The 203497-nt window shown below is 35.3% G+C and overlaps 6 protein-coding genes and 1 pseudogene across 34 annotated transcripts; 3 read left to right on the top strand and 4 right to left on the bottom strand.

Moving 5' to 3' along the window:
- Nucleotides 1-10147: 10147 nt before the first annotated feature.
- Nucleotides 10148-19756, bottom strand: LOC137488529 (ankyrin repeat and MYND domain-containing protein 2-like; annotated as a pseudogene).
- A 351-nt stretch (nt 19757-20107) lies between these two features.
- bzw2 (basic leucine zipper and W2 domains 2) lies at nt 20108-53818 on the top strand. 11 transcript variants are annotated; one of them, XM_068215050.2, is made up of 14 exons: nt 20108-20162; nt 21605-21705; nt 26499-26591; nt 27652-27722; nt 34534-34710; nt 42651-42754; nt 43707-43772; nt 43939-44074; nt 44693-44802; nt 46994-47164; nt 48079-48225; nt 50567-50705; nt 53240-53362; nt 53444-53818. In XM_068215050.2, the coding sequence occupies exons 4-14, from the start codon at nt 27659-27661 to the stop codon at nt 53470-53472; spliced, it is 1266 nt and encodes a 421-aa protein (XP_068071151.1). In that variant the 5' UTR covers nt 20108-20162; nt 21605-21705; nt 26499-26591; nt 27652-27658; the 3' UTR covers nt 53473-53818.
- Nucleotides 53819-56259: 2441 nt separating this feature from the next.
- Nucleotides 56260-62391, top strand: rbbp4 (retinoblastoma binding protein 4). Its single transcript, NM_212595.1, is given in 12 exon segments — nt 56260-56428; nt 57030-57177; nt 58420-58565; nt 58659-58832; nt 59050-59165; nt 60518-60678; nt 60797-60923; nt 61028-61105; nt 61187-61263; nt 61369-61426; nt 61523-61633; nt 61749-62391. Coding segments are annotated over 12 exon segments (1275 nt in total). The 5' UTR covers nt 56260-56412; the 3' UTR covers nt 61812-62391.
- Nucleotides 62392-62463: 72 nt separating this feature from the next.
- On the top strand, nt 62464-165829 carry nhsl3 (NHS like 3). 13 transcript variants are annotated; one of them, XM_073930420.1, is made up of 9 exons: nt 62464-62660; nt 63606-63762; nt 98394-98680; nt 160158-160310; nt 160424-160464; nt 160658-160784; nt 161180-161287; nt 161436-164936; nt 165027-165829. In XM_073930420.1, the coding sequence occupies exons 3-9, from the start codon at nt 98443-98445 to the stop codon at nt 165047-165049; spliced, it is 4191 nt and encodes a 1396-aa protein (XP_073786521.1). In that variant the 5' UTR covers nt 62464-62660; nt 63606-63762; nt 98394-98442; the 3' UTR covers nt 165050-165829.
- Nucleotides 63842-71645, bottom strand: sync (syncoilin, intermediate filament protein). Of its 4 annotated transcripts, none has more exons than XM_068215293.2 (6): nt 71315-71603; nt 68003-68775; nt 66783-67202; nt 66585-66709; nt 66273-66353; nt 64451-65208 (listed from the first exon to the last, which is right to left on the bottom strand). In XM_068215293.2, exons 2-5 carry the CDS (start codon nt 68753-68755, stop codon nt 66281-66283), a joined length of 1371 nt encoding a protein of 456 aa, XP_068071394.2. In that variant the 5' UTR covers nt 68756-68775; nt 71315-71603; the 3' UTR covers nt 64451-65208; nt 66273-66280. The 4 variants fall into 4 exon arrangements, with proteins under 4 accessions (XP_003200663.2, XP_073787892.1, XP_068071394.2 ...); XM_073931790.1 differs by having other exon boundaries at nt 68003-68793; nt 71315-71548; XM_003200615.7 differs by lacking the exon at nt 66273-66353 and having other exon boundaries at nt 63842-65208; nt 71315-71645.
- A 1126-nt stretch (nt 165830-166955) lies between the features above and the next one.
- On the bottom strand, nt 166956-176789 carry yars1 (tyrosyl-tRNA synthetase 1). Of its 3 annotated transcripts, none has more exons than XM_005159598.6 (14): nt 176726-176789; nt 176385-176455; nt 175500-175646; nt 174707-174882; nt 174421-174550; nt 172536-172616; nt 171091-171183; nt 170872-171007; nt 170705-170790; nt 169805-169940; nt 169620-169720; nt 168383-168576; nt 168147-168288; nt 166956-167597 (listed from the first exon to the last, which is right to left on the bottom strand). In XM_005159598.6, the coding sequence occupies exons 2-14, from the start codon at nt 176439-176441 to the stop codon at nt 167487-167489; spliced, it is 1590 nt and encodes a 529-aa protein (XP_005159655.2). In that variant the 5' UTR covers nt 176442-176455; nt 176726-176789; the 3' UTR covers nt 166956-167486.
- A 986-nt stretch (nt 176790-177775) lies between these two features.
- Nucleotides 177776-193966, bottom strand: mfsd2ab (MFSD2 lysolipid transporter A, lysophospholipid b). 2 transcript variants are annotated; one of them, NM_001003570.2, is given in 14 exon segments: nt 177776-179424; nt 180954-181130; nt 181503-181646; nt 181730-181842; nt 181956-182039; nt 183110-183193; nt 183374-183492; nt 184679-184769; nt 184857-185026; nt 185113-185191; nt 185278-185401; nt 189008-189132; nt 190810-190935; nt 193671-193966. In NM_001003570.2, coding segments are annotated over 14 exon segments (1572 nt in total). In that variant the 5' UTR covers nt 193755-193966; the 3' UTR covers nt 177776-179372.
- Between the last annotated feature and the right edge of the window lie 9531 nt (nt 193967-203497).

Raw genomic sequence — 203497 nt, 5'->3', positions numbered from 1 at the left:
TGTTTTAAATTATACAAGCGAATTAATTTATTTTATTGTGTATTAAGTGACATTTGTATAAAAAAAAATAGGTAAACCAAAGATGACAATATTAAAAAACAACTTTTTCCCTGTTTTGGGTTGCAGCTGGAAGCTGCATCCGCTACATAAAACATATGCTGGATAAGTAACCACTGATTAATAAAGGGACTAAACCGAAAAGAAAATGAATTAATGAATGGATAAAGAACAACATTTGTTGCCACACTAAGTGATAAACACTGGAAAGCACATTAGATACAGCAAAAATTCACTTTTAATATTTTTTTGCCAATTACTTTTCAACCTGACTTAATTATTATTATAAACATATATTATTGATTAAATAATATAATTGGGATATTATAAATAAAAACTTATTGATATAAATTAGTAGTATTATAACTAAAACTAATAACTTTCTCGGTCTTTTCTTAACAAAATTGGCCTTTTTATTATTATTATTATTACTTTTATTATTTTTGTAATTTATAAATTTTTTTTGGTATGTGTATATTTATTTTGTGACTATGTTGGGATGAGGTGGGTGTTCTTTGATTGGTATTTGGTTACTAATACAGTTTATATGTATCACATTTTTCTGAAACAATAAAAGTATTTTAAAAAAGTAACTTGATGATAAATATAAAAAAACAACTTACACATTTTAGGTCATCAAAGAGAGCATTAAAAAGCATTTGGAAGAACATTCAGACATTTAAACAATTCACTCAACAAAATAAAATATATTCACGATATAAAGATATTCTATGCACAGATCATTTTTGATATAATATAATTTTGAAACAAATATTCAAATTTGCCTTCCAGCCAGAGGACAATAAATTATGAATATTTATTTAAATTAACCATTTTTCTAATATGTGCAGCACGGTGGCTCAATGGGTTGCACAATTGCCTCACAGCAAGAAGGTCACGGGTTCGAGCCTCGGCTGGGTCAGTTGGCGTTTCTGTGTGGAGTTTACATGTTCTCCCTGCATTCGCGTGGGTTTTCTCCGGATGCTCCGGTTTCCCCCACAGTCCAAAGAGATGCGGTACAGGTGAATTGGGTATGCTAGAAATTGTCCGTAGTGTATAAGTGTGAATGAGTGTGTGTGTCTGATGTTTCCCAGAGATGGATTGCAGCTGGAAGGGCATCTGCTGCGTAAAAACGTGCTGGATAAGTTGGCGGTTCATTTTGCTGTGGTGATCCCAGATTAATAAAGGGACTAAGCTGAAAAGAAATGAATGAATGAAAGTTAAGGAGAACATTACTACATTTAAGTTGTTCGTTTAAATTCAACCCATATAAATTGTTTGCAACAATTTTGCAGACATTTTTTTTTTTTGGTGTATCTTTATGAATCCCTTATCCAAATAGCATATCCATCAATTACCCCTAAAGCACTTTTTGTTTGATTCTAGCAGCATACTATATAAATTATCATAGTTTTTAATTATAGGGCAACGCGGTAGCACAGTGGGTAGCGCTCTTGCCTCACAGCAAGAAGGTGGCTGGTTCGAGCCTCACCTGGGTCAGTTGGCATTTCTGTGTGGAGTTTGCATGTTCTCCGCGTGTTTGCATGAGTTTCCTCCGGGTGCTCTGGTTACTTCCACAAGTCCAAAGACATGCGGTACAGGTGAATTGGGTAAGCTAATTGTCCACTTGTGTGTGACTGAGAATGTATAGGTGTGTCCTAGTGATAGGTTGCAGCTGGAAGGGCATCAGCTGCGTAAAACATGTGCTGGATAAGTTGGCGGTTCATTCCGTTGTAGCAAACCCTGATTAATTAAGGGACTAAGCCGAAAAGAAAATGATGGAATTAGTATTTAATTTTCATAGTGCTAGTCGTAAAAAAACTAGTCCTCAAACAATACACATACACACTGAATGCAAAAAGCAACCTCTAATCTGCAACACTCTCACACAGAGATCCTGCTCTGAGGATGTTTCTCTCTTTAAAGGAAAAAAGTGTGAATGAGTTTTCAAGCATATTTAGATCCTCCTTCACTGAACCTGATGCATTCATCTCCACTGAGTGCTGTAAAGCACAGGCATGCATGACAAAACCCATGAAACAAGATAGCCCTGGATTATTTTACCCCAAAATTATCCAAACAGGTGCCTCCGATGAGCTCACCAAATGAATGTGCATAACACAAATGACAGAGGAAAACACAAAAGCCCAATGCTCACTTTCTTCCACCAAAAATGTGTTTAAAAAAGTGTCTAGTTTCACTCTCTCCTCGGGCATCTGCGATTAATTCTTTACGCTTGCCCACAGGTACACTTCTTTGATTCGGACGAAAAAACACTTTAATATCGTGCAGGAAAAGAAAAGAAAAAAATGTATTTCAAAAGCCACTGCTGTCAAAATGATCTCTTATTACCTAAAAAGCATATTGGCGAAGGGGGGTTTATTGGGGATCACTGAATAGGCAACCTCGGGGCTTGAAAGAGGAATATCAAAGTCATGCGATACGATGCACCGTTCACTAATTTCTGCATCTGAAAACCGGATATTTGAGATAGTCTTTTCATGCACCTGTAATGACCGTGACATGTTCTTAGATGGAGAGGGGAGAGGGATGGATCTCAAGGGAAACGGAGAGGTTACGGCACTGAGTTATGGGTATATTGACATGCGACGTGACAAAATAGACCCTCGTTTGGCCCACAGGGTGAGACAGTCAGTCCCCTGGGATGAGGGGATGTGGAGATTGGGAACAAAGCACTCTGGAACAGACAGAGCCGTCTATAGAATTGAGAGCGAGTGCCTTAGGATGTGTGCAACAGGACCAAGTGTGAGAAAGTCCACGAAGAAGGAGATTCCTGCTGGAGAAAAACTCACTGTACTACTGTTACAATACTACTGATTCAGCTGGATGGCTTCCAGTTTTAGATTATGTTGGTATATTTTGATTGCTTGTTTGATTGAATGACTGATTTATGATGATGTTTTGTTGAAATGTGTCATTTTTAAAACTTTAAGGAGAGATTCTGCAAGAAAAAAAAAACATTTATTTATTTTTTTCATTTACTTATCAATTTTTAGATTTTGGCCTTTTTATAAAGTGTTTTTTCAATTAAATATATTGTCTTTTTTATTTTTTAGTACTTTGTTTATTTGTCTCTACAGATGTCAATTACATTACATATTTCAAAATCTACAGTTAAAGTCAGAATTATTAGCCCCCATTTGATTATTTTTTAATCTTTTTTGAATATTTCCCAAATGATGTTTAACAGAGCAAGGAAATTTTTACAGTATGTCTGATAATATTTTTTTCCTTTAGAGAAAGTCTTATTTGTTTTATTTTGCTAGGAATAAAAGCAGTTTTTAATTTTACAAAAGTCAAAATTATACAATAACTTGCCTAATTACCCTAAACTGCCTAGCTAAATTAATTAGCCTAGTTAAACCATTAGATGTCATTTTAAGCTGTATTGAAGTGTCTTGAAAAATATCTAGTCAAATATTATTTACTGTCATCATGGCAAATGTAAAATAAATCAGTTATTAGAAATTAGTTATTAAAACTATTATGTTTGATATGTGTTGAAAAAAATCTTCTCTCCGTTAAACAGAAATTGGGGGGAAAAACAAACAGGGGGGGGGGGGGGTGGCTAATAATTCAGGGGGGCTTATAATTCTGACTTCAACTGTACATATCTCAATTTTATTTTATTTTATTTTTGCTTTCTCTTTGCCATAAATCTTTTCTTTAGAAGGACATACCTAACCCAAAGTTCAGCATTATCTTAATCATATAGAAATAAAACAATATTCCCAAAATCTCCTCTATAAAAACCTGTCAAAAAAAAATAAAAATTTGAACTTTAATGTTCAATTTTTTTGTGCTAGAAATGTATGCACATTTGCATTAATAATTAGCATTAATGATGCCTTAGTTGCATATTAAATAATAATCAATTAATGGGCGTCACGGTAGCGCAGTGGGTAGCACATCGCCTTACAGCAAGAAGCTCGCTGGTTCGAGCCTCTGCTGGGTCAGTTGGCATTTCTGTGTGTAGTTTGCATGTTCTCTCTGTGATCATGTGGGTTTCCCCCACAGTCCAAAGACATGCACTATAGGTGAATTGGGTAGGCTAAATTGTCTGTAGTTTAAGTGTGTGAATGAGTATGGTTGTTTCTTAGTGAATGGTTGCAGCTGGAAGAGCATCCACTGTGTAAAACAAATGCTGGGAAAGTTGGCAGTTCATTCCGCTGTGGCGACCTCAAATTAATAAAGGGACTAAGCCGAAAAGAAAATGAATGAAAGAATGAATGATTCAATCAATCAATTAACTGGGGTTCTATTGTGTTTAATATAATTTTTTTACTCTATCAACCTGCAAGTCTTGCCTTAAAAAGTGTTTAATTAGGCCTAACAACAATTTCACCTAAAATATGTTTATGCTTGTGATAATCACTTTATTAAATAAAGTGTTTGTTAAGTAATAGACACATTGTACCTATATGCAAAATTTGAGACCATACATGATATTTATAAGATGGACACTGCCCTCTAGTGGCAAAACTACTGAGTTAAAGTCAGGGTAAAGTATTCACATCACCAGAGATCACGGGTTCTCAATTCTTAGATGAAAGAAAAACTAATAAAACAGTGTGAAATACTTAAGGGTTCTGCTTCAAAAAGTTCTGCTTTCAAATAAATTTATGTACATTCACATTTTATCTTTTGCAAACACTTTTATCCAAAGCAACTAGCAAATGTGGTCAATACACTGAAAAAAATATGTCTGCAAAATTGTTGCTAACCATTATGTGTTGAATTTAAACAAACAAATTAAATGTTCAACTTAAATATTCAACTTAATTTGTTTGTTTAAATGCAACCCAAATAAATGATTTACAACTACTTAAAAAATGTAAATCCAAGGAATCAACTTTGAATCCCTTTTTTCAGTGTGAGCAATTACAGTAACAAAAGAAAAATATGTAAATACTACGACAAGTTCCACATATATAATGCAGATATTATCTTGTAAGAGTTTGGTAAATTACATATTCCCACTAAGAATTTAGGAGTCAAAATCAAATAATCTGACACAATGACTAGCATGACAGAAAAAAAATATTGTGTTCTGTGAAAGCTGGGTGAGATTTTGCCAAGTACGATGCGATCCTGGATTAACATCTACTGTATGATGATCCTGAAATGTCATCTTTGTTCAAACCCCTACCCCTAAACCCAAACATAACTGTAAATTACTCCCAAAATCAAAGAGGAATAATAATTGGATAATAATCATGTACAAGTACATAACCGTAACTGTAAGACTAAACTAAAACTGTAAACTTATCCCTTAATTCTGATTGGCTGATTGAAATGTTGTTCCAGGATCAACACAGATGTTGCTCCAGGAACATGTCCTAAATGGACATGGTGAAATCAGACTAACCTCATCGGAAAGTAGAATTAATCACAAGCACTTAAAGAGCCCATATTATACATAAAATAGGGTCATATTTTGGTTGTAAGGGTCTCCAACAACAGTCTAATATGCATGCAAGGTCAAAAAACACTTTCATATTTTGTAATCTGCATTTATTTTTACCTAATTATCCCAGCGAGTCCCATTTGAATCGTTCAGTGATTCATTTGTTCCCAAACCCCTCCTTAGCGCGAAGCTAATCTGCGCTGATTGGACCAATGACAGTCTGTTGCGATTGGTTGACACTGACTGCCTTCAGCACGAGACAGAGTGAAATGCCCAGCAGCTAATTAACATTAGAAAATTAGTCACAGTGCATACACACTTCATAGTGTAAGGCGTGGATTTTAGCTGCCAGTTGGTGAATGTAAATACAGACGATGGACTTGAAAATACCGACGACTAACTACACTAAATACAACATACATGAAAGCAAAAAAAATCCCTTTCTGTTTTATATATTTAAAGGGCATAATTATGTACAATTCCTGAATTTTAGCATGTGATCGCAACTGTTATATTGATTTTACACAACAGTTCAACAAACAAGAAGAGGTACATTTTTGAGCATGTGCAAGTCTGTAGTACGTCACTGCAAAAAAGGGGCGGGATTAAACAAGATGATTAGACATTAAAAAAATCGAGCGACTGGTCCGTATTTTAAATTTCTGTCCAGAGAGGTCATGTTTTCTATTGGTCTCACGCAGGCACGTGATGTAATTTTGCAGATCAGAGTTCACCAAGCTTGAACTTTGCAATGCAGAACTTGTCACACTTGTTGCATTATCTTACAAATGAATGGAAGTCTATGGGGCAAAAAGTGCAGTGTGACCGTGGCTTAATACTATAGAGTTTTATTCTTTAGTGAATCTGCCATTCCTAAACAAAAAATCTAGCTTGTTCCAAATGAATCAGCTGCTGTGAATAAATCATTTGAATGAGTGTTTCAATGAATCAGTCAACAAAATAGCAACATTATGCCACATACTGGTGATTTTATGAGTCTCATAAATGCAAATAAGTGTGTTCAAGTACTTAACCTCTTCAATGTCATAACCAAATTCACTTTTAAGATCTACAGTATTTCCAACACAGTCTCACAGCAATTCGTAACTTTTTAATTTAGTGGCTAATTTGCATGAATTCGTACAATCTAATTCTTACAATTTAGTACGATTTCCTCATCACCCAATGACGGTTGGGGTTAGGGGTGGGGTTAGGTGCCATGCCTCCTTTTTAAAATCATATGGTTTCGTACGACTCATACAAATTCATTCAAATTAGCCACTAAACTGAAAAAACGTAAAATACTTACGTTTCCTTGTGAGATCAGGCTGGTATTTCAAGCAAGTCAAGCATTTCTTACACTGTAGTGTTAATATGCTAACATTGCTAACGTACCATTGTTAGTGAACTCTCAGTTTGGGTCTGCTGTTGTTTTGGGCCTCTCTCTGTTGTGCAGGTGTTTTGCACTGCCTCTTATTATGAGTGAACCAGTGAAGCCTCTGACACCACTGACCACAGTAGACCACCTGCAAGCAGAAGAGTGCATGATGGGAAAACATGAATCCTTATAATGTAACTTGCTAAATAATGATGTAGCATCTTAAATTCACTTTGATCATTTTGTTGCAGGATCAAAAGAGGAATGGGATTGGTTTCTGGGCTGCTTAATTAAAAGCAATCCGAAGTATAATACATGTTAAATATCCATTTACCATTAACAAGACATTTTTTTTCACAGCTGATTTAACACTGCATTATGTCTGATCAAAAGTCTGTGTAAATACTTTGCAAATGTCTGAGTAAATTGCCTTTCTGGCACAACAAAGTATAGAGTTATATGTGTAAATGCATTTACCACCTCTGAGCTGTATCAAACAGACAGAGAACAGCCCTTCAGAAGGACTCTTGTGTCACCTTTGTGGTGTAATTGTGCCATTTACGAGTTCACACAATCAGATTGTGCAAAAAGCTTGCATATTTGTCATGCTGTCAAAGAGTTGCATTCTGAGCTCAGAAGAACCCAGAGAACTGTCACCAAATCCCCGCTAAATTGGTTGATGTTTTAAATGTGAACATCATTTTGTTATTTTGCTGGTAGTCATTTTGTAAAATAAAAGGAACAGTTCATCCCAAAATTTAAATTCTGTCAACATTTACTCATCTTGTACTTGTTCCAAACTTAAAAAAGATATTTTAAAGAATGTTGGAAATCGGTAGCTATTGACATTTGTTTCAACAATGGATGTCAATGGCTACCAGTTTTAGCATTTTTTTAAATATCCTCTTTTCTTTTCAAAGGAAACATTTGGAACCTTTTAGGATAAGAAAGTGAGGAGTGCATTTTCATTTTTGGGTGAACTACAAATCCTTGAACAACAAGTCTGCTAGTTAGCTACAAAATGTCAACAATAATTGACTAAATGCTGATATTTTGTGATTAATCAAGGAAAGAGGAAACATATTACCATTTTACAGAAGGAGCACCTCATGTCAGCACCCTTCTCTCCACATGTAACACAGTACTCTGTGTCCACCAGCACCATCTGGCCTGTCAATGCTTGGGTCAGAACCGAGAAGGCTGTGGGGATTATTTATCATAATAATTTTATACTCATATGCTTAATTTTTTATTTAATTAAATAAATAAAAAATAAATAATAATAACAATAATAATGATATTAATAACAATAATAATGATAATGATAATAAAATATGAATAAATAAACAAATAAATAAATAAATAAATTATACTAATAAATACTAATTTAATAGTAAAAAATACAAATTTAACTTTTTTTTATTTCACATGACTTATTAGGGGGTGAAGCAGCGGCGCAGTAGGTAGTGCTGTTGCCTCACAGCAAGAAGGTGGCTGGGTTGCTGGTTCATTCAGTTGGCGTTTCTGTGTGGAGTTTGTATGTTCTCCCTGCGTTCGCGTGGGTTTCCTCCGGTTGCTCCGGTTTTCCCCACAGTCCAAAGACACGCAGTACAGGTGAATTGGGTAAGCTAAATTGTCCGTAGTGTATGAGTGTGTGTGAATGAGTGTATTTGGATGTTTCCTAGAGGTTGTGGCTGGAAGGACATCAGCTGTGTAAAAATGTGCTGGATAAGTTGGCGGTTCATTCCGCTGTGGCGACCCCAGATTAATAAAGGGACTAAGCAAGAAAATGAATGAAATCCTTTTTAGGGCTCAAGACTAAGGATTTACCTATTTTTTCTCTGGCCACACCAAACTATTTATTTCCTTTCCACAAATTTTAAATAATGTGTTAAAACAAGCTAAATATAGTTGTACATACACTTTTGATTCAACAAAAATGTTCTTAAAAAACAATTGACATTTAAAAAATTATTCTCATTTAATTTATCTAAAAAGATACAGTTATATATGTTCTTAAAATACTATACACAGTAGTTTGTCCAGACTAAAGGTCCTAGATCATCAGGCAACTATAGATAAATGCACAGTTAATCTCCTATCAAAGCAATGTTATTGTAAAGGATGATTATTAAATCGTATTAACAAAAATAACTGCAAGTAATAACTGCTTTCTAACTGCAAGCAAGAGAAAGCAGGTGAAAAACATTGGTTGCGACAGTGAAAGGATGATCTCACACACACTGTTAACAGTAGTCCCTGTAATAATCTGTTCAAAGAATGGTAAAAGCGAAAGATGCATATAAATAATCTGGAGATCTCTTGAAAGCAGGGAGACTCGGTGGCACACAGCAACAGAGTCACTGGTTCGAGCCTCGGCTGAGTCAGTTGGCATTTCTGAGTGGAGTTTGCATGTTCTCCCCGCGTTTGCGTGGGTTTCGCACTCGAGGGCATCACATCAGCTGTGATCATCTGTGGATTGTCTGTGTCTCACCATGCGCCGGTGTTCTGTCGATTTGTCCTACAATGTCAGATTGTCCTACCTTTCATTCAAAACTTAGGTAGCACATTTTGATAACGGAATATGCTACCCATCAGATTTTGCTACCAGTGTAAATTGTATTGTGGAGTAGTGTGATATGAAGCTGTAATATTGCCGTAAACTACCTTATCCCTACCCCCAAGCTCAGAAACATTCAAATACAGTGTTGGTAGCATAATCTGATGGGTAGAATAAAATGACAGGAAACCGGATCATTCTCTCAGTCGGTATTCACCTGCTTTCTTTTGCATGCGCAAACAGTTATCAATAATGCTGCTTACATATTAACAAACGAACTTAAACTAAAATTCTAATCTTTAGGGATGAGGCAGCTCTGGCAACTAAAAAAACTATTTTGATCCAGCCAAAGTGGCTAGTAGGGATGTCTGTCTAACCTGCCACAATTTACTCGCATTTGGCAGGTTGGCAGGTGTTAATGTCAAGCCCTGCATATAATAATAACAGCCTACATAATGTCTAATCTTACAAACTGTTGGGCATTTTTGACAACGTATTCCATCACCAAAAAATCTTATCCCTGACAGAAAAATAAGCTAACTTCATATTACAATCCATTTTTACAACCCATCAGAATTTTTTTTTTACTGTAGGAAAATTTTTAGGCCTAAAATTTTTGTCACTTCACTTTTTAAGGATCTGCAGTAAATGCCTGTTTATTATTTGACACTATATATATAGTTTATTATTTGATGTTTAATATTTATAGATTATATATGTCACATTTAATGACCCTTTAAACTTAAAATATTAATTTTGATGTATTAGTAAAGTCAATTGTACTGACAATTTCCACAGGTGCTATGCTTTGGACCAGCTGTTTCCAGCAGTAGGGTTTCCTCACAGGATGGAAACGTCCAGAAACAATCCAATGAATACAATGATTTTCTCCTGGTACTGAGAAAAGCCATCAGCATCACTTCCTTTGATAAGGCTTAGTCAGAAGAAAAATCTAAATCAATCTGGCTCTGTTTGCAAGACTACCTAAAATGAAATAACCATAATGATGTCACCACCTCTTCAACAGATCATCCAGCTTATCATCATGTTCCTGCAGGAAGGCCAGACACTTCTGCAGCACACGGCTTGAATAGTGCATCTTCATGGCCAGAACCTCATTCATGTCCTGCTGTTTTACACACTGTTCATAGAGCAGGTTCATCATATGGTAACACTTCTCCAGAGCAACAATGTCCACCAGAAAAGGGTTCTCCTTGACCAGCATCACCATCTGAAAAAAAAAACATGTTCCAAATATGAGAAGTGAATACAGCAGAGAGACACTAGCATTACTTACAATGCAAGTTTCACGGAGGAAACATGTTCTCATGCGCTACATGATCCCTGCTGAGAGACACCTTACTCATCAGAAATCTCTGGATATGAGACAGCTGAGATAAGTGTATGCCATCTGAGTCTTGAGTCTTGCTATATGACCTTCCTCTATAAGGGTCATATAGGACAGCAGCTGCCAGTACCCATTTCTCAAAACTTGGCGGTTCAACTGAGTGTTATCCTAACCAACTTTTAGTTTGGTGCAGCAATTCATTTCACATAAAAATACATGCATACTTACTCCCAGGGACATTTATACTGAAGCTGACCATATTGGTGTTTCGTAACATCTATTTTTTCCTTGAGGTGAGTTGTTAGCCCAACGCTCAACTCCCAATCTGGAGGATCAAGACATATATGGAAAAATTATATGGTGAATTACATAATTTGCCTACAACACATGTCTTTGGACTGTGAGGGAAAACAGAGCACCTGGAGGAAACCCATGCGAACATGGAGAGAACATGCAAACTCCACACAGAAATGTCAACTGACCCAGAAACCTTCTTGCTGTGAGGCGACAGGGCTACCCACTGTGCCACTTCATATTTGACATGTCTAACAGTCAAACCTCTTTCAGAGGTTGTCAATCAACAGACTGTCACTCATACGCTCTCAAAAATAAAGGTACAAAAACTGTCACTGGGGCGATACCTTTTCAAAAGGTGCACTTTTATACTTTTGAAGTACACTTTTGTCCTTTTAAGGTACTATGTGGTACACAGTTGTACTTTTTAGGTATTAATATTTTCCTTAAATATTGGACAAATGTGGACAGGTACAAAATTGTATGTTTTGAAAAGGCACTGCCCCAGTGACAGGTTTTTTACCTTCATTTTTGAGAGTATAAAACAATGGACTAAAATAAAAACACAATATTTTCTTTTGTAAAGGAAGAACACATTTCTACTGTTTCAAATTCACAGCAATATATGCTCCAGTATTAAAGCAATCATATATATATTTTTTTTTTTAATATTATACAGTGCCTACAGAAAATCATGATACACTGTGAAAAGTTATACCTTTATACCTAATACTCACATTACTCCCTGCTTTCAAAAGATCTTCGGGATAAAGTCGTAGAAAGGCACAGGTTAGTAGAAGGCTACCAAAACCTTTCAAAGGCTGAATTTGTTACTTAGAATTTGATTAGATTTCAGGCTGTAAAACAAATAATTATTTCAAATGTTATAATGATTTTGGATACATGAATACATTTGACACTAACATGAAGACAAAAAAGAAAATGTTATATACATATATATATATACATGTATATATATATAATATAAAAAAAAAAAAATATATATATATATATATAGCATTTTTATTTTTTGTCTTCATGTTAGTGTCAAATGTATTCATGTCATTTAATCAGATGTACTCTGAATATTTTTTGATGCTAATGCAATGATAAATGATCCCCAGTTTTGCTTACTTAGACTGCTGCTATGTTCACTTTGTGGAAAGAGTGACATAAGTCTTGAAATAACGTGTCATTGTTATTGTACAAACTGTAAATTACTTTCTGAAAACTATTAGATCAGTTTGTCACTCTTAAAAAATCCTAAATCCTATCACTGCATTTATCCCCAGGTCAGGGGTGGATTTAACCAATAAGCGAGGTATCCTGTCGCTTAGGGCCCCCAATAAATATCTAGAAGTATAAATTATACCAATAAACTATATATAACATTGTTTTCTATCATATTTCTGTGAGATTTTTTTTAGTCAAACAAATAAAAATTGTATGTAAATACACATTTTTATATAAAAATAAATATTGTATTATTATAATAATGTAATGTGATGTAATAATAAGATTATAAATTAAAATATTATCATTTAAATCTGCACAAATTTGTCCACCACCCCAATCATGGAGCAGTCCAGCAGTCAAATTTATAAAAAATAAAAATATTTATTAATTTTATTTGTAAACTAATAATTTAAAATGTAGAGACTGCATTAAGACAAGATATAGAAAAGAAGTTTGAGTGATTTAAAAAGTCAGATAAATAAATAAAAATTTAATAAAAGTAGAAAGGGTGCATTTTAGGGCCCCCAAATCACTAAATCTGCACCTGCCCCGGATTATTGCTAGTCAAAATGCTATATATTTATCCCAGGTAAAGAACAATTTTACACTTGGAATTTAAAACCTAACATTAAAAAACAAACACAAATGTAATTTGCTATATTTCAACTTCATTTTTCATTTTCCATATTGCAAATCTAAAACAATTAATATTGTAAAATTATTAGAGTATTTGTCTCTTTTTTATTTCAGTCCTATCTATCTGACTATTTATGAATAATTGTATGTAATTTAAACAGGGACAATGTAACATTAAATTACATTATTCATGTAATCTGAAAAAAGTAGAGGCTGAATGTTTTTTTTTTATATGCAGGCAATGAAAAGTTATCCAGTTTGACCTACAGTACATATGCAACACAGGTTGTGAAGGGTTTTGTTTATTAGGAAATATTTACTTATAAGTGCAAAAAAAGCTCATCTGTAAATATTTTTTGTATTTCAACGACTCAATAGTTTTTTCTTTATATAACCAAGACTGTTTACTGGAGCTTTATGCAAAACATATATCCAACATTCCAAGCCTGCATTGAAATAGAGGGTGTGTGTTGTTGTTGCTCTGTAATATCACAAGGATATATTTAGATGGAATAAAAGCAGGAGGGGTGTTGGTTAGTGCAAACTGATGCTTCCTCCAGTCATGTGACCTTGTATGGTATTCTTATGGGTCAGGGTTATAAAAACATATAAATTGCTGTTCCACTTGCATTGTTTAGTTTGTGTAATCGTGGCAGTTTACTGGCACTTGAAATCAGAGTTATATAAACACACTTGGCAACTCCTACCTTGACAGGATTGAGGTTAGTAGTCATGATGATTTTGAGAAGGGGCTCTGCTAGTTTGGCGGGTAGTTTAGGTTCACTCTCTGAGCCCTGGGGTCTGGTGTAATATTACAACCTCGCGCGAGAAAAGAAATTGTTGATCACTGTCACACAGTCATGCTGACCTGCACACGGATGGTGAAAAGAAAGGGTTTATATTTCAAGTGATTTATTTATTAGTAAAGAGTAAGTATGTAATTATAAATTTGAAGTCCTAATTATTATCCCTCTTGAATAATTAGCTCCCCTGTATATTTTTTTCCACAATTTCTGTTCAACAGAGAGATTTTTTCTACACATTTATAAAAATAATATTATGAATAACTAACAATCACTTCTAATAACTGATTTATTTTAATTTGCCATGTTGACAGTACATGTTTTAAGATACAAGTATTCAGCTTAAAGTGTAATTTAAAGGCTTAATAGGTTAACCAGGTTAATAAGGCAAGTTGGGATAAATTAGGCAAGTCATTGTATAATGATGGCTTTTTCTGACAAAAAAAAAAATTAAGGGGTTAATAATATTGACATTAAAAAGGTTTTATAAAAATGAAAAGTGCTTTTATTCTAGCCAAAAATAAAACAAATAAGACTTTCTTTAGAAGAAAAAATATTACAGGAAATACTATAAAGAACTCCTTGCTCTGCTAAACATAATTTAGGAAATATATAAAAAAAAAAAAGTTCACAGGAGACCTAAACATTTTTTGATTTTCTCACCCACAAACGCAACCATGTGAGCTGCAGTCCATCCCACAAAGCTGACCAGATCTGTCTCTGCCCCAGCATCTAATATCATTTCTGTAATTTCAGTATTACCAGTGGAATTATTTAAATAGTCCAAGTCCTGGACTTTCTTACTCAAAACAATCTCATGGACAACAAGCAATCCGGCTTTAAGAAAGGCCACTCAACTGAGACTGCCCTGCTCTCGGTCGTGGAGGATCTCAGACTGGCTAAAGCAGACTCTAAATCATCAGTCCTCATTTTGCTGGACTTGTCAGCTGCTTTTGACACTGTCAACCACCAGATCCTGCTATCTACGCTTGAGTCACTGGGCGTTGCGGGCACTGTTATACAATGGTTCAGATCTTACCTCTCTGACAGGTCATTCAGGGTGTCTTGGAGGGGAGAGGTGTCCAACCTACAGCATCTAAACACTGGGGTACCTCAAGGCTCTGTTCTTGGGCCACTTCTCTTCTCCATCTACGCATCATCTCTAGGACCAGTCATCCAGAGACATGGATTCTCCTACCACTGCTATGCTGATGATACCCAGCTATACCTCTCTTTTCATCCTGATGATCCCTCGGTTCCAGCTCGTATCTCAGCCTGCCTGTTGGATATTTCACACTGGATGAAAGATCATCATCTTTAGCTGAACCTCGCAAAAACGGAAATGCTTGTAGTTTCTGCCAACCCGACTCTACACCATAACTTTTCAATCCAGATGGATGGGGCAACCATTACTGCATCCAAAATGGTGAAAAGCCTTGGAGTAACGATTGATGACCAACTAAACTTCTCTGACCACATTTCTAGAACTGCTCGATCGTGCAGATTTGCACTCTATAACATCAGAAAGATCCGACCCTTCTTATCTGAACATGCAGCTCAACTCCTTGTTCAAGCTCTTGTTCTCTCCAAACTGGATTACTGCAACTCTCTACTAGCTGGGCTTCCAGCTAACTCTATCAAGCCTCTTCAACTGCTCCAGAATGCAGCAGCACGAGTTGTCTTCAATGAACCTAAACGAGCACATGTCACTCCGCTGCTAGTCCGTTTGCACTGGCTGCCAGTTGCTGCTCGCATCAAATTCAAAACTCTGATGTTTGCCTACAAAGTGACTTCTGGCCTAGCACCTTCTTATCTGCTCTCACTTCTGCAGATCTATGTGCCCTCCAGAAACTTGCGTTCTGTGAATGAACGTCGCCTCGTGGTTCCATCCCAAAGAGGGAAAAAATCACTTTCGCGAACGCTCACGCTCAATCTGCCCAGTTGGTGGAATGAACTCCCTAACTGCATCAGAACAGCAGAGTCACTCGCTATTTTCAAGAAACGACTAAAAACTCAACTATTTAGTGTCCACTTTACTTCCTAATCTGCAATTGCCTCTTTGAATATCACACTAACTGTACAAAAAAAAAAAAAAAAAAAAAAAAAAAAAAAAACTACTAACACTTCCCTTCTTAGACTTTACAGACCTGAAACTTGCCTTTAGTACTTATTCATTGTTGCTCTTAGTTGTGTAAATTGCTTCCTTGTCCTCATTTGTAAGTCGCTTTGGATAAAAGCGTCTGCTAAATGACTAAATGTAAATGTAAATGTAAATAAACACTGTTGCTATTAAAAGACCTGGGGTCAGCAGGCAAGCAAGCAAGACCCGCAAAAACCCTGATACATATTTATATAAACTACATTTTGTTGTCTATTTTGTGAATTAAATTAATTGATTTTAAATCATATATGCATTGTAATGCATTTAAATTAATTAATATTTTTAAAATCTCGTCAGTGCAATATTCTTTATTTTTTGATGGAGAAATAGGTTTGTAGGTGTTTTCAACTAACACTAAGCTATTCAAAATAATGTAATAAAATTATTTTAATTACTCCAGTGGGGTTAATGAATGTCATTTTCAAATTTGTATGAAAATATTGAAATATTAAATACTTTATTTTTTATATAAAATATTGTTTCGAGTAGTGTAGTGTAGGCTTGTGTGTGTGGTGTTGCTCTCTCTCTCTCTCTTTCTCTCTCTCTCTCTCTCTCTCTTTCACTTTTATAAACTGTTTTTTTCTAGCTGAAATAAAACAAATAAGACTTTCTCTAAAAGAAAAAAAATATTATCATACACACTGTGAAAATTTCCTATTTCTGTTAAACATCATTTGGAAAATATTTAAAAAAGAAGAAAAAAATTGAAAGGGGGCTAATAATACTGACTTCAACTATATATATATATAACTACATATCATATATGAATTTAAATATCTATGTTACAAAATTATTTTGTAAAATTTTGTAAAGTGTTATTTATGTACAGTTGAAATACAGTTTTTTAATATTTCCCAAATTAAGTTTAACAGAGCAAGGAAATTTTCACAGTATGCCCGATAATATTTTTTCTTCTGTAGAAAGTCTTATTTGTTTTATTTTGACTAGACTAAAAGCAGTTTTTTCATTTTTTGAACACCATTTTAAGGTCAAAATTATTGGCCCCTTTAAGCTACATATTTTTGATAGTCTCCAGAACAAACCATCAATATACAATGACTTGCCTAATTACCTTAACAGTTAACCTGATTAACCTAGTTGAGCCTGTGAATGTCACTTTAAGCTGTATCTGTGCTGTGTCTTGAAAAATATCTGTCATCATGCTAAAGATAAAATAAATCTTATTAGAATTGTGTAATTATAACTATTAAGTTTAAAAACGTGTTTTTTTCGCCATTAAACAGAAATTGGGGGAAAAATAAACAGGAGGGCTAATACTTCAGGGGGTTTAATAATTCTGACTTCAACTGTATGTGTGTGTTTTGTACATAATAAATAAATATAATACACATGCATACATTATGCTAAAACATTATTTGCGATTAAGATAAAGAGAGAGAAAGAAAGAGTGAAAGATTTAATCCCCATAATGCAGATTATGGGGGTTAAATTTGATAAAATTTATATTTGTAGCGTTAATATATCTATGTGTGGGTTGTTTACCTGAGAGGTCAGCGTACATGAGTGCAGTATAACCATATTCATGCTCATTACGGTTGACATCAGCTCCATGCTTCAGCAGAAGTCTGCACATGTCTGATCTACCCTTTAGGCTGCGTGCATAACAGGGGTCATGCCATACTGAAACAACATAAAGGAAAAAATAGTCAAAAAGGCTTGCAATCTTTTCCACTGCATAACTCAAAGCCAACTGGCATTTCACCTTGTACAATCCAGGAAATGTGTCTGCAGTGTGGCGATTGTGACAAAACACTGGCTCTTATTGAGAGTGACATGAGCAGCGTGAGTCATAATCTTTGTTGCTCCTTGGATGAAGTTGAAAGACTGCGTTGGTGGCAAAGCGAACAAGCAACATCTGATTTTGACAGGTGGGATACACTTATTAACTTCTGCTTTCAATCATTCTGGCCCTGAAAAGACCTCAAGGAGTCTGTAGTTTACATCTAGTGGCATGTCTCCATTATCACATCTCTTTAAGTACCACATCCACCACTCAAGAGTCTCTGCCATATGCTTGAATAACAAAGTTAAACATATGGCGTCACTTCACCAGCCCACCAGCCACTGCACTTGTTTACATAAGAACTGATCATCAGAAAACAGTTACATAATGCTACTGTTTACAGGAGTGAGGCTAGAGTTAAATACTATTAGTAACATTATAGGTTCTGTTTGGCTAGCAGCTGTCTGTCTGATTTTATGTTTTTGTACTCGAGCTTGGTGAATCCCAGTGAGCCATAAATGGTGCTTAATGGCCTGTAAATTACTGCTTATGTTTGTCATGTTTATGATCCCACCTCATCCAGACAGCTGACGTGCACATTTGGATTGTCGAGCAGCCGTGTGGCTTCTTGCATGTCAACTTTTAAGAAAAGGTTTGAAGATTAAAAGCATCTCAATATGATCCACCGTTTTATTCTCTTAGACAATGTGTGAAATATGTTGCCTGTCTTTTAAGGGTTTTCATTGTTATCTACTCATTTCTAACTTTGCAAGGATATTGTTCTAAGACCAGCTTAAGATTTGAATTTGTTAAACTTAATTTTGTTAATGCATTGACTAACATACATTTTCACTGCAAGTATTAACCTTTGTTAAAATCAGTTAATTAAAATGTTTATGGCTGTTTATGTTCAAAGTTAACAATGATTACGAAAATTAAATTAATAAATAAATAAATAATTTATTTATGACAATTAATGCAGTTAACTAATGGTAACAAACTAAAATTATTGTTACTAACATTATTGTTACTAACCCGAGTCATTTAATGTAGGTTTAGTGAATATATTTATGTATTTGATTAAAGCCTTTATATTAAATTAAAGATATTTGTGTCATATATTCCATCAGAAATCATTTTAATATGCAGATTCGCTAACTATTGTGATATTTTTTGACTTCATATTTGTGCAGAAACTTTGAGAGATTTTCGTTTTCATAATTCTTACAGATTTTACTTTAAATAAAATCAAATATCTAAAAATAATACAAATATCTGTCACTGATCATTTTTGTGCCCTTATATTGGTGCTTTTGAAATATAACATCAAGATTTCCATAAAAATATATATTACATTATATATTACATTTTGAACAGGTCCATTTTTTAGGATTCATTTATGTTCAAAAACATTTACAGTAACACTTTATTTTAATGGTCCCTATTGCACATTTTGATGACTAAAAGTTGCACTGCAAATACATGCAGATTACTTCTCTGACTGGCTTAATATCTGCTAATACTGCTCCTTCATCAGACATTTAACTGACTATAAGAAACATTGCAAGTACATGTCAACTTACACTAACAATAACCCTAACCCCAACCTAACAGTCTACTTATAATTTTGCCATGTAACAATGTAACTTAAATTTAAGAAAAAGTGTTAAAGGAACCATTAAAATAAAGTGACACCGCATTTATTATATAAAATGTTTGTCACATCATATATATATATATATATATATATATATATTTGTGCCAAGTGTAATTATTAATTTCTAAATAAATTATACATTTCTCAAAAACTTTTAAAGATCCCAAACAATTGAAAATCAGTGGAACTAAACAAACCAGGGTAGATAAATACAAATAAATACATAAAGAAAGTTTTATAGAAAGTTTGCCCCTAGATTTATGACCATAAATACAACAAAAAAGGAGGGAACTATAGCCTACTGTGATTTCCAGTACGTTACCTGTCCTGCAGCAGCCACCTGTAACATCACTCTCTCCTCAGGAGTCAGATCACCTTTCCCTGCATGCTTCGTGGTCGTCATACTGGCACAACTCATTTATTGTAACTGTTAAGGACAATATAAGGAGTATATTAATGTGGCATAGTAATTAGTATATCGACGTGAAAACACAGACCTCATAACACACATAGTACGCAATACCTAAAAAAAAAGAGAAAACGGCCTTGGTTCATACCATCTCGAAAACAGAAAATAGGGGAGGCTGGAAATCCGTGTGGCGTGATGCAAAAAACTGTAACGCCTATTTTAACATTTAAATAGCTATTTATTTGATTAAAGCAATTTGATATGAATAGCTGTTACAAATATTTATTTCAGAAATATTTTTATGATTTACTGCACTAGTGCTATATTGCGCAAACTACCCCTCTCGATAGTAGATCGGTCCAGCTGTACTTAACTTGCCTGCTCAAATTGTCGCGTGAGATATACTGCGAGAAGCTGTGCTCAACATCCTCACAGGCAGAATCACAGACAGGTAAATACATACAACCACAAGATAAAATCTTAATAAATATTTCAGTTAGCCTAATTAGAGTAAGAAGTCTTCTACCTCTCATGCTTCGTCTGAGCTGTAGCTATGCTTATGAGCTTTTATGGGTTGAAACCTAACCTGAAAAGTGAAGGATTAAGTACATGTACAAAAATGCTACATTGTAACCCGGCGGTGGCATTTCACTACAGATAAAAGCGGAATACCTGGTTTTCTGTGAAGTCTGATTGTAATTATTTTTGAGCATTTTTTTGCCTGTGTTATCCAAAGATGTGTGTGGGCAAAGATGTAGTGCGTAATACTTCATTTAAGTGCCAGCAGCACTGAGACAAGTGGAGTAAATCACAGGTCAACAGTTTGACATATTAATAATATATAGTAATAACAACGCAAGGTTATTTTTACTAACTTACTGTAATAACATAGGCTACATACAGCTTAACATTTGAAAGGTTTGTGTGTATCTTTTAGAATGAATGTTGTTTTTTCTTTCAGTGAAAGTAAGGACTATTTTAGCATGATTTACAAATGATACCAACTAAAATGTCTTTCAGTGTAACAACAGTTAATTTACCTAATAGAATATATTTCAAGACTATTATTAGGATCATAGAGCTAATTAGTTGTAATTGTAAAATACATATTAGTTGTAATTTTACATTTCTTTATATCAGCAGCACTGTCATTCAAACTGCAACTGTTTACTTGTACGTATCTCTCCCTCTCTTTATTTTTTATGTTTTAATAAATACAGGTCTGAATGAGCTTGTAATACAGGTCAGGATAAGTTTTTTGTTTTACTTTTATGTCAATATGACACTGAATGAAGACATTTTCTCCACCCATATTTTGATATTTCATTCTCGAATAAGTTTTTTTTTAAAAAAAAACATTTAAGGTTTAATATGCTTTCTATACTGTGATGTGGACTTCGAATTGGAACATCTCATTATTGACATTATTTTAGCTTTTTAGCTTGAATGTCAGGTTAAAATTTACAATGCAAAATGTAACAAGTAATTGTCTTCATATAATATAAAATAGCTTTTCATCTTTAAATAAATTAATAAATCTGTCTAGTGATTTGTGTAAACTAATACATATTTTAGGATATATCGTGTAAATTCAACACTTCGTAATCTTTCCTGGTATACATACATATTTCTAAAGGAGCTCTTAACATGAAATTCATACAAATTTTGGTAAAAACCGAAACAATCCACGAAAAAAAAAATCTAACTAATTAGTTATGTGCAAATTATGTAGTGAAGGACAAAAGGAGAAAGCACTGAACTACTAAAATGTATTTAAAACTTTTATATTAAGGCTTTTTGGTAATGACAATTTCAAGACGCCCTTTGTTTGGAGTATTAAGTTGCATTCATTGCTGAGGTGTGATTATTATTATTTTGTTCCCTTTTCCCCAGACTTCAAAAGAGCCATTTAAACCTTGACGGTTCTGTGGGTCTTCAAATCTTGACGGCTCTGTGTGATCTTTAGTTCTTATTTTCTGTTGGATTCAGATCAGGTGATTGGCTGGGCCATTCTAGCTGCTTTATTTTCTTTTTTGAAGCCAGAAAGGTTCTTTGTTTTTGGGAACATATTCTTCCTGTAATGTCCAACCTGATTTCATCTTCATCATTTGGTCATTTTAGTGTTGGAACTTGAGCAACTAATATTAATTTACAGTGACTTGTGGATAGGGTTGATTTCTAACTGCTGAGAGATTTCAGCTGCTGTCTGGGTTTTCCATGCCTTTTTACCTTTTCCCTTTCTTTATGTGATCAAACAATTTCCCTGTGTGATTAATTTCTATTACACAAAACTTAATTTCTACATTTATAAATCTTTTATGTATAGATTACTTTGGTTGTTTTCAACATCTGGTGAAAATTTCAAGTCAACATACTGTATGTTTTTAGAGAAAATGATGATAGATTCAATAGTTTTTTTTTTTACCCACGGTATATATTTAAACACTATCAAAGCCACTGTTCTTTGCTGTGTCTCAAAACCTCATTCCGACTTTGAATCCAGGTTGCATTCTCTTCCAGGAATGCCACAGCCTGTGTGTTATTCTTGGCACTGAAGTACTTATAAATTGGCACCGGCGACACTAGCTAAAGAGTGTGTCATGGAACGTTAAAACATACATTTACATTGTAAAAAAATATCTTGCCTTACATTTTTTATTTGAATCAAATTAACTTTTCTAGTCATCTCAACTTACATCAATCACACTGACTAAAAATATTACAATTAACTTCATAACTTATTAAAACAATTTCATTCATTTTCCTTCGGCTTAGTCTTTAATTTATCAGGGTTTGCGACAGTGGAATGAACTGCCAACTATTCCAGCATATGTTTTACGTAGCGGATGCCCAGAGCCGCAACCCAGTACAGGGAAACACCCTTACACTCTCACATTCTTACACAAACTCATACATTATTGCCAATTTACTTCAATTCACTTATAGCGCATGACTTTGGACTGTGGGGGAAACTGAAGCACCCGGAGGAAACCCAAGCGAACACGGGGAGAACATGCAAACTCCAACTGGGTCAGCCAGGACTCGAACCAGTAACCTTCTTGTGTTGAGGCGATAGTGCTAACCACTGAGCCACCATGCTGCACTAAAATTATTTAAAACAACATAAAAATATTTGCTGTTTTTACTTTTAGTCACTACATTTTTACAGTGTATAAAGTGGTTGCGAGGTCCAATGCAATATTTGTTTTGTTCCTAGTTTAATTGATTTTATAATTAAAAATGCCAATTGTGCTCTACGAGAAAGGCACTTAAATGGAAGAGCTTGGTTCAATTAGCAGTGTGATGCATTAAATGGAAAGTTATTTTCAGTGATTCTGATTGTTTCGTAAGACTCACACACTCCCCTGTGAGAGTGTTGTAATCTAATTATGACCCTGCTCTGACTCTCCCAAGTTTTTACACATTTTCCTGCAGCCTTTGAGATGTTGTGCTCTGGAAGGTCTTCTTTAGAACTGTTGTAAGGCAATCGGTGTTGAAATGTAATAAGATTGGTTGGGTGACAATCAGCTAAATCATCTCCTTTGTGAGCTCGTCCCTGGTGAGCGTGGTTGTTGATATCATTTATAAAGCACACGGGACTCACACATGAGTACGTATTGTTCAGTGCTGCATGAAAGGACTTGGTGTTAGAAACTCATGAGCCGTGGTGCACAAAACAGTTGTTCTGATTTTAATACATAAATAACATTGTAATTACATTGAAATAACAATGTATCAGCTGCAGGTTTGAGGACGTAGCACAGAAAGAGAGGCTCTGTTTGAGTGCAAATGTTTTTAGATCTGTGAATTTATTATCTGAATGTATTGTTTATTTGTGCTTCTTACAATACAAAATATTCCACAGCACCAAAACATTCAACCCGGGCTCATTGTGGAAACGTAGCCCCGCGGACGTTTCTGCGGACCGCGATTTACGTCCCGGGAGGTACGTATTCGAGCGTTTTTTTGTTTTCGGGGATCCGAAAACGGGGTCGAAATCGAAGACGAGGGCTTTTGCTTTTTTTTTTTTTTTTTCCCGATCCGGCGGCTTTTCGCGTGAGAACGGCGCGGGCGCGAACGCTGCCGGATCGGGAAAAAAAAAAAAAAAAGCAAAAGCCCTCGTCTTCGACCGCGTTTTCGGATCCCGCCGCGTTCTTGCCCTTATTTTCCGGATTCCATTTTTCGTCTTACCTGATTTCTGGAACCCGCTGTTCCCCGGACTCGATCCCGGTTGTCGTCCACCGCGGCCGGCTCCGGCTCCTCCTCCTCCTCCTCCTCCCGGGCCTCCGCTCCGCCGACGCAACGCTGTGAGCTAGGCGGACAAACTGATTGCGCCGGGAAAGCCCTCCACTCGGAGGCGAGCCGTCGGCCGGCGAGCGCGAAGAGGAGGGGCGGAGCGGCGCCACACCGCCCCGCAGCGTTCGCTCGAAAAAAACCAAACGCGGCCTTTACGTTCCTCCGGCCACGTAAATCGCGATCTCCAGAAACGTCCGCGGGGCTACGTTTCCAGAATGAGCTTGGGTTAAAAACATTTCAAATGCTTAGGAATGCTAGTTTTTATATCTCTGAATTGTAATTAATGAATTTAATTTATTAATTTATTTATGTATTAAGTTAGTTAGATTATTTTGTTGTTTTTATTGTATTTAATCACAACAGACCAGTAGTTAGCACTGTCGCCTCACAGCAAGTAGGTCGCTGGTTTGAGTCCAGGCAGGGTCAGTTGGCATTTTTGTGTGGGGTTTGCATGTACTCTGTATGTCCGCGGGATTTTCCTCCGGGTTCTCCGGTTTCCCCAACAGTTCAAAGACATGCTATTTAGGTGAATTTAATAAACTAAATTGGCCGTAGTGTATGAGTGTGTATGGATGTTTCTTAATGCTGGGTTGCAGCTTGAAGGGCATCCGCTGTGTAAAACGTATGCTGGATAAGTTGGCGGTTCATTTCGCTATGGCGACCCCTGATAAATAAAGGGACTAAGACGAAGGAAAATGAATAATCACAACAGTCACATTTATTTTAAATGTTTCTTTTTTTTATAACATTTGATATTTTAATTTGATGCTCTGGAAATATTTTTTTCGGAGTTAGATTTGCTTTGACAATTGTTTGTTGAATAGAAAGTTGAAACAAAAAATTCTTGGAAACTTTTTTATATTTAGATTAGCAAAATAAAAAAAATAAATGTTCAATGTTTTGTAATAACATTGTAGATCCTACTATTGGAAAGTTATTGCCTTTTCTTATTTGAATTAAATACATTTTAAATTATTTTAATTTTTTCTTTTCATTTTATTTATGTTGACCTTGTAATTTGTTTATTTCAGTCTTTTTATTGCTGTTTTGTATGACAAAAACAGTAAACAGTAATATTGTCCATTGTTAATCCCATCCCCTAACCCCTCATTCAAGAACTCAATAAACAAAACAAGAAAAATAAATAGAATTATTCTTTAAATGTTATATATTTAAATTAGTTATACATAAATACCAAATTAAGTACATTATAAGCACATAACATCAGTGAATAATAGCGATATACAAAATTAAATTAATTAATAATAATAATAATTATAGATAATTAATAATATAATAGTTTTAAAAAATCTTTAACAAGAGTGACACGGTGGCTCAGTAATTAACGATGTCGCCTCACAGCAAGAAGGTCGTGGTTTGAGCCTCGGCTGGGTCAGATGGCATTTATGGGTCTACTCACACTATGCCATCCGTCCCGTGCCCAGGCCCGTTTCCCGGATAAGAAGTGTGAGTGCGATGAATCGGGTTCAAGCACGGTTCACTTGGCCGGCCCTGGCCCGGTTGGAAGAGGTGGGCCTGAGCCCGGTTCACTTGGGCTTTGTGTGTGAGTGCAAAACGCGCCAAAGCCTGAAACTGAAAGTGAGACGTGACTTTTAAGGGACTGTTTCATATGGATTTATTAATCATTATTACTGTTCAGTGAACGCAAACTGCCGTGGTTTATTAAAGACGCAAACCCCTCACAGCACTACAGCTGCGCGGCTTCAGCAGACCTCCTCATTCCTGCAGCACGAGAGCTTTATGATTGTTTATGAGCGCCAAAAGTGGCGGATCTGTTCTGCGAAATATCTGACTGCGTGTCCCCGCATCCCTAAGGACTGTTTGGCGAAATATTTGACGGCATATCAAACGACTGAAACGATATAACTAGAGAAATCTCCACTGTGCTGCTGAGTGAGAGAGCGTTTCTCACTGAACAGCGCAGCGACGATGACGTAAGCGTGCCGAAGCCCGTTTGTGGTGTGAGCGCGGGCCGTCGGTAGAGACGGGAGGGGGGACAAGCGTGCTTTGCCCCGGTTCGAGGCAACTGTACCTAGTGTGAGTACGGCCTATGTGTGGAGTTTGCATGTTCTCCCTGTGTTCACGTAGGGTGCTCCGGTTTCTCTTACGGTCCAAAGACATGTGATATAGGTGACTTGAATAAACTAATTATTCGTAGTGTAGAAATGTGTGTGTATGGGTGTTTCCCAGTACTGGGTTGTGGCTGGAAAGAGCATCCGATTTATAAAACATGTGCAGGAATATTTGGCGCTTCATTCTGCTGTGGTTACCCTCGAAATAGAAACTAAGCCGAAGGAAAATAAATGAATGGAAAGGCTCCACGGCACCAAAATTTCAAATGTTTATGGATGCTAGCTTAATTTTTTATGTTTAAATTTTTATTTTATTTATTTATTTATTTATTTATTTATTGTATTATTGGTTAGGATAAATTGTATTTTATTTATTTATTATTTTACTTTTTTTTTAGGGATTTTCACCTTTCATATATAGGAGAGTAGAGATTATTGACACGAAAGCAAAGGGAGCAGAGAGAGGGAAGAGATTGGCTTAGGACCACGAGGTGGGATTCTAACTCGGGTCGCCGTGAGTGCATGTGTCGACACACTAACCACTACACCACTGGCGCCGACTAAGTTTTTTCTTTTAATGGAAACAGCTGCATTTATTTGAAAGTTGTATTTTTTTAAATAACATTTGATATTAATTTGGTGCTCTGGAAATATTTCTTAATGTTGCATTTGATTCAGAATTCTTTGATTAATAGAAAGTAAAATAAAATAAAAAACTTGGAGACTTGGTGAAATATTTTTATTAGCAAAATAAAAAAAAAATTAATAACACTATAGATACTACTTGTAAAGTATTCACCCTGTCTTACTTGAATTGTTATATATTTTGGATTTATTTATTACATTTACAATTTGCATATTTGCTTTTATTTATCCTATTGTTTTGCAAATCCTTGTCATAAGTTTATAAAATCTTAACTTGCACACTCAAAGTCATTTAAAGTGTTAATAAAATGTTGAGACCGCTGAATAAAAGGAAGATTTTGTTTGTGTACGCATGTGTATCATTGAATGTTTTTTACTTGCGCACACACATATGCGCGCACACATATGCGCGCACACACACACACACACACACACACACACACACACACACACACACACACACACACACACACACACACACAAAGAAACAGAGGGCTGTAAGCTGTGATCAGACATGTCCTTGCTGTAATACGACACGTGTCCCAGGCCTGGGTGACTGAAGTTTACACTGTCGGGGATGAGCCCCTCTATATTTAGCACGGGGCAGCGAAAGGCTTGCCGGTGCACTGGCTTTCTGCTGGAACACACACTGCGCTGGTGAAACCTCTCAGCTGATGAGCTTTTAGATCGCTAGATTTTTTTTCCTCCGAGCACAGTGTGCTATTATAAACAAGGTGTGTGAGTGAAGGATGTAGTGTTGGAAGATGTGTTGGGTGAAGCACACATTAATGTGGAAGGAGTTGTTTTTGTTGTGTTGTATTTAAATGTTTTGTTCATAAATGGATCTGAGATGTAAATGTCTTTGTTGCTAATTTGAATGTATTTTTATGTCTTTTGCATGTGAAGGACTTTTATGAATACCGGTAAGCAACAGAAGCCAGTGCTTACAGGCCAGCGGTTTAAGACCAGGAAAAGGGGTGAGTCACATTTAACACTCTAATTTTTTTGACATTTAAAAGGGATCGTTCACTCAAAAACTATTCTGTTTTTACACTTGTTCACACACAAGTGTTACATTTAGACCTGTTCCAGTTTTAGTTTCTTCCTTTTGTTAAACACAAAATGAAGATATTTGGAAGAATGTGAATGGAAACCAGCTGCCATTCCTAGTATTTGTTTTTCATTTTACCATGGATGTCAGTGGCTTCCATGATTCTTCAGAATATCTTTTGTTTTCGAAAGATAAACAAAGCTCATAAACTACTCATGAAACTACCTGATGGTGAGTATTTGGTGAATAATTGTTGTAATATGGCATAACTGTCCATTCATGTAATTCAAATACAAGTTGATTACCACAGAAAATACCAGTTTTGAACAAAAAACAACAGTTTTGAAAATCGTACACGTACAGAAGCACAAACACACTTTAGATGTGCACCCTGCTAAGGTACACACATGTTGCAAACACTCACTCAGCAAACCAGTGGCAAGAGTCTCAATTCATGTTCCATTAATAGCTTGTTTGTGTGCTACTGTGTACTTCATGTCCTACACAATACTGGGACTTGTGCATACTCTCTGGCGTTGCGCTCTTTTATCTTAGCATTTCAATCTCAGAGTTACAGGTCAGGGTTTTTGCGGGTCTTAAAATGTCTTGATAAGATTTTCCACAATTCAGTGCTGTTAAATGGTCTTAAATCAGAGACTTGAGGACATATTTCATTCCCAAAAAAGACAATTCACTGTTAATTTAGCAAAAACTACATTCGTGGATGATTTATAGAATGCATGTCTTTTTTTTAACATCACTTTGCACAAAAAAATGACGTTTGATGTTTGTTAAAACTACTTTACTAAATACAGGGAGTCCGCAGGGTCTTAAACAGTCTTAAAATGTTTTAAATTTTAAAAGCTAAGTTTTAGGCCTTAAAAAGTCTTAAATCTACTGAAATGTTGTAATATTTTTAAACAGGTCTTAATTTTCCTTTGTTCCTGTGTGTGCTTGTTAAGTGTGACGTCACACGAATCGGCTTCCGGGTCTAAGCGCTCTATTAAACTGTATTGGGAGACTCATCAAATAGTAATAATAAGTACTTACAAAACGCTGTAATACTTTCGAAAATCACGATCACTATATATATATATATATATATATATATATATATATATATATATATATATATATATATATATATATATATATATATATATATATATATATATATATATATGTATATATATATATATATATATATATATATATATATATATATATATATATATATATATATATATATATATATGTATATATATGTATATATATGTATATATATATATATATATATATATATATATATATATATATATATATATATATATATATATATATGTATGTATGTATGTATGTATATATATATGTATATATATATATATATATATATTTATATATATATATATATATATATATATATATATATATATATATATATATATATATATATATATATATATATATATATATATATATCCATGCCTATCCGATGGCCAGAAAGTGATAAATTTTTTATAATTTTTTTTAAATATTTGTGTTTGTGATGCAGCTAGTCCAGAGACTGTTGTGTACACTATAAAATTCACTTTAATGTAGTACAGGACTAAAAAGTCATAAATGAAGTCCATAAATGAATATTTTCTCAATTCAAATGAGTGGCGGCTTGGACCTGGAACAGTATTCCAGACATCACCGAAACGTCACGATTTAAGAAGCGGATAGCTACCCAATCTGACCATTAACACCCATACAATCCACCAAAAATCCCAATCTCAATGAAACTTTTACCTTTTTATTTAAAATTAGCCTTTTATTACTTTCTTTACAGTAACATTTGTTTGACCTTTATTTTTTATTATTGAATTATTATTATTGTTGACTGAAGCACTTGACAGCTATGTGTTGTTCTATTCTTGTAAATTGAAATATTTGAAAATTAATAAAAATATTCAAACAAAATTTTTATTATTATTGTATTATTAAATGTATTGAATTTTAGTCATTTTTGGTAGGGCAAGTCCTTAGCATTTAGCCTTGTATAAATCTAAAATTTTATTCATAATAGTCTTAAAAAATGTCTTAAAGTCTTAATTTTAACTTGGCGAAACCTGCAGAAATCCTGAAAAAACTAAATTAAGCTAAACCAACAGTTATTGTTTTTTTTGTTTGTTTGTTTGTTTGTTTGTTTTTGGAGGGACTTAATTGTTTTTTGTTCAATCCATTTATATCGATTAAAAAGTAATACCACGTTAACTTAATTCCTTCATGATGTTCTAACACAAATCGATTGTGAAGCCAGCATTTTTCACAGTGTGAGTCACACAAAGGCAATTAATTAATTGATCACAATAAATCTTTGAAAGAAACAGAACATTTTCAACATTTTTACTTTTAAAATGTCTGATTTGCAAATAAAACATTCTTTTGAAAAATTCTTTTTGGTTCCTTTTAGAAAATTAAATGAAATTAAAAGTCTGTACGTTTTCACTAGGTTTAGATAAAAGATTAGTTAATTCACTTTGTATGTTTTAGAATTTCTGACTAGGTCATTTTTGAGATTTTGGGCTTTTTGTCTTTTCATAAAGTGTTATTGTTTTTCAATCAAATCAAAAGAAAGAATCCAAAATCGCATTTAAAGGGATATTTGACCCAAAAATGAAAATGTACTCACTGTCTACTCACCCTTAAATTGATCCAAACCCTTAAATTATGGCCTATGTCAAAAACAAAACAACAAATTTTGAAGAAAGCTGACATTTTTATTCCATTAATCTCTACTCTAGCAGCACTTGCATACACCAAACTTTTGGTTTAATCATATTTGTATTCTGAATTTTTTTACCTGAAGAGAATTTGTTCATGCATAATTTGCCCGAAAGTATACAATATTTAGTATGCAAATAAATTAATTAAAAATGAATTGTTTTTTTCTGGATTTTCATAACATTGATAGATAGTGTGGGTGTGAATGAGTGTGTATGGGTGTTTCCCAATTGGTAGCTGGTTGCTGGTAGCTTTAATAACAAAATTGCATGTATGTTTTCATTGCATGACTGTGCATTTTTTTAAATCAAGTACCACAATGTTCTACTGAAGAAATATGTCACATTAAAGACAAAATAACAGTACATTTTAGATTTTTTGGGTGAACTATCTATTTGTATTTACAGAATCATGGCAAAAAATGTTGCATGCACTACAAACAAATATCTGCACTTTTCAAATCAAGAAAAATTTACTAATTTTGCTAAATTTATCTTTGAGAATTTGTTTATTAATTAAAATGAGCTCAACAAAAAAAAGTCATGAGATTTTTGGAGAAACTAAATTGTTTTGAGTTTAATCCCTAAAAAATCTCAAGAATTAAATTATTAATTAAAATTCTACTTAAATTAAGTAGTTTGAACAAGCAACAACATCATTTTGTCTGAGTTTATGTAAATGGGTAAAAATGACTTTTTTTCGTTTGATTTAAGTTTATTCCATTGAGTGAATTCATTGGTAGATATTTGTTGTTGTTTTTAACATATAGATGCTTTTATTTCATTCATTTTACAGAAAATTTGTGTTCTTGTTTTGCTTTCAAAGTAAAAGTATATTAATGTAAGGATTTGTAGACATTTGGAAAACACAAGAATAGAACATGTTACTGTAATACTGTTTTAATTTTAAATCTGATGTAAATCATCACTGAAGTCTTAAGTGTTAGATGATGCTTCATAAATTATGTTTATATGATTATTTCTGTCCTTTTGTTTATTTTATTTTATTTTATTTTATGAATGAAAGTTTAAAAGAACATCATTTACTTGAAATCTTTGTAACGTAATTTCTTAACTGAGACTTCATCTATCCGTGCTGAAAAACAAAATAAAAAAAAAATCTTTCAGACCTCATACTTTTTAATACAAAAGTTAATACAAAAATACAAAGAGTATTTTACAGTACGTTGATTTACTGTAATTGATAAAGGTAGGGTTTTAAATTGAATCTCTTATGTAGGTGTATGATATGGGTGAAAGGGCATAACGTTAGACATGGCGGACAGCTTAGGAACGTTACTTAATAGGTTTTGACTGTGACAAATGTGAGGGCGTTTTCAACAGGGCATTAGCGTTATGCTTGGCTGGCTTGCGTGGTAGGTGTGACTGGCTCTTCAAATGTGAGATCTCACAGGAAGACACTCAACATGCTCTTTTACTGTGTGCTATAATCAGATTATGTAGCCAGCAGCGAGGCAAGGGAACTCATTTACATAATAGTAGGTATAAGTGTACATATTTCTGTATGTGACCACCTGCTTCGTTATCAGAGGGATAAAAACCAGGGATTGACTCAAAAACATTTAACATTAGACACTACAGTCATGCATTTTTATGTAACTGTGTCAATTTTGAGATTTTGGGCATTCCGGCGTTTCATTTTTATTTATTTTTTCAGTCTAATGGAAAGAAAGAATCCAAAATACCATTTTAAAAGGATTATAGTGCCCAAACTTTAAATGTACTCACTATTTACTCACCTTTAATTGGTTCCAAACCATTGAGTTTTATCTTCTGTTGTGCACGAAATAACATATTTTGAAGAAAGCTGAGGTACGGTGGCTGTGTGGTTAGCACTCCTGCCTCACAACAAGAAGGTCACTGGTTCGACGCCCGGCTGGGTCAGTTGGCATTTCTGTGTGGAGTTTGCATGTTCTCTCCATGTTCACGTGGGTTTCCTCCGAGAGCTCCGGTTTCCCCCATAGTACAAAGATATTCATTCATTAATTTATTAATTTCTTTTGTTAATCTCGGGTCGCTACAGTGGAATGAACCGCCAACTTATCCAGCATATGTTTTACGCAGTGGATACCCTTCCAGCTGAAACCCATCACTGGGAAACACACACACTCATTCACACACTTGTACACTTCGGTCAATTTTAGCTTACCCAATTCACCTGTACCACATGTCTCTGGACTGTGGGGGGAAAACAGAGCACCCGGAGGAAACCCACGCTAACACAGGGAGAACATGCAAACTCCACACAGAAACGCCAACCGACCCAGCCGAGGCTCAAACCAGCAACCTTCTTGCTGAGGCGAACATGCTACCCACTGCGCCACCGTGTCACCTCCAAAGACATGCAGTATAGGTTAATTGAATGAACTAAATTGCCCGTAGTGTTTGAGTGTGTGTGTGAATGAGTGTGCATGGGTGTTTCCCAATACTGGGTTGCAGTTGGAAGGTCATCCGCTGTGTAAAACATATGCTGGAATAGTTGGTGGTTTATTCTGCTGTGGTGACTTCTGAAATAGAGACTAACCTGAAGGAAAATACATGTAGAAAGCTGAAAAAAAAATTCTTCAGCTCTGAGCAATAAATCTCCACTCTAGCAGCACGTACATACACTGAATTTTAGTTTTCATATTTGTATTCTGATGGTCTTTGCAGGGAGATTTGTTCATGCATAATTAATTTATTCTGGATTTTCACAGTATCACAGTATTTCACAGTGAAGTGATAAAAAAGAGATATTTCCCATATTCCTCCTGCAATAGCCCTTTACTGCAAAAAAAAGGCTTTTCTTACTTTTTCAGAAAAAAATAAGTCAAAATGAAGTAAGTTTCTCCTTACAATGAGCAAAATAATTAGCCAGTGGGGTAAGCAAAAAAATATGAAAAACGCAACATAGACTCATTCTGAAAATGTAGCCCTATACACGTTAATGTAGCCATAAGTTTGTATGGCTGCATTTTGTTTTTGAAACAAACCCTATGGGGCTTTATGACACCATTCCTTTTTGCACTACGCACTTACCTCCGTATTGATGGTTTTCCGGCTGTTACCAGTTTGTCCGGTTAGCTCGCCATGTACGTAGGTGGATTTGAGACACAATTCCAGAAAGTGGGTCAAACAAAAACAAGACAAAAAATTAAATAAGCAAGTAAATAACAGGGTGAGGATGTGGTAAATACCTGGCGAGAAAAATTATTTCTGGATTGCTTTTTAAAAACTGTCGGTTGGGTTTAGGGATGTGGGTGGGTGGGTCAATCGGTGCTTTTGAAAAAACTAGTGATTGAGTTTAGAGAAGGAGGAAGGTGGAATATCGGTCAGTTGGTCAGAGCAGGCACAAATGGCAGTTGCGAGAGAAATTTGAGGTCTCAAAAAGCGTACTCAGCGGCCTCTGGTGGATTCGTGAAAGCAAAAACTGCACAAATTATAGCTCCTGGTATGAATTTTGCGAACTCTAGAAATGCATATAGGGTTAAAGGGTATATAGAATGAGCCTAGTTTGAAAAAAAGACAGGTTTGTTTTGCTTGCCTCACTGACCAATTATTTTACTTGATTTAATGAAAATCTTGCTTAAATTTATCATTATTTTTTTGTTTGTTTTTTGAAAACAAGAAAAATTTATTTTTACTTATCTAGAAAATGCTAATTGATTTAAGATTTTTAGATATTTGGACTAGAAACAAGACCCAACATCTAAGCATTTTTTGTAGTGTTGACATGAAACAAGAACTTTGAACCTAACCATGTTTTTGTGCTGGAAACGTATGCAAATGCCTGCATTCATTTGCATTTAATTCATCATTTGCATATTGAAACTAACCATGCAAACATTGTTAACAGTCAACATGGGAAAGTATAGTGATTCTTGAATTTAAAGCATTGTATTCTTATTCTATCAGTAGTATACACTGAATTCTCTGTGATCATAATCCTGACTTGTTTTTTCTGTCTTCCAGATGAAAAGGAGAAGTTTGAGCCTACTGTTTTCCGAGACACAATTGTTCAGGGCCTCAACGAAGCAGGTGGTGATCTTGATGCTCTAGCCAAATTTCTGGATGTCACTGGGTCGAGACTAGACTACCGTCGCTATGCCGACACCCTGTTTGACATCCTCATTGCTGGGAGCATGCTGGGTGAGACCATTTAAATGACACTTAATACAACTGATTTCAATTATACTGCTATATTTTATTATTACAGAGACTAGCACTGCACAAAATAAATAAAAACTTACATTGTGATTATTAGTTTTTCTGCTAGTTATGCTGCTATTTAAAGGGGATTTTATATGCTGTGTTTTTTTAACAATCATTCTAAAGTGAGCTTTTTCCCTCTGAAGTGCATCTGCATACACAAAAAACAATCACTTTTCATGCTTGTTCAAAATACTTATTTAAAATAAATTGCAACAACACAATTCTTAAGTTTTTCTGGGGCAAATTAATTGTTTTTGTTTAATCCACATAAATTTGTAAAAAATGACTTGGGTAAATTAATTGATTTGTGTTGGGACAACATGAAGCAATTGTGTGGAACCTGGCAGTTTTTACAGTTAAAAAAAGCTGAAATATGATTAGTGTCTGGCTAAATCTTTGAGAAATAAAAAAAATGTTGGGGTAGCAAGTATACTTAAACTTACTATAAACAAGCGTATAAGTGAACTAGAGTTTGTTTTGTTGTTTTAAGTTTGCTATTATTGGCCACATTCGTAGTGTGTTAAAACTATTTTGTTTGACTATAAAATATTTATTAATATTTATTATGATTGTTATTAAATGGTTAAAAGTATAAACATTTATAAGTTGGCTGTAAAAATTATACCATTCTGTTAAATAAAGTAAATCGGGTGATAAAATAATAACTTGTTTAATTTAATATTGCAATACTAATATTTGTGTCTTAATGAGTAAAATAAATGACTATTTTTACATTTATTTGCTGAAACGGTGGTCTTTGGAAATTCATTTGTTGCATCTTATTGTCAACCCTGCACTTAAGTAGTCAAAAACTATATACAGACAAAATTAAATTATTACGCAAGGCTCCAGAAAATCAAGGTCTTACAAAGCGACAGCTTTTTTTTTTTTTTTTTTTTTACAACAAACAGAAACCCCATCCATCTTTTCTTTAGTAAACCAACAGCTTTAGCTCAAGTGTCAGTTTTCACATGCAAATAATTTACAAACTGCACTACCTCATCATTTATATTGAGCAATAATTTTATTTATTTATTTATTTGGACTATAAGGGCAGGAATAAATTGTAAGCTATCATGTATTTACAGTGCGCAGTAAAAAGCTGTATAATACAGCATATAATATAATATAGTATAAATGGTACTGGTAGTATAAACATATTACTTTAAGAAGTGTTCAATTAAACCACTGGTGAACCCAGAAGTTGCTGAGACTTTTTAGTATGTTGATGTACTTCCAACTGAAAGAGAATATTGATTAGAGGGTGGGGCTAACTTTTTCCACACCATTCCCTTGTAATTGATGGTAAGAGAGGTGTGGTCATCAATATTGCGGCTGAAGCCATTAAACTAACATCAAAAGAGAAGAATTGCCACTCCAAATGCAGAAGCAAATGGTCAGACTTTGAAGATTACCAAAACAAAGCATTTTCTTACTTTACCCTAAGGCCAACAATTAGGGCTGTGCTATATATAATTCCAGCATCGATACCACAATGTGCTAATATGCAATAGTATAATATGCCACATTGCAGAGTCTGCATTTTTGAGTTGTGACTATAATTAATCAGGAAATTGTTCAGAACACAAGAAAAGTTTTACTCTACTACAGTGAACAAATGTATTTTTAAGACGTGTGACTGTAAAATTCCTAGCTAATTTAAACCATTTGGCCACAATAAATTAAATTAAATTATTTAAATGTGTAGCTTTAACACAGATTAATTGTATTTTTTATTACAATAAAGACTACACAGTGTTATTTTACATTTGATTACATTGTTTGTTTACATTACACTGTTATTTTACATGTGTATTCATTTATGCTTGCGATTTGTTTATTATACTTTATAGTAAACACACTAACTACAAAATTATGAATGTACAATTATAAATTGTTTCCTAATATATACTTAAATCATCTTATAAAATGACATTACTATCACAATATATATTGCAAAAAAAACAACTAAATGTTGCAATATCAGACATTTACAATATCGCAGCTCATCTAACGATGTATGGTAGCAAAATAAACAACATAAATTTTGATTTTACATGGACCTTAATGTTAAACATAAAGGACCATTGATGTCTTATTCTCAATATAACAAGCATCATTTATAATGTACAAATTGATTAGTTAACAATTTTTAAACTCTAGTTCCGACTGTGGCATCCTTTGTGCTGTCAGTTCATGCAGAAACACTACCGTCTTTTAGTGGATTAGCAGAATAAGAGGTCATTAACTCACTCCCCCGTGACAGCAAGCAGTTTTACAACACTTGCAGCACATCTCCGGATCAAAGTGTTTAGTGCTGTTCCTCCAGGCCATCAACTTACAAATCCCACTGATGGTTAAAGATGAGGAATCTGCAACGTGATTTCTTTTTTTTCCTCCTGTTTCCGATGAGCTGTCAGAGCCAGTTGGAAATCTTCAGATCTTTTGCACATGAGCAGGCTGAGAGAGAGCGAGTGGGTGGTTTTCACTGTGGGACAGAAGCATTGCTGAATTTGGATGGAGCAGAAATGGGAAGGCAGAGTAGATGTGGAACCAAAGGCATATTATAGAGATTTTGGAGGCTGAGTGTGCATTCGTGTGTGTTGAATCATATGTATGTGAGAGGTCGTGAAGTATTTTTTTGGTGGAAGTTTAGAGAGTGTAGCTAGATTACAAGAAATTTCATTTAATTGCATACTAAGTTCTTGTTTTATTATATTGTATGTATTTATATATTTATGTTCAAGCTAATGCTGTGTATTAGCTGAAATCTGATGAAGATTTGATGCGTATGATACATTTGATCCAGGGGTTTTGATGAATTGTGACACTGGTCATTCATTCATTCATTTTCATACACTCTTACATTCACACACACTCGTACACTACGGCCAATTTAGTTTTTTCAATTTACCTATAGTGCATGTCTTTGGACTCTGAGGGAAACCGGAGCACCCAGAGGAAACACACACACGCACGCACGCACGCACACACACACACACACACACACACACACACACACACACACACAAACTCGTGAAAATCATCAAAGTCCTATGGTGTAGAATGATTTATGTTTCAATACAACTACTGAACGTGCAATACAACAATATTGTAATGCTTTGAGCCAAAAAAATGTAGAGGTCTTGCTAATTTTTTTATTTAATATGCTGGGCTTGAGTAGACTGGAGCTTGATTTTATCTTCAACGTACAGGGCAATATTACAACACAATAAAACACAATAATTCTATTAAAATACCGAATAATATGAAAATATTTATGATTTTGTTCAAATAATACATAAATTAGGGCGAAGCAGTAGCGCAGTAGGTAGTGCTGTCGCCTCACAGCAAGAAGGTCGCTGGGTCGCTGGTTCGAGCATTGGCTGGTTCAGTTGGCATTTCTGTTTGGAGTTTGCATGTTCTCCCTGCGTTCGTGTGGGTTTTCTCCGGGTGCTCCAGTTTCCCCACAGTCCAAAGGCATGCAGTACAGGTGAATTGGGTGGGCTAAATTGTCCGTAGTGTATGAGTGTGTGTGTTAATGTGTGTGTGGATGTTTCCCAGAGATGGTTTGCGGCTGGAAGGGCATCCGCTGTGTAAAAAACGTGCTGGATAAGTTGGCGGTTCATTTCGCTGTGGCGACCCCGGATTAATAGAGGGACTAAGCAGACAAGAAAATGAGTGAATGAATGAATAAATTAGAATAAATAAATTGAATAAATTAGGCACATGCCTTCAAATCAAATCACACTTTACTATGTTCAGCTTTAATATCACAGGAAAAATTGAATTTTAAAAATATAGAAAACTGTACTTTTATGATATAAATATTTCACAATTTGACTATTTTTGAGCAAATAAATGCTGTGTGAGTATGTGTTTGTGCATTTGTATGTGTACATACAGGATATGCATATGTATATACACAACGTGTGTGTGTGTGTGTGTGTGTGTGTGTGTGTGTGTGTGTGTGTACATTATATGATACTCGTAAATCTGTCGGCAGCAAAAGTTAATATTTAATTTCAATTGAAATATGGTAAGGGCGACACGGTGGCTCAGTGGTTAGCACTGTCGCCTCACAGCAAGAAGGTCTCTGGCTTGAGTCCCAGCTAGGCCAGTTGGCATTTCTGTGTGGAGTTTGTATGTTCTCCCCATGTTCGTTTGGGTTTCCTCCAGATGCTGCAGTTTCTCCCACAATCAAAAGACATGCGCTATAGGTGAATTGAATAAACTAAAATGGACATAGTGTGTGAATGAGTGTGTATGGGTGTTTCCCAGTACTGGGTTGTAGTTGGAAGGGTTTCCGCTGCATAAAACATATGCTGAATAAGTTAGCGGTTCATTCCACTGTGGCGACCCTCGATGAATAAAGGGACTAAGCTGAAGGTAAGTGAATGAATGAATAAACAGTGGTATTAAATAGTTTATTAGGTAAAAGTGTTTGATTGAATTATTTAAAAACTTATTTCACATAAATCTTTGTAAAAACATCATTGATATTACTTTTTTAAATTTCACTATAGACCCTCAATCACTCTGTGCACACTACGGGAATGTAAAACAATATAGTACACTACACTTGACTGTGTTATACTATATCACTGTGCACTGTGACAATTGGTGGTACATGTGATGGTGAGGACAGACTCCCCTCATTTTTGTAAAGTGCTCTGTGTGTATGGCCATACACAATTAATGCACATTACTTACTTATTACTACTAACTATATTAAAAAGTAAAAACAAATTAAAAAGGTTTATTCTGTGAGTTTGGTTAGGATAAGATGTATGCAATTGATAAAAATATATTCATTCCATTTTATTAGTAAATAATGTGATTCTATCATTACTATAGGTACTTAGCTTGTTGGCTGTCTGTAGACTTGGTTCAGTTTCACTGGTCGACATGTTTCCAGGATGGCACGGTCTCTGTCAACCCAATTACAGCTAAAAGGTTTACTCTGGCTTTATATAAAGCCCTCAGGACAGCGAGAGCGGAAGGACAGCAGCTTGGTCAAGCGTCCAGTCAACAATCAGATTACTCCATCTACAGTGTAAGCATAGCTGATGAGCAGAAGACTGCTGTTAAAATAGAGATTAAGCTCAAATCCACATCACTGGATTTCCCCAAGGTGACCTTTGCCCTTATAAATCCTTAACAAATACTGAACTCCGTGAAATTAGAGTGGATATATTAATGAATTATTGTGTTGTATTGTGTTGTAATATTGCCCTGTACATTGAAGATAAGATCTAGCTCCAATCTACTCAAGCCCAGCATATTAAATTTAAAAATTAGCAAGACCTCTACATTTTTTTTGGCTCAAAGCATTACAATATTGTTGTATTGCACGTTCAGTAGTTGTATTGAAACATAAATCTTTCTACACCATAGGATTTTGATCATTTTCACGTGTGTGTGTGTGTGTGTGTGTGTGTGTGTGTGTGTGTATTGTTGTGTTCTTCTGCAATATGTTTTGGTTCATATTGATCTTTATATGCCACTGAAGTTGATGTGGACTCTATTTAAGAATTACAGTGCAGCACCAAAATGATAATTAAATGTGCTTGTTTTTTTGCCACCGTCCTATAATATATAACAAATAATATATGTTGGGAGAAAGATTATATGTCAGTTGGTCATATTTGCAAGAGAAAACACAATGATTAAATAATCTTGTCATAGTAAGTCTTGGGTTAACAACTCACTGACTCAAAATTGAGTGAAGTGAAGTATATATTGACAAGTACCCTTACTCGAAATTGGTTCACTGCTTTTAACCAATCCAAGTGCACACACGCAAGTGAGACGTGAGCGTACACACACACAGTGTATAGGAGTAGTGGGCAGCTATTGGTTCCAGCGCTCGGGGAGAAATAAGTGGCTAGATGCCTTTCACAAAATGTTTCAAGTATTTATTGTTATGAATGATTTAACAAACATATGGGGAGCACAATCATTTTGTGAGCAAATGCGCACTTTTTGTCATATTCTCTTTTGCGCTTCATAGAAAAGCCGGTTTAATGATCTTATTATCTTATACTATCTGATTGTAGGATTGGAAATATTACATTGACCAATCAATGGATCAGTGGATCGACACTGTAATCTGCAGCAAATCTCTGAATGGGATCTAAAGTTGTTAACTCACCTGTGGATTAGCCCATAAGGCACTGCATTGTAATGTGCGTGGAGTACATTGAGAAACCATGTCATATTTTGGAGTGAAGGCAATACGCTGATTGAATTCAGTCTGAGTACAGAGGCTTATACTTCTTGAGCTCTTTCTTCACTGGATCACTTTATTTAGAAATAAACAACACAGACTCATTGGAAATGTTTGCTGTACTTTAGCATATGTTTGACTGCAGATTCTAGGGAAAATGAATGCTATAACGGGGCAGTGTCACTTTTTTCCCTTTTAACAGTAGTGATATTTACAGGGTCATGTTGTCAATGAGTAAAGGACTTATTTTGTTATTTGCACAACACCAAATAAATATCACCAAACTCAATATGTTGTGATTCAATATGTTTGCCTCACCTAGCTATCTCTATATGGACATTTCTTGCATGATTTTTTGGAAAAACTATATTAATCCTGCCGCTTAGTTTTGTGGAAACTGAATGGTAAATGGTACTATATCACATTTCACAAAGTAACGTTAGGCCCAATAATAATCTGCTCAAAGAATTTTTAAGACGAAAGCTTATTTTCAAATCTCGAGCTCTTGAAAGTGGTGTATAAGCATCGCTTTTTGTCCAGTCTATCTCAAAGAAAACTGATTTCAGCTTTGCGTTTCCAGGAACGGTTGCTTCACGCATGGAAACAGGAGCGTGCACACTTTTAAACACTTGCACACATCGCGCGACACTAAAGGATAGACTGTGTCTCACCGTGCACGTGATCCTACTTTCATTCTGTATTCACCTGCTTTGTTTTACTCACGTGAACAGTTGTTTTTTTTAGTCGTGTTTTTATTGTCGAACCCTACATTTAAAAAAAAACTGCAGTTTAAAAATTATTTTCAACCAGCCAAAGTGTCTAGTGGGAGTGTCTGTCTAACCCGCCACAGCTGAAATCTACCCACATTTGACAGGTTGGCGGATGTTAATGTCAAGCCCTGTTTACAAGCACCAAATCGTTCTCAATAAAATAAAAAAAGAGAGTTTTTAACTGTGTTTTCAATCAAATAAATGTAGTTTAGAAAGTATGGCTATTAATAATTCAGCATTAACTCATGCATAAATGACATTTTAAACCACATTTACTAGAAAAGAGTTATTTTAACAAGTAGTAATATTTCACAATTTTTTTTTTTAAACTCCTTATTTTTTATTTAAAAAATGCAGCATTAAATCGCTGGAATAAACTCTATTTTAAACTACATCCATAAAAAAACATGTATTTTAACCAGTAATGATCAAATAAATGCAATTTATAGATTAATAGTACTAAAAGTTCTGCAGTAAATTGCAGGAATAAATTGCATTTTTAACTACATTCCCATACAAAACACTTATTTTAACTAGTAATAATATTTCCAATTTTTGCTGTATTTTCAATCAAATGAATGCAGTAATGATACAACAAATTCAGCATTGCATCTCCAGAATAAATTACATTAAACTACATGCACTCAGAAAACAATTATTTTAATTTTATTTTATTTTAATTATTTTAAATAACTTTTAAAAAAATCTTACGAATATTTTACGAATATTTTACGACCAGTAATGTAGTTACTGTAATGTGCGCTCATGTCAGTTATGAGTGTACAGCAGGTACTTCCTCAGTAGGGGTTAACAATGACAGCTCTGTGCTCTCAGAGGATTTACAGCATTAACCTCTAACCTCACTTTCCCGCTTTCAGCTCCCGGAGGAACACGCATTGACGACGCGGACAAGACCAAGGTGACGCAGCACTGTGTGTTCAACGCGGAGGAAAACCACACCACTATTCGCAGCTATGCTCAGGTGAACGTCCCATTTGGCTTTTTCCCCATCGTTGTATATGAAAAATAAGCAGCTGGTATCAAAGTGGCAGAGAAGTGGAGGAATCCAGTTACAAAATTGCATTAAATGTACTTAGTCCCCAAATCCTCACTATAGAAGCAGTATGACTCTCATACTGTGTCATTTCAAGATAATCGCATGGATTACAATGACTCCTCATCAACAGCCACTAAATGTCTGCATCTCCAGAATTCAGTTTTTTTGTAATTTTGTCATGTTGAATTAACTAGCAATTAATGTAGTAGCTATTGTTTGATTTAAATGTTAATTATGCTGTTATAATTTTTTTAACCTGTGGCATATGCTTGGGGCACATTTGAGTTATTTATAATAATAATTATAATAATTAATATAATTATAATAATAACAATGTTCTTACCAAACATTTTACTATTTTTATATTGCTTATTGTTATTATTATTATTATTATTATTATTATTATTATTATTATTATTATTATTATTTCTATTAGTATTGCATTATGTCATTCATTTATTTTCATTTATATAGTCCCTTTATTAATCTGGGGTCGCCACAGCAGAATGAACCGCCAACTTATCCAGCCAAAATATTTACATATATACAATATATATGTGTGTGTGTGTGTGTGTGTATGTGTGTGTTTGTATGTATGTATATATATATATATATATATATATGAAATAAATAATTTATTAATAAAACAAATGTACACAATTCACACATTTATTATGAAATACAAAGTATTTTGGGATGCAATTAATAGTAATTAATCGTTGCCTGATACTAAATAATAGTAGTAGTGTTGTTGATGTTGTTTTGTTTTATTAATGTATGCATTTTATATTATTCATGTATTTTTACACAAATATGTTATGAACCTTTATAAAACACCTAAAAACAGTGATAGATGTATGATTGTGTCTTTACGCAGGTGTTTAATAAACTTATCAGAAGGTACAAATATCTGGAGAAAGCCTTTGAAGAAGAAATCAAGAAGGTAATTATGTGCACATATTATCTAAAATATATTATCCAGAATACTGTGTCTACTGTAAATGGTGCCACTGCAGGACAAGCACGTGACAACAGTGGCTTCCATTTATATGCATTAGGCGGATATACTGTGAAATATGCTCTCATTCATATTTATTATCTTTGCCTAGCTTCTTCTGTTCCTGAAGGGCTTCACTGAGTCCGAGCAGACCAAACTAGCCATGCTAACAGGTGTCCTGTTGGCCAACGGCACACTGCCACCACCAATCCTCACCAGCCTCTTTAGCGATAATCTTGTCAAAGAAGGTTTGTGTGATCTTTATGAGGACTTTTTTTGCATGTTACTATTTAGGGCAAGTGACTGCAGGTGAACAGAGTAAAGAAATATCTAATATTATCTTCATAATTCACCAATTGATTTGTTATATTAAGAATTTCAAGCATTTTTTTATGTATGAATAAAGCATATAAATCATTTTTGTGTGCATTAAATTATGCATTATTTAAGTCAATATAAACTAAATTGCATACATTTCTAGCAAAATAATAGGAACACTAAATGAAGTCAGGTTCCAAAATATATATAAAATGTTAGTAAAGGCTAATAAAATAAAATCATGTATCAACATATCCCTCTGTAAAAACCTTTAGAATACAACTGAAAAAAAATAAAGTGAAGTTTGCTGCTGAAGTGAATATATATATTTCAATGCAGGAGATAAAAAGTATTGTATGTATTGTAATTATTGTAATTGAAATCCACCAACACAAATTTATCAAATCTGACAAAAGAAACACTTTAACGTCTTTGATTACTTTACATTAGATTAAAAAAAACTCACTGTAAAATTTATGATTTATGAAAAAGTAATGTTTAAAATATGATTACAGAGTCTGTACTTTCCGCCACTCTCTTCTTTGTAGGAATATCAGCCTCTTTTGCGGTGAAGATGTTTAAAGCTTGGATAGCAGAGAAGGACGCCAATGCTGTGACATCTGCTCTTAGAAAAGCCAACCTGGATAAGAAACTCCTGGTATGATGCTTACAGCTATTTATAATAATAAAGCAATTATAATACTCAGTTCATTAAACTCTTAAAAATTATGAATAGACGACAAACCATTATGTCGATAAATTATGTTTCCATGGAAAGGCTCATAACCTGCTTTTACACCTCTAAATTCACTCATAACCTTATAGGGATAGTTCACCAAAAAATGTTAATTTACTCATTATTTACTCACCCTCAAGTGGTCATAAACCTTATGAGTTTCTTTCATCTGTTAAACACAAAAGAAGATATTTTAAAGAATGCTGAAAACCTGTAGGCATTGGCGTCCATAGAGTGAAAAACAAATACTATGGAAGTCAATGGTTACAGGTTTCCAAAATTTTTCAAAGTATCTTGTTTAATTGGTTGAACCTTATAATTTATCTGCAGCGTCTTTCTAATGTATGCTAAATATAGTTTATAATTCACTTTTCCCCATACTACTAACTGTTTCAACTAACACGGTACACTGTAAAAAAATGTTCAGTTCCACATAATCGATTTGTTTTGGGACAACATGAAGAAATTAAGCTATCTTATGCCTAGTTCACACTAAAGGATTTTAAGCCTGATTTGAGCCCGATTTGGAAGTTAACGAGCTCGCCGACAGATCGGGCTGTGATCGGGAAGAAATCTGCGGGTGCTCGGCGCTCGCCGCTCTTTTTGTGTGAACGACTGAACAACGCATCAACGAGGCTCGCTGACGCGTCGCCGACACCTCGCAGACGGAAATCCAACATTCAGCATGCTAAATATTCCAGAGCAGTCGGCCGACTCAACCCCACGTGTGGTCAGATGTAGTGACGAGTTGCAGCCAATGAGAGAGCATATCAGCATGAGCCGCGTGCCTGTGTGTTCAGGAGCTCAGCAGAAACATCTGTGATTGGTCAGAATGGGCATCGGTGCACTCGCTTCATTCTGCGTTAGCACAGACATGAGAGTAGGCTATATTAACAGTGGAACTAGAATTCTGTAACTATTAGAATTACCATACTGCTCATTCTGACGGTTCTCATATAAAACGCCATATTGTCACAACATATTTACATTCAAAGCTATTATTGAGATATTAAAATTAAGCTTTGAATGTCTGGCATCATATTTAATGACACCATTACCCTAAAAATATAATCTTTTTTTTGGTAATGCAGCCTATAAATATGTAGTTAAGATACTAAAACACTTAAAGGTCTTGGCTTTCATTTCCACTTTCAAACAGGAGCTATTTAACAGCACAGAATATGCTGTTTTAAAGATATCTAAAGTAAATTGATGTTTTTGCCATCAGAAAGTTTTGTTTATGTTAGCAGGAAGTTGCCAGGCAAGAAAATGCACACATATTTAAAGTCACAGTGAAAAGTATTAGACATGCATGCAGTCATTTTGACCAATATGGTAATTTAAGGCAGAAATGCTCAGTTCTTTACTGTTTTGTAATAAAAAAAATAACAATGTCAGAAAGAAATACACTAATAGTTAGAAAACGGCAGGGTGTTATAAATATGTTAGTTTTATTTCAAAGAGTTATAAAATTACAAAAATTAAAAACTCTCTGTGTATCTATCCACTGGAACCTGCAGATGAGTGATTAATCCGCTGATAAATCAGCTGATTTGACGATGTTTTTAAATGCTTTCTCCAAAGCTTGAAACGCTGTCAGTGATGTCATCCGCAAACAAGCAGCCAATAGTGTTCAGCTTTTTTCTGACGACTCCTCCCTCAAAATTTCATTGGCTGTGGTTTGGTAGCTTGAATGAGCTGATGGGGGATGAGTTGTTGTCAGATCATGTAGTGTGTGACCCCCCTCTTGTGGATCGTTCACGGAGTGTTGCGTAGTGTGAACACCACAGAGATTAAAAGACACAAAGTCAGGTCATGTAGTGTGAACGGCACAGCGATCTGCTGATGTTTAAAATCCTGTAGTGTGAACTAGGCTTTAGTGGTTTTTACAAATTTAAGTGGACTTTAACATAAAACAATTACATTATCCCAAAAAACCTTCAAGAATTGTTGTTGTTTCCACTTGTTTTAAATAAGTAGTTTGAACAAACAACAAATGTCATTTTTTGCGAGTATGCTGGTCAGTCAATTGGTAGATCTCTACTGTACGTCTTAAGTAAATTATAGCTTCCTCTGATTTCTAATCTAGTAGTTGAATTTACTCTCACTGCAGGAACTCTTCCCTGCCAATAAGCAGAATGTGGAGCACTTCACAAAGTTCTTCACAGAGGCAGGACTAAAAGAGCTGTCAGACTTCCTGCGCACGCAGCAGACCCTGGGCACACGAAAAGAGCTACAGAAAGAGCTGCAGGAGCGCCTGTCGCAGCAGTGTCCCATCAGAGAGGTCAATCCTTCTCTTCACATTCATACTCTTGAAATATTACACACTAACCAGCCACTTTAATTGGTACAATTAGGGCGGCACAGTATATCAAGACTAAATAATATACAATAATACAGTTATATACAGCAATATACAGTTCAAGTCAGAATTATTAGCCCTCCTGAATTATTAACCCAACTGTTTATATTCTTTTAATGGAAAGAAGACTTTTTTTCAGCACATTTCTAAACATAATAGTTTTAATAACTCATTTCTAATAATCAATTTCTTTTATTTTTGCCATGATGACAGGAGATAATATTTTACAATTAATGACAATTAATGCTAATTGCGATTAGTAGTGATAATCGAGGAAAATGGCAAGAGCGAATGAGAATCAGATAATCTGAGTTTAAACATTCATAGTGTCTTAAAATCTAATGTTTACATCGTAATATTAGGTCAGAAAAATATTCATTGCCTGTTTATTTTAGTATGATCATTACATAAATAAATGATTAAAAATACAAATAAAAATAGCATTTTTCTTTGGAAATGTTTTATCCCAGGAAAAAATTGCATATTTAACAACAGTTAACAACAGCTTGTTAATGCAGATATATAATAAACCAATGTCATGTCAGCATAAACCACAGTTTCAGAGGAGTAATTATAATATACATTTTTTTCTTCTGGAGAAAGTCTCTTATTTTGGCTGAAATCAAAGCAGTTTTAAACTTTAGCATCTTGTTAAAATTATGCTGCAAACAACTGAGGCAGTTCTGAAGACAGAAGATGGTGCCAACCAGTAATGAATAGGTATACCTAATAAAGTGTCTAAAACACGTGAGGATCGGCTCTTCTTATTTTTGTTTTCTCCGGAAACCATCAGACATAAGTCTTATTTCATATGTTCGAATGTGAATTGTGTTCAGATCGTGGTGTACGTAAAGGAGGAGATGAAGAAGAATGATCTTCAGGAGCAGGCTGTGATTGGCTTACTGTGGACCTGCCTCATGAATGCCGTGGAGTGGAATAAGAAAGAGGAGCTGGTGACCGAACAAGCCCTCAAACACCTGAAGGTACACTGCAAACACACTGGCTTTATGTATTTCCATAAAAAGTGACTATTTACTTTGCTCAAGAAAGTGAGTAAACTCGTTGCCTTTAAAGCATCAAGTTGACTTTACTTAAAGTAATTCCGTTGTAACTTGGAACTGTTAAGTTGATTTCATTTTTTTTTTGTTCATAATCATGCACATTATTCAACATAGGCTCATTCTGAAAACGTAGCCCTATATACACTTCTGGAGATTGCAAATTATATAGCCAGAAGTATGGCTGCCTTTCGTCTTTAAAACGAACTGGGCGGTACTGACGGCATTCCTTTTTGTGCTTACCAGCTGACCGCCTACCTCCATATGGACGGCTTTCCTGTTGCTAGTTTGTCATGTAGCTTGCCAAGTACGTTGGCGAAGACGCAGAGAGAAGTTGACCACGACGATAGGGTTCGAGTTCGGCGACGAGCGATTCCAGAAAGCAGAAGTCAAAAACAGAAGCCAAAAAATAAAATAAACAAGTAAATAACAGAAGGAGAATGTGGTAAAATCTGAAAACGTGGTAAAAATCAGGTTAGGGCAACAGTGCTTTTGAAAACCTTATTAATTGGGGTTATGGAAGGAGGAGGGTGGGTCAGTCGATTGGTCAGTCAGTCATTCAGTCTGTCGTCAGCGGCCTCTGGTGGATTTAAGTGAGAACAGCAGGCGCCAATGGCACTCGCGAGAGAAATTTGAGATCTGAAAAAGCATACACAGCGTAAAGTAGCTCCTGGGGTGTATTTGGTGCTCTCCAGAAATGTATATAGCGGTACGTTTTCAGAATGAGCCTGGGTTGACATTATTTAAACAATTTACTTAACAACAAACACAATTACTTAACATAAGTCAGTGGGTTTACTTACTTTTTTAAAGTCTAGTCAACTAATCCTTCTAAAAGCAACAGGTCAACTCACATATTCTAATTAAACTAATCATTTTACACTGTATACACTCAATACTTTTTATTTATTTGCACTGTTTAATACTCTCTGTTTGTAGTATTTTAAATTGAAATCACTTCAGCAAGAATCAAAGCACATATTAAGATGACATTTAATTTCTATTTCCTTTAAATTTATGGCATTTGCGTTTTTGTATGAAATATACAGTAGGTCTTATTTTGCACATATTAATTCTATTTAAATGTTTAAATGAACTTCTGAAAGCTTTTGTTTATTTTATGTACATAAATAGGATTTTAACTTTGTTTGAATGACCCACATGTTAATTATTTGCATAAAGCATGCACAAACATTTGGCCCAACCTTTTCTTTTTAACCTTTGTGTGTATGTGTAATTTAATTTGATCCTATTTTTGTTGTTAATTGAGAATACATTTTAGTACAAAATTTAAATAATAAAATAAAAAAAATTTTAAATAAAAATTTCAAACACAAGTTAACTGAGGCACAATGTTTTATTTCTCATTTATTTATCTTGTGTGTTTGGTATTTGCAGGAATTTGTATTTGCTCTTTTTAATTTGAACTACTTCTTCACAGTCAGGTTATAATTATTTTCATTATGTTTTTTATTAGCTTAATACTAATATTGGTCACACTTTATTTTATGTACACATACCATTAGCAAACCATTTACTAAGCCCAATTAACCACTAAGTTGCTGCTTATTATTAGTTAGCAAGTTAGTTCTTGGGTTTATCTATTTTGTTGGATTAGCGACATAAAATAAGTTCATATTTTAAAGGTGCTAAAAAACAGTTAATAAGTCTTAATAATAGGCAGGTAATAAGCCAATAGTAAATGGTGTAAGGTGTTACTTAAACTAATATGTTACCCTAAGATGTCATGCAAATGTTTATAAAATCATTGACTAATAACATGACAGCAAATAACTGACACATTATGAACCACATATTAATCTACTTTTCAGAATGTCTGTGGCATTAATTTTTTTCTCAGTCTTCATGATATGTAGATCTACAAATAAAGAATTAACGTGCCGTCTGATATTTTCTTCTAAAATTAGCGTTTTTCTCAACCTCCTATGTTTATGTTCAGTTATTTCATTTTAAAGGCAATGGAAATATCTTTTTTTTTTGCTATAAAAGTGGATTTACTCAACATGCACACAAGCTTTGAAGCTCAGAAATTGCATCAGAACTCTTCTTGTAGTTGTAATTTAGTGTCATAACACAGTTCATGAGTTCCAAAGACTTCACCCAGTGTAAACGCTCCTTTAGTGTAATATAGTGACTTATACGACATTCATTTATTCATTGTGTGATTTTTGACGGTTTTTAACTGACTGTATGTTACTGTTAAAAATTTTCAACTGATCAATGGTGATTATTTGTCCTCTTTTAGCACTATGCACCTCTCCTGGCTGTGTTCAGTACTCAGGGTCAATCAGAGCTGGTGTTACTGCTCAAGATTCAGGAGTACTGCTATGATAACATCCACTTCATGAAGTCCTTCTCCAAAATAGTGGTGCTCTTCTACAAAGGTATACCATCTCCCACCTGATCAGTGCTTTTAATGATATCTTAGAGGTAAGGTTGTGTGATGTTACCAAAATAGATCATGTTAAATATTTCAAATCAGTCAAAATTGACACATATCACAATACATGTCAAATCTCTGTTTTCAAGTATGAAGGCAGATGTTTAGCTTCTGAGAGTTGTATAAACCAGATAGTTAATTTTTCATTTAAACTACTTTTATTGTCAAATGTGGATAACATTTCAACCAATATTTATATGATAATACAATCAGTGCAATATTTGTAAAGATAAATATTTTTTCTTAACAAAATATCTTAACTGAGATTAATTGATACTTTTTAATTTCTTAGTTTTTGCATATTCTGTTGGTTGATATCAATCATAAAACAGATTTTTTTTCTCTTCTTGAAAACACAATGTAGAAGTAAATTTATGTTCAATAACATTTGTAAAAATTTATTTAGATTCTAAAATTAGACATTGTCATGTTATCATATAGCAACTCATTACATTTCAGAAATGCAAAACAATATCAAGTTTACATTACAAAAATAAGAAAAACACTAGCTGGAAATACATTTAAGTATAAATATAAATGTACAGATGTTAAATTAGATTGATTTACTCGGTTTATAACTTCAATACATGTCTACATTCATAATATCATAATATGTATCTCCCAGTTCTGCAATAAAACATGTTATCCATAAGTATTATATTCATCAACATTCATCAAACAAGTTATTGTTTCATTGAGGGAAGGTTATATTGTGAATAATTATCATTATTACATGGCCCTCATGAATACTTTATCCTGATTGGTTAATCATGACATTCCATGGTATGTTATTCCCAGATAATAACTGAATTAACTAATAACGCAGGCTTTTTTATTATTATTAACAAGAACCAACATGTACACTTTTCTTATACAACAAGATCACTTTACATTCCCTAAAAAGAATGGAATAAATGAGAAAAAACAAAATTAAATTTAAAAAATATAAAAAACACAGAGATTTAAGTAATTTTATTTTTAGAGGATAGTGGGAAAATAAGAACAATAAGACAATCTGTAATTTTCCTATGTTGTACTGAATACTGTAATGTATTGTCATGTTAAACAATTTTTTTTAAAGAAATAAATAAATGAACACAGAGGAAAGGGTACATAATTATCAAATTACATACAAATATATTACAGACAATTTTACAATTTTAGTTATTATTAAGAGTTGTTAAATGCACTTTTACTACAGGAAATACATATATACAAAAAATTTCATGCAATTTTTTTTACTTCTTTTCTAGCATCATTAAGAGAGGTTTGCTTTTTCAAATATGTATGCAAAATTTACATAATAGTAAAAAAAAGTTTATAATAAAAAAGGCATCTTTTAAAGAGTGATCCTTAACACAATAACCCAAAATCACATGTTTATAAGAAAATGAAAAAGATTTAAAAATATTATGAGCAATAAAAGCTTCAACATTAATCCACAAAAGTTGAATATATTAGCAAGACCAAAATAAATGTGTAATAGTTTCATTAAAGCTTTCACAAAAACAGCATTCTGATTTGATATCAATTTAAAAATTTTGTAGAAATATTTTTGTGGGATAAACTCTATAAAGTAATTTAAATAATATTTCTTTTGCCTTATTTATTAAAAAAATGAGGTAATGACCATACTTGAATCCAGTTTACTTAATTAAAAATATTGTTCCAGTAAAAAACAACATATGGTATAGACAGATTTTCTTTTAAGATTAAAGATATAATTTTGTGATTATTAGACTTAAATCCAGAGAAACCGATAAAACTGACTGAGGTCTGTTCAGGTATTGCCCCCACTAGTATTGTAAATTCCTCTAATGTAATAGGAATTTTGTATCTTGTGATAAATTGTGTAAATAACACAGGCTTATACAGGTACTTTGAATCATCTTGCCTATTAGTTAATATAATATAATGTAATATAATATAATATAATATAATATAATATAATATAATATAATATAATATAATATAATATAATATAATATAATATAATATAATATAATATAATTAGGATTTTTTGTCACACCACTGTTTTTGACTGTTTGGCGCCATCTGGTGACTGAATAATGAAACAAGTAGGTTAGTGAAGACTTCAGTACAGTCGTTGTTTTTTCTGCAGGCTTTGCATTTATTAAAGACTTTTTAAAGACCATTTTCTGTGGCAAGTCGTGTCTACACTTTTCAAAAGGTACACATTTGTTCCTAAAGGCTTCATATTGGTAGCTGAAAAGTACAATAGTGTACCTCCTGAGTTAACATATACCCTTGAGGTACCAAAGTGGAGTGCACATTTTGAAATGATACTGCCTCAGTAACAGCTTTCATACCTTTATTTCTGAGAGTGCAGCTGGTTGCTTTTACAGAATAAAGCCCCTTAGCCTTATACAACAGTTGATAAGCCTGGTGGGGTTTAAACGGCAAGAACAACCAGTTATATGAACATTATTCCTAGCTCATGTCTGTTTCTCCTTCCAGCTGATGTGGTCAGTGAGGAGGCCATTATGAAATGGTACAAAGATGCGCATGCTGCCAAAGGAAAAAGTGTATTTCTGGAGCAAATGAAGAAATTTGTGGAGTGGCTTCAGAATGCGGAGGAAGGTGAGGAGCTTGATATAAATACCCTCTGGTATAACGAAAAATGTTAATCTCAAACATATATTCCTTTATTCTCTCCCACAGAGTCTGAGTCTGAGGGGGAAGAAGACTGAGGATCCTGAGGATGTTGTGGGTTTTACACTGTCAGCTCTCTGTGACCAGCTTTTTAGTGCACATTTAGGCTTTTTGTCATTACATTTGTGTCCAGAGGGACAAAGTCACATACACTGAAGCTCAATCCAGGGAAAAAAAGCTTCCGAGCTCTATGAAAAAATAGCGCAGGAGGCTACATGTAGACAGCCTTTAATAACAAACACTTTAACTTGGATTTTGTATTAATGCCATTCAGGTACACATCCGTTTCCTGCAGTTGATTTTCAAATGAACAAACACGTGTATATGTCGTATGGGACTGCTTTGAAACTTTTTATGAATAAAAGGTGTTTTATATGTACTCTACGTCAGGGATTTGCCTCTTTTATTTTGTCTTTTTATTTAGAAATCATTTTGGATAAAAGTGTGAATAAAAAGTTTGGATAAAAATAAATGTGAAGGTCTTTTTCAGACTTCTGAGTCCTGTATAGGATTTTTTTTATCTTTAGAGACTAGATATACGATAGGATTTGGATTAGTGTGTTTTATTTGATTGTAGAGTTGGTTCATTTGGGAGAGAAATCATTTACCTTTGCATTTTGTTGGCACTGGACAGAAACAAAAATCTCAACATGACCAATTATATTTTGCTTGCAAAAAGACAAACAAAACAAAATGTAATGCTTTTGGAAACGGCTTTGAGAGATTAATAGTAATAATTCCTTACATTTATATAGTGCTTTTCTCAACACTCAAAGCATTTTACACATTAGGGGGAATCTCCTCATCCACTACCAGAGTGCAGCATCCTCCTGGAACTCTTGTGCCAGACCGCACACCAACTGGTTGGTGGAGATGAGACAGTGTGATGAAGCCAATTGTGAAATGAGTATGGTTAGGAGGCCATGATAGACAGAGGCCAGTAGGCAAATTTGGCCAGGATGCCAGGGTTACACCCCTACTCTTTTTCTAAGGACATCCTGGGATTTTTAATAACCACAGGACCTCTGTCTTATTCGAAAGACTGCGCCAGCTACATTTCTATCCACCTATTTTTATGCACCTTTTGGATATGCGCATAAAAAAGTTGATGGAAATAACAAAATGCGCATACATTTTAAAAATGTGCATAAAAACATATGTGCATAACTGAGTAGGATAAACTTTTTATTTGATAAGAAAAGATGCTCATAAACTACAATGGAAACCCTTACCGAACAAATTCCAGTATGTGCATTTTAAAAAAGTCATATGATCAGTTATAAGAGATCAAGTGATTTTGAAATGCATGTGAATGGACAAGCCAGCAAACTGAGCACACTGTAAAACATCTGAACTGTTGTTTTTTTCATTCTTAAATGTCTTAACCATTTCAGTATTCGTGTTATTATATTATTAATGACCTATAGAATTGTGAAGAGCATCTGAGCTCCGCGTCTCATGCCTTCAAATGCCACCACTTGTTTATTGTGTGTCTGCGTCTTATGAGGTGCAAGTCATTTATTAAATAAGGAAAAGATTCATGCAACTTCTCTTACTGCATCAATTTCTGTTTTTACTGTTGACATTTAGAACCAATTAATCAGGAAGTGACCTTTTTTTCTCTTTGATTCATTGGATGGAAACATTGCTTTCTTCACACATATTTTATGCGCTATTCCAGTTTTGCGCATAAAGTTTTTTCACATTTTTAGATGGAAACTGAGCTACTGAGCAGTATTGAGTCCCCTTCACTAAACTAGGGAATTAGTACCCACACAGACCACAAGTTGAGTGCCCCCTGCAGGCCTCACTTACACAACTTCTGGCAGCAACCTAACTTTCCCATGTAATCTCCCATCCAGGTACTGACCGGGCATAGCCCTGCTTAGCTTCTGTGAGAGTTGCAGAGAGCTAGCTGCTGGCTGATAAGAGATAAAGGACATTACTATGAATTACACCATTACAAATGTACTAAATAGTTGTATGTTAAATCAGTGATTATAATTAAGAGTATAATTAATGGTGAAATTAGGACAAGAGAATACATCTTGCAACCATTATGAACTAAATAAATAAAATAAAATGAGAGAAATTATCTTAGTTATACTATCAAAGTATAAACTGATACCAGGGGTAAAAAAAGAAATATATAGTTAAGATAATTATTAAAAAAAAACATTTATTTAATCAAATGAAATTGGCATAATGCTATATATATATATATATATATATATATATATATATATATATATATATATATATATATATATATATATATATATATATATATATATAGCTGTTCTCTTTCTATTGTTACACAGTGTAGTACCATATTTTTTAATCTCCTTTATAAAATGTTCACAATTTGGCTTAGCTTTGCCCCATTTCTTGACATGAATATTGTATTTTACAAGTAATTTTATTAGTTGTATAAGATAATAGGTTGTACTTTTTGAATCAATTCCATCTTTTACTAAATCAAACATGACATCCTATAATCCAATTTGTATTAGTGTACCAAATGTCCTTGAAATATGAAACATCAATCCAAAATAATCTTGAGTATTGAGAAAGAGTAACAGATTCTTTAACAATGCCACAAAAATCGCAAGAGTTTTCTCTGTCCACTTCAAACCGCTGAAATAACATAAAAATCTGTGTTAAATTTGAAAAGATACCTGTCTTAGTTTATCCTATCGCTTTTAAACATGACGAAGACGTTGACAGGTTTCCTAATGTCTCGTGGCGCCAACAGAGGGCGGTATAGCGGTTTTGGCGCGTGATTCTTCTCCCCGGCAGAAAAAGCCGCTCTTCTTCTGCTCTCCGCTCATTGGTGGCGCGTTCTCGGCTCTGTCTGTCAGAGTTGGCGCGAACGTGCACGCCGGCGCGAGACAAAGAGCATCCCGCACTGCCGTGGAAACTACACCGGCAACTGCTATCGGTTCCGTTAACGAGCGAAACCCGTCTGTGGAGTCGTTATGGCTGATAAAGAAGGTTAGTATGGTTTCAGGGTGCTTATTTTAGCGAAAGCCGGTTAAACGAAGCCGGTAGCGGCGGCTGAGGGGTTTGTTGGTGTGAATTGAGCGCAGGCCGAATCCCGCCATAACGACACAGTCTTGCTACATCAATACAATTCACACTCTACAGTTTATTATGGACACAATCTACCATTAAACGTCATATTTTATGATGTGGACATGTTGGAAGTATCTAGGAAGTTAAGCCGTTTAGTTAAGTTAGTGGCGAATTAGCTTCGGCTAGTTTGTTTGGCTTGTGACCAACGTTAGTGACAATTCATGGGATGCGCCGCTGTTTCTTGTAGCCTTATTTTATTTAGTCATTGTGTCTGATAATAAGTGCTAAATATTAGACTGAATTTCATTAAAGTCGTTTAAAAGAGGTTAATAACAATGTTGATAAAACTGTACAGTAGTCAGTGTATTACCGCCTTGCTGTGAGTATGGAGTTAAGAACATTAACGTTAGGCAGAATTAAGAAAAAAAAAGTTTCTGAAACCTTAAGTTCTAGCTCTAATAAGTCTTTGAAAGCGTGATGACAGATCTCATATTGTTTTCCCGCCCCTTTTTTGTTACAGCTGCATTTGATGACGCGGTGGAGGAGAGGGTGATAAATGAAGAATATAAAATATGGAAGAAAAACACTCCGTTTCTTTACGATCTGGTGATGACCCACGCGCTTGAGTGGCCCAGTCTGACTGCTCAGTGGTTGCCAGATGTCACCAGGTAATACATGCACACCTTGGACATCTTTTTTAAGTTAGCAATTAGTTTCATATTTGATTAATCTGTCGGTTTATTTCTGTGAGCAAAAAAGAGACAACTTAATGCTATATTTACCATTAATAATGATAAACAAAAGTTTAAAGTGACAGTTATTTGCAAAAACAGCATAAAATATCATAAAACATTATTAATAATTGTCGTGCTCAATAGTTCAGTTTCACTTTGTAAAGAAATGTAAGTCTGTACACAAGTCCTGTAGCCTACTCTTATTGTTTTGGTTGCCAAATCATTTCACACACTGCGTGACTGAACACACAATACATGCGCCTGAAATCTGTATTATTTTTGTGTTATCTGTATTATACAATTTTACTTAAATTCAAAATCTTGATTATTTGAACATTTTAACTCGATTACGATTAATGAACTTTTAAAAAAAAAATTTAATGAATTTATTTCTTGCTCTTTCTATGCCACCCACGCTTGTCAACTCTACCAAGCCAACCAATCACAGAGCTTCTACTATGCGTTGTTACGCTGTGTAGTTAATTTTTTTTTTGAGAAGTCAGCATCGGCGAGGGGTATGTGACCATGTGAAGGGTGCGCCATACCATACGCTGTGCTCGGCTCAGAAATGTAAACAGAGCGGGGTCACTTGACTCCACATGCATTAAGGAAAAAAATTTGATTGTTTGTAGGTTCTGAATGTCGATTTTGATTAATTGCCCAGGCCTAGTCTGTATTTTCACAATTATGTTTTTGTAATTTACACTTTAAACAGACAATAAAGGTATTTCTAATTTTCAAAAATAAGCTATTTGAAACATGCTGTCAAATGTTAGCATTTTCAGGCCCCAAAAATGCTGTAGTGTAAATGAACTCGGAATTTGATAGTTTAGCATTTTTAGTTGAATATTGTCTTGTTAATGATTCCCTTCTATTATCATTTGTTGTTTTACTGTTTCTATTATACAAATATGCTTTTGTTTGTTACAGCTCCTCCAAGGTGCTTGCTTTTTGTCAGGATACAAAAGGATTTAAAATTTTTTTAAATTCATTTTTTTTTATTTTTGATTTTGTTTAGCTGTTGCTTAGACCTACTATGAAATGTTTTATTTAGTAGAGTAGATTGGGGATTTTTCTTTTAACCTTTATTTCACTTTTAAACTTTACAATGTCATATTGGTGATTATTGTCTGGTTTAATAATAAAGTACAAGCACACATCTCATCATTTTCACAGGCCTGAAGGGAAGGATTTTAGTGTGCATCGTCTGGTTCTTGGCACACACACCTCTGATGAGCAGAATCACCTGGTTATTGCCAGTGTTCAGCTGCCCAATGATGATGCCCAGTTTGATGCTTCACATTATGATAGTGAAAAAGGAGGTGAGTGGCTTGTGTGTGAATCATAAAAAGCTAAATGCATCTCTACTGATGTTTGAATGACAAATCACATATTTATTTTCCCTCTGTTCACAGAATTTGGTGGTTTTGGCTCAGTAAGTGGCAAGATAGAGATTGAGATCAAGATTAATCATGAAGGAGAGGTTAACAGGGCTCGCTACATGCCACAGAACCCCTGCATCATTGCCACAAAGACGCCAACTAGTGACGTGCTGGTCTTTGACTACACCAAACACCCCTCCAAACCAGGTATGAAATTTTTTTTTGGGATATTTTTTTTATACTATCTAAAGCATTGCTACAAAAAATCTGCTAGCTGTATATTGTTCTTATTTGATAAAGAAGATCCTTAACTCTTAATCCTTCAACTTCGTTGCAAAGAAGTCAGTTGTGTAAAGGTGTCAAATTTTTTTTATTTCCTCAACTTGGGTATATGCTATTTGTCCTTTCTCTTATGCACCTACAGACCCCTCTGGAGAGTGCACTCCTGATCTGCGTCTTAGGGGGCATCAGAAAGAAGGTTATGGTCTGTCCTGGAACCCCAACCTTAGTGGCTGCCTGCTGAGTGCATCAGATGATCATGTAAGACACTTGCGGAACCACTAACATTGACCTAATTACAGCTTCAAGGTCGATTTATGCTTCTGCGTCTATTGATCGGCGTGACCCTTGGCGCCTGCCTTGCGCTTAGGCGTTCATTTATAGTTCTGCGAGTTGTTTGTGTTGCTCTGCGATAACACTTCCGAGAAGTGGAGCTCGCTGGAGCTCAGCTCTGGTCAAATGGCTCTGCAGCGAGCAGTGTCTTAGGGCCTACTCACACTATGCCATCCGTACTGTGCCCAGGCCCGTTTCTCGGATCGTTTGAGAAGTGTGAGTGCGCTGAATCGGGCTCAAGCACGGCTCCTCACTTCACGACAGCTGCGCGCCTTCAGCAGACCTCCTCATTCCTGCAGCACGAGAGCTTTATGATTGTTTATGAGCGCCAAAAGTGGCGAAATATCTGACTGGGTGTCATCCGCATCCCTAAGGACTGTTTGGCGAAATATTTGACGGCATATCAAACGACTGAAACGATATAACTAGAGAAATCTCCACTGTGCTGCTGAGTGAGAGAGCGCTTCTCACTGAACAGCCCAGCAGCGATGACGTAAGTGTGCCGAAGCCCTTTTGTGGTGTGAGCGCGGGCCGTCGGGGGAGACGGGAGCGGGGACAAGCGTGCTTTGGCCCGGTTCGAGTACGGCCTTAGTTCCTTTGCGGGTGTTTTGTTTTTTCTGAGCACCACCTTAATGTACAAGTAGCTAAAACTTGCTCATTCTGAGGCTGTAATCGGCGAATGTGCAACTTTATTCATAAGATAAACAAAAGTTTCCATCTGCAGCTACTTCATGGGACTCGATACTTGTAAACACTCGCTTTATCGGGCTCGTGGCTATCACCACCGCCCACACTCATCGCAGCTACCAAGCTGTTCAATTGCAGAGCTTGAACTATGCGTCGTTGCGACTTGTAGTTACAGATGTGTGCATCGACATTAGCCACGGTGGGGGCTATGTGACCACATAAAGGCTGCGCCAAATCATACACATGTGCTTTAGGCAGAAGTATAATAAAATAAAATAAGCCTCAAGTCATCATATAATTGTGCAAATAGGTGTTACTTAGCGATAAATTTATGTATAATTAAAACTTAATTGAACATTTACTTTAAATCTTTCATGCTTTTCATTGCATTTGCGTAGTCATTGTTTTTGTAGATAATAACTGTGCTCAGGTTTGATTTCTAGCCCCAGAAACACATTGTGGAGATTTACTTCCAAAATTCAAAAGTTTTTGTTTTAGGTTGAAAACTGGTGGCTTTTACTGATATTTAAAGCTTTTTAACGATCTTACTTTGCTTGTTCATGTGTTTCTCCTTTTTTTTCCTCTCTATGCAGACCATCTGTCTGTGGGACATCAGCACAGTGCCCAAGGAGGGAAAAATAGTGGATGCAAAAACTATTTTCACTGGTCACACTGCTGTAGTGGAGGATGTGTCCTGGCACCTGCTGCATGAGTCTCTCTTCGGGTCTGTTGCAGATGACCAAAAGCTTATGATGTAAGTGCTTTTTCCTCATGTTTGATCATATTACCTGTCTTTTTACACAAACAGAAAACAAGTTGGTGTTTTTTTTTTTTTTAAAGAGTATTTTATCTGTCATTTCCTCCCTCTTTAGCTGGGACACTCGTTCCAATAACACATCCAAACCTAGTCATGCAGTGGATGCCCACACTGCAGAGGTCAACTGTTTGTCCTTCAACCCTTACAGCGAGTTCATTCTGGCCACAGGTTCTGCTGACAAAGTGAGATCTGCATTCAGTATTTGCTGGTTTTGCACATGTGAGCACTCAATAAGTCTGCTACTTTATATAGACTTCTAAGATGTGCTTTTATTGCTCTGCCACAGACTGTTGCATTGTGGGATTTGCGAAACCTCAAGCTGAAACTTCACTCATTTGAGTCGCACAAAGATGAAATCTTCCAGGTATCAGCTCCCTTCCATCTGTGATTGCAGACGAAATGAAAGTTGACTGTGTGTGAAATCAATCTTTAAATGTGTCTACAGGTTCAGTGGTCACCCCATAATGAGACCATTCTGGCCTCCAGTGGAACAGACAGGAGACTTAATGTTTGGGATCTCAGGTGGGTTGTTGTTTTTATTTTGCTTACCTTTTGTAGCACTGGAGTTATGAACTTCTTTATAGTACTCTTACCTTATTGTTAAGAAGATTCTTTTATGTTCTTCAGTAAAATTGGTGAGGAACAGTCACCAGAAGATGCAGAAGATGGACCTCCAGAGCTGCTGGTGAGTTGTGGTGTTTGTTAAATTAATTGTGCACATCTATATTTAGATAAAGTCGTCATTAAAACTTTCTCTGTCTCGTGGCATTTTTGTTTGCAGTTTATCCATGGAGGCCATACAGCCAAGATTTCTGACTTTTCTTGGAATCCAAATGAACCATGGGTGATTTGCTCTGTATCTGAGGACAACATCATGCAAGTCTGGCAGATGGTGAGGACTTTTAAGCCATTCCCTATACATTTATTTGACACATTTGAAGAAAACATCTTGTATATTATAAAAAAAATTGAAAGCAAATTTTTATTTTATTTTATTTTTTTTTTAGGCGGAGAACATCTATAATGATGAGGACCCAGAGGGGGCAGCAGACACTGAGGTTCAGGGATAAAACCTTTCTTTACACCACTCAACTCTGGATAAGAAAAAAAATCTTCTAAAAACTGTCTGCACACAACTGAAGAACTTGCGTTCTCTCCCCTAAGTAATGGAGAAAGGAATTATTGACTATTACCCCACCAGGCATTTTTTACTATGTTAATAGAGTATTTTTCTAAGAAAAATGTCAGTTGTTCATTGGTCAATATCAGAATGTGAGACAAACGACTTTTCCCATCCTTTCCCACCAGTGTCTCTGAAGATTTCCTTGTGGTTTAAGTATACTTAAAGTATTACTTAATATCAGAAAAGTGTGTAGTATACAATGAGTGCAGTGGTACAATGGTGATGTTCAGTAGATTATTATTATTTTTTGTCCTAAAAGTGCATTTTCCATTTAAGGACCCATTTAATTACATGGCTAGATGTATTGATAACTTAAGCTCTTGTGTACTCTTTTTACTTTGAGCTTCATGTACCTGTCGGGTGATGTTCAACGTCTTTTTAATATTGTGACTTTTCAATGTCTTTCTCCTGTATGTCCATACTGTTGTACAGAGCATTATGAATAAACTGTTTTGTTGATAAATATTTTATAACTCCTGTTATGCAGCTTTGTAAGATTTCCTGAGATATATATATTTATTATTATTATTTTTCTCCCCACATAAATCATGAATTCTAGAATTAAGATGCGCAAGACTTAAATTAGGAACAAGCGTTGTTAGCAAACCGGGTAGGTTGAGGGCAACTTTTTGCCAATTACATGTTTGGGGCGGGTTTACCTGTGTGATTGGTGTTACGTGCTTTACTGCAACAGTGTCACGTGCACAGGCCGGTGAGAATGGCGCGCGTTTTTCAGGTAAGATATTTTAATTCGTTAAAAGGTCTTTACCATTTTTTATTCAGTATAAAGTGTAAGGTAAAGGTTTGGTTTTTGAATATTAAAATGAACATTCATCGCTAACTTAAAATGTTCCCAGCAGGTAAATTGAACTATTAGACATTAAGGTAATCGTGCTTAAGTGTATAAACAGCAGCGACCACTGGTCGGACTACAAAATTTAACGGACTTAAAACGACACGACTCCCTTCTCATTGGAAAACGAAGCCAAAATGTCCAAGCTGTGTCTTAGCGCAGCAGGAATGATTGCTTTCTACGAAGTCATATAATTGACCAAGAACAGAAGTTTGTACAATTTAAAGAACCAACATTACACTAGTCAAAAGGTACATGCACCTGTAAAACCATTGTACCTAAACGGTAACAGCAACTAATTAACTATAAATCAGCATGATGAAAACAGCATATAATAATGGACGCCATCTTGTCTCAGGTATAATTTATATATATATTTTTTTGCTAACCTTCCATGTGTTTAAGTAGGGAGGGTGGAGTTTATGGCCTATTCTGCAGGCAAATATAGACGGGGTGAGATAAAACTGTCCATTTTTGGGACGTGTGACTCATTGGAACCAAACCTTCAGAATGAGTTCAACCTTCATTTCACAGGGACTGCCCAAAAAGTCATTCAACTGACATGTAAAGCAACCAGACACAGTTTTGTTTAGCGTCATGTTGAGGGCTGTGAAAATGCAAAGAAGATGTCCCTAATATAGCCCATTAAATGATTTATTCAATGTCATCTTTACTTGTCAATGTAGTGAACTTCACATACTATAGACAATCAGCGTTTAGCTAGTTCTCATTGTTGTATACACAGCTTTCTTCGTCCATGAGAGTATTTGCCATGACAATGTTTTTATTTCCAGGCAGACCAGTAAAATAATGTTGCTCACCTTTCAGAAATACAACTCATCCAACCAGATGATGATTTTGAAGCTTCTGGAGTGTTTCCCTTGTGGCTCTGACATCTAAAGAGGAGACTAGACCCATCACAACACTCTTCCTCCCTCCATTCCCCTCCATTCACCTGTCCTGGACTGGCTATTCCCAATCTTTGGTAAGTGCCCAGAAGAAATTTTGACCATTTGACATGGATGTTTCTATTAAATATAAACTACTGTAAAATGCAGATCTTGACACTACCACTGTCATTTTTACTTTTAAAAGAACGCTCCATTTCTTAAAAATAGGCTCATATTGAACAGTTGAGCATTACTATTTTTGAATCTGACAAGAGCACCTTTAGCTTAAGTTTAGCATAAATAATTGAATTGGAATCCTGTACAAAACAATGTAAAAAGTGTTTTAATATTTTTTTCAATTTAAAGCCGGACTCTTCTGTATTTACATTGTGTTATAGGACTGATGGAAAATGAAAAGTTGCTATTTTCTTGGCTGACATGGCTAAGAACTATACTTTATTTCTGGCATATCAATCAAGGAATGTTGCTTCTGTACTATGACTGCAGCAGGAGCAATGATATTATGCATTTATGTGTGAGTTGCTAATGGTCTAATTTAATTAAATGATCTATGCTAAGGTAAACCAAGTTAAAGGGCTCCCGCCAGACCTGGAGATTGGTTCAATCATTCAACAGTAATAAAACTCAACTGTTGTTCAACTCAAGGTTGTAAAATGAGCCTATTTTAAAAAAAAGTTAGAGTTCCTTAAATAAAATCCCATAAAATATTTTAATTAATATGTTTCACACATGAGAGTAAACAAAAGAACTCAAGACATTATTCCTCAACAAAATTCCCTTTATTTTTTTGTAATAATTCAGATTAAATGATTCAAAAGTACTGCAAAATTTCTTAAAATAACCTCTTATGCAATCTTACAAAAACATGCCCCTTGTCATTTTGACAGAGTTTGTGTAATTGAACTCTATCTGCAAGTAAGAACAATTCACATAAACATAAATTCTAATTCTTACATGTTTATCTCAAATCATATTAACAGGACACATTAAATAAACAAAACACTTCATTAATCTTCTCTTTGCACTTAGTAGTAAATGTCCTCACCATTATGCTGTCGGTATGTTTAGAAAGCTCTCTTACAGTGCCCATTTAAGTCTTTGTTTTGCCCTCTTCACTTACTCATAAAAGAAACATTTTAATTCACTGGCACCTCTGGATATAAGAGCTTTATTCTCGCTTAAACACAACTGACAAAAACTGTTTTAAGAACAATCTTAGTTGTGTAACTTGTCAGATAAAGATCTGGATCTCTAACATACTTGGTCCTGGTGTTTAGAGTGCTTGATAGAATCTGATTTCATCTTTGCAGATTGCATTGATGTGTGTTTGCAGTATATTGTAGTTATTGTTTTGGTGACTTCAATGATAGAGAAGACAGGCAGTTTAGCTTTAACTACGAAAACTAAATCAAAAGCATTTTACATAAAAAAAAAAGATTTCAATGAAACAAACATTGGTTCATTAGGTTTTCTCCACCACGACACTGTTGTCTTGCTTGCAGGGCTCCTCTACACTCTCTCTGGAAAATAAGAGAGGTGCAAATTTGTAAATTAGTGGTATACCTAATTGTGAAGTGAACTTGTGTGGAGTAGACTTTACACATGAAGTCCTTGTATTCTTTCTCGGTGTGATTGAATGTTATGATCTTGACATACTCGAGCGTGAATGATTCTCTTTTAATATGGGGAAATGAACATGCAAGCTTTATCTCTAGAGTCTCTTTAAAGATTAATTATCAGCATAACATGTTAAACTCACTGTGTCCTACGTTAACTACTTTAAGTAAGCTTGGAGTAATTTCCTATAAACAGTGGACTACACAAAAATTGTCACTCAGAATTAGGATCTGTAAATCTTCTGGTAATGGCTTATAAAAACCAATATGACTAAGTCAATGCTCTTAATTTTTCTGTAAATCAGCCATTTCAACATCTAGTTCTATTTGGGTTATTGCTGCGTGGAAATTGCCAAACATAATTAAAATACTAGATTATTCTTTTAAGCATTTTTATCTTAAGTACTTTTAAAATGCAATTATAGGCAAAATGTGCTCGGGCTTTTCTATCGGTATAAGTCAACTATACTTAAGTGTAATTTTAAATACATTCCTATAATATACTGTATCACACTTTAATTAAATTCGAATGCACAAAATGTGAGCTAACAACCATCTTGTTGCAGCTTATTATTCCATAATTGCATTATAGGGATTTTGTCACTAACTTTGCGCATGGTGTTATATTCATTGCTTCAAGAGTTCACACTTAGCTGATGATTTATTGTAGGCTTGTTTGGCAGGCTGTCCCGGGAGAGACCCCTGAGCTTAAGGGATCCTGGAGTCCAGGGCTTCCTCCCGTTCGTAGAGCGAGAGGGAAGCTTGTGCTCAGGTACATCTCAAATGCTCCCTGGCTGTAGTGGCTAAGGTAAACTACTTTGGGAAGGAAGGGAGCTAGACAAAGTGCCTGTTTTGCTTAGTCTGTTTTGTATTATGCCTATCTTTGGATGGTGGGAGGAAACCGGAGAACCCGGGGAAACCCATGCGGACACGAGGAGAACATAGAAACTCCGCACAGAAACACCCACCATCTCTGCTAGGAGCAGGGCCGGCAGTGTTCTTGTTGTCGGGCTAAAAGTGCTAACCACTGGTCCGCCGTGCTACCCAATCTATGAGGAAAAAAGGGGGAGAAAGGAGGCTTTCTTGACGAAGATAAATGTGGAATGAAGACTATGGTTATTTATTGTAACTTAGGAATCATATGATTGAGGCATCATGACTAGCTAATAAGAGATCAGCTGTGGTAAGTCATAAGCAGGGGATCCTCTAGAAATTAGTTTATATTTAAACTTCACATACATTACTTTGCAGTATGAACTAAGAAACAAAAAAATTCTTGCCTGTAGAGTAACAGCTCCTTGGCCTTGCTGTTCTTCAGTATTTCCAATTCTTCTCTCTTCTTAATCTGGATCTTGAGCTCAGTTTTCATTTCTCTGAGTGTCTCCTCCAATATGTCAATTGTCTCCTAAATAAAAACACATTAGATCATCTAAAACATACAAACATGCAGTCATTAAAACTTAATGAAATTTATGTACCCGATATTGTTCCACATTTTCAATCCTCTGTCTCTCCATTAGTCCGATTCTCTCCTCCAGACAAATTTTTTGTAGTTTTAGCCTCTGCTCCTCTTCTCTCAGTGGTCCTAACTGAGCTTTTAGCTCCTGGCACTGCTCTTTAGCCTTACAGAGGGCCTCCACAGCGACCTCCCGTCTCTTCAGCAGGGACATTAAACGGGGCTCATAAAACAATTCCAGAGCTTTGATCCCGCCCTCCAGGTACTGCTGTAGGTCACAAGAGGCTCGCCGCCCTTGACTCACATAAGAGCGGGTCTTCCTCTTGCTGGACTCCTGAGTAATGCTCTGCTGCTTTTGCAGTTCTTGCAGGTGGCTTTGGTGATCTGAATGAATCGTGCAGATTTCCTCAGACAACTTATCAGCAAAGGTCTTCAACTCCTCCTGAGTCACAGGTTTGGAGTATACAAGGTTAGAGTACCTTAACTTATGCCATATTAAAGCAATCATGTGTAATCAACTCTTATTAACACATTTGGCAAGAAACATTGGTTGGGATGGAAAAAATGGGATGAAACAGGGTGTCCAAACCTGCTCCTAGGGGGCAACTTTCCTGCAAGGTTTAGCTTCTGCCCTAATCTGAACAATTTGATAAAAGTATTCAGACTCACCAAAAGAAGGATGTGCTGTTTGTTTTTTGGGTTTGTTTAAGCTTAATACAATCTTTCCAACATGCCTGTATTTTCCAGATAATTTCTAAGATAAGTAAAATATTTTTAGGATGGTGCTGAACTCTTCAGGGCAGTGTCCCTCCAGAACTGAAGTTGCCCATCCTTATACATGAAACTTCTGAATCAGAGGTGCGCATACTTGTTTCGAGAGAGCCACTGTCCTGTAAAGTTGGCCTCTAGTAAAATACACCAATATCACCTATCAACGTTTTGATTAGCTTGACTTACCAGAAACTACCAGGCAGGTACAGTATATCGGAACTAGGTGGAGCTAAATTCTGCATGTTGTTTGTCCTTGAGGAGCTGAATTGAACACCCTGGGCTGAAAGATACAAATAAATTCCTGGCTATAGTGTCTGGTGTTTTTCTGCTGCAAAGTTACAAACTATACTAGTAAATCCACCTTATAGTTGAAATAAGAGTCATGATTCACTTGAATTTAGCTAATTTTGTGTAGGACCCTACAAGTTTTCTGTAACAGTTTAAATAAGAGTCAGGTTTATTCAGTAATACCTGAGCCTGGTTGAGCTCCTCCACTGCTTTCTGTTGTAATTCAAGCTCTAGGTGTCTCTGTGCACAGTCTCGGGCTGCTCTAAACAGGCATCTTTTAGTCTTTTGAGTCTCCTCCTGCAGGCTCTGTCTCTCCAGTCTGACCTTGGACAGAAGGGCTTGTTCCTCCCCCAGATTTTCTCTTACAGTTTTTAGCTCTTGGGCCATTGGCTCCTCAAGCTCCAAAAGCTCCTGAACCAACTCATCCCTTCTGTTCTCCAGCTGGCTCACCTCCTGAATGCAGCTCTCAAATGCTTCTCTAAGCTGTTGTATCTCCATGGTGGCTGACAACTCTGGCCTTACATCAACACAAGTGTATACAGGATCATCTTCAACCACCAACACAGATGGCTCTTTCTCTGGAATGCTCATCTCGACAAACTGAAATGCATTTGCAAATCCATTCTTGTCCATTTTGTTGTCTGTTTCTGAAAGTAATTTCAGTGGTGTAGATATGGTTGGATGGGCTGCCTCAAAATCATCCAACTGCATCAACATCTGTTGCATAAGTCCATTAAACTTAGCTTGCAAAGCTTCTCTGCATTTTTGTGAAAAAGGCAGGGACTCTCCAGGAAGAGTTAAAGCAGCCTCGATCTCTTCCATGCAGTCTTCAAAATAGTCCTCATCTTCTTCTTCAATAAACAATGGTTCAAACTTTCTCTCCGTCTCTGATAGAGCCCCATTTCCTTTCTCACAGTTCATTTCTTGATCCTCCATATTACGTGTTGCCCTACAAGCTGAACAATACGTGAAACCTGTTTAATGTAACAAAGTGCAAAGCATTGATCTGCGTTAACAACATTCTTGTTGTTAGTGATTAGGTCTATTTATAACGCATTCTTGGGGTTGGTGATTGAGTTCATTTTAGACTAAGAGCATGTACAGTGTGCCTTGTGTTATTTCTGAGTAATGCAAAAGATGGTGATAGGAAATCTGAAGCTAATGCGTCATTGAGGGACAGCTGCATAAACTTGTCAAACAGCTGACTGATCATGAACACACTTAACAGTATGAATAGCATTTGAACAAAAAAGCTGTGATTAACATCATGAAGTGGGCGAGAGATGTAAATTTTCAGGATTCTCATGGGTGCAGGAAATCCTTGAAAATGCTTGAATTATAGTTTTAAGTTTTCCAACTTAAATATATAAGTTTTTCAAGTTTTGAAAAGTGGATAGATTTTTGATAAAGTGCATGAAACTGCTTGGAAATGCAATTGTGTTTCTTTCGTTGTAATTTATCTTACTTTATAGGTAACAATAATTAACTATTTAAATAAAATAAATATCTTTGCTTTAGCATAAAATGAAAACTCTTGAGTATGTGCAAGTGCTTGCAGAGTGAATTGTTTGTCTTTTTTTATCTGTGCCTTCTGAAATTTTAATAAATATCTATATGTATGTATGTAATCTGCCATGCTTGAAAATTCTGAAAAATGGAAAGTGCTTAAATTTAACTTTGGAAAAGCCATAAGAACCTTACAGAAGTAACACAAAAAGGACTATTCGAGTATGTTAGGACAGTTTTTTTTGATGGTCAGTTTGTTGAATTTAAGTTACATAGCTTCTACATGCCAACTAATTCTCTTTAGATTATAAGTAGACTGTTTGGTTGGGGTTAGGGTTAGACTTAGTGTAAGTTGACATGTACTTGCAAAGTTTCTTATAGTCAGTTAAATGTCTGTTGAAGGAGCAGCATCAACTAATATTAAGCAGACAGTCTACTAATATTCAAATGGACCATCAAAATAAAGTGTTACCAAATGTTATTTTAGTGCATAATTTTATTTTATGTTGTTTCTTTGTACAACCCAAAATCAGAAAAGGTTGGGACAGTGTGGAAAACGCAAATTAAAAAAAAATTTGTGATTTCCAAATTTACTTTGACTTGTATTTCATTGCAGACAATATAAACACAAAATATTTCATGTTTTATCTGCTTAATTTCATTTGTAAATATAGATCCTTTCCTGTCATTCAGACATGCAACACATTCCACAAAATATTGCGACAGGAGCAATGTAGGGCTAGTAGTCACCATTACACAATGTAAACGTGTACTGGGGTCAGATAAATCAGTATTTCAGTTTTTTTAGAGAAATAGATGCCATGTGCTCTAAATCAAAGAAGAAAATGATAATTCAGATTGTTACCAGCCATCAAAAGCCAGGGTTTTTCTTGGTATTGGGTTGTGTCAGTGACCTTTGCGATGAAATTTCTGTGATGCCACCATTAATGCGGAAAAGTACATATAGATTTTGGAGCACTGTATGCAGCCTTGTTTTCCAGAGACGCCCATGCATATTTTAACAAGACCATGTAACACCACATTCTGCACACATTATAAAGTTCTGGCAGCGGAGGAAGAGGTTACAGGTACTTGACTAGCCTGCCTGCAGTCCCGACCTGTTTCTGATAGAGAATGTGTGACACATTTTGAAGCACAGGTCCCCATACTGTTGCACACCTTAAGACTTGTTTGCAGAAAAAATGGGACAAAATTACACCTTCAGTCCCTAAACGTCTTTTAAGTGTTGTGAAAAGGAATGGCAACATTACAAAGTGGTAAATGCTTTACTGTTCCAACTTTTTTTTAAAAATGTGTTGCAAGAACCAAAATTAAAATAAATGTTTATTCACAAAAAAATTTAAATAAAAAATCAATAAAAATCATGAGGAACACAGTAAATTTTGTTTGTTGTATTGTCTGCAATGAAATAGAAATCATAGTAAATTTAGAAATCACTTTTCCTTTATTTGCATTTCCATACTGTCCCAACTTTTTCTGATTTTAGGTTGTAATTAGTTTTGTGTAATTAGTTTTGTATACGTTTCTGAAAAACAAACTATTTATACAAATTTTTTATCTTCTGATCTGAGCTGGTATTTCTTGCACTAGTCTTGATAGGGCACAGAGAGCAGCTGCTGCTGAAACTGGCAGCAGGAACAGACAGAGCACATTCCAGCCGTGCTAATGAACTCAAAACCTCCATCATACATGGACAACTGCTCATTCCTTCAACATGTTTACTCATGCAGACATATTAGTATCATATATGTTGTTTTAAAGTGATTATTAACTTCAATTAAAATGTTTCCTCCAGCTTTTCCAACTTTGAAACCATCAGCAAGAATAGAAACAAAGTGTGAAAGAAAACCTACAGAGACACTGCAATGAGTAGGAAGTGATAGCTAGAGCTGCGATAATCTGCCAATGTAAACATTCAGAAATCAAAAACCTTTGAGAAATAGCTGTTATAAAAATTTATCAACTCACCTCAACCCAGAAAACAAGGTTCCAGGACAATAACCATGGAATGAACCCAAACTGAAGAGCTGGTAACCAAACTGAAGCTCAAAATAGGACGGAGGTAGTCTGGCCCCTCTCTGACCGAGTTTAAACATATGCCACAGATCGCCCAGGCAACGTTTAATCTGTTTATATTTATTAATAAACACAAGGAGGAAGAAATATGAGCTTGTACAGCGCGGGCACCAACTCCAGCTAATCAGCAATCATGAGGTCCTCTGGGAGGCAACCTAAACACTGGAGCCAATAGGACAGCAGATAACAAACATATTATAACAAATTATCAAGGTCAGTGTCCAATGGGTGGCGAGTGTAGGGTTTGCATGAGACAGCATAATAAAAAATAAAAAAATAATAATAAAAAAAATAAAAAAATAAATATAAAAAAAAATAAAAAAAAATAAAATAAAAAAATAAAATAAAATAAAAAAAAATAAAAAAAAATAAAAAAAATAAAAAAAATAAAAAAAACTACTACTAACACTTCCCTTCTTAGACTTTACAGACCTGAAACTTGCCTTTAGTACTTATTCATTGTTGCTCTTAGTTGTGTAAATTGCTTCCTTGTCCTCATTTGTAAGTCGCTTTGGATAAAAGCGTCTGCTAAATGACTAAATGTAAATGTAATGTAAATGTAATAATTCAAGCAGGTCAGTCGCACAAGACTGGCATGCTACGATAACCAATGGGGAAAAGTTGCTTTTTGTGGTTTCCTAAACGGCACTGACCTACATTCAGAAATGACCTGAAAGCCTGGATCTCAAGCAGAATTAAAATTAAGTGGAAATTTAAAGCTCCAAGAAAGTCATTTTAGACAGTGAGATATAAGTAGCTTGTGTTTGTTTAGTAGAGTCCACCGCACCGAATTTCCCTGCCAATGCCTGCTCATTATCTCAGCTGCTTTAAATAGATGTCTGATCTAAATTTATGTATTACAGATTAGTTAAGTTAGGGAGGCAGCTAGTTTCAACAAACATGTTAACTGGTGATGTGATAACTTTAAATATTTAATCGAAGATATATTATGACAAATGTGAAATGTAAAGTAAAAAAACAACGTACGTTGATCAAAAGTTTTTGCATCTAAATCAAATAAAATTTTCAAATTTGTTTCAAAAAAGCTTTGTGAAAATAAAATTGATCACATCATTCCATCGTATAAGTCTGTAATAGATATGTTTGTGTATGAATTAAAAAACATACATGTACTTGCATATGAAAGATATACATATAAAAAAGTGATTGTTCTAAAACAATACATATTTTAGATAATTAAAAACATCTTGCTAACATATAGGCAAAACATGTATAATAATGTATAAAACGTATAAATGTTTGAAGATTTAAAATTAGAGTATTTGGGGGCTGCGCTGTGCTTTTTAAATAAAAGATTATTGTTTTAAATATTCCTTCCAAAGTTTATTTAGTATATAAATTATTGTACAATAATATATATTTTATAATAATTTAAACAACAGTTCTGTCTGGTTCTTGAATCTGATTGGCTGATAGCTGTGCGATATTCTGTCAGTAACAGCACTCGTACCACCTCTTCACCCTTCACCCGTGTGTATTACTCCACCCACATACAGCAGAAGCAGAGGACACTTAACAAATATTGCTGCTGTTGGATAACATACACTAATGTACTTTTGAGGCTTTTTTTAGTCGAGAATGTAATTGTTTAGATTGCAAATGCAGTTTATTTATAAAGATAGTGCCTATTTTTAAATATTTTTTTATGAGAGACAGCGCATCGGTGGCCCTTAGCTTGTCCTACTGAGGAAAGACGGTTGACAATGTTCTTCCCCAAGATGACGACAGAGACCGCATAATAAGCCCTAAGAGAAAAACTGCATAATTTCAAACTACAGCCAATCAAATCCTTATTAAACAGGTAAATGACTTTCTAAGTCGATCTTTCTTTTTTGTATGTTGTAGTGCTGTATTTATACTCTAGTAATATTGTGATCTCCAGAAACACTGGGAGACATCTCTGTAGACTGATGGCATGTCATGCTGTTCAGCCTTATAATCTTAAGATGTGAGCAAAATCACCGGTTTTGTCATCATTTTAGACATTACTAGAGAATCATTCAAATACTAGCTCTAAAGTGACATTTGTGAACGAGCAATTGTGAGATCAGCTGCAGATGTGAAGGAATGGCAAAAGAAAGTAGTTCCTCTTACAAAAGGGTTTTGAGACTCTTTGTGTTTTTTTTTTATACACATGATTAAGCCATCAAACTGTTTTATAAACACAATATCACACGAGTAGCTGGGCAATGTGGCTGTATATCGTCACTGGTGGGACACTTAAGGCAACCAACGCCTCCCACTATTGCCGATATACAGCCACATCGCACTGCTACGGGTCTGATATTGATCTTATATAATCAATATTTCAATATTTTATAATTGTTTTGCTGGTGACATTAGTATATACAGAGATATTGATGTATTACATGTTTTTTTTTATTGATGCATGAAAGCCTCATTTTGAGCCATTCATTTCTTTCCGAACTCAGCCGCGTACGGGTCAAACTTTTGGTGAATTCCAGTTTCCAAAGATTTAATCGCTGCCATTATTGAGGCGCCATTAATCATGCTTGTTTAGTCTTTGGCCAACTTGGTGGACCCATTAGAGTTTATCAAATCAGTCTTTTTCTGACGCGGAGCTTTCTACATAGAGACGTTGAGTTCAGAAATAGTCCACAAAACAAATTAGCAGCTGCAGCAATAAGCTTGGTCTAGGCTGTAACTAGTATTTAGTAAATTTAAGAATTAGTTTGCAGAGCTCCCGACCTCACATGGCAGACGCTAAACAGGAAGTCCCGAGCCATGCATTTATAAAAACATGAAAAATCAGTGTAATTTCTACTCTCTCTCTATATATTTTTTAGCATAAATTGCCTTTTAAATCAGCCAGTTTGCGCAAACAATAAAAAGGAATGCTATGAAGTCAAATGTGTTTCATTAAGGTTCAATTAAAAATATTTACATTGTGTTCATAATGTCTTATATCACTTATTCTTTTAATGTCACCATATGTAAATGACAATGTTAAGTCTTCTAAAACATATGACAAACAAGTATAGGAAAATATAGACCCGTAATGGGATCCAACTACTGTGAAGTCAACATGTCTGGGGGCTACTTCAAGTCCTACATTTAATCCCCATGTTTCTTGTAGAACCACAAGGGGGCGCTATATAACCTCCTTTTTCTAATGGTGACGTACGTGTGTATTTGCATTCTCTTTATGTATGTGATATTAATAGAAATAGTTAGATGATGGGTAACTTTTCCAAACATTGCTTCCACACTAAAATCTCTGATCTTCTCTAAATAATTAATGCATTTATGTTTAAAGCTCTGTCTTATAGAAAGACAAGGTAATAATAAGGAGCCCCCTCTGAGGAATGCAGAGGTGCTTAAGCTGGTAATAAAGCACCGTTGAGAGATGGCTGAGCTGACTGAGCAAGGTAATGACCATTCAAAGTAGTGTCCAACAGCTTCATTCTCTCTGATTAGATCAACTTTTATTTGTTAAAGTTCTCTGACAGTACTATTAATAATCCCCGACTTCAGACCTTATTTGGAACACAATATTTTATCCCCTGACTTAAAGTAAAAGGAGGAGATCACAGCACAAATCAAACTTTGGCAATGTTTTGCTGTTGTAGTAAGGCCTGGATCTAAACAAAATCAACAATTTATAGTTTTTTTAATTGGGTGCAAGCTCGTGAAGATCCTATGAAATTAAGTCTTTTTAGATGTTAGTATCGGTATTGTTAGTTTTTGAATATCTAAAAGCTATTGTGCTCCAAAACAGTGGCTAAATTTGTGTTTAGAAGATATAAAACTGATACAAACATGTAAAGCTTGTAGTTTGTCACTTCTGCCTAAATGGATCAAAGGTTTTATTCCCGTCACTTCAGTTTCTTATCAAATTATAGCCAATTAAATGCTCTAGTATCTGACATGCCAATCCTCCCTTGACATGCTTTATTTTTTATAAATATTTGTTACAACCCTGCTCTAGGGACAAGGGCGCAACATAAAAGATCACCAGACAAAAAAAAAATCCTTTATTGTTGGGTCTCTTTATTTGTCTTTTTTTGTTATCACCCAAAAAACTTAAAGCCAACTACCTCGGAGTGGACCCACAGAAAAATAAGTACACTTTAACTAAACACCCAAATGAAACTAACTGAACTTAACAAAATAACAGAAATAAAAACACAAAAGTTACCCTTACCTCCCTAACTAGTTATTAAAACAGGAGACAATATTTACAGAAAGAAAATTGTGGTGTCCAACCCTTACTGCCTTTTACTGTGTACAATATTTAATATTCACAATATCAAGGCGAGGCAGTGGCGCAGTAGGTAGTGCTGTCGCCTCACAGCAAAAAGGTTGTTGGGTCGCTGGTTCGAACCTCCGCTCAGTTGGCGTTTCTGTGTGGAGTTTGCATGTTCTCTCTGTCTTCGCGTGGGTTTTCTCCGGGTGCTCTGGTTTCCCCCACAGTCCAAAGACATGCAGTTTAGGTGAATTGGGTAGGCTAAATTGTCCGTAGTGTGTGAGTGTGTGTGTGAATGTGTGTGTGGCTGGAAGGGCATCCGCTGCGTAAAAACTTGCTGGATAAGTTGGCGGGCCATTCCGCTGTGGTGACCCCGGATTAATGAAGGCACTAAGCCGACAAGAAAATGAATGAATGACAAACAGACAAACAAATAAACCATAAACAAAATAATAGGAGGAGGAAACACGGATGGATAAACAACAAAGAGTCAAAACTTATACACCAACACAGGACACAAAATCAACAATAACACTTAGCAACAAGAATAGTTTTATAGCACATCATTTTTAGCTTTTGTTCGAATAATGTTGGCATCCAGCGTAATGTTTTTATCCTGGAGTCACTGTGATCCACAAAACAAAAGCATACTTTATTCTTAAGGAGCTCGCACACCTCATGCGCAGTGCACATGACAGTTGGAAGTAACACACACCAGACATGCACATTCGCTTGTTTTTTTAAATGAAATTATTTTAAATAAATAAATGGCACGGCAGAAATATGAACAGTGTTCTGAGTAGTACCTGGGTGCTGTGGACAGCTGCTGACTTGTGGCACCTGTGTGTGTACCCTGATATAAACCTTGATATGTTTACCATTTTGAAATGCATTGTACTGCTTGGCGCGGTACCCCCTTTACGATGGTCTTGCTGCAGACAGTTACAACTCTTTTTGCATCCTTATTGGAACTCACACTGCTAGCAATCGAAGATTTATGTTATTAATGCCAGTTTGGCAAGCTGAACGCTTTCTGAACTGTACAGGAGACAAGGAGAGGTTGATTGACAATGGTCTACAGCCAATCAGGACACAGAACACAATGTGCTGTAAAAAAAAAATAAAGTAAGCATGTGAAATTGCACAAAAAAAAAAAAAAAACACAAAACTGAGAGGCTGTAAAAGGTGAACCACGTTATGGTGAGGGACCACTGTATTAAGTAAACCAACTTTGTGCATAATTATAAAAGTTAAGTCAATGGGTTTACTGACTTTAAAGTAACTAATTACTTTTTACAGTGCACCAGTACGCCAACAATATACTAAAAGAATGAGAATAAGATAGTAAAATAAATATTTCATGGCTGTACTGTAGTTCGCATACTTGCCCAGTGAGAGGAGTAATTACAAAAACTCAACCCACTGTTTCCCTAAACCATTTGTTCCATCCTTTGGTCCAGTGAACCATAGGTCTTGTTTTGATAGTATTGTATAGTAAGCTATTTCACCTCACCTGTTTTCCATCCATAACTTCCTTCCAAATCTTTCTATGTAACCAGTGAGGATGGTCTAGGGGTTCTGTGGAAAGTTAAATATTTTGATATGCTGCTCCACATTCAGTGTTGGACTAAAAGGTCACTAGTGCTCTACAGGGCTTTACTGCGTCAATATGTGTAAGCAAGTACAAACAGTGAGGTTCAAAAATTTGAGACCAAATAGGGAGGACATGTACAAAGAAGTTCACATTGTCATTATCACTAGTGAGAATTATTGATTAGTGACCAAGAAATAATGCAGAATCTTTTACATTTTATATTAAGAATCTCTCTGTCTTATTGTGGACTCTTAAAGCTCCAGCACTATAAAGTTCTTTATTTGTACTTCATCAATGAAGAATACTTTATTTTTTTCTTCTTGAAATTATATCATGCATTATTTATTTGTTTGTATTTGAATTGCTTTCTTATAAAGTAGGCCTACTTCTGCTTAAAGTCTGTTTGAAATCTGAATATAAAGTGTTTTTTTTTTTTTGTTATTCTGTAGGTGAACAATTAATTTACTGATTTTTTGTTTTGTTTTAGTATTTGTCAACGTCTACTCAATATTCCATGTCAGTAGGAAGTGCATCAACATACTGAAATAAAATTCTCAGCAACTTCCGTTCACGCTGACTTTAGATGCTATTTGGAAATGTTTGAGCGTGAAGTGATGTGTTGATAAGATGAGTGAATGCAGAAACAACGGAGGGAGAAATTAATTAAAATCATTGACATTAAACAAGATCTGCCAAACAACAAAATATGAATATTTTTGATTTTATGTTTTTTCTATTATTGATTTAGTATTGAAACATTCAAGAACATATTATGGCTGTAAAGGGCTTGGAAACTGTAGTGTTTTGACAGAAATAAACCTGTAGTGTTGTCATAAAATAAAGGACAAAAAGAGCTTCAACTTCAACCTGGCAATACTGGGATTCTCCTCACAGCTGGTTGTTTTAAAAAATATACTTTTATGGCCTCAGCCATATCAACTTGCGTAAGACTGAAGCTAAGCAGGGCTGCTCATGGTTAGTATGTGGATAGGAAATCACATGGGAAAACTAGGTTGCTGTTGGAAGTGGTGTTAGTGAGGTTAGCAGGGGTGCTCAACAGCGGTGGTCTGTGTGAGTCCTAATGACCCAGTATAGGGATTGGGACACTATGCTGTTAGTAGGTGCCGTGTTTTAGATGAGATGTTCTGACTCTCTGTGGTCATTAAAAATCCCATGGCACATCTCATAAAGAATAGGGGTGACCTGTTCAATGCAATCCCACCATAATTTGTAACTTTTTGCGTTAGTGGCTAATTTGCATGTATTTGTACAATCTTATTAATACATTTAGTATGATATGTTCATCCCCAATGATGGCTGAGTTTGGAGGTAGGCCTCCTTTTAAAAATTGTATGCATTTGTACAAATGAAATCATAAACATTTTTTTTTTAATTAGCCACTTTTTCTGACAATACATTAAATAGTTTTCTCGTGCGTTCAGGCTTTAGGTTGCAACCTAAACTTTCTGTGTTTGCCATGTTTCATGAAAGTCTCTGGAGATTTACAGCCCTTGAGAATCTGCCTGTGGCAACAAAAGGGCATTACGTTTTTTATAGGCTATCCCTTATTTACAGTCTGTCACGTTTTTCTTAGAACATACTTGAAAAGCTAGAAAAGACTTATCTCTAACAGAGTTTTAAGACTGAGTGACACTGCATGGTGAAATATGCTTTTCACAAGCACATGTATCACCCTGGGACTAAAGGTTGAGGCATGGCATGAGAATCACATGAAAAGATAGATGGCCATGATAAACTACCTTCCCTGTTTTAAAATAACAGCACAAACTGCCATGACGACATTCTCAAACATCAGATAACTCTCATCATGTTGTTTGTGAGGGATTTCACCTGAAGCAAATCATCCTGCCAAGTAAATGACAGGTTTTTAAAAAATTATTTTAGAGAAAAAAAGACCCAACATTTCACATATTAACAAACACCTACAAGAGCATTTGGTGGTATGATAACTAAAAGTAATAAATAATGTAGTGCATTACATGTTGACAACAAATTTAAGTTTTAATACTTTGGCTGGTAAAAAAGGAACATGGCACAGGCTATAAAGCTCATTCGGTTGTTAAGTTAACCATAAATGGACACAGAGTTCTTGAAGAATGTTGGAGATGAGCAGATCAATGCGATCTGGAGAGAATTATGTTCTCCATCTCTCCTCAATTTACTTCAGTGGAAGCTGAATGAGGTCAACACTCCCGACAGTCAGCTAGCATGATCAAAAAATATCTGCTGGGATTTTAGTGCAGCCGTTTTCACTGCAGTAATAAAATGACTCATGACAGCTGATATTTTTTTTCTTCCATAATGGTGATTGTGTAAGAGGGAATTCTGGAAGATGGGTCAGGCGGATCAGCCCCCTGACACCTGAATCAGAACGAGGAGTATAAAATGAGATTGAAAAATGGAACTAAAATGAGCAGAGAGTTTAGAGATGAAGGGATTTTCTGCTTCATGACAGCAGACACTTAACATTCCACTTATGAAAGATGTTGCGCTTGTGATGGTATACTTTTGACTTTAACACATTGTCTGATATACAAAATATATGGTGAAGTTAAATAATTCACATTTTTCTCTTCATCAGATAAGTGCACATGGAGAGTGGGATGCTTAAGTAAAAAATGCAATATTAGCACAATAAATTGTTCTGATGTGTACTTGATAAACTAAATTGCCTTCCAAACGTGTATATGTAAGTTTCGTCAGTTGAAAATAGTGGGTAGGGGCAGTATTTTATCAAATTCCAGACAACAAGTTTTGTGGTCACGGATAGAAAAATAATGCGTGTAAATCAAAACATTTACGTCGTGTCTAAAAATATAATGTGCAAAAGCGAAAACTAAACTCAGAATAGGAAACAACATATTCAAGAGTTCAAACTTCGCTGATGATTGATTATAAAGCATGTTTGGCATATTGTCCCGGAAGAGAGCCCTGAGCTTATAAGATCCCTGAGCCCTGGGCTCCCTCTAGTTTGCATGGCGAGAAAAGAGTTTAAGCTCAGGTAGATCTCTAGAACACCCCTATTGTAGTAGCTAATGAACAGATAGTGATTGCTCTTAAAAGATAACTACTTACTAGGTGCATGTCTATTTAGACACCTGACCATGATTCCATGGAAATCATATCAATATGAACATTTATACTGTAACGTCAGACACCTGTCCGTGATCGCAGGGGTTTCATATAATACAGTGTTTCATAAACTGTGGTACGCGAGCTTACTTCTAGTGGTACATGAAATAATACTAAATAATAAACGAAAAAAAATTATATTAAACCCTTTGACTCGAACAATTACACTGATGTGATCGGCATCAGCTGTTCATCGCGTCATCAGATGCTAAAAATCAACCCGCTTTGTCACAGAATCAGAGAAAGTGGCACGCGGCCGCGGCGGTTGCAGAGCAAATATGCGCTAGGAGACACGCTTTTGCAGACCAGTGCTGTTGTGTTGGCATTTCGGTGACTGCATGCTGCATCATTGGTAAAATAATTATCACAAATGTGTTTAAAAAATGTGTGTTCGTAGTTGTGTTAAATAATACTTGTTTTCGATATATAAAGTTATTTATTTTGTAAAGCAGCATGGCTTTCGATTAATTTGTTACCTCAGATTTAGGCTACTTTATCTGGATGCAATTCAAATGTTGCAGTACACAGAACATAGACTCAAGTAACTTTGCCTTGCTTGAAGCTTGGAGCTAGAAGATAATTAAAGCAAAATTAAAGTTAGTCATGTGTGTGGTTGACACAAACTCCACTTAAGAGGAGATCTCAAATCACGGAAAATTCGCACATATGAATGGATAAATCACCTATGAATTGGTCAAGCAGTGTATTTATGCATATAATTACTCACCTTTCGGACACACGTACTGTAAAGGACACTTAGTTAGCAGATCTAATTTCTAATTTAAAAACAGTTGAAGTCAGAATTTTTAGCCCCCCTTTGAATGTTTTATTTTTTAATATTTCCCGAATTTTGTTTAACAGAGCAAGGAAATTTTCACAGTATGTCTGATAATATTTTTTCATCTTCTTGTTTTTTCAAATGTTCAAGCATTAACCGTGTGACTTTTTCCCTATTCTCTGACAAGTATATATACAAACTGAAGGATGTCCCATGGCTAACAAGAGGGTTTAGACTACAATAGAGATCTTTCATTTGGGTGTCGTGACCTGCTATTAAGGTAATAACATAAACATAAGATTAGCTGATGTGGTGGTAGACTGCACAGCAAACCGTCCTTTTAGACTCTTGACCTCTGAATGGACATGACGTTGAAAACCCAAACATTAGATAACTTTAATGCAAATTAGGGGTTCACAATATATTGTTTCAGCATCGATATCACAATGTGCGCACCCGCAATAGTCACTTTGCAAGGTATGCAATGTCGAGTCTGAATTATAGTTGAACATAAACCACAGTATTGTATTTATGTACTGTATTTATATGGAATAGATACAATCTATGCACAAAAAAATCTTTCTCAAAATGTTTGTCTTGTTTCTAGTCTAAATATCTTCATTTTAAAGTGCAAACAAGATTATTTTGCTTACCCCAAAACTCTTAGTTTTGACTTATTTCTTCTCAAGTTGAAAACAATACAATAATTTTACTTGCTCTAAAATATTTGAGATATTTGGACTAGAAACATAACAAAAAAAAGTAAGAAAAGCATTTATTTCATTGTGATTATTTAGTTCTTGTTCTTGATTTAAATAGTCCTATTCAGTTCTTGAACCATCAAATAATCCTATCTTGTGAAACTGTATTCATATTGCAATATTTAGCACAGAAAAATAAAATATCCCAATATTAAATTTTTTATATCGTGCAGCCCTAATGCAATTTTTTTCTCAAGACCAAATCTCACCTTTGTTGTTCTTTTTTCGTACCATATGCTGATGATTTGATTTGTGTAAATGGTTTTAAAATGCTTTACATTGATGTGTCAAGATGTTGGTTTGACAAAGCAATCTTTATAAAATTAAAATAATTCTGCCATGCTAAAAATTACCACTCAGATTGTTATAACTTGCACTATAAATACCATTAAATACATTACAAACCATCACATCAGATCATTTTAATGGTTTTGAGTTTTGAGACTTTTTGTTTTAACATGCCACCACTAGATTACCAGTAGAGAAACAAAGTTTCATTTAAAACAAATATACTTTTTTATTATAAAACCATTACAAACTCTCTGAAGGTTTCTGTCGTTTCTTTTTTCACTATAAGGTGAAAAGCTTGGACTCTGGTTTTACTCAGAACTCCAATAAAAATGGTTAAGGCAAGTTGCTATCATGTCTAGTATTTTTAAACTTGCTAACATATCATGAATTAGCATTTTTCAAACATCTTACATGTTTTAAGTTGTGATTAGCATGTTTCCTAGCACAGCTGTAGCACAAATTTTTACATTTCAATCATGTTCATCATGTTGCTAGCATGTATTAGCAATTTGTTAACATGTTTCCACTGTTTCCATTGCTAGCATGTTTTTAAGTCTAGCATGCATTAAGAACTTGCTACTATAAATTAGCATGTTACCAATATGTTCATAATACAACACATTGTTGTACTATAAAATATGGAAATTTAAAAAATGAAATTGTCATACAGCAGAGATCATCTTGTTACCCGATAATTGTTTTTGTACTGTAAACATTTATATTTTTAAGTTAAAGGCTGTAACAAATCTAATTTAATTTGATTAATCAATATAATTAAATGTAATTTAAAATAAGTTATTTTAATTTATGGAAATGTAAATAAATATTTCATATTTATGCATTTACTTTGTTGAGTGGAGATCTTGTGTAGTCAAAAAGAAAAGAACAACACAGACAGCATTTAAATATGGATCCAGTAAAGCATAAATGAATAACAGAATGGAAAGTGTGGCAAACAAAAGCATCCATGTGTTTACTGAGATTCTCAACCACATAATACCCAGAGGAGCAGGGAAAAGCCAAAGCTTGGGAATATTCGGTCCACTTGCTCACCAGGTTTTACACATCTGTACACTGACAAATTCAAGTTTTCATAGACCTCCAGTGGCTAAAAGAGCCTATTGTATGCCAGGATTCTTTAGTAAAGCCCGTAATTAAACCATCCAAAATGTATGTACAATTTTCCAGGCTTTTATTTTTAGGCTTAATAAGAAAAAAACTGATTAAAAAAACTGTGATTTTTATCTTTTCCTGTTCTTTTTTGTTGCACAAATGGTGCAGCGTCCTGGAATTTTGGGACATTTGGCCTCTCAGTGTGTTTCCTAAATAGAGCAGGAAAAAAGAGAGAGACCAAACATCATGCCTGGACCTGTGCCTGTGTCTGAAGAGAGCAAACAGAGCAAACGGATAAAAAGGATTGACTATCTGTCTGTCTGACCCCTCTCAGACACCATAAACTCAGCGAAGTGCTACAGACAAGAAAGAAAAAGACAGACAAAGAATAAACATCTATTGACAAAAATCTCTCATAATATCTGAGAATCTGTGCTTTTTTTTGGTCTTAGTAAACAGTGATTTCAGCTCCATCTGTTTGATTCTGTGGCAGATGTTATGAATAGGGTGGAGTTTTGAAGCTCTTTTGTGTCTTGCCGTCAAACAGTGGTTTCTTGTCAAAGCCATATTTCTGTGAGTCATTGGTTTGGCTCTGCAAGCTTATACTGCCTCAGACTGAGAGCTTCCAGACAGATGTTCTTCTCCAACCTGGAAGTGGTTGAACGGCTTGAAATCGTTCTCACACATGCTTGTGAACATGGCTTTTGTTCCCAGTTTGCTTTACAGATTATACTAGATTTTGAGAATTTGGTATGCTAAAATGAAATCCTTTAGTATAAAAGCAGCATCGGTGTTTGTTTTTTGGTCTCACTTTATTTTAATGTATAAGTCCAGCTTTTACAAAATCATCATAATGAATTTGCTGCTTAATATTTAGTAAGTTGGTCAACATAGACTCATTCTGAAAATGAGCCCTATATACATTTCTGGAGATTGTAAATTACCAGCTGACTACTTACCTCCGTATGTATGGTTTTCCAGCTGTTTACCAGTTTGTCCAGTTAGCTCACCATGTACGTCGGTGGACTTGTGACACAGAGAGGAGATGACCACAGCAATGGGGTTTGGGTACAGTGAAGAACGGTTCCAGAAAGCAGGCAAGACAAAAACAGAATCCAAAAAATAAAATAAACAAGTAAATAACAGGATGAGAATGTGGTAAAACGTGGTAAATATCAGATAAAGTTTTTTTTTTTTAAACTGTTTTTTAAATTTGTTTTGGGGTTAAGGGATGTGAGTGGGCGGGTCAATCTGTGCTTTTTAAAATACTATTAGTTGGGTTTAGGGAAGGGGGAGGATGGGTCAGTCGATTGGTCAGTCAGTCAGTCAGTCAACAGCGGCCTCTGGTGGATTTACGAGAGGATTACAGACGCGAATGGCGGAAATTTGAGATCTCATAAAGCGTGCATAGCCGTCTCTTGTGGATTTGGGAAAACAAAAACTGCAAAAAAAGTTGCTTAAAAAGTACCGCTTTAAAGATTGATGCACTAAACAAAGCCACACCCCCTACTCAATATTCCATTTCACTTGGAAGTACATCAACATACTGAAATAAAAGTCTCAGCTACTTCTGATTCACAATGACTTTAATATTATAATTGATGCTCTGATATGGACAATTTAGCCAATACTGGTAACTATTTTCCCCTACAATGGTAAATCTTGATTTGATTCATAGTTAAATCGTTAAAGTCAGGTGGAAGTGGAAGTCACAAGGCTTTTCTTTTGTTTTGTGACAGATTGTTTCACTTTATAAGGCTACAATATATCATCGGGAGCTACGGGGTTTGATTTTTTTGCCTGTATATGTTTTTGCTGTTTTTTATCTCAAAACTTGATGAATCCCGAAGGATCACTGTACATACTGAACAAAAATGTCACCTACATCTTGGATGACTCAAGGGTGACCCTAAACATGGTGAAAGCTGCTAAATGTGTTTGTAAATGTGATTCTAGTGTACGCCTATAAAATCTCTGAACCACAAAAAATATTTTTTCTGTCAGTTCAAAAACTTAATTATTGTGATATCTTCAGAACAATCAATTATTGTCTCTTTATAAGTTAACTGCTAAATTAAAATTTTAAAGGTGCTATGCCTAAGTTTATGAATCTTCTAAAGCATAAACATAACTTAATATGTTTGCAGATATGCAAGAAACATGCCACGTGAACATTCTTGTTTATCTGAAAACCAATGCTGAAGTCAGTTTTTCTGCTTTGAAAATGTGTTTTCTGTGCCGGAACATCTGTCTTTGTGTTGGTTCTTTTAACCCACCCACTGACAGTTTAGCCAATTATATTTCAGTTCATTTGGCTGTTTGCGCCTGACGAAACACGACAGAAATTGAAATACAACCATTCAGAAGGACAGAATATATGTGCACTTTCTGCACTCACACAAAATAGTAACGTTTATAACCCAATTAATATATATTATACCTCTTCACATTATTAAATATAGATGATGAATCACTGATATCTGTTGATTTTGAGTCACAGATCTAAAGTTCAATTTCAAACTAAATAAAATTTAAAACTTTATTTTGCTCTCAAGATCTGCTGCTGCTTTCAATAGTATGGCAATAAATGTCATATAAAATGGCATTGAAACTCACATTATTAGCATTTACCACTGAATAAAGCACATAAGGTGTACCTGAGGTAATCTTTGTCAATTTTCTGTTGTTCACCTGTGAGAAAGAGAAGCCGTTTCTAATATATCAATTTGAGGTGTTGGTTAGAATGAAAACTCATTTTAATAGAGAAAATATTCCTTCTATCATGTGCTGATGCTTTCTTTAGAACACAACTTAAATCAGGCTTTAAGCTTAATAGTCAGGCACGCTGTTGAAGTTGTCAATCTGGTAACCTGCGCTTTCATTTGTTTTGAACCTGGGGTGCAATACCTAGGTTAACCACTGGGTGCCGACCGCACATACTGCACCTTTAATTTGACAATTTACAGCTTAACTTTTATAATATAATACTATTCAAAACCGACTAAATATTAGGCAGTTTTTACAATCGTGAAGTCTGCTCTTGAGTCTGCTTTTAGTTTTCTCTGCGCAACATATTTCAGCATCAAAAAGGGCTCTTCAGTTTTAACATGGATGGATCGTGTTGGCTTCACTGTGTAGGAAACAGTTCATTCACCAGATCTGACCAGCCACTGGAAGACTTGTGAATTAATTGTGTACTAGTATTAAAGTGTTAAATCTGCGATGCTCTTAGAGCTTGGCACATCAGAGCCTTATTAAAGACAGAGGCATGAAGGCACGGAAGCCTCTTAATCAAAGTGTCTCATCACAGGCCAGAATCTCTAATTGAAACTCTTCATGCGATTTATACTGAAGCTCTAACTTGAAGGAGATCAAAAAAAAAAAAAAAAAAGAAGACATTGCCAAGATGTACTTTCTCAGTGATTCTTGTGACAGAGTAATGAGTGTTCACTGAAACTATGTGAGTCTCATTAGGGCTAAAGCTGTGGTACAAGAGCACCCGTCTGGTCCCTGCTGAGGTTTGGCAGGACTGCGTTAAAGTAGCAAAACATCAAAATCTATTAGTATTGTGTGTTTTTTTTGTCTGTCTCTTTAGTATAGTTTATGTCTTAACGGCACAGTTCAGCTGAAAATCTTTTTTTTTTTTTTGCATTTTAGTATGTATATATTTTGTACAGACACATAAATTGCTGGCCTGACATGCATATTACAACGTTTTTAGTTTTTGCACAGAGAAATGCAAATGGGGATTGTTTTAACAAACTGTACGCAAAACTTTACAAAGACACAGATGAATTTTTTTTGTACATTATTGTCATTACAGCTTTCCATTTTTAGTGGAACAACAAAAAGTGTGACATTATATTCAGAATAAGAAATAAGAAAAAACGTTTTTAATTTCTAGTAAGTTATAATGGTTTGGAAACGTACTATTGCAAAATACTTGAATATATCTGTTGTGATAATTCTATAATTTCTGTAGTAACCAGTGGTGTAAGATAACTAATTACTAATACTCAAATTACTGTAATTGAGTAGTTTTTCTCAAAAATTGGAACTAATTAAGCAATTTTAAAAATGTGTTCTTGTACTTTCCCTTTAGTACATTTTTAGTGCAGTATCAGTACTTTTAATCCACTACTTTCCTTCAATCTGCAGTCTCAATTTTTTTTTCTTGGGGATAAGAAAATTCAATCCTGCGATTCCTGTCTAATCAAATCGCACATAGAAGTAAAGAGGTAAATCGCATCATAATGAAAACCCTTAAGACATGGGCGATTTATAAATGCAGCAAACTGTTTGCAAGCATTAAAAGTGTCCAAGATGTCAAATTTTTTACACGCATTGACTATTTTGATGCATGTCACTGATGAAAAAATGATACAAGTTTACTGTATGACAACGAAATGGCCTTAAACACCCAGCAGGCACAAGACGTCAACATGACGTCAGATTGAAGTTGTACCCCAAAGTTATGGGAACATTGCATATTTTTTGGAAATAAAAATCATGTTAATGTCAGAACTCAACACCAGGCCGACGTCAATGGCCAACGTCCAACCTAATCAACCAAATATTAATGTCTAATGATGTTACAGCTTGACATTGCGTGGATGTTACTTCTATGACGTCTATAAGACGTTAGAGCTTATTTGCCATACCGGCGAATAAATGTCAGTATTTAAGGTCAATATGACGTTGGTTTAAGATGTTGGCTTGATGTGGGATTTTGGTCATTTTCTAACACAACCTAAAATCAACAAAATATCAACGTCATTTGACGTTGTTATTGGGCATCAAAATAACATTGTCCTTAAATGCTGGCTAGACATTGAAATTTGGTCAACTGACATCAAACTAAATCGAACGTAATAATAACGTCTTATGACGTTGTGTGCCTGCTGAGCAATAATTAATTCTCTACAGAATGTTACGTTTACACAGATCCACTAATTAAATTTAAATGTATCAGCTTTTCACAGCGTAAAACTCACTACTCCTGAGTACTTTTGAAAGGTCTACCTTTTATTCATACTTTAAGTAATATTTATAACAGATACTTTTACTCTACCTGCACTACATTTTTAGGCAAGTAATGGTACTTTTACTTAAGTATGATTTTTCAGTACTTTTTCCACCACTGGTAGTAACCCAACCCAAGACTGTGAGTTTTTTTCAACTGTAAAAATTGTAAAAAAAATAATAAATTAATAATAATAATTTCTCATCCACACCTGCCTTATGGTTGTGTATTTGTTGTGGAGATGTTGTATTTCAAAACAGTGGTATATGACAAAGAAATTCCAAAAAACTATAAAATGTAAAAAATTCCTGTGACAGAAGTTTCAGGGAAAGATTTTGTACCGTTATTTCTGACACTATAGTATTTACTATAAATTAGAATAGTATTTTTTCATGTTTGCATATATTTGCATATCTCATTTTTCGCAGAATGTCAAATAAGTTTTGAAGAGTAAAAGGTGAGTAGCTCACACAATAAATATACTGTAGTTGTGTGTGTGAATTATCTTATTGTGAATTTTGTGTTTGCATGTTGTAAGTAGGCATCCTTTGCTAACAGGTTGTTGGTTTGTATGACTGCGTCTAGTTGTGATTGTGTCATTGGCTGTGCAGCCCATTGGTACAGAAGGAAATCCAGTCTGCCTAGGACAAAGAGAGGGAGAGAGGGATAATACAATGCTGGGAGAGGAGGGCTTAACCCAGTCGACAGGCGGGATTTCCTGGCTGTTGCCTCAGCTCCCATCCATGAGAGTGCTGGGAGATTTACAGAAAACACCTGTATAAATGGAGCTTGTTTTGGAGTTGTTGCTTAAATGCTACAGGGATTTAAAAATAAAAATTTCAATAGAAACAAATGGCAAATTGAATTTCTATGGTTTTAGGAAATAATTTTGTTTTTAAGTCATTGGCAGTTTTCTAATTAAATGTTTTAATAGCATTTGCATGATATCTTCAGCTTAAAATATTGAATAATTCAGCTGTAACTCTGCTTGTAAATCTTTTGTCAAGGTCATTTTTTGGTGGGATTTTTTTTTCAGGTCTGAACTTTTGGGTTTGAACTAGCAACAAATTTGGCGGAGTATGCTCTATTTGTGAAGCTTTACTTGTTAATTATTTTCTTTCTTTTTTTATCATATATTTGTTAAGTTTAGGTCTCCTGCACTGAATATCCAAAATAGGTTTTGTTAGACAACCCCTACAACTTTGTAATTTTTTAGTGTTAAATATTACAGGGCAGTTTATCATTTAATGAAAACTAATTTCAGTACAGTTTTAGTACTGTTATCACGTCTAAACACTTTTACAATTTAAACTCTTTTAGCAAATGTGCTAAAACAAACACATTTTTGTCAGAGATGAGTTTTTGTCAATTGAGTTTTTACACTTTTCATTTGCTGATATACTTATTCCAGATGTACACAATTAGTCACCACTAGATAAAACTCGAATTCGCCAAAACCTACGATCACTTGCATAGGGGTGTCTGCTTCACAGTAGACAGACGGGATGACAACAAAATGAACTCATGCCATTATATTAAACAACGTTTTTATTTTTTACTTTTTATTGGCTCCTGTATAGTCTCAGGCCTAGACATCACCCATGGTCTGCTGGCTGAATGTCTGATGCTTATTGCACATAAAATTGAAGTCATCATCTGATTGAATTCTACATGATTTTCAGAAGACGTGTGTTATTGTTACCTAATGGTCCACCTGGAAACAAAGCCATTGTGACCCTTAACAAATATGTGATTTTTTTAAGATCAACTAAAGGCATAATCAAAAGTATCATTCATTTTTAATACGCCTCCAAGATTTAGCTTGAAGCACTTAATGTTTAAATGTGATTGGTTGCTGTACATCGAATTTGAGTTGTTTTTAGCCAACAAAAGCTATGATGTCCAGTCCGTCCTGTTCAAATATGCATCTGTTTCCTCATTTCTAAATATAAACCTTTTTCATAAGTTAAATCTTAGTGACCTTCAGAAAGACTTGATTTATCTTGTTGGGAATGAGGAAATGTTCAACTTCCCCAATGCAATCCAGTGTTCAAAGTATCTGGCAAGGCTGAGTTTCTTCCAGTGGTAAATGATTGTGTATATTCGTACTCAAAATATACCCACTGCTTGAGGTCCATACTTTCATTACAAAACACTGAGGCTTTTGTGAAGGCAGGAGAATGACTGTTTTCTCTATAGTTGCTATAGCAACATTTAAACATTTCAATGTGTTCAGAAGGACTGGGTTTAAGTCTGACTCACAGTAACCCCACCCAATCCCCCACAAGTCTTCTCTCTCTCCCTCCTGTTTTATACAATACAGAGGTGGCTGATAGAACATCCATGTCATCTTTTATCCTTGTTTTAAATTAACTGTTGAACTGCAAATATAATGTCTGATTGCAATCTGTGGATGTTTGGAGGAATAGCGAAAATGTATCTTCGTTCCATGACACTAAAACAAGAGATCCAGATCATGATCCCTAGATAGGGCTGATTTACTGGACCATATCTGGTCCAACCCAGTACAAGGAAAGAGGCCAGGGGCCGAGGTTGTCCATCTGTGCTTTTCAAAGCAGAAAGAAAGTCAAACAAGCGCTGAGAATAAGCATTCTTGTGTTTACAGAGCATATTGAGTAAGCCTTGGTACATATCCTGACACACACGTCTCCCTTATCTCTGTTTACATTCAAAGTCACTGAATTTTCCTGTAAATGGCAATGGCATGGTGGAAAAAACATTGACAACACATTTAACAAGTTCATAAATGCTTCCAGATTTTATTTTTATGCAGAGGTTGAAATAATAGTGTTATTTCAGAGCTCTCAAGAGTTTGTTTCTATTTAGGTTTCAAATAAAAGAACTTAAAAATCTGATCGTTTTTGAGACTCGAGAGTAAACATTGACCGAACGATTTGACACATATCTGAAGAATCCCACAGAACAAACCATGAGCTGTGTTGTTTCACAGTGGCACGCTATAGGAATGAATTAGGTGGCAGAACAAATTCATTCAAGACTGATAGGACTGAAGAAGTGGAATGGAGTTTAGAATTCAATGTTGTGTTACGTGTTTAAGTTGTTATATTAGATGAGACATAACATTAAGTGAGTTTCTACTGCTGCTGGGTGAAAGTAAGAGAAAACACAACAAATGGATTCATTCATTCATTTATTTTCTTTTCGGCTTAGTCCCTTTATTCATCAGGGGTCGCCACAGCGGAATGAACCACCAACTTATCCGGCATGTGTTTTACGCAGTGGATGCCCTTCCAGCTGCAACCCAACACTGGGAGACCCCCATACACTCTAACATTTATACACATACATTAATTTATTTTCTTTTTGGCTTAGTCCCTTTATTAATATGAGGTCGCCACAGCGGATAGAACCACCAACTTATCCGGCCAACTTATATGGTTTCATGCAGAATATGTCCTTTCAGCCACAACCCCATCTAGACGACCTTCTAGACCAATGGTCACACACCTGGGAAGGACAGAATAGACAACGGGAAAAATAAAAGAAAGTGAAACAGAAAACAAACACAAAACTCCCAAAAAATAAATTGGAACACAACAATTGCCAAAAAGCCCTAGTATCACCACATACAAAATTTTAAAGAACACCCCTTGTACTATGTTTTACGTACAAGTCAATACTTTATTAGACTCGTGTAACATCCCAATATCTACAAAAATATGGACCTAAATGGTAAACATAGAAAGGCAGCCATTTTAAATTTTCAGTGGAAATTGTTTACAGTTTTTACTTATTTCAGGCATTTTGGTTTTACTTTACTTAATTAACCCTTGTGTACTGTTCAAATTTACTGCCTTTTTATTATGTTGGTGATTGTTTCTGCCCCATTGACTTCCATTGTAATAACATTTTTGATTGCAAAACCATGACAGATGAATGAGGCAAAAACAGCCAGCAACATAACAAAATAGTAGTAAATTTGACCAGAGTGTATTGTTGAGTATTTAAAAATGTTCAAAGAATTATCAGCAAAGTATGTCAAAATAACATTTGTCACCAAAATCATTCCATTTGCTGAAAAACAAAGAAGTTGTGGCCAATTTAAGACTTAAAATCACCCTAGAATGGATGAAAACATCCCCAACAGCACACAAGGGTTACCACCTTAAAATCAGAAGTTGTTGAAACTCAGAATGTCAGAACTTCAAAACTTCACATTTGTGATAACATCCTTGGCTTGCACACATCTAAAAAACAATATGCCGTCATAATCATAGAAAGATGAAACATTAGCAACAGACATGAAACAACACCTCAGAGGAAGTTGTCGGAGCGGCAGCGTTCACATCTCTGAGTGAGCTCACCGTCAGCCAGGATTCAAAAGGAAACCAGATGAGCCAGTAACAGATCCCTTGCCACTGATTCCCACGAGATATGACATCACTATTAGCTCTGTTATTCTTAGCCTTCTTTCTGTGGCTTCTCTGTGCTGTGAACGAACCAAAATAGAGAATTCACAGCAACCAAGCCCTCAAAGTTCAAACGAAGACTCCCAAGAGGGATAAACTCCATTAGAGGTTAAAGAGCAAAGAGCTTCTCTGTACATTAAGGAGAAAAGTCCCATTAAAGTCCCTGCACACACCCTCATCTAACCGTTGCCATTGGTTACCAGACAGGTAGACATGCTCCCCAAAAGAATTTGAATACTTAAGCCACTCTTTAAATGTATGATATAAATATATATAAATCTAAGTTAGGCAACATAGTGGCTCAGAGGTTAGCACTGTCACCTCACAGCAAGAAGGTTGCTGGTTCAAGTCCTTTGCTGGGTCAGTTGGCATTTCTGTGTGGAGTTTGCATGTTCTCGTCGTGTTGGTGTGGGTTTCCTCTGGGTGCTCCGATTTCCCCCACAGTCCAAAGACATGCGCTATAGGTGAGTTAAATAAACTGAATTGTCCATAGTGTATGAGTGTGTCTATGTAAGAGTGCATAGGTGTTTCTCAGTATTGGGTTGCAGCTGGAAGTGCATCCCCTGTGTAAAACATATCCTAGATAAGTTGGTGGTAGGAATTAATGAAATCGAAGTTGTTAAAGTGCAAAATTCTCACCACCAAACAATGGTTATATAACTGTTGCTAATAGTTACCAGACCGATAGGCAGTGCGCCCCTAAAGAATTTGGACACTTAAAGCATGTTAAAATTATAATAAAAAGTGTGATAAAAGGGCAACATGAGTACAAGTGTACAAAAATGTCATCAGCAAACAATGGTAATATATTTTCTCACAACAGATCATGCTTTTGTTTGGATAGTGACAAAGTCAGTTCCCCTCAAGTTCACACAGGGGTCTTAGCATGCAGAGTAAGAGTTACATTACTTCATTCGTTAATTCAAACTTTAATTAATTCATTTTCTTTTTGGCTTAGTTCCTTTATTAATCTAGGGTCATCACAGCGGAATGAACCGGCTACTTATCCAGCACACGTTTAACGCAGTGGATGCCCTTCTAGCTGCAACCCATCACTGGGAAACATCTATACACACTCACTCACACGTACACTACGGTCAATTTTAGCATACCCAATTAAATAAATGATTTATATATACTATAAGACAAGATCTAAAACAGAAATAAACGATAGGGATTAAGCCATAGGAAGGTTGTGTGACCCTTATTCCACACTCTTACATTTGCTCTCTCAGATTTCACTCCCCGTAGCATCTGACATCATGAACTTCACTCAGAACATGTGTTAAGGCTTCCCCTACAGTAATACAACTAAAACACGTATTGCCGTAAAACTCAGTCAATGGCAGGGAAGCATTTTCTCTCGTCAATGCTAGGGAAAGAGTTACAGTATTGCCGAGTTCAGACTGCATGATTTTAACCCCGATTTTGACTCGCCGACAAGTTTTGAGAAATCGCAGACAAATGCCTGAAATCACAAGCAAATTGGTGCGTCCTGTGAGTAACAACCACATACTGTGAACTATCAGAGACGCGATCTGAGAAAATTGCTGATGAGTCGCGGATGCCCATGAGATATTTGGCATGCTAAATATTTGGAAATGTCGGTGATTCAAATCATGCTGTGTAAAATGAGTTTTGACTGAAAATAACATCAGCGATCACCTACAGCCAATGAGAGAGTAGCATCCACTAGTATGGGTATCTACAGGCCAGCGGGAGGTTGTGGGATAAGTTAAAAGCGCTCATTTTCAGTTTATTTGGACCCAAGAAATAGAGGAAAAACTAGTAAAAATTTGGCAGGAGCACCCGTGTCTGTTTGACGTATCATGTGAGCAATACAACAACCAGGTCAAATAAGAAAAAAGTTGAGGAGAAATGGCTAATTCCCTTCAAACCCAGGTGAGTAAATTTGTACATTTTCTACCCCATTAAAGGCTTCTTTCTCATTATGTAGTTAACAACAAAAGATATACAACGTGTTTTTGGTTGTGGGACGTAGTTTGGACAAAGTTGTTGGCGATTCTCCTATTGTAAAGTCATGAAGTGTGAAAGCCCCTGTCGCTGATCCATATTGCAGTGTAAACACAGCAGCGACAAAACGCTGCCCCAGATAGTCATGCAGTGTGAAAACATCCGTGACACAACTACTTTGAAAATCATGCAGTCTGAATGGCATAAGCGAAATCATTTATCGATTTGATTTTGATGCACATCAAAACACCAGCCATACATGTAAAGCAAAAATAATATCCTTCAATTCCTTCACATCCAGCAGCCATCATTCTTGAACCAATCTCCATCATTGTAAACTGCTTGCTTTTCGGTCTGTTCCATTGATCCGTTTGTTAGATGTTTGCTTCCACTTTCTTTTGCCGTGTGAAGCATGTCAAACACACAAAACGCCCAATTTGCGTCGTGTTATTCACTCAATTTGCACCACAGGATGTCTAATCGCATCTTAGCATTGACTTCACATGTAAACCTCTCACACTATATCCACGTCTGCTTCCTGCACAGGCTACAAAACAATTTCCCCCATTTCTATGTAATGTTAGGATTGTGAGCGCACAGGTGAGATGTCATTTTTCGAGAGACACTCAAATACATCTCGCGGGCTGTGCATGCAACGTCTATATGTAAAACAGTTAATTGCAAACTGAAATAAGTCTAATTTGATTATATGGTTTGCAAGTGGAAGTTTTATGAGATTATTTACATTTATTTGTAATTATTTTGCATTTGAATTAAGATTTTTACAGGATTAAAAAAAATTGCTACTTTTTGTTGATTTTTTTTGTTGGATTCAGCGAAAATCGCAAAAAACTACGGGGTCTGGATACTACGACAGATATATTCACTATACGCATTTTTAGTTTAGGGTTTTTGTATTTGAATTGTTTCTTTTGATAGTTTTATGTTTGGATAATGATAAATAAATGACAAAAACCACAGAATTAGTTCATCAAAATAATTTTGAAGGTACATTTCTAATAATTCTATTTTTAACAGCATATCTAATTTTACACTGTTTAAAAAGTAGCTTAGCCTGTTTTGCTTGTGCTTTTTGTATAAAAATATATATTTTATGCTTTGTGGATTTCAATAAAATATTCATAATTATGACTTAAATCTTGAAAATGCATTTAAAATGTTTTTATAGAACACTGGGATATTTTTTCTGATTTTTCTCTATTGATTTACTTTTAGACTCACATTACTGAGCTGTCTATGCCCCATGTCCAAAACATGCTACATCTCAGGTTTCAGAGGTCATTAATCACCTGTAGCTGATAATGAACCTGGCTTATGCAGCCCTTTGCTCTTTTTACACAATGATCAACTTTTGGCTTCATATTAATGCCTCCAAAACAAACGCAGCCTCCTCATCAAGAGACAGAATAGTGTCCCTTCACCACCTCCGATAAGGACAAGATAGTAAGTTAACAAAACCAACAAGTGGACAGGGAAAAGAAAGGAGGAGTGGACAGACGATGTCTGAGTGCGATAAGTGAAGGAGGAGAGAAGTGAAATGGTGTGTACATTGTGGTGAGAGAGAGAGAGAGAGAAAGAGAGACATAAGAGGAGGAGAGAGTCATGGAGGGAGGGAGCCAGCTTGTCATTGTGAAATAGTTGGGTGGAATACACGTGTGAACTGCAGTTCCTCTCCGCACTGCGCTGAATGGTGACCAGCGACTCAAACAGACAGGAGGGGGAGGACTGACCAGCATGGAGCTCCACTCACCCAAAAAGAGCTGAATAAACAGTACAACACAGCACTGCAGTAAAGACAAGACACACACTGAGAAACACGGACAAAAGGACGCAAGATAGGAAGGCAAGGTACCCTATGGTGTTTTTGTCTGCTTGTGTCTAGCTACATATAGAGTGTGTTGATAAATGTGATGGCTGTTTTGAGTTGGAAGTTGTTGTTTTGTACAGTAGGTTAGTGTGATGAGAGTTTGGGTTTCTGAGTTTCTTCTTACACGGGGGTGTGTGTGTGTTACTGCATCCAGAGATTTTGTTGCAAGTCAAATTACAGCATTGAAGTGTTTGAAAGATGGATCTTTCTTCTCTGCGATATGAAGAAAAAGAAGAACATTAAGACTAAATTACAGAATACATAGCCATCTCTAGCAAGCCAAAGCTGTTGAGGGTGAGCTGGATGTTGTGGAATTTACTTCTGCTTGTTTTCCCTGATGAACAGGAACTTTTCACTGCCTGCTTTTGGATGAGGTAGCGTGTTTCTCCCCCTTGTGCTCTCTGCTACTTTTGTTTGTCTCTCATACCTCTAGATCTCACACCATGACAGATTAGAAGGCTTAGCGAGAATAAACGTTTTCATGGAATGAGGGTGTTGATGCTACATTTGCACGAGAATGCTGAAGCAGGACTTGCAAATACCTGATACAACACAAACATCAGACATCTTTTCAGAAGGAGTAATTGCAACTTTTCTCAAATTATTCTTTTTATCTTTTTACTGTATATAGCTGTATATCGAGAGACCTGAAAGATTAGCTAAAGTGGCTACTCATTCCTTTACTACACAAAATATAGTTGAGGATAATCAACATAAAGTGATTTGAGAGGTATTGGACTTGTAAGCAAGTTGTCCGTGTTTACATTTGGTGTTAAGTTGTGGTTTTGTCAAGCCAATAACATATTGACAACACTCAATACAGGAGTAAATGGGCTATGAAATGTTGGAAGGTTGTCTACTTTTGACCACTTTCCAAGGTAGCCAAAAATGCATTTGACCTGATTGCTTTGTTAGTGTAGACCCTCATGTTGAGGAATGTGTTCAAAGAGCTACCAACTCTCTGCCTACTGACCTAATTCTTTAACATCACAGGACATCTTGTTGAATGTGCTAGCTGGATGGGCTTTAAACTAAGATCATAAATTTGGTTTGAAGATGAATAAAGTAGTGATTTGTCAGTTTGGTGTAGTTTTGCAGCAATTAGAAAAAATGTCTTTTCTTATTTCTCAATATTATATTATAAGCAGAAACGTTGATAATTTTATTTCTTGCTAAAAAAGATGCCCAGCAAACAATTTTGTGTTTAATAGATGTCTAATAGACATCAAAACTTAGACAGCTTGGCTAAAACAAGTTTAAATTTGGGCTGTCAGTGAAAATCTAATAGATGTCTCAGAATAGGCCAAAACTAGACTAGTCGTCAACTAGACAGATTAGACAGACTTCATATGTGTAGTTGTTTCGGTTTATTTGATGACTAGTCTAGTTTTGGCCTATTCTGAGACGTCTATTAGATTTTCACTGACAGCAAAAATTTAGCCTTGTTTTAGCCAAGGTGACTATGTTTAGATGTCTATTAGACATCTATTAGACATCTTTTAAAAAATGCTTGCTGGGTAATGGCTGTCATTTTGCCAAGTAGGACATGTTTCTGGATCAAAACCCTACTTGGTCCCAATACAACATTCCAAACAAACAGATTTTTTGGAGGTTAGGGTTAGGATATGGCATGTGGTGAAACCATTTCATCTGTAAACATGCCGTAATGTTATATATTATTTATGTTTCTCTATTCTCTTTGTTGTTGTTGAGGCAGGTTTTGTTGGGATACAAGAGCAGTTGGGTCAAGCATTGGTGCACTCAGGATGTCGAGGAGGAGCTCTGCTGGGGATTTGGTGCCCAAAGACATCACTGAGGTCCTGGCCCTTCAGGCTAGTAAGAAGAAACGTGGTTCATCTTTAAGTCGGGCTTTTAGTTGGTTCAAGGGCAGCAAGCGCAAGAGGAGTCTCAGCAATGGACAGAGCAGGTCAGGAGCCCCATGTGGACGTTCTGAGGAGAACACTAGAACCAAACAGATTCATGCCAGTAATGATGCCTCTAAAGGTAAGCAAAAGCTCCTTTGCTTGCTTCAGTACCTGTAAATGCAGAGTATTTATAATCTGCCGGAATGTATTACCAGCTTTTTTTAAAGCCTCGGATTTGTTGATGAAAATCAAAGATGATTTTGATACCATAGATGAAAAGGTTCAAAATACCATATAATTAACCACATTGGTGCCTGTTTGTCCAATCCGTGAACATGGTATTTCTTTCTTGTATTGTTTGTATAGTTATCGCTGGGACATCACTTATCCGAGGTGGATTAGGCTACTATCACAAGGGCATGCCTTCTCTGGAATAACTTATCGTTCTATTGATGTGTCTTTTTGTCTTGTTTTGCATTTTTTGGAGCTCAAAATCTCTACTGGACAGAGAATTTAGCTTTGGGCATGGGTCCCATCAGAGGCATTGTGTGCTGTTGTCATGGGTAAACATTTTAGGGTTTATATTTTAATGCTACATAATAAGATTTGTCATATTGGGTAGGTTAATCTGCTCAGTTAGTACTGTTGCCTATTAGTAATTCATTGGTTGGAGTCCAGGCTTGGCCTTTCTGTGCGGAGTTTGCATGTTCTCCCAGTAACTAAATTGGATGTAGGAAATGAGTGTGTGAATGACAAGTTTTTGGGTGTTTCCCAGTGTTGGGTTGTCGATAGAAGGGTATCTGCCACATAAAACAAATGCCAGGGCAATTGGCGGTTCATTCCGCTATGGTAACCCTTGATAAATCAGGGACTAAGCCAAAGGATGGTGAGTGAGAGTACAAGAGTAGATATATTTGTTGTCCATATTCATATCTGTTTGATCGAAAAATGTCTAAATTAGCAATCACCTAGCAACCATTCAGAACTTCCACAAAAATCTTTTAATTACCATTCATCCAGTCATAACCATATTATCCTAACACCCTATAATTAGGTAAAAATTCAACTTCCCAGAACCTCCTAAGAACACTGTAGGGAGCTTGTTGAAGCAACACAATTTACTATATTTAAGCAAAAATATAGAAACTACTTGCAATCACCTGAAATGTCCTAAAAATGTATTAGCAATTACGCTGCAACACCTTAGCAACTACTCATAACTTCTTAGCAATAACTTTCCTAGCAACACCCAAGCAACCAGCCACACCAAAATAACCACAACCGTACACTTGCACAAAAATCTTTAAACCGTTTAAAAACACTACAGCGACAACCTAGAACATCATGAGAGTTTTCAGAGAATACCCCATAAATCAGATAACAATCCCCCTGCAACCTCTGCTAACTAAAAAGCAGTGCCACTCTCAAAACCCAGGTAATCAATCCAGGCAACACTGGACAAATTATCCACAAAATATCTAGCAACTGACCACCCACAAATGCCAAAATTTCAAAAATCAAAAATTTGGAAACACTTTGGAAACTACCCACAAAACTTTAGCAACTACTTAAATATCTCCCCAGTAACCATCATAACATGCTATCAGCTTCCTTAGAAATAACCTGGGAAGTGGAAAAGAGATGCTCTGAAACTATAGACTCTGCATGAAGAGCTTCAGGAGGACTATTGAGGATCTCTGCCATGTGGCATCTGTTTATACAACCCCGTGTACAATCTAAGACAGTATGAACTATACTGGACACTTTATTAAGAAAATGTGTGCTTAATATTTTTGTTAAGTTGTCTTGGGAAAGTTCTCCAAAGCTAATCCCAGAGGTCCTTTTGGACACTGACTCTTTTAAACCTGCTGGACCACTTTATTATTGAGGTCAAACCAGAAAAGGAGCCTATTTAAAAAGACTCAGATTCTAGATTTTTCTCTTCCTACCATCACAAGTCTCACACTCCCTCTGATACACTGAAAAAGCACAAGAGTTGCCAGAGTGTGTGAGTTAGCAGACACTTGGGACTTTAGCTGGACATACACTGTGCATAACATGTCATTCAGAGTCTTCTTGTCTCATATTCTCTCGTTAGATTCCACGATTTATAGGATTTTCTGATCTTCATGGGAAGAGACAAAGCTAGTGTGGAAAGGTTGGAGAGATTAGACTCATAGCGTATTATTGAAAGATGACTGAGGAATTTATCTGAAATGCCTTTTTATTATTATCACTTTACAGTCTGTTTTCATAGTCTCTGATTGAATGTACAATCGTAGTTAAAAACTTAAAAGTATAATTTTGCTGTGTGTGGTTCCAAGGGTGTTTACTGAATACTAATAAGGCCATTGCAGAGGGTTCCTCAACAGCCAAGGATCCCTAAATTTAAAATCAACTTTCTCCATACTAGTCATGGCCTATACGAGATTGCATAGCTGTGGCATTGATTTCACTTTGATTGAAATTGCTGGTGGTCATTAGAATCAGTACCACCTTTCCTCCTACTAGCATGACCAAAAAAAACTCCTCTGCAAGACTCTGAAATTTTGGTCCATTTACTTTCCTGCATGGGCCTCCTTCACTACAGATTGCATTCTGATTCACCCCCAAAGCCAGGGGTCCCCAAACAGACAGGAGCTTCATAATTGTCATTATATGTCTCCCTACTAGTAACAGCTCTATGTATAAGCCATGATTTATTTTTTGGTCTATATATGAAAGTGAAAGTGAAGTGAGCCTTGTCAAGTATGATTTTACCAATACTCGAAATTGGTCCTCTGCTTTACAACCCATCCAAGTGCGCAGACACATTTTTAGTGAGGAGTGAACACACACACACTGAGCACACACTCCGAGCAGTGGACAGCTATTCCAGCACCCTCAGGAGCAATTAGGGGTTAGGTGCCTTGCTCAGGGGTACCTCAGCTAGGTATGGAAGGTAGAGAGTGTGGTTCATTTATTCCCCCACCCTACTTGCAGCAAATGTGAAAAGAGCTTCCCAACAAGACTGTTGCCACTTTTGTCAAACTGTCCTAAGAAAAGCTGGGTTCAGTTCCAGCTGAATGACCCAGAATTCTGAGCATCTGTCTCCCATAGCTGGCTAAACGGAAGCACACTGTCTATTTTATCTGTAATTTAATGAAGTGAATATATAAAAGAATATGTAAAAGGAGCCCAAAAAACAGAAACATCTGATTATTGTCCATATTGCTGTTTACATTATACTTGTGTTATCAAGGCAATTATCTACACATTTGGAGAGCATTCCAAAAAGCTCCGTTATCAGCACCACAGTGGAAATCAAAAAAGTGCTAGCTGGACCAGATTGACATGGAATGGAACAGTTAGGCCCAATCCCAATTCTAATTATGTACCCCTACCCTTCCCCCTTGGCTCTTGAAACAGAGTGTGTGGGGGAAGGGCTTCAAAATGTATTTTTATACACTGTTAAAAGGTAATTTCCATCCACTAGACTTTTCTGACAGGGTATCCGAGTGTCATTGAGTGCCAGAAGTGAAAGTATGTTGTGGAACATCCATACATGAGTTATTATTATGGATTATAGCTAGTGAAATGTAGCAGTTTTTATTTTATTTTGTTTAAGCATGGCAGTAAAACACGAACACAGTTATGAATGTATTAAAACATGCTATTTGTGAATCTCCTTATTTCCGTGTGCAGCCATGCTGCCATTGTAGATGGTGTATTCTGGGAAATTTTCTTTCCCCTTGGTTTCGAATGTGGTCCTGAAAAATCTCTGTTTCAAAGGGTATTTAGCCCTTGCCCTTGGCCCAGAGGTGTCCAAACTCTGTTCTGGAGGGCCGGTGTCCTGCATAGTTTAGCTCCAACACACCTGCTAGGAAGTTTAGAGCTTGATTAGCTGGTTCAGGTGTGTTTGATTAGGGTTGGAGCTAAACTCTCCAGAACACCGACCCTCCAGGACCGAGTTGGACACCCTTGCCTTAGCCCTATGCCTTCATGCTAAAGAGAATTGGGACACCACTACCCCTTCAGGTGAATTCACAAAACCAGGGGTAGGGGAAGGGCTAAGTGGTAGAATTAAGATTAGGCCTTAAGCATACAGAACCGTTTTTCCTAAAAAAAGTGGAATAGTAGAAACAATATTCTGTTCTATACAGCTCAGGTTCCATCTTCACGTTAAGTCTTTGGGATTTGGAACAAGCTGCTTCTTGTGGGCTCCTCCCCAAACAAATCAGTTGGACTGTCCTGATTCAGGACATTTCTGAGCTTAGGGGCTCATCAGTGCAGCACTAACTTCTTGCGTCACCCCTGTTTCACTGAGCTCAGCCCCTGTCCACCCCCTCCCTCCAGCCAGAGTGCTCCATCAGGTCCGGAAGCTTTTTGAGGGGTGAGATCACTGTGCATGGGATTCCCTCTAACTCAAAACATAGATACATTAAACATTGATCCTTTATCTCACATGAGTGGGAAAGAGGAACAACAGAACTGTGTCTCAATTTGACCAGTCAGAGAAAGCTTTTGGGACTTTTTCCATGTGTGGACATGAAAATCCTCTTAAAGCCTAAATGTTTTATAGTTTACATTTAGATAAATACAATTAGGTGAACTCTTAAATAGGTCTTAAGATCCTATCTACATCTAATTTCATGATTTTGTGTTCGAAATCTAGTTAAATTATGCTAAAAATGTGCTGACAATAATCTATGGTGAAACATGTATGTATGAATGTTAATTTATAGGGACTAACTCTCAGCATTAACCTTAAAAACTATTAATAAGCAGCAGATTAGGAGTTTATTCCAAAAGTCATAGGTTTATTAAAAGCGATAATTGTACCTTAAAGTGGGACCGCATGCATTTAAACTGATTCCTGACTACATATTTGTTATGATGAAGTAGCGATTTCAAAATCGAATAACTTTGGCCATATTTTGCTAAAAGCATGATCTGCGATAAGTGTAAAGTTTTCATCAACTGGTCAGTTCCAGACATCTGTTAGCGATGATCTTGAATGCCAAGGCAGAATGATGACTTGTGGTCAAACAGAGGAGGGCTGAATGAAACGTGAGCTTCTTGCAATAGCTCTGAAATAAAGACCATGTGAATGTTTAATGCCGTTCGGAGACACTGATATACACCCCTATACACGTCACATAAACACGAAAGAACACAGTGACAAAGGACAGTCATTTAATGTTCCAAACACATCCCTGCCCAGGCAACAGTTTAAAACCACACAAGGCAAAGTGAAAAACAGTTAAACTGTTGACTTTGAGTAGAGGAATGTCATTACATAGTTTCCCAAGAAGTATATTTTGTACTTCAGAGAAGATTGTGATGATAAATACTGCCAGTAAGAACTTTACAGATTTACACAGAATTGTACTACATGTCATCAACAAAGTTGCCATATACTCATTTACTAAACAGTTTTGCTTGTTTCACAGTATATATATATGTATAGTTTTTATTAAGTTATTAAATACATACATTCTGATGTAAAATTAAATGTAAATTCCAACCATTTTTAAGTGTCTATAAGTATGCAGTTTGATTTGTTGACTTCATTACAGTTGGAAATCATCACTTAAATTTTTTATTTTATTCCTAACTGGTAATCCTAGTTTGTAAACAAGATCATCAGTAAGAAGTGTTTTGACGTTTAATCATTTTAGGGTAGAAAAATGCCTTGAAAGGAACACATGAGTGCTGAATATACCAGTAGTATCTAAATGCAACCTTGATGATGCAAGCCGACACTGCATATCTCAGTGATTCAATGTCAGACACAATGCACTCAATGGAGCTAATAACGTCACTGTGAGGGGTAGGGTTAGGGTTAGGGTTAGGTGAGCACATTAAAAAGCATTGAATGCAGCTCAGATTGCACTGCACCAGGCCTGACTCCAGACCCTCCTCCACTTTGTTGAATATCAATCCACCCTGAAGTGTAACAGCTTTTTTGTTTCAAGTAAATTTGATATTGCTTTGTGAGTGCAGATGAGAATAGCAAATAAGTTGGATAAAATGCTTCCGTTAAATTACGAGACAGATACAGGTTCAATAAGCTATAATAACTCTAACTAACACTCTTTCTGTCTCATTTCACATATATTCTTCAGAATTTTGAGGTTGGAATATATTTAAAAGAGTTTTGAAAAAGTCGCTCACCATGGCTGAATTTATTTGGTCAACAAAAATAGTCATTTTGTTTAGTTTTTTTTTTTTTTTTTCATTTTAATACATGTTAAAATGTGTAAGTGTTCCATTAGTTAATGTTATTTTCAAGTACTATGCTGAAACGGCATCGAATGTATAAAACATATGCCAGAGCAGATGCAGTTTCATTCCGCTGTGAAAATCATAGACAATCACGAAAGAAAATGCCGATACCAAGTACTGATATTTTGTCTTGGTGATCGCCCGATACCGATGTATTAAGCACATTTTCTCTTGAAGTATGATACTTACAGTAAGTGGAGTTTTCTTCTTACCTAAGAGAATAAATTAAGGTTGTTGCAAAAAAATCCTTTAAACCCGTCTCTTATAAACATTTAGGTGTGGATCTGTCATGATCAGAAGCAGTTTTACAGAAAATAATAGATACAACTAATTTTTTAAATTGGTAAGAACAATTACAAACAATGCAATTTGGAAACATTGCAATGAAGAATACTTCATCATGTCTTAATGAAAAAAAGTTTGGAGTGCATATTTGATGCATAGGAGGTTAAAATGCATAACTTCTTTTCATTCATTTTTCTTGTCGGCTTAGTCCCTTTATTAATCCGAGGTCACCACAGCGGAATGAATCACCAACTTATCCAGCAAGTTTTTACGCAGCAGATGCCCTTCCAGCCTCAACCCATCTCTGGAACACATCCACACACACATTCACACACACACACTCATACACTATGGACAATTTAGCCCACCCAATTCACCTGTACCGCATGTCTTTGGACTGTGGGGGAAACCGGAGCACCCGGAGGAAACCCACGCTAAGGCAGGGAGAACATGCAAACTCCACACAGAAATGCCAACTGAGCCAAGGTTCGAACCAGCGACCTTTTTGCTGTGAGGCGACAGCACTACCTGCTGCGCCACTGCTTACCATTACTTCTTTTCTAAAAAGGAAATATGCATATCAACTATTGTTTATTGCAATATGTATGTTACAACAAGATATATTTTTAAATAATCAAGTAGGAAATGGCCGATCAATCGGGGCATCTCTAGTATTTACTATATATTGTATTTGTACAATATATATTGTTTATACACTGTATAAAATATTAATAAATGCATTTATTACAATATTTATTCATCTTTGTTAAAGTTAATGAAAATAAAGTTATTCATTGTTAGTTCTTGTTAACTCATGGTGCATTAATGTACAATTTCAAAACCTTGGGTTTTAATAATGCATTAGAAAATGTTGAACTATGATTAATAAATGCTGTACAAGTATTATTATTTATTCTTACCTCAGGTTAGTAAGTACATTAACATTAATGGGAAGTAATTGTTAAGCATGACCAAAGTTTTGAATTTTCCTGTGAAGACAAAACAGACTTCTCAGCATCATTACTCTAGTATTCATTGTCACATGTTTCTTCAGAATTGTTTTTTAATAATTAGTGTTTAAAAAAAGGTTTTGCAGGGCATTACAGTGGCGCAGTGGGTAGCATAATCGCCTCACAGGATGAAGGTCATCGCTGGTTCGAGCCTCAGTTGACATTTCTGTGTGGAGTTTGCATGTTCTACTCATGTTCACGTGGGTTTCCTCCGGGTGCTCCGGTTTCTCCCACAAGTCCAAAGACAAGCGCTACAGGTGAATTGAATAAGCTAAATTGTCTGTAGTGTATGTGTGTGACTGAGTGTGTATGGATGTTTTCCAGAGATGGGTTGCAGTTTGAAGGGCATCCGCTGCGTAAAACATCTGCTGGATAAGTTGGCGATTTATTCCGCTATGGTGACCCCACATTTATAAAACAACTAAGTCGAGAAGAAAATAAATGACTGAACAAGTGCTGCTTAATATTGTTTTTCTTCTTCCAGACTTTTGCTAAAATAAATAAAAAATATGATAAAAATTACATCAAGTATTATTTAATTCAATTATCTACAGAAAAAAAGTACTTTTGCAATTTTATTCAATGCTACTGGCTCCAAACTTTTGACTTTTCTTTATATTAACTCTGCTACCTCTGTGCATTGTTGCTTGCCAGTCCCAATCAGCCAAGTTGTCTCATGTGTTTTGGTGTTTGTGGGTTTCATTATGTAACTCACGGTAATGGATACACCTGTTGACATGTTCGTCACCATTTACTCCAACAAAAACTTGGCCTCTGTCACCCTCTCCGAGCCTTTGCATGAAAACATCACTGAGAGCTTATAAACAGCCACTCACTCCATTTTTCATTTCCATAAGAAAGCATTTATTTGCACAAACCTGACAGACAGACTAAGGTACACTTCTCACACACTTCATTTATAGTCAAGATAAGTGGGGAAAAACATCCCTTTTACACATTTTGCTGAGTGCTACACCTCTTTACTTGTATTTAATAGTGACTGTGGCCATAATGTTGGTGTAGTGAAACAAGACACTAACACAGTGATAATAATTGATGAAATGGGAGTTAGAGACTCAGAGTGAAAGTACAGGAATGAGGATAGTCTAAAAGAAGCTGCCAAGGTCATGAACAATTTTTCTGACCTCAGTCTGGGTCATGATGGTTACACCCTGCTGTCCAACAAACACACACACACACACCCATACTTCACTGCTGGGACACCCGATAACAGTATAGGGACATTTCCTGTTGTCATGGCAGCAGCCCATAACCTCTTGACCTCCATATCGCTTTGTTTAGTTCTAATAATACCACTGTAGATGGAATAATCTGCACAGCAGTATACTAAACTAACATCAGCATCAAAGAGCTGTTTTTTATGGTTGCCAAGAGAGCTTAACATGCTGCAATTAAAGAAAACGCATGCAATTACAAGAAGTCCAGCACCCATCCATCACGTTTTAGGGTTCCCTTGAAACATTTTTGTTTTGTTCTGTGCTATTCTGCATTGTGAGAAAATAGGAATGTTTTCTTAATTAGTTTTTTTTAAAGAGCACCTATTACCCCTTTTCAACATTTAAATCTTTTGTATCTCCAGAATGTGTCTGTAAAGTTTCAGCTCAAAACTCCCATTCGGTTATTTATTATACCTTTCAGAATGTTGACATTTTCTGATTTGAACAATGTTTTTGTAGCTGTTTTTGTTGCCTGTGCCTTTAATGCTAGTTCTCCCCGCCCACCGTTCCCACGTGTCTGTCAGAGGGTGCCTCAATCTCCACCTCGGTTGCTTCAGATAAACAGCACAGTGACAGACATGAAGGAAGCAGATCTCACATAACGTTTTTGAGAAATACTACAGTAAGAACTTCCCAATGATTATTTGATGTGTTTGTTGTGGAGTTAATTCAAGCCTTTCTGCAACGATGAGTCACACTATGTTTTTACGAAGTTCATGCACACACACACACAGCGGACACACATACAGCACCTGCATTTAACTTTGCACTGTTTTTGCACACAAATGTGACAGGATAAACATTAACATGCACTGCTGTATGGACATCTGTTATGCAATGTACAAATTAAACCGGATTTAACATCCACAAGCTGTGATTGAAGCGTCTTCTTTTATAATTGTTGTGATAAAGTAAAAACGTTTTAAACTCGTAAAACTCATTCTTGATCACATTTGATGATGATTGATGATCACAGAGAGCTGAACAGATCTTTTAATCCCACTTGCTTTGTGCATGTCCTGTCTTGTTATGATTATATGTGTTACTACAAAGACATATTAATACGCAGCTGTCAGTCACTTCGGTGGGCGGGGAAACTACCCTCCCGTCACGTTGTGGTCGGCCTCAAAATGGGAGGGATTTGGATCCTATTTTACGTCAGGAAAATTTTTAAAAAGAGACTTATTGTCTTTCTATCACTTCAGTATGACTGTGGACGCACAGTTCTGTCCAAACAGCTTACAAAAGATGATTTTCATCATAGGTGCCCTTTATTGTGTTTGCGTTGTTAGGATTTGCAACACGTATGCTGTCAAACCAAATAGGATATTTTCTTAATTTATTTAATTGCCTGTGTAAATTGCAGCACGTCAAGCTCTCTTGACCACTGTACGTTTGTAATGTATACAGAATTTTACCACCATTTCTCAGCTTCCTAATTGTGCTAAATTATTTGTATAACTTTTATAACTGTCCTAGGTATGTAACTTTTGTTTTAGAAGATTAAAGAAGTTTTTTGGCTGAAACTTTGGTTCTGGTAATTCATAAGATTTAAGTGAAGGGCTTATGACACTTTGTCTAAAAATATATATGCAGGCAAACCTAAATTATTAACTGTGGCTCCTGATGATACAACAGCTGTGTTTCCATTCATAGAAGAACTTGGAATATCGCATAAAACATTTGCAAATAAAGCAACATTTCCATCCAATACATAATTGTCACTTTCTGATACGTTGTCATCAAATATCAAAATGATAAAAAGAATTTGCTTAGGTAGGTGTAGCCACTGTGACCTTTTTTCTTAATAAATTACTTGTACCTAGTACAAAATGCAATGGACATATGGTTTTGCGGGTGCAGACACTCAAGTCAGATTATAATAATGAACCACTTTAATGACGGACTTTGGCTAATGGATTTACAAACCACTAACAAAAAAATAGCTTTCAAAAGTTTCAAATGTGGTCTATCCTCTGGTTTGTCTGTTAATGTCACCCCATTACACCTATTTTTGTTATCACGTGACCTGTTAAAACAAAATCACATGACTTATGTTCTAGCTGAAATTTATCTGGTAAATGTGTTTCCGCATAGTGTTTATACACATTTTTCTGCTCAGATGAAAAGTTTATCCTACTCAAATGTGTGCATGCATGTTTAATGTGCACTTTCAAAATGTATATGCATCTTGGCATTTCCATTTTTTGTGCAATATTCTAAAATGTGCATAAAAATAGGTGAATGGAAACATAGCTATTGAGGTCTTATGAAACAACCAGTCTGAATACAATTAATTGCAGGCTCTCTTGTTTGTCTGTTCTGTTATTTTTTTTTCCAAGCAGGATTAAAATAGAGCTGAGATAACAACTATTTACTAGTAACAACAACAAATCATTCAGTCAGTTTTCTTTTCTTTTTTTTCCCGTTGGTGTGTTATGAAATATTATCAAGACTTTTTTAAAATCAAAATACACTGAAAAACTGTCCAAGCGAAAACAAAAAGAATATATTAATAGGGTAAATTTGAGCAATATTGAATTCATGTTTACTGATAACTAAAACTCTCAAATGCTAAACACTAATGGCATTTGTTTAAACCTTTACCACAGTGTCAATTAATAGATTTTGGAGGCATTCAGGAAGTGCAGTCTATTTTTCCATGTCTCAGAAAGCTATGCGCTGTCACTCTTAAGACAAACGTCTCACTAGGACATGAATGAGGAAAGAAATCGGTACGGTTTTGTTGTTAAGCACAACACTTTCACTCCCACGATTAGCTCTTCATTGACACTTGCACACCTCATGTTATGCTTTGTCTCCTTCCACCTGGTTGACACAAAGATACAATTCTGCTGAATGTCTTTTCAGCTTTTATAATGGCTCTTGACTCATCATCTTGGCTTGACCTTGAGTCTCTAGTACCTCCTTTAGCCTCTTCATAACTCTGGCACTGTGAGCAGGCATGCTAGGAATGAAGGCAGGGAACAATGAACACAGATATGCTATAAAGATTGAAGAAGTTCAGCTTTAGGTCTGCTTTTTCTCCTTTAACTTGTAAAGAGTCTCAGATGATTAAAAATGGTGAAACAGTGCTAAAACGATCACCTGAAAAGGATGAGCGGTTCCTTCTGTGAGCAGGTGAATTGCATTTGCAGGTTGGCACTAAATAGGCTGCCCGTGTGTCTGCCAACTGTTGGATCTGGTTGGAATGCAGGTGGATGGAATTTGACTTGATGCCTTTTGGATTACATCCCTCATTCCAGGTTGGCAATATCCCAGTAAACCCAGAACAATCGCAGATTTGTGCTAGAGAAACTTCAGCTAACTCTTCTCACTATGGAGTTTGTTTTTGTTTGGCTGTTTTGTGCTCTTGAGAACAGTGAGGACAGCATGTTTGAGTTACTGGTCAGTGGTGTAATAATGCATTACGAAGAGGCAGTGTTTGCCAACTATGCACACATTCAAGCACTAGAGGGCAGTGTGGAACAAAACTCTCAGTTCTCCTCTCAACATTCATTTGAGTACATTGAAGACATACAGTAATCTGTAAATTAAAATAAAAGGTTTTTGTACAATACTTCAAGTGAAAAAAATCTGACTAAATATATACAGTAGTCAACATTTGAAGAGGATCAAAAATTCATTGTGAAGTTTTTGTATAATTGTTCAAAGACCAGAATGGGTGTTGTTTAATAGTTTTAGGACAACTTTAATGAAAGGATTCAATTTAAATGTTGACTACTGTATATATTGAATAATGATGAGGAATTTTATTTGAATATCATATTATGACAGTAATTTAGCTTCATAAAACTAAAGCTTCTTCATATATAATACCAGGCCCAAAATTACTTGAATAAAAGTGTTTAATAATAAATGAATAAATTAAGTAAATGTGTTGGACAGAAGCTTCTTTTTTAACTGAACCAAATAAACTTTCCTAGTCATATTCCACTTACATCAGTCAAACTGACTAAAGATATGTTAATCATGTATAAATAAATCAATAAATAAATAAATATAGCTAAACGTGATTAGCATAACTATATGTATATTAACATAACTAAACTAATAAAAAAATTGTCATGACTTTGTGAAGTTTATTTATAAACTAATTTTGAGAGGATGACGTGCTTATGATTGACCTAATACTGGGAAACACCCACACATTATCATTCACATACACACTCATATACTATGGGCAATTTAGTTCATCCAATTAACCAATACAGTATGTCTTTGGACTGTTGTGAGAACCGGAACACCTGGAAAAACCCACGTGAAAACGGGGAGAACATGCAAACTCAACACAGGAAGGCCTCCTGGTCCAACCTGGACTCGAACCAGTGCCCTTCTTGCTGTGAGGCCAGCAAGCCACCGTGCCACCCTAACAAACAAAGCAACCCTATTTTTCTATTTTATTTGAAATTTAGAAGAACTAAGTAATTTGTATTAAATCAGGCCTAGCAATATTTAATACAAAGTATATAATAAAAATGCACTTTGTGGAGTCTTGAGTTGAAGTTCTGTCTAATGTGAAACATGAGCTCTCTCACATATAAACAAATGCTTACTCATGCACAGATGAAGGTCTGTTACATTTCTAGAGGTGCAAGAAAAATGAAGTTCACCTTGACAACAGGAGTCATAAACACTGCTAATGAAACTGTATGACTAACACTAAACAGCAGTGAGCAGCAGCCTGTTATTTTGCCATGTTTGCTATTAGTGAATTTATAAGATATTTATAGCCATATGAGATTGCAAAAAACCTGATTTGAGAATGTTGTGGAATTTAAGAAAAATACTTTTTGTCCAGAATCTGAAAGTGTGATAAATATAGAAGATATAATTTATTACTTAACAGTAACAAAATGGGCAAAGTTGTGGAGCAGTATTTCAATGAATTATTATGTCGCGGAGGTCAAAACTGCATTCCAAAATATATAAAAGAAAAAATGTCAAAGTTATATTAGCTATTAAGGTATTAATTAAGCTTATAAAATTGCAGATTGTCTTATTTTTAAACCACATTAGTTGAAATTTATTTATACATTTTTTATGTCTGATGTGGACTAACAAAGAACAGCTGTATTTTTAACAAACAATGTTAACAAAGATTAATAAGTTAGATTGACTATTAGATATTAATTAAGCTTATATAATTTGATAAGCTTATAATGAGTTTGATATTCATTAATATTTATTTCTGTCTTTTAATATTTTTAATGGACTTCAGCTAACAAATAATTTGAACAATGATTAATGAATAGTTTTAATTAAATTAATTTCTCATTGAGTACGCTTACATGGACAACAATAATCCGAATTTAATACAATTAAGACAATACTCTGATTAAGAGTCTACCATTTAAACATCCATTTTTGATTAATTTAATCTGATTAAGGTCATAATCGAACTAAGCAGAAATCGGATTAAGACATGAGCAGTATGTCGTTTTTAGTCATGTCGATTTTAGACATGTAAACACCTTAATCAAACTATTACTGTCTTGTAGGATTATCGCCTCATTTTGCAACAGAATAGTCTATACACACACAGTTGTTGGAAACTATGCTCTGCACCAACCGAGTCAGTAGGACAACAGACTAACACATCACGAAAGGCGGAGGGTTTTTTTTCCCATACGGTGTGTGGTATCAAATTCCATTAAAGCAACGCTCTTCCTGCAGTTCATATTCGCTTCCAGTATCGTTTGTCATGGGGGGCATGCATGAAATGTTTCTGAATGAAAGTGAAAGTGCTAAACTGCAATTAAAGGCGACAAATTAAAAATGAAGCAACCGAAATTACATAAAACTCTGGAGGAAACGTGGATAGGGCAGTGACGCAGTGACATTAATCATAAAGATTTATGTGCTATAACACGTAAAACGGGATCATGAAAGGAACATTTAAAAAGCAACTCATGTAAACACCTTCATCATATTACTGTCTTGATCAGATTAAGGCAAATAATTCAAGTACTGATGTCCATGTAAACATAGTCAATGTTAGTTGATATTTGTTTGTATTAGCTCATTAATGTTAACTAATGTTATCAAATTAAATGTGAATTTAAGTAGCAAAAATTATTGTGCTAAAAATGAAAACTGGAAAATATAAATATATAAAAACAATAGCACAAACAAAATGTATCCTAAACTAAAATAAGATCTGCAAACTGTACCCATTACAGATAATAATAAATAATAAACAATAGTATCTCAGTTAAAGCAACACTACAAGTATATATTCCTATACACCCACATGTGTTAATAAATATGTCACGTATGATTTTGACAAATGCCTATAAATAAAGCAGGTATTTCAGTATTCTTGTATATTCCCAGTGTAAGAAACAGGAAGCAGAAAAGCAAGTTTCTAGCTGAGAGAAAGTTTTTTTTTTCTGGAGAAGCTGATGCTTGAGATGAAAACAACTGACAGACTTTTGGGCCGACGCATGAAGCAACAGCAGGTAGGAAGCAGTAATATCACTACACCTTCAGGGCCTTATATTTCTGTCAGCTGAAATTCCTCTCTTCAGATCACAAGCCTCTAAAATAGCAGAGCGCTGTCCTCGAGCGCATTCACAGAGCAGGAGAAATCTACAGAATTCAGATGAGCTGGAGTGAGTCTCCACATCGATTTATAAGGCATTATTAGCCATTAGTCTATTGATGTCCTCTGAAAGCTTCTTGTGGTGTTCAGACTACTGCTACAGAGTGTCTGTAAACTGATGATGCGCCTGTCTCAGTCAAACCTGGCATTTCATGTGTGTTTAAAGAGATAGTTCAGCAAAAAATAAAGAAAAAAAAAACATTCCACATGCAGTATTTCTCACTGTGAATATCATGGTGAAACCTGCAGAAACCCTCATTTACTATAAACAGTTTTTATTTTGTTTATTTTTATATTTTATGAACACACAGTAAAAACTAAACTGTACAGATATGATTTTAATGATGTGTTGGGATACTGGTAATTAGGATGATTAAATGTATTTATCTTAAATTTATTTGCTTAAAGTTGTTGAATATACATTAAACTAAAATGTAAAGATATTTATAAAATATCTAAATAATTTTTCTTTATAATATATATATATATATATATATGTATATATATATATATATATATATATATATATATATATATATATATATATATATGTATATATATATATATATATATATATATATATATATATATATATATATATATATATATATATATTAGCGCTGTCAAAATTAGTGCGTTAACGCATGCGATTAATTTGAAATAATTAACGCGTTACAAAAAATTAGCGCAATTAACGCAGTTGCAGGTTTTTTTTACTTCCTGTTGTGGTGGACGTGTGTTTAACATGCAAGAAATGTGGATAAGACCAAGGAAGCATATTTTGAAGGCAAGTTTCAGTATAAAACAATTAGTTGCATCACAGGTTATCCAGAGTTTCATGCAATTTCGGGTGTTTCATTTGTAACTTTCGCCTCTGGTGTAAGTTGATACCGCATGGCGAACAGAAAGAAAATCCTCTGTATTTCGTGACTCGGTGTTCCTTTAAGGTAATAAAATCGCTGCTTAGGCTACACGGTAGACTTTTAATAAGAGTATAATCTTAATCATATTAAAATCGGAGTATTGGTGTCTTATGTAAATGTACTCAGAAAGTCTCTGGTGAAGATGCGAGCTGTCAAAGACAGGGCAATACTCTGCCTTTCAGCATGAGCCCTCCAAGTTTAGCGTGTTTTCTCAATGAAAGCGTATGCTTTGCGTTGTTGTGTCAGAATCCTTGTGAAATACAGCCATACTTTAGATTGCTTAGTTTAAGCAAATTTGATGAACGCGATCATACGTGTTGAATCTGAAGGGAGTCGCTCCAGCGCGTTGTGTGTGTGTGTGTATGTGTGTCTGTGTCAGGCTCATTGAGGGGTGTCAGGGGTGGAGTGAGCGAAGTATCTAAGTAGGGGCGTGTGCACGCGAGACGTACCTGAAGGAGGATGGGGGTGAAGGACATACCTAGGAGGGAAAGGGATGCAGTGGAGAGGGGTGTGCAATTTATTTAAGGACCGGATTGCGAGAGATTATCATTCATTTGCGGGCATCCGGGAGTCTCTGTGCATTTGTGGGATACTCCTAGTCTTAACAACTGGATGAATGTAAAGGAAGATTAGGCAAAATTGTTTCTACTTTATAATTAATGTTCTTAACTTATAAGAAAACTTTACAATGAGTGCAACAGTTTGTATTTGTATGTTTGTATTCAATAGTTTATTATTATAATTTCCCATTTTCCATATCTGTAATGCCTGTATTTTGGCATTTTTTTTGCAGTCCGCATAGAATCCAACATGGAAATCAATGTCTTCTTTATTGGCATTGATTGTTTTGAAATTTAAATGTCATTAACATGCCTGTTTTAATTTCTGTAATAAATATTACTGTCAATCCAGGATCTTGACGGTTTATTGTGGGTTAGTTGTTTACATGAAGAAATCTGTTACAAGTTAAACAAAAATTCTATTAAACAATTATATTCTGTCTTGCGTTTACATTAATTTTACATTGAAATAGCCAAAATTACAAGTTTCAGAGTTTTAAATGCGATTAATCGCGATTGATCACGATTATTTTTTTGAAAAGTGCGATTAATTAGTTAATTTTTTTAATTGATTAACAATACTATATATATATACAATGCTACTATATATATATGCAGTGGCGCAGTAAGTAGTGCGTCGCCTCACAGCAAGAAGGTTGCTGGTTCAAGCCTCGGCTGGGTCAGTTGGCGTTTCTTTGTGGAGTTTGTATGTTCTCCCTGTGTTCGCGTGGGTTTCCTCAGGGTGCTCCGGTTTCCCTCACACTCTAATTCCCTCACACGCCCTCTCTATATTGCCGCCCTAGGTCGCCTCTATGGACGCGCCGGCCCTGTCCACTGCATAGAAACTTGCTGGATAAGTTGGTGGTTCATACCGCTGTGGCGACCCCAGATTAATAAAGGAACTAAGCCGAAAAGAAAATGAATTAATTATTTAATTTTAATTTAGATGTTAAGTCATGAAAAAAATGTTTTAAAAGGTTTTATTAAATATTTATTAATTTATTTTATATATATATTAAGCAACGTTGCTTGAAGGTGATGAACATCCAGTATGACTTAAAGTGTGAAAATATAGTTATTTGTTTTGGGAATGTTTAGCATGTTAATTCCCTGTTAGTTGACTCCTCTAAGTAGTCTTCAAGCCTTATTTAGTCTTTATTTTAGGATATGAGGCAGCCTTTTATATTGCTGGATATTTCACATTTGTGTGCGACATAGCTGTAACTGAATCTCAGCTCACTACGCCTTTTGAGATGTTAATTTCTTCATTGCGTAATGATCTAGAAGAAAAGCACTGCCCTTTGGAGATTTTAGGAGGGAAACTCAGTGCCTCAGGAATGTTGTTGACCTTTTCCAGGTACCAGTCGGGCCTCCTGTTCTCTTGATTCTCTTCCTTCATCCTCCTCTCACTGTAATCAACTGCCCAGCCTTTATAAATACTGAAAGCTTTGCGAATCATTGTTAATCTGAAACAGACAGAAAACGCAGGAGGCCTCAGCTAAAGCACATGCAAACAAAAAGGAATCCTGGGAATTATGTTATCCTCTTGTAACTTGGCCGGGGAAACACTTTTAGTTGAATCGTGATACAGAAAACGACCATGACGACCGTTTCAATACTGCGAAACAGATCCACAACTTATGCTCTGGATTTCCAACAGATGTTCTCTGCATAAAGTCAATTTCTCTCTACAACAGACCTTTTCGTAACATCATCCATATTATGTCTTCTGTTATTCGCAAATTTAATTAAGCAAGGCTGATTCTGAATCACAACTATTTCTGTCAAACCATGCAAATAACAACACAAACCATTAAATATTATGTTAGATTATGTGCTCTGTTTTAATGATCCAAGTTCATTGAAACCGCTTTTGCCGTTTTAAAGTTGCCATGAAACAGAAGTTGAGATGATCTTTTTTTCCTCTATTGTGGATTGCGTAGTGTGTATCCTGTGCACCATTAATGCACTTCTTGCTATAGATGAGAATCATCAAATATTAGGTTTCCTGATAGAGAGAAAGAGTGAAAGACAGTAAGCTGGAGGGAGAAAAAGTGGGAAACATAAGAAGACAACTGCACCAGAAATAGGACAAAGAAAGAAATGCTGGTGGAAAACAACAGTGGATCAAATATGCAGGTTTTTGGCATATTCGAGGTTGAGGTGGGATGGGGTTTGAGATGTGCACTGTGAAGCAGTTGAATAATAAGTTGTTTTTGTTTAGTCGACTTGGATTTCACGCCTAGAGCAGTAAAGTATTAATAAATGTCAGTCTGGAACATTATGAAACATACAATGATTTTGTCAATAATTTTTTTAAATTTTTAATCCGTCCAGTTTGTGTAAATGTGTGTGGGGTGATATACAGGTTTTACATTAAGTTTTCCACAAATCGACCACAGTAATTAAATGAAATTGAATAAGCTAAATTAAGAAGTAAATTAAACAAAATGCAGATTTTTTTTTTTTAAATTTAGTGCATTTAATTTCATACGTTAATAATATTTTTATGATTAAATTATTTCAACAAAAATATTGTATTTACAATTTATTTACAAATTTAACAACTAAACTATTGTAATTACAAAAAAGTAAAAATGCATTTACAATAAAAGTAGACTTAAATAATTGTAATTATGCAATTAATCAAAAAATCAATCATAGTAACTGAATGAAACTGAATAAATTAAAATTAAAGTTTTATAAAAAATAATTTTAATTTAATTACATTTAATATTTAAATTAAAATGTAATGAAATTAAAGTAAAATTACTACATTTGTGAATAAATTGAATTAAATTAAGTAAATTAAATGTAAAATAAAAAGTGTATTAATTTTGTTCATAGTTAAAAATAAAATAAAACATTATTAAAAAAAACATAATTATAAGTGTGAATAATAAGCTAAAAATGTAAATGGTACAGAAAACAAAAAACATTTAAATACAATAAAGTGTCTTGTTCCTTAATTTTCTTTTAGCTGCTAGCATAAATGTTCATTAAAAAAATTAAAGAATCAAAGCAATCTTAAAGGGCCTAAAAATAAACTTTCTGCAAAATAATTCCCCCTCCCCGACAATTCTTAATAGCTTTCATAAGATTCACCCACCCAAGGCTTAAGAAAACATGTCTTGGATGGAGTCATTGGGATTTAGTGGATGAGGGTAGAGGAAATAAAAGCAGGCAACCATGCAAACAGAGGTATGAACTGCCCAAGGCCAGGTCTAGAAAAGACAAAGCAAGAGACAATATCAAACATACTCAAACATGTGCATCCTGAGAGTTAAACTGCATCACTTACATGTCTATGAGCACTTTAATGTGTGTTTGTGCATGTGCGCAAGCACAAGTGGCTGAGGCAAGTGTATAATATGGATTTTTATAACATGTTTTTAGCAAATATTACATTTGAATATTTCAAATCCTTCCTTGATATATAATTGTTGCAAATCAAATATTTAACTCTTCATGCATACTCATAGTTTATGCACAACATGATTATCATTATCATCAATGTAATTCCAGACTTCACACTGCACTATTTTTCGTTCTAATAGCTATGTTTCCATCCAAAAACGCCAATTAAATGGCATCTTTTCTAATTGAATAAAAAGTTTATTCTACTCCGCTATGCACATAAATTTTTTATGCGCATTCTCAAAATGTATACGCATCTTGACATTTCCATCAACCATTTTTTATGCGCATATCCAAAAGGCGCATAACAATAGGTGGATGGAAATGTAGCTATTGACTTCCATTCATACGCATGCTAATTTGCGAATGTGGCAGATCGGAAACGAAACCTACAAGTTTTGCATTTTATTGCAAAGTTCAAGCTTTGTGAAAATTAAATCAAATCATGTGATTGCATCATACAGGTCGAAGATAAAAACGTGACCTTTCTGTACATAAATTGAAAAAATATGGCTTTATCCATAGCTGCGTTTCCATCCACCTATTTTTATGTGCAGTTTGCATATGTGCATAAAAATTTAGTTGATGGAGACGTCAAGATTCAAATAAATTTTTAAAATGCGCATAACTGAGTAGGATACGCTTTTTATTCGATAAGAATAAATGCGCATAAACTACAATGGAAACACTTTTACCGAACAAATTTCAGTATTGCACATTAAGAAAGTCTTGTGATTTTGTTATAAGAGATCATGTGATGAAAAAAAATGCATGTGAATGGAAAAACTAGCTGGCTGAGCACATTTTAAAACATCTGAAATGCTGTTTTAGTCATTTCTAAAACGCCGTTACGTCATTCAGTATTAGTAATACTATATTATTAATTATCAGGATTGTCAAGAGCATCTGTGCTCCGCATCTCACACCTTGAATTGCCACCACACGTTCATTGCATGTCGGCATTGTCTTCTGAGGTGCAATTAATTTATTGAATAAAGAAAAGCTTCACACAGCTTCTCCCACCGCCATAAATTCCGTTACTTTTGTCCTGTTACTTTATTTGGCGCCATTTAATCGGGAAGGCTTTATTTGCACGTGTTTTATGTGATATTCCAGTTTTGCGAATGAATTTAAAAACTAGCGTGACCATGCCTTTATTGTAAGCCTATTTTCACTGCATGCTCCACAGCGCCACCTAATGCAAATTTATATGGGGATTGACTCCATTTATGGCCAACAAACTCCATCTGTGGACTACATTTAGCAAAATTTAAAGAGTGGTACTTATTTTTTAAGTATTCAGATCAAATATTCTAATATTTGACTATCCATCATTGATTCACTCTAGTTACGACCAGCAAATTAACATTTAGCTGAATTCAAATAGTGTTTTTATTATTCAAATAAGTATTGCAGATTGATTATTAAGCTAATCATGTAACGCCTTGATTAGACGCGACATTTATAAATCTCATGAAGGTAATCCCAGACTTGCACCTCAAATACAGTAAACCAGTTTCCAACTCATGCTCCACAGTGACACCTAATGTATATAGTTATAATTGCGAGTTTTAGTTTGCTTATTTAGTATTTATCATGGATACACTACAATTAAAGATGAAAAATGATAATTAGCAATATTTGAATAGCATTTCAATTAACGCTGGAAACTTAATTGCACATTTAAAATGGCTGGAGTGAGCAGAGACTGATCATTGCTGAGAGCTATACTGTGGTCTGAATAACAGAGGAGAGGAGGGAGGATCCCATAAACACACACACACACACATGCACGCACACACACATACAGCAGAGAGCGGGACATCTCTGTCCCTGCTGCGGCAGCTGGAGCACTGAACGGGAATATACAGACTTCTGGAGCAGAGATTGGGGGAAACAAGGGTCCTTATGTGGCTCTCCGGTGGCTTTGTGGAGTCTATAGCTGGTGGGACTTGAGATCTTAAGCATGGGGAACTCAAACAGCAAGAAGAAAAGCCAGGCCAACCTCAGCAGCAGTCTCCGCACAGGCAGAGTAAAGTCCATCTGGCACTTTAGACATGTGGAGAAATTTAAAACAGGTAGGAAGAGATGGCAAATGATGCATTTTGTTATTCATGCTTGTTTAGTGTTGGCCAGCTAAGATAGTTGTTAAGTGAATCAGTTGTCCGGGTGGTACTGTGCCTTTTTTAATTTTGTATGAAAAGTGTGCTTATTTCAGTATTCATGTGCATTTGTCAGCGCCTAAAACTGCGTTTTTTGTTCTGAAAAAAAAAGACTATCATACATTCTTTATAATTATTTTTGATAAAAAATATCTTATATACTAAAAATGTTGACAGGCATGACTATACTAGTGCAAATACTAAATGATGCATACTATCATTTAAACTACTAATAAACAATTAAATGATTAATTATATCTTTAAAGTAATGGTTGAATTAAAATTATGAAATAAAGACATTATTAAAATTTAATAATTAGTTAATTACTTAACTAATTAATTAAATGAAAGGTAAGTGAATAAAATATAATATAATAAAATTCATTATTAGTTGTATTATTGATAATTAAAAATAGAAAACAAATACAAAATAACAATTATAAAATATAGAAATAAAATATATTAATATTAGAATTATAGAACTATTAAAATAAAAGATAAACAATATAACAATTAAATACTAATAAACAAATACAGAATAACAATTATAAAATATAAAAATAAAATTAATATAACAATTAAAATGAAAATATATAACATAACAATTAAATACTAATAAAAACAACAATTAGAAAATATAAACAAAAAAATTATTATAACAATTAAAATTTAAATTTAAAGTAATAAAAAATATCAATTATAAAATATTTTTTTAAATTTAATAATAAATGTAATTAAATGGATTATTAAAGGCAATGCAACACATTCTATTATGAATATATGCAAATAACTAAAATGTCTAAAACGATTCCTATACCCAAAGTACATCAAAATATTTATTTATTCTATACTATATAATTACTATTATTTTTCGATATTGGTTTAAGGGTTATTGTTTTCAACAAAAAATGAAATCAATAAAATAATTTCTTAAAATATACTTAATGGAATAAATATTTTTTTCATGACAAATAAGTTCTAATAATAATAATAATAAAAACTATACCTGCATCACATTAAAAAAAAAATGAAACCATCTCATGTCAAACTGCAGCACCGGGGCTAAATCTATGAAAGGTAATGAGAAATAAACAATTCACTTTTTAATTCCTAACCCGTCCATCAACGGTTGCATCATCATACTTTTTTAGGAGATTTGTTGGTGTGGGAATCCTGGGAGAGGTTGTGCTTTTATCAGTCTGGGAGGGAAAGAGAACCAGGTGTCTCTTCCTGTGCTTCAGTGTGTCGTTTCAATGGCTGGGAGGTTTGGGAGTTTTACTGAAATGGAAAATGTTGTAAACCTGTCAGAAGTCCATCATTTATAGCTTGTTTTCCTCAAATTCACTGCAATCACAGCTCTGTTATTAAGACTTTCTGTAGTGTGCAACCTTTCATTTTCAGGCTTTGACCAAAGGTTTCATAGTAAAGTGCATCAGCATTAGCACGGGTCTGTGACTTTGAGTGTTTGTGGGCAGACAGTCAGTTTTCTGTCACTGAAAATCACAGGGGAATGACATGGAAATGAGACACCGGACAAAAAAGGAAATCAAAGTACATGTCAAGAAGGATTGCCATTTACAGAGATGAGAAAATCTACGGTCAAAAGCATCTAACTTGCTTGGTAAGGCTCCTCACATTTGCAGTGCAAAGACTGCTACATCAAAATATCTCTGTAGAGAAAATGGAATGAGGAAATTAGCCTATTAGCACTAATGTCATTTGTGGTTGCAGGAAGCATTATGTTCAAATGCTAAGATGACTCTTTCTCAGCATGCTATGAAAAAAAGACTTTAGAATGCTTCATTATTATGGCGTTTGCTATAAATAATAATAATAAAAGATTTGATAGCAAATGCTTTACTTCTTGCTGTTGTAAAGGAATAACAAGGACAACATGCTCATGCAGATCCTGGCTTTAAAGTAAATGAACAATGAGACAAATTTGAAACCATGCTCTTAAACAAAAACAAAATAACTCAAATTATTCAGTTTTAAATATCCAAAAAATCCTGCTTGAAGTTAAACAAAAAAAAATCAACAAACAAATGCTTTGCTTTTTAATGATTTAATTAAAGTTGCATTTAATTTATGAGCTTCTAATTTGCTGCTGAATAATAATTATTAAGGTAGAAATTAGGTATTGGGTAGAATTAGGGATGTAGAATAAGATCATGCAGAATATGTACATTTATAAGTACTAGTAAACAGCCAATATCTTAATAATAGGCAGGTAATAAGCCACTATAGATAATAGTAAGAACAGGTATTAGTATTAGTATAAATTATTTAAAAAAAAAAAAAATATATATATATATATATATATATATATATATATATATATATATATATATATATATATATATATATATATATATATATATATAATTTTTATTTTATTTTTTTTAACAGAAATCCTGACCTGTCCTTGTGTGTTCACTAAACTGAACCCATGCTACAGTTCACTCCAACTCACCCAGAAAAATAAAACATGCACACACAAGTGCATCTTTTTTTCACAATGGCTAAAATCCCTTTAAAAAACATTGTTTTTTTCCTTCACTGAATTTGATATCACAGTTAAAAGATGAATGCAATAACTTGCTGTTGCAAAAAGAATAACTGTAACTGTAATCAAGAACCAACTGAATTTATGTTTTTGATGAATTTCAATTTATCTTTACTTCCAAGATTTTGTGCGTGTTAGTTGGCATGCATTAACTACTGCAATAATGTCTCATATCCACTAAGTGGTAAGGTACAGTACGGTATGGGTCGGTACTGGTCAGCCTGATCAGTACCCTTACTTTATAAGTGTTGTGAATGCCAGAAAGTTGCAATTGACATTATTTTCACTAAAAGGAATATGATTTGCATAGGAATGATTTGCTGTTTTAGAACTTTTGTCAGTGGAAACCTAAATAAATGCATACAATACAGTACTGTTACAGTCAGAATAGAGTTTAAAGTATTATTACTGGTCTATAAATCACTAAATGGCCTAGGACTTCAATACATTACAGATATGCTGACTGAATACAAACCTAACAGATCATTTAGATCTTTAGGATCATATAATCTAGAAGTTCCAAGAGTTCAGTCAAAGTCAAAGAATCAGCTTTCAGCCACTATGCCCCTCGCTACTAGAATCAACATCCAAAAATAATCAGATGTGCTCCAACATTAGGCATGTTCAAATCAAGACTGAAAACACATCTGTTAAGCTGTGCCTTTACTGAATGAGCACTGTGCTGCATCCGACTATTATGTTTTTCTTTTCTTTTTCATTATCTTATAACCTATTTTAACACATTTTTATCTGTTTTATCTATTTTTTTTCTTATTTTTATAATTCTTATTATTTGTTTTTATTTTCTTACACTTTTCTCTTTTATTCCTGTTTATGTAAAGCACCTTGAATTGCCACTGTGTGTGAAATGTGCTATATAAATAAACTTGCCTTGCCTTGCCTTACTGAAGCATACTATACCACTGGAAATGAGCCATAATAGAGTGAAGTTTTTCACCAAATCTTATGGTTAAAGTATATTGTATTGCATAGCATATATTATATAATCAATGTTAGGTAATTACTGTAACGGCATTACGTTTGACTGTGACTAATACTGTAACGCATTACTTTTTTAATATATTAACTCTATTATACTGTTACAACATGATGCGTTTGTTCATTACTTGGTAAATTAATTAATTTTGGCTGCAGTCTAGTATACATCTTCCTGTTTACAGTGACAACGTATTGTGAGATTAGTGGATGCCAACCAACCACTGTAAAGAAGACGTGTCGTATACAAGCCAACAGACTGGACAAAAGTAAAGCAAAAGCAGAGAGACCAGGTGCGCGTGAGAAAGACCGAATGCCCGCGAGGTAGCCCGATTGTGCTCTCGCGAGAGACTATTAACATTACTATTATTAATTACTATTACTAATAGTAATAGTAATGTTGTTTCAAACAAATAAGCACACATTTGTTATCTGTATAAAAAAATGGTTGGTAGACACAGTGACACATTTCTGTTATATTTTAGCACTGAAGTGATATTATAAGGGATTATATTAATGGGAGCATTAAAAAATGTTCTTTGGAAAAGTAACTCAAAAATGACCTTTATCAGTAATGCACTACTTTTTGGTGTAAGTAATCGACAAAGTAATTTGGTTACTTTTTAAATGAAGTAACTAGTAACTGTAACTAGTTACCATTTTTTTGTAACTAGCACAACACTGTCTATAATCTATAAAATACTTTTGTGACTTTTTAAAGGCTCAATGCTGGTCTCTTGAACAAGTGCAGTCAGGACAGTTTTTTTCTATTCTGGTATGATAAACAAAGTGAAACTATTTTCATTCTTAATAATAAAGATTCCCAAGGCATGTTTTTGCAATGATACCAAAGTATTTTTGATTTCCCCCAGGACCCTTCCAGTCAACAGTTTTTTTTTAAGGAGCCATTTCTGCTGATCTTAAACTAACCATTGATGCTAATAAAGAACATTTAATCTTTGATTGAACTACCCTTTAGTTGATCAAATGTTTGAATGCTCTGCTATATAAAATGACATTATTAAATTACAGTATACACTTCACTTTGAATTACCTTCATGCATGCACTCTTGTGTATAAGTGTATCATTTTTGTGGTGATGCCATAGAAGATCTATTTAAAAAATAATTAACCATCTAATTAGCTTAAAAACTTTTGTGGAATGAAAAGTTTCCATAGATTATAAAGGTTCTTCATGGAATGATCAATGCCAGTACAAGGCTTTATTTTAAAGTGTCCCTATTCATTGATCGAGCTGTATGTTCAGAAGTGTTGAATCTGAATGCATTCCAGCATACCAGTCTCTCTCCTCACGCGTGACTGAGCTGAATGACAACAGAGGGCTCGGCGGTTCTGTGTCCATGTGTCCACCGCTTGAAATATTTAGAGGAAAATAAGTGTTCTTGTAGCTGACCTCGTGTGCAGCAAACTGTTCAAGCGATGAGTACAAGATGACGCTCAAGGCCCTCCAGACATTAGTGATAGTTGAGATTGATAGATGGACATTGGATTATGGAGAATGAGTTCTCATCCAGTCAGTGCAGGAATCACTGTGGAAGCAGGTCTCATGGTGAGAAATCCAATCTGTTAGATCTCTCTCTCTCTCCACGGTCACGTGTGTGAAGATTAACACTGGACATAACTCTGACAGATCGCTCATCCCGACGGTGAACCAGGCTACAGTTCAAGTGGGAATGGGGGAGGGTCAGCAGGAATCCAATATAGACCTAAAGGCTATAGACCTTTCTTGTGAAATACACTTGTCAGTGCTGCTGTACAGAAGGGGATGTGTTTTTCAGGTAATTCTGCAAAAATTCAGATTAATATGATGAAAAAAATTGTGTATCTATTCAGTTTGTTCTACTGATAGTCGATTTGTGAATACATCATTAGCTGTTTCCATTTGAAGATGTGAATTACTGTTGATTCATGAGCAAAACTGGAATATCGATTAAAGATTAACAAATAAGGCAAGGCAAGTTTATTTATATAGCACATTTCATACACAGTGGCAATCCAAAGTGCTTTACATAAACATGAATAAAAGAGACAAGTGTAAGAAAATAAAAACAAATAATTAAAGTGATTATGAAAATGTGTTCAAACAGATTATAAAAGAATAAAAAAGAAAAGAAAGACATAATAGTGCGATCTCTCAGACATAGCACAGTGCTCATTCAGTAAAAGCACAGCTTAACAGATGTGTTTTCAGTCTTGATTTGAATGTGCCTAATGTTGAAGCACATCTGATCATTTCTGGAAGGTGATTCCAGCAGTGGGGGGCATAGTAGCTGAAGGCATATTCACCCTGCTTTGACTTAACCCTTGGAATTCCTAGTTTATATGGTCTTAAAGATCTGAGTGATCTGTAATATATTGAGGTCCTGTATTTATGATTTATAGACAAATAATACTTTGAAATTTATTCTGAATGTAACTGGGAGCCAGTGTAAAGACCTGAGGACAGGTGTGATGTGCTCTGATTTTCTGCTTCGGGAAAGAATGCTGGCTGCAGCGTTCTGGATAAGCTGAAACTGTCTGGCTGTCTTTTTGGGAAGGCCGTTGAGGAGTCTATATGTAACGAGGAGACTGAAACGGAGGGATCCATTATGCAGTACTTATTAATCACAACTTCACTCAAACACACAATATGCACCTGGGTGCACACACACATCCACAGTAGTAGTAATGGTTTCAAGAATGACGGTGAACAGACACAGAGTGAGTTACCAGGCATGAGTAGAGAGCAGTGGGCATGAATCAGAGTCCGTGTATCAGGCTTGGGTCAAAGGCAGGCAGCGAGAATCAGAGTCCGTATATCAGGCGTGGGTCGTGGGCAGGCAGAAGGCAAAGCAAAGTAAGAGACAGGCTGGAGTCGTACACAAGAGATCAGGCTGGATATAACACTCAGGCCGGGGCTGAACAAGACTTCGCACTGACTGAGTGTTTGAGTGCGGCTTATAAGAGGTACGTGGGTCGTTAACTAGATTCGGATCAGGTGAATGCGCAATCAGTGTAGATGGATGATGTAATGCTAAAAGTCCGGAGATGGTGACCTCTGCTGGCCAGCGAGGGAAATGACCGGGACCGAGTCGGTGCCACTATAACAGTAATCCACTCTGCTGGTGATAGTCCAGTGAAGTCTTCACTGGAAACAAAGCATCTAATTCTTGCAATTTTTTTGAGATGATAGTTTGCTGATTTAATTACTGCTTTGACATGACTATTGAAACTCATATCTAACTCCAGAGTCACACCAAGATTCTTGACCTTATTTTTTGTTGTTTGACCTTTAGTGCCAAGGTACGCATTCACCTTGAGGACCTTTTCTTTGTTCCCAAATGCAATGACCGTTTTCTCTTTGTTTAACTGAAGAAAGTTTTGACACTTGTTAATTTTATCATTGCTCTGGCAGAGGGTGTCAATAGGGCTAAAGTTATTAGGCAGTAAAGCTAAAGAAATAAAGCTCGGTTTCCATCCAATGAGTCAGACAACAAAATTGTCACCTCCTGATAAATTTGCACCAAATAGTCAAAAAAGAAAAATGGAATTTGCTGCATGAGGAGAAGCCACTGTGGACCTTTTTTCTTACATAAGAAATTACTTGTGCCTCAGAAAAATTAAGACAAAATGCAATGGATGCACATTGGCTTTGCGAGGCATGAGATGCTCTTTGGTAGCACAATTGCTCAAAACTGTTGTGGAGGTAGTGATAACGAAGCACATTGATGACGGATTTTGGCTCAGGCATTTTAGAATGGCCAAATGCACATGCTGGAATTTATTGGCTAAATATGTTTTCATCATAGTTTATGTGCATTTTCTCTTATCGAACAAAAACTTTATCCTACTCGTACATTTTTTTTATGTGCATATCCAACCTGCGCACTAAAATAGGTAGATGGAAACATAGCTATTGTATCATAATAAAACCAATCTAAAAAGATACATTTTCAGAACATTCTTTAGAGCAGAGATGCCCAATCTTTTTCAAAAACAAATATGATTGATAGCTGTGGGCCGAAGATAAATATACCAAACTATTTTACATCAAAGTTGCCATGGGTGATTTCCTAATTCCCATGATAATAGTATAAATAATAGAAAACATTACTTTGAATCGTACTATCTAATCCAGTATAACTGTTTTTATTATTACTTATTGTGATAAAAACATAAACAGTGACATTTATGGAGTTATACATGTATGGAGTTCAATGCTGAATACACTCGTCAAGCAGAAGCTTTGCCTTGATTTGCTCACCCAAGGCTCTGCATTGTCCTCTATGCATCATATGTACATTTTAAACTAAATCTGATTCATTTACGCCATTTAAATTAAAACATTTAATGTCAAATAGATTTTTTTGTAGCTTAACAATGATACAAACAAATAAAAGGTTGTTAGAAATGCCTAGTTTGGGCATTTCTGCTTGTAGAGCATGTTTATGCTTGACAGCACAAAATAGATTCTGCTTTTATAGCTCTGTTAGTTCATTTGATTATGTGTAAATGCTGCCGTCCAAACCTTGCAATCAATACTACACAGGCTCATTGTGAATACGTAGCCCCGTTTACATTTTTGTAGAGCGCAAATTGTGTAGCCAGAGGTGCATATGGCAGCATTTTAATCTTTAAAGTGAATGCCAGGGATGGTATGAGACCGCCGACAGCTTCTGTTTCCTTTTCCGCCACCAGCTGACCACTTACAGTACCTCCATGTGGACAGATTTTCCACTGTTACCAGTCTGGCCAGTGGCTCCCCATGTATGTTGGCAGACTTGAGACACAGACAGAGAAGTTGACCGCGACAATGGGGTTCGAGGCTGGCGAAGAACAGTTCTAGAAAAAAAAGGTAAATCAAAAGGCCAAAAATTAATTAGACAAGTATATAACAGGGAAAGACTGTGGCATGATCTAAAAATGTAGTAAAAATCTCTGCTTTTAAAAACACTGTTGGTTGGGTTTAAGGAGGTGGTGGGTGTATCACTTGGTGCTTTTAAAAACACCATCAGTCAAGTTTAGAGATGTTATAAGTGGGGATATTGGTTGGTTGGTCGGTCAGTCAGCCAGTCAACAGCGGCTAGTGTGGATTTATGCGAGAACATTTGAGATTTGAAAAAGCATACACAGTGGCCTCTGTCGGATTCGCATAAACAAAAACGGCAAAAAATGTACCTCCTGGGACATATTTGTAAGTAGACAAAAATGTATACAGGGGTACATATCCATAATAAGCCTGGGTTGAATCAAAATGGAGGTGTGGTTTGCCTGAATTATGAAAATGGGTCATGGGTGTCCAAACAATCTAAAAACTGAATTTGAAATCACAAGAACAGAAATAAAATGTTTTTCTCATCATAATCATGATTTTGCTATTCTAGTGCGTGTGAGGAAGACATTTTTAGTTTAATCTTCTTTAAGCTCTTTACAACTGATAAAAATATACACCAAGCACATTTAGTCTAGTATATTCAACCCAGGCCACGAAATATGTCCCGGGAGGTACGTATTTGTGCAGTTTTTGTTTACGTGAATCCGCGAGAGGCCGATGTGTGCGATTTTTCGCGTCTCGAACGCTTCTTGCGAGTATGCGCCGTTCGCGCCCACGCTGGTCTCGCGTAAAAAGCTGCCGGAGGCCGCTGTCGAGTGACTGACTGTCCGACTGACTGAATGACTGAACGATTGGCTGGGCGGCCGGCCAATCAGCCGACCCAGCAACCCTCCTCCTTCCCTAAACCCAAGCGACGATTTACAAAAGCCAATCAGAAAAACAACAGCCCTCATTTGATTTTGACCGCGTTTTCGGATTTCAACGCATTCTCGCCCCGTTATGAACTTGTTCGCTTTATTTTTTGGATTCTGTTTTTTGTCTTACCTGATTTCTGAAACCGCGTTTCCCTGGAGTCGCTGTGGCCGGCTTCCCTCTGGGCCTCCGCTCTGCCGACATAACACGTCAAGCTAACTGGTCAAACTGGTTGCAGCGGGAAAGCCCTCCACACGGAGAAGGTGAGTCGTCAGCCGGCGAGCGCGAAGAGAAACAACGTCACACCGCCCCTTGGCGTTCACTTGAAAAAACAAAATGCAGCCATACGTACCTCCAGCCACGTAAATCGTGGTCTCCAGTATCGTCCGTGGGGCTGCGTTTTCAGAATGAGCTTGGGTTGAGTATAATACATTGTTTTGGATCTCCATTGTGTTGTGTGACTAAATATGTCACAACTTTCTTTTTTGTGCCTTTAGGTTCGGTCTTTGTGGCATAGTAGTGTGGTAGTAAGGAAATACGGTTTAATCATTTAACATTTTCTTTTTGGATCTGAATTAAACAAAGTTACAAGCAGAACCAGAATACATCACTTCTGATCTAGCCGAAATATAAAAATGCCCTTTCAGAGTAACAGTAGTAAATATAAGAAGCGATGTGTTTTTGAAACATTGTATTCATGTTTACTGATCACACTGTCCCACACATCATAAAACTGAACATTCTGAACAAGTACAACCACATGCTGATCTTAAGTAACCTCTAGAGAGGGAAGAAAGCATCTCTGGTTTGAACAGAATTACAGCTGAAAAAGAGAAGAGAGCGAGTGTGCTTTTGTTTTGAGGGAAATCCTCTTACTCCAGCAGTGTTGTCGGCCTGTAGAAACTCTGTGTGCGTGTGTGTGTGTGTGTGGTCCAAACTAAATGTTCATCAGCACCCAGTCTGGGAGTTTCCACACACAACCTGAGCTTTAATCTCATTTTAGCAGTCAAAACAAGTTTGTCAAACTCCTCTTATAACCTGCTATGCTTACACAATATGCAGAGCGGGTCATAAGATGTAGTGTGACCATCCATGTGTGTGTCTTTCTTGCTGCAAACTAATTTGCAAGCATGCTGTCTTGAATTTCGAGCAGTAAATACACACGCAGCAGTTTGAATCGAAGCTAAAAGTGCATACACAAAGGTGTGAGCCGTATCTGAATGGCATATCTGTTTCACTGCAACACGGTATTGTTCAAAAAATACTGCAATCTTTGGTCAATTTGTCCAGAATAATGCAGAGATGTTCATTTGATATTTGTTGCCTAAAATGACTGAGTTTGTGATGGGATTTCTCAAAACGTGTGGCATTATTTGCTACAATTTTTGTATATTTGGTTAGAAAATACACAGAAATTAAGTTAAACCATCGGTAGCACTTTAGTTTAAATACCAATTCTTACTACTAACTATAGTGGCTTATTACCTGCCTATTGGTAAGATATTAATAAGAAGAAAATTAGGTGCTTATGGCCAGTTTCCACTAAGTGGTACAGTACGGTACAAGTCGGTACGGGTCAACTTTATCAGTCTTGCATTTCCACTGCCAAAAGGGTACCAATTTGGTAGAAGTGGTGTACGACAGAAAGTTTCAGTCGACGTCTTTCTTGCTCAAGGAAATGTTAAAGTAAAACTGCACGGGTCATTCACATATACTCCCTAAAACTTATTTAGGGCAGACCAGCCTCTAGCATTGTTCTTCTCATTCTCTTAAACCCACCCTCCCTCCCTCTATTTCCTTGCTTCCCATTAGCAATCCTTACAACCCTCTCTTCCCACCTAGGTTGAATCAGGAGTCCAATCACTCTACCAAAATATTACAGAGACTGTACACCCACTCTGAACCTCTGGGCATCATCGTAGGATGCCTGATGAACCTACCTGTTAACCATATATCCTCTTACTTTCTTTCCCTTTCATCCAACCATTTCTATACCATCCCTTTTATTCCTACATCCCTACAATAAAGGCTAGCTCAAAGTGCATAAAGGCATGGTTTATGCCGGTGAATCACAGTTTAAATAAATTTTTCTACCACTACTTAAAATGAGTTGTAACGAGTTCTTCTCTGCTGGCTTCCATGTTGTTTGTATAATTCTATAGTAATGTGTGAGAAACTATAGGAGCCCAGAGGAGTGGATGTTAAAACGAAAACTGATTTATGTTCAAACAAATCAATCTAAAATCTCTACATTTGAGTTATTAAATAATATCAAGTGATACAGCCCTATTTCACTGAATAATAACAAATTTTCTTTCTGCTTTTGTTTTTGTTTTACACATACTCACACTCTCATACACACACTTTTGCCAATTCACAGTATTCTATAATAAATGTCTTTGGACTGAAGTGGAAACTGGGATTGTTTAACCTTAAATAGCATTTTTTTTACTTACAAGCAACTCACTGTAGATGTGGTTGAAGTTCTCAGAGTCTCGGATTTGGTCCCAGACAGGCTGGTTGGAGTATTTCAGAAACATCTAATTTGCACATTGTTTATGTAAACACTGTTACTGTATAGCCATGAGAAATACTCACTAACCATCATCAGAGTGTCAAATGCATGGTGGGATGGCATTAATGCATGCTGGGTAATGGGGTCTAAAATTGATTATCACTCTGAGTGAATTATTAAGATCTGCAGCTGATGGTTCCCATGCAGATATATCAGTGCACATTGTGATTGTTTTTCCTTAAAGAAGACTTGCTTGACCTTGTTTCCCACATACGCAGCATCACTTTGTTACATTTGGATAAGATAACACAAAATATAACACAACAATAAAGATTTCCAGAATAGCAGCCATTTTTTGATGTCACATTAAATACAGTGAGATGCATTACTTTTTTAACAGCTTTATAGTTTTGAAATGTTAGGTTTTCTCCATTTCTAAAAAGTTATATCATGATTGCTTATGTTTTTCTCCCTTCTTGGGAGTAGTGTGCATTCAAAAGATTTTTGATTCAGTAGTTTTTTCTAGGAATGTAAAGATTCACCTGACTCACAATACGACACTATTCATGATACTAATCTCACGATTCATGATTTTGTTACGAGTTTTTGACCAAATTATTTAAGACATATTAAAGGTGAAGAGCCCTTTCATTTTTTCTGAAATACTGCACAATTTTTTTTTTACAAAATAAAATCTTCTTATGCAATAACTACATTGGAATTTTAAAACAAAATCCAAATGAAAAGTGAATAAAACAAACTAAAGAAGACTCTTTAATATAAACAAACTAAGGTTTTTAAAAGAAATATTAGCATATCTTTTCTGGCATAAGCTGAGGTCTTTTCACATTTACTATGTCCCCTGCTGATTAAAAAAACCTCTTTTACTGGGGACTGAGATAGGTGGTGTGGAAAGGAAAGCCTTGCCTAAACCAAAGAGCAGTGTGTACAAAGGTGGTCAATAGGCTCTCTGCTCCAGGTGGCTGGATACTGGCATAAAATACTGATTATAATACGTGAAGTTTATGTATAAAAAATTTTCGAGAGGATCACGTGCTTATGATTGCTAGCGGCTGGATCCACATTATCCAATTCACTACTCTCCAATCAGATGACTCCTAAACTACTATAAATACCCTGGGTTTCATTCCACTGCTATCTTCGTTTTGAAGAGTCCCCCCTTCCACCCCTACTCCTCCTTCTTAGACGGGTGACACGGTGGCCCAGTGCGTAGCACTGTCGCCTCACAGCAAGAATGTCTCTGGTTCCTGGCTTTACCAAACTAGCAGACATTTCTTTGTGAAGTTTGCACTTCTCCCCGTGCTCACATGGGTTTCCCCCGGGTTCCCCGGTTTCCTCCCACCGCCTAAAAACATGCAATTAAGTCAATTGAACAATCCAAATTGGCACCATAGACACGCTTATAGTACGTAGTTATTTTCAAGAGTAATCACTTACTACAGCAGGGGAGTTCTCGAGATCTACCTGAGCTCAAACTCCCTTCCCGCCTTGCAACGGGAGGGAGCCCTGGGCTCGAGGATCTCATGAGCTCAGGGCTCTCTCCCGGGACAGCATGCCAAACAAGCTTTTATAATTAATCATCAGCTAAGTGTAAATTCTTTAAATAATATATGATATAATAAACAAATTATTAAAAGATGCATAAACGGAAATGAAATAGAGAGGGTAAAAAAGGAACAATCAAATACCTGGTTCTGTAACAGCACAGCTTTCTCTTTCAGTCTGAAAAACATCTTCACTCTTTTGCTATGAAAACACTGATGCGCCGGGTGATCTCCGCACCACTCGTCAGAGCAAGCGAAGCTGCCAATTCTCCAGGTCGAATGGTTTGGCCCAATGATAGCTTTTTGCGTAATAGTAATGTAAAAACAGTAGTTGCCCTGAGTATTATTTATGTTATTTATTAAATTACCCAATAAATTGTATTTTTTAACACCTACTCCCACCCCAACCCTTAACCCAACCATCACAGTAATTTAAAAATATTAATTATTGTTATACAGTGTCATAAAAAATGCTGCTATATTGATGTGCATATTGCAGGCTGCATATCTGATCTAGACTTTACCTATTACTCTGCCACCCCACCTCTTGCTCGCCAATGATGTGCAGGTAAAGCCAATTTGCACCTGTAAACGCAGTGTTTCTACCCATTTGAATTGACACATATTTTAATCGTTACATCCCTAGTATTTTCCTAGTACTGTAAAAAAGATGTATTTATGTATTCACTGTAAAAAAGATGTATTTATGTTTTATTATTGTTGTTGTTATTTATTTATTTGCAATATTGCAATATAATGAGGTAGTTTTATTGAGGTCCATAATGAGGTTTTAACGGACACATTGTTTTTATGTTTAAATATATTCTCTCTTTTATTAACAAAAAAAAAACATTTATTTTTGCTGTTTTTTGTGATAGTAAATGCAAAGTAGGTGAGAGAAAGCTAAGGAGATCAGCTCATTTTTTTATAACAGTAATATTTTAAAGCACAAGTGGCTGTTTGGAAAATGTTGCTATAATTCACTGTGCTGCATTTCTGTGTAAAAATATACAAGATAGACGTCTTTGACTTCAAGCATTGTTCTAACATCTTCTGCATGAGACAGCATCCTGAAACTGTGATGCTCAAGTAATTCTTAACTTTTAAAAGGCCTCAAGACAGTTTTTTCCACCTCTTTAACCTGTGTCTCACATTTTTACATTTGTATGAATGGCCCCTATAGTCATCCTGCTGTGCAACTTCAGGCCTTTTTTGCTTATTATGTTCAGCAAGACTGACCTAGACATGAACTTAGTACAACTGTGTCTATATATCGACAAAAAAGAGATACGTTTAATAAATTCACATGCAAACTTTTCACCAGTTTTCAAACAAAAGTCGACGACAAGCTGAAATCTTCAGAGGTTGGATACAGTATTTAATAAATCCATAGCAACAGGCTGTGGTGGGCAAGATATTTCATTTTTCATTATCCCACGAGCAACACACAGGCTAATCCCTTTGAATCGCGTGACTAGCAACACATCCTTCCTGCTTTGAAGTTTCTGTTAAAAGTGCTTCAATCAAGCCCAGTGCCACAGAGAGTCACAGAACAGCAGGATAATCTGTGTCAGCGGAGGGACATTCTTTCCTACCCAGAATAGAAACCGGTACCATTTTTAATGTTTATTTTAATAGGATTCTTGAGCATACTCCAATTAATCCCTCCAACGGCAGTGACCCCAGGACTGGATTTGTTCTCAGACTGAACTGGAGAGGGTTTTCCTTTTTTGGGGGGGAGGTGCAAAGGGAAAAAAATCTCGCCAAACATTTCAAGAAGCCCTGCCGGTGTCAACCTGTTTCTTGAAGTGTTTTGACTGCAGTTTTGTTTTTATTTCTCACATCTAGCAGGTAGCAGTTTATAATAGAGCCATTGTGTCTGAATGTAATGGGGCCTGGTGCAGCCATTTCCTCCATTACAGACAATTTGATTTAGCATATTAGAAGCAGGGAGACAACACCAAAGCCTTGTTGTTCACTTTTCTTACAACAAATAATATAAAAACAGGGGAGCTGGAGTACAATTATTATTTCAGCCCTAATAAAATGGACAGTCGATTCTGTCATAATTTCTCACATTCATGGTTTCAAACATGTGATGTTCTTTGTTTTTGCCCATTTTATGAAATGCAGCGGTGTCCAAAAAAACACTGCACCTTATTAACCCCAAGGGATAATTCACCCTAATATTAAAATGTAATCACTATTTACACACACTCAAGTGGATTCTAAACTTTATAGGTTTCTTTTATTCAGTTGAAAACAAAATTCATTTTGAAGAAAGCTGAAAAGCTATAACCATTGATTTCTGTAGTAGAAAAAAATTAATGTGATGGATGTCTAGGATTAGGACTGTTACGACATCCATCTTTTGTAACATTTTATATTGATGGTCCATTTGAGTATTAGTAAACTTTCTGCTTAATATCTGTTGATACAACTCCTAAACAGAGTTTTAACTGACTATAAGAAACTTTGCAAGTACATGTCAACTTTACCCTAACCCTAGCGCCAACCCTAACCCAAAACAGTCTACTTATAATCTAATGAGAATTAGTTAGCATGTATGCAGTTATGCATTGTAGCTTAAATTTAACAAACGGACCACCAAAATAAAGTTTGATCAAATATCTTTGTGTGTCAGATGATGATAATGATTAGGCTACGTAATATAACAAGCTAAATTATGGTAACACTTTATTTTGATTGTCTGTTTGTTGAATTTAAGTTACATTGCATCATGCCAACTAATTCTCATTAGATTATAAGCAGACTCTTATAACCCATCGTAGGTTGGGGTTAGGGTTAGTGTAAGTTGACATGAACTTGTAAAGTTTCTTATAATGTCTGTTGAAGCAGCAGTATCAGCAGATATTAAGCAGTCTACTAATACTCAAATGGACCATCAAAATAAAGTGTTACCAAATTTAGCTTGTTATATTATGTAGCCTAATAATCATCATCATCATCTTAAATTTCTTTATATAAAATAGACAATATATCATGCCTCCAAAATTAACCACTATCATTTTCATATATTGTGCAATAATTCAATATATTGACTATCGCAACAGGCCTAATGGTTAAGGCTTTCCAGCTTTCTTCAAAATATATCCTTTTGTGTTCAACAGAAGTAAGAAAGTCAAAATGGTTTTGAACAGTGAAGGATGAGTAAATGATCACTGAATTTTCACTTACTAACCCTTTAAATGGAGTTTAAGATTTTTCTTACCACTGTTTATCCAGGTAAATAAAGTATCAAACATAAAAGTGTTCAAAGTTTATTGCTCCAAATAATGTGTAAAATACTGTCTGTGAAAAACGTTTAATATCAAGGCGATCACTTCTTTCAGAAAACCAGTAAATACCCATTTGGGATTTAGTAACTTCCTTACACTGTATTCATATCATCTTTTACAGCATGTTATGCTCTGTGATTTGGTGAATTTCTCTCAGACTGATCCGGAGAGTGTTTTTCTTTTATTTTTTGGGACAACATTAGCATACGGTCTCTAAATAATGTTAAATACTTATATGGCTTTTATTACACAGTAAGATTATTGATAAATGCTCTTACCTTCACGCTGCGTTAATTCAATAACATTTTGGTGATATACTGCATGTATATCAAATTTCAATAGATTTTTTATTTTTTATTTCATGATGATTTAAAAGATAGATTTTATGTTCCACAGACTTAAGACATTAATACATGTTTGGAACAATATGAGGGTAAATAAATAATTGATAACTAAAAATAACTTTTTGGATGTCCTTATAATGAAGTGTCATTTACTGAATGAATCAAAATTAAAATGATGACAGCATTTCAATTGTTTTTAAGATACTGTCATCAGCATTGCTAGTGCTACAATGCTAGTTCTGCTAATGAAGTAGGCCAATGTGCTGAAGTTTTCAGTTTACTCCAGCTTTGCCAGCGCTTAGTTTGCTTACCTGTGAACGTCAATGTTAAAAGTTTAGAATTAGCATTCACTCAGTGTGAGAAAGCAGACTCATGATTGCTATAATGCTTGTTTCATCCTAATATACACAAACATGCTGAGGCCAGACCTACACAGTGTTTAAATGCACACACACATTACTGCTAAAATCACTAATTGTGTAAATGTACCAAATTAAGACAATCCCAAGCGACACATTTCTGTATTCTCCAAACTTTCTCTGTGAAATCTGCTTTTTTTCGTTCTTTGGCTCAACATTCAGATTTTAATTGGATTTTATTAAATAATCACCTTCTTCTGCAAGCAAACTATAATTTAGCTAGCTCATGACTAGTGTTGAATGTCGTATGATGTAAAGGTCTGCAATGAATTCTCAAGGCCATGGAACGCAGTTTGTATTGACTGGGTAATGTTTCAGTGGTAGCGGCACAGTGGCTCTGTTAGAGGAAAGCTTACAGCCAGACTGCAGGTAAGTACTTGTGAAGCATTTCTACTAATGCACAAGGTTACCTTAGTCAAGTTATGAAAAGCAGATATCAGATGCATATAAAATCAGGAGACTGTCTAGTCCACGCAGCATCATTTATAACAGCAGTAAATGAATGTGTAGCATTTTACTGTAAATTTCAAGGTTTCGTGTTGGGCTGCTGATAAGCTTGTTGGGCTTTGTTCTGTGAGAACCAGCTGGATATTCATTATCCCTTACATAATAACTTTTCTTAATGGATATCTCCTCCACTGTAATTAAAAAAGAGAGCTATGGTTATTCTCTTAGTTCACCCCCCAAAGAAGGACAATTATCTCACCATTACTCAACCACAATGACAACTTGTATTTAATTGTTCTAACATGAAAGCTGATATGCTGAATAATGATTATGACTAAGAGTGATTTAAACAAATGTGACGCAGGACCATACAACCAGTTATAAGGGTGATTTCTTTGAAATTGAGATTTATACATGTTAAAAACGCTGAATGAATAAGCTTTTCATTGATTTGTTTGGACAATTTTCGGCTAAGATACTACTATTTGAAAATCTGGAATCCTATAGCTCCAAAAATCTACTTTAAAGTTGCCCAAATTAAGTCCTTAGTAATGGATATTACTAATAAAAATGATGTTTTGCAATATTTACGGTAGGAAACTAACAAAATGTCATCATGAAATATGATCTTTACATAATATTATAAAGATTTTCTCGATAATTTTGACCCGTGAAGTTTAATTTTAAACTAATTTCGGAAGGAGCAGGTGCTCATGATTAGCACAGTTGCCTTACAGCCAGAACACCAATGGTGTTGGGTCCTCGCTGGGCCATCTGGTATTTCTGTGCGGAGTTTGTATGTTCTCCCCGTGTGGGTTTCCCCTGGGTTCCCCGGGTTCCTCCCACCATCCAAATGTGCTATATATTATAGACAAATAAGTCTAAGGTTTCGTCCGAAACCGCATACTTCATAGTACGCCAAAATCAGTATGCGAGCCGAGTAGTATGTCCGAAATCATAGAATTCGAAAATCAGTATGCGAGAAGTACCAGGATAACTTACTACTTCCGGCGAGATTCCGGAGTGCGCATCCCATGCATGCTGCGCTATCCCATGATGCCCCGCGAGCGAATTCATGAATGGAAGTAAAGCGACGCAACTGACGCAGGTAGGTCACGTGACCATGACAAAATGGCGGATGCAGTACATCCGAATTCCATTCTTACTTTTCACATTCATACTGTATAGAACGTACTTTTCTAACGGGCGAGTAGTACGTTTAAATTCAAATGCAGTACCTACTTAGTAGTAGGCGGTTTCGGACGCAGCCTAAATCTTTTTTCTAATGTCTTACTCTCAGGAAGTTCCCCTTGGCCTCAGCAGCGAGGGAGTATGAGATCAAACTGAGCTCAATCTCCCCTTGCCCAGAGAAGGAGGGGAGCTCTGGGCTCGAGAATCCCTTGAGCTCAGGGCTCTCTCCTGGGACAGCACGCCAAACAAGCTATGTACAAATTGTGAGCTAAGTGTGAACTCTTCAAATAAAATGTGTTGTTGGATTTTCCTGCAAATAAAAAGACTTAAAATAAACATAGACTTAACAACTTAAGTCTTCTTATAAACCCTGCAAAACACTTTTTTTGTGTTTTACTAAGGCTTGGTAAACAACATTGTGAGAAAATGACGACAGTGAGATGACAACATTTTCATTTTTGTGTGAACTATTCCAAATTTGTTTCATGGTTTATTTTGTAATTAGGAATATATCAGCAACAAAGATTTGGCATTTGACTCCTAGAGCTTATGTAACACCAGGTAGTGTCTGTTTTCAGAAAAAGTCTGCGTCTGTTCTGCATCAGAATCACACCATGACCATTAGTGTAGACAGAACTGTTCTGTTGTGTTATGAGCTTGTGAAAGTAACACACACACACTTGAACTAATGCAACCATGTTTTGAATCTGACAGTTCTACACAAGACTCAATATTTTTATGTAAAGTCGGAGTCACAGGACTGACAATTCACAGAAAAAAATAAACCTTTGTGTTTACTTCAGAGAACATAAACTGTATGCCATACAACAAATACTCTATACGTATTTTCTCATTTTAATACATCCGAAAGACTACTATGGTCCTTTTAATAAAATCCGGGGTTGTTTGCACAACTAAAAGTGCTAAGAATGGAAATGTTTACCTAAGAATTTAGATTTATGTGCACATACTGTACAACCATGTAGTCTGAGATAGTTGTTTTGGTTGGTAAGCTGATGCCTATAGACTGTACACACAATACAAATCACATGACTTGGTGGTAATGTTGCTTGTAGTTTAGGTATTGTTAGAAAACCCTCAGCAAGCTGTTGTTCTTTGCAGAATCATCCATCCACTAAAACGCTGATGTTCATCCTCTGTTGTCAAAGTCATATGCGTTCAAGTCACATTAATAATCCAGGTGGCATTTCTGCCCGTCATCCTGTCTGACAAAATAGACTGCTCAAGACATCAGCAATTCACATTTACAGCTTCTGCATCTTATCTTGCTGACAAAATCAGGTCAGTAGTACAGTGGCTTTATGCAAGTGAATGTGTAAAAAGGGCATTGACTGTATTAGTTGATTATAAACTACCACTGTTTTTTCAATACATACAGGGTACATACAGGATTTGTACGGATCACAACCCTACAGTTCGGAACACAAGTGACCTACAGATTAATACGTTTTGTAAACACACAACTTGTATTTGAATCCTAAATTTGTAATGATCGCAGAGAGATCGTCTCTCACGTCATTTAAATCACATGTATGAAAGCATTTAGGCTTTTCTGTAAAATATAATGATGATGGAAAAAGTTGTGGTAGATTATTTGGGATGTGGTGGTGGGTTTCCTAAGTTATTAAAGGTGTTTTCTGTCACTATTTGTTAAGCTTGCATTAATGCATTCATTGTAAGCTGCATGATTAATCATTAAAAGATCGGGATCTCAACACCCACGCAACATAAGTTATAAATGATGGTGATTTGCATGTTTATTAATCTTAAGAGAATCAGTGTTTGGTCTTTTGAGATATGAAGTTACAAACAAATACAGATAAGTACTGGAATAACAATTTTAGTTTTGATTAAACCACTGATGTTTATGGTAAAGATTAAAATCATGTGCATTTAACTTGACGCTCAAAAAGGAAAGTTGTAGGCAGCAATTACAGTATTTAACATTTTTACTTAATTTAACATTATTTTACATTATTTTACTGAATAATTCCTCAAAAATGATACATCTAGCAGTGAAACAAAGTTTTATGAGTGAGTAACTGAATTTTTTTTTGAAATGGAGACTAAATACACATTTATTATACATTTTATTTTGTTTACAGTACTAAATAATTTACTATTTATTTTTATTCAGCTGATTATATCTTCATTTTATTTTTAATAAAATTACAGCTTCTAAGTTCTGTTTGTTAAAACCAATAATTCTTGCAGTGCTGTTTTTGTAATAAATGGGAAGCAAATAACATTTGTCTCCCCTTATTGACTGATCTGAAAAATGGTCCAATCCATGACTAAAAAACTATAATGTGATCCGAACCTTGAGATTTGTGATTCATTACACCACTAATACAATGTGAGTAAATTTTGACAGACTATTAGTTTTGGGGTAAAATTTCCTGTTAAAACTAACAGAGATTGTGTCTTTGTGTGGTATTATTAAACACAACCTACCTTAATTTAAAGATGATAATACTAACCAGTGGAATGCTAACTTATTTTTCACAGTTTATTTAGTGAGCTAATGTAGCAAACATCCTTTATATCAACTTCACACAAGAACGATACTAAAACGTTCCATTTCTGTTGGAAGCAGGTGTGGTGTTTTCCTTTGGTGCCAGATTTTCACTTTAATTTAACTGTTGAAAAGAACATTGCTCTAATTCCTGACCATTGTTAAATGTCTTAAATGAGCTTCATTTAAATACAAGTGAACTCTAATGCAATGTAATGTTGATAATGCTATTCTCTCAACTAATAGCCACACCGCTTTTTCAATCATAATATTAAGCTAGCATTTTTATTGGAAGACAAATTAAGTTTCAAATTAATGGGAACAAAGATAAACAGACACATGATGGAAGACACAGGGCTATTGGCTTGTTGTTGCACATCTGGTTGAAGCACATGTTTATCTGTGTACTCACAGACCCTTTAATGTACTGAGAGCAGTAAAGACACTCCCATCAGTGTCACTAAAGCTGCTTTAAAGTTTGGTCTGCTCCAGTTCACTGTGAGGTCAATGTTACCCCTCTGATTGTACTAACAGCATACTGCTCAGAGCGGGATACAAACCAGTGTCTGTATGGGAGGTGGGTGTTAAAACAAGGATGATATAGACCAGTGAAGAGACTTAAAGATCTTACTTAAAGATCCCTGAAAGCGGTGCTCTTCTCACTGAACCTTACACCATCCGGGTCACAGCACCAATTCACTAAACCCACTTTGAGCAGGATTTAAACTGGTGTTTTTGTGGGGAAGCTGGGCACACTAACAAGGACTGATGAGCTTATTTCATCAGTCACCAGTGCTTGATCCAAAAAAATATTTATTGTTTAGTGTAGATGGTCATGTGGCCCAATGCACTCAAAGAAAGACCTCATTTTCTCTGCCTACCGACCTAAAAAATTAAAGTTGTGGAAGCACACTAAAACAAAATATTCATACTTTACAGGATTGTACCAAAGCAGAAACATTTGATAAAAATTGTAGTTCATGTCCACTTCTTTTTCATTTGCCTGCTTTCCTGATCACTCATTAAACACATAGAACTGTGATATGGGTTAGTTTATTCATTGTGTCAATCACAGTGTGTTGTGGGAAAACAAATAAGAAAAAATGTGAGCAGTTACACAAAAGAAATATATTTAAACATGCTAATATCAGGTGGAAATTGTTATTTCTAGGTAAACCGCTTGTTATCTAATCACTAAAAACATGTTAATATCAGCTTCAAACTAAAGAACATCTTGGCAAACTTAGCAGACAAGCATCACTCATGCGTTTCATAATTTTCAAATATAATTACAGCATGATTAGTCAGTGTCAGAGATGTCCAAACTATGGCCTGTGGGTCAAAGTTGGCCCTTGATAACTTTTGATGAGAGAAGAGAAACTTTTGATATGAGAAGAGAATGAGAATGATGGGGAGGGTTGGGGTGAATGCATTTCACAGATTGTAATTTCTAATTTAACGTAACATTTTTGTTTGTTTTATTGATGAGCTACAATCAAGCAAGCTGAAAATACAATTAAATTAAATGTTGTAAATCAATCAAATGTTATACATATTTTTTTATATAAATAGTTACTCTGGATAGAAGACAATGCAGAAAACATTGGCAAGCAAATCAAGGCAAAAAAACAAAAACAAAAAACAGGTGCAACTTGCATAGTGTTTAACTGTAATAAGTTCATTAAAAAATAGTTAATATAAAGCAATGTTTCCTAGTTATTTTAAAAGACCATGGCAACTTTAATGTAATAAAGTTTGGCATATTTAGCTTTGACCCACCACCCTTATTCAAGACTGGGTTTTGGCCCTATGGGTTAAATGATAGTTATGAGGCTGCAATGCAGCACCAATATCCTACACAACTGTTCAAAGAAAGGAAGTAATGACTGTAAAAGCCCTACAGGCTTAGTGACCGTAAACTACATAATTGTGTTTTAGTAGTTACCAACCGAGAATTCAATGTTTTTTTGGTCATGCTGCAAAACACTGGCCCACAGGCAAAAACATGATGCTTTCACTCATTTGTAAGACACACTGCTTTGCTTTGTAACACTCATTGAAAGGGACATTCTCTGGTTTACCTTGTTTTGAAGTCAATTTTAATAATTGAACTATAACATCATGGAATGGAACATGTTTTACTCACAGTGCCATCAACAGGTCATGCATTCAGTTGTTTCCAAATGTGGCTTTTTAGAAAATAAAACAGGAGAAAGCATTGCAGCAGTGCAGTGGTGTCTCTTCAAATGCTTTAGTAATGAGCTTACAAACGTTTGATCAAAAATAGCAATTCAATATACATTTAGGTAATAATAATAGCATTTAAAAATCTGAGTGCACTCAATCTTTTTCAATCTCAGAAATCTTACAGATTTTTAAAAAATGTTTTAATTTGTTCTTAATATGAGGAAGATTTGAATTATCTGATGAACATTCTTTCACTGTAAAGAACATCTTGTTCAGTGGATATAATCCATGTTTGTTTAAAGTTTATCATGCAATAAAAACTATATTCGCACTTATTTTGAGCATAACAACTGTCTTTTCTCGTGCCCTGTTTTAATAGCGAGCTGTTAAACATTTGGTCAAAAGTTGCAATGCAAAATATGGTTCAGGCCATAATAAAAGCATTTAAATGCACTGAAAATCAGAGGGCACTTACTTGGTCAACGTTAAAAAGTTTATGTGAATTTAGGTTACTCATATGCTTGCAGATCGAGGCTTGGACGGCTTTCCTCACAGTCCTCAACTGCCCTCTATACTGTTAAAGAGTAAAAATACCACTGGATTCAGATCCCTCACAGAAATGTTGCATGCGGCAAGTGTTTGATTTAACCACATTGGAAGGATATTGACTATAATATTTATGATTTTGGTGTTTTCTGTGTCTCTTTCCTTGGCTTTCTTGAAAGTCCTAACCACAAATGTTTAATTGCACCATATTGCATTCCAAACTCCTAGATTAAACTTAAAGGGATACTAAAGTCGCTTTATAATAATTGTTTTTTGAAAAGGAATACATTGTGAAAGATCTGGATTGAGTTGCACAATGATCTGTGCAATATAATCCTGTGCTGTATTTGTCATAACAGTGTAATTGACATTGTTTTGGTCAAAATGGCGTGTTGCCTGGAAATGTTGTCACAAATGAAGGATCAGATGTGATAGAGAGAAAGAAAGCACAATACACACTCTTTTACGTTCTATAATTGTGGACATGCAGCTGCTTGTTAGAATCACATGACCTTGTTTGACCTCTGTTATGATGGTAATAAAATACTCAGCAGTTGGTGTGCATGATGCAGGGTGCATGTGTTTGACTGTAAGATTTTATTGGTAGTAACATTTAACATTCAACACACAACCTTAGTAATTGGATGATGGGTTCTTTGTGTGTGTGTTTTGGCAGACATCTGCATCATGAAAATTAGACTGATGTTGTTTGGGATGAGAGCGATGCAGACTAAATAGATTTCCTGAAATCGAATATTCCATATCTTAATATGAACATAAACATATTAATTTGCCACTATACACAGACAAGCTGAACCTCAGTGTGTATTTGAAAGTCTTGGAGGATCAAAATATCATGTTAATTTGTAATATGTAATGACTTTAAAAGTAATTGTGCACTTAAAATGTGTGCATATAATTTGCAAAATGTAAAACCAAGTAGTTTACACTGTGTATGGTTTTATTATTTAAACTCATTTTAACTGCTCTTGTTATAGCTTTAAAAGTGTGCTGACGCTGAATTATTTTAAAACAAAAGCCATATGATTTGTTATTTTTCTAACACAGTGACAAATCAACATTTTAAGCATGTGGTAAATGTTTAATAACATTTTTAACATTTAATATTTTGGCATCAAGGTGGCCCTATTTTGCTTTTTAGATATCACCTTTAATGGAGTGTGTAATTTAGCTGTTTGAAAATGTCAAAGGTCTATAAAGTTTGTTATTTGCACAGCAAAAGTTATTGTCCCCTAATCGATTCTGAACTGCTGGAAAAAGTCATTGAATTAGTTTAACGTTCTACATAATGTAGATCCATAACAAATTGGTATAATACCCAACTATGGCAATAATTAGCTGCCTAGAACATCTGTTAGCCAACACTCAAAAATGTTGGGTATTTGTGCTTATCCATTTTTGCCACAAGCCTTTGTTCATTTATTAAGCTCATTTTAATGCTGGTGCAGAAGAAATCCTCATACATGACAGTTTAAAATGCACCATTAACTAAGGAAAAAGTTACCACTGAGAAATGTCCTCTTCAACTGGTTCCATGATCAAGTTTGTGGTTGATCTAGTAGTTCTTTCACCATTTCAACATAGGACTCACACTTTCATTGATATAGCAAAATCAACGGCATAATTATTGTCTACTTTGTACAATCTGTAGATTTCAGGACACCTCCAGAGCTAAAATTCAGATAATGATTATTTAACTGTTATGCTCTACAAGCTATCATAACAGACTTAATAAACTTGGGTTTATAAGGGGTTTAAAAAAAGAATCAGAAACGCACTGCAAATTGCAGACAACAACGAAAATCTGTCAGGTGACCCCAAAAATGTTATAGATTTTATTAGATTTTATGGAAATGCACTTCCGCTGCAGAATCATCCCTCTTCCAAGTTGAGATATTAAGTCTTCTGGTGAAATTGTATTCATATCACAATATATATCGGGAAATGAAAAAACCTAAAAAAATGTTACATTTATCCAATAGTGGCCCTATTTGAAACCTTTTAGGAAGTGTAAAATGCAATGAGAAAATGAATGTTTTTTACATGGGAGGCATGTAAACCTATCGCAGGAGACTTTCTAAACAAATACAGAAATCTCATTTAGGCTCGAGACGATTTTCATTTTTTAAGAGTTCACACTTAGCTGATGATTGATTATAAAGCATGTTTGGCATGCTGTCCTGCGAGAGAGCCCTGTGCTCTTAAGATCTTCGAGCCCTGGACTCCCTCCCGTTGGCATGGCGAGAGAGGAGTTTGAGCTCAGGTAGATCTCGAGAACTCCCCTGCTGTAGTAGCTAATGAACAGATAGTAATTGCTCTTAAAAGACAACTACTTACTAGACGCAAGCCTATGGTGCTGGTTTGAATTATTCAATTAACTTAAGTTGCATGTTATTAGATGCAGGAGGAAACCGGGGAACCCAGGGGAAACCCACATAAGCACAGAACGTGTAATCTCTGCACAGAAACGTCCGCTGGCTTAGTAAGGACTAGAACCAGTGACGTTCTTGCTGTTAGGCAACAGTCCTAACGACTGGGCCACCGTGTCACCCATCTAGGAAAGGCGTAGCTTTTAAATGCGTTTGAATGGAATCCGATAAACCTTTGAGCACCAGGGTAATACACTGTTGTGGTGTCACAATCGTGTTGTAATTTGGGACATATGAAGCCTACTCACTTCCTTGAAATCGAGGGATTGAGGGTTTGTCCATCTAAGCTTCCCTCGTTAACTAAATGAAGTGGAACACACTTCAAAATGGCATTGGGAATTCCCAATTGAACAAGTGAAGGGACATTGGCGAGTGCTTGTTTAAAAGTGGACTGGAACGCAGCCCAGGTTATTTTCAAAAATTGCTCCAAAGTTGTGAAGTTCCTGGCTTGCTTCCATTAGAAAAACTCCATCTCTTGAATGTTTTAATAAATGCCTTAAAATAATTTTTGTATGTATTTTTTAGGTCATTGATGTTTGTCATTGAGAAATATGATGTTATGCACTTTTATATTCCATCTTTTCCTTTATTGTTTCTAATGTGGTAGTATTATAAGAGAATGTATTTAGGGAACATATCATCTTGGCTACATTGTCCTCTGTCTGTACCCAAGACTTCATGTCTAATAAGGGGGGAAAACAAGAATCTTAAAATATCATGACGCCTGCAGAATAAACCCTGCTTGCTTCTCAACCCCGCGTGCTATTATTAGTAAGTATTGATGAAGCTTTCAGGCAGGGGGGGAAGGATTACTTCGCACTGTGTTTTTTTGTACAGAAGATTTATAGATGCTTCGAGGGACTTGTAAACCCTGATAGATGCAGAACTCCATCACAGACAAGAAAATAGGCTTGTCTTTGGCTTCCTAGAGCTAATGATTTGAGGCGGTGCCCTGCTAAACGAAGGAGAGAAAACACAGCTCATCATCTCCCGGGACATTGAGAGTCATCAGTATCATCTCATCTACTCGTTTGGGCTTAGATTCCTTGAAAACAACATAGGGAGAGTTCGATGAAAGCAGCCTATTGTCAGAACGGGAGATTTGAGTCTGATATCTGGGGCAGGGCTCTGTTAGTCACGCTAAAACAACCGAATACTGGAGGGTTATATATATATAATTCAATAAATAGAAATCAACAAATGACGCACTTGTTGGCAACTGCGAAACAAACGCAAGTCAAGCTAATCTTTTGAGTATTCAGGGTGTATAACGGTAACAAATCATTCTAATTTCTAGGCATTCATAAAAATTTCATGGAAGATTACTCATGGCAAACTCATGCATTGTTTGGTTGATGTGTACCTGTGTGGAAAAATGTGGAAAATAGAAGCTAAAGCGGCTGCAAGCTACATTAACCTTCTATTGATTTATCCCAGATTAAGTCAAATGTTAAAGAGTTCGCCCTGCTCTGAAAGCCCCCAGGCCAACATGACTTTCATTTATAAGTAACTTTAAGCAAAGAGTCTCACTAGGTGGTGGATGTAAATATTTAAAGCATGATTTTGTTCTCAAATTTTCCTTGTGTTTACATCTTGCTTACATATACAACACAAAACTTCCATTGACACATAAATATTTGGTTCAAATAAAATTAAAAACATATCTGAGACAGTATTTAAATTAGCCCTGGGTTTTAAAATTGACTTTACCTGCTTTCTAGGAAACTCAAAACAACATCTTAAAAAAAAATAAAAAAATCCATCCATCTGCAGAAACTGGAAGTAACGGAGTACAAATACTTTGTTACTGTAGATTTTTCTAGTATCAGTACTTTACTCCACTATTTATTTTTCGAACAACTTTTTTACACAAATATCTGTACTTTCTACTTCTTACATTTTTAATAGGGTTTGTTACTTTCGTTTTTATGTGTTTTGTGACGCAATCTACACTTATTTTACATTATTCTACTTTTTATTTTTGTAATTTTTTTTCAGCAGCTGGGATGCCGAAAAAAATATAAAATAATGGACGTTAAAATATAGTTATTTACCATAAAATAAGTTAAGTTAAATTACAGACATTTAACGTAACATAACAGACGTTAATTTACAGACATTTACCGTAAAATAACAGACGTTAAATTATAGACATTTACTGTAAAATAACGGACGTTAAATTGCAGACATTTACCGTAAAATAACAGATAATAAATTACAGACATTTACTGTAAAATAACAGATGTTAAATAAAAATTTACCGTAAAATAACGGATAATAAATTACAGACATTTACTGTAAAATAACGGACGTTAAATTACAGACATTTACCGTAAAATAACGGATGATAAATTACTGACATTTACTGTAAAATAACGGATGTTAAATTACAGACATTTACTGTAAAATAACGGACGTTAAATTGCAGACATTTACCGTAAAATAACGGATGAAAAATTACCAACATTTACTGTAAAATAATGGACGTTAAATTACAGACATTTACTGTAAAATAACGGATGTTAAATTACAGACATTTACTGTAAAATAACGGATGTTAAATTACAGAAACTGATGAGTCTGCTGTAAAGTTGGCCATTCTAAAAGGAGCTCAATTGAAATTTTCTCTATGGAGCCAGGACTAGTGGATTTTCAATGAATTGCAGTTTCAGTTACTTCCGTATTGGCCTCCCGAGGGAGAGCGGGAGGTTGCCGCTTGTTTCACATAAAATAACAGACTTTAAATTACAGACATTTACCATAAAATTACAAACATTTACTGTAACAAATGGATGTTTAATTACAGACTTTTACTGTAAAATAACGGTCGTTAAATTACAGACTTTTACTGTAAAATAACGGTCGTTAAATTACAGACATTTACTGTAAAATAACGGATGTTAAATTACAGACATTTACTGTAAAATAACGGACATTAAATTACAGACTTTTACCGTAAAATAACGGATGATAAATTACCGACATTTATTGTAAAATAACGGACGTAAAATTACAGACATTTATTGTAAAATAACGGATGTTAAATTACAGACTTTTACTGTAAAATAACGGATGATAAATTACCGACATTTATTGTAAAATAACGGACGTAAAATTACAGACATTTATTGTAAAATAACGGATGTTAAATTACAGACATTTATTGTAAAATAATGGATGTTAAATTACAGACTTTTACTGTAAAATAACGGACGTTAAATTGCAGACATTTACCGTAAAATAACGGATGAAAAATTACCAACATTTACTGTAAAATAATGGACGTTAAATTACAGACATTTACTGTAAAATAACGGATGTTAAATTACAGACATTTATTGTAAAATAACGGATGTTAAATTACAGAAACTGATGAGTCTGCTGTAAAGTTGGCCATTCTAAAAGTGAGCTCAATTGAAATTTGCTCTATGGAGCGAGGACTAGTGGATTTTCAATGAATTGCAGTTTCAGTTACTTCCGTATTGGCCTCTCGAGGGAGAGCGGGAGGTTGCCGCTTGTTTCACATAAAATAACAGACTTTAAATTACAGACATTTACCATAAAATTACAAACATTTACTGTAACAAATGGATGTTTAATTACAGACTTTTACTGTAAAATAACGGTCGTTAAATTACAGACTTTTACTGTAAAATAACGGTCGTTAAATTACAGACATTTACTGTAAAATAACGGATGTTAAATTACAGACATTTACTGTAAAATAACGGACGTTAAATTACAGACTTTTACCATAAAATAACGGATGATAAATTACCGACATTTATTGTAAAATAACGGATGTAAAATTACAGACATTTATTGTAAAATAACGGATGTTAAATTACAGAATTTTACTGTAAAATAACGGATGATAAATTACCGACATTTATTGTAAAATAACGGACGTAAAATTACAGACATTTATTGTAAAATAACGGATGTTAAATTACAGACATTTATTGTAAAATAATGGATGTTAAATTACAGACTTTTACTGTAAAATAACGGATGATAAATTACCAACATTTATTGTAAAATAACGGACGTAAAATTACAGACATTTATTGTAAAATAACGGATTTTAAATTACAGACATTTATTGTAAAATAACGGATGTTAAATTACAGACTTTTACTGTAAAATAACGGATGTCAAATTACAGATATTTACTGTAAAATAACGGATGTTAAATTACAGACATTTACTGTAAAATAACGGACGTTAAATTACAGACATTTACTGTAAAATAACGGATGTTAAATTACAGACATTTACTGTAAAATAACGGATGTTAAATTACAGAAACTGATGAGTCTGCTGTAAAGTTGGCCATTCTAAAAGTGAGCTCAATTGAAATTTGTTCTATGGAGCCAGGACTAGCGGATTTTCAATGAATTGCAGTTTCAGTTACTTCCGTATTGGCCTCCCGAGGGAGAGCGGGAGGTTGCCGCTTGTTTCACATAAAATAACAGACTTTAAAATACAGACATTTACCGTAAAATTACAAACATTTACTGTAACAAATGGATATTAAATTACAGACATTTACCATGAAATAACGAATGTTAAATTACAGACTTTTACTGTAAAATAACGGTCGTTAAATTACAGACATTTACTGTAAAATAACGGACATTAAATTACAGACTTTTACCGTAAAATAACGGCCGTAAAATTACAGACATTTACTGTAAAAAAATATAAAAAAAATAAGCAGATTTCAAATTACACACATTTTCTTAAATTTAAATTTGCTGTAAATTTCTTTAATTTACCATCTGTAATTTTACGGCATATATTTGTAATTTACTGGACGTTATTTAACTTTTTTCCCGGCACCACAGGTCCTGGAAAAAACTAAAAAGTAAAACAGATTTTTTTTTACAGTGTATATTATTTATTGTCATTGCGCAATTTGAACGTTATTTTTATTAAGTCAAACCTCTGATCATGCACCATAAATAGGCTTGTTTATTCAGCTTACGATTGGAGCGGCAAGAACTGCCAACTGATGTCATGTTTATACCAGGTAATACGATGTGTTTTGGTCAGTTGGATCACAGGTAAACCAAGAGATGCATTTCTGTTCAAAGCTGGCATTTAAATGAGGTAAAAGTCTTTTGTCCACTTTTGACCATGCATGGTGTACTGTATTATATATAAATCATTCAATCTTAAAACCTAACAATCATGTGCTTTTTTTGTCAACATTTGTACTATAAGTACTACAGCAATGAAATACTTTATGGATACATTATGCTTTGAGAATTATTTCCTTTGTTTAAAATGAGCTCTCATTTCTTGTCAGTTTAAATTAAGTTTTTTTTTGTGTGTGCAGAAAGTTCAGGGAACTGCACAAAACAGGAAGATGTGCATATGTGAAGCAGAGACTGATAAACAGACATCTTTTACCACCACCTGGTGGACGCCATGAAACAAAAACAACTAATAAATATAAATATATGAAATAAAATTAGGAAAAAGTAAAACTGCACAAAAATATATCACAATAACTTAAGTTAAACATGCATACAGTACACAAGCTAAGGTAATTCAAAATATTATAGTATTACAGTATACAAAAATGATTCTATTAGTATAAAAAAGTCTTTTTGAGTCAGATGAGGATTCAGGACATTATGCTTCTGTAATTTACCATAAATTTACCATGTGTCGTTTTTTTTTTCCTGTGCATTTTTGCAAACAAAAACTTCAATATGAAGAAATTGAATTTGGGTCTGGTGGCGGTTTAAAGGCATTCTCAACCCTCAAATCAGACCATGTACCAGATGGTGTCCTTTGTCTTCCCTGATAAATATTAATGGGATTTCTTGGGTTGGACAACAGGCAGTTGGTAGAGCTGAATGGCAGACTTGAAGGAAAAAGAAAGGATATGAGATTAATGGGATTAAAAAAGCAAAAAATCCACACTATCTAGCTGTGGACTCACTTGTGCAATCAGAGAGATTGTTAATGTAATTAGGATAAATATAAACAGTGATTCTTACTGTTTAAAAACAGTAAAGTTGCAAAGTGAAAAGTGGTGAATCTTTGGCGTAAAACCAAAAATGGCAAGTTTGCCAACCAAAATGGTGACTTTTCTTTTTTTAGTTTGATGTGAAAATGCCATAATTTTGAGCCAGCTCCACTCTATACTGAAGTGCCAAAGATTGCAACTCTAGAGTGCAGACATCAAACACCTGTTAAACAATTTACAGTTAAATGAGAAAAATCTAAATAAATAAAACTATTTCAGACTTGAATGTGCATTTTATCATAAAAAAAGAAAAATGTTCAATTATTCTTCATAAAGTGGAATCAAACGAGTCCCAAATCATATTAGATGGCTTCTGAAAACTTAGAAAATAGCCTTTCTAAGTTTGTCATGTATTTGTATATGTAGATTAATCAACATATTGCACTAGAACTGTGCATTCACACCGAAGGTGGTGAGCATATCTGCCATTCAGACCCATCTCCCGGCCATCTCCCGTATTGTTCTGTCTCCCGGAAAACTCCCATAATTTTTTATCAAATTCATTTAACAATGGAAGATCAAGTTGTTGCATGTGGTGTGCCTTTGCTCAACTTATCCAATATGTCCATGTTTGAAATATTCTGAAGCAGCAATATAGTTTCGTATTGTCCTTATAGTTGGCATGAGATTTCCATTTTTTTAAAGAAAAAAAAAATATATAACATTAATGCACATCAGTAACTGGCCAGTAAGTTTTTTTAATGTATGTCCCCATAAGGAAACATTGTAAATAATTCGTCACCTTAGAATTATAAGGTTCTATCTGCGTTCTGAATGATTTTGAGATATTGAGCTTCAGTTTTTGCAATCCATATAACTAATAATATGTGTGTAACAATTCTCTTTCAACGTGACAGAGAGCCTAAAAGTACTCTAAATGTAAATTATCAAAACTTTTTTTTTTTCATTTGCAAATTGGAGTAACAAAAACATGGTAAATGCAGATAGAACCTTTAATTCTGAAAAGTCATTTTCCGTTTGGAATCATAAGGTTCTATCTGGCAGATCATTTATTGAAGCGTTACTTTTCAAGAAATACAATCAAAAACACTCACAATTTGGCGGTGTAACAATATGTTGATGCTTAAGAAAGTAAAATTTCTGCTTTCTATAACATTTATATATTGTTTTGGATGAATATTTTTTACTTGTTCAAATTTAACATACAAGGCTGTGCTGAATATTTCATCTAGTGCAGATGTTAATTTTATGTAATTAATATGGTCATAATTATTAAACTGTATGCTTTATATGAAATATTGAATTATATTTATTGAATTTTATTCTATATTTATTGAATGATATGCCCCATGAATAAAATTAAGTATGTGCCCTTCAAGGCTTAGTATTACGTTTAAAGACTTTAAAAGAAAACAGACGATGAGCAAATGAGTTGAATAAACACTGAAAATTGTTTCACTGACTATATATACACACAAATACAAATATTTCACATTTAATATATAATTTTTTTATATTTTGTTTCTTTCTCAACAGTGTAAATTTTAACATTTAATCTCAGTGTAAAAAAATGCTTTTAAATCATCACATTTACACACATCTCAATTTGTGTGATGTGGCATTATTTAGCCGACTCTGATTTTGTGCGATTTTGTCTTTTTGATCTTTTTCGCTGTCAATGGAGCATCCCGGCAAAATGACAAAGAAAGCTGATCCTTATTGGTCCTTGTGCGTGCATTAAAAATGCTGATTGGCTCACAGAAAGAATCTTATAGAGACAAGCTAGAGTTCAACTTTGTAGATAAACCGTTTTGTTTTTTAAATAAAAAGTCTTAAAATGTAAACAACTTGTATAATGTAAATAATGTAAATAAGTTGTCATTTAATAAAAATATGTCAATAACTCTATTTTGACAAAAATTGTCAGATAGAACCTTATAATTCTAAGGTGAAGAATTGTAAACCCGGTGACCGTAATAATCAAACCCTTGGTAACAACTGTGGTCGGAACCAAATTTCACAGGACTGTGTTCTCTGGACTTCTCCCAAGCGGTGGACTTCAACATTCAGATTGCTTGCCATTGACGCTCTCGCTGCTTTCGGTGTGAACGCACGGTAATACTGTATCCATGGAAAATAGCAGCATTAACTTTCTTCAGAACACCTTTTGTGGTTTTTGTTTCTAAAACTTTTAGACTCAATTTCGAGTGCGGGAATCAAAATGCTCACTTTTTGGTAAACGAATGCTTTAAATGGTATTGACACTGCAACCCTGCATGCTAGGTCTGCATCTCTGTGAAAGGAAACACCAATCTGGTACAGAGGGTCACATATATAGGTAACAGCCATCTTATATTTGTAATCTTTTATCATATTATACTTGCAGTTATAGTAAACAAAATTCTTATAAATGACATTTAACTGTTCCAAGAGTATGGTCAGAGTTTGGTAAAACAGCATTTTTCTCCTTCGGCCCTACATTATTGAGTATTTTCATATCAGAAACATCTTTAAATCTTACCTGGAAAACCACCTTTTATTACCTGGAAGAATCATGCAAATGTTTTGTGTAAAATTCAATTAATCATATTTTATGCATATTTCATTTCATATCTGAAACTTTTTGTGCTGCCATTTTGGCCAGGACCCCCTGGTAGAAGGGTTGCATATCTCATTGGGAAATTCCTGTTAAAATAATTTATATATATATTTAAAATAATAAATAAAAAAACAGGGTAAGGAGCTGTTAAAGTACACTCACAGTGCAATCAAAATGCTCACTTTTTGGTAAACGAATGCTTTAAATGGTATTGACACTGCAACCCTGCATGCTAGGTCTGCATCTCTGTGAAAGGAAACACCAATCTGGTACAGAGGGTCACATATTTAATCTAGAGTCTATATCAATCCTAAAACTAGGCCTAGAGTCATACAAAACGTAATCAAAGCATCTTGGCCTCTTTAATTTACTCAATTTCATCACTTTCACTTTTATTTTAAACACCCAATCATTTGCTAAATCAATCAGCCAATCAGGTAGAGTTCTCTACCTTATACACATAGAACAGTTCATCATTTTCCATTGGCCAAAAAGTTCCAGATGGGGACTGTATAGTGATACACCAATAAAAGAAAGCCAATTTAATGCTCACAGCTTGATGCATCCATGCTCTAAATGTTCAAAAATAATCATCATAAAGCCCACTAAAATATGTTCACTTTTCAAGTTACTTACCCAGATCCTCAATTTTCAGGTATAGCTCCTGTAACACTTTTCAACAGGTATTTTAGACATTTGAAAGATTCAATCAAATCTATGCTCCTTTTACTATTTATAGTGTGCACTGTGGGTCAAATTGTGAAGCAGATGCCTTGCCCTGATAGCATGGCATGAATCCAAGCAGATTTTAGGAGAGGCAGATTAGCCAGGCTTCCCTGTCAAGGCAAGTTCGGTTTGTGTACATACAATGGAGGAAAACAGCCAACAAGTTGGGGGGACACCACACAGTTAAGATGCTGACAAAAGCCAATGCCGAGGGGGAGGAGAGATGAAGAGGGGTGGGAAAGATCAGGGCAGCTGGAGGATTGGTGGCACACAGTAGATCTCATTGTGTCCGACCTGATTATCCTTCACAAGAGACAGCTAGTTGACACCAGTAAGTCTGCGGCCGCACTAGTGGACCGATGTAGTCATGATTCTGCTTGGTCTTTGATTATTTAAGAGACCCTTTCAAACTACAATGATCTCTGCCTGGACCCTTATCTCAAGACAGACATGGTGGTGTTTTTAAGCAAAAATGTTCGGTCTCTGTTGTCAATCTTCAAGAAGAAGGGTGAGTAGATACATCCTTTTATTTAACATTTCACCTAGTTCCTAAAATACTGTTTACATATTGAGTGCACAGTGCAAGATGCATTACAGTAAATTTATCAAGACAGGGGTACTTGAGTTAAATAATTTCGAAGTTAACTTTTTATGCAGGTACTGGTTTCTAAAATAGCATAAAATATGCACTGCTGTAAAAACATAACTGTCAGTGTGGATTTAGAGACAAAGTTCTCTGAATATCTGTAGCTTCCCAAAATGTGCTTTACTCATAATGACATTTACAGAATCAGTGTGTGCCAACCGAGGATTATTCCATTTTAGATTATTTAAAAAGAACTTGGCTAGGTCTATTATAATTCATACCCAAGGTAACAGCCATCTTATATTTGTAATCTTTTATCATATTATACTTGCAGTTATAGTAAACAAAATTCTTATAAATGACATTTAACTGTTCCAAGAGTATGGTCAGAGTTTGGTAAAACAGCATTTTTCTCCTTCGGCCCTACATTATTGAGTATTTTCATATCAGAAACATCTTTAAATCTTACCTGGAAAACCACCTTTTATTACCTGGAAGAATCATGCAAATGTTTTGTGTAAAATTCAATTAATCATATTTTATGCATATTTCATTTCATATCTGAAACTTTTTGTGCTGCCATTTTGGCCAGGACCCCCTGGTAGAAGGGTTGCATATCTCATTGGGAAATTCCTGTTAAAATAATTTATATATATATTTAAAATAATAAATAAAAAAACAGGGTAAGGAGCTGTTAAAGTACACTCACAGTGCAACCCCCCCCCCCCCCCAACAAGGGTTGACAGAAATTCACTTGAAATTTGAGTCTTGTGAAATTTAGAATATTTGCTGTAAACGGGTGTATGAGTGCGGAACTGGTAATGTTTTACAAATAGAGCTGTGCTGTACCGTGAATAAAACATTCTAACTTTTATATGCAGGAGCAATTTGCAAATTGGACTTCTATATAGTTCACTTGCCTACAGATTGTGTTTTCAGTCTCTGTTATATCACAGTGCCAGCAGTCAGTGGCAGGACACCTGACACTCCCCATGGGGTGTACTACACAAGAAGCTTAAAAGTTGATACCCGGTGAGCAGTTAGAAATCTGCATAAATGGCTGAGAGGCTGAGTCGGTCTCTTTTAAGGGAAAGTCCCTGTCCTAAAACACTCATCAATTTTGCGGTGCCTTTCGGAAACATAGAAAGTCCAGTCAATAGTAGGCACCTTAGTAGTACGCCAGGAAAATGATAGGGGGACGAGAATGAAGTGTCTCACTGTTCCTTTGAGAGTGACCCAGTCCAACGATGGGCAACCCTCAAGAGTCCCAGTTCTCCACATTACAAAGTTAACAGCTAGCCTCAGTATAAGATATATTCTAAAACTACTAAACTATGTTTTTAATACCTTGGGTGATTTAGGAATATGTTTAAAGGATTCATCTCAGTTTTTTTATATTACAGACAAGGTTGTTTGTTAATTATGAACACTGATTGTAATATTTCAATTTTAAATGGATGTATAGAAAGAAAAAGCAAAGCCCCCATGTGCTGACATATGCTGAAGGGGCAGCTATAGAAAGGGTAATCTGGTATTTCGAGGAATTAAAGATCTGAAGAGATTACCTGGTCACAGCTTGAGTTGAACCATGACTTGGTTGGACACCTACAATCAAAATGTACCACTTACTCCTGTCAATGATCCAACTAGAATTGGCTGCCAAGCTTAGCAAATGTTGCCAATGGACAAAGAAAGGATGGGCAGAGTAAGAACTTTTAACAGCCAGATTTAAAAGCCTTTCATTCACAAAATGGGTATGTAGAAATCACGTTCACAAGCTCCGGATGATTGAGTGATCCACAGGTCTTTTCGGTACAGAGTTTGCATTTTTTCCTGCTAAGAGTGGTCTGGTTTTCCTCACAGACACAGAAGTGAGTGAATACATGCACTACTGTAAATTGACATTAAGAGTGTGCATGTGTCCTAGCACTGTGGTTACACATGTCATTACAACCTCTGTGATCGGTTGAGTGAGGAAGGTCATCTAGTGTAAAAGCTTTTCCAAATCCAGCAGAGAGATGATGATTTGCAGATGTTAACCTTTCTGTGCCTTTTGCAAAACTGTCCTGCTTATGCATCAACATCTTGATTTGATTTGAATGCAACTTTTGAAATTGATGAACTACCTATGATATCATACATCTGGGGTCTTTTAACTTGATCCTGGTAGACCACTCTCCTAAAAACTCCAAGCCTAGTAAAAAATCTAACTCTAACAGGTAATCAATAGTTTGGATCAACTAGAAACCTACAGACAAATATGTTCAATCTGCAGGATGTTGGTCTTTCAGGAGCAGGATTCTATATCCCTGCATGACATACTGCATGTTAATGAGAAGGTTTTGTGAAAGAGTGCATCCATTTATGTGTGCGTACCTTCACCTTCCTTCTGTCTGTGTGTCTGTACCAGGTCAGAAGCAGGATGAGCAAAAAAAGCTGACTGTACACTACACTGCTTCCCAGCACTACCAGGAGAATGTGTTCATAGAGGGGAGCAGGCCAAAATATCTGGAGGACCTGCATACAGAGGCTCAAGAGGGACTGAAGATACTACAGCAGGAGGGTGAGCATTACACCCACCTTTTCCAATTACACAAAACACACTGCTCGCATTCTGGCCTTCTAACATACACTTGTGTTTTCTGATGCACCTCACTCAGTCTTTCTTCCATACAGAGAACAAAAATGGAGCGGACTTTCAGGATGACCATATTGTGGTAAGCCTCTGAAATTTAAGTTTTTCACAAATAAAGTACAATATGGTAACAAGTAAAATCATAAATGACAAGTTCCTGAAAATGTTTTAACTGTAATTTCGTATTTCTTCACATTTTAAAGAAGGGTTGAAATAATGTATAAATTGAACCTTTAAAGGATGTATTTATACGGTTGAACTCCTTGCTTGCACAGCCAGAGGAAGACACAAGCTCAAAAGAAAGGAATGAATCGCTTGAGAACGATAGCACCTCAGGACACTCCATCATTTCAGTGTCGACTGCCTCAGCAGTCTCTTCACGTCCAGTGCTTACACGTCAAGGTATACAATGCTGACTTAATAAGAAGTTTTAAAATAAAACATGCTTAGTGGCACTGCCTCTTTGTTTTTCCCCACTAATTTGTTTTCAGGTTTAACAATTGCAGTTGACACCAGTGGTGCTCAGCCCTGTACCTGGAGCTCTACCTTCCTGCAGATTTCAGTTCTAACCCTGTTCAATCACATCTGAACTAATTTATTAGGACCTGAACAGTAGAAGTTTAAGCTAAAATATGCAGGAAGGTAAATCTCCAGGAACTGGACACCCCTGGTTTACACTGCATGGCAGTAGCTTGAGCAAGTTATCATAGTAATAGCAATGCAAAGAAAAAAAAAATACATTTTATATTGCTTTAATTAAAAAATATTTAATCTCTGTACGAACTATCACTCTTTAGGTTCTACATTTAAGCCCTTAAACCCTGTTAAACGACTGGATAAGTCCAAGAGACGGAGTCGAAGAACAACTATCATGGGAATACCACAGCAAGTTCAAAGAGAACTTGGTATGTAAAGCCATTGACATATATTAAGGCATCATTGTTTGAGCATAGCATACCTCAAATCAGTAGTGCCAACAAGTATGTAAGACTATGATTTTCCACAAAATTAAAAGAAATTATAATAATTGCTTATATATTTTGTATACCTTAGATATGGCAAGAGGAACTATGCTGCAGCAGCTTCCAAACAGAGGACATGACAGTGAAGATGATTCATCTGGAACAGTTGTTCTACAAACAATTGATGGAGATCTCCCATCTGTAAATCATGAAGGGGCTCGTGTACACCTGCAGAACATTGAAGTCCTTCAGGCATCAAGAGATGAAGACTTGCTTTTGAACCACATCCATTCTGTCTACCAAGATGAGTTAAACAGAAAGCTTGGACTTGGAGCATGCCCTACACAGAGGCCTAAGTCACTTGCTGTGCCAGGGATGACCACTTACTCTTTCCTACAAGAGCCTCAAGGCCCTGTTATGTCTATTTCTCCACAGGCAACATATTTATCTAAGATTATTCCAAATGCAGTTTTGCCAGCTGCAATAGATATCATTGAAATCAATCATGATCACAACCGATGCAGTGCAAGTACAGCTAGCAAGGGTAGTATGGCATCAGCTAGCCCATCTTCTTCACGGTCTGGAAGTGGGACAAATCAAGCTCCTCCCACTACTAGTCCCAGCAGGAGCAATTCACAATCATCGGAGACTATAGTCTCCAATTCATCCACAATCTCTTCAAAAGGAAAGTGTCTACCAACCTTTGATGCTGACAGCGCCAAAGACATTTCAGTTTTAATCCCAAAGGACATGAGTGTTTCGAGCTCAAGCAGTTGGAAAAGTTCTGAGGGGAAAGGTACAAATCACAGACTGAACCCCAGAGAGTATGGTGATGCAGGGGACAATGTCAGAAACAGCCATTCGTTCTCCCGTAGTCTTTCTGTTATGAAGACAAAATTACCACCAGCACCACCTCAGAGAACCTACTCTCTGCATCATGAAAACATGCAGAGACAGAGAGAGCAGGGAGACATACAAGATCCCAAAGATGTGGCACCAAATAATAATGAGCAAACAAACAGAGATATCAGCAGTACAAAAGAAAATCATCAGTCCGCTAAAAACAAGAAGAGTTCAGTCCATTCTTTAGAGCTTAGATCAGACTTCCACACAACTGTGAAATCTAGTCCACTTAGTCCTGATCAAGTTTTCACTGGAAGGCATGCCAGATCAGGTAACTCATCCCCACAGAAAACTAGAGAATGTGGTGAAAATTTTGATAGGACTTTGTCTCCTTCAAGTGGCTACTCAAGCCAAAGTGGGACACCTACGCATTCCCCTAAAGAGGTCAGTCCCTCCTCACCTGGAAAGAGAAGAGTAAAGCCTTCAAAACCTGAGAGAGTATTTGCAAAGACTTCACCTGTGGTTTCGGTGTCTTCATCACTAACATCTCTGTCTTCAGTCATATCAGATACAGCACATCAGGACATTCAAACCAATACCACTTCATCGGAACCACTCAAATTCTCCCCTCCACTTACAACAGTGAAAAACAAAGTTACACCTACACACCAAACTATTGCTCTTAGGACACTATTCAACATTCCCCCACCACCCAAGGTAAAAGCCCCATCTCCCCCACCCCCTGAAACCTGGGTTCAAAATAAACAGACCCTTGAACTACTATGTGGCCCAGGCCCAAACATCCATAAGTTGGAGTCATTAATATGTAAAACTCAAAATAAAAATTCAATGCAAATCAATGAACAAGTAATTCCAAAGACACAGACAACAGAAGAAACTAAGACTGAGAACACAGTTGTAAAAGAGCTAACTAAATCTGCATCACCACAAGTGCATAAACAAATGATGGTAGAACCTCCAGATGTAAGGCATACAGAAAAGTCCATTTTACATAATGAATTAAAAAGTCCAGAAACACTTGCAAAGGTAAACCAGATCCCTCACACACAAGATGAGAAAACGATAGAGGACCAAAAGGACAGATGGAGTCAAACACTTCCTACAACAAATGTACCATCTATTATAGTTGATCAAAGCATGCTGTCACAAACAAACTCTATAGAAAAAACAAAAGCTGCAACTGTGAGCAGCAATGAGAACCAAAGAAACTGCATTGTTACCGACATCGTGAATCGTATATCAGTGCAAACACTCAGTATAGAGGTACCTGAGGTCAATGGAATTTCTCCACCTCCTTCTCCACCTCCAGAACACCACCCTCCTCCCCCACCTATTAAAAAGATGTCAGACATCTCAGTGTCTATACGACCTTCCGAAAAGGAGGAACAAAAGCAAGAGCAAGAGGAACAAGTAACTTTCCCAGAGTCTTCTTGGCCTCCACCTCCACCACCAATGGAAGAGTCAACTGAATTGATGTTTGAGGAACAAGATGAGCTTGACTTCCCTCCACCACCTCTTTCATTCATACATGAACCCATGTCAGAGATATCTGACAATTTCCATGAAGAGTCATGTGAAGAGGTCAGTATAAAATTATTGTCAACGAATGTCTCAGATATGGACAGTAGTCCAGAACAAGACTCAGAAAGGCATACCATTCTGCCAAAAAGAATAGTACAAAACAGTGTGGAGGTCAGACAACAAGACAAGTCTTCTGACAGTGTATCAGAATATTTGGAGGACCAAGCTGAAATAGAAAACACAAATGTAGCCTCTACTATAATATCCAGTCATTTTCCAGATAAGTACTTACATGAGAAGGAAACGCTGGTTTCCACTAGCATTCCACTTGCACCTCCTCTTCCTGTAGAAGAACAATCTACTATTAACTTCCGAAAGCAACTGAGCTTTGTAGATAAAGACAACAGGAGCAAAGAACTTCTCTGTCGACACAAAAGCACACCTATTCCAAAAGAGGATGCCAACATTCCACTCGTCACACCTTCTTTACTCCAGATGGTGCGACTAAGATCTGTAAATGTTGGTGAAGACCAAGTAAACAACGATTCCAAACCAAGTACTGAGCCTACAACAAATGAGGATCATATTATTTCTAGTCAAGTAACACCACAGAAGCCTATTCGCAGATCCCTTACTTTTAAGTCCAACTCACCTGCGAAGTCATCCTCTGCTTCATCCGCAGTCCCATCCATGTGTCTTCAGGAGGCCATACGTATGAAGACTGCAGCAATGTCCTGCAGTGGAGTACCTGCAATGCTAAATCTTCGCTCATCTTCAGGTAGCAGTGCTACTTCACCCGTGCCATCTCCTAAATCACCAGACGGATGTGACTTGCTAATGTCCCCTGCATCTAGAGCCAGTTTCATATTCTCCAAAAGCACAAAAAGAGTTGTGATTGAAACACCTACTTCTCCTGATGTTCAAGCAAGCCTCAAACAGAGTCTTGCAGCTGAGATAATGCAGGTTTCCGACCAAGCCAAGACGATGATTACAAATGGAACAAAAAAGCCAATTAAGGTGCCGCCACCTGTTGCTAAGAAACCAGTGCATGGAAGCAATCCTCCGAACAAGATGGAAAATGCAACACAGGATAAGACGGAGATCTTGACAAATAAGCAAATAATGAGGGTTGATGTTAATGGGCAAAGTGATCAAGTGCATCCTGCTGGCCAGCGAGCACAATCATTAGGGAACCAGGAACAAGCAAGTAAGGAAGCATTCGCAATGAACATGTCAATTTGTGCATGAAATAAACAATGGACATGTAAATGATCATTATAATTACTTTTCGTTTCAGGAAGTACAGAGACCTCGTGTTGAAGAGACATAAGATGAGTTTTGATTGGACTGCTAGTAAAGAGAAAAGGACAAAGCAAGTGATGAAAGCCCAAGTAAGGTCTTGATCAAGAATTTATGGTTACCACCATCGTCTTAAAAGCCTTAGCCTGAAAATGGCCTTCAAGCGTATGCAAAAAGCTTTTACTCCCCAAAACATGTTTTATAAAATAGCTTTATTACAGCTTTCAAGTATTTTTTTAAGAGCCTCTCTGCTCTGGGAAGAGTCGCATTTAGTTTATAATCGACTTATTAAAGCAAATGACTGCAAGACCGAACTGACATCTAGTGGTCACTGTTGGTAGTAATCACTGCTTGGCGCCAAAAAAAAAAACCCTGTATCATATTTTTTTGATATATCCAAGTATGTCCAAGCACTTGATTTGAGCTTTTAATGAAAGTTGAGGATACTAACAATTGTGAAAGATTTAGTGCTACTGCAATCAACTCAAATATGTAATTATACATGTACAGAACCTTCTGTTATCTTTATGAAATCTGCAGTACGCTAACCATGGCTGAAATGTATACACAAAAATCTACATATTTACTTTTCATTAGATTGAAGCACTTTGTAAGCTAGATGCTGCATTTAAGTTGGAACCAGCAAAAAAAAAGGTAAGAGTATTGACTGATGGTCCCTCTGGATTTGATGTAAAATGTATATATACAAAAATTTTAGTAGCTATTTGCTTCAAGAGGGGGTGAATAGAAGTGCTACACTGTTTTAAAATGAAATATGCATTAAAGATATTTATAGATTTACCCTGTTTTCACTTTTTAATTGTGTTCTTAACATTAATGACTTGACCATACAAACGTAACATATAGAAATATCATTATAAATTTGCATGATTAATGCAGTTATTAATATTAACAATGCATTTACACTGCAGATCTTGATGGACAATTCAGATTTTTTTGTGACCTGTATCCAATTCTTTTTGATGACCTGTTCACATCATCTTTTAAAAGTGGCTCGTATCTGATTGTCTGCATTTACACAGCAAACAGTAAAGACAAAAAAAAAAGAGTGGGCACTGACTGACAGCTAATAATAAAAGAGCACTATTTTCTCCATTTCTGTATTTAATCTGTTCCCAGGGTTTCATTAATTTAAATTCTTTTGACAAATCATTTTGCTATAGTTTATGACAGAAACATTCTCATCTCTTCTTTTAATCTAGGCCTACTTAAACCAGTAGGCATCTTAATGTAATGACAATAGCGTGATTTATGCATGTGATGTATGCAAAAGTTTTACAATTGGTTACGTGGCAGATGTTGCTCTCTCTCTCTCGTTAAACATGCCTAAATACTTGTGCTACATGACAATACAAAAGCTTTTTTAGTCCTCGTGTATGAGATTTTAGGTTTGGGACTCTGCTGAAATCTGTTCTGAAATGAAAGCATCAGTGTTGACGTTATTAGCGATGGTTTTTAACGAGGCGCAGCTCACATTGATAGGTGTTAATCAGATCTACCTGCTTACACTGCAGACACAAGGACACAAATTCAAGTCATATTGAATAAATTTCCACATATGAACAAGGCCTGAATCTGATTTGAGTAAATTGTAATCCATGTGATTGTGTCCCGCTTACACGGGCCATATGTGATCTGTGCCACAAAATGGAGTCACTTGAATCATGCAGTGTAAATGCAGTCTTTGTTTTCTGATAAAGCTACTATTTCAGCACAGAAAAATACACAGAAAATAAGTTGTTTTTCCCATAATCTTTAACCTTAATGTCTAAATTATCACTTCTTTTTAAATCGGCTCCAAAATTTGTATTTTCTGGTTAAAATGATACAAATACCTCATTTTAAGAGATAATATCAGAAAAATTAAAGACATCTCTACAATAATTTCCATCAAGACATACAGAAATCAGTTATGAATCATCCTTTATTTGAGCGAGTCTGGTTAACATTAGATCTGAATGTTACGTTATCTGAAATTCTATCTGTTTTCTGGGAACAACTAATCTTAAAATATTCATCATAACATTTTGCTGTTTATATACTGTAGATTGTCCCACATCTGAACCGTTTACTTTGAAGGTTAAATAATAGTTTGTACATTGTCACACTGATCATTATAAGCACTGATCAACAGACATGGCACCACAGGAAAACCTGAGTTTTAAGATAACAGATGAGCTCCTGCAAGATTCCCCATTTATCACTAATGCATATTAGCATGTTTACTGCAGTACTTAATGCATAAATCATCTTGGACGCCATTACATGCAATGTAAAGGACAGACAATACTCCTATGCATTCTTCTGCAGTAATGGTGAACTATTAGTTCAGTTTTTGATGCCTATGATGAGTGATATACACAGTGTAGATGTTATGTGGATTACGGCTGTCATGAAAACTCTCCCACTGGAGCTTGAGAAAAATAGTGTGGATATTCTAGCTGATATTTCCACCTTTAAGTGTTTTGCAGGTGATTCGTCCAAGTTTGGTCATCAGATTTTGCTCTTTCCATTGTGCAACAAACTCGCCGGAGATCTTCAGATCAACCTGAAGAGATCAAACAAATAAATATAAACCATGAAGACAAAACGATACCTTAATAGCAGCTATGTGTAGAATTCAGAAACTATTACTATTAGTAGTGAGACCAGTGGACAATAAACAACAGCCAGCAATTTATAGGTTTTTTTATCCTTTAATTTAAGCTAAAATAATGTATAATGACATACTGAAACAAATTGTTCATAGAAAACATTAATTTGGGGAAGGTCTCAATTTTTTTTAAAGATTTGTTGGCTCCTAATGACAATAGAAAAGTGATTAATACTTAAAATTCGGTCGCCTGTTACTTTTATATACAACTTACACTATTAACAAACCATTAACTAACACTATTAGCTAAAACTACTAATTAGCTGCTTTTTAATAGTTAGTAAGGTAGTAGATGGGTTTCGGTAGGAATAAAACCATTACCTTATAAGTAGTAATTAATATTGATACTTAAAATAAAGTGTTAACGAAAAGAAATTACATATAGTACCTTGATTAAAGTACAAAACATATATATAGAACACACAAAACATAAACACCACATACCTGTAACTTCTCAAACACCTTTTTCTTTGGTTTCAATTCATCGTCTGGTTTGCCAGATTCATAGCCCTCTACGTAAACACGATCTCCTGCTGCAGATCCTTCTGGTGGATCCAAAGGCTCCACTTTCCTGGGCTCTCCTTCGCTAAAGGCCAAAACATTTAGAAAGATCAATGCAAAAAAATTACTTTTACTATGAAAATCTGTCAATCAATTGGGGTGTTTGGTGCTCTACTTACATTGAAGCACAGAGCACCATTGCTTGAGATTCAATCCCCCTCATCTTCTGGGGCTTTAAGTTGCAGAGCAGCACAACGAGTCGGTCCTGAAGCTGTTCCTCTGTGATATAAGCCACCAGTCCACTCACTACAGTCCGCGGCTGTTCTTCACCCACATCAATCTTCTCTAAATATAGTGAGTCTGCATCTGGATGCTAACAGATCAAGACAAAGATTATTTAAATACACTCTTATAGGGTTTTCAAAAGTATCGACTTTAGTACCGATCGATACAAAAAAATGTTTTAGTAGCATTCCTACTGGCATTTGAGGACATATCAGACTTAGCAGATTGGCCATTGGTCATGTGCTCAACAGAAATGACTGTGATTGGCTCTGAAGGCCATCAATTCACTGCTCTTCATAAAATACAACACAGATACACAGACTATTTAAAAGCCACATCAACTTTAAGCCAAATATCAAGTTTCCTAACTGTAAAGATAATTTCCATGACATCTAAAGAGGATAAAAACAGACTGCGGGTTATAGCTTGAATATAATTTCCCATGACTTTACTAGCGACTATGAGAATAACAACGGTTAATTTCCCTCAGATTAAAAAAAAACCTGAAGTACTTTGTGTGGCTTTGAAGTACTCCTTGTCCAATTTTTGATAGTTTAATAGTACAAACATATTTAGCTTGTCACACTTTTTGCCTTTAAAAAATTGGTCATTTCGGAGCCATTTTTTTCAAAGATTACATTATCCCAACATGTTTTCCTTAGTTAACAGATACAGTCTTGTGACTTAAGTGACTGCAAGTTGATGAGCGGAAAGCAATAAAATGGAGCTGAATTATTACCATTGCAATAGGTGTGGAAAAAAACAAGTACAAAAAACATATATTGATAAAGAGCAAAGTGAAAAAAAAATTGATAAATGACAAACAAAAATTCCTGATAATCCACAAGTTAAAAACTCCATCATATTCAAAACAAACATTGTTTACTCACAACAAAACACTGGAACATTGGCGGATAACTCATATATTCACTCATTGATGGATTAGCTAATAGATGTGGCTTTAAAATGTCAACTGACCTTCAGAGATAATCACTTTTATATCTGTTGAGCACAAACTAAGCAGCCAAACAGTGGGAAGAAGCTTTTAAAATTTCAGTATTGACAGTTATCGAAGTCGATACTTTAGACATCATAGAAGTTAAAATGCTCATACAAGTTTGCAGTCTCTACCTTTTCTACACTGATGACTTTTCCCACTCTGATGTCTAATCTGGATGGGATGACCTCATCGTCATCTGTGGTTTGTTTAGGGTTGCCCTTTACTCCTCCTTCTGTGAAATAATGACAATCGAATCAGACCTTGAAACTCAGTCTAACATTTTAAAATGTTTTTTTAGATATGCATTTTCACTCACTGTTTTTAGATGGTTCTGGGTAAGCAGATGATGTCAGTTTTTTCAACTCAGGGCTTTCAAACTTCTTCCTGATAGGGTCCAACAGTTTGTTAAGAGCCAATTCTACTGAAGCCTTCAGGTCACCTGGATGAATTTGCTGCGGGTGAGAAGTGCAGGGTGAGCATATGCATCAGTTTTTAACACAAACTTCCGGTTTGGAGTAATAAATGAAGTAATTCATGTTTCTAAATGACGCCTCTTGCTCATTAAGATTCATTTAAAAATAAAGAAACAAATATAATAGTGCTTAATTATTATATTATTAAATAGTTAATTATTCATTAATTTATTTATGCCATGTATATTTTCAGCAACCATTATTCCTCTCTTCAGTGTCATATCACCCTTTTCAAATCATTCTAATGTGCTAATTTGATGCTACATGAACAATTATTATTAAAACATTTTGTGTGGAACCTCTGATACACTACTATTCCAAATCTGGATAAAATAATTATCATTGAATTAAATAACTTGCCAACAATGGAATAAATTTGTCAAACTTCCCAGTAAAGACATTCATCTTACATAAACATCACAGAAGATTTCTATTTCATTTAAATTAATTTTTTGTTTTACTTTTTACTAATCAAATAATACAAAAATATATGCATCACCTTTTCTACATAAACAGTATGCACCACAATGGTTTTTAACATTAATTAGAACAATTAATATTAACATATAAAAATAAATTATATATTTACAATACCCTTGCACCAAAAAAAGCCAATACAAATCATTTCTGAAGGATCATGTGACACTTCCTTGCCTTTAGAGAGCAGAGGGGATTTATTTTACAAGCCAATACAATTTTAAATTAAAAAATCTGAAGTGTATGACACTGTTCAGATACTGTACCTCTGCAGCAAAGTCCTTCTCCACTTCCTCAAAATCTGTGTAGACTTTGTCACCTCCAAACTTTGGATCTCTTTTAATCACAAACTCTGTAAACGAAACACATCATTAAGCACTTGAATGGATGTTTACATTGTGTGAAGATTATTATTTTTTCCTCCCAAGCTCACCTGAGTGCAGAGGGAAAAGCACGTGTTTGACGAAAGACAGAACTCCATTATTCTCCACATTTCCAGGCTCACAGAACGCCTTCTTCAGCTTCTTCTTCACATCTTGGTTCTTGTCTAGCAGGTCGATCTTGGATTCCTGATGTTACACAAGAAATTTACGGAATTATTTGTTTTATTATATTCATGAACTCATGAAAGAAGTTGTAGGTGCTTCCGTACCTCCTCTGAGGAGCTCATCTTGCTCCCAGTGAGTCCTGGAACCATTGGGTTCATCAAGTGGCTACGTTTGGTGTACCCAAGGGAAGGCAGGTACTGTAAAACAAGCCAACTCAACCATAATTCATAGGAACATTATATCCAGTTAAGACCATTATTTAATATACTCGATAAAATTGATCCAATTTCTAATATGGTTATCGCTAATAACTGAGTAGACTAAGTGTAAACACAGACGTCAAGAAAGTTTTAATAAAGGCATTTAATAAACAGTGCTAAAGACGAACACTAATTTGAACACAAAGTGTGTGAGTGATCTATTAACAAAGTATGAATGAATGTAAACTAATGTAATGCAAAAGTAAGGTAATGTAATGTGTGTATTTGGACCCACTTTTTATTAAGTGGCCTTAACTAATATGTACTTACATAGGAACTAATAGTTTGTTACAATGTACTTATTGTGTAAATACTTGTATTTACTGTGTACTTATGCTTGATTAAATACATGTATGTAATTATATCTGTAATTAACTTTTGTAATTACATTTGTAAATACGAGGCTGACCATCCCTTACACCTTAACCCTCCCTTAAACCTACCCATACCACCAAACCTGTTCATAACCCAACCTCTATCCCAACTAAAAAGAACCACAAGTGTTCTCAAATACATCATAAACACAGTAAGTACATTGTATTTATTTTTTTGATGCAAGTACATTAGTTAAGGACACTTAATATACACTTAATATAAAGTGGGACCGTGTATTTATATATATTTATTGCATTTATTGTGTACAGCCTTACACTCAAAGAGCTTCACAATCATGAGGAGGGGTCTCTCCACACCACCACTACTAATGCCGCCCATTTCCATGATGACAAACATCTTAAAAGAGCCGTACAAATTAGGTCGCAAATAAGCAGAGCTGGTACATGTTATCAACTGACAACACAGGTGTGAGATGGGTAAATATATCCTTTGCTTTTGAAAGGAATATCTATGAACCTGTACACTCTGTAGGCAATGATTGTATGTAATTTATTATTTATAAATGCTCTTGTGCTTCTAACTGAATAAACAAACATGAAACCGTGACACGCAAGTATTAGTAAATCTTATCCTACGACTCACTTAAGTCCGAACTTATGTCTAAACTCAGTCCTGGAGGGCCGGTGTCCTGCATAGTTGAGCTCCAACTTCCTTCAACACACCTTCCTAAAGTTTCTAGTAGTAGAGCTGGGTCAGGAGTGTTTAATTGGGGTGGGAACTAAAATATGCAGGACACTAGCCCTCCAGGACCGAGTTTGGGCACCCCTGACATAAGTAGTCTCCTATTTATTTTTTATCTGAAATGAAAACTTGTAATACCGAATATGCAATGTAAGGTCCAGTGTATTGGAATTACTGGAACAAAGTATGATTATAATACATTTAAAATGTACCTTCTCAGCTAATGTGAAGATCTTCCTCTGGTCCACACCACCAAACTGAGCATCTACTTTTAGGTATTCCTCATCCAGTGCCTGATGGAAATGAAAAAACACAGTGTATGGAATGAGCAGCTAGTTAAAATACTTAAAAACTGTATGATGAATTCATTACAAAAATCATTTAGGTTTAATTATGAAAACAGAATTAATTAAAAGTACTAAAAGTAGTCCAATAAAAACAATCAATCAATTGACTTGTCGCACAACACGTGGACCTCATTCATCTTTTGGAGATGTAATATATATCACCACTACATAAAAAGCAATTCCAGCAACATTTAAGCTGATTGCACAGCCTCTATATCTCTATTAGATGTGTCATTGTCAGTATGGATAAAAAACACTAGTATTTACTATAAATTACTATAGTATATTTTCATGTGGCTGCATGATGACAGAAAAAAGATCAGTTACATTTTTCTAGTTCTTTTTACCTTGCACATTTTTGTTTACATTGATTATTATTTATACATTTGTTTAGAATATACGTTTTCACAATCTGATTCCAATGCCTAATTATTAAATAGTTAAAATAACTATAATTAAATATACTTAAGAATTAAAAATATTATGTCTTTGGAAGATTTTACTTGTATTATGATGCTATGTCAAAATAGTCTTTAAATTATCTTAATATCATGGTTTCCGCTACATTTATTCTGCCGTGGTGGGGTGCCATGCCAAACTTCATCCCGCCACGGCTACATTACAACATTCACTCGTGTTTTTTTAAATAGCAGGTAATAATCGCACCAAAACGTATTAAAAGGTAAGTGAATTATAACAGCACAAATTTTTCAGTAATCGTAGTACTGCTGTGTGCTATATGTTTAAGCATTTAAGCACATACTGCTGTGTGCTATATGTTTAAGCATTTATTGATGACCTTAATATTGAAGGTCATCAATATGATGACTGACTGACAGGTGCATGATGCTAGCAAACTCAACTTTGCTTTCAGTTAAGATGAACACAGTTACCATAATTATACTTTATAGATAAAGGTCTATGGCTCTGCATACAAAGACTTTATCTTGCTGGAGTTTATAGTCGTTTCACTTTACTTTAGGATGCATTAATGCCGCTCAGTATGTCTATTGGAGACATTCATAAAATTCCTAGCAAATCAAATAAATGTTGGAGACATCCTATATAAATGCGCTAAATCGCACCTCAGCAGCGTTTATTTGAGAACGCACAAAAAGATGCACTTGAGCAGCGTATATTTGAGGGCGTGCAAGAAGTTTTGTGCACTAACAGAGAAAATCGGCGCGCAAGAAAGGAGATTCACATGCTGGTATTAAATTAATGCCATCTCGACTTGTAATACTGCGCTCACGACATTTGTCAATGAAATAACACCACAGGTAGTTGGTAGATCTGTGTAAAAAAGGCCTGCCACCACAACTGGAAAAATCCTATAGGAAACACTAAATATTGTTTATAGCAAAACATGATGGTGCAATATATCGTACCATGGATATAGTGACAGGCCAAACTAAACGCAGAGTCAATGTGTCAAACCTTTTCACAATTTAGGTAATTTTTATCTTGTAATATTAGCAAGCTGAATTTTAAGTAGCATTAGTTCTGTTTTCCGCATTACACATTCCTTCAAATTAAGCATCAAATGTTTTGTGGAAACTTTGGTGATTATTTTATAGACTCAGAACAGAATGTGTGAGAATTTTAATAAAGTAAGTTAAAATATATATACAAGTTCTAAAAATAATAACAATCATTTTAAAAAAACTGAAAAAAGAATGAAGAGATGTTTTTAAGAGCTGTTTTAATCCTTCAGTAGGTGACAAAGATGGGAAAAACCCAATCTGCATACCTGTAGTCCAGGATACAGCAGACCACTGAGAAGAGGATGCTCAACCTGTTTGACCACCTCTGCCCCTGCTTTCTTTGCATCGTGTTCAGTGACCATGGATGACAGTCGGTAAACATCCAGAGTGTATTCTCTATAACAAACCAACCATGACATTTTCATTTATTCTTTTTAACAAAGCAACCACAGACAAACCTTATACATGCATGGTTAAAATACATTTCTTATTCTATGGAATAAACCTGAAATATCCGTAAAACAAATTTTCAGTCAATCATCATCCGGTTACCTGCTGAGCTGATAATCTGTGCCTTTGACAAATTTGAGTTTGTCAAGAGGAACTCCAATGCTCTCCAACATGGCCTTGATGACCTGCTCATAATACTTCACCCGGAGCTCCAGCAGCTCCCAGGGAGCCTTCATGTTATCCAGATAAGCATGGAGATCAGCAAAGAGGATGGTCACCTTGAGAACAAATGGACAAATAGGTATGAGAGGGGCAAAGATGTGAGATCACATTTTTGTAACTTATTCACGTGACCTTTACAAACAATTTCACATGAAAGCATCTTAAAAGTATAGTTCAAAAACAAACTAAAATTCTGTCATTATTTACTCATCCACCAATAATTCCAAGTCTGTTTGAGTTTCAAACACAAAGGACGATATCTTTGGAAACTGAAAGCCACTGAATTTTTTATTACGGTAAATGTTAATAAATACAGCTTCCAATTTTCTTTAAAACATTTTTCTGCATATTCAGCAGGAGCAAAACCAAAAAGCAACCCACAAATAGAAGGTTCCCATAACCTATAATGTTTGGAACCGCTTAGCACTGTGATCCTCAAATATGGTTTTAGTCATTTCTTTCATCAAAAAAAGTAACAAAAAAAGGAGACAGTATTAGACTGTAAAAAAACTGTATTAGCCTACATTGACTGATAATTGAAAACATCCATCATTTCTTACCCAGAAACAGCTATATACAGATCCCTAATTCCAGCAATTAAAAATGATCTTTAAAAAGACAAATAAGTTACTAAATGCTCATTCAGAACAAATACATAGTGCTGAATACAAACCTCACAGCCCGCCTTCAGGAAGTCAGCAATTTTTGACATGGGGACAAAGTAAGCAACATGGGGTTTGCCTGTAGTCGCTGTTCCCCAGTAAACCTTCAGTTCCCGCTCCTTCAGGATCTCCTTCAACCTCTCCTCACCAAGAACCTCCTGAGAAAACATCGAGGTAAAGTTGGTTTTATATTCGCACATTTGTTAAGTGACAACTTGTGACACGCTCCCTATATTGTTTACCATAGTACAAGTATGACTTCAAAACAACACTATCGCTATTTATTTGACTGAACAATGCTGTCTATATTGGCGGAAACTATATTATTAAGGAGGCAACACGGTGGTACAGTGGGTAGCGCTGCTGCCTCAAAGCAAGAGGGTTGTTGGTTTAAACCCCGGCTGGGTCAGCTGGCAATTTTGTTTAAAGTTTGCATCTTCTCTAAGTATTAGCGTGGGTTTCCTCTGGGTGCTCCGGTTTCCCCCACAGTCCAAAGACATGCACTGTAGGTGAATTGAATGAGCTAAATTGACCGTGGTGTATCTATGGGTGTTTCCCAGAGCTGGGTTGCAGCTGGAAGGAAATCCGCTGCGTAAAACATTGGCTGGACAATTTGGCAGTTCATTCCACTGTGGTGACTCATGATTAATAAAGGAACTAAGCCGAAAAGAAAATTAATGAACGAATGAATGAATATTATTAAGGAGAACGTGAGAAAATTAAAACCAACTTTACCTCAAAAGAGAAAACAACAGGGTGTGACAGCTCATGTACTCAAATGAAGATGAAACAAAAACTATTTTTTAAATGTATTTCCGTATATTCTTTTGATAATATTCTTAAAATGTTAACTAAGTTTTTAGCTCATAGCAAACAGAAAATAACACGTTTGTCACCTGAAGGTTTCTGGTGATGAGCTGGAACTTCTCATCAGGACTCAGCTGCTCTCCCATGATGTCTGCTGCTTCTGTGCAAAATAAGGTATTATAAGTGTATATGTCAAGTAATAGACATACACAGAACTTGTCATTTCGGTAGAAACTTTGTGTCACGATTGACGTTTTTACGATCTCAATTCTTCAGTGACGTCTGTAGTGAATGAATCGCTGAGCTGTCTAAAACAGAGTGCTAGAAACACTGCAGAGCGGAAAATGTGTCGGTATAAATGTGAATATTATGTTTATAAATCGTCAGTGATAATAACCATAACAAAATTTTGATATTCATAATAAGATGCATTATATCTCACCGGTGGTCGCTGAGAAACGTGTGTGCCGGTGACAGGCTGTTCCGGTTGAACCAAGATTTCATCACGTGTATCATAATAAAAGCCACATCTAATATAAAAGTTTAATTAAACTTCAGTTAAAATTGTATAGACATATTTTTAAAAATATCTAATTATTTATAATTTTATAAATGCACTTAAATACGTATTATATAACAGTTTTTAACATATTTTGCCTTGTAATGGCAGTATTGCATCAGCTCTGAACAATAAATTGTCGAGCAATCATCAGCAGGACGAGTAATCGAGGGACGATCATTAAGCTGCTGTCGAATTTTCTCCTCCAGGAGGCGCCCCAACTCTAAGGGAACTTTTTTTAATATATTGCTTTTTAATATTTAATAAACTTTTTAGTTCATACTGACAGACTCAGTACCAGTCTTCGTTCTGTTTTAAAAATTAATATTGATAAAATGACAGGAGGGCCTAGTTTGTTTCTAAAATGTCGTCGCCGGTAACCTAAAAAAGCGTATATCTTTCCCGCTCAAACAGGTTTGTATAACGCCATTTACTTTTACGAATATAAAATGTTATTTTATGTCATTATATAAAAACTGAATGTGTACTATACACCATCTAGTATCGTGTCAAATATTAAAAATAAGAATATATGCCAAACATTTATTATATTTTTATTCAGCCAATCAATAAATGAATTAATCATTACCGCAGTAATAAATAATACAAGTTTATCTGTCTAGAATTAGATAGATAGATAGATAGATAGATAGATAGATAGATAGATAGATAGATAGATAGATAGATAGATAGATAGATAGATAGATAGATAGATAGAAAATAGAGATAGATAGATAGATAGATAGATAGATAGATAGATAGATAGATAGATAGATAGATAGATACAGACAGATAGACAGTAAATAGATAGACAGATAGATAGATAGATAGATAGATAGATAGATAGAAAACTAATTTATTCATGTTATTTCTTAAGCGTTTTGAAATTGTATAGGTGGAAAATTAGAAAAGACACAATGATCTTTTAATATCAATTACCATTTATTAACGACTATTTCCATTGTTTCTTTTAAATAACTACACACACACACGCACACACACATTTAGGATTCCATCCAAAATATATATATATATATATATAAAATCTATGTACAAACATCAGCACATTTATTATTTACAATAACTGTATTTTTGATATCAGAATGCGGAAATCTTGACAGATAACCACAAACTGGGGTTAATGAGAGCAATCGAAATGTCACAGTTACTGCATCAATACAAAACTGACATGTTAGAAAACAGTATTAATCAGAAACATGCAAAAAAACTGCACTGATGCGAGTTCAATGTGCATCAAATGTACATATGTATAACATACAACACTCGTATATACACAAATGTTATTTACAAATAATTCCATTTTCCCCCAAAAGATAGAAAATGAAAACAGGTTTATGTACATATTTCACAGCACGTACACATTTGTAGGGAACACTTGGCATTCAGATCTTTGACACTTAGTTACAGGCTGAGAACCAACATTAATACTATACAATAATAAAAGCACTAGACTAGACGGTGAATCAAAACGATCAGACCAGAAATCAAATACATTTAACACCTAAACAAACAGTAGTGTCACCTGTAAACACACTGGTTGGCTGTTCCATAGGAATTAATGGCATAATAGATATAATTCAGCAGTGACAGCTCTACCCTAATTGCCCTTATTTTATGTGACAGGCCCTTAAACAAGATAAATTAAGGAAGATGAGAGAAAAAGACAATCAAATCAACATATGATTTAAAAGAAAAGTAATAAATACTTAAATAATCTTCACCTCTCACCAGAAGGAATAATCATACATTTCTAGCCCACACATTCTGATGGCGTTCATCTAATTTAAAGCCTCAGCAGTACTTTAGTGGATATTGATCGATCTAATTGGAAGGTGTTGAGGGATCAAATTTGTACACTTTTCCCTCAGCACATCCCTCTGTACGCCCCACGAAGATGAAAAGGAAAGTAATACAAGAAGAAAAAGGTGGTAACTTTGTGTGCAATACTACAGTTTGATGTAATCAAACCCCACTTGGTGTCATGGTTTCAAGTATGCTCATTTAGTTAGAAGCACAAAAGCATTTATAAATATTAAATTACATACAAACATTGTAGTGTACAGTTCACAGATATTCCTTCCAAAATGCACTTTTCAAATCAGATTGAAAAGCATTTTTGGTTTTAGCACCTAAAAACCTTTGTAAATGTTTCAAGTCTCATCTAAAAGGTAGATATGTCCCACCTCGTCATTTTCTTAGTGCAGTATATAGATGTGTGCTTTTCAAAAGCTGGCTTTTTTTGTTTTTAACCAGTAAGCAGGACAAATCCTGGCAACACGTACAAGCCGACTCCATAATAGTTCTTGCAACTGAAAATGGCAAGGCACATTGAGCTTGAGCTGGCACAGGCTATGTTTCCAGTTGATCCATATTTGTGATGATGCTGGAAGATTTCAGCCACAAGGCATGGTTGGTTCAGAGTATTCGCTCTGGTTTGTTCCAGCTCTGTTGGTCCAACTCAAATGGCACAATGTCCCGTCCAGGGTTTTTGGTGGTATTAAACCACATTGAGCTCAGTGGAGTCCGTTTCTGAATCCATCTCGTTTTCTCTGTAAAAGAGCCACACAGGTCAGAGTTAGGCAAAATTAAAGAATCACAGCCCCCCCAAAAAACAAGAATGCTACTAATCAGATTTAAACGTTTGAATTTACAGTTTTGAGAATGTTGAGCAGGCTCAAGTTAAGCAAGACATGTGACTGGAAGAATGGAAGCCCGACATATACTTTGTTTTACAGTAAAAGCTAGTATACAGTTGAACACAGTGTAGCACTGTTACTTGACATGCACATTACAAACATTCCTCTTCATCTAAAAGGAAATGAGCATGCACAGAGAATGACTTTGCAGTGCTTTATTCGAAACATGCAAATATCTTTTAGTTCTCTCAATCTCACACTCATCAAAAAGTATGGCCATTATTTTTGTTGTTACAAAGCAAAATCCTCTGAGTAAAATGTACTCAGTTCAGAGAGTATTTGGTCCCTCTTTAAATAAAGACAAACGGGTTGAGAATAAGTCGCTGTTTGTGGAGTTGCTTATTGATCGAGTAGATCCTCTGCTGAGATTTTGAGAGATTTAATGCATTAAATTTCAGCTGATTTCTTTTAAGGCTGTGACTGAAATTAGTTGTAGGTTTAGGTTTCTTTTCTGTATTTCTGCATATTAACAGCAGGCGTTCACCATCAGTGCTCAATCAACACCTAATTAATCCTTTCATTAATTTGAGTAACTCAATTTAGAGAAGGATCAAATACTATCTAAATTGAGTAAATTTTACTCAGAGGATTTTGCCTCGTACCAGTTGTTCATTATTGTATTAGAACTACTGTATAAAATTAATATGACATTTGCACTCATGCTCTTTCAAAACAAAACTGAGTTTTTGGCCTGTGTGGCATAACAGATCTTTTTCACATTTCCGTGTTTCTCAGCAGTGGAATTCATGTCATAGTTGGATTTACATAGAGAAATGAATGTGAAAGTACCATAAATACATGTTTCACATTCCAATCTGATCAAATAACTAAAATGAAAATGAGAAATCCAGAACTTTTAGAAAAAAAAATAAATTGTGTGAGACTGATGACGGCAGCCAGAGGAGAGAAAACATGTAAAATTTACTGTCTTGCCCATAGATGCTGCATTACAAACACCTCACATAAGCTGTAATTTGTTTTCTTTTGTAATTTGATGCAAGGATGATATAATACAACGTATAGCTTTATAAATGTACATACATTCTTTTTTTATCTAAACATGAAAAACTTTTGAGGATTTAAGATGCTGATGAGCATTAAATAAGTCTTGTGAAAAGGGTCCACTGAATTATACAATTCAAATAGGGGACAAAAACTAATAATGGGCATTTTTGCTTTAATATCTTGAATTGTAGGAACATAAATATATTAGTGAATCATTGTCCTGCATCACGTTTATGAATAATCAATCATTTCAAATGTAAGATGGTGGGTCTGCATGTTAGGTTTTCCATGAATAATTCAATTAGAGTGTTAAACTAACATCCTTGATAAAAAGTGAAGTACAATTTGGGCTTCAGACAGTAAGTAGGTGCATTTACCTTTGTTCATTAAGCAGTTTGCGGTTGCCTTGTCGCTTTTCCTCATTGATGGGATAAGAGATGAATATTAGCAGTCCGATAATGATCAAGACTATGGGAGCAGCAGACACCAGGATTTTCAAGGTTAACTTGACTTCACCGGGTTGCGTGCAACCTCTCGTCACATAGCCAGCGAAACTGTTTCAAAGAGCAAGAAATAAAAAGATTAGCACGTTAAATCCAGCCTCGTGACTGATCAATGAATCTCACATGAAACACTGTCCTGCATGGTCACGGTCTACAAACTCAAAAGACCCATGAGAGAAGTGTTAATCGCATTATATCTGCAGGTCAGGAGGCCAGACTGATTCTCATACAGTAGAACACAAATCCAGGCTTATTGGATCATGCAGACTATAATCCAACGTTAAAAGACCTCATTGACTCGTGAATTAAAGTATATAATTTTACAATACAATATGCGAGAATGGGGATAAATATTTAGAATTGTTCTTCTCAAACAAAACAAGTTGGCCAGTGCCACCCTTATAGTTAGTAGTGTAAACTTACTCAAGACTAAGAGTCGAGACCCCCAAAGAAACTCCAGATGCAAACTTGGTGAAGAACACATAGAAGGAGTAGAAGATGGCTTCATGGCCTTGAGATTCAGGATTTTGGACTTTAAAATCATCTACAACGTCGGGAAGCATGGACCTGAGGACATAGGAAGACACACATGAATACAAGTGCATCAATTTCGAAGGCGCACATTTTCTTTGTTGTTGCTGGATATTTACCATGGCAAGAGGAAAGCTGCTGCTACACTCACTCCAGCAGCAAACGACGCAATGTAAGTCACAGCAAGACTGCTTGGCACCAAGACTACGGAGATCAGGAAAGGCACCACAGACTGCAAAGAGACCATAAAACATCAGTAACTGGAATCATAAACAGGATTTAGATGACAAACGCTGATGGTCAGTTTAACTGAACGTTTAAAAGTGTGCCACTGCCAATACTTACTGTAGTCCCAATATACACTGCGGTTTTCTTGCCAAATTTCGTGAGGAACCATTGCCAAAATGGGATAGCAAGTGTGGCGGAGAGCTAAAATAGAGGAAATTAAAATAGAAGCGGCTCAATGAGAAATTCTGTAAGAGTGTGAAGGACAAAAAGGGACATTTTCTCTGAAAGTTTTATTCAGGTTGACACAATAACATTTAAAGAGATAGTTCACCTAAAAATGACCTACTTGAGCTTCTTTCTTCTGTTAAACACAAAAGATGACATTTTGAAGAATGCTGGAAACCGATAGGTATATTTTTCCCCAAGTATGAAGGTCAGTGTATGAATAGAGAGGAGTATAAGTATCCTCTTTTGTGTTCAACAGAAAAAGGAAACTCAAAGGTTTGAAACCACATCATAATGGTGGGTAAATTTTCATTTTGGGGTGAACTATACCTTTACCCTGGAAAATGATAATCACTTTGAAATTAAAGTATTTGACAAAAAACTACAAGCACAACATTACATAGGTCAAATTATCTGAAAGAAAATCAGAATCATAATAAATACTTTTTTCAAATAACATTAATGCAAAATTCTCAAACATTTTAATTGTATTTATATGTGCCATTTTTGAGAATCAAAGCCATGACCTCAATCTAAATACATGCTCTGTTTTTTGTACTGTTCTATCTTTCCAGATTTAGGATAGATAAGGCATGCAAGCGATTCACTGACAAAGATTTGATTTCAAAATCAGTATCTCTGTATAAGCGCAGACTGCCAACAAGAATGCCAACACACCTTCCTGACAACAATATGAGAATGTTGGCTTGGTGTCATATTTTCAATGTCTAAAAACATTCTATTCATTACATCTCCCTCAGGATTACTGTAGTCAGAAAGAAAAAAAAAACTCTACAGTAATGTTGTATTACATGACAACAATAATCCTCTTTATGAACATGAATTCCATATCGAATGTGGGTTTAAACACACAGAACAAGGACAAAAGAACATGAACTTGTTCATCTTGTTTTTTGAACAACTTTTGCTCTCCCTCAAACAATAATCTAGTTGACAGTACTCTGTATATTGTTAACCTTTCTACACTGAAGCATTCAATAATAGTCTTTTAGCATTAAAAAGCACAATCAAAATGCTTTACTCACCATAATGACAAGCAAGACATTTTGGAAGTCATTTCTGAAGCCAAGGTTGTAGATGCAGAACAAAGCAAAGTTTCCTTCCAGAAGCTGCAAGAAATGTGCATAGACATAAGCAACAAAGTAAGGAAAATTTTGGAAAAGCTAACAAATAAAGTATTGGCCATAGTGCTGTCAACAGTCCTGCTAATCCATGGTGGTTGCAGTTTAAACAGTCTAACAGCTGGTTGTGACCACAGTTCAACCTAAATTATTTGCACGAGGACTTACCATAAAGGCCAGAGAGGTGAAGAGGAAGCCCATGACCAGCTTGGCATAAGGACCGTGACCCATTACCATGCAAATACCCTGGAAAAATGACATGGGCTCAGTCCTCACCCTGCATGTGTCTGTGAAAAAGAAGAGAAAGTCAAGATGAGATGGAAATATGGCACTAGATCAAACAAATGGCAATCAAAATTGCTACAACAAATGCAATGAGTACTTTGGCAAACAATAGGCTTGTTGGTTATTCCCGTCAATTTTTAGGTGTTAACCTACTGAAAACGAAAGGGAACTTGTGCACACTGATCGTCAAAACAACTTGCAGAGTTGCATTACATGAAAACCACACACACACAAAAAAGTTGTTTAATTGCTTGTTCTATTTTATTTCTACGCCTTTGGCATTATAAATCCACAAATGTGGCATGATAAGAAGTCAAGACTGTGCTTGCCTTTCACCACTGCATTCCCACAATATAGACATGCTTGCTTCAGCTGAATTGGCCCAAAATAAAGTTTACGCCAATAATGACCTTCTTTTACCATAAGCTCCATTTAGACAGCTCTCTCTGTACTGTGAAAGCTAATAACCCTGCTAAGCTTCTTCCCTGGCATTTCCCTGGGACCACCTGAGCTCTGTTGAAGGGCCAACTACTGATTCAAAGTAACCCGAGCAGTGTGGAAAAGCCCAGAACACATCTGCAAGAGCCCCATGAGACTGATAAGCAGTGTTACACATTCACCACCAAAACGGCACAGTTGGTTGGGGCAAACTGAAGGAACCACTTCCCTTTTTTTTTTTTAACAGAACAATAGAAATTTTACAGCCATAAGCAACATTACGCTACTTACTAGTCAGGTTTGAGATAGAGTTATGATGAGGACTGCTGTTTAGACATTTAAATTGACCAAATATGTTCAGCGCAGGATGAGTTGTCAATTTTTTGGCCACTTTGTGTAAATTTTACATAAAAAAAAAAAAGTTTAATCTGGTTATCTTTTAGCCATAAGACATTATTGATGTGGACTAAACGCTTGATCTAAACTAGCATTTCAAAAGTTTAGGTTAATACTTCTATTCATCATGGAAATTGATGGAAGACATTTAGAATTGTAAAAAAAAATTCCATTTCAATTATATCCTTAAATGGTATCCATAAAAAATATTTGGGCACCAAATCACTTTTTTATAAATATTTCTGAATGTTGAAGAATTACTGTATTTATCGAGAAAAAAAAAAGTTAAATATTAAAAAGTCATCCTTCAAAAGCAGAGAAAAACGTAGTCTTTGTAATAGTATCAGCACTTACCCTTTTGTTCTTTCACACCAAGGAACAGGACCACAGCACAGACAACATAGATGGCGCAGATGACACCAGATGCGATCATGTAAGCATTTCTCTGTGGAACCCATAAGATACAAACCATTTAATAAAAATTACAAAAACAAACATTAATTTTAACAGCCTGTCTTTAAAAAAGCCTTACCAGGTCTTGCAGTGAAACATGAGGGTCAGTGATGTTGACGTCAGGAGCCACCTCCAAACCCGTGGAGTTCAGGTCAATCTCAGTGCTGATACAGGGAGCATTGGCCATTCCCACAATCTGACCCTGAATAGCAGTGCCTATGAGTGTGCCCAAAACCTCAACAGTCATTCCTGTGGTAAGAGATAAAAGGTTAGCCATGCAAACACAACTAGCGGTCACAGAGAACACAACTAGCTGTAGATGCTTTAAAACTCACGGTAAGCTGTAGCCGAATCCCTTTCTTTCTGTTCAGTGCTGATGAACATGGTGAGAGCAGAGTATGGCACGTGGAAGCACTGTTTTTTAAGAAACAGAAAGGTTAGGAAATGTTCTCAAAGCCAAATAAGAAACAACTTATAATGTCATAAATAAGATTACTCACTGTCTGTAATGTTTGGAAGCAGCAGTAGAAGATTAGATACCAGACAACTTTCCCTTGGTCAACAGAGGGCACGTACCAGATGAGGAAATAGCAAAGTACAGCAAATGGAGTAGACAAAACAATCCTGCATAAAGTAAAAGAGATGGCATTAGTGGAATGGTATAAACGATAATCATGATGATTAGCATGTTTGGGAAACAGATAACATACATAGTTGAGGTGTGCTAAGTGAAGTTTTACAGCACATCATGTGCCAGGCATGTCATATCCTTTCCCTTTTTTATTATAAAAGCCAAGACGTCATCATAAGTTTCCCAACAAATTGAGTCACAAGCAAATTGACTGGATCACTTCCTGTCTTTGTTCATAAACCTGCACGACTCCTAGGTGGCTAATGCGGACGCTGAAGTGGAAATACAGCATGTGCTCTTATCTGTCATGTCTGTACAAGGAAATCTGATTTCAGTCAGACTTTATGTCACGAAACTGAATGGCATTTGTTTTCCTGGTAAAGTGACTTTCCACCTGAGCAGTAAACCCTAGCTTTATTGATTTTATGGAGAAAGGAGCCTCACTTGGCAGTTAGTTGTAGAGTAGATCTTCACAGAATCAGAGTTCACAGTAAGTCCCCTGATTGACTCAGAATATCAATGTTTGTATTCACTTTTTTCAGCCTTACACCCCTCTCCACCCCCTTGCTGTTTATTTATCAAACATTTTGGCTAATTCCATGATGCTTTCAGCTACCAATAGGACCGCAGTACTCAAAAGTGTAGCATTGCCCATCTTAAGACATTTTCAAGATTTTTTTTTTACCTAAAATAAGTTTAAGTTCCACATGGACTTTCAAATTTAAAAACTCTAGAATATTTAATTCACTTAAAGAATGACATCAGAATGACACATCACAAATATTTCAAGCTCTATAAAAAGAAAAATGATCCATTATAATTGCAGCATTGTCTAAAAATGCAAAATATAATCCATTAAGATAATCAAGGAGCACTACATTTCTTACTGCATTTATTTATTTTTTGTTAAAAATAGCTAATAACAATATAGATGTTCAATTACAACATTCACAGGCAGAATTTGCCAATATTGTGTAATACTGAAATAATAACTATGGATAGTACATGTTTCTTTATATTAGTTAACCAATGTAAGTAATATACTTTGACTTTTAATATATCAACACTACAATTAACATAATAAAAAGTGCATGTTTACAACAAGCTTAGATTAAATAAAGGACTTTGCCTGCACTAAACAAATATCAGTGTAAACGAGCCTAACAGGTAAAGGAAGGACCGAGTTTGTTGGAGCGAAGGTTATTCAAGTGCATCTGAAACCACCAACAGAGACATCCTGATAAAACTAAAAATGACAAAAATCTAAATCTTTGTCATCAGTAATGACCAACAACCCATATTTTAGTTTATTTTGTAAGAACATGATGACTATACAATATATTTAAAAATCAATTAAATATATATGTCTATCCATGCCTCAATGTAGGACTGCATTTGGTCGATAGAGGGTTATTTGATCTATCTATTATCAATGTGCTATTTATTAACAATTTGTTATCAGTTTGCATTAAACATGTCATTGTAAAGGCTTGACTGAACACATGTTTTAGTGCACATTTAGCAAAAAGGGGCTACTATTTAGGAGCTATTTAGAAATAGCAAATAAATCTCACTCTACTCGCAAGACCCAGCTATTTGAACTAAAATAACCCCACCGCTCAGTGTGCCGCCATTAGACTTGAGGCTTTGCTTAGTCTGCCTTCCCCTCATTCTGATTGGACAACAGAGATGGTGTGTTGTGGGTTGGACCACTCATGCTGCAACGAATTTGCATATTTCTCTCAACCCCCATAGCATGTGGCACAAAAAAGGAATGTCTTCCTTCTGAGCGCTCAATGCAGGACAAATGCCATGTTATGCATGCCATTGCTAAACTACAGATAACTCAATCTACACTTCACAAGCTGCTTTAAGACAGAAAATATTCCACTGATTAAGGCAGATCAGAGATGATCTTGGCTTCTCAATCTTAACATCTGTAGAAAATCATTTGCGGTTTATGAGGAAATAGTGTTCAAATATTGACTTTTATAGTAAAGGAGTATGCAATTTCACTACTGATAAACCTTTGTAATGAATTGCCCTACAGGACTGATCATAACATGACTATTAATAATATGCGTGATCAAGTACAGAGAAAATTCAATTATACAGGCTTGTGGTCTATGATTCTCTAAGGGGATACGCAAGGGAGAGAAAAAAAAATCCCTTTAATTCTCACATGTTCTGACAACTACACCAACAACAACCCCATGTGACATCCCAGAACAAACCTGGCGTTCACTAGGGATCTTCTAATGGATCCCGCCCAAGAGAATACAATCTTCTTGCTCAGATTCAATGTCATTGAATTGAGCTTAATAGGGCATAACTTTCTCACCAGCCTTCTACCAGATTCCTTTACATGCACCCTGTCCAGTTAGAAAGGAGTCACACATTTCCCTCAACCCACCCCCAGTTCCCAGCACTTCCTCTGACTGGTTTTCCACTTATTCATACAAATGAGGGACCTCCTACTTCTGAGGACTCAAGAAAGCATGGTCGCCAAAACACTCTTCAAATGCAAAAATCATATGACCTATGAAACTAAAGTAAACCTGCTTTTTCAGAGCTTTATATTGGTTATTTGCTTCATTTGTCAGTACAAATTGTTTTCCCTCCAGTATAAGCTTAACAAAGCTTCTACCAACCCTGGTCATTATATAGACAACCACAGGCATCACTGTCATTATAGAGAATGCGTGAGTAAGCAAATGGTTAAGGGTCAAAAGTTTTTTTCCTCATATTTGTGTTCCTCCAGTCAAATGGCATTTGAGGACTTCAAAAAAAGTTGATTGGCAACTTCAGGTAGATTAATATTAGCTAAATTTAGACTAATATTTTTGCTAGAAGTGACATTAAACTTCTACCTTCTACCTTAATATATGCCATTGAAACTAGAGATGATTTTGAAGTTGTAGATACAAAGTAGAGTAGGTTTCACAGGTTTCTGCTTCAAAAATGTCATGTTTAGTTCGATGCGTTGCTTACCAATTGTTTGTATTATCACTTTCAGAAGCAAATTAAGTGAAATGCTTTAAATTCTAAATAATTATTTATCATAAGTACAACAACATATTATCAAAACTAGAGAAGCCATTCAACAGACCAAATTATTCGCAAATGTTTCTTGTTGTCAGGACACTGATAGTCACTGGTTTATTCATGCGTGTGATGTAGAATCAAATCAGATTGGCTGACTGAAAATGCAAATTGCCCAAAGGCAGTGCTTCTGTAGTGTATCCACAGTCTCTCGACCCCCCATGTGTCCCCTCACTTAGAAACATCACCAGACATACTTGGCTCTCCCACTTAAAGTCTACACCTCCTGACATTTCACAACGATGGAGAAATAGGTCAGAAGACAAAGCAAGTGACGGACCAGAGAGATTCATTTGGGATGTATTTTAAATTTGACAAAAGAGGTCGTTTAAGGGTAGAATTGTGAAACAGCAATTTTCCTAAGAGGGCAAAGCTGTTACTACAGGCAACATGCCCCTTAAACGAGACAATTCAGAGTCTTTTTCAATGAGTCTGTAAGAAATGGCTCTGAACATCAAGGCCTGGACAACAAAGCATTGGAGAATTTAAGGACATACCAAGGCATCATTCGTCCAAATCTTGTCCATGGAGTCCGACTGACAAGAAATCCCACTGTAGGGTCTGTGACGGCATCCCATGCTCGACCCACAAACAAGATGATGGAGGCATAGAATGGGTCCAACTATCGAGAAAAGAGCAACAACATTAGAGATCACTGGGTGAGATTTTTCAAAAGCTTATTTGGCATTAGAATGGACTGATGTCAAACAAATGACAAATTAATAAATATATATATATATATATATATATATATATTATTTTTTTTACTTTATTAAAAGGGGAAAAACTAGAACTATTACCATACATGGTTGGGAGGAAATCAATCCATTTTGGTCATAAAAAAAAAGATGCACACCACTTCATATCAGGTAAAGATATGACTTCCCACAATAAACCTATGCATTTACAGCAGCCTAAAGGGCTAGGCAGCATGTAAACTACAACAAAGTTTTACACAGGGCTCATGGTGCCCAGTGACCTTGAAACGCACGAGATCATAAGTCACATGACAAGCAAATGGAGTTACTCCTTTGAAACGGCTTTACTTGCAGTACATGACAATTATAAAGTTGCTGGAGGAAATGTTGCACAGACCAAGTGGTTCATGCTGACATTGTGCATTGTAGGAATAACTGTTAATTATGGGATTAAACACATTAGCAGAATACACACTGGGAACCTGTCTTCTGTAGTCAGTGGTTACATGATAAACACTGAAGGCTATTAAAACAATCCTATTCAGACTCTTTAATCTGGCCAATAAGCCTGCCAAGACTACAGTAGCCACAAAAGTTAATGGCACCAAAGACCTTTGCAAAAACGATTCATTTTCCAGTACAATTCCCCCTTTGTGACTGTACTTGTGGTCTCAGACTATGCGAGCAGGGGGTGTAAAGAAACCCACTGCCCCCTGAGGATCGCAATCATATTCTACATTCTACAAGTCAACTTGATCTTCAGTTACGAGGCACTTTCCATGAATTCAACGTACGAGAAAGGGCCTGGCGTTTACATTTTTTTTTTTTTTTAAAGGGGTTTGGCAAGACAGGTCAAGTTCAAAAAATGTTGATCTTCAACCTACATATTTTGTTTCTGCCTTATTATTACTGCTTGACAAATGCAAACACACTCATGAGAAAATACAATGACATCAACACCACTTAGACACCTGGTATTAAGATGTGTCTTCAGCAATCTAATCACACACTGCATTCAAGTGTAAATAGGGTCTGAATGTTTTGAAAACACATTTGATCGGATTGCTTTCATAATGTAAATAACTGTGGTTATTCAAATGCATGCAACCACACAAAAAAAAACACCTCTTTTATTCAATTGGTCAATGAAAATGCATAAGGTGTAAACCCTACACAAGATGCATTTTACAGCAATCTGATTCCCAATGGAGACACATTGCTGTTTACACCTAGAGTTTTCAATCAATCTCTTTTTTTTCACTTTTGACTACTTTCCAGATCTCCTAGAGGGGAGAGTCTATGGGTGGGTTTATGTTTGGGCGTTTGGTGATATTGTGATCTAATATTGAAGAATGAGCATGCTCTGGCAATTTATTTAAACTCAAAAGAAGATAACAGAAAACATTATGAACAGAAGCAGGTTTTGTTTCTGCTGTGTTAGCTACAAAACTATACAGAACTATGTGGGCTTGCTGACAAAAATGCATTGTAATGCCATGTTAGACAGAAGTTTTTAAAAGTATTAGCTTTTTTTAAACGCACACAAAAAACATCAGTCAGAAAAAATAAATAAATAAATAAAATCAAAGAGCTCTACTCACCAAAGCAACGTCCAGCAAGTAGATCTGAAGGAAGAAGCCAATTGCACATCCTGTTATCTGATATGGTGCTCCTCCAATGGCATAACACAACTTGCTGCACACCGACAACCGGCTCTTTGTTTCATGCTATTTATAAAAAGAAGAAATAAGAAATCACTATAAAAAACATTCACAATATAGCATGGATGCTCGATTCAATAAGGTCAAAGTAGTTGCTCATGTCTGGGCCCACACGGAATCTTTTTGTGCAGAAATCTGCAGATTTCCACATATATTTAGCCCATCATTGAGTCTATGTATTTACTTGTGTAAACGTGGGTAAATTGATATTAATACAGTATTTAAATAAATTTCAGTAATATTATTGACTGATATGAAAATGTTTGTTTGATTTATTTAGAATACAGTTTGTAAAGTAATACTATGTCTATTAGTAGATATGTTATATGAGGGACTGGATTTGAATTGTAAACATTAAAGAAAAAGTTAAAAAGGTATTATTTGATTTCATATATTACATTTTTAGTTATGATACTTTTAAAATAATTACGCATAAATCCGTAGATTTATTTTACAAAATTTGCACAAAATGTCTGCAGATTCTGTCTGGCCCTACTCATGTCTCAGCACGGATCTAAACTAACCTAATTGTGGTGTAAATAGGCACACTTTGTCCAGACATACTGTAATTTGGCTTAAATTGTTGAATTGCTAGGGTTTCAAGCATCTGTTTCAATTATGCTAATACTACGCATTTCTGCTTGACTTGCCATTTGATTCTAATCCAAACGTAGCCTCATTCGGCATTCAAACATGTAGATTCTTATATTTGGGTCAACATATGAGCCCTTGAGCAGACAAATTCAACTGAACACAATCATACGAGAAAGCATTCTCTGATTAACATCACCACATCAACTCATGGAAGATCAGCAAAAATTTAAGCTCGTCATGGGGGTTGAACAAGAGCCCACTCCCTTTCTCATTTATCAAGTCAAGTGTGGGTGTGATTTTCAATCAGTTCGGTGACTCCAAATACATCAGTCAGTAACAGCTGAGTGTCAGTCACATGTACAAAAATAAATCATTAAAGCTGCAATGTTCATACTATAAGTCACAGGCTTTGCTCTTTTTTTGCACACTGTTCCCACAAAACCCCCTGCTCATGTTAAAGGACACTGAGAGGATTTTAACACTCCAAAGTCATGTAATGAAGACACTGGATTACTGTCTGGAAGGTCCAAGTGACGTGGATACAGTGTGACAGAGCTATAATGGTGGACAAGGGGAACAGTTCATTGCCAAAGACTCAGGGTGTTAATAGAGCACTTGTTGGTGGTATATTGAGTCAGTGGGGCTTTTGTTAATTCAGGACTGCATGCTGTGTTTGCTTAGGATGCCAACACTTAGGGTAAATAAAGTTGCTGAGAAGGTATAGGAAAGTAAATAAACTCTAAACTGTGATATATTTAACAATTTCAATAATAACGGATTACTTAATTGCGATACTATAAGTTTGGTTTGTATGCGAGATAATCAACCGTTAAGACTCCAGTCAGGCATCATTTTAAGTTTGCGCTGTAACCATTTACACAAAATTAGGGCAGAGAGAGTTAGTTAGCAGGAAGTCTTTTGACATAGAATCTACAGTATACAACTAATTTAGCTTATCTACCAGCGATAAAAGCATATCATATTTTACAGCAATGAAATCATATCAACCTCATAAACCAAATGACTGTTTACATTTAAGGTGGTGTGGATTAATCATTCTGATGATGTGGCATCTGTGCATGTGGAGTCTAGACTTAGATCCGTCAATTTAACTATTGATTAATGCCTTGTGGCACACACCCAAATTCTAAACACATCTGGATGATGAAATGCTAGAATAATTACTATATCTACAATTTTGAGTTGATGACAGACCACTGATTGATGTGAAATCGGTGCTCTCACCACAGTATTGGTGTTGGCATGAAGCTGGGTGGAGGTGTGCAATCATTTAAATGAATTAAACTGTTTGTTTGCATGTGCTGGGGAGAGATAAAGATTTATTTTTTATTTCTTCTGCTTTAAGATCAATCCGCTAAATCATAGTCATGATTTTTATTGTATTGATAAAATTTTAAATTGACAATTGATTTTGAGCATATAGAAAGCTAATTAAATATGCAAAGTGTATATTTAATGGCTTCTAATAAAATGAACTTAGATGGGTAGAATCATTTTCTATCGAGCACAACATATTTTATGTAAAAATGGAAAAAAAAATTCACTCCATTGCATTATCCTTCTTTTATTAGGGATGTGGGCAAATGATTCTTGTTCTAATTATGCCTGAAATGATTTGGTACTGTTACACTGAATATTTTTTAGAAACTCTCTGCTGTAAATAAATAAATGATATATTTATATAAAATATAAGTAATGCGAAATAGTTTCAAGGTAAACTAATCAAGCACACTGTAAGCTAGGCTCAAATAACACGTAGGTTACATTAATAGAACAGTCAGTCAGCAGCAGCAGTGAATATAGCCAACGGCTCCCATTCAAATCCTCACACCGGTCTACTATGCAAATCAGCAATGAAACGTGACAAAACCACAAACTTTGGCGCAGTACTGAAGAAAAAGGAAGCAGATTCGCGTGTAAGCAGTCAAACGATGCTTCATAATAATACGAAGCCTGTAATTTTGGCGTCGCGAAGCGGCACAGAAGGGCGTGCGCGCCCAATTCAACCTGACATGACACTTCTGCGTTTACCGGTTACGTGGCTCTCCAACAAGAAAACCATCTGAACGATTTCACTGTGTATACAATAAATAAGTAAAAAGCGTACTATATTTTCAGCATCTTACCTTCGCCAATTTGACTTCGTCTGGGCTGGGTTTTTGTAAGAGGCTAGTATTGGTGTACTGCTCTGCTCCCTCTCCTTTTGCCATCTCGCTTTAAAATTTGAAAATCGTTTACACCTTTCCTGTGAAGCCAGTTATTAAGTGCTATCTCAAAAGTTTGAAAAATAAATCGACTCGACTAAAACATAAACTGATCCTGTTCGTGTACACCGTTGCTTTTGGAATCAACCCGTGTTTCTACTGAAGCGTGTAGCCGGGTGTAGTAGTAATTGCGAGTTTACTCCACCCCCTTGAACCATTCATTCTAATACAACAAACCCTTAAAACCCCTCCCTCTTAGCCTCGTATGATTTTTCACCCTACGAGTGACGTCATAGTCTGACGCACCGAAGGGACAACTTTTTTCTTTTAAGTGAGACAGTTGGACATATTACTATTGCATCACTCAGTTTAAGACAGATGTTCTGTACAAAATATTTGTACTCTCTCCCGACAAAAGGAACTCGTGATTCATCATCAAATGCTTTATGTAGGTCAAAGTCAAAAATAATTAAAATGTCTTCTTGTTGTTGTTTGTGTCGTACAATAGAACGTTTCCTGTTTATCAAACATTTTGACAACGATTTAGAGAAGACAGAAACAGCATATGATATGCCTACTAATTAACAGTAATTTTAAGTGTTTATACTTTAATCGTCACACATCTAAGCAATACTTTCTAATTCATTTATTAAATTTAATTTGTAATTCATGATGCTACAAAATATTGCACAATCCCTTGAGCTTTCATTCTTTCATTAATTTTCTTTTCAGCTTAGTTCTTTTACTAATCTGGGGTCGCCACAGCAGAATGAACCACCAACTTATCCAGCATCTGTTTTACGCAGCGGATACCCTTCCAGCTGCAACCATCACTGAGAAACACCCAAACACACTTATTCACACACAAAGAATACAGACAATTTAGCTTACCCAATTCACCTGTACCGCATGTCTATGGACTTGTGGGGGAAACCGGAGCACCCGGAGGAAACCCACACGAACACGGGGAGAACATGCAAACTCCACACAAAAATGCCAACTGACCCAGCAAGGGCTCGAACCTGCGATCTTCTTGCTGTGAGGCGATCGTGCTACCCTGCTGCCTCCCTTAAGCTTTTATATTTTAATTAGTATAGGTAAAGAAATGTATATTCCTTCATTTTCATAAATATATCAAATTATGCTGTATTACAATGAAACACTGTTTCACATATTTTATTCATTCGTTTTCCTTAGTCTTTCATTCATCATCAGGGGTCACAACAGTGGAATGAACTGCCAACTATTCCAGCAAACTCCACACAGAAATGCCAACTTGTCCAGCCAGAACTCCTACCAGCAACCTTTTTGCTGCGAGGCAACAGTGCTAACCACTGAGCCACCATGCCGCTCTGTTTCACATATTTCAACATTCTCACAAAAGTCATTTGAGACTTGAGTGAAAAGGGATATGTCACTCAAAAATGAATATTTTGTCATTTACTCATCCTCGCCTCTTCAAAACCTGTTTGAGTTTCATCCGCTGAACACAAAACAAGATATTCTGATGACTGCTTGGGAAAAAAACAGCCATTTTCTCTCTAAGATGTAAACGGCTGCTTTTTCCCAAAGTTCTTCAGAAGACCTTATTTTGTGTGCAAATGGAAAAAGAAATGCATAAATATTTACAACTACTTTAGTGTGAGGAAAAATCAGAAGGAAATTATATATTTTTTTGGGTGGACCATAAATGTCCTCCTAAACCAGACTCCACAGATTTATTCTTATCCTGTTTTTACCAAGGCATATTCTCATTCATAATTTGCCTCTTTCACCATTGTTAAAAACAGTGAAAAAATCATCTTTGTAAAAAACCTTTGAAACAAAGAAACAAAAATTTAAACAATAATTTTAAATCTGACTTTGCATTTTTTAAATAAATCATTACATAACATTTTTGGAAAACTTCTAACACCAAAAAATATCTCTTAATAACTCAATTAACTGAAGTGTTGTGATTATTAGTACTTATTTTTGCCTCAATCACCTGCAGTCTCTTGCCTAAGCACACTTTACTTCCATTTAATGTTTTATGTGAATAAAATCACTCAAGCAATTTTCAATTAATCTGGCACGTGTTTTTCCATTGTGGATTTTGGCTATTCAGAATGTATACAGGCTACTCTGCCACGTGGAGACTATGGATTTACTATTTACTCACATGTAAGGGGACGTCCACCAACATAAATATACACAACTTACAGAGTTCAGGTTCACGCACTAATCAATGTGTGTCAACAGCAGATTAGATAAGAGACTGTTGGATCCAGTCGTTTAGTGTCCTAAGCTTGTGTTTAGGGAGGTGAAGTGTTTATCTTAGGAGCATAGGGAAATACAGTGCTGTATTTATGTTCCAATTAAGACCAAATTATGGACGTATTTACCATCATGGGATAATCAATAAATTAATAAATATAAGTAATTGTGGCATTTTATTTCACAGTTCTACCTTTTGAGAATTGGCAGTTCTATACTTCACATTCTGTTTAATTTTTTCGAAAGACCCACCTCCCACTGACAAAGATCCAGGATTTTCAAATGTACCTTTTACAAGAGAAAACTTGTTAAGATCTTTATTATTATCATTAATTGTTCTCCATTCAAATGGCCAAATTCTGGAAATGAATGTGCTGGCCAGATTGTTATTTGTTCAATAAATGACAATAGGTTACAGTTAAAACTTTTATGTCATAAAGTTATAAAACTTTATATAATGTACATAAACATAACATGATATACATAGCATAAAATTATAAATGATGAATTTAAAAAAAACTTATTTTTTGTATTTGTTTCTAATGATAAATAGTTTTTAAAATGGTATTTAAAAAAAAGTTTTTTTTATTATTATTTCTTTATTCTAAATCTTTAGGAAATATTTTAGGTACATCAGAAAGTGTGGTTATGATGACCTCTCGACTAGGTATTCTAGCTAAAAATAGGGTTTAAATTGTCACTAAATGCCGTGATTAAATGCCATAATTAAGCAGAAAATGAAGTGAACTACTACGAGAAGCTCCACTTTTTGAGAAAAATTAACCATTCCTTTCACAGACTAACTATGGGCCTGTTGTTTTCAACAGAAGAAAAAATCAAACAGGTTTAAAAGTGGAGGTTGAGTAAATCCAGCCTGATCTCATGAGGAAACATAAGTAAATTACTTTTTGTCAGTTTAGTGATTCAGTCATACAAAAATATAGGATTTTATAAAGGAGGCATGGCACCCAACCCCACCCCTAAACCCAACAACCATCATTGGGGGATATGCAAATTGTTCTTAATTGTACGAATTAGGCACTAAACCAAAAAGTGTATGAATTTGCATGAGATTGTGTTGATATCATGAAAGAATTTTCCATTTATGGCTGAACTCTGCCTTTAACTCTAATGATTAAAGTAACAACTAAGATTTTGAAGAAAAAAAAATGAAATCATCAAATTTTGTATTTATTTATTTAATATTATTATTATAATTATTTCTTGCAATTTTGAGTTTATTCCTTGCTTTACATTTCAGTATACTGAGTTAATACTTCACAAGTTTGAGTTTGCATTTAATAACATGGGAACTTATTTTGTCAGGGGTGCTGATGGGCGGGGGTTTCTTTTTTGAATAGTCAAATATTACCAAAGTCACTTATCTCACTCCAGATTAACTTTTAAAATACAATAATTTCTCTGAAGTCACAAACCACATGCACAACATAAAATAACAAACCAACAACCTTAAAAATTCCTCGAATAAAAGATAGAAAATTTAAGAAATGTTCAAAAATAAAACTATATGGCTAAGTCTCACAATTCTGAGTTTACAGGTACATCTAACAATTTGAGTTTACGTCTGACAGTTTCTTAGTTTCCATCACATAGTTTCACATTTGCAGCTCACATTCTGAGTTTATATACTCCAAGTTTTAACATCACAGATCCAAGTTCAGAGTTCAGGTTCTGCGTTTACGTTTACATCTCACAACTCCAAGTTTATGTCTCAGTTGCAAGTTTTCACCATACAGTTCCAAGTTAACATCGTATTCGAAGGTTATGTTTATATCACGCAATTCAGAGTTTTTATATGATTAGATTACTTGTTCTTTTTAATATTTCATGCTATTTTACTGTGTTTAAAAATAGTTAAAAAAATCTTTAGCATTTTATAATATTTTACAGTTTAAATAAAATTTTTTACAGTGGATGTTTTCCATCAAAACCAGAATTCCTAAAGTTAACCAATCTCCAGTTGCTTTGCTAATATTTGCTGAAGATATGACCTTAATACGCAATGTGAGTTTTTAGTTGATTTAGTAGAGTTTACCATTGGTTGAATGATGCAGTCCTGACTCTTATTTACCTGTCTAGGACAAAACGACACACCAGAGCCTGTCCAGAGATCATTTTTTGCCTGTTTGTACAAGTACATGGAACAAATGCCAACATGAAACAGATTAGTTATTGGTATTTCATTACATGTGGATCCCTGCAGTTTTACGGCTCTCCTTTTTCCTCATAACACAGTGGCCATATTTCTTTGTTGCATGAGCAGAACCTTGACCATGACTCAGTGTTTCCAATTCCCTGCATTAGAGCAACAATGGCCTTTTGTAGCTTATTATAATCATGACTAAGTTTCTTGTGGAGTTTGTATAGTGTTGACCTTGAGGTGAACATCATCCCACTGCTTTTACATTGGGAGGTTTTGTTCATCAAAAAAACTTTCCAACTTTTTTTCTGTAAAAAAACTGCAGGGGAATAGGGTAAACTAATTGTCCTTTTGAACGTTTAGTATTGTCATACTTACTTAGCTGATTGATTACGTTAAGAATTGCAACCTTTTTTGTTTTCAAAGTTTACTGAAATTATATTAACAAGCTCATTTGCATACATTAGCACAAAAATGTGAACACTGAATGATGTCAGGTTCAAAATTTGTTTCCGTTCTTTTGTATCTATTATTAAAAGTATTTTTTACATTTAGTTTCCAAGTACTGGGTTGCAGCTAGAAATGAATTCACTGCGTAAAACATATGCCAGAATAGTTGGCGGTTTCTTTCTGCTGTGGCAACTTGTGAAATAAGCCAAAGGATAATGAATAAATGTTTTTTTTTTTTTTTTACATTTACATACCAATTTTGCAAAATGAAATACCATATATGATCAAGGAAAATCATGTATAAATGTTTTCCTTAGTAAAAGCTCTCAGTATATGGGTATAAATAAAATAGTTTATTTACTAAATTTAATAAATATTTATGGATCAGTGAAGGAGAAAAGAAAACTTTGATGTAATTTTAAAATCTATAGACACAAATTGTGATAAAGTGTGGAAAAAGAGACACTTAAAATTCATTCATTCATTAATTTTCTTGTCGGCTTAGTCCCTATTAATGCGGGATCGCCACAGCGAAATGAACAGCCAACTTATCCAGCACATTTTTAAGCAGCGGATGCACGAGAAAGTATAGACTAAATAAAAGTTCCATTGCTTTATTTATTTATTTATTTTTTTGGTTTTTATAATTTAATAATTTTGTGCAATATTACACGCCATTACAGGAATGCAGAATGAAACATGAATAAAAGCATTACAAGAAAGTTGCAATCTTGAAAGTATAATGTTTACATTTTGCATTTTATTTAGCGAAATATTATTATTATTATTATTATTATTATTATTATTATTATTATTATTTATTTTTATTATTATTATTTATATTTTTATATATATTTTTAACTTATTTTGTTGGACCTGTAATCATTTATTTTTTATATAATTTATTCATATTTATTTTATATTTCTACATTTTTTATCAAACATTTGCCCAGAACTGTTAAATAAAGTGAAAAATACGGTATTATCAAATTCGAATAAGTACATTTCTGAGCATATACCTGTTGTTTTAGAATTCAGTCAGGGGTTTGTTTTTTTGCTTAAGGCACCTACATATGTGTTAAACATTTTTAGTAAAACAGTATTCATTCATTCATTCATTCATTTTCCTTCGACTTAGTCTCGATTTCTGGTCACCACAGTGGAATGAACCGCCAACTGTTCAAGCATATGTTTTATGCCGCGGATGCCATTCCAGCTGCATAGGAAAGCAGTATAGCAGTAATAGGAAATATCCATACATACACATTCACACTTATACAATACGGCCAATTTTTTTTTTTTTAATTCACTTATAGTGCTTGTCTTTGGACTTTGGGGGAAACCGGAGCACTCGGAAGAAACCTACGACAATAGGTGGTGAACATGCAAACTCCACACAGAAATGCCAAGTAGCTCAGCCAAGACTCAAACCAGCGACCTTCTTGCTGTAAGGCAACATTGCTAACCACTAAGCCACTGTGATGCTCCAAAACAGTATTTATAAAAGTTAAAGCAGCAGATTCTTATTCTGTGTGTTTTTGGGTGGGTGTGTTGGAATGTGCATGTGTGTGCAAATGTGGTTTTGTGGTGTAAAAATGGTTTTAAAGCTGATTGGGTCAAAATTGACCCCAAGGAAAATATTTGTGCCCCAAATGTGTACAGTCTTCATGAATATATGAAACTAGGCCATGATCACATTTTTCTAACATTGGGTTCTTTAGATAAGATAAACACAAAAGACACAAGATTAAAAAAAACATTGTATAAGTTTTTTCTGCTGTTAAATTGGTGCATGAAAATTAGGCGTCCGCTGTGTAAAACATATGCTAGAATAGTTAGCGGTTCATTCTGCTGTGGTGACCCCTGATAAATAGGGACTAAGACGAAGGAAAATGAATGAATGATATGTTTATGGTGAATAAGCAGTTAATTATATTAATTGACATTTTATGATAATATGAGCTCTTTTAAGTCAGTTAAATGTAATAAGTTAAAATCAAAAAGTGAATCAATGAAAATTCAATGTGAAAATTTAAGGCAACCGCATTTTATTGTTGTTGTTTTTTCTTCAGTGTTGTTGCCTGTAATCACGCAACATACATTTCCTCTCATCGGCTCACATGAGTGTGTTGTCAAACACAGGCCGCGGGACGGTCCAGTGTCATGACTGCTGTTCTCAACTATTCATAGCCACAGGTGTTATGGAAAGTCACGAGCAAGCGGTGGGTTTTATATATGTGTGAGTGCACAGTATGTGAGAATTGCTCCCATTGTGCCCATAGCTTTGAAGCACAGGCACCTTCTGTACCTCTCCCAGTTCTGCTCAACAAGTTCACTATGTAGGAGTTTATTCTTAATTAAAACAGCATGTAATATAGCGCACAGTGTTTAGAACCACCTGGCTGCTTCTTTATTTGATTTGATTTATTTATTTTTTATCAAAAATATTATAAAAAATATCATTAACAAAAAATACATTTTAACATGGTCGAAAATTGAGTGGGATGAAGCACAAGCTTGAGATATTGAGATTGTTTTTAGAAAAGCTTATTAGTACTTGAAAAGGATTTTCAAGTAGACAAATGTAAAGTGTGGCTGAACTACTCTTTAATAATTGAGCTTTTAAATGATTTTGAAAGAAAAATCATTTGATCATTTAAAACAGTGATGCCCAAACTAGGGCCTGTAGGCCAAATTTAATATAACCCTTTGTTTATTTTATTGTTAAAAGCTAACTTAAATTAAATGTTTCAATTAAATGGCGGATCAGATTTTGTTTAAATGTACACACTGTCACCCGACAATACAGAGACTTTGGTTAGAAAATGCAAGTCAAATGCAGATTCTGTTTGACCAGTGTACTCAGCATTAAACTCTGCTGTTTTTAATATAAAAAGTTAGACTGCATTAGTTCATACGATTTAAATGTTTTCTTTTTATTTGAGATATTCTGAAATAAAATAGGAAATTACCTATGGCAATTTTAATGTAATATAGTTTGGTATGTTTTCCAAGGCTCTCAATGATATTTGGTTTTTGTCACTTCGTATGAAAAAGTTCGGGCAGCCCTGTTCTAAAACATAAGTGAAAATGTTACATTATTGCAACCTAAAATAGGTTTCTATTTAAATAGGAATTGTGACTGATTGCAAAACTGTGATGACTGTGACTGAAGTCATTAGTAACACATGATCCTTTTAAAAACACTTTTAAATAAATAAAATGAGTTACATATTTTATATTATTTATTTTAAAATAGTAAAAAAAAAACTAGTGTCACAACATAATTAAATGTAAACATGGGATCAAATGAAATGAAATAAATGTAATTGTTAATTTTGTAATTACTATTAAATATTAGATTTTTTAAAATCATTGTTTATTAACAACTATGTCAATAACTATGGTTTATTAATGAAAAATTTGTATAAAATAATTTTTAGTTTAAATAGTATTTTATGTGATGAAAAGACGTTTGCTTAAAATATGTTTTTTACAAAAATGCTATTCACACTAGCTAATTGTTTAGGGCATGAATAATGGGATTTCTTTGTTCTATTTTCTGTTATGTTTAATTAAAATTTTGAAGCTTACATTTTTTAGCATTTAAAGATTTCATTTTTTTAAAATATATTAATGTAAAAGTAATAAATTATTATTACTTTTTTCAATTAATCTGAATTCATCACTAGAAATTTTATTGATTTCATTTTAAACAACCATTTTTGATTATATTTTTCTACTGAAAACACTGGAAATACAGTAGAGTAGTCATAGCAATGACTCATCAGGTGTTACCAAACACTGGTACATTTAAAAGACAAAAAATATATATATATATTTTAAAGTTGTTTTAGGAAAGAAGCTTCTAATATTATTAATACAGTAGATTTATATATTTGACATGAATGACACAAATATTTTCAAATATTTTTTTTTACTGTAAGTGTGTGTGTGTGTGTGTGTGTGTGTGTGTGTGTGTGTGTGCGTGTGCGTGTGCGTGTGTGTTGTGAATCTGTAAAAGTAGTTTTATTCTTTACTTATATTTTTACTAAAAATTGCTGTAATATTTAATCACATGCACTTCTGAAGATATTCCCAATCAGAGAAAGTGAATCACAACTAAAAGACATATAACAGCAATATCCAGTCCATCAGCAACATAGCATGTCTACACAGGACGTCCATTCATTCAAATCACACCCAGCAACTGCGTATCTAAAGCAAAACATTTTGAATAAATCAAAACAGTAACAGAGCAAAACAAAAAGAAATGTTTAACTTTATTGCGATGCATATTTTATAACAGAATTTAAATGCATATACAAAATATGCATTACTCATTGTCAGGGGTGCATTATCTGTGACATAAAATAAGCATATGTGTCTTTATATTTTTGATATTTTCTCTTTGAATGTCCACTCATGCATAGACTGATATTACCTTTCATTCAACATTTTGCTCTCTTAAATCTCTCACATAGATGTGAACTGCAAATGACTATTTAAAAAAGTCAAATGAACACACCCACTGCATGTTTAGCAGTCCGCATACACGCAACATTAAAAATCTCTGCTGATAGTCTCAAAGTCCAATAAAAGTGTCTATGTGGCTGTGGGTCACAATACACAATGTCGGGCCATGCTGGTTCTGTTTACACTACATAATAAGTGTATCCGTGAACTCTGACAGTCTGAGATGGACGTGTATTGTACCTCTGCTGACAGACACGTCATGTTTTGAATTTTCAATGTGGAAAGCTTGACTGCTATCTCTTAAAGATGGCTTTTTGCTGTTTGGTATAATTAAAAAGTCACAACAGCAAATGTTTTTTTATGTTAATTTTACTTATTTTAACAAGTAAAGTTGGTTTAAACTTTT

Source organism: Danio rerio, chromosome 19 (genome assembly GCF_049306965.1).
Source record: "Danio rerio strain Tuebingen ecotype United States chromosome 19, GRCz12tu, whole genome shotgun sequence".
NCBI classification, from domain to species: domain Eukaryota; kingdom Metazoa; phylum Chordata; class Actinopteri; order Cypriniformes; family Danionidae; genus Danio; species Danio rerio.
Note: the sequence above shows the minus strand (reverse complement) of the source record. Positions and strands in the feature narration are given on the sequence as shown.

Bases quoted from the DNA above. Each gene is read 5' to 3' on its own strand.
- bzw2 (XM_005159605.5), top strand. From the start codon at position 27,659: ATGAATACCGGTAAGCAACAGAAGCCAGTGCTTACAGGCCAGCGGTTT. The intron at 42,755-43,706 runs GTGAACGTCCCA...GTCTTTACGCAG, and splicing joins CTATTCGCAGCTATGCTCAG to GTGTTTAATAAACTTATCAG. The intron at 48,226-50,566 runs GTACACTGCAAA...GTCCTCTTTTAG, and splicing joins AAGCCCTCAAACACCTGAAG to CACTATGCACCTCTCCTGGC.
- sync (XM_068215293.2), bottom strand. From the start codon at position 68,755: ATGGAGGATCAAGAAATGAACTGTGAGAAAGGAAATGGGGCTCTATCA. The intron at 67,203-68,002 runs GTATTACTGAAT...CCTGTGACTCAG, and splicing joins AGGAGCTCAACCAGGCTCAG to GAGGAGTTGAAGACCTTTGC. The intron at 66,354-66,584 runs GCAAGAATTTTT...TTTTCCTCATAG, and splicing joins AAGGAGCTGTTACTCTACAG to ATTGGGTAGCACGGCGGACC.
- nhsl3 (XM_073930418.1), top strand. From the start codon at position 98,443: ATGTCGAGGAGGAGCTCTGCTGGGGATTTGGTGCCCAAAGACATCACT. The intron at 160,311-160,423 runs GTGAGCATTACA...TCTTCCATACAG, and splicing joins GAAGATACTACAGCAGGAGG to AGAACAAAAATGGAGCGGAC. The intron at 161,288-161,435 runs GTATGTAAAGCC...TGTATACCTTAG, and splicing joins GCAAGTTCAAAGAGAACTTG to ATATGGCAAGAGGAACTATG.
- yars1 (XM_005159598.6), bottom strand. From the start codon at position 176,441: ATGGGAGAGCAGCTGAGTCCTGATGAGAAGTTCCAGCTCATCACCAGA. The intron at 175,647-176,384 runs GTGACAAACGTG...ATGTTTTCTCAG, and splicing joins TCATCACCAGAAACCTTCAG to GAGGTTCTTGGTGAGGAGAG. The intron at 169,941-170,704 runs GTACAGTATCTG...TCTCACCCGCAG, and splicing joins AGAAGGACTTTGCTGCAGAG to CAAATTCATCCAGGTGACCT.